Source organism: Bubalus kerabau, chromosome 3 (genome assembly GCF_029407905.1).
Source record: "Bubalus kerabau isolate K-KA32 ecotype Philippines breed swamp buffalo chromosome 3, PCC_UOA_SB_1v2, whole genome shotgun sequence".
Taxonomy (NCBI): domain Eukaryota; kingdom Metazoa; phylum Chordata; class Mammalia; order Artiodactyla; family Bovidae; genus Bubalus; species Bubalus kerabau.
Window position 1 is genome coordinate 43,479,678 of NC_073626.1, and position 285,462 is coordinate 43,765,139.

Genomic DNA, 285,462 nt, shown 5'->3' on the forward strand with positions numbered 1-285,462 from the left:
AGGCGTTCCCCTGCCTGATCCTCCATGGAGTCTCCTTGGGCAGACCAGAGCAGGGGCGTGGAGGAGGGAGGCGAGGCCGGTTTAGCCTGGTGGATCTACAGTTTTCGGTGGACTTGGAGAGATGGGAGAGAGAGGGAGGGCGGGCAAGATGTCCTCCTCCCCAGGAAACAGGAGGAGGCTGCTACTGTTGCTGGCTTTGCCCTGGGCTTTGGGGCCCCCTCCCTGCTGCCTGACAGCGGGATGGGGCCTCTGCTAGTGACTGGGAGGCAGTGTCTGGCTCTGGGGAAGAGACTGGGCCCAACCTGCCAACAGCTGGAAAAAAGAGCCCCAGTGGGGTCTTATCCCCTCCCCGACCCCATCCCTATTCACCCCTCCTCCTACACCAGTGAGTGTCCGCAGCTCCAGCTAACGCCTCTGCCTGTCTTGAGGAGTCTAGGGACCCCGGAAACCTCTGTCGGAGAAGAGGGGGGTGACCATCCCTCCTCCAGCCCCGCCAGTCCTCAGGGACGAGGCTAGGAGAAGGGCATTCCCCCAGGCAGAGTGGAAGACTAAAGGGGTGGCCCCCTTCTCGGGGGACTTCAGAGGAGGCCTCTAAGAGTAGGTGGTGGGAGGGGAGCAGGGTGGGGCATGAGGCAGAGGGCAAGAAAACCAGGCCCGGAGACTGGGGGCTGGCGCTGGCAGCCGGGGGTGGGGATGAGCGTGGGGGGAGGAAAGGCTGGGGGCACCGAGGATGGAAGGGTCCAGGAGACACCCCTCCGGGTGCAGGAGACTCTTTGGTGGGATCTGAAGAGCAGATGTGATGATGTCGCTGTCGGGCTAAGTCCTAAACCCTCACCTGCCCTGGGGCCATCACCCCAAGTCCCACCACCCTGGCCTCCAGGCAGCCCTGCAAATGCTCTGTCTCTTTATATTTTTTGTTTTGTTCTGTTTTGACTTTTAAAAAAATAAAAGCTTGATCGGAAAATATGTCTGGAACTCTATGGCAGGGGGTTGGGGGGCGGGAGGCGGCAGGGACGGGGGCGGCGGGTGAGGAGCTTGGGCTGGGGGGGGCGGGGCCGCTAGACGGCCTCCACGTAGTTGGCGGGGTAGAGTCCCAGCTGCCCGCTGTCCAGCCGCCCGCGGCACCAACCCTGCTCGTCCTCCTCGCCCAGCTTGGTGAGCTCGTCTCCTAGGGAGGGAGAGGACACGGAGGAGCTGATTGACCTGAGCCTGAGTGGGACCTCCACCCCCACCTTCCCCGGAATCCCTCTGATTAGGCTGGGCCCACCCCAACACCCTCCTCCCTGCATTAGTGCCCACCCCGGGGACCAGCTCCACCCACACCTCGACATGCAGGTGCGGCCCAGCCACCAGCTAATCTGGGTCTCAGCTCCACCAGGGAGGCCCAGGCCGCACCTCCAGCTTCATTTCCCCGCTCCGATCCCTCCCCCGGCCCCCCTTGCCTTCAGGCTCCCCCACAGTCCACCTTCCGGCCCTCCCTCACCCTATTCTCAGGTCCAGATCCCACCCCTGGCACCCCGCTGCCATCCTTAGGGTCCGCCCCAGCTCTTCAGCCCAGGTCTTGCCCCCGGGGCACTGGTCACCCCAGGTCTTGCCCCCAGGGCACGGGTCACCCCCAGATCTTGCCCCCCGGGGCATGGGTCACGTCCCTGGTCTCGCCCACCGGGCCCGCCCCCTCACCGGCCTTGAAGCTGAGCTCGTCCTGCTCTTGGCCGTCGTAGTCGTAGAGCGCCCGCACGCGCACTCCCTTGGCGTCCTCGTCGAAGGGGTTGGAGCCTCCGTTGGCCTCACTGCCCCCAAACGGGTTCCCGCTCTCATCGTCCGACCACTCGGCGGCGTAAGTCTGGCCCCTGTCGTAGCTGCTAACACTGAGGTGCAGGGACAGGACCCGGCCTGAGCGGCCCCTCACCTGGTTCTTAGGGCTGCCCCCTCCCAACCAGGGCACTGACCCCAAATCCCACAGAAGCTGGAGCAGGCCTTGTAAGAGGGAGCCCTCACTGACAGCTCTTTAAACACATGGGAAGCAGGACTATTAGCATCACTCAGCCCTGGAGTGAGTGGGTGCTGAAGGAGACCCCAGAGAACATCTGACCCCCCATCTGAGAGGGGCAGTACAACCCAGTGACTAAGAGTGAGCATTCCAGTAGGAGGAGCATCATGTTAATTAATGTGCAACAGGATAAATCAACACTGCTGTGTGTTATCTATGAACGTTAAGACCATAAATCCTGAGCTCTCACCACCAGGAAAACAACTCTTTCCTAATTCCTTAACCTTGAATTTATAGGAGATGATGGATGTTTTACTCAATTTATGGTGGTAATCATTCCTGTCTATAAGTCATGATGTCTGTAAGTCACATCATTATTTTGTACACCTTAAACTTGGTGCTGTATGTCAATCATATCGCATTAAAACTGGAAGAAAAAAAAGAGATGAACCAAGCTCATTTTTAGTCGCTAAGTCATGCCCAGCTCTTTTGTGACACCATGTACTATAGCCCGTCAGCTTCCTCTGTCCAGGGGATTTCCCAGGCAAGAATACTGGACTGGGATCTTCCCAACCCAGGGATTGAACCTGAGGCTCCTGCACTGGCAGGTGGATTCTTTACCACTGAGCCACCAGGGAAGCTCTCTCTCTCTCTCTCTCTCTCTCTCTCTCTCTATATATATATATATATATATATATATATATATATGTATTTAGTGAGTGAGGATTCTGGAGCCAGACCTCTTGGGCAACATATCTTGGCTCTGAGGCTTACAAAACGAGTTGTGTGACCTTGGGCAAGTCACTTACCCTCTCTGGGTATCGGTTTCTCTATCTGTAAAATGGGAATATTGACATACTCCTCAGCGTGCCGGGAGACTTCAACAAGATAATTTACGGAAAACGCTTAGTTAGCACAGCGCCTCGCATCTTGTAGGAGCTCTCACAGACTGGCTACCTCCATCTCTGAGAGGAGCACAAGTTTGTCCTGACTTAAACCATTTCTTATCTCCTAAGGTAAAACTCAGTGGCCCCAGTGTGGGGGCTCCCCAGGCCCCCAGGAGGCTCCAGAGGAGGCACTCACCTGCCACGGTCCCCAGCCTGAGACGTGGACTCCACCACGCCAGCAGCATTGGTCAGCACCGCCCCCTCTGCCTTCTTGGGCTGTTTCTCCTTCTTGGCAGCGGTGTGAGGGAGGTCTGGGTTCCACTCCTGGGGGGCACCAGGGGAGGGGAGCAGTCAGGCTGGGGGGCTGCCCCCAGAGGCTCCTTCCAGCAGTTTGGGATCCCTCTACCCCATCCCCACACATCCTCACCTCAAACTGGGGCCAGTTCATGGGCATGCCAGGGCCACTGGTGCTGCGGAACCATCTGAGGTCGTCCTGGGCATCAGCCCCCCGGATGGCCTGCTCCAGATCCCGGTACACTTGAATGTAGCTGTGCGTGGGGGGGATGGGCGGTTCAGGGCAAGATGCACCCCAGCTTCAGTAAGGGCCCGTCCAGAGGAGCAGGGTGCCGGCAGCCAGGAATCAGGTGGCTTTCGAAGCGCGATCTCTGAGTGGGCAGCTCCAGGCATGCCCTGTGGGCACCCTTCTCCATCCCCATCTTAGCCGCTTGCCCATCCATCCAAGCACCTTTCCTGAGGGCCTGGCTTGCGTCAGCGCTCACCCAGGCAACCACCAGCTCCTGCAGCCCTGCCCTCCCTTCCTGCCACTGGAATGAGGGTCCAGGAAACCCTGCTGCCCACCTCCCCCACCCCGCCCCTGCACCGCCACCCCCAGCTACCTGCTGCTCTCAGCCAGGTTGAGATGACGTTTGATGTCCAGCAGCACCTCCTTGAGGAAGACCAGCCGCTTTTCCTCAAACTGCTGGCACTGCTCAAACACCTGCTCCATGCCCTCCATGTACTGGGGCGTGGTCTTGCCCACGTCGTCCAGCACCTTCTCATACTTCTCCTGCGTCTACGGGCACCAGGGCAAAAGGGAGTGAGACCCAGGCCTGCAGCTCCCAGCTGCCACCCACTCCAAGGGGCCCCGAGACCCCAGCCCAGCCGGAACCTTCTGCACGTCCTGCTTGCACTTGTCCACTTTGTCCTGCAGCTTCTTCTGCTGCTCGGGTGTGACCGACTGCTCTGTCTTGCTGTTCATCTCCCGGGTCATGGCCAGCTTCTCCTCTTTGCAAGCCAGATGGTACGCCTTTTTGGCTGTCTCTAGCTGTGGGGAGGGAGGCGAGGGGGCAGGGCGCCTACTCGTATGTAGGAGCCAACGAGATCACTGTCCACCCGTCCCTCCTGTCCGCTCCGCCGGGAGCTGCAAGCATACATTCTCAAAAGGAAGAAGCAGTGCAGGCCCAAGCTCCAGACATTCGGGGGCAGTGCCCACCCACCTGAGTACTGCCGGCCCCCACAGACACCCTCCTGTTAGGCCCTGCAGGGCCGGCCCTATCTGCAGATGCTTCCTCCTGGCAGGCAGTGCTGCTCCCTGTGGGCACAATCCCAGGGAGCAGCGCACTGCCTACAGCGTCTGTAGATGCCTTTTCTTGGCTCAGTCTGCCCCCCTGAGCCCTGCCGCCCGGCCTCGCCCCTTCTGTGGCAGCTGCCCGCCCACCAGGCACCTCCTTCATCTTCTTGGCCCAGGGCTTCTGGGCCTTGCGGAAGCCATCCTCAGCCTCCTTGGTCTCCTTGAAGCCGCCCATGATCTGCTTGTGGTAGGCGTCCTTCTGCCAGTTCTTGACCTTCTCCAGGTCCTCGTTCAGCAGGCTGTTCTTCACCTCCTGGTGCAGCTCGCTCACCTTGTCGGCCTCCGTCATTATGGCGCCCCAGGCCCGCTCCAAGCTGCCATACTGTGGGCCTGAGGAAACGGCCGGGGGGTCACCAGGTCCTCGTCACCCCCTGCCCAGAGGCCTCCTTCACGCCTCCTTTCTCTGAGGCTTTCCCCATACTTCCCATGGCAGCAGAAACGCCCTCCTCTGCTCTCCCTATAGCTTTATCCATCCTCCAGAACAGCCCAAGAACAGCCACCGCCTCCAGGAAGCCTTCTCTGAACACTCTGTCCTCACAGAGCTCTGCCAGCAGCCCTCATAATTCTTCTTATATGTAGCATCTGCCTCTGGGCCTGCTCCCTGTCGCCTCCATTAGCTTGTGAGCCCCATGGGGGACAGCCTGGACCCCATGAGTTCTCACAGGCCAGCTCCTGGTGCTCCAGGAATGTTGACGTAAATGTAAAAGTGAAGAACCAACTGGTGACGTAACAGGAAGCCACTGGAACCAGACAACCCTCAGGATCTGGACCAGGGCAAACAATAGCTATCATAAAATTTGCATATGGGTCACATTAAACCCCTGAATTTGATAGTTGAACTATGATTACATAAACAAATGTCCTTATTCTTCAGCGATTACATAAACAAATGTTCTTATTCTTCAGCAATAAGGTGAAGGATTTAGGGTGAAGGGGCATGTCTCCAACTTAAATGGCTCAGAAAAGACATGCCTATAAATAGAGAGGGCGTGAGAAAACAAACCCGATAAAATATGAGCTGGTGAGTCTGGGTGAAAGGTAGGTAATTCTCTGTACTATTCTAGAAATTTTTCTCTAAGCTTAAATTATTTCAAAATAAAAGGTTTTATAAGTTCCCTGGTGACCTCGTGGTTAGGATTCCAGGCTTTCACTGCCCCCTGGACCTGGGGTTCAATCCCTGATCAAGGAACTGAGATCTGCAAGCCCCATGGCACAACCAAAAAAAGTCTTTTTTCCCCTCTAAATTCAATCTAAAATTGCAGAAAGCGGAGTTGATCAGCGACAGGGAGGCCTGGGTAGTTTGGGAGGCGAAGAGTGCATGTGAGGGGCGGGCGCTGGCAAAGGCCCAGTGATGAGAGGTTGCAGGAGCATCCAGGGGCGGGGTGCTCCCGGGACTGGGCAGTGGAGGGCCGGTTAGCGCCTGGGTGTGCGCCCGGCCCGGGCACGGAGGGGAGAGGCGGCACCTTTCTCGAGGAGCTGGCGCCAGCGCTTGGCCCAGTCGGTGAGCTGCTGCGCGTAGGCCTTCTCGATCTTGGCGCGCTCCTGCACGCAGCTCATCAGGTCGTTGCACAGCCGGTGCCCGTCATCGATGCGCTTCACCGTCCGCTTGTAGTTCCCCACCTGGTGGCGGAGTAGCGAGCACGACTCCCGCGGGGCCCCCAGCGCCTCCGGCCCGGCCGCCAGCCTTGGCGGCCACGTTCTGCGCAGGGGGAGGTGGGGGGCGCCCGCCAGGCCTCCCGGGCCGCCCCGCTCTAACGCCCTGGGGGTCCGGGCCCTCACTCCCCACCGTCTGGACTCTCTCCTTCCTCCCGCTTTAAATAGAATTTCCTCGCTGTCACCAAGTGCAGAAGAATATTTATAATTTGGACTTGGACTCAGATGAATTATTCATTCTGTTCTTGCCATGCAAAATCTATTATATTTATATAGAGTCATATAAGCGTTGAGTTGAGCTGCAGCTTCTTGACATAATATTATGTTTTGTAGACATCTCATTAAACACTTATTAATTTAGGTTTGGCAGTTTGTGGCGCTTTGGTTTTGGCAGTTTGTGACGCTTTGGGTTTTGGAAGCCAATAGAAAATGTCTTTCTGGGTCTCAAATACTTTGGGAGGCTCCAGTAATGCTGGCTTGTCTCCGCCTCTTGGCTGTGGGGTCCCCAGAGCTCACAACATATTGGCACCAGTGCCCCGCCCCCTGCCCACAGCACAGGGTGTATGCAGGTGGGGGGGGGGGGTGCAGCTGTGAAACCCCAGGAAGCTGTAAAGCGCTCACTTGCCCTTGTGAACTACTAGGAGTCTGATCCAGGGCCCCCAGGGCAGGGTCAGGAAGGCCCTGCTCCACACTGTGAATTCTACAGGGTCTCTGCAGGGGCAGCGGTGGTCTGTAGGGACCACTTCATGGCAACCACCATCTGCTGAACATGGAGGGCTCCCGAGGGGCCCCAAGGGCTTGAGGGTCAAGGGCTGAGATTGTGGGTGGCTGGAAGCCTGGGTCTCCATGCAGCTAGGCTGTCGGGTGCCCAGGACCCATGGAGCACCTAAGACTCACCTCCCAGAAGCTGTCGGTGGTCTCCTCCGGAGCTAGCGAGGCCTCGTCGTAAGAGCCAGACATGGTGTGGCGGTGGTGCGGCGGACAGGCGGGCGGTGGCGTTCAGCACGCGGGCTGCTCACACGCTAGGAGGGCAGGAGAGAGTCCCCTGGAGACAAGGGAAGCGTCCCAGGTGCCCCACACCAGGCCCAGGGCCCCAACGGGCTACGGGGACTCCACAGGCATGAGCCTTGAGTTGGCTGGGGGCTTCCTGTCTACAGACTGGCTCCTCGTCCCTAGGGTAACCCCAATATCCACCAGGTGGCACCCCTCATGCCCACCTCCCAGCTGGTCCCCCACGAGCCCCTCTCGCCATATCCTTCCCCTTCTCCCCTTCCCCCAAGTCCGTCCTCCAGCTCCAGTGTGGGCACCTCCTCTCAGAAGACCACCTCCTCACCAGAACCATGCTGTCCCCAAGGGTTTTGTGCTCCTGGACTCTTAGAGATAAAACCTCGGGCCACATAATTGCATATTTGCTTGACATAAATCTGCGGTTTGCTTCATAGACACACACAGCCCCTCAAAGCCAGAAACCACATCTATTTTTGTGCACGTCCTGCACCCCCTCCCCAGGACTGGACACCCTGTCAGGGCCCCCTGGGGCTCAAATGAACCCCAGAAGTCTTCTCAATCTGCCCCCTTGGCATTGCCCACCTGGCACAGCTGAATCCTTGCACTGGGCCCAACAGACCCACCTCAGCTCCCCCTCCCCGCCCTGCCTCGCCATCCCCAATCAATGCAGAACCCCTGGTCTCAGCTCCTAGAATCTCTCTGAACCCCTACCCGGCACCTGGACCCAAGCCCATCACGAAGCCTGGTAGCAGGCCACCTCCCTCCTTGGGCCCGGGCTCAGCACCTCCTCAGTTCTCTGAGCTGTGGGGCTCTTGGAAATGCCCTTCTGGCTGCCCTGGTGCCCAGTCTCAAAGCTTCCATTAGCCACTCACACGTCTCCTAAGAGTCCTGGACATGCGGCTTGGGGCCCACAGGTCAGGCCACTGCGATCTGTGCAAGCACTGGGGCGGCTCCGTGTGCCCTGGATCTGTCGGCGGGCATCACGGCTCTCCAGTCTAGGCCGTGTGTTGCCCCCGGGCCGGGCCAGGCGCTGCCCTACTCCCACCCCTACCCAGCCCATACTGCTACCTCTAACAAGCATGGCTCAGTAGTCAGGAGACAGGACACAGAGAGCCAGGGGCCTGGTCTTCAAAGGGGCAGTGAATCCAGGATGGGCCTGACCCTGAAATGGAGCAGGACCCTCTGATCCTTGACCCCCATGTCCCCAGCCTGCCTTCTGTCTATGGAAAAACTTCAGTCAACAAATCAGTTTAATCAGAGAAATGAGAAAATGCAGAAACAAAACTAAAAGTCTACAAGACTAAACAAGTCCAACAGACTAAATAATAATCATTTAGTCTTTAAGCAAAGTCAAAGTCATATAGCTCCTCCTCAAGGGCTATATATAACACTCTGAGCCATATCCTGTGAGCTGTCTTATAGACACTTACTGTAGCCATGACCTGCTGCTGCTGCTAAGTCGCTTCAATCGTGTCTGACTCTGTATGACTCCATAGACGGCAGCCCACCAAGCTCTTCTGTCCCTGGGATTCCCCAGGCAAGAATACTGGAGTGGGTTGCAATTTCTTTCTCCAATGCATGCACGCATGCTAAGTTGCTTCAGTTGTGTCCGACTCTGTGTGACCCTATGGACGGCAGCCCACCAGGTTCCTCTGTCCACGGGATTCTCTAGGCAAGAATACTGGAGTGGGTTGCCATTTCCTTCTCTAAGCCATGACCTAAGCTGCGCAATTCCAAGAGTTGGACTCAAAGAAGAGGGAATAACCTGACCCTGGAACTGAAGATTACTGCTGCTGCTGCTAAGTCGCTTCAGTCGTATCCGACTCTGTGCGACCCCATAGACGGCAGCCCACCAGGGAACTGAAGATTAGCTGTATTTAAAACAATCAAGATGACACTGATCAGACCACCACATGACCAACTTCAAGATGACTGTCAGAGCTGACTGTGTTGTTTCTGCAAGTAGCCCCCTCCTTGCACCTATAAAAGCTCTTCCCCACTGATTGTCGGGGGTGAGGAGTCAGCCTTTGGATAGAAGTCTGCCCTCCCTGCCAGTTTGCCGGCTCAGAAATACGGAAAACTTTCCTTTCCACCAGCCTTGCCTCTTTTCTGTCTTTAGAGCAGCAAGCAGTCAGACCCCTACATTTGATAACAGTTTTTGGCCCCCAACGTGGGGCCCCTGCACTCTCACAGTGTCTGGCTCCCTGGAGTTCTCCCATGACCACACACTGGGGTGGCTGTGAGGAACCCGCTGCTTGTGGCCAGCTGGCCCCAGGAGGTGGGTCTGGAGGGACATTCCTAGCAGCTGCCGAAACCATGTGTTTCGGGGATCTGCCCTATTTCTCCCCTGCTCAGCGCTGGCTGCCAATGTATGTTTCTCCTGGGTGGAACAGGCATCTAGACCCGCTGACAGGCTCCAAGACTGAGAAGTCCACCAGTGTGCACCCAGGCAAACTTCTCTTTTCAGCTCCAACTGCTATTTGGACATTTTGCCAATTGGTTTTGACATGTGTCTGAGGCTGAGGACAATTTGTGCTGGGAAAGTATTTATTTGGGACTCCATGTCATCCTCTTGGAAGATTTTTGACAGTTCTGTCTTCTGGTGTGTGAGTGCATACTCCATGTGTGTGAACAGAAAAGTTTTAGCAATGAGGTTACTAAAAGAAAAACATAAAGTTTTTTTGTTCATTTTAATTTGTATTTTTAGGAAAAAGATAAATTTTTTGGCCACACCGTGGCATATAGGATCCCAGTTCCCCAATGAGGAATCAAACCTGTGCCCCCTGGAGTGGAAGCACAGAGTCTCAACCACTGGACCACCAGTAAAGTCTCAGAATTGTTCAAGAGACAGGAATACCAGACCACCTTACCTGCCTCCTATGAAACCTGTATGCAGGTCAAGAAGCAATAGTTAGAACTGGACATGGAACAACAGACTGGTTCCAATTTGGAAAAGGAGTATGTCAAGGCTGTATATTGTCACCCTGTTTATTTAATTTATATGCGGAGTACATCATGAGAAGTGCCAGGCTGGATGAAGCACAAGCTGGAATCAAGATTGCTGGGAGAAATATTAATAACCTCAGACACACAGATGACATCACCCTTATGGCAGAAAGCGAAGAACTAAAGAGCCTCTTGATGAAAGTGAAAGAGGAGAGTGAAAAAGTTGGCTTAAAACTCAACATTCAGAAAATTTTATGAAGATCATGGCATCTGGTCCCATCACTTCATGGCAAATAGATGGGGAAACAATGGAAACAGTAGCAGACTTAATTTTCTTGGGCTCCAAAATCACTGCAGATGGTGACTGCAGCCATGAAATTAAAAGACGCTTACTCCTTGGAAGGAAAGTTATGACCAACCTAGTTAGCATGTTGAAAAGCAGAGATATTTATTACCTTGCCAACAAAGGTCCATCTAGTCAAGGCTATGGTTTTTCCAGTGGTCATGTATGGATGTGAGAGTTGGACTGTGAAGAAAGCTGAGCGCCGAAGAATTGATGCTTTTGAACTGTGGTGTTGGAGAAGACTCTTGAGAGTCCCTTGGACTGCTAGGAGATCAAACTCATCATCCTAAAGGAAATCAGTCCTGAATATTCATTGGAAGGACTGATGCTGAAGCTGAAACTCCAATACTTTGGCCACCTGATGCGAAGAACTGACTCCTTGGAAAAGACCCTGATGCTGAGAAAGACTGAAGGCAGGAGGAGAAGGGGACGACAGAGGATGAGATGGTTGGATGGCATCATCCACTCGATGGACATGAGTTTGAGCAAGCTCTGGGAGTTGGTGATGGACAGGAAAGCCTGGAGTGCTGCAGTCCATGGGGTCGCAAAGGGTGAGACTGAGAGTCAGACAGACTGAACTGAACTGAAAGTCTCAAAGATAATTTTTTTAAACAATATATGACAATAGTATTGTTTAGCCTCTGGAGAAAATTGGTTGAGATGAAACTCTTTAGAAATTCCAAAAGAATTTTGAAATTATTCTTGTTCTTTTTGCATATGTAGAGTAAGCTAGCTTGATAAAATACTGTTTTCAGAATTCTGACAAAATTCTGAGAGAACAAACATACTTCTGGGAGAAAACTTGAAGTTAACTCTCATCATGTCCTTGAAATACAAACAAAGCCCACTTTGCCTGAGACTTCAGCCTTGGGTTAATTAGCAGAACTTCAAAAGATGTTGGGTTTATTACACATGCATCTTGTACCATATTAAAGAGAAATTAGATTATGAGAAAAATGTAAGTTGTTATAGGTTACGGAATATGTTCTTAAGTTTGCCAATCAGTAAATGCTGGTATAACAGTTCAATTACTTGTTTCTTGGCTTTGTTAAGGTTTTTGTGGGTTAAAAACTGAAATATGTAATGAAAGCTACTAAAAATGAAGCATTTCAGTCTGTAAAGCAAGTAGGATATCTGTTGTCAATGAGAAAAAGTATAAAGAATGCAGATATTTTTGTTGAAGAAAAAATTATGATAATAGCTTTGTCCTGGAGCTAGTTGTTTCCAGATGGAAAAGATTAAGGGATGAATCATATGGATACAAAAAGCAATGAAAGATTTGCAGAAAAAAGTGGAGGGGGTACTTGGAGAAAAGACTTTTGTATGCTGTCAGGAGTGATTTAAGATTAGATTGGATTTAAATGAATCTTTGTTATTAATAGTAAGCTACTATAAGACTAGAATTTGGTTTTTGTTCTCCCCAAAATTTTCCTAGAATATCGAGCGCCTTTGAATAACAGACTTCAAGCTTCTTTCTCTAGCTAACTTTGAGTATTCCAAAGGGCTCCTAGACACTCAGAAGAAATAGTGAAGTAACTAGGATTTGTCATGCTTAGTTGCTCAGTCATGTTCAATTCTTTGCAACCCCATAGACTGTAGCCCACTAGGCTCCTCTGTCCATGGGATTTTTCAGACAAGAACCCAAGAATGTCCATGGGTTGCCATTTCCTCTTCCAGGGGATCTTCCTGACCCAGGGATAGAATCCACGTCTCCTGCGTCTTTTGCACTGCATGAATATTCTTTACCCGCTGAGCTGTCAGGGAAGCTCTAACTAGGATTATTTGGTAAGTTAAATAATATGGACAACATTTAATAACTTTCAGATCATATTGCTGAACTAGGTAAGAAATTTAAAGAATTCTAATGGAAAGGTGGGATTCCCGGATGGGTCAGTGGTAAAGAATCCGCCTGCCAGTGCAGGAGACACAGGTTCAATCCCTGGGTCGGGGAGATTCCCTGGAGTAGGAAATGGCAGATCACCCCAGTATTCTTGCTGGGACAGAGACAGAGGAGCCTGGCAGGCTACAGTCTGTGGGGTTGCAGAGAGTCGGACACTACTGAGCAGGCACAATGGAAAGTTATTGTTTTGTTTCAAACCATATTTTTGACCCCAATGTTCAGGATGGAAAAAATTGTCTACTGGAGTTATCATAGAGTACAATTATTTATGATGTGTATCACTGCTGGCTTTAAGTTCAAACTACCACACAATTGCACTCATTTCACATGCTAGCAAAGTAATGCTCAAAATCCTTCAAGCTAGACTTCAACAGTATGTGAACCAAGAACTTCCATATGTTCAAGCTAGATTTAGAAAAGGCAGAAGAACCAGAAATCAAATTGCCAACATCCACTGTATAATAGGAAAAGCTAGAGAATTCCATAAAAACATCTACTTCTACTTCACTGACTATGCTAAAGCCTTTGACAGTGCAGAATCACAACAAACTGTGGAAAATTCTTAGAGATGGGAATACCAGACCACCTGACCTGCTTCCTGTGAAGCCTGTATGCAGGTCAAGAAGCAACAGTTAAAAATAGACACGGAACAATGGACTGGTTCAAAATTGGGAAAGGAGTACATCAGAGCTATATATTGTCACCCTGCTTATTTAACTTACATGCAGAGTACATGATGAGAAATGCCAGATTGGATGAAGCACAAGCTGGAATCAAGATTGCCGGGAGAAATATCAATAACCTCAGATATGCGGTTATCTGACACTACCCTTTATGGCAGAAAGTGAAGAAGAACTAAAGAGCCTAAAGAACTAAAAAACTAAAGAGAAAGTGAAAGAGGAGAGTGAAAAAGTTGGCTTAAAATTCAACATTCAAAAAACAAAGATCATGGCTTTTGATCCCATCACTTCATGGCAAACAGATGGGGAAACAATGGAAACAGTGAGTCTTTATTTTTTGGGGTTTCAAAATCACTGCAGATGGTGACTGCAGCCATTAAATTAAAAGACACTTGTCCCTTGGAAGAAAAGCCATCACAAACCTAGACAGTGTATTAAAAAGCAGAGATATCACTTTGCCTACGAAGGTCCATCTAATCAAAGCTATGATTTCTTCCAGTAGTCATGTACAGATGTGAGAGCTGGACAATAAAAAAGACTGAGTGCCGAAGAATTGATGCCTTCAAACGGTGGTGCAGAAGACTCTTGAGAGCCCCTTGGACAGCAAGGAGATCAAACCAGTCAATCCTAAAAGATATCAATCCTGAATATTTATTGGAAGGGCTGATATTGAAGCTGAAGCTTCAGTACTTTGGCCACCTGATGTGAAGAGCCGACTCATTGGAAAAGGCCCTGATGCTGGGAAAGATTGAAGGCAGGAGAAGGAGATGACAGAGGATGAGATGGTTGGGTGGCATTACCGACTCAATGGACATGAGTTTGAGCAAGCTCCGGGAGATGGGGAGGGACGGAGGCCTGGCATATTGCAGTTGATGGGGTTGCAGAGTCAGAGATGACTGAATGACTGAACAACAACAACAAAAAGCATATGTTCAATGCTTGTGTTACAACTGAGTGTCAGTGCTAAAATGTAGAGCCTGTCAAATGTTTCCCCGTCAGCACACCTCTGTTCTTGTTTAGTGGATCTGATTAGTTTTCCCCCATCATGGATAACTAGGCCAACATATAAACAAAAAGTAGGCCTAGCCCCGAGGGACCTGGAAGGACCCAGGGCAGGCAACTGAGCCACGTCTGGCAATGCTGGAAAAATGTATTGATTATCAATGCTTTCTATGGAAAGATTTGTAATTAAAGGGGGAAACATTCACTGTATATCTTGTAAACAAACACTGTATATGTGTTTGATATACAAACAAACATTGTATATCTGCTTTAACCGTTAAGGGGAAAACAACACATTCAGAGAATAATACAAAGATGCATTTTCCTCATTGTAATACGTCTACTGATTTTCAAATGTTTGTCCAGGTATTATGACAAAATAATCAAAGAGAGAGGTAATGTTTTCACAATACAAAATGTTGATGCTAAGTTTGGAAGTTGAGATTATTTTCAACTTTGTGTCCATTCCCAAAATTATGGAGGACGATGCCCCATTTTGGGCTTCCCTGGTGGCTCAGATGGTAAAGAATCTGCCTGCAATGCAGGAGACCCTGGGTCAAGAAGATCCTCTGGAGAAGGAAATGGCTACCCACTCCAGTATTCTTGCCTGGAGAATCCCACGGACGGAGGAGCCTGGTGGCTACAGTCCATGGGTCGCAGAGCCGGACATGATGCAGCGACTAATACTTTCACTTTCACAGCCGCCCCACTGCAGGAGAAAGTCTCCATAGCAGTTGTCAGCCCATGCGCTCAAAGCTTTGGGGAAACTGGAACAGAAATGGAGCTAAAACAGACTTCCTCTGCCAAGGCTGTGATTAACCTCTTTGTCCAAAACTTTATTCTCTTTCTTCTTCTGTACCTGTCCGTCCTCAAGACTGAGGAGTATCAAGGAGAAGGAGGTGCTTAAATGGAGCAGAACCCTATGGTCTTTGTCCCCCATGTCCTCAGCCTGCTTTTTGTCTTCGGAAAAACTTTAACCAATGAGTAAGTTTAATCAGAGAAATGAGAAAATGCAGAAACAAAGGAAAACAGTCAACAAGTTCAACAAGACTAAATAATAATGGTCAAGTCATTACACATAGCCAAGGACCATTAGTTCCTCCTCAAGGACTATAGATAATATTCTGAGCCATATCCTGTGAGCTGTCTTATAGACACTTAAAGATAAAGCCTCCACCAGGTGGAAGAAGTTAGCTACATGATGACCGACTGTAGCCATGTTATAAGCTGCCAGTTTCAAGAGCTGGCCTCAACGAGAGGGGAGCAAACTGAGCCTGAAGCTGAAGGTGAACTGTACTTAAAACAATCACCATGCTCTATGTCAAAAAACGAACAATCCAATCAAAACATGGGCAGAAGATTAAAACAGATATTTCTCTAAAGAAGACATACAGATGGCCAAAAAGAACACAAAAAGATGCTCTACATCACTAATTATCAGACAAAGCAAACCAAAACCACAATAAGGTATCATCTCACACTGGTCAGAATGGACATTATCAAAAAGTCTACAAACAATAAATGCTGGAGAGGGTGTGGAGACAAGGGAACCCTCCTACATTGCTGGTGGGAACTGGTATAACCACTCTAGAGTATAGTACGGAGGGTCCTTAAAACAGCTAAAAACAGAACTACCATATGGCCCAGCAATGCCACTCCTGGGCATATATCCAGAGAAGACCGTACTTCAAACACATCATGCATCGCAATGTTCATTGCAGCACTGCTCACAATAGTCAGGACATGTAAGCAACTAAAATGTCCATCAGCAGGTGAGTAGATAAGGTGTGGTGTATATATACAATGGAATACTACTCAGCCATAAAGAGAACGAAACAATGCCATTTGCAGCAACATGGATAGACCCAGAGATTGTCTCGCTATGTAAGTCAGAGAAAGAAAAATATATAACTCATATGTGGGACCTAATTTTTAAAAAATTATACAAATGAACTTATTTATAAAACAAAAGCATACTCACAGAGTTCTAAAATAAACTGAAGGTTACCAAAGGGGAAACATGAGAGGGAAGGATAAATTGGGAGCTTGCGGTTAACATACATACACTACTATATATAAAATAGATAACCAGATTCTGGCAGTCCAGTGCTTAAGAACCCACTTGCCAATGCAGGGGACACAGATTGGAACCCTGGTCCGGGAAGACTCCACATGCCGTGTAGCAACCACACCTGTGCGGCACAGCTGTGGAGCCCGTGTGCCCTAGAGCCTGAACGCCGGGAGAACAGTGCCTGCTTGCCACGACTAGAGAAAAGCCTTCCTGCAGCAATGAAGACCCCGCACAGCCAACAAGTAAAACAGAATCAAATTTTAAAAAATAAAAATATATAGTTTATTTTAAAAAAGTAACAAGGACCTACCATGGAGCATAGGAAACTATACTCAATATTGTGTAATATGAGTGAAAATTCTGAAAAAGAATAAATATATGTATAACTGGACCACTGTGTTGCACACCTAAAACGCACAACACAACAGTAAATCAATTGCACTCCAACAGAAAATAAAAGAAAATAAAAAAACAAGATGACGCTGATTAGACCACCAGTTTCAGGATGTCTGTCAGAGCTGACCACACTGTTTCTGCATGTAGTCCCTCCCTCCGTCTATAAAAGCTCTTGCCCCCCGATTGGCCTTTGGACAAGCGTCTGCCCTCCTACCAAGGTTGCCAGCCTCCAAAATAAAGCCAACTTTCTGCCAACCTTGCCTCTTTAGTGGCTTTAGAGTGGCAAGCAGCCGGACCCCCACTTTCAGTAACAACCCTATTAGCAGCTGTGAACTTCGAGCAGGGCACACCTCGGACACTCTGAGCCTTGGCCAGTGAGGACTTCGGGGGCAGGCTAGTCTCTACAGGCTTCAGCACAGGGTGGCCCTCCCCTTCCGGGGCCTCAGCCTCCCCATATGTCCAGAGCCTGGTGCTCTTTTCCCAGTAACCACCCAGTATTGCCTCCCTACTCCTCGCAGGCACTAAATATATCTTGTTCCTTTCACCTTGGCAAAGCCTCAGACACACTTTCCCACACTCATGCACAGCAGCGGTGGGTGGGCGGGAAGGCAGCTGAATTCATCAAAGGACAAAGAAATGAGTCTGAATTGTTTTCTTCTTAATTTGGCACTTTTCACTTAGAAATCAGTACTTGCTTCATAAAGAACATTTTGAATTTAGGTTTGGAGCAGTAAAGGGCAGGCATGTTTAATGAAGGACCCTCAACCGGGGTAGGTAAATAAGTATCCTGGGGTCAGAGCCCACCTAGAACCCTGGAGTCACTGAGCTCTGCTCTTTGGGATCCCAGCGCGTACAGCTATCAGCAGCTGGAGGTGGGGGCAGGGACGGGGTGGGGGGTAGGGTCATCCCGTCCTAGGAGCGGTTGGACCCACCCCTGGTGGTGGGGAAGGGACTCAATACAACCTTGTTGGAGGGAAATGCACCCTAGGCATCTACCTTCCAGCTAGCTAGGTGAACTGAAGCTGCCCAATTTGTTTACTGCAGCGCTGCTTGTAGGAACCGAAGGCTGGAAACAACCCAAATGCCTGGCCACAGGGGACCGGTTAACTAAATTACAATGCAGGCCTGCGACGGAATGCTCTGGTCTTGAATGGAAAGAACCCTCCAGGCCATGTCACTAAAGCAAAACGAGCCAGGTTCAGCACCGTGTGCCTGGATGCTTCCATTTTTATGGGGGGAAATATAGGAGCAGAGGGTATTTTTGGAAAGCTGAGTAATGGTGATTGCCTTCGGGGAACTGGGTGGCTGGGGGATGGGAGCAGGCATTTTCACCATGGGTCTTCTTGTGCCTTTTAGGTTTTGCCTTGCATAAACTGCATATTCTTTTTAAAAAGCCTCCAGCCTTGCAAGGGAGGTGCAGACATGGAGAAGAGACTTGTGGACACAGGAGGGGAAGGAGAGGGTAGCATGGAAACATATACACTACAAATGTCAAATAGATAGCCAGTGGGAATGTGCTGTATGACTCAGGGAGCTCTGTGACAACCTAGAGGGGCGGGATGGGGTGGGAGGGAGGTTCAGAAGGGAGGGGACATATATACACACTTATGACTAATTCATGTTGATGTATGGCAGAAACCAACACAATATTGTAAAGCAATTATCCTACAATTAAAAAAAAAAAAGCCTCCAGGATCCAGGTGTTAGAGGAGAGCTGAGTAAGCTGAGAGCCAGGACGACATTGTCCTTGAAGCGTGGAGGGAGGGGACAGCAGTCAAGACTTGGCAAGTCAGGCTAGGAGGGAATGCATGAGGGCAGAGGCCACTCTCCCCCTGTCCAATCCAGGGGGGGTGGATTGTGGTCCCACACTGGGTACAGGCAGGGTCTTCTGGCTCCCGGCTGATGTAGAATGTGCAGTGGAAATAGTTCTAGCCTTGGGGTCCCTGCTCTGCCACCAAGTTGCTGTGTGATGCCGGGCAATTCACATGGCCTTGCTGACAAATGGGAGCGATGCAACCAGACTCAAGGATTAGATGAGACAGAGGAGAGGGTCCAGCCCAGTCTAACCCCGGGGCGGACCCGCAGAGGCGGCCCAGGAGGCCAGGCAGGCAGCATCAGAACGGGGAAGTGGGAGGAGGCGTGGGAGCCCCCAGCACCGCGTGGCCAGACACACCACCCCAACTCGCCCCTGCTTCCTCCAAATCGGCCTCACACCCTCACCCAGGGTGCAAGCGGGTGGCCTCACTCTGGCAAACGCCGGGGCCTCCCTGAACGGCGGTCAGGGGCTGCCGCCATGGAGCGCAGCATCTCTCAGGTCAAGAAGCCGTTGTGGCCAGAATCCGCTGCTCCCGGTGGGTGAGCCCCATCCGCGCTCAGGGCTCCTCAGCTCATCAAACGGGCACAGCGCCCATCTGACCTTTCTCACTGTGGCTGTAAAGCTGTGAGGCCCAGAAAGCCCTTTATCCCTAATGACAACAGTTGGCATTTGTGGAGCAGACTTGGGGCCAAGGCCTGTTTGCACGTCTTGACGGCTCTAACCCCCACCGCAGTCCTGGAAGGCGGGGGTTGTCGTCACCCCCATGGTGCAGACGAGCGCCCACGGGCTGAGATCTGACTCAAGGAGCCTGCCAGCTCTCACCACTGATTTGTCACCTTTCTTGCTAGAACGGGAGTGGGGGTCCCTTTTCAGGGTGGGCCCTCTCTGTCTGCAGTGCAGGAGACCCAGGTTTGATCCCTGGGTCGAGAAGATCCCCTGGAGAAGGGAATGACAAACCACTCCAGGATTCTTGCCTGGAGAATCCCACGGACAGAGGAACCTGGCAGGCCGTGATCCATGGGGTCACAAAGAGTCGGACACGACTGAGCGGCGTGTCTAACACCAACACTAACCTCTCTGTGGAGCCAGGGAAGGTGCCAGGCCTCTTCCGCCCACAAGGATGGTGCAGCCCTTGGCACAGGTGTGGCATCAGGCTGAGGGGCTCTGGCCCCAGCTTGACTGCTGACCAGTGAGGTCTCAGCCAGGTTGCGCCACGGGGGTCCCAGTTTTCGAACTCATATGATGAGAAAACAATACTTGAGCCTTCAAAGATCAAATGATAAAAGGGCAGTAAGCTTTTTGAAAACCACAGACCCCTGTGAAAATCTGAACTTTCAATGCTGCCCTTGACCTCACCTTTAGAGAGAATGGAGCCCCAGGGCGAAAGGTGTCCCCCCTCAGGCCCCAAGCCCACCACTAGCTGCCTTTAAAAGACCTTGAGGGCAGAGGCTGTGGTCACGTTCCCTGAACCCCTGACTTGGAGAAGGGACAGAAGAGTTAGACATGAGCCTCGGGGGGTGGAGTGGGAAGGGCAGACCTGGTGTGGACGGCTTGGTGTGGACTTGCATGGCTTTAGCCACTAATAACCACAGCTCTTGGGGTCATCCAGTTCCACTTTCTCCTCCTACTCTCTACCCAGCCCAGCAGCAGGTCCTGAGCTTTACTCTCAGCCACCCCCTGGTCCCAGCGTCTCCACCTCCCTACAGTAGCCTTTTCACTGGTCCTCCTGCCTCTGACCTTGTTTGTCTCTCCCCAACCCTGGTCTGTTCCCCAGGCATCAGACAGAAGGAAACTGGTAAAAGCTAAATCTGATTCTTCCAGCGCACTACTCACGTTCCTCCCAGGGCTCCCCATTTCCGCTGAGGAGTCCAGTTCCTTGCCAGGAGGCCCTGTGTGACCTGCTGGCCCTCCCCTCGCCCCTCTGGCCTCACCTCCTACCATTCTTTATCTCCTCCAGCTCTACTGACTTCCTTGCTGTTCTAACCCCAGGGCCTTTGCACCTGCTAGGAATGGTTCCCCACCCCCATCCCCACATTTCCAGTTCTGCTCGAAGGTCCTGACCTCCCCCCATTTCAACTCTCAACTCTTTTTCCACCCCGGCTCTCCTCCTTGCTCCCTTTCCTCCTCACTTTTGCAGCCTGCCTAACACTTGTCACCATGCGACTGCCTCTCATCACAGTAGTCATCGTGCTTACTGTCTTCCTCTCCCACTTAGAATATTAACTCTGTAAGCCTGGCGATTTTGTCTGACTCTCTGCTGTATTTTATCAACATCCAGGGCAGTGCCTGGCACACAGTAAGTGCACAATACTTATTTACTGAATGAATGAAAAAAAAGTCACCCTTTTGCAACATTCATTCAGTAAATAGCAGAAACACTGAATTCTGTACTCAAGCATCAAACACAGTCACCTGCACACAGCTGATGTCCAATAAATGATGAAGACGCAGCCAGGAGCCGGCATCCTCCCAGAAGAGCGGAGGTCCCAGATCCCTCCAGTCCTCTGTCTCTGGCCCCCTTCCTCTCCTCCTGGTCAACCCTCAGGGTCCAGTTCCACGGTCTCTCCCTCCTTGATTCCCCGTGATGATTCTTCCCTTGGGGTGGTGCCCTCCCTCCTTAGGGATCCGAAGTACAGTCAGAATAGGTGTCAATATTCTCAGCCGGTCACCCCCCGCTTCACTCTTCCTTCATATCAACCACAACCATTTTTTAGTGCCTACTGTGTGCCAATCTCTTCATACACTCTATTTCTAATCCTCGTAACAACCCATTAAATATATAAATGAATCATAACAACCCCAAAATGTATACAATGGAATATTACTCAGCTACAGAAAAGGATGCATTTGAGTCAGTTCTAATGAGGCAGACGAAACTGGAGCCTATTATACAAAGTGAAGTTAAGTCAGAAAGAGAAACACCAATACAGTATATTAACACACATATATGGAATTTAGAAAGACGGTAACGACGACCCCATATGCAAGACAGAAAAAGAGACACCGTTTTAAAGAACAGACTTTTAGAGGATGTGGGAGAAGGCAAAGGTGGGACGGACGATATGAGAGAACAGCACCGAAACATGTATGTTACCATATGTAAAGCAGATGCCCAGTGCAAGTTCCATGCATGAAGCAGGGCACTCAAAGCTGGTGCTCTGGGACAACCCAGAGGGATGGGGTGGGGAGGGAGGCGGGAGGGGGTTCAGGATGGGGACACCTGTACACCCGTGGCTGATTCATGTCAATGGATGGCAAAACCACCTTAATACTGTAAAGTAATTAGCCTCCAATTAAAATAAATAAATTATTTTAATTAAAAAAAAACACACATTGAAATAGGTGGTGACTTCTCTGTCTTCTCTGAGACTCAAAGACTCAAACATGTCCAAGGTCACACAGCAGGGAGAAGGCAGGGTCAGATGCAGACCCAGGGGTGAGTCTCTCCCCTGCCCCTCCCTGCCCTGGTGCCCAGTCCAGAGTCATTCCACGGGTGTCACCCCAGCACTCCTGGCCTAAGGGACCAGCTCAGCTCAAACCTGGGCGGGGCCCCGGGAAGCCAGAGCTACGTGCCCTCACCCAGGGTGGACCTCAGCTTCCACAAACGTTCCCCCAGTTCCCCAACCCTCAGGTCACCCAGACATGGACGAGTTCACTGTGCCTGGCCTGGGGCCACACAAGGACCCTCACCAGCCCCTGCTGGGGCTTCCAAGGCAGCAGGAAGGGTCCAGGTCAGCTGGAACATGCTGCCCTTCCGGCCCTCCCTGTGACACCACCCCCAAGCTGACTCCGGGTTCTGTTCACACCTTCCCTGCTGCCTGGGGTGCACGCCGTCCTCCTTCCCACAATTGTCTCTCCCCAAAACTGCCCGGCTTGCCTTTGAGGCCTACCTCATCCCACACCCTGGTGCGGCTCCTCGGCAACACCAGCCATCAACCATGCCTCGCTGTCTCAGGAGGCAGCCTGCTCTCCCCCAGGTCAGCGACAAGAGCAGGTTGGTTACGGGCCCTGCCGCGGGGCCGGACAGGGCGAGCGGGTTCAAATCCCAGCTTTGCCACTTTATGGGTGGTGTGACTTTGGCAAACGGCTTAAACGCTTTGTGCCTCAGTTTCCTCATCTGCAAAATGGAGGTGATGCTACCCCCAACCCCATGGAGTTGGTGTGAGTTCAGCGTTATTATTACTGTGGGTATTATTACCCATACTTCCCAGAGCATCAGAGCTTTTAAAACAGGAGGCCGTCTGGGTAATCTCCCTGGTGTTAGTCCCTCAGTCGTGCCTGACTCTTTGCGACCCCATGGACTGTAGCCCACCAGGCTCCTCTGTCCATGGGGATTTTCCAGGCCAGAATACAGGAGTGGGTAGCCTTTCCCTTCTCCAGGGGATCTTCGCCACCCAGGGACGAAACCCAAGTCTCCCACATCGCAGGCAGATTCTTTATCCTCTGAGCCACAGAGAAGCATCTCCCTGGATGCCTTCTCCTCTCCGTCTCACCTCTATGGACTACCATCCCCGTAGACTTCTGCTAGGAACTGAACTGTGTCTGCCTCAAAATTTATACGGTGATGCTCTGTCCCCGCGAAGTGATTGCATCTGGAGACAGGCTTTCAGGAGGTGATTAAAGTTAAATGAGTTCACGGGATGAGGTCCTAATCCAACAGGATCGGAGTCCAAGCTAAGAGGAAGAAGGGAGGGCCGCGCCCTCTCCCCAGGCTCCAGCAGAGCACGGGGCTGGGTGAGGACACAGCGGGAAGGCCACCATCGACAAGCCCGGAAGACAGGTCTCACCAGGGCCCCGACATCGATATCGGCCTTCCAGCCTCCAGACTGTGAGAAATCAGGGTCTGCTGTTTAAATCACCCAGTCTGTGGTGGTCTGTTACAGCAGCCCAGCTAAGACTGCTTTCCAGGAGACGATTGGGCTTCATCTAGAACCCCAGGTCTCCAGGTGGGGAAGAGAAGGTCCCAGACCTGGCTTTGTCTGGCCTTCTTCTCTTTGGATCTAAAACCCAGACTACCCAACCTCCATCTCCTATGAGGTGGGTGCCCCAGACAGTCCCCAGAGGGCTTGCCTACAGAAACTATAAACTCCAAGGTGGGGAGGCAGGAAAGGGGTGGAAGCAAATGGGGAGACTGAGGAAGGCAGACCCCCAAGAGACATGGAGCTGAAGGAAATGGGTGGGCTCACCCCAGGGGAAAGGGTGGAAGGGACCCACCCCAGCCGCCCGTGCCTGGCCTCCCCTCCCCGCCGCTCCTCAGACCCCAGACTTCAGCACCTCACCCTCCCCAGCCTTTCCCCTCTTCCTCCAGCCCCACCAGGCCCCAGGCCCTCCCTTCTGCTCCGAGCTCCCTGCTCCCAGGCCAAGCGGGTGGGGCGACATCTCATTAGGCCCACCCATCTCTAGGGAGCCTGGAAGCCCGTTCTGGGTGCTGCAGGCTCGGCAGGGAAGGAGACCAGGCTTCCCGCACAGGGCCTACACTGCAGCGCAGGCAGGAGACCAAGCAGTGGATAAATATCGCTCATCAGATGATTAAGGATAACAACAGTTAAAGAAAAGCAAGTAGGAAAGAGGGAAGTTGGGGCAGCCTCAGGTAACGACCAGCTGACCTGGTAGACACACACCCCGGCTCCCTGCCTTCCTGGGGGCTTGTCTGGGGCGCGTCCTACACTGCTTCTCTGAGGGGCCCGCTGGATGGAGCTGCCACTGCTAATCAAGAACGATTCCTGCCTCACCTCCACACACTCAGTGTTTCCAGGGACCACCTCCCAGTGACCCACTATAATCACAGCCCTGACTCAGGCTCCACAGACGGGGTGGGAGCTGGTGGGAAGACAGGGCCCCGTCCTCTCTGCTGTGGGTGCGTCTCCTTGAGACCACTTATCCCACAGGCGGATGCTCTGTCCTGACAAGGTGTGTCCTGTCCCGAGCCCTCCGCATCTCCAGTCTGGAAGGCCAGGAACCAGGTCTGCCCCCTCTGGGGGTGATACTCCTGGGGCGTGCACTGCAGGTTTTCCCGAAGGCATGGAACTCTGACCAGGAAGGAGGGGCCCTCCACCCCGAGCAGCACTGGGGGTGGAGGGCACGCAGCTCACTCTCCGCCCCTTCCTGGCTGAGGAGAGCTCTCCCGGCCACGGCTGGGCCAGAGAAAGGCAAGAAGCACACTCAGTCCTTGAAGGACATCTTGTCCTACTCGATGCACTGGGGCAACTGCCCAGTCCCCGGGGGGCGGGGTGGGCAGTGGGCATTGCATCCCTTCCCTTGTGAGGCTGAAACCCACCTTCTCGTCACCCTGCAGAGGCAAGGGGGCCAGCCACTGAACCAAAGACTCCTGGCTTGAATTGCAGCCCTGCTCCTTTCTGTGCAGCTCTGGTGCCTCAGATGGTAAAGCGCCTGCCTACAATGCGGGAGACCTGGGTTCGAAACCTGGGTCGGGAAGATTCCCCTGGAGAAGGAAATGGCAACCCACTCCAGTACTATTGCCTGGAAAATCCCATGGACAGAGGAGCCTGGTGGGCTACAGCCCATGGGGTTGCAAAGAGTCAGACTCGACTGAGCGACTTCACTCACTCACTTCCATGCTACAGTGTGAGCAAGCCGGAAACCCCTGTGCCTCAAAGAGCTGACACTCTAAAGGTCTGGCAAGACAAGAAACTGGACGAAAAAGTAAATGATCAAGTGTGTTAGAAGGTGACCAAAGCCCTGGGGAAGAACAGGGGACAGGGAGGGATGGTGGGGGCTAAGGAGTGGTTCTGTTTTATACAGGCTGGTCGGAGAAGGCCGTTCTCAGAAGGTGGCATTTGAGCAGAGTCCTGAAGGAGGTAATGGAGGGCGCCACGCAGATATCTGGAGGAAGAGTGTTCAGGCCACGGGAACAGCCGGTGCAAAGGCCCTGGGGCGAAGCACAGCTGCCAGGGTTGAGGAACAAGGGGGCCACGTGGCTGGAGCAGAACTAGTGAGGGGGAAGGCTGAAGTCAGGGAGGCTGACTGGGAGGTGATACAGACATGTGGCAGCTTGTAGGTCAGAGGGGGGCCTGTGACTTCCCCCCATCGAGTGAGACAGGAACCACTGCAGGGTGTGAGAAGAGGTGGGGTGTGACCTGACTTGGTTTTCAAAAGATCCCTGGCTGCTGGGGGAGGCGAGGGGGAGCGTGTACTACAGGGGGCACCTGCTGGCAGGCAGCTGCAGCCCCCCACCACCCCAGTGATGGAAGATAGGGACTCAGAGCAAGGCAGTAATGTCGGAAGCTGGCCAGAGGTCCTTGGAATTGGGAGATACTGACTTTGGGGCCAAGAGGATTTGCTGATGGTTTGGATGTGAAAGCGAGGGGTCAAGGTGGTGCTGGGGTTTGGGCCTGAGTGCCTGGCGGGGGCGGGGGTGCTGCTTCTTGAGATGGGGAGCACAGCGGGAGGACCAATTTAAAGAAGCCTGCAGCTCAGCTTTGGAGCCCTGAGAACCAAGTGGAGATGTGGCTTCCTCTCCCCAGACCTCCTACACCGGGGGCACGAGGGGAGGGCCAGCCCAGGCCAAACTGTTCCAGTCCCGGGGCCTCTGATGCTCCTGCAGCCACGCTTCAGCTGCTTCCGCTGCAGGGAAGGCTGCGGGGGGGTGGGGCCCAGGCGCCCTGGGCTGTGAGCCCACTGGGTGTGATAGGATGAGGCTTCCATTCCTGTGCGATGACTGCCCCAGAGTCTGGGGGCAACAGTGTAGGAGAGACAGAGCGAGCAAACACAGAGCCCAGGACGTGTGGGACAGAGAAAATGGTGAAGGGGATTGTGGCCTAGAGAAGGCCAAACAGGAGCGGGAGTTCGGGGGAAGGGTAGGCTCTTTCCAACTTCCGCCAAAAGAGTCTGCCCACCAGGCCTCACTGGCTCCTGTCCTGATGGGGATGGGATGGAGGCTGGTCGGAAGGAGAGTGCCAGGGCTCGGAGACAAGGGGGTGCACACGAGTTACTGGGTTGCTGGCTTCTGAGCAAATCTGCACCTCCCCACCCAGTTCCTGCCACCCCCAGGCCCAGCCTCTCACCTGGGCCTTTAACCCCAAAGTAGGAGACCTCTGTACCTATATTCAGCAAGTGCAACTGTGGTTTGCAGAAATGAATGAGTGGAGCTTCTCAGCACGCTTCCCCTGACCCCATCACCTCGGCCCTGTCCCAGGTCCTCTCGCCCCTGAGTGCCCATGGAAGGGGGAGCTCCAGTGCGGTGCCGAGACCCAGCCAAGGAGCCAGCCCAGCTCTCAGGGGCTGCTGGGGACAGAGGGCAGGCGGGAGAACGGGGCAGACCCTTCAGGTCCTAAGCCCCCTGGGCAGGCTGGAGGTTGACACGGCACCCCCTGCCCCCTTGGGCTGGGATCTCCCCCCACGCTGGCCGAGGCCCTTCAGCTGTGGCCCAGGGCTCCCCCCTCCATCCCCGGGCCGGTGCTCTGCACCCACTGCTCTGCCGCAGGCCCTCCTGCCTGCTCTGTGCCCACAGCCAGGCAATGCCACCCAGCTCCTCCCCAGGCCCAGCCCCACCCCCTCCCAGGCAGCAGCAGAGGCTCCTCTGCAGTGCCCCAGCTCCCCCAGCAGCGTCTGAGTCCATCCCGGGAGCCACGATGCAGAGGGACAGAGAGGGGAAGGGAGGGCCTTGGGAACCCCACCCCATCGAGGCCGGCCCCTACCCAGCATGGAGACCCTGGGCCTGCTAATGGGGCAGGTGGGACAGGGCCCTTTGGGAGATCTGGGGGAACTGGGTCTACAGGGAGAGCAAGGAGGGGAAGGGCCTGAGCCTGGGGGAGAAGACAGGTCTCCTCCCTGACCCCGGGTCTAACCCAGGCCCTGAGACCACGGGGCCAGCAGGGAGACTGCTGGTGTGGGGGTAGGAGGTGGGCCTGCTTGTTCCCTATGGCCGGGGCCTAGGACTGCCCTGAGCTGGGGTGGGGGACATCCTCACCCACCCCCCACCCCGACCTCCAAGCCTCAGCCTGGGAAGCAGCAGCACCACGGGCTCCTGGAAGCTCTGGCGCCCTGGGCCCACTCTGCGAGGGAAGGGGCACTTCTCTGGTAAGGACCTGTGGCAGGACGGAAGCGCAGAGGGGGCAGTAACAGGGACAGTCCTCCTGATGGGGAGGACCCAGCTTCTGCAAAGGGCCTCTGGGGACGCAGGCTGCGCCCCACCAGGTCCACTGGCCCCAGGGCTTGGCGCCCGGTCCTGCCGGTGGGAAGGCAGGAGCGGACGCCGGCCCCAGTCTCCGGACAGCCTCTTCCAGCTGTCCCCACCGAGATGCCTACCTGGGCCCGTCTGGGCACCAAGCCCGGGGCACGGAGGCGCGCGCGGCCCCCGCTGGGCCAGGCCGGGGCCGGAGGGGCCGGCTGCCCTCCTCCTGCTCCGTGGCGGCGGGCGGGGAGAGGGCCTGGCGCCTGGGCCGGGGGCTCTGTCCTCCTGGGTTCCCTCCACCACTCGCTCGCGAACGCGGCGGCTCCAGGGCTGCAGACACCGGCTCCCCGCCGCCCGCCGCCCGCCGCCACCTCCTCCCCGTCCCTCCTCCCGACCCGCCTCCTTCTGCCGCCCACCTCCGTCTGCTCGTTTCCATGGCAACTGGGCAATGCCGGCTCAGACAGCCTCCCTCCCGCGGACACCAGGGGACGCCCGCCTCCTGCGCGGCGCCCGCATCCCCGGGCGGGCACGCGCACGCTTCATCTTCCCGGGCTCCGACAGCCACGCCCCGCGCCGGGGCGGGGCGAGGGGACGGGGTCCCCAAGACCCTGCCTCCCAACTTCAAGACTCTGGAAGTTGCGTCCTTTCCACATGCTCCCCTCAGGTCCTGAAAATGCTACGGCCTGTCGCTCTGCAGAACATTTCTATTTGCTTAATCATTTATTCTCAATCACTTCTCAATTTCAAACTTTTGAGATTTTTCTGGGTCAGGCCAAGTGTAAGATGCTCCTCTACGATCTCATTCCAAGAGATTCCATACCCATTTTACAGATTGGAAACTGAGGCCCATAGTAGTAAAACCACCTGTCTGGACATCCAAGGCTCCCGGGCTCCTTATTGGCAGCCAGGCCTTGCGATTCTAATTCTGGTGCTGCTCCCACAGGCCAGAGCTGTCCCGCACGCCCCACAGCAAACATGTACTGCACATGTATGACCCATCCACACCAATACTTGTCCATGCACATGTGCATGCCAATGACACACTTACATATACAAACACTCATTACGTGTATTTGCACATGTGCATTTCCACACGTCTGTGTACTTACCTATATGTGTACAGATAACACACACATACATATACTGTAACACTACTATTAGTGTACACATATCTTTGACATGTGTACACACATCTACACGAATCCAGAACATACAATGTATAAACTCTTCCCCCACAAAACTGCAGCTGTACACACAAGCCCCCAACGCTGGCCTCATGGGAGGGGATTGGTGGCACAAGTGAGTGTCCCAGCCAAGGGACTGAACAACGAGCCCCTTTCTAGGAGAGGATCTGTCTGCTCCTCTGGACACTAATCTGCCTGCGGTCTCTCGGTCTGCTGTGGGGGGCCTGGAGGGGACTGTGGGAGGGTGGGGAGACGGGTCCACCTCCCCAACTCCCTCTCTCTCATTCTGAAAAGTCCTCTGCCTGGTCCAGACTAGATCCCACCTACAGCCCCTCAGCCTAGGCAGCTCACAGATTTCCCTCCATCCCCCTAGTTGTTGTCCAGTTCTGGTACCTGGAATCAAGACAGGATTGAGCAAAATAGACCCCCTTCCCCCCAAAGAATTCCAGACTTCAGAGAGTCCTGCCACCCACCAGGAGGGATAGGTAACACCCAGTGGGGGCCAGGGGAGGGGGTCTTTAGGTCAAGAAGGGAAAGGGGCCCAGGACACACAGTGTTCCCCATGGGAGCGCTACCCTCAGCCCAGGACAGCCTCAGGAAGACCTCAGGCAGGGTCACTGCAGGCCCCGTGCCCCAGGGCAATACCCAGGGACCCCGCACAGCCCAGAGAGGGCACACACAATCAGAAAGTGTGTGGACCCACCAAAAATTAAGCCAAAAAGTGCCTGTTAATACAGTGACAGCTGCTTCCACAGTTCATCCCATCTAAAACCCTCTCGGTCATAAGTCTGCTGCCAATTAAACCAAGACATGCTATTAATACAGATCGTATGAAGCACCCTAATATCAGTGATGTCAAAAATGAGGGGGAAATCATCTTGGAACAGATGAAATGGGGCACTTCATTCATTCACCGGATATTGACTAGGTACCCACTATGTGCCTGGGGTTCCACATGCTGGGATGCAGGCCACCAGCAAAACAAAGTCTCTGCCCTCAGGGGTGACGGGCTAGTGGATGTACTGGACACTTGTTCTCTTGCAGCATCTCTGTGAGGCTCCAGGACTGATGAGGAAAGAGGCTCTGAGTGGTTGAACAATTTGCCCAAGAGGACAAAGGCAGAAAATGCCTGGGCTGGGATTTGAACTCCCTGCCTGCCAGGCTTATCCCTTGGGTTCCATTAGGAAAGATCTGACTGGGAAACATGGTAACAGCCACCCATTTTCTAAGAGGATGCTTCTCATCCTTAGATCAAGGCAAGACAGGGTCATATGTACTTGAATATGTCAAAGAGTGCACATGAGTGAGGACCCCCCCAAACAACCTCAGAGGTGACTTCCAGCCTGGCCTCCTTGGGCCAAAAGCCTGATGCTGGGTGTCCCCAGACCTGGAGGTCCTCAATAGTCACTGAGGTCCACACCCAGGCCAAGAGAGCGGGGATGCCTGGTGCCTGAGAGGAGAGGTTCCCAGGAGAGCTAGCGGGCAGGGAGGGATTGAGTTCCCAGGCCCTGTAAGCAGAGCCCCCGGCCCGCCTGCCAGCCCCCAGCCTCGGATCATCTTTCTCCTAAACAGCCAGCTCCAACCAGGGATATCAAAGACAGCTGCCCCCCGCCCACCTCCATCAGCCTGATCCGGCCCCATCTGCTGTTGGGAGGGTCCCCAGGAGAGGTTCATGAGGGAAGAAGACAACAAGATTGGACAGACTTAATTTTTGTCAAAGTTGACATTGATAAGAGACCCCCTAAAGCAGCAAACGGAGAAGGCGATGGCACCCCACTCCAGTACTCTTGCCTGGAAAACCCCATGGATGGAGGAGCCTGGTAGGCTGCAGTCCATGCAGTCGCGAAGAGTCGGACACGACTGAGTGACTTCACTTTCACTTTTCACTTTCATGAATTGGAGAAGGAAATGGCAACCCACTCCAGTGTTCTCGCCTGGAGAATCCCAGGGACGGGGTAGCCTGGTGGGCTGTCGTCTCTGGGGTCGCACAGAGTCGGACACGACTGAAGCGACTTAGCAGGAGCAGCAGCAGCAAAGCAGCAAAAATACCGGTAACAGGTTACACCTGTCAGCCTGTGCCCTTTGAAACTGCCCCATCTTTATCTCCTACCTTCCTTGTCTCCTTCTTCCCACATGGACCCCCATTCAGGGGAAAATTGTCCCCTGCCAATTTTTTTGTCTTTTGGTGTTTTTTTGCGGGGGAACCTTAGTTCCCCAACCAGGGTTCGAACCTGAACTCCCTGCAGTAGAAGAACGGAGTCTTAACCACTGGACTGCTGGGGAAGTCTCTGTTGGTTCTGTGGCAACTTTCCTCTGCCTGTTACCTGAGCTAGAAAAACATCAAGGAGTTGCCATCTGCAGCCTCCACTACTGTACTTGTAGGCCCCAGACAGGCCCAGGGACACTCCCTAATCCACACACACACACACCCGTGTACACACACACACACCCGTGTACACACACACACACACACACACACCCCCCCTGTGCCCGACCTCCTGGACCTTAATCTTGTTCCAGTCCCACAGGTTGGATCAGTCTACAAATAAGGAGGGGGCCTTGCCCAGGCCACAGGGCCGCTGCTCTCGTGGCCCCCAGAGAAGCCAATCCCTTTTGTCACCGTCTCCTTCTCCAACCCAAAAGAGCATCGTGGTCCCCACTCCCCCAACCCCCATCCCCCGCCCCAGCCCAGCAGTAATCCTCCCTGTTCCCCAGTGCTGCGCAAACACAATCAGGACTCATTAACTGCTGCTTTGCATCTCATTTGCATAATGCCCTCATGACTGTCAAAGTACCAGAATCCTCCCCTAGCCTCTGCCCCTGACAGGTGGGGCTGGCCAGCAACGGAGAATTAACCTGGACAAGGCTCTTCTGAGGGTTAGTGAAGGGGACCAAACAAGGGGGGGTGGGGATGACCGGAGGCAGAAAATCAACAGGCGCTTCAAGTTTCAGACCCTGAAAGCCCCCAGAGGAGGGGCAGTTGAAACCTACTGAGAGTGTGCTAAGGCCAGGCACCATGCACCATGCTTTACACACGTCACCACTTGCTTTCCACAACGAACAGGTGTGAAAACCAGTTCAGCGCAGTAACGGCCTCACTATTCAAAGCCTGGGTCTCAGAACCCACAGCCTGGGCATCCCCTGGGAGCTGGGAGGACCACCAGCCTCTCAGGTCCCACCCCAGACCTCCAGATCAGAGTCTGCATTGTCACAAGGTCCCAGGAGATTAGAGTCTTGGGGACTTGGCCTGTGAAACAGCCTGAAGATGATGCTGGTGTCAGAACAGAGGCATGTGCCCAAATCCCATGTCAGTGTCTTTAATACGTTTAACAGATGTTTCCCGAGCACCTACTACACGCAGCACAGCTCTAGGCAGTGGGACACAGCACAGAACCATGAGATGACCCCATGGATGTTTCACGCCAAAGCGGGAGACACACAATAAATACAGTAAAAGTTCAAGTGCCTCTGGGTACCATCAAGAAAAATGATGTGGGTAAAGGAATAGAGGATGAGTGGGGGCCATTTTAGAGTCCTTTTTTTTTTAATGCTTGACTTTTAACTTAATTTTTTAATTTTTTATTTTTTGGCCATGCCATATGGCATATGGGATCTTCATTCCCTGACCAGGGCTCAAATCCATGCCCCCTGCAGAGAAAGAGTGGAGTCTTAACCACTGGACCACCAGGGAAGTCCCTAGAATCCCTCTTTGAAGAGGTAACATCTGAACAAAAAGGGAAAAGGGAAAAGGAGGTATAAAAGGGAAAGGGAAGTATGTGATGATTGGGGGGAAAAGTGTTTCTGGCAGAGGGAACAGCATGGTCACATTGTCCTCAAGTGGGAGCAAGCTAGGCACACTGCTGCTGCTGCTGCTAAGTCGCTTCAGTCATGTCCGACTCTGTGCGATCCCAGAGACGGCAGTCCACCAGGCTACCCCATCCCTGGGATTCTCCAGGCAAGAACACTGGAGTGGGTTGCCATTTCCTTCTCCGATGCCACACTGAAGACACCCAAAACTGAATGGATGGGTGGACGGGTGGGTGGGTAGGGGTAGGAACAGAGAACAGGCCGGGGCTAGGTCCTGTAGGGTCTTGTGGACCATGGTGAGGATCTGGATTTCATTCTAAGCAAGAAAGGAAGCCACTGGTATTTTTGAGCAAGGGTGGGGAAGAGATCCAGTCAATGTTTTCAAAAGATCACTGCGGCTTTGACGTGGAAAACCGACTAGAAGGAGGCAACAGCTGAAATGAAGAGACCAGTTGAGAGGCTTTTGCAATATTTACTCCCAACAGGAATGAGTGTGTGTGGCCACTGAAACCTATGACCAAGAGCACTTGTAGCAGCTTTGCTCATAATAGCTACAAACTGGAACCAACCCAAATGCATATCCTCAGAGGGACTGATCAATAAATCATGGGGTTATTGCAAGCAGTTGAGATCACTTGCTTTTTCACTGCTGTCTAGGACTCCACAGTGCAAATTCTACTGTGTGGTTTGCTTGCACAGCTGAATACTATATAGCAGTGAAAACACCCAGCTACACACAAGTACATGGAAAACATCTCAAGACATCATGATGAGCAAGAGAAGCCAGACTTAACAGAGCACACTAAACGGACTCTATTTATATGAAGTTCAAGAACAGGCAAATCTAGATTCCTGGTTCCTGGGCAAGATGGAGTAAATGTACTTGTCCCTCCTCCTTCTGCAAAGTCCAGCTAAAAGTCCTGGACATAAACAAATATAAGACTCTAAAAGGGGAGAAAAGAAGACAGGCTGACTAGAGACCTCAGAACCCAAAGAATGACAGGACAGTGAGTTCTCTGGGTTTTCTTTTCAGCCGATATATCACAGGTGTGCGGCTGGAGAAGTCAGCAACCCAGGAAGACCAATGAGTATGGACAATAACAGCCCTCAAAAAAGCCTCCTCTCTTCAGCCAAAGAATTAGGAGAGGTGCAGTTTAGCAAGATTTTTAAAAGAAGAAATGGCCAACTGTAGCCAAACACCATGGGAGAAAACTGCACCCCAGCCCTACCCACTCCCATGAGCAGGGGTTGAGTGGGGAGCCCTGCCTGGCAGTAACCAGCACCCCAGCCCCTGAGACAGGCTGGGACCCGGGGCCCTCTGCTGCAGCGCTGCAATGTTTGCACCTGGACACACCGCTCCTTGAGCGACAAAATACAATGAAACTGTATGGGACTTGGGGCAAATTCTGGACCAAAAGATACAAAGAGACCAAAAAACCCACCTGTGACTTTTGAAGAGCCTGAAGCAAAAACAGGGCCTTGGGAGCAAAGGCAGTTACTATGCATGCTCCCTGCACACACCACCACCTAAAGGTGGGCAAAACACCTAAGTGACCCCTCTGGCCAGACCCCTGGGTACACCCCCACCCTCACCCCATATAAGGGACAAGCTCACCGCCCTCAGGGAGCAAACAAGCAAGGGAATCTGTTGTTTTGTTCTTGCTGCCCCTCTCTGCTGCAGCAGAGGTCCCCATTAAAGCCTGTCTGAATTTCTTGTCTGGCGCTAGTCGATTTCTATTGATTGGGGAAGATCAAGAACCCTGGTCACTAACACCCCACCACGAGGGTGTGAGTTGGCTGGGTTCCACTCGGTGGTTCATTTCCATGTGCCTCAGCTGGGGCTGGAACGTCCAAAGCAGCTTCTTCATTCACAGGACTGAGATGCCGGGATGGCCGGCAGCTGGCTGAGAACCTGTCTCTCCCCCTCGCCCCCTCCCCTCCCTGCCCTTATCCCCACGTGGTCTCTCCCGCCAAGTACCTGGCCCTACTTATATGGTAGCTCAGGGTTTCAAGAGCATATGGTCCAAACGGACAAGTTTCAATGTGTGCGTGTGTCGTGCTCAACTCTTTGTGACCCCGTGGACTGTAGCCCACCAGGCTTCCCCGTCCATGGAACCTTCCAGGCAAGAATACTGGAGTGAGTTGCTGTTTCCTACTCCAGGGAATATTCCCGACCCAGGGATCGAACCCGAGTCTCTTGCATCTCCTGCACTGGCAGGCAGATTCTTTACCACTGAGCCATCTGGGAAGTCCTCCAAGGTGTGAGCATTTAGCTCTCAAGCCTCTGCTTCCATCATGCTGGCCAACATCTCACTGGCCAAAGCAAGCCAATGGCCAAGCCCAGAGTCCGTGCAGGGAGGTTGGCGAGGGTTACACCAGGGTGTGAGTAACAAGAGCTGGGGTTTCCAGATGGGGGTGGGGAGCTCCAGGGTACCAGGATAGGTCTATGAGGGGACCCAAGACTTTGCATTTTTTTTTATAACCTTCTTTCCAGGTAGCTCCGCACTATGATAGACAGCCCAGGGAGCGCACCTGGAGCACTGCTCCTAGCCTGTAATGCCTGTTCCATGACACTGTGATCAAAGAGGCTTTTGCATCTCCCTAATGTTCGCGCTGCGATCAAAGGGAATGCCGCAGTCACAACCGCTGTTCCAGGGGGCGGACAGCCCGGGGCAGACACACACACACTGGGACACAGGAAGGCCGCTCAGGCACTGGCCTCTCCCATCAATCTGAAGCTCCAGCTTTTGGTCCTATCTTGGCCCCATTCCAGCCCAGAGACCTGACCTGGGTCTCCCCTCTCTCCTTCAAAGTGAGGGGGTTAGACTATCTAACCTCTGCACCACTCAGGGACCTTTTACATATTTTTTGACCAAGGAAACCCCCATTTTGAAAGATTTTAATCTATCCAACAGACTGCACATGTTTTTCAATTGGAAAACAAATTTACTTTTTACTCAATTATCAGGTCGAGCTTCTGACCGGCATGGAATAATCAACATTTCCACACTGAACTGAGAAAATTCTCACCAAAAGCAAAGAGCTCTGAAGTACTGGACGGGCTGGGTTGCCTCAACTGGGAAATGCTCAACAAGGTGACAGGTTTTTGCAACATTCAAAACAACCGAGCCTCAGGAATTCCCTGACAGTTTAGTGGTTAGGACTCCGTGCTTTCACTGGCAAGGGCCCAGGTTCGATCCCAGGTTGAGGGAACTAAGATCCCATAAGACGCACAGCAAGGTCAAAAAAACCCCCAAAATAACCAAGCCTCAGGACTTCCCTTGTGGTCCAGCGGTTAAGTATCTGCCTTCTAAAGAAGGGGACGTGGATTCCATCCCTGGTCAGGAAAGTACGTCCCACATGCCGTGGGCTAACTAGGCCCACACGTGGCGACTAGAGAAAGCTTGCGCACCACCAAGAAGACCCAGCACAGCCAAGATAATGATAATTTTTTAAAAAAGAAATATGTTTTTAAAAAAATAACCAAGCCTTTCTCTGGAATCTGGGGCTGGGGAGCAACTGAGATCGGCCGGACGGGGAGCCCTCTAAGTAAGAACCCGTCCAACTCCAAGCAAGCTGTGTGGTCAGTACCTCTCGGAGCTGCCACGAGCCGGCACACTGCTGAGCACCATGGGGACAGCTCGGGGCATCTAAGGTAACACGGCTCATGACAGTGGCCACTGGTGCCATTTGACTATTCAAATTTAAGTTAAATAGAATCAAATACATTTGAAAATACTATTCCTAAAACAACAACAACAAAAGAATTCCTCAGCTGTACTAGCCACATCTCGTGTGTTCAACAGCCGCATGTGGCTAACAGCTGCCGCCTTAGTGTCGAAACTGCTCACTTGCACCACCGCAGAAAATTCAGACGGAGCTAGGAGGTCTGCTTCATGCAAAATGGGGTGTGCCCGGCGTCACACACTTGACTGGGGCCCCCAAAACAAGTTCTCTACACATTACAGTCTAGTTGCTCCCCTGCTCCTATGACACAGCGGGGCTGCATTTCTCCAACAGAAAAAAAAAAAGTGGCTCCAAAGTACCGCGAAAATCACACTCAGGGATGCAGCCAACCTTTAAAATCATGTGCTACGTTTAGAGAGAGATGATTAACCTCCTGACAAAACTGCATTACCAAGAATATCTGGAGTAAACCACCAAGTATGATCCCTGTCAACATCCCTCCGCCAGGATCCCCCACCTCCCCCCAAAAAAAGGAAGGGAAGGAGGGACTGGGTGTTTGCTCACCCTGACATATGGAAACCTTTTTGACCCTGCCAGCCCCATACTTGGCATTCTGTAGTGTCTCTCTATTTCTAAAGAACGGGCTTCTCCACCAGGGGGTAGGGTGAGAAAGATGGAGGGGATGTCTGATTTACTGTGAAAGTAATTTCCAGGAGCAGACACTGTTGGTTGTCTGACCAACAGCCATTCCTCTTTGGCTCGTGCTGACCAGAATCCTGATTACATAACAAGTGACTCAGAAGAAATGATGGTCGGCCCAAGGCGGGGGCCCTCAACCCCGACACTCCTGACATTTGGGGCCAGATCGTTCTTTGTTGGGGGGCTGTCCTATACACTGCAGATGCTGGGTAACATCCCTGGCTCTACCCACTAGATGTCAGTAGCGTCTACACTCCCGCACCCTCCCCACTCCCCCCGACCCCACTCCCCCCCCCACCCCCAGCCATTATAACAACCAAAAACCTCTGCAGACATTGCTGAATGCCCTCTGGGAAGCAAAATCAACCCAGACTGAGAACCACTGGTCCAAGATATACACTCTAAGCCAGTGGTTCTCAGACTTGAACATTCATCAGAATCACCTGGAAGACTTGTTAAAACACACATTGCTGGGCCTCACCCCGAAGTTTCTTTCTGATTCAATATGTCCATAGAGGGGCTCAAGAATGTGCCTTTCTATTGAGTGCTCAGGTGAGGCGGATGCTCCTGGTCTAGGGACCCCACTTGAAGAGCCACTGGTCTGGGACTTCCCTGGTGGTCCAGTAGTCAAGACTTCGCTTTCCAATGCTGGCAGTGTGGGTTCGATTCCTGGTCAGGGAGCTAAAATCCCACCTGCCTCGTGGCCGAAAAACCAAAACATAAGACAGAAGTAATACTGTAACAGATTCCATAAAGGCTTTAAAAATGGTCCACACCAAAAAAAAAAATCTTTAAAGGAAAAATGACTCCCCACTCCCCGCCTTCCCTCCAGCCCTTGGCAACCACCGTTCTACTTTCTATGCCTATCAGTTTGCCTAGTCTGGGCACCTCATATTAAGTGGAATCTCCAACACTCGTCCGTTCGTGCCTAGTTTCTTTCACTCAGCATGATTTCAGTGTTCGTCCGTGATGCAGCACGTACGAGAATTTCATTCCTTTTGTTTGTCTGTTTGGCTGTGCTGGGTCTTTGTTGAAAGCTCGGACTTCTGTAGTTGCGGAGAGCGGGCACTACTCTTCGCTGCAGTGCACGGGCCTCTCCTTGAGGTGGATCCTCATTTCAGAGCACAGGCTCGAGGAGCGTGGGCTTCAGTATTTGCAGCACGTGGGCTCAGTAGTTGAGGCACATGCGCTTAGTTGCCCCGCGGCATGTGGAATCTTCCCCGATCAGGCATCAAACCCACGTCCCCTTGCATTGGCAGGCAGATTCTCATCCACTGTACCACCAAAAAAGTCCTTCACTTCTTTTTAAGGCTGAACACTTTTTTGTCACGTGGATTTACCACACTTTGTCCATTCATCCACCAATGGACATTTGGGTTGTTTTCACCTTTTGGCTATGGTTAATAATGCTGCTATGAACACTGGTGTTTCAGTATGTTTCAGTCCCTGCTTTCAATTCTTTTGAGTAGAGACCTAGAAGTGGGAATTTTTTTTTTATCATATTCTGTGTTTAATTTTTGATGAACCATCATATTGTTTTCCACAGCAGCTGTACCATTTTACATTCCCATCAACAATGCAGAAGGGTTCCAATTTCTCCACATCCTCACCAACACTTGTTATTTTCTGCTTTTTTTGATAATGGCCATCCTAATGGGTATGAAGTGGTATCTCATTGTAGTTTTGATTTGCATTTCCCTAATGATTAATTGGGGAATTATTGAACATCTTTTCATGTGCTTATTAGCCATCTGTATATCTCCTTTAGAGAAATGTCTATTCAAGCCCTTTGCTTATTTTTTAAATTGGTTGTTTGGTTCTTTGTTGTTGAGTTATAGGAGTTCTCCATACGTTCTGAACATTACTCCCTGGTCAGATACATCATTTGCAAATATTTTCTCTCATGCTGTAGACTGTCTTTTCACTCTCTTGATAGAGTTTTAAATTTTGATAAAGTCCAATTTATATATTACCACCCTGGTAGCTTAGCTGGTAAAGAATCTGCCTGCAACGCAGGAGACCCAGCTTTGATCCCTGGATTGGAAAGAACCGCTGGAGAAGGAAATGGGAGCCCACTCCAGTATTCTTGCCTGCAGAATCCCATGGACAGTCCATGGGGTTGCAAAGAGTTGGCCTGAGCGACTAACGCAGGCACTTTATGTATTTATTTTTTCTTTGGTTGCCTGTGCTTTTGGCATCATATCCAAGCAACCACTGCCAAATCTCATGTCATGAAGACTTCCGCCTACATTTTCTTTGAAGACTTTTATCACTTTAGTTCTTACATTTATGCCTTTGATCCATTTTTGTACACGGTGTAATGTAAGGGTCCAACTTTATTCTTTTGCACGTGGATGTCCAATTTTCTTACCTAGGACACTTTTAAAACTCAAGTCCAGCCTCACCCTAGACTCTGTGTGGTGGGGCCCAGGCACCAGCAATCCCCAGGTCCTCAGGTGGTGCCCAAGGGCATCCCAGGCTAGGAACCACTGCCCTACTGCACTTCTTAGTCCTTCTTAGTCCCAGGTCATCTCGTGTTGGTCTGTCTCCCCACTTTCTAGCACAAGGCATGGCCCATGAGGTATTCAACGGGGTTTATGCTGGGCCTGGTGTGGGATATCATAGCCTTGGAACTTCTCAGTCACATGGGTTCCATGCCCAGGGCTGTGACAGGTACATCTGAGGAGATGAAGCAGAATCAGCCGCAGGCTCAGCCCCAGGAACCGTGGGTGGCCTCAGGAGAGATTACAGAGTCTGATGGTAACGGACTGCTTGGAGGGTGTGGGACAGGCTGTCCGTGCTACAAAATCAGAGAAGTCTGGCTACTGCGGGGAGGGCTCCTGGGGATAGAGCTGGGCGGGCCAAGGAGGAAAGGGTATTCGGGGGAGGAAAAGCTTGAGCAGAGGTGCAGAGGTGAGTGCATACGGAGCAGATCGGGGAGCCTCGCTGGAGAAGCCTCCCAAGGAGCACAGAAGGAGCAACCTTAGGGGAATTCCCTGGTGATCCAGTGGTTAGGACTCCACACTTTCACTGCCAAGAGCACAGGTTCAGTCTCTGGTCGGGGAACTAAGACTCTGCAAGCTATGTGGTGTGGCCCCCAAAATTAAAAAAATAACAAAGAAAAATTTTTTAAAAGGAGTAAGCTTAGCAGCTGGGAAAGATTGAAGGCAGAAGGAGAAGGGTTCGACAGAGGATGAGATGGTCTGATGGCATCACCAACTCAATGGACATGAGTTTGAGCAAGCTCCAGGAGTTGGTGATGGATAGGGAGGCCTAGCGTGCTGCAGTGCATGGGGTCCCTAAGAATTGGACGTGCCTGAACGACTGAACAACAACAACAAATAAAAAAGTTTAGCAGAAGCCGATGGCTATTAAAAACACGTCTGCTTTTCAATTACGTTTACTCATCTTACACTGGGGATAAGGGCAGCACCAACCTCACAGGGCAGCTGGGGGAGAAAGAAAGGCCCCTGGAACCATACCTGACACAGAAGAAGCACTCAGTTATGTCAGAATCCTTTGCCACAACTGTCTTTAATCTGAAAAATAACACTAAGAGACATCTACCATTATCTCCATTTTTTAAAAAAGAGGAAAACTGGGGTCAGAGAGGTGAAGTGAGCGGCCCAATGTCACACAGCAGGAATGAGCCACGATTCAAACTCTGTTCTGACTCTAATGCCCATGCACAAATCTTCCATAAACCTGGGGGGCCAAAGGCTAGATTCCTGGGATCCAGATCTAAGACGGCCTCCCAAGGCCACTGTGCCTGGCCCAACTCCTTTGTTCTGCAGAGAAAGACACCCAGAGAAGCAGGGCTGAGAGCACAAAGCCCCACAGCATGTCAGGGCAGAGGGATCTGGCTGAAGCTTCTAGATAAACCGATGGGCAGAACGGGTCGCTGAGGCCACCAGCAGTCACTCCTCAGCAGGTCAGTGAGTACCGCATGCCCTGTTCCCAGCCAGCTCAGCAGGAGAGCGCTGGGGAGCTGGAGCATCACCCAGGGTGGGGGGAGGCTGCCACCTCCTGCCTCTCCCCTCGAGCTGGCAGAGATCACCTGGAGTGGCTCTCAGCTCCCATCCCCCTCAGTGAAGGCCCAGAGCCCAGAAACCCCCTGACAGGCCCCCACTGCAGCTTCGTACCCACCACAGGGAGGAAATGGGGCAATTATAGATGACCTTTGCAGGGAGCAGAGTGTAAACTGGAATCCATTTGCCTGAGCAGTCTTCATCATTACCGCAGCAATTATTCACAACAAGCCATTGTGGCCAAGGCTTCAGCGCAGGTGCTCTGGCCCCTGTCATCCCCCTCCCAGGCTGTCCTTCGTCCCCTGGCATAATCTCCTGCATTTGCGCAGCCTGCTGCCTCTCCACTCACCAGTCACAACTACAGAGTGGGCGAGCAGTCCATCATCAACCCCGGTTTGGGAAATGTTAGGGGGTACAGTAAAGAATGCCTGAATATTTCCTGTTCATTCCCTCATTGCCAACTTTTCCAATAACTCACAGCTCCTTCCCCCCACCCCCGCCCCGCCACATCTAAATAACCTCTGGAAGAGTTAAGGGATGAGATGTGAGTCATTCACACTTTAGTATAAATGAGTTTACTCAACCAGCTTTCTGCCTGATGCCTAGCTGAGATCCTGCCCATTTGGGGGTTGGTTGGGAATTAGGAGTGTTGATAGAAGAGGAAAGAGAAGAGAGCAGGAAGAGGGAGGGCGAAGAGGTGCTCCTGAGAGAGGTATTAAGAGTAAGGGACTTTGAACTAGCCAATGGCTTGAATGGTATATCTCATAATAAGAACTGGAGAGAGGCTTGAACTTGTAGTAACTAACACTCATGCTAGAATCCCGACAGTAATGAACCAGTGTTTGCCCGAGCTCCATGGGACATATCAAGTACAGCAGAGAGACCTGCCTATACAGTGCTTAGCTGGATATCGGTCCGAATCCTCACTACTCAAAGCATGGCCCACGGGCCAGCAGCACTGGCATCAACTGGGAGTTGATGAGAAATGCAGATTTGGGCCCATAAGGCCTCCTAACTCAGAATCTTCGAGCAAGGTCTCCAGGAGACTGCTGAGCCCATCAAGGTTGGAACAGTTAGGCCCAGAGAGTCCCTGGAATACCTGCTTCTAAGAGTACTTTGATGGGCAACAGGCTGGGGGCCGGGGTGCTGAGGTGCTGGTCCTGAGTTGCTTTCTAAAGGAAGGGAGGAGCCACAGGCCAGGAAAACTGAACAGCAAACTGGGGGCCCTGGACTTGGAATCCACCACCGGATTCATGGTCACTTTGCACTAACTTGCTGCATGACTTTGAACAAGTGACTGGCCTTGATTTCCCCTTCTGTCCTAGGGAGCTGACACGATGTTCTCTTGCTGTCTTTGGGGGCAGCAGTGAAACCCAGAGGAGTTGAGATGAGAAGCATTTTGGAAACTGTGAAACACTGGAGAGGGTGCCTCCCTGCAGCTGCTGCCAGCTGTCCTCGTGAGATTCATAGAAGGTGGCCTCGTGGGCAGCAAAATGAACCCATTTCCTTCCACAGCCCTTTGGAGCTCGTCTATCAGGCTGAAAGGAAATGGCTAAACCAAGTCACACGAGGATGTTACTATCCGATGACCTCTTAATGCATCCACCAGGATTTGGTTTTGCCAAAGACCCTTGGAAATTGGATATCAGGTACAGTCAAGCAGGGGTGGTCCCAGGGCTCCCCAAATCTCACACCCACCCACATACCACGGAGCGGCAGTTTCCCACCCTGACTGCACAAAAGAATCACTGATGTTTCTGGTAAAGCTATGAATTTATATTACCATAAAATACTTCCATAAAAACAACAGTATGTTCATTTGAAAAAATAAAACAACAACAAAAGACTATACACCCAGGCAAGGAACAAGATTTTAAAAATAAAAAAGTCTGAGAAAGGAAAGGAAAAAAAAGAGAATCACTGATGCCTGGACCACCAGCATGGCTAAAATAAAATGACAGACAATATCAAGTGTTGGTGAGGCTGCAGAGCAACCAGAACTCTGGAACACTGCTGGTGGGGCTATAAAACAGTGCAGCCACTTTAGAAAACTATTTGGCTCTATCTACTAAAGTTCACCAACCCTGCCACTCTCGAGTGGACACCCAACAGTAAGGAGTGCTCACGGCCACCAAACGGCATGTACATAAGGGACTTCCCTGGAGGTCCAGTAAGACTCAGTACTTCCACTGCAAGAGAGGGAGTGCCGGTTCACTAGATCCAAAAAAAATAAAAGGCAGGGAGGCATGTACATGAATGCACAAGGCGGTGGGATTCACACTGGCCCCCACACAACCCAAATGTCCACCAGTACCTGAGAGACTAAATAAAGTGTGTGCTGGGCACCCCACCCCGAAGCCCTGCCTCAGGACAAGGGTGTGCCCGAGCTGTGAGGAATATTTACTGCTGACAAGTCTGAGTCCTTCTCCAAGGACTGTCCTCCACCTCGCAGCCCCCTCACAGGGGAAGCTCACATCCAATAACTGGTTCTTACAGGCCTGGATCCCTGGATTTTTAATGCAGGACAACCCTGATGTGCCGTCTCAGCCTTAGCACTCCTCAGGGGATCAAGCGAAGCCGGTGTTAAAAGTGCACCGTCAGGGATTTCCCTGGCAGTCCAGTGGTTAAGATTCCACACTTTCAATGCAGGGGGCACGGGTTCAAATCCTGATTGGGGGAACTAAGACCCCAAGTGGCGAGACCAAAAAATAAATAAAGGAAAAACCTAGGAGCACTTAAAAAAGAAAAAGTGCACCGTCGATTCAACCCCTCCTTCTCCCTGCCCTGTTCTGCTTCCCTCACCTTGTACAAGGAGAACAAGACCCTTAGTCTTTCCTGCACAAAAATCATTTCAGAGCCTGTCTCCCCAGGAACCCATCCTGAATCAGCATCAGGAGCAGCTCTCGGAAGCAGCCCCGGAACCCGCAGATGGAGCTGGGTCACCCACTGCGGGCCGACAGTGAGGGCCACAGCCGGGGCAGCACTGGCCACGGGCTAGCAAAGCAGTGAAGCTGCAAACCCTTTTCCACGTTGGACGGGAGGGGAGCACACTACGGGGTTGGGCAGTCTCTCCAGAGTTTGAGACTGGGGCGGGTGGGTGGTGATTAATGATAAAGCCCATGGAATGGGCTGGCTGTTGCTGGGGCTCTCGTGTGCTGGAGAAAGACAATTCTAAAAGGCTGAGAGTGATTAATCACTAATTTAAGGCCAAGTGTGGAAGCCAAGGGCCTTCTTAGCTGCATATAAATCCTCCTCTCCTGCAGCTGGAGGGGAGGGGAAAGCTAAGGAGCAGGCGCGGAGCTTAATTATAAGCAGAGCAGAATGTCAGGGAAGGCGGAAGTCTCAGCCCAGGATGAGTCTTCAGCACCAAGGTCAGGTCCTGCTCTTTCCTCAGAAAGAAGTGTCTCTCCAAGGAAGTGTCCCCTTGGAGTCCAGAATGCGCCCTGCTGGAGGATGACGCGGGGATCCTGCCTTAGAACTAGCTTGTTCCTCGCCTGACTACCAGAGCAATAGCTAAGGTAAGTCACACCTCAGCTGGCTGCCCGAGGGAGCCTAGTGCTGGCAGAACACAGTAGATGCCATGGGGGATGGGGTGGGGGGCGGGGCTGGGTCAAGGGGGCAGGGCATAGAGTCCAATAAAGGAGAGTTAATTCCACACACACACTGACAAGGACCCCGATAGACGGTACTAGCATGGTGCTTGGAGAAAGCAGTCACAGGGGACTCCCTGGTGGTCCAGTGGTTAGTGAACCACCACTAAGGACTCGGTTCTTGCACTGCCAAGGGCCCCAGGTTCAATCTCTGGTCAGGGAACCAAGATTCCAGAAGCTGCATGGCCCAGCCAAAACAAAGTGGTATCCTGGCACAAGAGGTAGAAATGCCCGGGCTGCAGACAGTGGAAGAGAAGTCAAAAGGCTCCGAGAGGTGAGCACGTCGGGTGAATACGGCGCGTCAGGCTGGAGAACCCACCAGGCGTCCGTCTTCCGCAGGACAGCCTCACGGAATCGCTATCTGCCAAAGGCGTAGGAAAGTGTTGGCCGCAGGGTGGCGGGCCGCAGCAGCCTGACAAGCTCAGGGCTGTGTCCTCTGAGGACCTGAGACCAGGAGCCGCTGGGACAGAACTGGGCACCCTGACACAATGATGGTGAGAGGGTCCCCACGTAAGAGGCCAGGTGACTGCACTGACTGGTCAGAACAAGGTGGGCGGCGTTATCACAGCTCTTGTGTGGGTCAGAGGGCAGCTGCGAGGCCCTGACCCGCAGAGCTTTGCATATGGAAGATGGTTACCAGAACCAGGCATGTCAAGGGGCAGCCAGAACCCAGCCCACTCTCTGTAACCAAAAGAAACCAAGGCGTGATGACCCCTGGGCTGCACCCCAATAAAACGTCATGATTTCTTGCCCAGTTTCCAGACTTGAGCAAGGTTTCAGGTCCAGCTGATGGAAGGAGAGGCCAGGTGCCTCGGAGCAAGTGCCCTGCGGCCCCAGAACAAGTATATATGGTAATGCTCCCACCAGACCCTCCCCAGAGGGGCTGGCACAGCCATTCATCAGGAAAAGGGAACTGGGCAAAGAGAAATCCACAAATACCCAGGCATCTCAAGGACTATGAGACACAGGGGCCCCGACAGTCATCACAGCCCCGTTAGAATAGGACCATATGGGAACCACAAGATAAATGGATTCCTGGCCCAGGTCCAGCTCCCAGGGTGTCCCGTGGGTCCACCCCAGGTCCCTCTGTACGATGTGGGGGCAGTCACTGCCCTGTCTGGCTGGTGTGTGCCCTGCAGGTGAAAGGCTGCCCTAGGCAGGGAGGTCAAGGGAGCGGAATGTAGACACATACTGAGATCCAGGCCCTGTGAACACCCAGAGTGTCCTCGGAATCCACCAGACTCCTCTCAAAATCCCAGTCCACCCGGCCCCACCCCCGCCTGCTCCCCATCCCCAGGCTCTGCCTCCCTCCCACCGGCACCAGCTCCCCAACTGCATCACCCCAACAAACAGTTCTCTCCCTCTCCCACGTGACCCAGTTTTCCCTCCATATGGGACCTTTCCTATATGGAGAAAGGGCAGTGTTTCTGTCACTAAAAAAAAAGTCCCATGCTGCATGCATGCTGCCCTCAGCTCCTGACTGCTTGGCTTGCTCCCTGGCTTGTGGAGGACACCCACTCCCTCCTGAAGCCCTCCAATCCGGCTCCGGCCTCCCCCAGTCCCCGCCTTCCTCCTCCCTGTGCTCAGCTGCCACCCCATCGTCAGCCCTGACACACGTGGACCCCTGCTTCTCTAACACTGCACACACACACACACACACACCCCCACCGCAGTCACTCCTTGGTCTCTCCAACCTCTGTGCCTGTACCCTCAGCCCGGCCTGGGATCCCTCCTCTTCCCCACCTACGTCCACTCTCGAGGGGCGTTCATCCGGCCTGTGGCTTTAACACTTCACTCCAGTTTCCAGCCCCAGCTCTGCCACTGAATTCCAGCCTGTAAACCCAACCACCTCCTCAATGGCTCCCCCGTTTGGATGTTAAACAGGTAGGCAGACACGTTCCAGCAGAACTCTTGATTGCTCAGCTCTCTTCTCCACCTCCGAAAAGGACACCTCTATTCACCCACATGCTCCAACCAAAGTCCTACATTCCTCTCCTTCCCTCACCCCCACATCCCACGATTCTCCCCTCACCAGACCCAGAATCCAGCCCCCTGCCCCGCTGCCGGGGGTGCTGGGTCCACACCACAATCTCTTCCACCTGGAAGACGTGTCGTTTCTTAAAAGGTCTCCCTGCTTCCATCCTTGCCACTTCAGTTCATTTGCCTGACAGTTATTGTAAAATATAATTTTGATGTGTCCCACCCCTGCTGAAACCCCCTAGTGACTCACGTTTCACTGAGAACAAGCTGCCCGGGACCTCCAGGCCGACAGGTCAACATGGCGGGTCCCACCCTGTCTGTCTTTACCTCCAGCCTCTCCACCCGCCCCTCGCTCCCCTCCTGCCAGTTTGTCCTTGCTGCGTCCCTGACACAAATCGGGCCTTTGGCTGCCTCAGGGCCTTTGCGTCTGCTGCTGGACAGCTCTTCCTGTGATGTCCATGGGCTTGCTTCCTGCCTTGTTTAGGTCTCAGATCAGTGTCCCTGACCCCCACCTCATCTAAAACAGCCATCACCCCCTGGTCCCTACCCCTGTTCCATTTTTCCATTGTAACACTTATCACTCCCTGATGTTACTTTTTTAAATCAATAGACTATTTTTCGGAGCAGTTTCAGGTTCAGAAAGAACTGAGCAGAAAATAGAATTCCCACACAGCACCCTTCCCTCTGATACACACACACATATACTCCCCTACCCTCAACATCCCTCATCAGTGTGGTTCCTTTGGTGCAATCAATGAATCAACACTGACACATTATCATCAACCAAAATCCATCATTTACACTAGGGTTCACTCTTGTTGTACAGTCTATGGATTTGGGCAAATGTATAATGGCATGTAACTACCACTTTAATCTCATATGGAAGAGTTTCATTGCCCTAAAAACCCCTCTGCTCCATTTATTCGTCCTTCTCTCTCTCCAAACCCCTGGCAACCATGACCCTTTTATTGTCTCTGTAGTTTTGCCTTCTCCAGAATATCATATAGTTGCAATCACATAAGTTGCCTGTTCAGATTGGCTTCTTTCATTTAGTAATATGTCTTTTAAGGTTCCTCCATGTCTTTCATGGTTTGACAGCTCATTTCTTTTCATCGTGGAATAACATTCCATTGTCTGGGTATATCACAGTTTGTTTATTCATTCACCTGTTGCAGGTCATCCTGGTTGCTTCTGGGTTTTGGCAATTAAATTTCTTAATGTTCACAATACACAGTAGCAAGCTAAAGGCACGGACGAGTCCTGCAATAAAGAAAACTCTTTCCCTTGGTTGAATTTGCTTTTTCCCAAATTGAAGCTTTCAAACTGTGGTGTTGGAGAAGACTCTTGAGAATCCCTTGGATGGCAAGGAGATCAAACCAGTCAATCCTAAAGGAAATCAATCCTGAATATGCATTGGGAGGACTGATGCTGAAGCTGAAGCTCCAATACTTTGGCCACCTGATGCGAAAAGCTGACTCATTGGAAAAGAGTCTGATGCTGGGAAAGACAGAAGGCAGGAGGAGAAGGAGATGACAGAGGACAAGATGGTTGGATGGCATTATCAACTCAATGGACGAGTTTGAACAAACTCCAAGAGATAGAATGTGAAGGACAGGGAAGCCTGGTGTGCTGTCCACGGGGTCCAAAGAGTTGGACACGACTGAGCGACTGAACAACAACAATCACATGTCCAAGTGCAGCTTCCTGCCTCCTGGAACGAGCTCACCCCAGGAGGACCCCTCTGGGCTAGGGCACCCAGGAAGGGTTTTCCTTGAAGGAGAGGAACTGAGAGCAACAAAACAGCGGGAGGTACCCAGGTAAAGCGAACAGTGGAGTCTGGGGGCTTGGAGCATGTGGACTGGGCTGGAATGAAGACCCCAAGAGAAGCTGTGGAAACTAAACCAGGGCCCTGACTGGTGCCGCACAGCCGCACAGCAGCTGGTGCCCATGGGCGGGCCGCCTCCCTCCTTTGTGTCTCAGCATCACTGTGAGACGAGGCCCTACTCCCTAGAGCTGCTGAGGCTCTAAGTGGGTCCTTAGGTTGGTTTCTAGAACTCAAACAGCCTAATGCTTCCAACACCCAGACTGAGTCTCTAAAGACCATTCCCCAGTAAATGGGTCCACAGGGAAAAGACAACCGATAGAAATGGGAAAAAATATTTGCAAATCATCTATATGATGAGGGTCCAGTATCTGAATACATAAAGAACTCTAAAAACTCAACAATAAAAAGAAAATTTACCCAATTTTAAAATGGGCAAGAGTATGAAAAGACATTTCTCCAAAGAAGATACAAAAGTCCAATAAGCACAGGAAAAGATGCTCAGTATTATCAGTCATTAGAGAATGTAAATCAGGCCCACATTAAGGTGTTACTTCCCATGCACTAGGGTGGCTATGATTGGAAAAAAAAAAAAGGACAGTAACAAGTGTGGTGAAAATGAAGAGTAACTGACACTTTCATACGTTGCAAGGAGGGAATGTATATGTCTAGAAACAGTCTGGCAATTCCCCAAAAAGTTAAATATAGAGTTACCATATGATACAACAATTCCATTATAATTATATATCCAAGAAAAATGAAAACATCTCTACATAAACGCTTATACATAAATGCTCATAGAAGCATTATTCATAATAACCAAACACTGAAAACAACTTAAACATCCATCAATGACTGAACGTATAAACAAAATATGTAATCCACACAATGGAATATTATGCAGTCACAAAAAGGAATAGAGTACTGTTCAGTTCAGTTCAGTCGCTCAGTCGTGTCCAACTCTTTGCGACCCCATGGACTGCAGCACACCAGGCCTCCCTGTCCATCACCAACTCCCGGAGTTTACTCAAACCCATGTCCGTTGAGTTGGTGATGCCATCCAACCATCTCATCCTCTGTCATCCCCTTCTCCCACCTTCAATCTTTCCCAGCATCAGCATCTTTTCAAATGAGTCAGTTCTTCGTATCAGGTGGCCAAAGTATTGGAGTTTCAGCTTCAGCATCAGTCCTTCCAATGAATATTCAGAACTGATTTCCTTTAGGATGGACTGCTTGGATCTCCTTGCAGTCCAAGGCACTCTCAAGAGTCTTCTCCAACACCACAGTTCAAAAGCATCAATTCTTCGGCGCTCAGCTTTCTTTATAGTCCAACTCTCACATCTGTACGTGACTACATATACTGTTACACGCTACATGTAACAGGGAAGAACCTTATAAACAGTGTGCTAAGTCAAAGGAGCCAGAAACAAAAGGTAAAATTCACTTATATGAAATATCCAGAATAGGCAGATTGATAGACACGGAGAACAGATGGGTGGCTGCCAGTAGCATGAGGAAGCGGGAATTGAGCAGTGACTGCTAATGGGTTTCTTTTCGGAGAGATGAAGATGTTCTGGAGTTAGATAGTGCTGGCGATTGTGATAGTGGTGATTAGAAGCAGCGATTCACAACTTTGTGAATGTGCTAAAAGCTGCTGAATTATACATTTTAAGAAGGTGAAAATTATGGTGTATGAATTATATCTCAAATTTGTAAATGTATATGTATGTATTGGGTTGGCCAAAAAGTTTGTTCAGGTTCTTCTGTAAAATGTTATGGAAAAACTTGAATGAGCTTTTTGGCCAACCCAATATAATTGTATGTATATCTCCATGTACAATGTGTTTTCCGGGTCCTCAGAAATGCAATCAGTCATTTCTTCAGATCTCTGAGCCCCTGCCATGCCTCCTTGGACCCGCTGCCTGCCCCATCTCCATGTATAATGTGTTTTCCGGGTCCTCAGAAATGCAATCAGTCATTTCTCCGGATCTCTGAGCCCCTCCCACGCCTCCTTGGACCCCCTGCCTGCCCCACCCACAGGCTGCATTGCTCAGCTGAGCCGGGCAGTGACGGCTGGGGTGCTGTGGTCCACAGGGAGACCCGTGTGCCCAGCAGCGGCCGGGAGGCAGGAGAGCCCTGAGAGCCGAGGCCGTCCCACCTCTGCTGCAAGTTAACGTCAGCTTTCCATCACATTTTTCTCCCCCACCAGATGGTGAGTTTTCTAATTTGATCATTTTGTTTGCCAGACTTCTATAAAGAAATTTTCCTCTTCATCTATTTTGTTATTCTGAAATCTGGCGTATGTAGCAGGATAAAGGCTTGATTCCTTCCCTTGATCGTTTTTCTAGAGAAATCAGTTGGTGCTGTAGCAACCTCTAAAGGTGACCAATGAGTACTTTTTCTAGTTTTAAAATATTTAAGTATATAAAATAGGTTATACATTTTAACAAGTTAATATAAAACCAACAGCTCAGTTCAGTCGCTCAGTCGTGTCCGACTCTTTGCAACCCCATGGACTGCAGCACGCCAGGCCTCCCTGTCCATGGCCAATTCCCAGAGTTTACTCAAACTCATGTCCATTGAGTCGGTGATGCCATCCAACCATATCATCCTCTGTCGTCCCTTTCTCCTCCTGCCTTCAATCTTTCCCAGCATCAGGGTCTTTTCAAATGAGTCAGTTCTTTGCATCAGGTGGCCAAAGTATTGGAGTTTCAGCTTCAGCGTCAGTCCTTCCAATGAATATTCAGGACCAATTTCCTTTAGGATGGACAGGTTAGATCTCTTGCTGTCCAAGAGTCTTCTCCAACACCACAGTACAAAAGCATCAAATTCTTCAGTGCTCAGTTTTCTTTATGGTCCAACTCTCACATACCTACATGACCACTGGAAAAATCATAGCTTTGACTAGACAAGCCTTTGTTGGCAAAGTAACGTCTCTCCTTTTTAATATTCTGTCTACGTTGGTTATAACTTTATAGAAGAAAAGTTATAAAGCCAATAGCCACCATTAATATAAAATCACCACCATCTAGGTCAAAAATAGAGAACTGCCAGGGCTCCAAAAGACCCCTGTGAACACTTCCCCACCACAAGCCCTTCTTGTGGGTTTGTGGGAGAGCCTGGAGGGACCAACCATTCTAAATAGCTGGGGTTATTAGCTGCTTTGTTTTGGGTTTGACCACAAAGTATGCATCCAAAACCAAAAAGTTCTGTCTCTTCTTGAATTTTAATTAATGGAATGATGTATTATTTTATGCCTGTCTTTTTTGTTTTCAAAATCAACATTTTCTTTTCATCATGCAACTAGATTCTTCTTTGCAGGAGTAGTCCCTTAGTTTTTATCTTTGCACAGTGTTCTGATATGTGAATGTATCGTGATTTACTTATCCAGTTTACTGTTTGCAGACATCAATGTTGTTTTCTTGTGAAAAATGATGCTTGGAACATTCTCATCCATGTCTTTGGATAAATATATGGGTGCGTCCTGCAGGGTGTATCCCCAGGAGCGGAACTGCTGCATTGCCGGGAACGTTCACTAGCATTACTAGATAATGCAGCTCACAAGCAGTGTGTGTAGGAGCCCAGGCTCCCTGTTTTTGCAGACAGTTGGCTATTAGCAGGCTTTTCTGTCATTCGGAGTTTGTATTTTTTTTTAACGTTTTGATCATCATCATGGATTTTTATAAATTTGATGAGTCCCAGTCCGTCGGTCATTCTCAGTGATGCTCAGATTGTCCTCTCTGGTCAGTGGGAACCTCCTGAAGTTGACTCTGGCATCATTCATACGGTTTTGGAAGTGTCCTTGCTTCCTGGAATGAAGTTTTACAGCTCCTCAGAGCTGCAATCAGTCATTTCTCCAAAGAGCTAGAGGAGCAGGGGGCAGGCCAACTCCGATCTCTGGAGCTGATGCAGGCTGCGGTGCTCACCCCCAGTCTACTGTTCCAAGGCAGTCTAGAGGGGCCCCTTCCCACCCTTACCCTCCTCGGCTGGAAATGTTATAACTTGATTTCTCCCTGCTTAGGCTTATCTTGGCCCTGTGTGGGGAAACGTGAGCGGGGAAGGAAGCCTGCTCTGATCTGCCCCCCGCCCCTCACTCTGTCCAGGGGCGCCTGAGCCAGCTTTGCAGCTTACTAGGGACAGCTGGTGTGAGGGCAGAGGGGCCCCCAATGCCCAGCCCAGCTGGGGCTGCCAGAAGGTCCACCCAGCCAGCTGGGGCCAGTGACAAAAGTGGTGAGAAGGGGTGCGGAGGCAGGGATCCTGGCCCCCGGAGGGTGGGGAGGCCTCCCATCAGAAGCGCCCCACCTGGGGCAGGGCCAAGTGGGGCAGGCGAGACAGCAGCCGGTCACCCAACACCCGGTGAGCAGGCGGCGGCGGCAGCCTGGCGTCCGATGGAGCTGCTGATAGAGGTGACACCAGATATCCTGCTGTGGGGGTGGGGGGAGCGGGGCAGGGGAGGCAGGAGCAGAAAGAGCCATGCTCAGGGGGCGGTTTGCATCCCAGCTCCTGGAAGGACCTGGGCTTGGAGCCTTAGGGCCCTCTGCAGCCTCAGCTTGGCCCATCCAAAAATGGGGTGCTGGGAAGGTGAAGCGAGCTCATCAACACAACGAGCCTGGCACGGTGCTCAGCACATAGTAAGTGCTCAACAAACATCACATGCTCTCATTACCAAAGTCGGGGCTGCTGAGGGCTCAGCAGGGGTCAGCAGGGTGGGGGGTCAGCTAAATGCAGAAAGAGGCACAGAGTGAAAGCTCCAGGGGCCAAGGACGGGGTGGTTTCATTCACCACTGAATGGTCGGTGCCCCGTTCAATCTGGGCACACAGCGCTCAATATATATTTGTTGAATGAATACGTGAGAGTAAAACAGTGGCCCAGTAGCCACTAAGACGCTTTATCAACTAATGAGGGCATCCCAGTAAGAATCCGAAATCGAATCCCAGGTCTACTCCGCTGGCTGTGGAACCCCAGGCAAGTCATCCCCATCCCAACATCAGCTTCCTTACTTATCAAAACAGCAATAACGGTAACTAATAAAGGCCTTCCTCATCAGCTTATGGCAGGGCTCGAAGCAGAAACTGGATGTGAGGCGAGGGTGGTGCTGTCAGAGCCCTTCATCGACGGGGTGCCCAGCCCTGAACCACTGCAGGTGGGCCACAGATGCCCCCTTCTCCACGGAGTTGTTAGTTTTCACTGTAGTTGATTTACAATATTAGTTTCAGGTGTACAGCATAGGGTTTCAGTATTTACACAATTTACACTCCATTAAAAGATACATCCAGATAATGGCTGTAATTCTCTGTGCTGTATAGTATATCCCTGTTGCTTATCTATTTTACACACAGCAATCTTTGTCTCTTAACCCCGTGCCCCTCTCTTGCCCTTCCCCGTCCCACACAAACTCACACACACACATACACTCGCACTAGTCTGGTAACCACTAGTTCGTCTACATCTGTGAGTCTGTTTCTCTTTTCCATACACATTTGTCTGTTTTCCACATATAAGTGATTTTATGCAGTATTTGTCTTTCTGACTTCATTTCACAAACCATAATGTTCTCTAGGTTCATCCATGTGGCTGCCAATGGCAGAATTTGATTCTCTTCTGTGGCTGAGTAATACTCCAGTGTGTCTGTGTGTGTGTTTGTGTGTGTGTGTGTGTTGACACACCACATCTTCCTTAGCCATCTGCTGATGGGCATCTGGGTGGCTTCCATATTTTGGCTATGGTAAGTAATGCTGCTATGAAAACTGGGGTGCATGTGGCTTTTTGAATTGGTGTTTGGACCACAGCTTTAGGTGGGCGGCCTCAGCTAGGGGTGTCTTGGAGGTCATGCTCTAGTGACCTAGTCCTGAGAAGAGGCTCCAAATGCCTGGCTCCTTGCCTCAAAGGAGGACAACCCTGCACTTACTGCTCCCACTCCAGGGCTCCCTACGGGACCGGAGCTGGACTCAGCTGAAAGCACCTTTCCCGGCTCCTTCCCGACCCCATCAGACGTCTTGCTCTCTCCCTCCTGTGTGCATGCCTGCAGGAAACCACGGTCCAGGAATCTCCTTCTTAGGTACAGCTTCTAGGGACTCTAACCTAAGACAGGAAGTATTTTATAAACTCTGAAGTGCCCCACACAAGTCCAGGGTTATTTTGCTTTCCAGAAAATGCTGGAAGGAGATGAGCTGACAGGCAGGGAATCTAAGTGGCAGAGGAAGTCTGCTCCTTGGGCAGAGTTGTGCTGCCCTGCTCTCAGGGAACTCACAGGCAGATAGGGGAGACAGCCCAGAAACAACGAGACTCATACGAAGGATGCCTGAGTGCGATGAAGGAGAACAGAGCAAGGTCGGCGGTGGAGAAGGACAGGGGCTGTCTTAGGTGCTCTGGGAAGGCCTCTCTGAGGAGGTGACATGGGCAGAGATGTGGACCTCTGTGGCCAGGCATAGGGAAGAGCAGAGCAAAGGCCCTGAGGCAGGAGGATATCTGATATGCCCGGGAAATGGCCAGGAGCCCAGCGAAGAGGGGAAGGCATGAAATGAGGTCAGCAGGACCTGACAGCCAAATCACACAGGGCCTTGTAGGCCACTAGAGGACTTTTTACAGGACTTGAGATTATATTCCAAGTAAGAGGGAGCCATTAAAGTTTTGAGCAGAGGAGGAAGATGATCTCATTTAGGTTTCAAAATGATCTCTTTGGCTGCTGGGGCAAGGGGGGCGCAGGGGGACCAGGGAGAGGCTGCTGCAGTAACCTGGGAGAGCGATGGCAGCAGCGTAAGTGGTGAGAAGCTGTGGGACTCTGGGGATCTTGACGTCAGAGCCTGGTGACTGCACGAGGAGGGCTCGGAAGATGAACTCAACTACCAAGTCACAGAGGGGACTGAGGAAGATGTTAAGCTACACCACAGGGATGCAATCCACAAAACCGACACTGCGGGAAATCCTACAAGACAAACAACCCGGCTTCTCCAACAATCAATTGCCAAGGACAAAGAAAAAGATGGAGGGGGGAAGTATGGATTAAAAGAGACTAAGACTTATCAACCAATCACAATGTGTGTGGACCTTATTTGGATCTTGAGTCAAACTAGATGTGAAAAAAGAAAAAAAAAAGGACATCTGACAACCAGGAATGTGAATGCTGAGTGGACATTCGACGAAATAAAGAAAATTATTTCTTCTTAAGTGTGATGATGGTATTATGATTATGTTAGGAGAAATCCTTATCTTTTAGAGACACATCTTGATATATTTGTGATGAAATCATGCCTGGGATTTGCTTTGAATTATTATGGAGGGGAGGGGTACAGAACTGAAACATGAGTTTGGCTGTGAGTTGACAGCATTTGAAGCTGAATGTTAGGGACAATGACGGTCCATTATACTATTCTACTTTTGGAAATGCTTATATTTTTTTCATGATAAAAAGTTTAAAAAGAAAAGGGACGAAAATCAAGTCCAAGGGGAGGAGCTGAACAGCATAAGGCCCCTCCATAAGTGTCAGGCCTGAACCTCAGCGGGGGCGTCCCAAAGCCCAGCCTTTGCCCCTGCCCTACTTCGGCTGCCTTTCTGCTCTGGTGGTCAGTCAAGGCTGGACCCAGGCGGGTGAGGGATAGAATGTGTGGCCCAGAGAAAGCCCAGGTGGGACAGAGTGGGGCTGGGCCAGCTGGGCCTCTGCCAGACCCTGCAAGGAGCAGGGAGAGCCCTGGGCCACCTGTCCCACCCAGTCCTGTGAGGCCGATCATCTGAACGATCTGGCTCCTGAATCTCCAACCAGCCTCATCTCCTGCTTCTTCCTCTGGGTTCCTGAACTGATCTCCCCCCCTGCCCCTGTGCCCAGCTCTCTGAATCTACCATCCTTCCCTTCCAGGTCTGCTTCTACAGAAGACCATCCACAATCAATCACCCCCAGCCTTTGGGAGCACACCTTCAAAGGACTCTCTTCACTGGGAGGAGGGGTCATCTCCTCTGCATCCAGACTGCATAGGTATGAATCCTGCCTCTGCCACTCACCTGCCAGTGTGACCTCAGGCAAGTCACTTGACCTCAGTTTCCACATCTGTAAAATGAGGTGACCTCATACGGTTACTGAGAAGACTAAATGAGTTAATAAATGTGGACAAACAGAACAGCGCCTGGCCTACATCAGAGGCCCTCAGACGCCCTCAGGACCCCTGGCACTGCTCTGCAGGGCCTGCCTCACTTCTCCATGCCCTCCTGACACCACAGTTACCTCCTCTCCCATCCCAGCATGTTTCTTTTTAAAAAATTTCCATTTTTTATTTATTTCTGTCACACTGCATAGCATGCCGGATCTTAGCTCCCTAACCAGGGATCAAACCTGTGCCCCTGCAATGAGTAGAAGCACATATTCTCAACCACTGGACAACCAGTGAGGTGCCCAGCGGTTGTGTCCACCCCAGGATTGGGAGGAGGAAAGAGAGGAGACACAAGCCCATGAGGAGACCAGCTAGAAACCAGTCACACGTGAAAGCAACCTAGGTGTCCACTGACAGAGGAGCAGGTAAAGAAGTTGTGACACATGCATACCATGGAATATTACTCAGCTATAAAAGGAATGCATTGGAGTCAATTCTCATGAGGTGGATGAACCTAGAGCCTATTGCACAGTAAGTCAGAAAGAGAAGAACAAACGTCGTATATTAACACATATAGATGGAATCTAGAAAGATGACGCTGAAGAACCTATTTGCAGGGCAGCAAGGGAGGCACAGGCAGAGAGAGCAGGCTTGTGAACACAGTGGGGGAGGAGGGGTGGGACGAATGGAGAGAGGAGCGTGGAAACATGCACATTACCACACGGAAAACAGAGAGCCAGTGAGAATATGCGGCATGACTCAGGGAACAGTGCTCTACAACCTAGAGGGGTGGGAAGAGGTGGGCAGCGGGAGGGAGGTTCAAGAGGGAGAGGACATATGTACACCTACGGCCGACTCATGTTGATGTATGGCAGAGGCCAACACGATGTTGTAAAGCGATTATCCTTCCATTAAAAATAAATAAATAAAAAAGCAAAACCAGTTACAAATAAAAACTCTTCAAACCCAAAGTAAGCAGCATCTGACTCCAATGGCATCAAACTTGCATTGGAGGGGAGTGTAATTTAAACGCTCAATTTTTTGAGACTTCTAAGAAAAATCCCAGGCATTATGAAGTGGAGTTTATGTTTTGTAAATTATGTTTTGTAGGAGTAACGACAATTGTGATATGAACGCAGAGCACAGGGTGCTAAAAAGCAAACATTGCCCTTCCTGCCTGGCACTTGACCTCCCAGTACTTGCCCAAGAGATAAACCATCAGACGTGCAGCTCTGGGGACATCGTTATGCAAATATGCACACAAGATACATATGTATATTTTATTTTGGGCCGAGTCGCATGGCTTTGGGGATCATCTAAAGGAAATGGCAACCCACTCCAGTATTCTTGCCTGGAGAATCCCATGGACAGAGGGACCTTGCGGGCTGCAGTCCATGGGGTCGCAAGAGTCGGACATGACTGAGTGACTTTGACTTGACTAAAGGTGCCCCCCAGCAGTGGAAGCGCTGAGTCCTAACCACTGGACCATCAGCAAAGTCCCCATATGCACTTTTTGAATGGATCATACTACACATGTTGTTCTACAAAGTCATTTGCTTTGACTTGCCAACATAGCCTGCCATCTTTCCACCCTGATATTAAGCTCTGCCCAGTTCTTTTCTCTGGGTCTTCAGCACCCAAAACAGTGCCCCGCACACAGAAGACATTCAGTCCACATTCACTGACCAAATGACAGAACAAAGAGCTACCTAAAATCACAGCCTCTCATCAGGTCCTAATTATGTCACCAGCCCTCCTGATGGACACTTAGCTTTGCCACATGGACCATTCCACCCAGCTCTGCATGCCAAGAGGGCGCCTACAGGAGAAGCCCTGGGGCGTGGAACTGCCCCATTAAAACCTCACCCGTGTATTCTATTGTACAAACAGTTTATTGAATCACAGTATATTTCAACAACAGTTTCTAAAACATAGCAAGCTCTTCCAAGTACTTGCTATTATTATTTATAAACATACAAATATTTCCGTATTTCCTAATTTATACCTTCTCTTTCCTAGAACTGTTTATTTCCATTTCTCTTCTTAATTTTTTTTTTAAATTTGCTGCAGTGGGCCTTGGTTGTGTCACGTGAGATCTTTCATTGTGGTGCTCGGACTCTCTCGTGGAACATGGGCTCAGTAGTCACGGCATGCATGCTTAGATGTCCTGCTGCATGTAGGGTCTTAGTTCCCTGACCAGGGATAGAACGCAAGTTCCCTGCACTGCAAGATGGATTCCTCACCACTGGGCCACCAGGAAAGTCTCTCTCTTCTTATTTTAATGTAAAAAATTCTAGAACTATGTGTATTTGAAGGAATAAACGCTGGCTTTCAAAAAAAAACTTGCAGCTATTGCCAAAAGAGGTCAAGCCAACCTCAGCTGATGGGAGAGTGCCAGTTTCCCACACCCTCTGCCACCTAAGAGCTTTCTTATGATGAAGACTTTTATTTCTCAAATGGATTATTCTTCTTTAGTGACTCCACCTTTGATCATCAAACCTCCTGAATAAATAATAGGATGGATCATTTTATTTCTAACAGCACTAGGGAACCAAAATTCACAAATGGACAATTACTTTCTAGACAGCGAACAGAAACAAATGCAAAAATTTTTTCAATGGACATCTTAATTTTTTCAAACTGTCAACTTCAAACAAGTGTCCCTCAATACAAAACAAGAGAAAACTAGGAGCGCTAAGCCCCCTCCCAGCCTCTCTCCCCTTCTCTCCCCCCACACCTCAGCCCAGTCTAGGGGACCCAGATTTAACAAATGAAAATACAGGACACTAAGTTAAATCTGACGTTCAGATAAACAACATACAAAATTTTTAGTACCAATATGTCCCAAGCAATATCTGGGACATACATATACCAAAAAACAAACAAACCAAAGCCTACTAAATGTGTTGTTTCATCTGAAAGTCAGATTTAACTGGGCATCCTAGAGTTTATCTGGCAAGCAGACCACAGCCCCCACCCAGTGTCTAAAGATCAAGTGATTTTTAAATAGGAGCCAAGACCCTCTTTGCCCTCCCAGTCTTTAGTCAACCTGCTACCCCAAGCTCGAGGTCTGCACAGGCATCCAGCCCACCCTCACAGAAATGCTCCCCACCCAGAGACGCCCCACCAACTTCCCTGGGATTAGAGTCTCTGTGCCGCCAGAGCCATCTAGGGCCAGGTTCCTGCTGCTCTTCTCCCTTCAGCCCGTCTCACACCTTCCCATCCATCCTTTCTGTCGGGGGTGCTGGCAGTCCCTTCGGACTGCCCAAGGGCACGTCCTGAGCCATACCCAGCATCAGAGGGACGCAGAGGTCCTCAGGCCCAGCTATTTCACAGCAACTCTGAAGGGCCCCTCCAGCTCCAGAGCACCCAAGCCGTGGGGGGCTCTCTGCTGGGCCTGCATCAGAGCTCCACTTTTAAGTCTATTTTTTATTCATTCATTGTGGCTGTGCCACACAGCATGTGGGATCCACCCTAGTTTCTGGACCAGGGATCGAACCCATGCCCACTTCAGTGGAAGCGGGGAGACCCAACCACTGGACCACCGGAGAATTCCCAGAGTTCCGCTTCTCTCTCCACTCACTCTCCTTCCTTGCCCTGCAGTCCACAGGCCAGGGATCGTTCCCCTGCCTGCCCCACCAGACCTGTCCCCACCTCCCCTCCCCGGTCCACAGGCCCCTGACCGGAAACCAGCCACTAAGTGTCCACAGTGGGTCGGTCTGGGGCTGGTTAATTTTTTTTTTTTAATTTGGGCTTTCCAGTACATTCTAGATTTTTCCACACAGGTACATATTACTTTAGTAATACAATAATAAAAATAATAATAAAAGCTTTTTTTTTTCTTTAAGAAAAATGTAAAACCAACCCAGCAGCCCTCCTCCTCTCTGACCTCCCACCTGCTTTCCCAGGGAGGTCTCCCCCCGAATCAGCGAACTCCCACCCCAAATGCCTCCCCAGTCCTGCCAGACCCACAGGCGGTTTCACTTCTCCACCGAAGGCTTTCTGCCACCAGCTCGTCCTTGCTGGGGGGCTATATGCAAATTCTGGAGGGGTTCTTAGTGCTGGTTGGGAGCAGGAGGCTAAGTCCTGAGATTGGAGAGTAAGTGTAAGAGGGGAACCACCATTTGCTAACTCCGTGGGGTCCTCTGCACCAGGCTCTGGGGGCCATGGGAACAGGACGCAGACCCTGCCTCCGAGGGCTCCACAGCTGGTGGGGTGGGGGCAATGGAAAGCCAGAGAGGACACTGTGTGAGGCGAAGTGGGCCAGGTGTGAGGAGGAGGAATTCGTGGAAGCTTCTGGAAGAAGGAAAAGTCTCAGCAGATCCCTGAGGGTGAGAAGGACTGGGTAGGGAGGCGGGAGGGGGCCCGGCTCTAGTCAGGGGATCAGTCTATGCACAGGCCTGTAGGTGAGAGGAGGGTGGTTTATTTGAGGAATCGAAAGCAGTTCAGAGCAGCTGGAGGGCAGAGGAGGGAGAGGAAGCCCAGGCCCGGGGAGGGCAGCGGGGCCACGGGAGGAAGACTGCGCTCTGTCCTCAAAGAAACGGGGAGGGGAGCCGAGCCTCCGAGGAACGCAGAGCAGGGGAGGGACAGACTCAGGTGAGCGTCCTATAAATGGCTCCGCCTGCCACACAGCAGGAGCTCAAAGAGTTCTCACCCTGAGCCTCTGAAACCATCACAGTCCCACCAGTCAAGCACACACTATCTGCCACGTGGGAGTACCTAAAACCTGTGTCTCCATGGAAACGAGGCCCCAGCCCCGAGGTCCACAGCCCTCCTGCTCTTGCATTAGGGAATACATTAGGGAATAACGGACTCTGGAGCCTTGGTTCAAATCCAAGCTCCTCCGGTTTCAAACCGTGTAACCTTGGACAGATGACCTCTCGGTGCCTCAGTCTCCTCATGTGTAAAATGGGGATAATAATAGTATCCAATTGGGCTGAAGTGAAGATTGAGTGACTCAATATAGAAAAAGTGGCTGCCTCCTGGCTCCTGGCAGATGCTGTGCATGGTTGGCTTCTACTGTTTTTTCTGCATCCCTCCCCTGGGCCAACCACTTGCAGGCACTAACCAAACCATCCTCCATATCCTCTCCCAGCCCTGAAGCATCGCACCCTTCCTTTCTCCATCACTGGGGGTGGGACAGAGCCAGATGGGATTGAGGACAACCCACTGACCTGGGCCTGGGGCCTTGCCCCAGCTCCCTCGAGTGCAGTGGACATAACACTGGACTTGGAGCCAGGAACTGTGCCCCGGGCTGGGCTCTGCTGCTGACCCTCAGACTCCCCCTCTGTGACATGAGGACAAGGACATCTTGCTGCTGTCTTATCAGCATGGCTGTCAAAGGAGCAATAAGGGCTGCAGATGCCCTGAGAATGTCCATGTCACAGGCACGGCCTTGTGGCTGGGCCAGGACTCTTGCTGGCAGCCTCCTCTTCTGGCCTACCCTGGCTCCTCCACACAATCATAAGATCTGTTCAGAGCTCGCTGTGAGGACCCCAGAAGCTGAGCATGGCCTGCCTCGGGCCTTCCCAGATGCCCTGATGCTGACCGGGACCCTCCTAAGGGCTGGGATAGAGACAGAGAGCCTGGTGTGGGCTCAGCACCCTGGGAGGCAAGTGCCAACCCAGAGGCTTGAGGCAAGTCAGACCCTCACCAGGGCCTTCCAGCAAGCCTGGACCAGCCAGGGACTCAAGCCTGGGGCCCAAAAAGACCCTCTAGAGCCATTCGGACCCCAGTATCTATCTCTAAATGCCATAGCTGCTCATCACCTCAAGGCCAAGGAAGGGCCTGAATGGGAGAGTCTGTTTTCAGTAGCTCTTTGGTCCTGGGGGATGGGAGGAGAGCCCAAGATGGGGCTCACCCGCCTCCTTCAGGGTGCCAGCTATTTCTCAGAGTTCAAGTGGATTCATTCACTCATTCCACAAACATGTACTTGGTGCCAGACCCAGGTCAGGTACGGGGCGATGACAGATGACTCACGCAAACTCCTGTCTTAAAGCACTTCCAGTCTATGGGCTACGGGAGAGGCATAAATAACCAAGGCACAAGGCAAGCTAGGCTGGAGAATGCAGGGCAGGCAGCGTGGATCTCACCTGGGGTAGCAGGAAGCTACCTGGAGGAGGGCTCATGAGTGGCTTATGAACCTGTGATGGGAAGGCCGGGTGGGTGAGGCATGGAACCTTCAAGACCATTGACAGACAGTTCCGTTTGCACCCCTGCCAGGCCAGAGCCAGGACAACATGAGTTATTTATGGTTGTGCCCAGAGAAAAGCGGCCACATGTGTCACTGCACGTGGGGTGCAGAGCTGGGCGGTAGAGAGTGGGGGGCGGCTGGGGCTTGAAGCTGGGTCGCGGCCAAGCTCTGTGGTTTGCCACTGTGTCCCTCACACCCTGATGACCTTTTAAGCTTTTCAAGGCCTCCCATAGGCAAAACTAAGGAGGAGAGAGAATTCCAACGGGCAGCAAGTGGCCTGGGGGCTGGGGAAGGGAGCAGGGCCAGACAGACCTTGGCCTCTGCGGTCTGTGCGAGCCATTTATCCTCACCTTCTCCTTCTCTTCCCCCTCCCATCTCAGCAGTGGGGAAAGCGGGCAGACAAGACAGAAAAAAATATCTTTCACTGTAAACCAGACAGGACCGAGGGCGGGCATCAGCTGCTGTATTTCTCCCCAGCCAACTCTGGTCCATAAACAGCCTACGCACCAAGCTGGCATCAGCCTACCCACCCTGTTGGGACCGGAACAAACCAGGCCAGAGCCTTGGATGGGACCTGGGGCCCGGGTCCCACTTTCCCAAGGCACCTACTTCCTGCGTTTTTCCCCCACCCCCCGCCCCTCGGGTGAAGGCCTCCGCCAGGTCCGTCTCCCAGGGGGCCCAGCTCAGGGACATCCTGACACTGCCCCGGGTGATGCTCAACAAACCCGGCGCTTGCAAAGCACCCGCGGTCGCGCGCTCACCTCTCTGCAGGTAGCTGTCCGATCCTCCCTCCTGTCCGCCTCTGCGCCCGCCGCCAGCACGCACCCCTAGACTGGAGCGCTCCCTCCCTACCCCGTATCCAAGGGCCAGACCCCTTACCTGGGGGCAGGGGCGCCCGCCACCATAGGCGGCGCCGCGGGGCCAAGCGGGGCGTCTGGGGGCCCGGCCTCAAGCCCGATCGACTTCCCGGGGGGCAAGAGAGGCTGCACCGCCGCGTCCCTCCGGACCTCGCCCGGGGCTGCGGGAAGGAGGAAGGTCAGAGCCGAGGAGGAGGGGAGGCGGCGGGCGGAGGCGCGCAGATGGGCGCAGATTAGCGAGGCATTTTTAGCGAGCCAATGGCGGCGCGGCGCCGGGCGGAGCGGTGGCTGCGCAGGTGGAGACGCTGCGCTGCTGAGGCGGCAGCTACCGGCTTAGGAGGTGCGGGGGGGCGGGCAGCACCCCCAGCGCCCTGGCCGGCGCCCTGCTCCTCCTCCTAGGGGGTGCTCCGTGGCGCCCAGCCGAGGGGCTCTGTCTGCGGTGGGCGGGCGCCGAGAGCATCTCCCGTGCGCCCTAGTCCTCGGCCCCCCTACGGGAGCGCCGTGGACCCCGGGGACTGCTCCCCTTCCCCTCTCCGCCCTTTCCTCACTTTTTTAGGACGTTCCTCCCGCCGCGTTTGTTTCTGGCCTCGCGGAATCCTGCGTCCTCTGGGACATGCGGGGGCGTGTGCGGTGGGTAGGTCTGGAGTGTGTGTGTGTGTGTGTGTGTGTGCGTGTGTGTGTGTGTGTGTGTGTGCGTGCGCTCTGGAGTGAGGACCCCTCCTCCCCCAGCACCGCACCCATAACCCCCGCACCCCGCACCAGCTTCTCCCAGAAATGCCCAGACTGGCCCCACGGGAAAGTCACCCAGGCCACCTCTTGGGGGCTCTCTGAGCGACTCGTTGGGACCCCCGATGCACTCTTCCTGCCTTAAACCCTGCACGCTTCCGGAAACCTAGGCACTACGAAGGGCGCCGGGGCAGCTCTCTTCACTGCAGGCTTGTAAGCAGCTGTCTTGGATTTATAAGGAGGGTTTATTCAACACCTATCTACTGAGAACCTGCTTCATGCAGGGCACTGATGAGCGGCTGGACTGCAGCAGAGTACGAAACAGAGCAAATTGGGGTCGGGGGGATAAATTGGCAGACTGGGATGGACATATATGCACACTGCTGCTGCTGCTGCTAAGTCGCTTCAGTCGTGTCCGACTCTGTGCGACTCCATAGACGGCAGCCCACCAGGCTCCCCCGTCCCTGGGATTCTCCAGGCAAGAACACTAGAGTGGGTTGCCATTTCCTTCTCCAATCCATGAAAGTGAAAAAGTGAAGTCGCTCAGTCGTGTCCGACTCCTAGCGACCCCATGGACTGCAGCCTACCAGGCTCCTCCATCCATGGGATTTTCCAGGCAAAAGTACTGGAGTGGGGTGCCATTGCCTTCTCCGATATGCACACTACTGTATATAAAATAGAGAGCTAATAAACATCCAGTGTATAGCACAGGGAAGTCTACTCAGTACTCTCTAATGCCCTGTATGGGAATAGAATATGTATGTATATGTAATGGGAATATGTATTTGTATGGTTGATTCACTTTGCTGTACAGCAGAAACTAACACACCATTGTAAATCAATATACTCCAATAAAAGTTAATTTAAAATAATTTATTGCTAAAAAAAGTTAACCATAAAAAAGACACACACACACACACACAAATATAGACAAAATCTCTGCCCTCAGGTACTCATGTTGTGAGGGACAGCAGATGTTAAACATAATAAATAGTATATAGAGTATGCTTTAGGGACTTCCTTGGTCATCCAGTGGTTTAAGAATCTGACTTCCAAAGCAGGGGATGGGGGTTCAGTCCCTGGTTGAGGAACTAAGATCCACTTGCCACAGGGCAACTCAGTCTGCATGCCGCAGCTAGAGAAGCCGGTGCCACAACTAAGACTCAATGCAGCCAAATAAATAAATATTTAAGATAAAAAGAAATAAAGTCCTTTAAAAATAAAGTGATATGCACAAAGTAGAAAAATAAAGCTGGAGAAAGGGAAGGAAAGTGAGGAGGGTCAGGGTGAGAATAGGTCCCAGCCATTTGTGGGGAGTGGGCGTGACTGAATCTGATGGTAAGCCCCTCAGGTAAGCATGCAGACTCTAGTTTGCTGCAGACCTCACCACTCCCTAATGTCGGCACCTGAACACGTCACACATTTGTATTTTCTGCCCTCCCTCACCTTCCCCTCTCACCAGAAGCACTGAAATCCATGACCCCAGTGACCCAGGGGAATGCCCACGTGCAGTGCCTATTCCTTCAAAAAGAATTCTCTGACCATTTATCACACATAAGGTGTTAGAGTCTAAAGGAACTCAACACCTGGTTGGAAGTCCAGTTGACAGTACTTACCCCAAGGATGAACAGGACCGCCAGGTGAGGGAACAATGTTCCGGATAAGGTCAGATGGCTCTGGGTTAAAGGAATCCAGGAAGCTTCCTGGAGGAGGCAGCATTCCAAGGAGGTGCTGAACGATGGCTGAAATTCTGAACAACAGCTGGAACAATCAGATGGGGCAGGAGCCAAGGAAGGATTACTAGTAGAGGCTCACAAAACCAGACGACTTTTGGCAGGTGCCTAGAGCTGGGGTCCTGAAATATTCCTGGACACCCTCCATGCCAGGGATATGCTGATGTCTGGAGCTGACAGAGTACCCCTCCCGTCTCCACCCTAGCGTTTCCTGCTCCCCAGCCGCCCTCACCTCAACCTAGACTTTTTTCTTGCTCCAGGAGGAGGCATGATGAGCATGTGGGGAAAAACATATAATTTCCTCAATCGCTTGTTTGCTGGGTGAAGATGGGTATGTCACTTAACCTGTGTTTCCGCCTGCTCATCTTAATAGCTGTGTGGCAGGTTACTTAACTGGTCTATGGCTTGGTTCCTCATTTGGAAAATGCAACGATGACAGCTCCTACGTCAAGGGTTGTGTATTACACAAGACAGTCCAGGTGAGCTGCTTAGCGTGTAAGTCCTTAGTTAATTTTATTTTCTTTATTATAATTACACTTGTCTCACTGGTCGAACTGGAACTCAACATTGGAATTGGATATTCAATATCCAGTTGGAATTGGAATTTGATAAAAATGTGAAGCACCTCGCATAAGCGCCTAGAACCAAACAGTTGTGTAATAATTGGTGTCTATTATATTGTCTCTAACTGCACGCACCCTCAAATCTCTCCCTTTTGGTCTCCTCCAGTGCTATGAAATTCCTGTTAGACGGAACTTTCATAATGTGAGAGGCTAATTCCTCAAGAGGGTCTTAAAGTACAACCAGGATGGAAAGACCAGAACATCTGCCCCCTCCCCTACTGTACCCGTGTCATCAGGGGATCTGGTGTAGATGGAGCCCAGAAGGGGGGGAGTTTTGAAAAGGCAGCGAAGTCCGGAGCATGGAACACTCAATGTCCCTTGGCAGCTGGGCATTTGGTGAAGGATGGCAAGAGTGGGAGGGGCACTGGCATTCAGGAGAGGTGTGCTCAGAGAGGCTGGATGGTCACAGAAGCTGAACCAGCTTGGAGCAGTCATGGGAAGGGTCATGGAGGGGGAGACCTGATCAGGCAGATTATGGGGGGTGGGGAGCTACTGGGGAGAGGGGATAACAGAGCGGATGAGCTGGACTTACTCCATTTGAAATTAAAGTATGCATTAAATGAAGACCTTAGCAGCCCCAAGCCCTCAAAAAACTGAGAGTGGAAGATACACAAACACGTGCACGAACACATACACACTACATCTCTTGCTCACATGTAATCCAAAATAAAATGTTATTTTGGAAACTGACACAGAACTTCCATGCTTCCTAAAATTAAACTAGCTTCCTTCTAGATTTTCTGATCACAAAACTTAGGTTTGTCAAAGTTAAACTAACCCCCTCCCCATCTTCCTCTTTTATTGTTTTGTGCCCCATCCAGAGACTAAGACTTTCTCCCATTTTCATAGTTCTTTTCAGTTTTCTTTTTCTTTTTTTGTTTTGGTCCTGCGGTAAGGCTTGCAGGATCTTAGTTTCCTGACAAGGGTCCTCAGCAATTAGAGCCCAGAGTCATAACCACTGGACCAGCAGGGAATTCCCTCTTTTCACTTTTCAAAGTGCTTTTTCTAAAGTGATTTTCTCTGATCTTCCCCCAAACTTGCTATTTTCAGTCTCATTAAGTTCTGATCCATCTGGGATTCCATGGGACTCTCATTTCCCACCCAGAGCCGCAAACCATCCCTCAGAGGCTTCCTCTGCTAAACTCTTCATTTGGAGCAAGAAGGCAGGCATAGTCCACTGCTGAGGTGTTTTGCAAGCAAAACAGAAGGGATATGTAGACAGGAAGGCTGACCAGCACTGAACATGAATGTGGAAATCAATGAATGAGCAAACTGGTGTTTAATAATACACGTTTAGCCTGGAAGAGATGGAGGCAAGTGGGGAGGATTTGAATTCCCTTTTGTTCTGTCCTTTATGGAAGGCTTCCAGGAGGAGGTGATGTTTTGAGGAGTTCCTCTTTTCTCACCACATCTCTGGTTAGAAAGCAAGGGCAGAAAGTGTGCCCCAATTCTGGCAGAGCAGGACTCTGAAGCCCAGAGAGGAAACATGACTTATTCAAGGTCACACAGCACATCAGTGACAGAGCTGGGCTAAAAACAGATCTGACTTCTCGTCAGGTGCTGTGGTCACCAGATTCCTCTACCTCCCCCGCAGATCTGCATGGAGGTGGGGCCCCATGGATCGGGAAAAGTGATTGGCCCAGTAGCCCCACGGTGTTTTGTTTTCTGAGCTGCCTCCCAACAATAGACAGAGGTGAGCAGGACACCCCCAAGGGACAAAAATCCTCCCCTCCTTACCTTCCCACCAGCTGGCTTCACACTTGCAAACTGATTTCCATCACCTGCCTGGTGGGCAGAGGCTGTTGTCAGCTGTGTCTCAAATCCAGAGACCAGGGTGTCAGGAGTCTTGGAATTGTGGCTTTCTCTGCCCATGACTCATGCTGGGAGAGTTAAAAATGCCCCAAAGACATATGATCTTGACAAGGAGGTGCCTAGTGTTAGACTATGCTTGAGAGAGGGTTCACCCTCTCTCAAGGGTAAGTATGTGTCTCACCCTTAGTATGTGTCTATGTTCATATACATAGACAATGGCAAACTCAGAGTACATTTCCTGGACCAGGCACTTCTAAGCACCTTACACACATGACATATAAACTACCAAAGTGAAAGTGAAGTCCCTCAGTCATGTACAACTCAGGCTCCTCCGTCCATGGGATTTTCCAGGCAAGAATACTGGAGTGGGGTGCCATTTCCTTCTCCAGGAGATCTTCCTGGCCCAGGGATTGAACCCGGGTCTCCCACATTGTAGGCAGACGCTTTACCATCTGAGCCACCAGGGAAGTCCTATAAACTACCAACGGAAGGTACAATTACTAACCCAATTTACCAACAAGGAAACTAAAGCCCAGAGAGGCTAGATAATTTGCCCAAGGTCACACAGCTGGTAAGTAGTGGAGCTGAGATTCAAACCCAGCAAAGTGGTTTCAAAAGGCAGGCTCATAATCACTCAGCTAGGAAAGAAGCAAACTGTAACTGAGTGTCTTACTATGCACATGAGTATTTTACATGATCTTAGTACTATTATCTCATTATTCCAATGAGGAAACTGATGCTCAGTGGGTCCTTTGGTGAGGCTGCTGCTGCTATGTCGCTTCAGTCGTGTCCGACTCTATGCAACCCCATAGACGGCAGCCCACCAGGCTCCCCCATCCCTGGGATTCTCCAGGCAAGAACACTGGAATGGGTTGCCATTTCCTTCTCCAATCCATGAGAGTGAAGTTGCTCAGTTGTGTACGACTCTTAGCGACCCCATGGACTGCAGCCCACCAGGCTCCTCCATCCATGGGATTTTCCAGGCAAGAGTACTGGAGTGGGGTGCCACTGCCTTCTCTTGGTGAGGCAGATTTAAGTATAAAAAGGACGTTTGAGATGATCCTTAAGGAATCTGCTCTGGAAGGGACCTCAGGATCTGCACACCATTGCCACCTAGTGGCATTATACCTTAAATGCAGGCAGAATACCTAAGCAAGTGCTGGGTGCCAAGTTCAACATCATTGAGAAAATATTTTCTGGAGTAAATGGTATTAAGACAAGATCATCTCTCGAGCAATTTTCTATAGCATGTGGTAAAAAAAATTTCCTAGTCTCTCCTTTTGTCCTGATGGCCTGGTGGCATCATCAGCACCATTTCTGGTCATGCTGACCACATGCCCTCTGCCCCTAAGCTGCTGTTCTTCAGTTGCTCAGTTGTGTCCAGCTCTTTGCAACCCCATGGACTGCAGCATGTCAGGCTCCCCTGTCCTTCACCATCTCCCCAAGTGTGCTCAGACTCATGTCCATTGAGTTGGTGATGTCATCCAACCATCTCATCCTCTGTCAGCTCCTTCTCCTCTGTTACAGGTGTGCAATATAGTGATTCACAATTTTTAAGTTATAGTCCATTTATAGCTATTATAAAATACTGGTCATGTTGTACAATATATCCTTGTAGCTTATTTTATACCTAATAGTTTGCACATCATAATCCCTTCCCCTATATTGCCTCTCCCTTCCATACTCTCTTGATAGTGTCATTTGGTGCACAAAAGTTTTTAATTTTTATTCATTTATTTGGCTGTACTGCACAGTTTGTGGGATCTCAGTTCCCCAAACAGGGACTGAACCATGGCAGTGAAAACGCAAAGTCCTAACACTGGACTTCCAGGGAATTCCCCAAAGTTGTTAATTTTGATGAAGTCCAATGTACCTTTTTTTTCCTCTCCTGTTGCCTGTGTTTTTGATGTGATAGCCAAGAAATGACTGCCAAATAATCCAATGTCATGAAGATTTTCCCCTGTGTTTTCTTCTAAGAGTTTTCTAGTTTTAGCTCCTACGTTTAGGTCTTTGATTCATTTTGAGTTAACTTTTGTACATGGTGTTAGGTAGAGGTCCAGCTTCATTTTTTGGTGTGTGGATATCCAGTTTTCCCACCCCATTTGTTGAAGAGACTGTCCTTTCTCCACTGTGCAGTCTTGGTACCCTTGTCAGAAGTCATTTGATCGTGTCTACAAGTGTTCGTTTCTGGGCTCTCTACTCGGTTCCATTTGGCTCTGTTTCTTTATGCCAGTGGCTTCTTAGGTGGTGCTAGTGGTAAAGAACCTGCCTCCCTATGCAGGAGACCTAAAGAGATGCGGATTTGATCACTGGGTCAGGAAGATCCCCTGGAGGAGGGCATGGCAACCCACTCCAGTATTCTTGCCTTGGATGGAGGAACCCCGCGGGCTACAGCATGTAGGGTTGCAAAGAGAAGGACGTGACTGAAGCGACTTAGCACACACGAACTTTGTGCTGGTTCCTGTGCCATCTTGATTACTGTTACTTCATAGTATGTTTTGAAATCACGAAGTGTGGGATCTCCAACTTTGTTCTCCTTTTTCAAGATTTCTTTGTCTGTTTGTGATCACTTGAGATTTCATAAGAATTTTATTGTGAGTTTTTCTGTTTCTGTAAAAACACAGTCGGGCCCTTCATAGGGATTGCACTGGATCTGTTTATCATGAAGTGCCTTTTCTCTTTGAGGCTTGCCCTCCAGGATAATAAGCCTGCACATGTTTGGGCCCAGGCAGTTCTGAGCCCTCACCCCAATTCTGCCATGGGCTGACTGCATGAGAGGGAGCCTGGGCCCCAGTGGATTCCCCCCAGGCTCAGCCTTCCCATCTGAAAAATGGGCCAAATGGGGTCACTTTGTTGTGTTGTCAGAAGGATGAGCAATACTAGGAGGACAGAGTCGGGGCTCCACAAACAGTGGGTGGAGGCGCCTCCACCTCTGGAAGGGAAGGACTTTTCTCCTGGAAACGTGGGGTCTGGTCTGGGAAGGAAAGTGTGGCACTTCCTTCTCTCTGCTCTGCCTCTGGGGTCCTGTTCCCCGATGGCCAAAGCTGCAGCGGCCCTGCAACTGGGCAGGACACAGTAGTGGAGCCTCATCTGTCCCCTTCACCCCACTTTGTCCCCTGCGCCCCACATGCAATGGAGCGAGTCAAGGAAGGAGCTGAGAACTCCCGGCCCTGGGCCTGGCCCCCAGGGACCGAGGCCCCCGTGACTGTGGCCTGGAAGGCGGCTCCTCCTGACGCTGGCGCTGCACAGAGGAGAGAGCTTAGACCGGGCACCTCCCTGGCCTCAGTTCCATTCAGGCAAAAGGGGGCACTTGATTTGGATAACCATGATATACACGTGGATCAAAAGCTTTGTGATTATTAACTAATTGAATCCTCACAACACTCCCGTGAATCCCATTAGGCAGGTGAGAAAACCAAGGCACAGAGAAAGCAAGGTGTTTTTCCAGGGTTGCTTTGGTTGCCTGACAGTTTGAGTTCAAGCCTGTTTTCTTTTGTTTAAATATAAACTTATTTTTATTTATTTGGCTGTGCCAGGTCTTAGGTTGTGGGACCTTTAGTTGCAGCTGCAGGATCTAGTTCCCTCACCAGGAATCAAACCCTGACCCCCCGCACCAGGGGCATGGAGGCTTAGCCATGGACCACAAGGGAAGTTCCCTTCAGAGCCAGCTTTCTTAAGCATGACCTCTAAGATAAGAAATATTACTGAGCTTAAGAATTACTTGAGGATTTGTTTAAAAGGCAGCTTCTTGAGGGTCTTCTGTAGGGATTATGATTCTGAAGATCTGGCAAAGCCCAGGAATCTGTCCCTCCCCCCGCTTTGTTTTTTAATGTTTGTATTTCCAAATGGAAATTAGCTCCCTTTAAAGAAGAGAGAGAGAGAGAAAAAAAAGAAGAAGAGAGAGAGAGAAAAAAAAAAAACGTTGTGGTAAAAACACACACACAACATTAAATTTACCATCTTCATTAAGTGTTAAGTTCAGTAGTGTTAAGTATGTTTACACTGTTGTGCAATAAATCTCAAGAACTCTTCCATCTTGCAAAACTGAAACTCTGTACCTGTGCGTGTGAGCTCAGTCGTGTCTGACTCTGTGACCCCATGGGCTGTAGCCTGCCAGGCTCCTCTGTCCATGGAATTCTGCAGGCAAGAATACTGGAGTGGGTTAGGTTGCCATTTCCTTCTCCAGGGGATATTCCCAACCCAGGGATTGAACCCAAGTCTCCTGCATTGGCAGGTGGGTTCTTCACCAACTGCGCCACCTGGGAAGCCCTTGGCAACCACCATTCTATTTTCTGTTTCTATAATTTTGACTACTCCAGGTACTTCCTATGAGAGGAATCATACAGTATTTGTCCTTTTGTGACTGGCCTAATGTCCTTGAGGTTCATCTGTGCTGTGGCACGTGACAGAATTTCCTTCTTTTTAAAGCTGCATGATATCCCATCACATACATACTTACCACTTCTTTAGCCATTCATCCACTGATGAACATATGGGTTGCTTCCACTTCTTGGCTATTGTGAATAATACTGGAATGAACATGAGTGTACAAATGTCTCTTTGAGAGCCTGCTTTCAATTCTTTTGGGTATATGCCCAAGAATAGGATTGCTAAATCATAGGGTAATCCTATTTTTAATATTTCAAGAAACCTCCATACTGTATTTCCATAGGGGCTGCCCCATTTTACATCATCACCAACAATGCACCCAGATTCCCATTACTCCACACACACTGTTGTTATTTTTCTTAAAATAGTAACCATCCTAATGGGTGTCAGGTCGCATACCTCACATAGGGACTTGAACCCATGTGCCAGGACTCGAACCCAGCCAAAACTCGGACTGGGACTTGAACTCATGATCTTTTCATTAGAATCACTCACCTGTTGTCTGGACTGACTGAGGCTCAGGTGCTTTGTGTCTCAGTGCAGAAGGAACTCAGCAAGAGGCAAAGTGACAGGCAAAAAGTAGATTTATTAGTATAAGACTCTCACAAGAGATGCAAGCAGGCAGGCGAGGGAGCTCTGCTCCGAGGATTATGTGGGCTGCAATTTTACAGTAAAAGGAATGTGTGGGAGGGGGAAAGACTACCTCTGTGAGTAGATGTCAGGCCTACATAGGGCTGCCAGGTGGCCCTAGTGGTAAAGAACCTCCCTACCGATGCAACAGACATAAGAGATGTGGGTTTGACCCCTGGGTCTAGAAGATCCCCTGGAGGAGGGTATGGCAACCCACTCCAGTATTTTTGCCTGGAGAATCTCAGGACAAAGGCACATGGCAGGCTACACAGGGTTGCAAAATACCGTGCATGACTGAAGCAACTTAACACCCATGCACACAGGCTTATATCACTATCTCCTCCTTTGTGTTGGGCAGGAGGGTGTCTGACCTTAGGTCAATTATTCAAATCAGTAGAAGGGTGGTGACATTTTTTTTTCACCTAATGGGACTTACCTAGTGGCTTAGTGGTAAAAAATCTGGTTGAAAATGCAGGAGATGCCAATTTGATCCCTGGGTTGGGAAGATCCCCTGGAGAAGGGAATGGCAACGCACTCCAGTATGCTTGCCTGGAGAATCCCAGAGACAGAGGAGCCTGACAGGCCCCAGTCTACGGGGTCGCAAAAGAATTGGAAACAACTTTGAGATGAAAGAACAAAAAATATGTGCACAGTCGCTCAGTTGTGTCCGACTCTTTGCAACTACAGACCATCAGACTCCGCTGTCCATGGGATTCTCCAGGCAAGAATACTGGAGTGGGTTGCCATTTCCTCCTCCAAGGGATCTGCCCAACCCAGGGGCTGAGCCTGCATCTCCTGCGTACCCTGCACTGGCAGGCAGGTTCTTTACCACTGAGCCACCTGTGCCATGCTTAGTCGCTCAGTCGTGTCCAGCTCTTTGTGACCTCATGGGCTGCAGCCCTCCAGGCTCCTCTGTCCATAGGGATTCTCCAAGCAAGAATACTGGAGTGGGTTGCCAAGCCCTCCTCCAGGGGATCTTCCCAACCCAGGGGTTGAACCCAGGCCTATCACATTGCAGGCAGATTCTTCACTGTCTGAGCCACCAGGGAAGTCACCTGGGAAGCCCCAAACAACAAATGGCCTGGGGCATATCTCGTGCTTTTATTTACGGCTTTATATTATAGTTAAGCAAGCCTGCTTCATTCCACAACATTCCTGTAGCTTTCTTTAAGGGACCATTAACTCACAGCGGTCTCCCAAAGTTCCCTAGGTTTCCCTCTTAGTCCCCTACTGGGACTTCTACAGCTACCTGTATTTTGTCCCTTTCATTGGTGGTTTCGATTTGGAAACTGACATTTTGTAAAGCTCCCCATGTGATTCCCTGGTGGCACCTGGGTTACACTGTGAGAATCAAAGCTGTAAGATGTTTCCCTGTTCAAAACAACTCAATGACACCTGGTACGGGGGAGGGGCAGGGAACAAGCCCCACGAGATGACACACACAGGGAGCACGGAGGCGCCACAGTTCATGGGGCTCATCCACGCTCATCTTTGCACCCTCAGATCCTCCTGACATCAGCAAAGCTATCTGGGGAGTTCTGGCAGGCGGAACTCCCGTTTCTGCTTCTTAAGGATGAGAAACAGAGCCTGTGGAATTTGCCTGCAGGCAGAAAGTCAAATCTTCACCTTGAAGGCAAGGAAGACAGCTGGAACAGCTCTCCGATTTGCTGACATCCACTTCTATCGCTGAGGCTGTGGAACTGCCACGTGGCATCAGGCTGGCGGGCACTCCCAGCCAGCCACAGAAAAAACGCTGAGGCATCAGAGGGGAAAATGCCCTGTCTTCTGTCCATCACAATGTCAGAGCTCCAGGCTGACTTGTTTCCACACTCAGCCAGGAGGCTCAGCCCCACGCGGGGAGAGGAGCAAGGTGGGAACAGACTCGTGACTGTTGGAGAGGCCATTACAGGTCTCTGAATCATCCGCCTTCCCCTTCAGCCGTCTCGGCCCTGCAGACCGCAAGAGGCTATTCTGCCAGGCGGCCTGAGCAAGGGAGGGGGCCCAGCGTGGATGCTCCAAGGCCAGTGGAATGGGCCCGCAGAGCTGCAATGCCACCCGGGAGCCTTAGCCGCAGGGTTGATCTGTGTCTTCTTTCTGCTCCATCTGGCCCTCCCTGGCAGGACTCCCCGCTCGATTTACCACTGGCAGGGCCATATGTCCTGCCAGCCCTCCAGGGCCTGCAAGTGACAGGGGCAGGGCGGAAAGATGAAAAAGCTAATCCCTTTTCTTTCCACAGCTCCAACCCTGAGGGCGAAGGAGGGCACCATCCATCCCCCTGTGCCCTGCAGCTCCAGGTGGAAACTCTAAATACTGGGTGGAGTTCCACAGAGTCAAACACTGGAATTCCTTCCTGAGACTGGAGGCCACTCACCCGTCCCCGCTGCCCCACCCCACCGCTCAGCGGCTGGTGCAGACTTTAGTTGGGCCCAGTCTCCTAGGGCATCAGCTTGGGCTCCAGTTCAGACCAGCCTGACTCGGAATCTCCAAAGATGGCCCCACCCGTTCCTCCTTACAGGCACCTCCCATCGGGGGTGGGGCCTGTCTCCCTCCCCTGAAATCTGGGCGGGTCTTGTGACTTGCTTGGTCCAGCCTTGGGGATGGGAGTGGCCTTTAGGAGACCTAGCAGCTTCTGCTTCCATGCTCTCTGGGAAGCCACCATGATGTTTTGCTGCTGCTGCTGCTGCTTCTAAGTAGCTTCAGTCGTGTCCGACTCTGTGCGACCCCATAGACGGCAGCCCACCAGGCTCCCCTGTCTCTGGGATTCTCCAGGCAAGAACACTGGAGTGGGTTTAAAGAAGCTTAAAGGACTGAATGTGAGCCACCACGTGGGGAAAGAGGCCACGTGAGGGAAATGCCAAGGGGGGTCCTCTGGACCTTCCAGGCTGGCCCTGCCACCAGCTGAGCGAGTGACCCTAGCTGTGGCCCAAAACCAGAGGCAAGGTTAACAACACATTGGGTGATAAGCTATCTCCACGAAGCTTAAAATACAAGGGTGAAGACAACGCAGGGACAGCTGCAAGACTTGCCTCTGTGAGGGCAGAAGCAGAAATAAATCAAGGCGGGCGGGGGCGGGGAGGCTGCATCTGGTGACCTGAGAACAGGAAAACCCCAAAATAAGCAAGAGATATTCCTGGTAAAGCATGGTGGCCAGTTTGGGAAGAGCAGGTGACACTGGGGTATGCCTCAGAGCAAGAGGCTTGGAGGGGTGAGCCATCCAGCTGCTATAAACTCCTGAAAGAGCCCCTCCAAGGCTCCCTGTCCCAGCGAGAAACTGCTGACTGTGGAATGAAATGGAGCTGCAGAAATGAAGGAAAGGGAAGGGCCAGAAAACCTTAGTTGTGCCAGTGATGAATTGACCGCCTCTCAGGTCCCACACGCCAGCTTTCTTTCCTCATACCGAAGGAGCTCACAAGGGACTCTATACATTTACTAGTTCTGGCTGCCAGAAAGCAAGACACAATGATCAACTGTACAGCAATGAGCACCCCAGAACCCAAACTGTGGGTTTGAAATAACATTTCCTATGAAAAGAAGTCAGGGGAAATTTTATTTTAAAAAAAAGAAAGAGGAAAAGGGGAATTCCTTATTGGCCCAGTGGTTAAGACTTCTTCTTGCAGCGCAGGGGATGTGGGTTTGATCCCCGGTCGAGCAGCTAAGCCCACATGGGCTGGAACCCAGCTCTGCCGATAAGAGTACTCATCCAGCATGACCAAAGACCCTGCCTGACATGGGGAAAATCCCAAGTGCCGCAACTAAGACCCAACACAGCCAAAGAAATAAATATTTTTAAAAAAGAAAGAAGAAACTTTTTTAAAGTCAGGGCTTCTTGGAAAAATGCCTGGTTTCAAATCTAGAGCAGGAAGGTTTAAAGGACAAAAGAAGACCGGACCACCTTGAAGTAGCAGCTAGCAGGAAGTGCTTGAAGACTAACAGGATGTCAAAAAGACTCAGAAACCAGTTTGAAGAGACTCCCACTGGCTCATGTGAGCTTTAATTATGATAACAATGGCGAGGGATTCAAATCAATCAAATATGTTTTAATCTATAGGTTCTTGCTGGTGGTGCTCTAGTCGCCAAGTTGTGGCTGTTTGTGAGCCCATGGACTGTAGCCCACCAGGCTCCTCCATCTATGGGAGAATACTGACGTGGGTTTGCCATTACCTTCTCCAGGGGATCTTCACAACCCAGGGATCAAACTGGCATCTCCTGCATTGCAACAGATTCTTTACGGACTGAGCCACCAGGGAAGCCCAGAAGTTCATAATGCTATTAAAAATTAATTTGGTCCTTTTGATAGGAAAGCTATTTATTATCTTAGAAACTGGTAAATAAAAGAAATGAATCAAGCGTTTATCCTGTCTTCCTTATATGACCTATGCCACTGGGTAACCAAATAAAGATGACAGGAAGCATTGCTTTAAAAATGATTTCCACCAATAAATGAAATAATAGAATCACCATTTTGCTACCCTCTGTGAATTAACTGGTACAAGCACTGAGCAGCCACGACTGCTAACATCACCATAAGAGAGGCAGCCAGACATGGTGTGCCTGCTGAGGGAAGCCCGCACCGGTGCCTGGAATGTGGCCTGAGGGATCCAACCAGAGCCCGGTCAGCACTCTGGGCCCAGCTGCCAGTTTGCCAGAAATGCAGGCGACGAAGGAGCAGGTTGAACTGCACTGTGTGTGCAATCAGCAAAATCTAGACCGAGGAGACTCCACCGGTCAAACAGCCCAGATATTCCAACAAATTAAAGAGGGGGCATGGAGAGAATGGTCAACATACCCTAACCGACCCCCCAGTGAGTCGTGCCCTTATATAATCCCTTCCCCCTGAGGGTAGGTATAACCTGCAACTTGCAGGTCATAGAATATGGCCAAGGTGATGGGATGGCAGCCCCATAACCATCTTTTGTTATCTAAAACTCCATCTTAGCAGATGCAAGGGGAGACTCCTCTATTGGTCGTCTTACAAAATATTTGTTTATTTATTTTAAAGATATTTATTTACTTGGCTCTGCTGTGGGTCTTGGTTGCAGCTTGTGGGCTCTTAGTTGTGGCATGCAGGATCTAGTTCCCTGACCTGGGATTGAACCTGGCACCCTGCATTGGGAGCATGGAGTCTTTTAATTGCTGGACCACCAGGGAAAGTCCTTCCCCTATTAGCCTTAAATAAGAAAACAGCCAGGCTGTGAACAACCTTTGGAGAGCGCCACATGACAAGAAATTTGCAGTAGCTTCTAGAGTTTAAAGGCCATCTCCAGCAATGGCCAGGAAATATCTGGGGCCCACAGTTTTGCAGCTGCAAGGAAATGAGTTCTGCCAACAGCCAGAATGAACTTAGAAGTAGATTCTTCCCCAGTCGAGCCTCCAGACAGAAATGCAGCCTGACAACACGTTAGTTGCAGCTGTGAGTGAGGCTCTGCGCGGAGGATCAGCTCAGGGGTGCCCAGGCCTCTGACCTATGGAAGCTCAGAGATAATGCACGTGTGTTTTTGCCCACTGCATTTGTGATAACACATTACACAGCACAGAAAAACTAGACACTTCCCTGGTGGTCCAGTGGCTAGGACTCTGTGCTCCCAACACAGGGGGCCCAGGTCTGATTCCTGGTCAGGGAACTAGGTCCCACATGCCACAGCTGTGAGTTCGAGTGCTGCAGCTAAAGATGCCATGTACCCCAACGAAGACATGGCACAGCCAAATAAATCATTAATAAAAAAATAAGTATCTTTTAAAATGTATTTTTTAAAAAGATGGCAAATTGTATGGTGTATATATTTAACACAACTTAAAGTTTAAATGGGCAAAAGATTTGTAAAGACCTTTCAGAAGAGATACCACACCATCAGGCCACAAACCTTAAATATATACAATGTTTGTTTGTCAATCATACCTCATTAAAGCAAAGGGGAAAGTTTATTTTCTATTTAAAACAATACTTGTTGATGTTTGGCAGAAACCAACACAACTCTGTAAACCAAATAGTCTTCAGTTAAGTTTTTTTAAAAAACGCTAAAAAAAAAACAAAGTAATACTGATAAGTAACTTCTCTTCAGCATCTGCCATGTGCAAAAGGCACAGCTCCAAATGCATCATTTATACAAACTCTTTTAGTCTTCCCCACAACTCCACCATGTTAGTACCATTGTTATTTCCAGCAAAGAGAGGATGAGACCAAGGCAGGGAGAGGCTAAGAGATTCGCCCAAGGCCCCACCGCTACAAAGTGGCAGAGGCCGCACCAGGCGGTGTAGCTCTGGAGTCTGTGCTCTCAGTTGCAGAGGTAAAGAGGCTCTGATGGGCCATGGGGAGGAAAGTGTGGCTGCCCTGCTGGTCCTGATGGACTGTGCTGAGGAAGGAGGTCCAGCAGGAAGAGGATATTGATTTTACTTTTGGGGTTTTTTGGCTGTATGGCGCAGCATGCAGAACTTCCCTGACCAGGGATTGAACCTGTGCCCCCTGCATTGGAAGTGTAGAGTCTTAACCGCTGGACCACCAGGGAAGTCCAGGAAGAGGATACTGAGACAGGCATTTCCAAAGCAAAATGCATCACAAGCTTCATTCGTTCCCTTCAGAAATCTTTACCAAGCCTCTCCTGCATGCCACGCACTGTCCCAGGCTGCTGGGGTGCTGTGAGCACCTCAGGTGGAAATCCCTGCCCTTGTGGAGCTGAGATTCCAAACCTTCCCATGCTTCTGCTTTTCCAGCTGTAAAATGGATACTCAAAGACTGTGAAAAAGAAAACAAGGGAGCAGAAGAAACGCTCAGAGGTTTACAGGTGACAATGGATAAACCAGACCTTGACAGCAGCATGGATCACCTCCACAGGCCACAGGTCCAGCAGGCTGTCAACAGGTGGCATTCCCTGAACCCTGTGTGCTGTTTTTACCTCCACATTGGTCATTATAAAATAATGCAGGAAATATAATCACGGCAGCTTCGGGCAAGTGAGGTCAGAGGAGCTGCCCCAACAATGACAGGCAAAGAGGTGGCAGGCACTGCGGGAGAGGTTTGCCCGGGTGGAGGGGAGGGTTGGGCTCTGCTTAGAGGAGAAATCACACCCTCAGCCTCATGGCAACAGATGTGGGTGACGTGTGTGTGTGTGTCCAGAAATGTGTCAGCAGCCATCTAGTCACAGATCACAAACTCACACATGCCGTGGGAGCTATAAATGAAAACTCGCAGCACAGATGGCTCTTTTGAGGAGGTTTCTGCTGGAGTGGGAGGTGCCATGTACAGGATTAGGGAGCTATTCTAGACGGCGTCTGCTGAGGGCCGTCCTGGTGCCTGGGCCCTGAGAGGATGCCCTCCACCCAGTTTCCAGAGCCGCAGAAATAGAGGCCACCGTGCTTCTCTGGTGGTTCAGATGGTAAAGAATCTTCCTGGAATGCAGGAGACCCAGGTTCGATCCCTGGGTCAGGTAGATCTCCTGGAGAAGGAAATGGCAACACACTCCAAAATTCTTGCCTGGGAAATCCCATGGACAGAGGAGCCTGGTGGGCTACAGTCCATGGGGTCGCAAGAGTTGGACGCTACTGAAGCGATTTAGTATACTAACCACAGAGGGGACTGCTTCCCAGGACTCCCTCTCTCCCCTCTGACCCAGGAGATTTTATTCAAGGCTCTGGAATCTCAAAAGGAAAAAGAACAGCAACTAGAAAATCTCTACAAGCCATGGTTTATTATTTTCCAATCTGGGGGAACTCCAGGAGGCCCCCAGGGGACCTAGACCCTGACTTCCATCTCTTGTAGCAGCCCTCAGGATTTTACAGCTTCCTCAGAGTCGGTGAATCTCAACATTGGTGGCTTTAAAACTGCTGCTGCCCAGGGACCAGGAAACATGTCTAAGAATATTATTCTTAGCAGCTTTATTTATAAACACTGAAAACCACTTTGATGTCCGTCAACTGGTAAATGGATGAACAAGTCGTGTTCAGATGACTGCGATGGGGATTCTCATAGACCTGACAACGGAGAGGGCAAGGATCCAGACACAAATCAAAACGTCGTGTGGTGTCGTCAGTCAGAACCGCCTGCACGTGGGAGTGAGTGTGGGGCGTGGACCAGAAAAGGAGACTTCTGGGGCAGTGGGCGTATTCTCTCTATTAATCTGGATGGCAGTTAACATGGGTTTACACACGTGTAAAAATACATGGAGTTGTAACTTAAGATTTGTACCCTGCACTGTTAAGTATGTGCTGTGTATGTCCTTAGTCGCTCAAGTTGTGTCCGACTCTTTGCAACCCCATGGACTGTAGCCCACCAGGCACCTCTGTCTATGGGGCTTCTCCAGGCAAGAATACTGGAGTGGGTTGCCATGCCCTCCTCCAGAGGATCTTCCCAACCCAGGGATCAAACCCAGGTCTGCTCATTGCAGGTGGATTCTTTCACCATCTGAGCCATGAGGGAAGCCCATTGTGAAGTATACCACACATTAAGAAAAATTAAGAAGCAGAAGACTAATGCCTTCCCCCTCACCCCTCGACTGAGTGTCTGACTTAACAGATCTGGGGTGTGGCCTGGGTAAATAGATTTTTGAAAGCCTCTCAAAGCATTCTAACAGGCTGCTGTGTGTGCTAAGTCGCTTCAGTTGTGTCCGACCTCACAGCCTGTAGCCCACCGGGCTCCTCTGATCATGAGATTCTCTGGGCAAGAATACAGGGGTGGGGTGGGGAGCCAGAGCCCCGCCTCTCACTGCTGTGAATCCAGGGCTCCGGCTTCCTGCCCCCAACCTTGGCACCAGCGGGAAGACCCCAATGCAGAGGGCAGCCTGGGATGGCAGGAAGGCTTTAGGCTCTGCAGAGAGTCCAGTCCCACTGAAATGGAGCAAGACCCTTGTCTTTGTCCTTGTCCTCCCGGGTCTTCTGCTTGCCTTGTCTGTGGAAAAACTTTAACCAAAGAACAAGTTTAATCCGAGAAGTGAGCAAATGCAGGAACAAAGAAAAAGAGTCAAAGGAGACCAAATAATAATAGTTTAGTCATTAAGCATAGTCAAGAACCTTTAATTCCTTCTCCAGGGCTATAGACAATATTCTGAGCCATATCCTGTGAGCTGTCTTATAGATGCTGAAGCCCCCACCAGGTGGAAAAGTTAGCTACATGATGACCAGACTCTAGCCATGACATAAGCTGCCACAGTTCTGGGAACTGGCCTCAAAGAAATGGAAACAAACCGACCCTGGAACTGAAGATTAACTACTTAAAACAATCAAGATGGCCAATTTTAAGATGATGGCCAGAGCTGACTGTTTCTGCAAGTCACTCAGCCTATAAAAGCTATTGTCCACTGATTGCCGGGGGCAGGGGGATGGGGTGGCTAGAGTTGGCCTTTGGACAGGTGCACAATTACCCATCCAAAATAAAGCAAACTTTCCTTTCCACCTACCTGGCCTCTTTAATGGCTTTTAAGTGGCCTTGAGTGGCGAGCAAGCAGGACCCACTTTTGGTTACACCATTACTTCCTACCTCTGTGTCCTGTGACCTTGAACAAAAAACATCTATTTCTCTAAGCCTGTTTTTGGGGGGTTTGTGTGTGTGTGTCTTTAACATGGGGCCAGTGATAGGTCTATATCTCATACACAATACAGCATGCTGCTGCTGCTGCTGCTAAGTCGCTTCAGTCGTGTCCGACTCTGTGCGACCCCAGAGACGGCAGCCCACTAGGCTCCTCTGTCCCTGGGATTCTCCAGGCAAGAACACTGGAGTGGGTTGCCATTTCCTTCTCCAATGCATGACAGTGAAAAGTGAAAGTGAAATCGCTCAGTCGTGCTCGACTCTTACCGACCACATGGACTGCAGCCCACCAGGCTCCTCCATCCATGGGATTTTCCAGGCAAGAGCACTGGAGTGGGTTGCCCTGGCCTTCTCCGCAATACAGCATACTACTACTACTACTAAGTTGCTTCAGTCGTGTCTGACTCAATACAGCATAGGAGGGATAAAAATGGTATTTGTGTTGATAAAGGTAATCTCGGCCTTTCCTGGTAGCTCAGCTGGTAAAGAATTCGCCTGCAATGCAGGAGATCTGGGTTCAATCTCCAGGTTGAGAAGATCCCCTGGAGGAGGGCATGGCAACCCACTCCAGTATTGTTGCCTGGAGAATCCCCATGGACAGAGGAGCCTGGTGGGCTCAGTCCATGGGATTGCAAAGAGTCGGACATGACTGAGTGACTAAGCACACACACACAAAGGCAATCTCTTTAAAATATCCATCTGATCCTGTCCTGACTGCCTGAAACCTTTCTCCAGCTCTTCATTGCACTTGGAAGAAAGTCCTACCTCCTTCTGAGGCCACTGTGGCTGTCCAGATTCACCGTGCTCACCATGTGGCCATGCTGGCTGCCTTGCAGTTCAAGCCCTCCTCTGAAGCAGGGCTTTTCACTGGGTGTTCCTCCAGGCTTTTCTCAACCCAAGATCTGGGTCACCACACCCTGATCCTCTCTTCATAGCACCCAGCAAATGACAGAGGTATTTGTTGCCTGGTGGATGGGAGTATGTCTCTGCCCCCATTTCTGCCCCACCACCTGCCCCAGCTGCTCAGTGCCTTGCTGCTGAATGAAGCTCAGTGAACTCAAGGATCCGCTGTCATCTGAGAAATCTTCTCTAAGTGCCAGAGGGTATTGTTATTCGTCCTCCTTCCTGATTCACTAAACTCTCATCTCCTCTGCTTACCATGAGGGTGCTGTTTATTCCTGAAACGCTATTAAGTACCCCAGTCACATGAGAGACGCTGTGCTAACTGCTGGAGAGGATGCAGAGAGGAGCACGGCATGGCCCCTGCCCTCGAGAAGGCTGCATCCAGGGATGGAGACACCATGGGAACAAGGGCGAGCGGGGCTGCTTTGGGGTCCCTCCACATCCTCTCTAGGCGATCTCAGAACCTCACAGGGTCTTAGATGGTTCCCTGACCTGATCTAACCCAGCTCTCTCTCACAGGACAAATTCTGAGCTCTTTATCTAAAATAATCCTGGATTTTTTTCATCAATGTGTCTCACAGGCACAAATGCAACAAAATCTAAAACTGAATCCATCTCTCATAAACAACTCAGTGAGATTCCAGATAAAAAGAAGCATAGCTTATGGAGGAAATGATGCTGAGAGACCAGCTAACCCTTTGGAGGGAAATTTTTTATATCAGAAGACATGCCAAGAAGATAAAAGATATGGATGGTGGTGCTCAGTCAGGTCTGACTCTGACCCCACGGACTATAGCCCACGCTCCTCTGTCCATGGGATTTCCCAGGCAAGAATACTGAAGTGGGCTGCCATTTCCTTCTCCAGGGGATCTTCCTGACCCAGAGATCGAACCCAAGTCTCCTACATTGGCAAACTGTTCACCTCAGACTGACACTTGAACCCAGACAAAACCCACAGTCTTCCAACAGAGATCACAACACCTGGTTTTAGGACCTAATGAAACTCAGATTCTTGATATCTCATCTCAGCAAGAATTCAGTGAGAGCCAAAGTGACAGGTAAAAAGTGGATTTATTTAGAGAGAAACACACTGCACAGAGTGTGGGCCATCTCAGAGGGTGAGTGTGGCCTCAAAATGTGATGTGGCTAGCTTTTATGGGCTGGGTAATTTCATAGACTAATGAGTAGGAAGTTTATTCCAACTGTTTTGGGGAAGAGGCAGAGATTTCCAGAAAGTGGGTCACTGCCCACCTTTTGATCTTTGATGGTCAGCCTTGGACAGAAGAGCTGGGTGGGTTACAGTCCAAGAGCTGGACACAACTTAGCGACTAAACCACAACCTTAGAACTGTAATGGAGCCTCTGGGTGTCATTTAGCTTGCTGATATGTTACAATATGTGCCTTGGTAGTTCAGAGAGTAAAGAATCTGCCTGCAATGCTGGAGACCTGGGTTCAATCCCTGAGTCAGGAAGATCTCCTGGAGAAGGAAATGGCAACCCACTTCAGTATTCTTGCCTAGAGAATTCCATGGACAGAGGAGCCTGGTGGGCTGCAGTCCATGGGATCATTAAGAGTCAGACACGACTGAGCGATAACACTTTAACTATGTTACAATGAGCATATACTGAGGATCAAGGTTTAGTTGAAGTTGACTTGTCTGCCATCTTGGAAAGGGCAATGCCAAAAATTGTTCAAACTACCATACAACTGTGCTCATTTCACCTGCTAGCAAGGTAATGCTCAAAATTCTTCAAGCTAGCCATCAACAGTACGTGAACTTCTAGATGTAACAAGAACTTCTAGATGTAAAAGCTGGATTTAGAAAAGGCTGAGGAATCGAAGTTGAACTTGCCAACATCCATTGGATCATAGAAAAAGCAAGAGAATTCCAGAAAAAATCTACTGCTTCATTGACTATGCTAAAGCCTTTGATTGTGTTGGTCACAACAAACTTTGGAAAATTCTTCAATAGATGGAAATACCAGACCACCTTACCTGTCTCCTGAGAAATCTCTATGAAGGTCAAGAAGCAACAGTTACAACCAGACTTGGAATAACAGACTGGTTCAAAATTGGGAAAAGAATACATCAAGGCTGTATATTGTCACCCTGCTTATTTAACTTATATACAGAGTACATCATAGGAAATGCCAGGCTGGAGGACTCACAAGCTGGAATCAAGATTGCCAGGAGAAATATCAATTACCTCAGATATGCAGATGTCACCACCCTAATAGCAGAAAGTGAAGAGGAACTAAAGAGCCTCTTGATGAAGGTGAAAGAGGAAAGTGAAAAAGTTGGCTTAAAACTCAACATTCCAAAAATGAAGACCATGGCATCCAGTCCCTTCACTTCATGACAAATAGATGGGGGAAAATGGAAACAGTGCCAGACTTTATTTTCCTGGGCTCCAAAATCACTGCAGATATTGACTGCAGCCATGAAATTAACAGACACTCACTCCTTGGAAAAAAAACAATCACCAACCTAGACAGTGTATTAAAAAGCAAAGACATCACTTTGCAGACAAAGGTCCATCTAGTCAAAGCTATGGTTTTTCCAGTAGTCGTGTATGGATGTGAGAGCTGGATCATAAAGAAGGCTGAGAGCCAAAGAATTGATGCTTTCTAACTGTGGTGATGGAGAAGACGCTAGAGAATCCCTTGGACAGCAAGATCAAACCAGTCAATCCTAAATGAAATCAGTCCTGAATATTCACTGGAAGGACTGATGCTGAAGCTGAAGCTCCAATACTTTGGCCACCTGATGTGAAGTGCTGACTCATTGGAAAAGACTGATTCTGAGAAAGATTGAGGACAGGAGGAGAAGTGGTGACCGAGGGTGGATGGCATCACTGACTCAATAGACATGAGTTTGAGCAAACTCTGGGAAATGGTGAAGGACAGGGAAGCCTGGCATGCTGCAGTCCATGAGGTCACAAAGAGCTGGACATGACTTGGACTTCCCTGGTGGCTCAGATGGTAAAGCGGCTGCCTACAATGCAGGAGACCCAGGTTTGATCCCTGGGTCGGGAAGATCCCCTGGAGAAGGAAATGGCACCCCACTCCAGTATTCTTGCCTGGAAAATCCCATGGACGGAGGATCCTGTTAGGCTACAGTCCATGGGATTGCAAAGAATAGGACACAACTGAGTGACTTCACTTCTTCTTCACTCACTTCACTTAGCAACTGAACAAAAGCAAAGACTTTTAAATGAACTGGGAGTCACTGGAGGATTTTAAGCTGAGGAGTGATCTGGTCTGATACAGTAGCAGGATCACTCTAGCTCTGGTAAGGGAAGAGACCTGTGAGGCTGTATTTCAGTAAAATACATTCATTCCAGTGCTGCTGCTGGGGAGTGAGCCATCACCCCTGTCTCTTCCTGCTGGCTAGTTACAAGATCTTCTTATCTCTGACGTTCTGCATCTTCATTATGACATGTTTAGGCATGGATCTGTTTTTATTTATCCAAGTTGGAATTTAAAGAGAGCAGTACACCTGAAGTGTGCTGTCTTCCAAGAATTCTGGAGGATTAAGATAGGGTCTCATTCCCATGTTTTCTGTCATTTCCTTATGTGATTTCACATAGACATATATTAGACTTTCCCTCTTGATCCTTCCCACCTCAAATCCTTTATTCCAGTTATTCCATCACCTTTATTTTTTACCATATTTTTTATTTTATTAAAAAAATTGTATTGGGAATTCCTTGGCGGTTCAGGTGGTCAAGATTCTACTGCAGGGGGCACTGGTTTGATCCCTGGTCAAGGAACTAAGAGTCCTCATGCCCTGCTCCATGACTCCCCAAATTTTATTGAAATATAGTTGATTTACAATATCGTGTCAGTTTCAAGGGCACAGGAGTGATTCAGTTATATATTCTTTTTCAGATTCTTTTCCTTTATAGGTTATTACATAATACTGAGTAGAGTCTCCTGTGCCATATCCAGTAGGTCCTTGCTGTTTACCTGTTTTATACATAGTAGTGTGTATATGTTAACTCCAGCCTCCTAATTTATCCCTGCCTGCCTTCACTCGTCCTGTCTCTTTTCATCTCTGGACTACATGGTGAATGCTTTTTGTTTTTGTTCTTGTTTTACTTCTGTCTTCTATCTCATGAGTTTTCTATTCAAGTGTATCAAATCTGTTGTTTATTTTTTAAAATTAACTTTCAAATCTCAATCATTTTAGTTTTTATTGCTAGGAATTCTATGGTATTCTTTTCCAAATCTGCTTGACCAGTCCTTAGATTATGTTGTTCTTTGTCCAAATGTTCAAGGTATTGAAAAAAAAAAATCTGTATACATGTTTGAATCTTATTTTTTTTTTATTGTGATAAAATATACATAACATTGGAAAAGGAAATGACAACCCACTCCAGTATTCTTGCCTGGGAAATCCCATGGGCAGAGGAGCCTGGTGGGCTACAGTCCATGGGGTTGAAAGCATTGGACACAACTTAGCAACTAAACCAACACCACCAAGATACATAATATAAAATTTACCATGTTAACCATTTTAAGTATACAATTCAGTAGTGTTAAGTAATTCACATTGTTGTTCAACTGATCTCCAGAATTCTTTTCATCTTGCAAATTTATTTTTAAACTGTGAAAGGACAGAAACACTTGAAGAAACTATAGGTGAATATTTATATGATGTTGAAATATGGAATGACTTTTTAGGCATTGCACCAGAGCCTGAAACCGTAACAATTTGAATAGAAAAGAAAAGTGTGAAACTTCTTTAAAATACCATGAAAACTGAGACAAACTAAAAAAACTGGGAGAAAGTCTTGAAAAATATGTGAGAAAGGGTTAATTGCTTTAATACATAGAGAATAATGTCAAGTCAGTAAGAAAATGTTAATAACTGCTGACCAGAATGTAACTGATAATGCCTTCCAGAAGTCAATGTGGCATGTGTCAAAAACCTAAAAATGTGCACCAACATTGTAACTCAACAATTACACTGCCAAGGCTTTGTCCTAAAGAGACTGACAAGTGTGCAGATAAGTGTGTGGCATCATTAGTTATAACATTGAAGGATTAATATATATACATATATATATCCAATCACAGAGTGTTGATTAAATCATCCATTAGTGGACTACCACATAGTCATTAAAGTTGTAGGTATTAATTACCTTGAAGAGAGATTCATGATATAGCTGTAAAAGAAAAAACAAACAAACAGGTTTCCAAATATCATACGTACAACATCCGTATCACAACATACGTACAAATCATCCCAGTTTTGTCAAAAAATACATTTCCTATGACCCACGTTTGATCCCTGGGTCCGGAAAATGCCCTGGAGAAGGGAACGACGACCCGCTCCAGTGTTCTTGCCTGGAGAATCCCATGGACAGAGGAGCCTGGCAGGCTTCAGTCCACGGGGTCGCAAATAGCCGGACTCGACTGAGCTGGGCAACTAACACTTTTCTTTCACTTCATACCAAAACGTTAATAGCGACTCACTGGTTGATGGAATTTTATTCTTTCATTATTGGTATTGCCGTCACTGTTCTTTTGTAGGCAGGGTATTTCCTTTTCCCTGCTCAAAGAACATATATTCCTTACATAATAATAAGTTAAATTAACCGGCGGGAAACGGAGAAAAAAAAGGCGTAGCGTGTTTCTAAAGGACCCGACCAGGTATGAAAGTGATCATTTCTTGATGAAGCACGCCGGCTCCCGGGCCGCCAGTCTCTCAGGCACCGCCGAGGCCGCCTCAGGCAGCTCGCGGGTCCTGACAAGGGGCGGGGCCCGGCAGCCCGGAAGAGGCCTCGCGCCGCGCATGCCCCTTCCTTTCCAGCGCCGGCCCGGGACACAGCAACCGTCGCGGTGAGTCTCTCCGGCGTCGCGGTGCCATCGGCCCCCATCCGGGCTCTGTCTCCGCCGCCGCCGTCGTGCCTCGCCGGGTTAAGGGTGGCGGGGGCCCTCTCCCGCTCCCCGCACGTCCATTTCCGAGCAGGCAGGGCCCAGAAGCGCATTTCTTGGGGGGCAGTAGTGGGGCCCTGGCAGGCGAAGATTGGTGTCCGGATGGAGGAGGGGAAGATGAAACCCTAGCTTGGCGGGGACCGTCCGGGCGAGAGTGGGGAGACTGCGTCCCTTCCGCACGCTTTTTTCTTTTTTTCGGGGTAGAACCCTCCGAACTGCCTCCCTGCTCGGCCACGGAGCTCTGGTTTAGGAGTAGAGGGGTGTGAGGTCTGAGGCTGTGAGGGCCTCAGTCTTTTGCTTTGGGGTCAGAGACCCGTCACGGATCGACAGGCTTCTGGCCCCTTCTCGCTCGCCAGAAGGCACCGCCGCGCGCGTTCAGCATTAGGTACAGTTGCTGATGCGCCCCAAACACTCCGAGGGTGTAGGGTCTGAGGGGCTTCCCTGACAGCCCAGTTGGTAAAGAATCCGCCTGCAATGCAGGAGTCCCCGGTTCGATTCTTGGGTCGGGAAGATCCGCTGGAGAAGGGATAGGTTACCCATTCCAGTATTTTTGGGCTTCCCTGGTGGCTCAGCTGGCAAAAAGATTCTGCCTGCAATGCGGGAGACCACTCCAGTATTTGGCCTGGAGAATTCCATGGTCTCTCAAAGAGTCGAACAGGACTGAGTGACTTTCACTATAAGGGTCTGACCCCTGCCCCGTTTATACTTGCGTTGTGAGAGTGAAAATCAGGGGCGGGAATGTCCCCCTAGCCCCACCCTCGTTTTATCTTTAAAGTCCGGACAACTTCTCCATGAATCCTGCTTTTGAGTGTGGAGGAGGGAACTAGTGGCTGTTGGGCTTAAGTTTGCAGGGGTTTAAATTCCTGTTTCCTGCATGTTTTTCGGTATGTTTGAGACTTCTACCCGTTGGATAGTGACTCTTGTGTGTGGGTTCAGTCTTCCGGGGTGATGAACTGGGTTATGGCTCTGGCCACAGTGCTCAGAAGTATTCTTGCTGATTTCTTCCTTCTTGCAGATGTTGATGCCCAAGAAGAACCGGATTGCCATTTATGAACTCCTTTTTAAGGAGGGGGTGATGGTGGCCAAGAAGGATGTCCACATGCCCAAGCACCCGGAGCTAGCAGACAAGAATGTGCCCAATCTTCACGTCATGAAAGCCATGCAGGTAGCTGGGGTGCGGGTGGAGGGGGGCTTTTCCACTGGTGTTCAAGGCAAGGTCAGGACTCCCAGCGCTGCTTGTTACCTTAGCTTCCCCTTTGCACTGCCTTCCTAGCTTCAAGCCTCTAGTTCTGTCTTAACAGTGGTTTTCTGTCTTACAGTCTCTCAAGTCACGAGGCTACGTAAAGGAACAGTTTGCCTGGAGACATTTCTACTGGTACCTCACCAACGAGGGCATCCAGTATCTCCGTGATTACCTCCACCTGCCCCCTGAGATCGTGCCCGCCACCCTGCGCCGCAGCCGTCCTGAGACTGGCCGGCCAAGGCCCAAAGGTATAGTGCTCACGTAATGTCTGCAAGGGCATCCTCTGAAGATCTTTCTGGGGGGAGAGGTGAAATGGTGGGGTTTTGTGTGGGCGAGGAGGTGGTCTTATTAATACATCACCATTGGAATCAACTTTTTTATTTTAAACAAAAATACAGGAGAACAAAGTCATACTTGTTTAAGTTTAAATCCTTAAAGATGATCTTAGCAGCAAGACTGCTTTGAAATTTGGCATGAATCATGCCACTGTTTTCCATAAGCGCAGGTTGTCTTTTCCCAGATAACTCTGGTCTTGTTAGTTTTTCCTCCAGGAGTTAGTGTCGTTCTTTGCTTTGTACACATAAGCACATCTCTTGCCTGGATAGAATTCAATTTCATCTTGAGCATATACACCTTCAGTTTTCAGGCGAGCTGTGTGCTCCCTCTGGTTTTGTGGATGGCTGCTTATAACCAGCAAAAATGGCCTTGGACCACAGACTTGTAGATGTATTTGTCATCTTAGAAGTCCCTGTTTGCAGCAGGCCCCACTTGTTTGCTCTTGAAGTTTAGCTGCATGAGCTCCATAGGATCCAGTATGGGTGAAAGGGTGGAATCAGCTTTTGGGGTACTCTGGCATGCAAGATCTAAGTCAAGTTCTAGAACCTCGAATGGAATTGAACACAGGTCTTCAGGCCATCCTAAGAGGTGGTATTAAACACAGGCCAGATACATGTGGTAGGGTGTTGAGAGTTCAAGTAGACCAAGATGTTTATCCCGCAAAGCTGTTTACCACACGTGAAAGAAATGAAAAGAGTTTCTTGGCAATGGGAGGAAAATAATCAAAAGCCAAATAGGACAGAACAGATGTAGACAGAGAGAGTGTGTTTGTATATATACATATATATCTGTATATACACACACACATGTATAAATAGCACTGTGAAAGGATCCTGTTTGCAGGGAGTTACCTTCTGACTTGAGATCATTGCTGGCTCACAATTGGCATTTGTTAAGTTTATGGTTTCCTTATTTTCTTAAAAAAAAAAAAAAAAAAAAAACGACCTTGCACCAGAGGAGCCGTTTATGAGTTTGAGTAATGAAATGCAGAGATTACTAAAAACATGATCATCAGACTGCCTCGGTTCCCTGGAAAGACGTCATGGAGCTCAGGAATTTGTATTCTTTATGAAAACTCATGAGGGTATTCTACTGGTTAGGTAGGATTACATATGTTTAGAGCAAAGATTCTTCATTGCACCTTGGAATCACTCTTTTATTTAAAGAATCATATGAACGCTATAGATAATTTTGTGGAGTAACAAGGTAGAGAGAATGCTAGATTGACCTCCCAGTGTTAGAATGTTAACGTAGCTTTTTAAACCTGCCTTAATACCTCACTGGTAGGTTTCACAGCCTAGTGAGGTATAAGGCAAAGCCTGAGTGGAATTAAACGATTCTTGGTGGCTTCTCTTTATATACTTAACATTGGAGGTGAGGCTTGCCGCTTATGGTGACTCCTTTCCTGTTAGCACTAGAAGTTTTCTATTTCAGAGATGGGTCAGGTTCAAAATTTTGGCTATTCAAACGTTTGTAGAATGACTGGGTTTCTTGATTTGCCAGATATTTGGGGAATCTATGTTGAGAAATAGAAGGAAGCAGACCTTTTGCAGGTGTGGTGGTGTAGTTGCCAAGTCGTGTCCAACTCTTGCAGCCCCAGTGGACTGTAGCCTGCCAGGCGCCTCTGTCCATGGGATTCTCCAGGCAAGCATACTGGAGTGGGTTGCCATGTATAACATTTTAATAGGATGTGCATTTTCCTAGGTCTTTGAGGGGATAGAATGTCAGTGATGGCAAGTATCTAGCTGACAGTTATGGGTGTAGGAGTTCCTGTCCCATTAATGCATCATAGCCAAGTTTTTGCAAAGCGAAAGTGGAGAGCAGTTTTGAATTTTCTTGGCCTGAAAGGAGCAGAGTTCCTGTGTTTCCCTATGTTCATACTGTGGTTTAATCTGTGCAGGTCTGGAGGGAGAGCGACCTGCAAGACTCACGCGAGGGGAAGCCGACAGAGACACCTACAGACGAAGCGCCGTGCCCCGTGAGTATCGGCGTGTGGATCTGGTGTTGGGGTGGAGTCGCAGGATTCTCCCCTGCCTGGGGCTCGGCCCTTGAAGATGCCAAGGTGACCAGTGAAGATCCTTGGGTCCATCTCAGATCATTCCATCTGGAGTCCATTGTGCGTCTTGCCTTCTGCAGGGGTGGGGGTTAGGAGCTGGGGACACAAAACACTTTAAAGACCTTTAACTGGAACAAAACTGAAAACTTTCAGGAGAGCAACATGCTCTTCTTTGTTTTGTGTTCCTGGGTGGTAAGTTACTTGAGGGCAGGGCCCACTCCCATCATGTTTGTTTCTTTTTATTGCCAAAATAATGCAAAATCTTGTTTTTAAATAGCAGGTATTCACATTGATGGGAACCACGGTTGTCTGTTCATACAACAGATACATTGAGTGCTTATGGTTTATGCCAGACACGATTCTAGGAGCTAGGGATAGTAGTGTACATAAAAAGACGAGATGCTCTTCTCTCTTGAACTTGCATTTTGGTATTAGGAGATGAATAAGTAAAAATAAGTGTATAATCATGTTCACGGTGGGTGCCACAGGGAAAAATTAAAGCAGGAGAGTATGTATTGAAATTTCCAGTAGGATTTGCAGGGAAAGTCCTGTCAAAGTGAAATAGAAGCAAACATCTGGAGGTAGAGAGTCTACTGGGGGAAGGCGTCTGGCTTGTCTAAACAAGATGGCAGGAGTGTTGGATGAGGATGTCTTGTAGTTGTGGGCCATCGTAGGACTTGAGGTTTTACTCTGTAATAAGATGGGGAGGGATTGGGGGCAGGAGGAGAAGGGGATGACAGAGGATGAGATGGCCGGATGGCATCACCGACTCAATGGACGTAAGTTTGAGTGAACTCCGGGAGTTGGTGATGGACAGGGAGGCCTGGCGTGCTGCGGTTCATGGGGTCGCAGAGTCGGACATGACTGAGCAACTGAACTGAAGAGGGGGAGCCATTCATCTTGTTTTTTTAAAGAGACTATCCTTGTTGCAGAAGTAGTAATTTGTGATATAAAAGCAAGGTATAAAAGGGAATTTATACTTTTACTACTCCTGCCTGGTGGCTCAGGTGGTAAAGAATCTGCCTGGAATGCAGGAGACCTGGGGAAGATCCCCCAGAGAAGGAAATGGCAACCCAGTCCAGTATTCGGGCCTGGAGAATCCCAGGGACAGAGGAGCCTGGCAGGCTACATGCAGTCCACGGGGTCACAAAGAGTCAGACAACGACTGAACGACTTCCACTTCACTGTTGTCTCCTACTTGTGGTGCCTGAGTCTTCAGATGTGAAATACTGATAGACGTGAGCACTTGAACTAAATACTCCTAAGAAAGGATTCCTCCAGCAGGCGGGCTCTTGGTTCAGAGAAAGTTCGTGGTTGCTCTTTTTAGAAGTCATGGTACACTGGAAATGGGTCAGAGGCTGTGACCGTTGGTCCTGAAGTTGTGGGTGGGGAAGTGAGCATTTCAGGGAGAGATGGGCATGATCAGGTATGAAGATGGGAAGATACAGTGGCTCGCTGGTTGGGGGGTTGCTGCAGAGTAGGCAGCAGCCCGTAGTGGGTGTGGCCTGACTTGGGCCAGAGGTAGGGTGGATTTGGGTAGGAATTACTGATTTAGCCCTGCCACTGCTACCACCCTGCCCCTCAAACGTGAATTGTAAATTTTCATAGAAAGTTTAGTGTATGTTAAATTTTTTTTTAATTCCAGTATATTTTTTTAAATGTTACCTTAATTTTTAAAAAGGTACTTACTTACGGCTGTGCTGGGTCTTCATTGCCGGGCGGGCCGCCCTCTGGCTGCGGCTGCCCTAGCTGTGGTGCGTGGCTCCTCGTGGGCGCAGTCTCGCGAGCACAGGCTCAGCAGCTGCGGCTCATGCGCTGCGTTCTTCCGAGGCATGTGGGGTCTTCCCGGATGAGGGGTTGAACCCAGGTGTCCTGCATTGGCAGGTGGATTCTCTACCACTGAGCCACCAGGGAAGCCCTAAACTGTTACTTTAATATGTACATTAGTGAGATACTTTGCATTCTCTCGAGTCTTGAAGTCTCGTATTTTGCACACGTCTCAGTTGGGACTGGTGGCTGCTGTATAGGGCAGGGCGGTCCTGGATCTTTCCTCTTGTTTGCCACTTTTCCTTGGTGATAATAGAGTTGCTTTTTGTTTCTGTGAACCCTTTACCTCTTAGTTTTCCCTTCTCTGAGCTCCCTCTGTGAACTGGGTGCTGGTCTGAAGCGTGGAAGTAACTCAGTGATAGGAAGTGCCATATAGAAAGGGCATATAGTCCCGACTTTGTGGTCAAGGCAGCCTTCCTGGAGGAGGCAGTAGTTTGGCTGTGAGTTTAGAAAGCTGTCTTACTCAGGAGAAGGCGGGAGCAAAGGTGGCTCAGAAGATGTTTCCCCCCTGCAGGGTGTAATTTGCTCGTACTTCATTCTTTGTTGACATGATTTTTTTGCAAGATGGGCTTGGGTCACTTGTCTGTCCTTGTTCTATAGTAGATCAGACCATTTGATGCATCGAAATCTGTGTTTCTCATTTCAGCTGGTGCCGACAAGAAAGCCGAGGCCGGGGCTGGGTCAGCAACTGAATTCCAGTTTGTAAGTGTCCCCCTTTTGCTCTCAACCCTTTGGATCTGCTTCTTCAGTGATGTCCTAACCACACATTCCAAACAGGTTTTTACGTTCAGGCACAGCCTGCAGTCTTCTGTAAAGAAAGAAATTACTGAAAATCTCACAAATCAACACTCCATGAGGCACAGTGGTATTTTATAGTTCAGAAATGGTCAGCGTTACCCCCCGGGTTAGTTTCGTGAACTAAGCTGAGAACTGGACACTGGAGATTGAGCAGGCTCTAGACCCCAGTTCCCCATCTATAACATAGAGCTGGTGGTCATACCTATTTCAAGCTAATTGTGAGAGTAATTAATCCAAGTATAGTGTTCAGCCCCGGCATGGTGTATCACTGTCAGGACAGCTGCTGCCCCTGAGCAGCTCTTGACGGGACATGCTTGTTCTCTAGGTCTCCTTTGTGGAAAAGCGTATATGGTGACACAGGATCATGTCCTGTTGCTAGGTGCTTCCATTTGTGTATGGGCACGCTCCAGAGTGGGTGTCCTTACTCCCAGTTTAAAAAGGTGACCCCAGAGTCTATAAGAGGCAGGGCTGGATCCCCTGAGCCCTTATATTTGGGAGCCTCTCCAGTGATGATGAGGCCTGGTGCCTAGCACACCACTGATGCTGATATGTACTTTCTCTTGCAGAGAGGCGGATTTGGTCGTGGACGTGGTCAGCCACCTCAGTAAAGTTGAAAGGGATTGTTTTGTGTTGAATAAACCTGTAAACAGAAAAAAATGATCTTGTGTGCCCTGTTTGCATTTTCTAGCCTAAACAGGAATGGTTCAGGTTTAAGGGTTAGAGTGTAAGTGGGGAAGGACCAGATTGGTTTTGGGAATTGTCGTTTTCCAGGGTGCCATCACTCACTGCTGTGCGAGCTGTAGTGCTTGGCTCTGACCCGGGCCCTCCCTGTCCCAGCACTTGCTCCTGTAGAGCCCTGTGCAGTGGTCACCATTCTGGGAGGTTGTGGGAGCTGACCAGACGGACAGCGCTGGCTCGGCTCTGTCTGGTGGGAAGGCTGCTGTTCAGTTGCTGCTGGAATTACTAACCTTCAAAGCTCGCGGTTTATAAGAAACAGAAAAACCCACGAAAACATCCCAAAGGTACTGCCCAGCCATCTGAAGGCCCCTTACCCCACCCTGGCATTTTTTATCTCTGCATAATCAGAAAAATAATTGACAGCTGGAGTTCTTGCTGTCCCAGGGCTCCGGCAAAACAGGAAATGCACTGTTTTCCTGAAGTTTGTTGGTGGTGACCCAGGATGACATGCGTGAATGGTGTTTATTCTTGGTGAGGCCAGATGTCACCTTTTCCCGTTTTGACCACACTGCCTGGCGTGCAGGAAATTCATTCCCCCACCAGGGAATGAACCCGGGCTCAGGGCAATGAAAGTGCAGAGTCCTCTAACCAGAGTGTCATCTTGTAAGTACCCAGAGAGGATTGATGGGACAATTGCTGTGGTCCTGCACTACAAACGCCATCTGCCTGGCACAGTGCCAGGGGCAGGTCTTGAGAGCCCAGGGGCATGGGCTTGCAGGCAGGTTTGTTAGGTAAGATGCCAACTTCACTTTGCAGGTCAAGTAAGGGCTGCTGATGGTTATAATCGGCACTTCCTGCACAGGGGTCAGCTTTTGAGGAGCAGCTCTGGGTCAGCCAGCAGGCCCACCAAGGTAAGGAAAGCCAGCAAGACTAGCTGGAAGTGGCTTTTAAGGGGTATGGGAATGTGGGGATCATTGGTGGGGTTCTGCAGCTTTATATGGAGAGGGAGAGAGAGCCAGGTGAGACTGGTAGCAGTTTCCTGAGCTGCGTCAGTGGTTTTGCGCTGGCAACCACAAAGCCATATCGGTTCACCTATTGGCTGAAGCTCCAATACTTTGGCCCCCTGATGCCAAGAACTGACTCACTGGAAAAGGCCCTGATGCTGGGAAAGACTGAAGGCAGGAGGAGAAGGGGACAACAGGATGAGATGGTTGGATGGCATCACCGACCTGGTGGACAGGGAAGCCTGGCGTGCTGCATTCCATGGGGTTGCAAAGAGCTGGACACTGAGCGACTGAACTGAACTAAAAGCTGAACCAATTTCAGTCTTGACAGGCTGTTGTAATTTAGACCACAGGGTGGCAGCCGACAGCAGCCCTGAGTGCACTGGTCCTGGGAGGTGAACTTTGTATTCCTAACCACCAATGAGCAGAAACTTGCCTTGGCAGAGCGGCAGTGTTGGGGGAAGCTGTTTCAGAGCAGCCTTGGCTGCCTTGCCAAAGATTGCTTTTTATCCAATTTTTCTGCTGGCGCGAGCGATGTCAAGTGGTTGCCTGTGTTCGCACGCCTTGTGATTGTTTAACCTGGATTCTGCTGTGAAATGTTAGCTCTCAGCTTTACTGTTTCCCGCCGAGGCCAGCAAGGGAGCAGATGGGTTTCCTCTATAGCCTTGGTGATTTTCTGGCCCTAAAATGTCACTTTCTCAGCTAGGGCTCTTTGCCAACCTTTTCCCTCGTGATTTAAATTCATTCCAGAATGTGTTCTCCAAGATCACCCATGCACTCTGGGAAAACCCGAGGCATCTACAGGGTAGAGTCAGAGACTACAGATAAAAATCCACAGTTGGAGGTGTTCTTGCTGCCTGCCGGTCTCCCTCCTCCCTCCCCCTATGTTGGGAAATGGAGTGACTCCTGCCTATCAATAGTCACTGATAAGCTGCTTGGGGATCGATGCTGATAGACGCTCTGGGAAGGCTTGAAATTTTCCTTTAAGGACCTCACTGTTTAGTTAGGAAAGCAAAACCAAAGCTCTACATTGAGACCATAATACCAAGTATATAGGTGGCAGATCAGTCCAGACAAAGGCAGTGGTGAGTGAGCGAAGGCGGAAGTGACCCAGAGGTGCTTGTGCCCGGTGAGGGGGCTGGTGGTGAGACCAGTCAGGACTGGAGAACAAAAATGTCAGGTGGTGCCAGGTTATGAAACACGTCAAAATTTAAAGTTTTGGAGACTTCCTTGGTGGTCCAGTGGTTAAACCTCAGTGCTCCCAATGCAGGGGGCTCACGTTCAATCACTGGTCAGGGGACTTGATCCCACACGCCACAACAATAATAAAAATTAAGGTTTTTAAAAAATAAGTTTGAAAAAAAATAAATAAAAAATAATAATTAAAAAATAAGTTTGGGAAAACCAAATATTTGCTATTACAAGTGCCTGAGAGGGTCACTTGAGGTGGATGGAGTACAAGGGGCGCAGGGCCCCCAGGCACATCCATCACTGGGTGGAAGCTTTGGAGAAGATTGAGCCTTTCTTCCAGGGTTGGTTTTGAGGCCCATGAAAGCCTGGCACCTGCCCACCAGCCCCATATTTGGCTCACCAGCTAATCCCCACCACTGCTACCACCAAAACAGGCTCCAGAGGATTTTTAAGGGATTTTTGAAGCTGACAGCTGAAGGCACATTTTCCTAATACAAACTTCCCTATATGGACACAAATCCCCTTTCCCTGAAAAATACAGTCCCCTTCCAGGGAGTGCCAACAACAGCTTTAAGCATCTGTGTTTCTGTAGAAGTCCAGACTTGGGTTTGATTAATAAATGAACCTTCGAGAAGCAGCTGCCACATGCCTATGTTAGATGCTGGGAGATGAAAATGTTTTTGAGAAGGATACATCCTCTGGGCCTGAAGACATGAGGGCCCACCTGGACCCTCCCTACGTGAGTGCCTGGCCTGGGCCCCCAGCAGGGCAGTGTGGGCCCTAGGAATTCCCCAATTCTGCCCTAGTCTCCAGAAGCCAGACCGGCTAAGTGAGGACTAAGAGACAAGAGACACCTGTGCCCAGACTGTCTCCAAGCTTTGGGAATGCAGCCTGGAGTAGCCCCACAGCAATGCGGGCTCACAGGCTCCTCCTTGTCTGCCTCAGAATGCACTCATCAGTTCTAAGACCTGGGAGAAAGGAGTCTCCCTGAGCGCACTGCTAGAGCAATTGGTTTAATCTGTCCTGGGACCTGGTCTGCCTAAGTTTCCAATGAACATAAAGTACTCGTGGCTCTCAGAGGATGGATCAGTGATTATTTTAGAGTGGGCTTTCAGGACAAAGTCTCAGGAGATGATTCGGTGGTCTAATGGCCATAGGTGATGAGGCTGGGTGTGGAGGCAGGACTGCAAGACACTCCACAGCCCCAGTCCTTCCTCCTCCTCCTCGCTTCGTGCTACTGTGGACCTCCCCCAGAACAAGTGCAATGCCCTAAGAGGCCCCTTGCCTGCAGCTTTGCTCTGATTTCCACCACTCTCCCCACCCTAGTCACAGTTAGTTTTGAGAGACATGTAAACAAAGGTACTCTTCATCTTCAGATCAGATCAGATCAGTCGCTCAGTCATGTCCGACTCTTTGCGACCCCATGAATTGCAGCACGCCAGGCCTCCCTGTCCATCACCAACTCTCGGAATTCACTCAGACTCACGTCCATTGAGTCAGTGATGCCATCCAGCCATCTCATCCTCTGTCGTCCCCTTCTCCTCTTGCCCCCAATCCCTCCCAGCATCACAGTCTTTCCAATGAGTCAACTCTTCGCATGAGGTGGCCAAAGTACTGGAGTTTCAGCTTTGGCATCCTTTCAAAGAAATCCCAGGACTGATCTCCTTCAGAATGGACTGGTGGGATCTCCTTGCAGTCCAAGGGACTCTCAAGAGTCTTCTCCAACACCACAGCTCAAAAGCATCAATTCTTCGGCGCTCAGCCTTCTTCATAGTCCAACTCTCACATCCATACAGGACCACAGGAAAAACCATAGCCTTGACTAGACGGACCTTTGTTGGCAAAGTAATGTCTCTGCTTTTGAATATGCTATCTAGGTTGTTGATAACTTTCCTTCCAAGGAGTAAGCGTCTTTTAATTTCATGGCTGCAGTCACCATCTGCAGTGATTTTGGAGCCCAGAAAAAGAAAGTCTGCCACTGTTTCCACTATTTCCCCATCTATTTCCCATGAAGTGATGGGACCGGATGCCATGATCTTCGTTTTCTGAATGTTGAGCTTTAAGCCAACTTTTTCACTCTCCACTTTCACTTTCATCAAGAGGCTTTTGAGTTCCTCTTCACTTTCTGCCATAAGGGTGGTGTCATCTGCATATCTGAGGTTATTGAGATTTCTCCCAGCAATCTTGATTCCAGCTTGTGCTTCTTCCAGTCCAGCGTTTCTCATGATGTACTCTGCATAGAAGTTAAATAAGCAGGGTGACAATATACAGCCTTGACATACTCCTTTTCCTATTTGGAACCAGTCTGTTGTTCCATGTCCAGTTCTAACTGTTGCTTCCTGACCTGCATACAGATTTCTCAAGAGGCAGTTCAGGTGGTCTGGTATTCCCATCTCTTTCAGAATTTTCCACGATTTATTGATCCACACAGTCAAAGGCTTTGGCATAGTCAATAAAGCAGAAATAGATGTTTTTCTGGAACTCTCTTGGTTTTTCCATGATCCAGAGGATGTTGGCAATTTGATCTCTGGTTCCTCTGCCTTTTCTAAAACCAGATTGAACATCAGGAAGTTCACGGTTCACATATTGCTGAAGTCTGGCTTGGAGAATTGTGAGCATTACTTGACTAGCGTGTGAGATGAGTGCAATTGTGCAGTAGTTTGAGCATTCTTTGGCATTGCCTTTCTTTGGGATTGGAATGAAAACTGACCTTTTCCAGTCCTGTGGCCACTGCTGAGTTTTCCAAATTTGCTGGCATATTGAGTGTAGCACTTTCACAGCATCATCTTTCAGGATTTGAAATAGCTCAACTGGAATTCTATCACCTCCACTAGCTTTGTTCATAGTGATGCTTTCATCTTAAAATCCTTCCAAAGTTCCATGTTGCCTTCCAGAGCCTTCTAGAATCTAGGCAATGGCAGGCTCCGTGCATGGCCTAACAGGTTCATCTGTCGACCAAAACAAAACTCCAAATTCCGGAATCCAGCTACACTGACACCCTTTCTCAACTTCAGGCTGTTTTGCTTGTGGTATTCCATGTGGGGGGAAATTCTCCCACCCCGTCCACTCGGGGGTCTTGTTCATTCTTCAGATTAAATTATGTCCCCTGAGAAGCCTTTCCTGGTAGAACCGACCCTACTGCAAGGTCCAGTTAGGGGTTTCTCCTGGTATGCAGTGGGCACCGAATTTCTCCAGGCTGTGTGGAAGCTGCTCAGGTGCTAGACCATTTTCTCTGTGACACAACCTTGTCCAGGGTCATAGCCCAGGGTCTCATACCGAGTAGGAGCTACTTTACAGTTGTTTGCTGCGTGAACGATGTCCTGGCAGGAGTGGTCTCCGAAGAGCTATCCCCTTCTGTAGAAAGGACACTGGTGAAAAAAAACTGTCTCTGTGGAAGGGACTTCCTGGCTGTCCAGTAGTTAAGGCTCCACGCTTCTAATACAGGGGGCTTGGGTTCAGTCCCTGATTGGGGAACTAAGACCCCACATTCCTCCTGTGTGTGTGTGCGTGTGTGTTACTCAGTCATGTCCGATTCTGTGATTCCATGCACTGTAGCCTGCCAGGCTCCTCTGTCCATGGAATCCTCCAGGCAAGAATACTGGAGTGGGTTGCCATTTCCTAATCCTGCTGTGTGGTGCAGCCAAAAAAAAAAAGTCTCCGCAGGAGCCTAGATTGGGAATGCAGAGGCGACCGTGACACTGATACAGCCTGACCGCGGAGGGACTGCCAGTGCTGGGAGGCAGGCCTGGAAATGTACACTACGTGCCCCGTGGCTGCGGCTGGAATTGAGCTGGTGGCTTCTGGGGATGAGGGGAGCAAACATGATCAAGAGGAAGGCCTCCCACAGTGCGCCACTGTGACCCTCAGAGCTCAGTCGAACAGTTTAAAGTAGTGTGAGACTGGCCTAGGCACGCATTCACAGAGTAACCAGAGAAGCAGCCTGGGGCTCCCTTCCCCAAGTCTAGGAGTTTGTATTCCTTTTATTCCTTTTTCTTCTTATTTTTGGTTACACTGAGTGGCATGTGGGGTCTTAGTTTACCAACCAGGGGTGGAAACCTGCGCCCCCTGCATTGGAAGGTGAAGTGTTAACCACTGGACTGCCCGGAAAGTCCCTATTTTTATTCTTTTTTTTTTTCAGCTTTATTGAGGTATAATTGACATAAAGTACATATACAGGCAGACCTTGGAGATATGGCTGGTTTAGTTTCAGACCTCTGCAGTAAAGTCAATTGCAGTAAAATGAGTCACACAGATTTTTTTATTTCCCGGTGCGTGTAAGTTATGATGCACTGTTGTGTGTAACAGCATTATGTCTGAAAAACAATATACATATCTTAATTTAAACATGCTTTATTGCTGAGAAATGCTAACTGCCATCTGAGCCTGCAGTGAGTCACACTAGTAACATCAAAGATCACAGATCAGCTTAACAAATAATAATGAAAAAATCTGAAATATTGCAAGAATTAACAAAATATAACAGAGATATGCAGTGAGCAAATGCTGTTGGAAAATGGTAGATGACAGATGATCTTATTTGCAAAACAGAAACAGAGACACAGACATAGAGAATAAGTGTATGGACACTGAGGGAGGAAAGGGAGAGGCCTGGATGAGTTGGGAGATTGGGATTGACGTATATATTCCACTGATACTGCATATAAAATAACTAATGAGAACCTACTGTAGAGCACAGGGGACTCAGTGCTCTGCGGTAACCTAAATGGGAAGGAAATCTGAAAAAGAATGGTTATATGTATACATACAGCTGATTTACTTTGCTGTACAATGGAAACTAATATGACTATTGTAAAGCAACTATACTCCAATAAAAATTAATTTAAAGCCGGAAGTGCTGGTGTTTGTAGCGGGCGTGATGGCGTCAAGGTTACTCGGTGGAGCTGGAGTTTTGGCCTCCCAGGCCCTGAGGGCCTGGGGTCCAAATGGACTCTCCGTGGTGCGCTCTATGGCGTCTGGAGGTGGTGTTCCTACTGATGAAGAGCAGGCGACTGGGCTAGAGAGGGAGGTCATGCTGGCTGCTCGCAAGGGACAGGACCCATACAATATACTTGCCCCAAAGGCAACCTCAGGTACCAAGGAAGACCCTAAGGTACCAAGGAAGACCCTAATTTAGTCCCCTCCATCACCAACAAGCAGAGGGTGGGCTGCATCTGTGAAGAAGACCACAGTACTGTCATCTGGTTCTGGCTGCACAAAGGCGAGGCCCAGCAATGCCCCAGCTGTGGAACCCATTACCAGCTGGTTCCACACCAGTTGGCCCACTGAGCCATTGCACTAAAGCACTCAGAATATGATGTGGAATTTCTTCTTTCCAGTAAAGACTAGCCATTACATTGGCTTCTCCTCCCATTAAAAAAAAATTTTTTTTAATTAAAAAAAATGGTACTGTGACTTCCCTGGTGGTCCAGTGGCTAAGACGTGGCGCTCCCAATGCAAGGGGCCCAGGTTCAATCCTTGGACAGGGAACTAGATCCTACATGCCACAACTAAGTGCCATAACTAAGACCTGGTGCAGCCAAATAAATTTTTTTTAAATAGTAATAAAAATTAAAAATGGCACATATAGACTTGCTTGATGCAGGGTTGCCACCAATCCTCAATTTATAAAAAAAAACTCAGTATCTGTGATGGACATGAGTCTGAGTGAACTCTAGGATTTGGTGATGGACAGGGAGGCCAGGCGTGCTGCGATTCATGGGGTCGCAAAGAGTCGGAGACGACTGCGCGACTGAACTAACTGATTGACTGACTGATAAATGAGATATGCCTTTATTTAGACTGTCAGTTCAGTTGAGTTCAGTCGCTCAGTCGTCTCCGACTCTTTGCGACCCCATGAATCACAGCACGCCAGGCCTCCCTGTCCATCACCAACTCCCGGAATTCACTCAGACTCACGTCCATCGAGTCAGTGATGCCATCCAGCCATCTCATCCTCTGTCGTCCCCTTCTCCTCCTGCCCCCAATCCCTCCCAGCATCAGAGTCTTTTCCAATGAGTCAACTATTCACATGAGGTGGCCAAAGTACTGGAGTTTCAGCTTCAGCATCATTTCCTCCAAAGAAATCCCAGGGCTGATCTCCTTCAGAATGGACTGGTTGGATCTCCTTGCAGTCCAAGGCACTCTCAAGAGTCTTCTCCAACACCACAGTTCAAAAGCATCAATTCTTCAGTGCTCAGCCTTCTTCACAGTCCAGCTCTCACATCCATACATGACCACAGGAAAAACCATAGCCTTGACTAGACGGACCTTTGTTGGCAAAGTAATGTCTCTGCTTTTGAATATACTATCTAGGTTGGTCATAACTTTCCTTCCAAGGAGTAAGAGTCTTTTAATTTCATGGCTGCAGTCACCATCTGTAGTGATTTTGGAGCCCAGAAATATAAAGTCTGCCACTGTTTCCACTGTTTCTCCATCTATTTCCCATGAAGTGGTGGGACCGGATGCCATGATCTTCGTTTTCTGAATGTTGAGCTTTAAGCCAACTTTTTCACTCTCCACTTTCACTTTCATCAAGAGGCTTTTGAGTTCCTCTTCACTTTCTGCCATAAGGGTGGTGTCATCTGCATATCTGAGGTTATTGAGATTTCTCCCAGCAATCTTGATTCCAGCTTGTGCTTCTTCCAGTCCAGCGTTTCTCATGATGTACTCTGCATAGAAGTTAAATAAGCAGGGTGACAATATACAGCCTTGACATACTCCTTTTCCTATTTGGAACCAGCCTGTTGTTCCATGTCCAGTTCTAACTGTTGCTTCCTGACCTGCATACAGATTTCTCAAGAGGCAGTTCAGGTGGTCTGGTATTCCCATTTCTTCAGAATTTTCCACAGTTTATTGTGATCCACACAGTCAAAGGCTTTGGCATAGTCAATAAAGCAGAAATAGATGTTTTTCTGGAACTCTCTTGGTTTTTCGATGATCCAGAGGATGTTGGCAATTTGATCTCTGGTTCCTCTGCCTTTTCTAAAACCAGATTGAACATCAGGAAGTTCACGGTTCACGTACTGCTGAAGCCTGGCTTGGAGAATTTTGAGCATTACTTTACTAGTGTGTGAGATGAGTGCAATTGTGCGGTAGTTTGAGCATTCTTTGGCATTGCCTTTCTTTGGGATTGGAATGAAAACTGACCTTTTCCAGTCCTGTGGCCACTGCTGAGTTTTCCAAATTTGCTGGCATATTGAGTGGAGCACTTTCACAGCATCATCTTTCAGGATTTGAAATAGCTCAACTGGAATTCCATCACCTCCACTAGCTTTGTTCGTAGTGATGCTTTCTAAGGCCCACTTGACTTCACATTCCAGGATGTCTGGCTCTAGGTGAGTGATCACACCATCGTGATTATCTGGGTCATGAAGATCTTTTTTGTACAGTTCTTCTGTGTATTCTTGCCACCTCTTCTTAATATCTTCTGCTTCTGTTAGGTCCATACCATTTCTGTCCTTTATCGAGCCCATCTTTGCATGAAATGTCCCCTTGGTATCTCTAATTTTCTTGAAGAGATCTCTAGTCTTTCCCATTCTGTTGTTTTCCTCTATTTCTTTGCATTGATTGCTGAGGAAGCCTTTCTTATCTCTTCTTGCTATTCTTTGGAACTCTGCATTCAGATGCTTATATCTTTCCTTTTCTCCTTTGCTTTTCACTTCTCTTCTTTTCACAGCTATTTGTAAGGCCTCCCCAGACAGCCATTTTGCTTTTTTGCATTTCTTTTCCATGGGGATGGTCTTGATCCCTGTCTCCTGTACAATGTCACGAACCTCATTCCATAGTTCATCAGGTACAGTCTGATAAAATTTGACATATGTATAAGCCCATGAAATCAGAATAATGACTGGTAATCCCTCGCCCCATCCCCAGCGTTTGTGCCTGATCTGCTTCCTGTCATTATAGGTTAGTTTGCATTTTCTAGAGTTTTATAAAGATGGGATTATACAGTATGCACTTTTTTATAGTCTGGCTTCTTAGCCACATTGAGATTCATCACAGTCATTGCCTGGTATCAAGTTCCTTTTTGTTGCAAAGTAGTATTCCATTGTAGGGACACAGCACCATTTTTAATCCATTCACCTGTTAGTGGGCCTTTGGGAACTGTGACTAACGCTCCAGTGAACGTTCATGTCCATTTGTGAGGACACACAGTTTTACATCTCTTGGGTACATTCCTAGGGATGGAGTTGCTAGACCACCTAGCAACTTTGTAACATTTTGAGGAATGGCTAGACTGTTTTCCCAAGCGGCTGCACCATTTTACACTTCCCACTGGTAGCACATGACTTTGAATTGCTTTCATCTTCACCAAAACTTGGGCTGTTTGGTCTTTTTATTTTAGCCACTCTAATAGGTGTGAAAGTTGGGATTTATCCTGTAGATTGATAGTTGAGTAGTTAACCACGTAATGGTGAGGATTGGTGTAGCCAGCAGTGCCGGATGCTTGGCAAATATTAATACTTGAAACCCCACTGCAGGAAACTGTAAACGGAATCTGGGTCTGCGCACTGACCACACTGGGGCACTGAGTGGTCACGGGTAAGCCACGCAGTCAATAGTGGCCACAATACACATTCAGCTGGCTAACGGGAAAGGGAGGGGGGAAATCCATCATTGGATTGCTGGGTTTTAGAAAGCGAGACTGCGACAGAATGAGGGCATTAGCAGGGGGAGAAATGAAAGGGACTGTTGAAAAGTTACAGCCCGTAGAAAGCCTGGAGCCCATGTCTATTAAAAGTGCTTTACTGGAAGCCCGTGATAAATGCATGGCACAAATCCAAAAGAACAGCACTTAAAAAAAATAAGCCCTGCATGGTTTACTGACATATCAAAGAGGCCATTGTGAGGAGAAGGGCATCTTTAAAAATACATAGTAGAGGAAAGATAATATATACAAATACATATTAAATGGGAGAGGATCCCCAAGCTGAGGGAATTAAGAGACCTCAAAATGGAGCAAAACTTGTAAAAGTCACAAATCAAATGGTATTAAAAATTTATGAAGAGGACCAGCAAGAAATGTCAAAGTAAATGGTTCTAGTTTATTTCAGTGCATGAGAGGCAGGAGGTCAGTTTGAGAATCTAGGGTCACCAGCTCATCAATTGCAAAGAGAGTACAGGAAGGCGGACTGGAAGGGGGAGGGACGAACAGTCAAATGACTCTGACATCTTTGCCGTCATCACACAGAGATTTCCCTTTCCATTAAAATAAAAAAATATGGAAAATTTCAAATATAAACACAGAAGTGTAATAAGCTACCATATACCCACCACCAAGCTTCAACAGTCAACAATCTGCCACACTTGTTACATCGATCCCTATACTCGGTTCAGTTCAGTTCAGTCGCTCAGTCGTGTCTGACTCTTGGCGACTCCATGAATCGCAGCACGCCAGGCCTCCCTGTCCATCACCAACTCCCGGAATTCACTCAGACTCACGTCCATTGAGTCAGTGATGCCATCCAGCCATCTCATCCTCTGTCGTCCCCTTCTCCTCCTGCCCCCAATCCCTCCCAGCATCAGAGTCTTTTCCAATGAGTCAACTATTCACATGAGGTGGCCAAAGTACTGGAGTTTCAGCTTCAGCATCATTCCCTCCAAAGAAATCCCAGAGCTGATCTTCAGAATAGACTGGTTGGAGCTCCTTGCAGTCCAAGGGACTCTCAAGAGTCTTCTCCAACACCACAGTTCAAAAGCATCAATTCTTCAGTGCTCAGCCTTCTTCACAGTCCAACTCTCATATCCATACATGACCACAGGAAAAACCATAGCCTTGACTAGACGGACCTTTGTTGGCAAAGTAATGTCTCTGCTTTTGAGTATACTATCTATGTTGGTCATAACTTTCCTTCCAAGGAGTAAGCCTCTTTTAATTTCATGGCTGCAGTCACCATTTGCAGTGATTTTGGAGCCCAGAAAAATAAAGTCTGACACTGTTTCCACTGTTTCCCCATCTATTTCCCATGAAGTGATGGGACCGGATGCCATGATCTTCGTTTTCTGAATGTTGAGCTTTAAGCCAACTTTTTCACTCTCCACTTTCACTTTCATCAAGAGGCTTTTGAGTTCCTCTTCACTTTCTGCCATAAGGGTGGTGTCATCTGCATATCTGAGGTTATAGATATTTCTCCCAGCAATCTTGATTCCAGCTTGTGCTTCTTCCAGTCCAGCGTTTCTCATGATGTACTCTGCATAGAAGTTAAATAAGCAGGGTGACAATATACAGCCTTGACGTACTCCTTTTCCTATTTGCAACCAGCCTGTTGTTTCATGTCCAGTTCTAACTGTTGCTTCCTGACCTGCATACAGATTTCTCAAGAGGCAGTTCAGGTGGTCTGGTATTCCCAACTCTTTCAGAATTTTCCACGATTTATTGATCCACACAGTCAAAGGCTTTGGCATAGTCAATAAAGCAGAAATAGATGTTTTTCTGGAACTCTCTTGGTTTTTCGATGATCCAGAGGATGTTGGCAATTTGATCTCTGGTTCCTCTGCCTTTTCTAAAACCAGCTTGAACATCAGGAAGTTCACAGTTCACATATTGCTGAAGCCTGGCTTGGAGAAGTTTGAGCATTACTTTACTAGCGTGTGAGATGAGTGCAATTGTGTGGTAGTTTGAGCATTCTTTGGCATTTTCTTTCTTTGGGATTGGAATGAAAATTGACCTTTTCCAGTCCTGTGGCCACTGCTGAGTATTCCAAATTTGCTGGCATATTGAGTGGAGCACTTTCACAGCATCATCCTTCAGGATTTGAAATAGCTCAACTGGAGTTCCATCACCTCCACCAGCTTTGTTTGTAGTATGCTTTCTAAGGCCCACTTGCCTTCACATTCCAGGATGTCTGGCTCTAGGTCAGTGATCACACCATCGTGATTATCTGGGTTGTGAAGATCTTTTTTGTACAGTTCTTCTGTGTAGTCTTGCCACCTCTTCTTAATATCTTCTGCTTCTGTTACTCACTTACCCCTAACTTGGTAATTTTTTAGTCAAGTTTACATGCAGTAAAATTCACGCTTTTCAGGGATACAGTTCTGAGTTTTGATAAACATAGGCATGTAACCAGGCTTCCCGGGTAGCTCAGCAGGTAATGAATCTGCCTGCAATGCAGGAGACCCCGGTTCAATTCCTGGGTCACAAAGTTCCCCTGGAGAAGGGAAAGTTTACCCATTCCAGTATTTTTTGGGCTTCTCTGGTGGCTCAGATGGTAAAGAATCCTCCTGCAATGCTGGGGACCTGGGTTCGATCGCTGGGTTGGGAAAATCCCCTGGTGGAGGGCATGGCAACCCATTCCAATATTCTTGCCTGGAGAATCTCCATGGACAGAGGAGCCTGGTGGGCTACAGTCTAGAGGGTTGCAAAGGGTCAGACATGACTGAGCGACTAAGCACAGGCATGTAATCACCACCACAGCAAAGCTGTAGTACCTTTCCATCACCCTAAAAAGGTCTGCTGTGCTGCCCCTGTGTGGTCAACACTCTCTTCATAATTGTATCTTCCCCAGAATATCAGCAAACTGGAACCGGAGCACTTCCCTGGTGGTCCAGTGGCTAAGACTTCACTCTCCCAATGCAGAGGGCCTGGGTTCAACCCCTGGTCAGGGAACTAGATCCCACAAGCTGCAACTAAGACCTGGTGCAGTCATATAAATACACACACACACAAATATTAAAGAACACTGGAACCATACAGTACGTCCTCCTTTGTCTGACTTACGTTGCTCAGCATGTGGCTCTGAGATTCATCCATGATGTTGCCTGTATAGGTAGTTTATTCCTTTCTATTGCGGAGTAGTATTCAACTGTGTGGATGTACTACAACTTATTCATTTTTATTTTCTTTATAGAGCGTTTGCAGACCAACTGACAATGTAATATACAAATCCTAACTCTACCCCTTTGACAAATGGATCCAACCATGTAACTCACTTGCCTGAGAAAGAGAAAAGCAGCCCCTGACATCCAGGAACTGGCCTGACCCTTACAGGCAGGCTTTGGCATGCTGGAAGTTGCCTGGCACTCACAGTGAGGCCAAGTCACTCTCCTGTTGGATATAAACAATGTCATCAAACATCAGCATCAGAGAAGGTGACACTGTGACTCAAAGTTAAAAAACTTTATAATCGTGTCCGTGGTGGTGGTGGTTTAGTCGCTAAGTCGTGTCCAACTCTTGCAACCCCATGGACTGTAGTCTGCCAGGCTCCTCTGTCCATGGGATTTTCCAGGCAAGAATACTGGAGTGGATTGCCATTTCCTTCTCCAGGGGATCTTCCTGACCCAGGAATCGAACCCAGGTCTCCTGCACTGCAGGCAGATTCTTTACCGACTGAGCTATGAGGGAAGCCCTTATAATCTTGTCTAAGCACAGAGAAAAACAAGTTCACAGTAAACCAGTAAATACAAAGCACACCTCTCTCCTAGCTGATAGGAGAAACTGCCTGTCTACCAGTTATGACTTTAGCCATGTTCACTCCTCCCTCCTTCTAGGAAAGATTTTTTAAGATACCCAATCATAGAATTACCCTGCTTCCTTACAGCATCCAATCCAGAACAAAGCCCTGTTTCTTTAAAACCTGCCCCAAATCACCTAACCTAAGTGGTTTTTAACACCTGAGACGCCCTAGGCTCCTCCCTGGTAGGTGTTCTCCATCACTGCAAGAAGCAAAAATCCCAGGTTGTTTAACTACTGGTATATGCTTGGTTTTGGCCTGGAGGGCACTGACACCCCTATCAAGATGAGAACTTTTCACTTTCCCCTAAAATTCTCTTATGTCTCTTTTTAGTTAATCCACCTCCCCACTCCTTCCCACACCACCCCCGAACGCCCCTGCATCACAGATGGACATCTGTGTTGTTTGGCTATTATAAATTAAAGCTGCTGTGAACATTTTGTACAAGTCTTTTTGTGGACATATGTTTTCATTTTTTGCCAGGTGTTTTCATTTCCTATTGCTGCTATAACAAATCCACACATATTTAGAGGTCTGCTGCTGCTGCTAAGTCACTTCAGTCATGTCCGACTCTGTGCGACCCCATAGACGGCAGCCCACCAGGCTCCCTTGCCCCTGGGATTCTCCAGGCAAGAACACTGGAGTGGGTTGCCATTTCCTTCTCCAATGCATGAAAATGAAAAGTGAAAAGGAAGTCGCTCAGTTGCGTCTGACTCTTCGCAACCCCATGGACTGCAGCCTACCAGGCTCCTCCATCCATGGGATTTTCCAGGCAAGAGTACTGGAGTGGGGTGCCACTGCCTTCTCCGATTTAGGGGTCTAAAACAACACAAATTTAGGGACTTCCCTGGTGGTCCAGGGGTTAAGATTCCATGCTCCCAACGTAGGGGAGGATCCCTGGTGAGGGAACTAAGATTCCATATGCCACAGGGCATAGCCAAGAAAAGAAAAACAACAACAACACAAATTTATTAATATCTTAACTGTTCCAGGGGTCAGAAGTCCTAAACGGGTCAGGAGAGTTGTTCCTCTGGCTGCTTTGGGGACAATCTCTTTTCTTGTTTTTCCTAGCTTCTGGAGGCCCCTGGCATTCTATGGCGCCTCCAACTTCTCAAAACCAGCGTCTTTCAGTCTCTTTCTCTCTGACCTCTACTGCTGTCATCACATCATCTTCTCTGTCTCAGACTCTCCTGTCTCCTTCCTTCCCTTCTAAGGACACTTTTGATTATTTTGGACCCACCCAGATAATGCAGGCTAATATCCCCATCTTGAGATCCTTAATCACATCTGGAGAGTCCCCTTTTCTATGTAAGGTCTGGGGATTACAATGTGGGCATGACTTTGATTGGGATTGCTTTGAACATACAGATCAAGTTGGGGAGGATTAACTTCTTAACACTCTCAAATCTTTCAGTGGATTAATATGGTTTATCTCTCCATTCATTTAGATCTTCTTCAGAGTCTCTCAACAATGTTTTATAATGTTTAGTGCAAAATGTTTTGTTAAATTTATTCCTAAGGATTCTTATGGTATTTTAAGTGGAATTGTGTTTTAATTTGATTTTCTCATTGTTTTCTCCTAGGATATTAAAAATCACTGATTTTTAACCTTTTAAATTAAAACATAATGAACATACAATAAAATGCACAGATTTTAGATATTCAGTTCCATGAGTTCTCACAGTTGTATACTCCTGTATAATCGCTGCCTAAAACAGGACATAAAACATTTTTACACCCCCAGGATGTTTTTTCTGCCCTTTTCCAGACAATTCCTTCCTCAGCCCTCCTACAACCACTATCAGATTTCTATCATGGATTAGTTTGGTCTGTATTTATATTTTATAGAAATGGATATATATATATATATATATATATATATATAATACACTTTTTTTATTTTGGCCATACTGCATGGCTTGTGGGATCCTGGTTTCCCAACCAGGGTTCAAAACCTGAGCCCCTACAGTGAAAGCCCAAAGTCCTAACCACTGGACTGACTGCCAAGGAGTTCCCAACATAAATTTTTCAAAATGAGTAGCTTCTTTCACTTATAATGTTTTTGGAATTCATCCATATTACTGCATGTGTCAGTAATCTGTTTTATGATTGAATAGTATTCAATTGCACGAATATACCATCATTTATCTATTTTCCTTATGACACGTGGGCTACTTCCAGTTTGGGGTTATTACAAATAAGGCTGCCATAAACATTCTTATGTAATTTTTTGTGGACATTTATCTTCACTTCTATTGAGTAAATGCCTAGGAATGGCATTGCTGGGTCATAGGTTAGGTCCAACTTAGTAAGAATTTTCTAAAAGTTTCTTCAGAGTGGTGTTTCATTGTACAACTGGCACAGGACCATTGTATCAGAGTTTCAGTTGCTCACATCCTAGCCAACATTTAGTGTTGCAAGTCTTTTTTGATTTTATTCATTCTAATGAGTGTGATGTTGTGTCTCATTGTAGTTTTATAGTTACTTAATAATAATGATCTTAAGCACTTTTCTGTGTGTTCCTTGGGAATTTTTGGGTCTTATTTTGTCAAGTATCTGTTCAATTACATGTTCCATTTTTAAAAATTGGGGTGTTTGGGACTTTCCTCATGGTCCTGTGGTTAAGAATCTGCCTTCTAATGCAGGAGACATGGGTTTGATTCCTGGTCAGATTCAAACCCTGGTCAGGGAACTAAGATCCTTCATGCCATGGGGCAACTAAGCTGCATGCCACAAACTACTGAGCCTACACAGCACAATGAGAAGCCCACATGTTACTTGAGGAACCCAAATAGATAAATATTTAAAAAATAGAGACAAAATGGCAGAGGAGGAAGCTAGAAAGACAACCAAAATGACCAGTATTTGGGGAATTCTGTTAATCTGTGAAGATTAACTACAACTAACTGAAATTCCATATCTTCTGTGTCCAGGGCTTAGTGAAATGCCAATAACATTACAGGCATACCTCGGAGATATTGCTGGTTCAGTTCCAGGCCATGCAATAAAGCAAATATTGCAAAAGTCACAGGAACTTTTGTTTTCCTAAGGCAAATGTTTATACTATAATCTATTAAGTGTGCAATAGCATTATGTCTAAAAAACAATGCATATACCTTAATTTAAAGGTACTTCATGGGCTTCCCTGGTGGTCCAGTGGTTAAGAATCCACCTTGCAATGCAAGGGACATCGACCAGGTTCGATCCCTCCTCCAGGAAGATCCCACATGCCATGGGGTAACTAAGCCCATGAGCCACAACTACTGAGCCCAAGCTCTAGAGCCTGCGCTGTGCAACAAGAAAAAGTGAAAGTCATTCAGTTGTGTCTCTTTGTGACTTCATGGACTATACAGTCCATGGAATTCTCCAGGCCAGAATACTGGAGTGAGTAGCCATTCTCTTATCCAGGGGATCTTCCCAACCCAAGCATCAAACCCAGGTTTCCCACAGTTCGGGCAGATTCTTTACCATCTGAGCAACCAGGGAAGCATTGTGCTCTGCAACAAGAGAGTAGCCCCTGCTAACTGCAATTAGAGAAAGCCTGTGATCAGCAATGAAGACCCACTACAACCAAAAAAAAAGAAAAACCTCATTACTAAAAAATGCAAACCATCATCTGAGCCTTCAGCAAGTTATGGCAGTAACTTCAAAGATCACTGATCATAGTATAATGAAAAACTTGCAGTATTTTAAGAATTACCAAAATGTGACACAGAGACAAGTGAGCAAATACTGTTGGAAAAAAGTTGCTCAATGCAGGATTGCCACAGTCCGTCAATTTGTAAAAAGACAAAAACAAAGTGAAATAAATCGAGGTATGTTTGTAGTTACAGTGTATTGTGTGACTACTATGTGCCAGGTGTCAAATGCATTTATTTCTATTTTAGAGGAGTATAAATTATGTAAATGAATTCCAACTTAGGTTTGTTTGGCTTCAAATCCTGATCTTTTCGGACTATGCTGCTGCTGCTAAGTCGCTTCAGTCGTGTCCGACTCTGTGCGACCCCATAGACGGCAGCCCACCAGGCTCCCCCGTCCCTGGGATTCTCCAGGCAAGAACACTGGAGTGGGTTGGGCTATGCTAAATACACACAAATTCAAAAAAAGAAAAAAAAAAAAAAAAGGCGGGGGAGGGTAATAAGCAATTCACAAACAAATCCCACACAGGATTTTCAGAACCTCCGGGACATCCACATGGACTACTTTCGGTGTGGGCTATTAAGAACTTTCACAAGTCACACTCCTTCTACCTTGCTGGAGGGCGTCTGGCTGTATGTCCTTCCCTGGAGAATCTATTTGACATCCACAATATATCCTCTTTTACTGCCCAAATCATGATGCCTTATGATTTGCACACTGTCTTCCTCACTCCTTTCTAGCCCTCCTGTATACCTAAAGATGAAGCATTTACCTTTTTGCACGATAAAGAGATGTAAGATAAAACACCTGTCCTTTCAGTGAACTACATGACCCAGCCCATAGACTTGTCAGAGATCCTGGATGTCAATGCAATGCGCACCACCTTCTGCCCCGTTTCTGTGCAGTGCTTAATCCCAGGCATCTCGAGTTGCACTCTCCATTACGTTTAACTGCATCCTTCTTTTTACCTCTAGACCTTCTCTCTCACCCGCTCCCTGATGGATGGGCAAGGCCAAGGACCAGGCGGCGTGACCTTGGGCAAATTCTCGCTTCCGCCTACTTAGCGGAGCGGGGCAGTCCAGCACCCGCACCCTCTTCCCCTCCGCTTCCTCCCAGAGCGGCTCCCAGTCCCCGCCCCTACGCTACTGGCGTAGTGGCCGCGTCGAGCCGCGGCGCCCTCTCATCCCAGACGCTCGTTTACGCCTCGCGGACTGGGAGGGCGCGATTCCCGAACGCGGCAGGCGCTGCGAGCGCGCGGCCGTCCCGCAGGCCGGCGCGGCCTTACGCCGCTGACGCAGCGCGCCCAAGATGGCGGCGCGGTCGTCGTCGGGGGTGGCGGCGGCAGAGGGGGCGGTGGCCGCGGCGGCGGCGGCGACGGCAGCCGTGACGGCGGCGGCGGAGCGGGGCCTCGGCCGAGGGGAATGAGGCGGCCGCGGCCAGCCAGCGGCGGAGCCGTGTAGCGCAGTAGCGGCTCCCCCTCCCTGCTTCCCTTGGCCGAGCCGGGGGCGCGCGCGCGCGCGCGGCCGTCCGGAGCGGGCTCCCCACCCTCGACTCCCGAGACCCGCGCCGCACCCCCCAACTCGGGCCCGGAGGATGATGAAGCTCAAGTCGAACCAGACCCGCACCTATGACGGCGACGGCTACAAGAAGCGGGCCGCGTGCCTGTGTTTCCGCAGCGAGAGTGAGGAGGAGGTGAGGCGCGGGGCCGGCCGGGGGTCTCCGGGGTCGGTGGTCACCTCGGATTGAGGCGCGGGGTGGGGGGTGGGGGGCGCGGCCCGGGCCCGGCCGCTCGGTTCGGCCCGAGTGAAGTTCCGACGGAATTTCCTGAGGCGAGGGCGAGGGGGAAAGGGACGAGGACGGTGGGCGGAGGGGAAGTGGCTCTGAGGTTCGGGCCGACGGGGACGGCAGCTCGCGGCCGGGCACTCGCGAGCGGGCATCCTGTCACTGAGGAGAGAGGGGCGGAGGGCAGAAGGCGGTGGCCGGGGAGAGCGCGCGGCGTTCGGGCCGGGCCTGCGGCTTGGGGTCCGGGGAGGGCAGCCCCGCGCTTGTGTCAGGCCAGCCCGGCACATGTGTGTGTGCAGGAGCCTCCGTGCACGCGGCGCGGGGCCGGCCCTTTGTGGCGGAGAAAGCAACCACTTCATTGGCAGGTTCGGGGTTTGCCGAGGGATTATGTACGTCTGGGAGCCCGAGGCGGTGGGGGGAGTTTTAGGAAGATTTAGGGCGTTGTGCAAAAGCCAAAGCCAGTTGTTTATTTTCCACTGCGCTGGGTAGCCCGTATGGTGTAAGCCTGAGAAGAAAGGACAATTTGATAAGATAATCTTTGTGGGTTGAAAATTTTTTCATTTTAATTGGGAAAGCCAGAATCAGTCTTTTAAGAATCTTTGCCCGGACATTCCTCCATTGCCCTAGGAAGATCTTTAGGATTAAATTTGCTTGCAAAATAGAAATGCTTAGAATCAGTTTCTTTTTGCATAGGGTACTTTAAAAAAAATCTCTAAACTCCTCAAAGCCGTTTCTCTGGTAATAAAGGGAATTCAGAGAAGGCAAATTTTTTTTGTAAATCCTCAAAGAATAGCTGCTTTGCAAATTCATAAGATGCCTGTGGGAACGCATTCCTCTCGTGTGTATGGTGGTAAAATGGCAGTTAAACTGGAAACAATGAAGGACAGTGAAATTCAATATGCTGTATTTCTGCATGCAGCAGTGGGCTATCGTGGCAGGGCTGCAAGTACAGTACATCGTGTTGAAATGGAGAGAAAAGAACTTGACCCGTTAGTTATGAAAAGAAGCTGTGATGAAAGACAGATGGGTTGCCAGAAGTTGCTGTCCAGAGATATTTAGGAGGAAGTGGAAATTTATTGCCTGGGGAAAAAAAAAGTTAATAAAAGCACTGTAATTGTTCTGTTGAGAGATTTTGTGTGTTCCCTTTCAGCGAAACAGTAGGAAACTAGATTTGGAAATGTATATTGTAAAAGTACTCAAAACCAATGCATTGTAATAGCTGCTAGGCACTGCCTTGCTGTAAATTGTGTACTGTTTTGGGATACATACTTGCATAAAGTAAAATGGTGATGTTTACTGCCCCAGAGGCTTTGTTCTCTCCATTATCATGTCGTATTGTGGGAAATCTGACGGGATCACAGGCTGTTAATTGGAGGGAAAACTAATTAGCATAATAACATGTCTTACTGCAGTAATATGGTTAAATCTGTGGGAACCCCAATTATAAGTAGAAGGGTATATAATTGTATGAATGATGCAAGACTTTACATGTTAAATAAATCATAAGGAATTGAGAACATGTGAATATTTTGGATAAATTGGAAACCCCTTATGGATCATAAGCAAAGTAATGAAGACTTGGTTTTCTGTTTTCTGTTAAAGGCTTATTATGCACCGGTACAAGCAGCATTGATGTTAAAACATTTGACTGATCATGAAGTTTCCTCTACTGAATTTCTTTCTGAACATTGGTTAATGAGCAGAAGATTCATGCAAATCTTTAATTACAGATTCAGTAGATAATACAGCTAAAGCCTAGGAAGAATAAAATTAATGAAAGGGGTGTGTTTTAGATTTGTTTAATATGTATTAAGAGCCTACTATATCGGTGCAGCATTCTGTAACATGGGATTTAAAGATAAACATCCCTCCTTGTCCCAAAAAGTTGAGTGGTTTTTGATTGGAACCCTTAATTGGGAGGGATTTTGGACCACGGAATAATCTCTAGGGTGCCATTCAATTCTCAGATTATATAATTGTGTTGGAAGGGAAGTAATTTGTTAGTTCCAGGAGAACTTTTATGTTCTCAGTAGTAGTGCCAGAAACTGGAAGCATTAGCCTCCACGCATTGTGGGAATGTGAAATTCAAACGCAATAGGACATTCAACCCAATTTTATTTTTTAATGAGCACTAATGGCTTTAATCAAGATAGAATAATTTACAGAATACTATCAATATTAGCATTAAAACAATAATAATCTAAGTATGAATAGGATCCTGATTTATAAATTTAGTTAATCAGTGCTAAGAAACATACTTACAATGTAAAGAAAAAGATGGAAATATTAGCAGATAATAGACCATGAGTCAAACCTTCTAGCATTCCATTTCTCCAGCCCCAGAAAATTTTATTTATAGGCCCGCAGTGATAGCAGCTGAGATACTGATCCAGGTTGGGGTGTGTGAACATATTCAGCAGGTTTACTGAGCAGCTTTATTGAGCACTCATTAAATGTCAGGCTCTGTGATACAGTTACAAAGGAGACAGGCAGGCAGGAAGCCTGGAGGGGCAGACTCAACAACATGATGAAAATGAGTTCTCTTTCCTTCAAATCTCTGTCTGCTTTTCCTGTTGATAAACAAGCATCAGTAGCAGGAAAATTCCCCTCCGTAGATGTTTTACTAATTATGGTGACATTTTGATAAATTAAAACCTTTAGGTTGGGGCGTTGGTGGTAGTTAACATTTGTTACAGTGCACCTGAGTACAGTGGACAGTCTCTGGCCCAGGCTCTGCTTTAACCACCTGATACACTGTGCACTTGATTCTACTCCGTGAGCTGCTGGTCCTGACAGGTTCCAGACCATGTGGCCTCCCAACCAGTTGTATTGATCCCTGTATTTATTTATTTTTTTTGTAATATATGCATTGTATTTATCTCTATATCTGTATATATTTGTTGTAATACACTGAAAATTGTAATTATGCAGTGTAATTAAATATGACGTCAGTTGGTGAAATTTGAGTTCAAAAAGAATGGTTTTGTGAAAAATATTTCAAATGCTTTGTAATGATCCAATAATTTCAAGTTACTAAAAAAAAAAATTGCTGCTCGATTAATATGGATTAGAAAACTAAAAAAGATGGAAAAGAAGTCTTAAAAGTCCAGACAGACTCTGCATATAGATCACTTCATGAATGTTTTCAGGTTTTTGTTTTTCTTCTTAAAATCTAGAGCTGAAAAATACAGGTCACACATGGTGGGCATAGTATATGAAAGACAACTTGCATTTCAGCAGTAGACCCACAGTCAAGATCATGGACTGACTACATCGTGACTGACAAAGATTAGCAAATAAATATACTTTGTTTACTTACTTATTTAAGCTGTGCATCATGGTGGATTCTTAGTTCCCTGACCTGGGATGGAACCTGTGCCCCCTGAAGTGGGAGCATGGAGTCCTAACCACTGGACTGCCAGAAATTTTCTGCGTTTATATTTTTAATCTGTCATATCTTCCAATTAATATTTTATCATAAACATTACAGAAGACTTAAACATATTTCTTGTAAGATTTTATTACACTAAGTTGGGTATTATGACATTCATCTTTGTCATGGTATTCACCCTGGGCCTTCCTAAAGCACTTCCAGTGAAATCTTCTCTTTTACACCCATTCCTTTTCTTCATTTTCTGATTTACAGAAAGGGAGAGATACTAGGGGTGGGCTTGCTTGTACTCTGCCCTTCCTGGCCTGGTAGGGGAGTGTGGCACAGGCATTTTAGACAGTTGAAATATCTAGCAATGTGAAATACTCTCCTGGAAAGGCTAGTGATACTGACTATACATGGGGGTGACATCACAGTTCTTGGGAAAGTTGAAGTTGCTCCTCAGGGGTCTTTTTTACTGAGGCAGAAAGGTAAGTATTGACTGGATCATCTCAGATTTCCTTGTGCATTAAAACTGTTTTTATTAAATATATATATCAGATCAGATCAGATCAGTTGCTCAGTCGTTTCCGACTCTTTGCGACCCCATGAATCGCAGCATGCCAGGCCTCCCTGTCCATCACCAACTCTCGGAGTTCACTGAGACTCACGTCTGTAGAATCAGTGATGCCATCCAGCCATCTCATCCTCTGTCGTCCCCTTCTCCTCCTGCCCCCGATCCCTCCCAGCATCAGAGTCTTTTCCAATGAGTCAACTCTTCGCACGAGGTGGCCAAAGTACTGGAGTTTCAGCTTTAGCATCATTCCTTCCAAAGAAATCCCAGGGCTGATCTTCTTCAGAATGGACTGGTTGGATCTCCTTGCAGTCCAAGGGACTCTCAAGAATCTTCTCCAAACACCACAGTTCAAAAGCATCAATTCTTCAGCGCTCAGCCTTCTTCACAGTCCAACTCTCACATCCATACATGACCCCTGGAAAAACCATAGCCTTGACTAGACGGACCTTTGTTGGCAAAGTAATGTCTCTGCTTTTGAATATGCTATCTAGGTTGGTCATAACTTTCCTTCCAAGGAGTAAGCGTCTTTTAATTTCATGGCTGCAGTCACCATCTGCAGTGATTTTGGAGCCCAGAAAAAGAAAGTCTGACACTGTTTCCACTGTTTCCCCATCTATTTCCCAAGAAGTGATGGGACCGGATGCCATGATCTTCGTTTTCTGAATGTTGAGCTCTAAGCCAACTTTTTCACTCTCCACTTTAACTTTCATCAAGGGGCTTTTGAGTTCCTCTTCACTTTCTGCCATAAGGGTGGTGTCATCTGCATATCTGAGGTTATTGAGATTTCTCCCAGCAATCTTGATTCCAGCTTGTGCTTCTTCCAGTCCAGCGTTTCTCATGATGTACTCTGCATAGAAGTTAAATAAGCAGGGTGACAATATACAGCCTTGACGTACTCCTTTTCCTATTTGGAACCAGTCTGTTGTTCCATGTCCAGTTCTAACTGTTGCTTCCTGACCTGCATACAAATTTCTCAAGAGGCAGGTCAGGTGGTCTGGTATTCCCATTTCTTCAGAATTTTCCACAGTTTATTGTAAGGCTTTGGCATAGTCAATAAAGCAGAAATAGATGTTTTTCTGCAACTCGCTTGCTTTTGCCATGATCCAGTGGATGTTGGCAATTTGATCTCTGGTTCCTCTTCCTTTTCTAAAACCAGCTTGAACATCAGGAAGTTCACGGTTCACGTATTGCTGAAGCCTGGCTTGGAGAATTTTGAGCATTACTTGACTAGCGTGTGAGATGAGTGCAATTGTGCGGTAGTTTGAGCATTCTTTGGCATTGCATTTCTTTGGGGTTGGAATGAAAACTGACCTTTTCCAGTCCTGTGGCCACTGCTGAGTTGTCCAAATTTGCTGGCATATTGAGTGCAGCACTATATATATCTTTTAAAAAACGAAGAACAAAACTGTTCTTAAAGGTCTTAGTTTTGTTTGTTGAGCTTTTCCATCAGGAGCCCTGCTTCTCTTGGCATGGGGTTCCTGGTTCTCATTTCTTCAGATCCTTGAGCTCACTAGGTTGGGTGAGGGGATGACTGACATTGAAGACCCTCAGTGAGTGGAGACTCTGGAAGCCTGAGTGTTTGTCAGTAAAAATGCCCCCAGGAGAGCAGGTGAAAGGACCTTCCCCCAGGCTCCAGAGTGGGCAGTAAGGCTCAGGTGGCACTCATCAGGGGTGAGAACCATGGTAAAGAGCTTCCAGTGGAGCCCAGGCCGGTTGGGGAGTCCTTTTGTAGCGTATCTCGGAGACTGTATAGTATCACATTGCTCTGGAGTCACCACGAGTGCATGGATCCAGCTGACTGCACATTTCTGATCCTTGTGTTTCTGCATCTTTCCTGAGGCTTTGTGTGTGTGTGTGTGAGAGAGAGAAGGGGGGAGAGAGAGAGCGAGTGTGTGTGTGTGTGTGCATGTGTGCGCACACATGCGGGCATTCCCATACGCTTTCCCTTGTGCCTGCCTAGTAAATACAAGTTAGTCAGTTAGATGTTTCTCCCATTACCTCCTTTTATACCGACTTCCCAAGTTGTGGATTCTAGTCTGAAATTGTACTGCGATCTTCATTATTCTTTTCTACTTCTTGCCCTAATCTTTTGCTTTTGGGTGAGTCTTATTTTTCAATAAATAGAGTGTTGTGTATCTGCTTTACTAGAAACAGTAATAGAAATAGTAGCGAAAGGCAAGGCTCTTGTTTGAACACATTTGTTTATTTACTCCTTCAGCACACTTTTCTTTTTTTTTCTGTGCCGCGCTGCTTGCTTGATCTTTGTTCTCCAACCAGGGATTGAACCCCTGCCTCTTGCGGTGGACACAGCGTCCTAACCTCAGGACTGCTAGGGAATTGCCTCCACTGCACTATCTTGGCCTAACCCCGTCTTGCCTCTTGCCTGAATTATGACTTTATCCTCCTGACTGGTCTCCCTGCTTGTGCCCTTACCCCTCTAGTCCTCACTGCTACAGTGGTAGAGTGAGTCTTCTGACACAGAAGTCAGATTCTGTCGCTCCTCTGCTCCAGTGGTGGTCTGTCTCAGCAAACCCGCGCTCTGGTGCTCTGGTCCCCTGCCCTATCTCTGACCTCATCTCATCACCCTCCCTCTCTCTCACCCCACTCTTCCAGCCCTCTAGCTTCTGTGCTGATTCTCCCCTGTGGTATCTCCATGGCTCCCTCCTTCACCTGAGGTCTTTGTTAAATTTATCAGACAGGTCTTTAATGATCACCCTGTATAAGATAACAGCAGTCCGTTGTGCATCTGTTAACGCTTTTTTTCTTGGCAGCACATATCACCATCGAGACATACTGTGCATTCAGTCTGTGTATTGTCTGTTTCCTCTCACCTGATCTCAGGCTAGTCCCTGAGGATAGGGATGTGTCTCTTTTATCTTTTTTATTCACTCCTGTGTCCTCAGTGCTTAGAATAGTAGTAGATGCTCAATATTATTTGTTGACTGTGTGAGTGAATGAGTGAACATGCAGTCCCTACTTTGAGGAAGCTTGCAGTCTAGTGGAGGAACTGAAAATAACCAAGAGATACCACATGCTAGTGTCTACCAGTAAAGTGCTGATAGTTGAGAAGTCTCCCAGCTCTTGTTTTATTTCCAGCCTTTGTGACTAGGTGGGCTTCCCTCGTAGCTTAGTCAGTAAAGAATCTGCCTGTGATGCAGGAGACCTGGGTTTGATTCCTGGGTCAGGAAGATCCCCTGGAGAAGGAAATGGCAAACCACTCCAGTATTCTTGCCTGGAGAATCCCATGGATGGAGGAGCCTGGCAGGCTGTAGTCCATGGGGTCGCAAGAGTCGGACATGACTTGGCGGCTAAACCAACCACCACCAGTGACAAGGTGTCTGGTATCTTGAGTATCAGCTTACAGAAGGTGTGTGTGTGTATTTGGTTGTAAATCCTTTCAGAGTCTCTCTGCATGGTTCTATCATAGGACATTTAGGATTTCTTTCAGATGTTGAACTTGAAAGTCTGTGCCATCTCACAGGATTTGTGTTGGGTACTTGATATGCTGTACTGATCCCCAACCCTAGTGATGCCTAGGGAAAAGGATTTTCATTTTGCTGATAGCCTGGAAAGTTTTATTAACAATTAAATTTAAACACATCAACAAACTATAATCAAGTAGTGATACTGTTTTAATGACTTGTCCATAGTGGTTCATTGTCAAAAATATGTCAAATTTGGATTCTGCAGTTTTGTTAATATTAAAGTAGTTAATTTGAAGATAAAGATTGATAGGTATGCTCATAAAATTTTCCTGTCATCATCACTTTTGTCTTGATGTAGGTCAGAGTAATAGAAACAAGGTGTAAAGTTTATGGGTGCTGAATCTAAAGGATTTGGTTGATGGTGGTTAACATGAAACAGAACAAAGAAACCATCATGGACCAAAAAAAGATAATATATGGATAAAAGAAGAATAAGGAGTTGAATTTGGAAATAAAGTTCAAACTTAAAATTTAGTAATAAAACATATGCACCTGAGTTTCTGCGTAAAATACTCTGAACACTCACGAAAACTTGAATCCATTTTGAGAATTTTTGTGCTGAGGTAATATAGATCCTCAAGAGTGTTCAGTCTTTTTCCCAGCCTTTTTGAAGCCTTTTCTTCCTAACCTTTTGAATAGGAAAAGGTGTTCATTTTTTAAATTAATCAGTTAACCCTTGGTTGCACTGGGTTTTGTTGCTGCAGGCGGGCTTTCTCTGGTCGCAGAGTGGGGGCTACCCTTCTTTCAGGTGTGCGGGCTTCTTGTTGTGGAGGCTTCTCTCATCGCAGGTGGGCTCTAGGCACACGGGCTTTAGTAGTTGGGGCTCTTAGGCTTAGTTGCTCCATGGCATGTGGAGTCTTCCCAGACCAGGGATTGAACCCGTGTCCCCTTCACTGGCAGGCGGATTCTTATCCACTGTACCACCAGGGAAATCCAAGTGTTCATTTTTAGATTTATTCGTTCATTTATTCATTTGTCCTACAAGCTTTTATTGAGTGCCTACTTCCAGGTTGGATACTGTTCATGAACAAGACAGAATGGAAGCCATTGCTTTTGTGAAGCGTCTGATGTAAATACCAGTAGATAAGCAAAAATACCAGTGTATTTACGTATTGTACAGGTAGAGATAAAATACTGTAGTCTTTTCAAGAGATAGGTCTGAAAGGATGTGAAGTAGAGACCCTAAAGTTTCTTTACACTCTTTTTAGGGTAACTTATTCAGAAAGACTACCGTAAATAGGTAATGCTATGCACACAGTACAAAATTCAAAACTTGCAAAGGATATGGAGTGAAAGGTGGATCTCTTTCCCACCTTTCTTCTCTAGCCACCCTGTTTCTCAGTCTTGATTCTTCTTTCAGAGGTTTTCTGTGTGCACGTGTGTGTGTGTGTGTAGTAGGCTGTTGCACACAAGTCAGGTAGTTAGCTTATACAAGTTAGTACCGCAGTGCATTGCAAGGAAAAGGTGACAGTTTTTGTTTAATAGAGCAAAAGCTTGCCAGTTTTTCCTAGAAATGTATTTGAACCCAGGCCACTAGAATACCTATGATTTTTGAATACTTACCTAGTTTTATTGAGGTTTGTTTACCTTAAATGCCAGGGATCCTTCTAGAGTGGGGAACTTGTAGGAATCGAGTGGTTGTCTCTGTGTGTGTGTGTGTGTGTGTGTGAGAGAGAGAGAGAGAGATCAGTTCTTTCGAGAGGGGGATGTGTTGTCAGTGGGCTGTGTGTGTCAGGAGAGTGCTGTCAAATGGAAGCTACTTGCCTTCAAGCTTCTTAAAAGCAGCTCAGCAGTCCTGTGGGTCAGAGTGTATTTTCTGATTTCTGAAATCTCATTCTTTAGACTACTCAGAGTTGACCTTTTAAGCCATAGCGTCTTTTTCTCAGGATGGTGTATGGTAGGCAGCTGTTCACTTTAGCCGTATCCCTTGTCCCCAGCTGTGGAGTGGGGAGGAGGGAGAATTCTGAGTGGAGTTGTGGCTTTTCAGCTCCTCCTGAGACAGACTGTGAGATGATAGAAAATGTATATACTGATCTCTATTCCTGGTTCCTGGCACAGAGCTCCTTAGACTCTTCTGATTTCCAAAGTGTCATCACTAGGAGTGTCTCTTGTTCTAATATTGGTCCTTGACTTCTGTTCCTCCACAGGACTCCTGAAACTTGTAATTACCTGTGTGATATGAGTGTCTTTTTCTAACAAGGCAGCTCTGGGTGGACTCCTGAATGGTTCTTGGATGAGAACTGGTCACCAGAAAGGCCAAGCAATGATTTGAAGCTTGAAATTTTCAGCAAACCCCCTCCCCCCTCCCCCACAACACACACTTCTTTTGAGAAGGGAGAAAATCTGAAAATGGAGTTAAATGTTTGATCATGCCTATATAGTGAAGCCTCTGTGGGGTTGGGAGAACTTCCAGTGGGCAGACACATCCACGCGGGGAGGATGATGCGCCCAGACTCCATGGGAGCAGAGCCTCCTGCACGCAGGACAGGACCTTTCTTCACCAGGCTGTTCCCCTGTGTCCTTTCATTAACTGTAAATGTAAGGAAGTGTTTCCCTGAGGTCTGGAGGAACCCAAGGAGAGGGGTCATTGGCACCTCTGATCTGTAGCTGGTTGGTCAGAAGCACAGGTTATAACCTGTGAGGGGGACTGCCATCTGAAGGGGGACAGGGACAGTCTCGTAGGACTGAGACCGTAACCTATGGGATCTCTAGGTAGACACTTTCTCTGAGAGGATAGTGGCAGAATTGAGTTAAATTGTGGGACACCCAGCTGGCATTGCAGAGACTTGGCTTGGTGTGGAAAACCCCACACACATTTGCTGATTGGAAGTCTTAGACGTCAGAGCCAAGCATTAGTCATCAGAAGCCTTCTGTGTGAGCAGCAGAGACTCACAGGGAAGAAGCACACAGTAGGGAAGAGCTGGGTTTTTCCTACTCAGGAAGAAAGAAAACTGTTCTTTTCCCTTCTCACAGACCAGACCTTTAACTTCTCTCTGTCTTTCTAACATTCCCTCACAGGGAGAACTGGGTGTGGGAAGGTATGACTGAAAAAGGTCATTGCCCGTGTAACCTGATTTAATATGAAATAGAAACAGATTACTAGAATGAAACACCCATATTCAAATGTGAGCACCAAAAGTATTGGCAAAACAAACAGGAAGTGATTTTTAAACTTTCTTTTTGACGTCTCACTGTTCACGTTGTGTTCTGCGGCTGCTTGCTTAGTGCAGCTAACCAGAAGTGGGCTGTTCCTGTGAGTCGAGTTACGTATCTGAGGCACAGAAAAGAATCTGATGCTAGGAGGGATTGGGGGCAAGAGGAGAAGGGGACGACAGAGGATGAGATGGCTGGATGGCATCACTGACTGGATGGACGTGAGCCTGAGTGAACTCCGGGAGTTGGTGATGGACAGGGAGGCCTGGCGTGCTGCGATTCATGAGGTCGCAAAGAGCCCGACACGACTGAGTGACTGAACTCAACTGAAGAGTGTGTGTGTTTGTGTGCTTTGTCCAAATGCACTTAATAAAACAAATTGTAGGCAGTGTGGGATGGGTTTTAACCCCCTTTAAAATGCGAAATTAGTAACTCAAGTGTCGTAAAGCATTATCTTATGTTGTGGTATTTGTGAGCACTTCCAAAAAGAGATAAAGAGAGTGAATTTCTACTCCAGGAAAAAGCTTATTACAGAAAGAATAAAAATTTAAAGCAAGTGGAAGCAAAATGTTATAAAGAGAAGAAGAAAAGAGTATTATAAACATAAAAAAGAAATGATCCCTTAGGTAGACTTTCTTTGTATATAGTTAGTTGATCTCTTTGTTCGTAAAAGAGGAAAGAAAAAAGTCCTTTTAAAGAATTGCCTGGAAGACTGTTATTTAACACTTCTCATTTGCCTTATGAGAGCAGCTTAGCAATGATGAACAGAAATAGATAGGAACTCATACACACAGTGCTGCTACTCCTATAAAGAGGAATGGTGGTGATTTTTTTTGGAATATTTAAGAATCCTAGTAAAATATGCCATAAGAAAAGTTATATGCTTTTGTAAAACACTTTTTATAATGAATACCATGAGCTAATATATTTTTAGTAATTGGAACTTTTGATTATTTGCTTGTTTACTAAATGACTTGTTTACTAGACTTATATTCAGTCGTCATTTACTGAGTGTGCTGAGCCCTGACTCAGGGTTTTTATACTTATCACTGCAATGGTGATTTCTTCCCTGGAGATTTTGTAGTTTGGATAGACTGTGTTTAATAATAGTAAAACGAAACCTTTAGATTTTATTGGTAAAATGAGTTAGTCTCTGTATGTAATAACTATATTTCTATGATATTTTCATTGGTATGACACCTGTTTAATAAGGAACTAACTTGGTATCATTCTTCAGGTAGGCACTCTTGAGTGACTTTTTCTTTCAAAAAGGATTTTTTTTTTAAGTACAGAAGTAATTGTGGTGTCTGTAAAGAATACTTCAAACTGAGGGGTTTAAGCTGTGTAGAGTAACACAGTAGGGGAAAGAGAAGGTGGGATGATTTGAGAGAGTAGCATTGAAACATATGTATTACCATATGTAAAGTAGATGGCCAGTGGGAATTCGCTGTATGACACGGGGAGTCCAAAGCTCTGTGACAACCTAGAGGGGTGGGTTGGGGAGGGAGGTGGGAGGGAAGTTTAAGAGGGAGGGGACGTACGTATACTTGTGGCTGATTCATGTTGATGTATGGCAGAAATCGTCACAATGCTGTAATTATCCTCCAATTAAAATATAAAATAAAAAAAGACGTGTAGAATACAGAATCTGAGCTCTTGAGGAGCTTTAAACTGTTGCAAGATGCAAATTAGAGTGTAAAATTAGAGACGTGATGGAGAGGAATTTGAAGGAGACTGAAAATGAGGTGGAATATTAGGGACAGTTGCTTGGGGGGTGTGACACCACACCTGAATGTCTTGGTTGGATTTAGGTAGCCGATGAAAATATTCCAGGTGGGAGACATTGGGCCAGGTAGGTCATGGAAGGTCATGCCTGGATGTATAGCCCTTGAAAGCCTGTTTGTCCTGAAACATTTTGAGGACCACAGACTGTTGGCTCATGGCTGTGTTTGGGCTGCAAGATGATTAAGAATTTAAAAAATATTAGTATCCAACATACTAATATTGAAAATTTTCAAATAAGGAATCTTGTCTTGATCTCTGTGAAACCAGGGCCCAGGGTCAGCTCCCATTTGTTGTGGTGGTTAAGATGTTCTTCCCTTTTGAAGGTAGAGTTAGGGGGAAATGTTTCTTGTGCCCTTGTAGATTTCTGTCAAAAATGGAAAGAAGAGAAAAAGGATTCCATGTTTCAAGAAAAATGGGAGAGGGCCTATTTCTTTGTGGAGATGAAAATGTTATTACCTCTTTACTTTGGAAACATGATGTGTCTCTGTCAGAATGATCTGATGGACTTCAGACACGTAGGTGCTGCCCAGGCCCCTTGGGTGGCGTTTGAGGTTTGATGTCTGAGGTAGTGAAGAGCTTGGGCCCCGGAGTCAGTCAGGGAGGGAGCCCTGGCTCTTACACTCACTAGTCTCTGATCTTGAGCAAATTACTTTACACCTCATCTTCTCCTATTTCATTGTACTGTGGGAAGGTTAAGTGAAATTATTTATTATATATAACACTTAGTCCAGGGACTGGCACAAGTCAGTATTCAGTGTCAGCTATGTAAATATATAACCCAGAAAAAGGCAATTGCTACTTCATTGCAACTTGAGGTTGGAGAAAATTGTAGTAAGAAGGTGGTTTAGGGAAATTTCTGAACCTCAGTTGTCTGCTTATTAATTCAGCTAGGCAGTGTGCTGTGTTCAGTGAATAAGGCCCCGACTTTCATAGGGTCTGGCATGGAGTTAGATAACTAAGGCAGGAATTACAGTACAGTGTGATATTTGAAGTAGATCTTAACATGGTGTAGTTCAGTGATTCCCGTGGTTTAATCGTCTGTGGCAGTTTTAGTGTCGGCAGAGACAGCGGACGGGGCAGACGGCGTACTCGGTGATGGCGGCAACTGAACGTGTCCCGCCACCTTGCCTTCCTCAGACCGTCTGCTGTGGAGCCGCTACCGTTGATATGGCAGAAGAAAAGGAGACAGAAGCCTTTCTCTGGATACGGATAGTTCTTATCCTCTCCCTCTCTCCCTGCTCTGCCCCCACCCCAGTCTGTGCTGGGAAAAAGAAAATTAAGAGGGGAGACCAACCCAACTAGTGTCTGAGGGAGGAAAAAGGATATTATTCCTCCTCATTCCCACAGACTTGAAAACAAAAAAAGTCAACAGAGAACCCTACCAGTTGTGAACCTGCGGCTGCCACTGGAACCAGAAAAATCCTTCAAGATCCGTCTGTTATTTTTTATTTCATGATATAAGTACTACGTACCATTAAAAATTCGTACTTTACTGCATATTGAGGAAATTATTTTAAATGCATAAAAGAAAACTAATGAGGCAACTTACATTTATTTAAAAAATAATCCCTGTGAATTGCTCTGCTTTGAAGCTAAAACTTTTTTTTTTTTTTTAAGTACAAATATAGTGCTGTGGGTGCAGAAGGCAATGGCACCCCACTCCAGCACTCTTACCTGGAAAATCCCATGGATGGCGAAGCCTGGTAGGCTGCAGTCTATGGGGTTGCTAAGAGTTGGACACGACTGAGCAACTTCACTTTCACTTTTCATTTTCGTGCATTGGAGAAGGAAATGGCAACCCACTCCAGTGTTCTTGCCTGGAGAATCCCATGGACGGGGCAGCCTCATGGGCTGCCTTCTATGGGGTCACACAGAGTCGGACACGACTGAAGCGACTTAGCAGCATAGTGCTGTGGGAGAAAAAGTAAGGGAGGTGAATTCTTCTGGGTTTGAGAATGTGTGAGGCTTGGAAGGACTTGGGGCAGAGGACTTGAGCAGGGACTTGTGGAGAGTATGCTGTGGTCAGACTGAGCAGAAGTGGCCAAGGGCCGTTGAGGCAACAGTTCACAGTAGAGCGTCTGGAGAAGAACTTGGGACTGTGCCGCAGGGATTCGGAGTATCCTGAAGGATTGATTTTTCGGGCAGAAAATCAGAGTATGGATTAATATTGTGTCGTTCTGTGAATAATTTTGGAAGTGGGTGTCTGTGAAGAGAGGGGTAGGTGTTTATTATATTTAGGATCTCTGGCCAGCTCCTCCTTCCTCAGAGCATCCTCTCCTTTCTGGAGAAAGCCCCTCTTGGAGAGGAGGAGGCCACTCAACAGCCCAGAAACCAAATGGGCCAGCGTGCCCTCTCCCTTCTCTGATGGGCCCGTGTGGGTGCAGGACTTAGGAACCGCAGGTGCCAGTGTGCCCTCTCCCTTCTCTGATGGGCCCGTGTGGGTGCAGAACTCAGGCGCTGCAGGTGCCAGCGTGCCCTCTCCCTTCTGATGGGCCCATGTGGGTGCAGGACTCAGGCGCCGCCCGTCGGCCGCTTCAGCCCTTGGGACTGGGTTCTGAGGAGGCCGCTGAGGGAAGTGAGGAGCGGAGTAGCTGTATGCTGAGCACATGTCCGTGTTGTTGGCCAGGCCGTGCCTCTTGCTGCCAGCCCTAGAGGGCTGGGGTATAGGCCCATCTTCCAAGTCGAGCCCTGTAGTCCCTGTCACTCCAGTTTTCTGACCCTTTGATGTTTCTTCTAGTACATTCCTTTTGGCTACAGATTCCCAGACTTGGTTTCTGTTCTAGCAACCCAAGAACCCTGTCTAATACATCTCCTGGGTCATTTTTTAAGTTAAACTTACTAATCCAGTGCTCTGGAAGAGACGTCTATGTGTTGAGTCAGAATTTGTATTTATTTTTCTAGGAGAGCTTTTTCATTTTATTTATGGAGCAGATTTTAACATCCCTGCCTTTTTTGTGTGTGTGTGGTAAAATTTTTTTCATGCTAAAGTTTGTAAAATTTATTTTAAGTGGCCAAAAAATAATCTCGTCAAATTAGAGCAAGTGTAATAACTAAGACTGATCTGAACTGATATTTTTATGAAATGCTTACCAGCTTCATCATACCCTCCTACCCTTGATGCCTATGGTTTCTTTTTTTAGAATTAACCTAAAGAATATTTGAGAATGTGTGAATTTATATATTTTAAACCTTTTGGGTGTCAAGGAACAGATAAAAACTGAATTTTAAAAATGAAAGCTTATGAAAACTGTAGGATGCTTCTTAAAATGCACATTGTAGTCTCCAGGTTCTGTCTTGGTTAACAAGAATTTATTGCATCTTTATACAAAGTATTCTAGGTGCAGGGATGATTTTTAAAACTGTGGACGTGTTCCCTGGTCTCCAGGAATATGCTTTTCTAAACTGATTAATTAAATTTCTTTTAGCCATGTCAGTACCGTTGACGGAGAAGGCAATGGCACCCCACTCCAGTACTCTTGCCTAGAAAATCCCATGGAAGGAGGAGCCTGGTAGGATGCAGTCCATGGGGTCCCTAAGAGTCGGACACGACTGAGCGGCTTCACTTTCACTTTTCACTTTCATGCATTGGAGGAGGAAATGGCAACCCACTCCAGTGTTCTTGCCTGGAGAATCCCAGGGATGGGGGAGCCTGGTGGGCTGCCGTCTGTGGGGTCACACAGAGTCGGACACGACTGAAGCGACTTAGCAGCAGCAGCAGCAGTACAGTTGAACAAATGGCTGCTGTGTATTCTGGGTGGAATCAGATAGAAAAACTGAAAAGGCAGAACTTAAAGTACTTGGAACAACTAGAAAAAGAAGTAGGGACTTTGCTGGCAGTCCGCCTTCAATGGAATGGAATCCGCTTGCAATGCAGGAGACCTCGGTTTGATTCCTCGGTCGGGGAAGATCTGCTGGAGAAGGGATAGGCTACCCACTCCAGTATTCTTGGGTTTCCCTTGTGGCTCAGCTGGTAAAGAATCCGCCTGCAATGCGGGAGACCTGGGTTCAATCCCTGGGTTGGGAAGATCCCCTGGAGAAGGGAAAGGCTACCCACTCCAGTATTCTGGCCTGGAGAATTCCACAGTGGAAGTGAGAAATAGATTTAAGGGACTAGATCTGATAGACAGAGTGCCTGATGAACTATGGAATGAGGTTTGTGACATTGTACAGGAGACAGGGATCAGTACCATCCGCATGGAAAAGAAATGCAAAAAAGCAAAATGGCTGTCTGGGGAGGCCTTACAAATAGCTGTGAAAAGAAGAGAAGTGAAAAGCAAAGGAGAAAAGGAAAGATATAAACATCTGAATGCAGAGTTCCAAAGAAAAGCAAGAAGAGATAAGAAAGCCTTCCTCAGCGATCAATGCAAAGAAATAGAGGAAAACAACAGAATGGGAAAGACTAGAGATTTCTTCAGGAACATTAGCGATACCAAGGGAACATTTCATGCAAAGATGGGCTCGATAAAGGACAGAAATGGTATGGACCTAATAGAAGCTGAAGATATTAAGAAGAAGTGGCAAGAATACACAGAACTATACAAAAAAGATCTTCACTACTCAGATAATCACGATGGTGTGATCACTGACCTAGAGCCAGACATCCTGGAATGTGAAGTCAAGTGGGCCTTAGAAAGCATCACTACGAACAAAGCTAGTGGAGGTGATGGAATTCCAGTTGAGCTATTTCAAATCCTGAAAGATGATGCTGTGAAAGTGCTGCACTCAATATGCCAGCACATTTGGAAAACTCAGCAGTGGCCACAGGACTAGAAAAGGTCAGTTTTCATTCCAATCCCAAAGAAAGGCAATGCCAAAGAATGCTCAAACTACAGCACAATTGCACTCATCTCATACGCTAGTAAAGTAATGCTCAAACTTCTCCAAGCCAGGCTTCAGCAATATGTGAACCGTGAACTTCCTGATATTCAATCTGGTTTTAGAAAAGGCAGAGCAACCAGAGATCAAATTGCCAACATCCACTGGATCATGGCAAAGGCAAGAGAGTTGCAGAAAAACATCTATTTCTGCTTTATTGACTCTGCCAAACAAAGCCTTTGACTGTGTGGATCACAATAAACTGGAAAATTCTGAAAGAGATGGGAATACCAGACCACCTGACCTGCCTCTTGAGAAATTTGTATGCAGGTCAGGAAGCAACAGTTAGAACTGGACATGGAACAACAGGCTGGTTCCAAACAGGAAAAGGAGTACGTCAAGGCTGTATATTGTCACCCTGCTTATTTAACTTATATGCAGAGTACATGAGAAACGCTGGGCTGGAAGAAGCACAAGCTGCAATCAAGATTGCTGGGAGAAATCTCAATAACCTCAGATATGCAGATGACACCACCCTTATGGCAGAAAGTGAAGAGGAACTCAAAAGCCCCTTGATGAAAGTGAAAGAGGAGAGTGAAAAAGTTGGCTTAAAGCTCAACATTCAGAAAATGAAGATCATGGCATCCGGTCCCATCACTTCATGGGAAATAGATGGGGAAACAGTGGAAACAGTGTCAGACTTTCTTTTTCTGGGCTCCAAAATCACTGCAGATGGTGACTGCAGCCATGAAATTAAAAGAGGCTTACTCCTTGGAAGCAAAGTTATGACCAACCTAGATAGCATATTCAAAAGCAGAGACATTACTTTGCCAACAAAGGTCCGTCTAGTCAAGGCTATGGTTTTTCCAGGGGTCATGTATGGATGTGAGAGTTGGACTGTGAAGAAGGCTGAGCGCCGAAGAATTGATGCTTTTGAACTGTGGTGTTGGAGAAGACTCTTGCGAGTCCCTTGGACTGCAAGGAGCTCCAACCAGTCCATTCTAAAGGAGATCAGCCCTGGGATTTCTTTGGAAGGACTGATGCTAAAGCGGAAACTCCAGTACTTTGGCCACCTCATTCGAAGAGTTGACTCATTGGAAAAGACCCTGATGCTGGGAGGGATTGGGGGCAGGAGGAGAAGGGGACGACAGAGGATGAGATGGCTGGATGGCATCACTGATTCGATAGATGTGAGTCTCAGTGAGCTCCAGGAGTTGGTGATGGACAGGGAGGCCTGGCGTGCTGTGATTCATGGAGTCGCAGAGTCGGACACGACTGAGCAACTAAACTGACTGACTGACTGACTGACAGTCCATGGGGTCGCAGAGTCGAACACTACTGAGCAACTTTCATTTTCACTTTTCTTGGTGGTCCAGTGGTTAGGCACTTTCACAGCTTGGACCCAGATTCAATCCCTGGTTGGGGAACTAAGATTCCACAAGCCATGGGGGTACGGCGTAAAAAAAAAAAAAAACCCCGCCTGTGCTTTTCAAGTACATCAGGGTGGAGGCAAAATACTGAGAGAGTCAATCTTGGGCTTTAAGAGATGGATGGAATTTAGATAGATAGGAAGGCAGGGAAAAGGTATGTTAGGAGAAGGGGGCCCACTATGATTGGGATTGGGGGTTGGAATGAGCTTGTTGCGCGCCTGAGACTGAGTGCATGAACTTCCGGTGGGCCTAGTGGTGAGGAAGGGGAAGGCTGAGGGTCTGGAACCTTGACTTCAGAGGATTAGGACTTTGGTTTGGGGACTTTGGAGAACCATAATTGTCCTTCAAAGAGTTGTTGTGGAAAGTCTTGAGATTGAAATGCTGGACTTTTCACCAAAGGGTTGTTGGGAAAATGCTTCTCTCTCCTAGAATTGAGAGCCATGGCAGCAAGCAATGAAGTGAAGGAATGAAGTAAGAGGTGTTGCAGTCAAAGGAATGGACAGATTTAATGATGGTATGTTAAAGATGAAGGGTGTTTTGGTTAAAAGTCACTTTTAAATTTTGATCTGGGTGACAGGAAAAATGGAAATTTAGAAGAGAAGTTGTTTTTGGAGAGAAGATGGAACTTTGGTGTTTGTCATGTCAGATCTGAAGTAATGCGATGAACTGATGCCGTGGGATTAGAGGTGGAATGAGAAGTCAGGGCTGTGGGTAGAGAGCTGAGTGTTAGGGACTGAGATGGGGAGAATGGAGAGCCAGCTTCGAGAGAAGATGCACAGAGAGGCCTGAACCCGGGCCGCACTGCAGCCAGAGAGGCAGCAGGACATTTCAGAGGGGAACGGCTGGCAATAGTGGCAGACCTGGAGCAGAGTGAACGCCAGATAGGGTGGACAGTGTCTGTGGAAAGTGCTTCCAGTGAAACAGTGAGAGCGGACTTGTAGATTTGGTTGATTAGGACAGGTTTTAGAAAAGGAATGTACTTTCTTCTGAGATTGTGGTTGGATAAAAGATGAAACCTAGAGTCTGAATTGTACTGGTGGGAATTTGAGGAAACTCAGATGACCCCATCCTTCTGAGAAAGAGAAGTGAAGTGTATTTACTGAAAGTGGTCTGGTGATAGCAATTTGAGAGGCAAGAAGTCTGGAAGAGTTGCTGTGGTTTGGTTTTGATTGAATTGGTAGTTTTTAAGGTTGGGGGTTGAATGGTATGTATCCTTACAAACAGTTGGTCGGCCTAACTGTGTATAGAGCACCACAGAGGATAAACTATGAGCAGGAGAGACACTTGTAGAGCTCTGGTAATTTATAATCTAGTGGGTTCAAAAGAGGATAGGATATATGGTGTTTGCTTTGTACATTTCCTTATCCCTTTTCAAGGAGGAGCTAGAGAGGGGAAAGGGAACAGGGTAGATGTTCCAAGATTGGGGACTGATTTGGGAGTATATTGTATAGGATAGGAAGAGTGGGAAGCTGACTTAAGAGTCTTATCATCTGTAAAATGGTAATAAACAGTGCCTAATTACTGTAGTTGTTGTGAAACCCAAGTGAAGAAAGATAAGTGCCCCAGGTCCATTTTGAGCATTCAGGAATTGTTAGCCATTGTTACTAAGGCCAGAACCACTGAAGGAATCACAGTGATCAACATACAGTTGTGTTGTAAAAGAACCTTGTCCAGAATGCTTTAGGAACAGAGGAGTGACTATTGCTGAATTGGGAAGTTGGAAATAATGGGAAAGAAGTAAATCTGGGTATTGAAGGGTGAGTATAAGTTTGCTGTCACTACTTTAATACAAATTGTGCAGGCATTGAAAAAAGACTCTGATTATAACAGTCTAACACAACTGTGTAGGATAGACTTCAGTGTGTAATGTGATCCAGAAATACAGGAGCTGGGAAAGAAAGTACTTAATCCGTAAATGGAGCTGTGAGGGTTTACTTGGAAAGGGTTTTATATGGAAAGAGGTATGACCTAAGGTTATATTAGTTAGGTGAAAAAGTAATAGTGATTTCAGATTGTGAATTTTAAAATCATCATCAGTTCAGTTCAGTTGCTCAGTCATTTCCGACTCTTTGCAACCCTGTGAATCAGTGTCTCTTTTGCTGTCTCGTACACAGGGTTATTGTTACCATCTTTCTAAATTCCATATATATGTGTTAGTATACTGTATTGGTGTTTTTCTTTCTGACTTACTTCACTCTGTATAATAGGCTCCAGTTTCATCCACCTCATTAGAACTGATTCAAATGTATTCTTTTTAATGGCTGAGTAATACTCCATTGTGTATATGTACCACAGCTTTCTTATCCATTCATCTGCTGATGGACATCTAGGTTGCTTCCATGTCCTGGCTATTATAAACAGTGCTGCGATGAACATTGGGGCACACGTGTCTCTTTCCCTTCTGGTTTCCTCAGTGTGTATGCCCAGCACTGGGATTGCTGGGTCATAAGGCAGTTCTATTTCCAGTTTTTTAAGGAATCTCCACACTGTTCTCCATAGTGGCTGTACTAGTTTGCATTCCTACCAACAGTGTAAGAGGGTTCCCTTTTCTCCACACCCTCTCCAGCATTTATTACTTGTAGACTTGTGGATCACAGCCATTCTGACTGGTGTGAAATGGTACCTCATTGTGGTTTTGATTTGCATTTCTCTGATAATGAGTGATGTTGAGCATCTTTTCATGTGTTTGTGAGCCATCTGTATGTCTTCTTTGGAGAAATGTCTATTTAGTTCTTTGGCCCATTTTTTGATTGGGTCAGTTATTTTTCTGGAGTTGAGCTGTAGGAGTTGCTTGTATATTTTTGAGATTAGTTGTTTGTCAGTTGCTTCATTTGCTATTATCTTCTCCCATTCTGAAGGCTGTCTTTTCACCTTGCTAATAGTTTCCTTTGATGTGCAGAAGCTTTTAAGGTTAATTAGGTCCCATTTGTTTATTTTTGCTTTTATTTCCAATATTCTGGGAGGTGGGTCATAGAGGATCCTGCTGTGATGTATGTCAGAGAGTGATGTATAGAACAGTCTTATGGACTCTGTGGGAGAGGGAGAGGGTGGGGAGATCTGGGAGAATGGCATTGAAACATGTAAAATATCATGTATGAAACGAGTTGCCAGTCCAGGTTCCATGCACGATACTGGATGCTTGGGGCTAGTGCACTGGGACGACCCAGAGGGATGGTATAGGGAGGGAGGAGGGAGGAGGGTTCAGGATGGGGAACACATGTATACCTGTGGCGGATTCATTATGATATTTGGCATAACTAATCAATTTTGTAAAGTTTAAAAATAAAAAAAATAATAAAAAAAAAGAATCAAGTCAACAAACCCCCCCCCCCAAAAAAAAACATCATCATCAGTTCAGTTCAGTTGCTCAGTTGTTTCTGACTCTTTGCAACCCCGTGAGTCGTAGCACGCCAGGCCTCCCTGTCCATCACCAACTCCTGGAGTTCGCTCAAACTCACGTCCATCGAGTCGGTGATGCCATCCAGCCATCTCATCCTCTGTCGTCCCCTTCTCCTCCTGCCCCCAATCCTTCCCAGCATCAGAGTCTTTTCCAATGAGTCAACTCTTCGCATGAGGTGGCCAAGTATTGGAGTTTCCGCTTTAGCATCAGTCCTTCCAAAGAAATCCCAGGGCTGATCTCTTTGAGAATGGACTGGTTGGATCTCCTTGCAGTCCAAGGGACTCTCAAGAGTCTTCTCCAACACCACAGTTCAAAAGCATCAATTCTTCGGCGCTCAGCCTTCTTCACAGTCCAACTCTCACATCCATACATGACCACTGGAAAAACCATAGCCTTGACTAGACGGACCTTTGTTGGCAAAGCAATGTCTCTGCTTTTGAATATACTATCTAGGTTGGTCATAACTTTCCTTCCAAGGAGTAAGCGTCTTTTAATTTCATGGCTGCAGTCACCATCTTCAGTGATTTTGGAGCCCAGAAAAATAAAGTCTGCCACTGTTTCCCCTGTTTCCCCATCTATTTCCCATGAAGTGATGGGACCAATGTCATGATCTTCATTTTCTAAATGTTGAGCTTTAAGCCAACTTTTTCACTCTCCACTTTCACTTTCATCAAGAGGCTTTTGAGTTCCTCTTCACTTTCTGCCATAAGGGTGGTGTCATCTGCATATCTGAGGTTATTGAGATTTCTCCCGGCAATCTTGATTCCAGCTTGTGCTTCTTCCAGTCCAGCGTTTCTCATGATGTACTCTGCATATAAGTTAAATAAGCAGGGTGACAGTATACAGCCTTGACGTACTCCTTTTCCTATTTGGAACCAGTCTGTTGTTCCATGTCCAGTTCTAACTGTTGCTTCCTGACCTGCATACAGATTTCTCAAGAGGCAGTTCAGGTGGTCTGGTATTCCCATCTCTTTCAGAATTTTCCACAGTTGATTGTGATCCACACAGTCAAAGGCTTTGGTATAGTCAATAAAGCAGAAATAGATGTTTTTCTGGAACTCTCTTGCTTTTGCCATGATCCAGTGGATGTTGGCAATTTGATCTCTGGTTCCTCTGCCTTTTCTAAAACCAGCTTGAATGTCAGGAAGTTCATGGTTCACATATTGCTGAAGCCTGGCTTGGAGAATTTTGAGCATTACTTTACTAGCGTGTGAGATGAGTGCAATTGTGCGGTAGTTTGAGCATTCTTTGGCATTGCCTTTCTTTGGGATTGGAATGAAAACTGAACCTTTTCCAGTCCTGTGGCCACTGCTGAGTATTCCAAATTTGCTGGCATATTGAGTGCAGCCCTTTCACAGCATCATCATTATAACTAGGCTTAAATACATATTTTTAAATTAAAATAGGAACTATTAACAATCAACACTTTGACAACAAGAAATAAGTTTGTTTGTTCCTGTAGCATAAAAATCCATGCCTTGGGATTCGACAGACTCTTGGAAAGCATTTGCTGCCTCCTGCTGGTTGTGGGAGTGTTTTGCCTGCAAAAGTTGATATCTTTGAAGAAGAGGAAATTGGTTGGTGAGAGGTCAGGTGAGTATGGTGGATGAGGCAAAACTTTGTAGTCCAGTTCGTTCAGTTGTGAAGTATTGGTTGTCTGACGTGTGGTGGGGTGTTGTTGTGGAGAAGGACGGCCCGTTCTGTTGACCAGTGCCAGCTGAAGGTGTTGCATCTCATTCATTTGCTGAGCATAATTCTCAGATGTAATGGTTTTGCCAGGATTCAGAAAGCTGTAGTGGATCAGATGGACAGCAGACCATCAAACAGTGACCGTGACCGTTTTTTGGTGCAAGTTTGGTTTTGGGAGGTGCTTTGGAGTTTCTTCTCAGTCCAACCAGCCACTGAACCATTGCTGGTTGTCTTATAAAATCCACTTTTCATTGCATGTCACTATCCAATGGAGAAATGGTTCCTTGTTGCATCAAATAAGAGATGACAACACCTCAAAATGACGATTTTTTAAATGTTCGATCAGATCATGAGGCACTCACTTAATCAGACCTTTTCACCTTTCTGATTTGCTTCAAATGCTGAATGACTGTAGAATGGTTGAGTTCTTCGGCAAGAGGGTCAGCTTCGATGATGCTCTCAGTTGGTGGCTGTCAGCCTCTGATGGCAGGCCACTATGCTCCTCATCTTCAGAGTTCTCGTCTCCTTTGCAAAGCTTCTTGGACCACCACTGCACTGTACGTTCATTAGCAGTTCCTGGACAAAATGCATGGGTTGATGCTGCGAGTTGTTTCCACTGCTTTACGACCCATCTTGAATTTGAATAAAAAAATCACTCAAATTTGCTTTTTGACTAACATCATTTCTATAGTCTAAAATAAGTTTAAAATAAATAGCAAGTAATGTCATTAGCAAAAAAAATAAAATGAGAAAGGTGCATTAAAGTGGTGTATAACATAAACACATTTATTTAAGAATGTATTATGATGTCAAATGGCCAAGTTCAGCAATGCAAAATTGCAATGAAGTTTTGCGCCAACCAAGTAGAATCTTTAAATTTGTGGACATAGAGGTAACCTAAGACATGGTCTGTCCAGTCACTTCAGGGAGATAGGGGCCTGAAACCAGAAGGGTGTTTATATCTGTCTATTGTGTTATTTCTGGTAAAATAATGTACAAAGGTAGAAATAATACAGATTTCTCCTGATAGATGCACAAAAGGAGTTAAATGGATGGAATGGAGAAATCTGAATAAAAATGTTTCTAAAACTGACTCCTCACACCAGCATTCAAATTAAAAAAAAGCAGGTGGAATGAGAGGTTGTAGTGCAGTTATAGGAGCATGCTAAGTCACTTCAGTCATGTCCGACTCTGTGCAACCCCATAGACGGCAGCCCATGAGGCTCCCCCATCCCTGGGATTCTCCAGGCAAGAACACTGGAGTGGGTTGCCATTTCCTTCTCCAGTGCATGAAAGTAAAAAGTGAAAGTGAAGTTGTTGAGTCTTGTCCGACTCTTAGCAACCCCATGGACTGCAGCCAACCAGGCTCCTCCGTCCATGGGACTTTCCAGGCAAGAGTGCTGGAGTGGGGTGCCATTGCCTTCTCCGTTATAGGAGCATAATCTGTACCAAATTCAGCAGCATCTGTTGCTCATTGTCACCCTTAGCTGCAGCTGATCACGCATCCTGGAGCTAGCACATGTGTGTTGTGGGAAGAAGCTGAATTTATCAGAAACATAGATATTTGGGGCAAATTCTGAATACCAAAACCAAATATTTTTGAAGACAGTTTTATTAGGTTTTTTCCATTATAAAGATATTTCACATTTACCATAGCAAACATCCCCTGTTCTGAACCCACTAGATTCTAATTAGAGTGTAATGTGTTTCTCAGAGTTCATCTTCCGTGGTACCTGCATGCTGCTCGTCACATAGGCCTGCAGTTGTTGTGAGGATATAGTACCATTCAACTGCCAAATAATTTCCTCTAAAACACAAGGATGAAGTTATTTTCTGTTAATCATTATGGCTTTTAGTTTTTATAACATTATAACTTATTTAAATACAAATTTTATAACCTGTTTTTTCCTAATAAACATTTTTAATAACCTGAACTCTGTGTACATTTTAATGTCTGTGTACCCATTGAGGGGATGGGAAAGTTATTTAAATGTTGCACTGTTGTTGTAAATGACACTTTAGATGGTAAAAGAAGGTAGTATTGGCAACCACAGTAATGATTGGGTTATCTTTCTCCATTCTCTTGAATACACATTTTTTTTAGAATATGGCAACTAACCGTCTTAAAGGACAACCACCCTCCATTTACCACCTCTTCCCCCAGTGCTCACTAATGAGAAGCAAATATGAGATTTAGTGAAAAGAGTGGTGGTATTTTACAAATCCCTTTGTCTGGATAGATCGAAGATAGCTGGGTTTTCATTACTGCTTCTGTGTTCAGACTCTTTCAGTATTTTGTTTTGAAGTATCTGAAGAAAATTGAGTCTCACATAGAGTATGTAGTGAGTTTTTTGCAGAATGTTCCTTCACTTGGGTCTGATGGTGGTTTATCCTGACTAGATTGAGGTTGTGCATTTTTGGCAGTAATATCAGAGGAGTGATGTGCCCTGGTCACTGCGGCATGTCAGAGGGTCCGTGATGTCCATGTGTCTTGGTGCTCGTGGACGTCAGTATTGATGCTTCTGATGACCTGATAATGGTGAGGTCTTTCTGGTTTCTCCGCTGTAACATAGTCATATTTGTTTTTTCTTGTAATGAGAACTTTTAAGATTTACTCTCTCAGAAACTTTCCAATATATAATACAATATTGTTAACTATAGTTACCATCCTGTACATGACATCCCTAGAACTTGTCTTAAAACGGGAAGTTTATGGAGTTCCCTGATAACCTCGTGGTTAGAATTCCAGGCTTTCATTGCCATGGCCCAGGTTCAGTTACAGGGTGGGGAACTGAGATCCCATGAGCCATGTGGCATGGCCAAAAAAACCCCCTAAAACAAACTGAAAATTTGTGCCTTTTGGCTATAGTCACACTCCACCCCCACCTTTGTCAGCCACCAATCTGTTCTGATTTTATGAGCTCAGTTTTTTTAGATTTCACATATAAGTGGGATCATACAGTATTTGTCTCAGACTTACTTCACAAAGCATAATTCCCTTCAGCTCCATCGGTGTTACAGAGAGCAGGGTTTCCTTTTTATGGGTGAGTGGTATTTCTGTGTGTGTGTCACATTTTTTTTCCCCCTGTTCATCCACTCATGGACTCTGAGGCTGTTTCTGTGTCTTGGCCATTGCTGCATTGAACACAGGTGTGCAGGTATCTCTTCAAGGTAGTGATCTGGGTTACTTGGGATAAATACCCAGAAGTGCGATTGGTGGGTCATATGGTAGTTTTATTTTTAATTTTTTTAGGAACCTTCATACTGTTTTCCTTAGTTATATTTCCTTATTTATATTCTCACAGCAGTGCACAGATTTCCCTTTTCTCCACATCCAATACTTGTTATCTCTTGTCTGTTTAATGACAGCCATTCTAACAGATCTGAACTGATATCTCATGATTTTGATTTACATTTTCCTGATTAGTGACATTTATTGATGATTAGCACCTTTTCCTGTACCTGCTGGCCATTTGGATGTCATCTTGAAAAAAAAGATGTTTCTTTTGCTTGTTTTTTAAATCAGATTGTTTATTGGTGTTGAGTTGTAGGACTTCTTTATGTATTTTGGATATTACCACTTATCAGATACATGATTTCAAATATTTTCTCCCATTGAATAGATTGCCTTTTCATTTTATTGATTTTTCTTTGCTGAGCAGAAGCTTTTTAGTTTGATATAGTTCCATTTATTTTTGCATTTGTTGCCTTTGCTTTTGATATCAGATTTAAAAACTCATCAGTAAGATCAATGCCAAGGAGCTATCTTCTATGTTTTCTTCAAGGAGTTTTATGGTTTCAGATTTTTAATCTGTTTTGAGTTGACTTTCATGTATGGGATAAGATGGTGTCTCAGTTTTATTCTTTTGCATGTGGCTGTCCAGTTTCCCCAGTACCATTTATTGAAGAGGCTATCCTTTCCCTATTTTATGGTCTTGGCTCCTTTGTCATAAATTAGTTGGCCATAAATGCATGGGTTTATTTTTGGACTTTCTTTTTTTTTTTTTTGGACTTTCTTTCTTTCCTGTTGATCTGTGTCTCTTTTGATGCCTGTACCATACTCTTTTGATCACTGTAGCTTTGTAATACAGTTTGAAAATGGAAGCTTGATGCCTTCAGTTTTGTTCTTCTTTCTCAAGATTGCTTTGGCTATTTGGAGTCTTCTGTGGTTTCATGTACATTTTAGGATTGTTGTTTTCTATTTCTGTGAAAAATGCCATTGGAATTTTAATAGACATTGCATTGAATCTGTAGATTGCTTGGGTAGAATGGACATTTTGGCAATGTTCTTCTAATCCATGAACATGGGATAACTGTCCATTTATTTGGGTCTTCGGTTTCTTACAGTTTTCCATGTCCAGATTTTTCACCTCCTTAGTTAAATTTATTCCTAGGTATTCTTTTTGATGCAATTGTAAATGGTGTTTCTGATTGTTAAACAATTGTATAGAAATGCAACTGATTTTTATATATTGATTTTGTACTTTATAATTTTACTGAATTTGTTTAATTTTAGTGGTGTTTTTAGAGTTCTATAACTTTATAGAACTTTATATAGTGTTTATAGTGTTTAGAATGCACATAGTCACAGTTTTATTTCTTTCTGACATGGATACCTTTTATTTCTTTTTCTTGCTTAATTGCCTAGAAGACTCCAGTAGTCTCTTGAATACAAGTGGTGAAAGTAGGCATTCTTCTCTTGTTTCTGTTCTTAGAAGATAAGCTTTCAGTTTTTTGGCGTTCAGTATGATGTTAGCTGTGGGTTTGTCATTTATGCCTTTATTATGTTGAGGTACATTCGCTTTCTACCCACTTTGTTGAGAGTTTTTATCGTAAATGTTGAATTTTGTCAAGTGTGTTTCTTCATCTGTTGAGATGATTATATGAATTTTTATCCTTCATTTTGTTAATGTGGTATATCACATTGATTGATATGCAGATGTTGTGCTATCCTTGCATCCTTGGAATAAGTCCCGCTTGATCATGGTGTGTAAAATACTATTTAAAAAAAAAAAACAACTTTGATTAGTCCCAGAATGTTGCCTCAGTAATAATACTAGAAAATGTCTTGTTGCATAAGACATGATAAATAATTAATATCTATCAAGCCATCGTATTTTTGTTTCTTATTTCAGTTTCATCTAGTTTTCTCGGCATAGACTTCTGTTTCATGAATCAGACAGCTCCCTGATACGGTCAGTTTCATCTTTTTCAGCGTCTTTAGATGTGAATGGTACAGCTGTGGTTTGAGAAATTGAGTCTTCTAACCTTCCTTTTGTAAGGAAACAATTCATTCTTAAATCTAGAAAAGTTATTATAGATGCATTTTCTCTGTTTTAGAATAAAATGTTGCAGGCATAAAGTGTTAGCAGTTTTAGATAAAATTCAAATTTTATAAATGTTTAAAAAATTTTAAAATGTTGCAAAATAAAACAACAAAATGTACGGCTTGTGTTTTTGTGTAGGTATAAGCAAAGCTTCTGAATTTGAAATTAATGATATGTTATATAATACTCACTTTATAGGAATTATAGTATGTGTAAGTGATGATAGCTGATAAGAGTGGAAAACTGAGATTAAACTGAGCTCATCTCTGAAAACCGTATTTCTACCCTTAACCTGTTATCTTAGAGAATTCCAGATAACACAAGACTATACAAGCACACTTTCCATTAGTGGTCAGGGTGACGGCATCTTTGCCAATCATGTAGCCTCTGGAAAGCTCCACTGTGTACACATGAGAGAATAGAGAGAATAAGCGTAGAAAGGCAGATAGCATCCTAGTGTTGATGTGAAGATAGTAATGGCTCCTAAGAGGCCTGTGGCCCGTCAGGAGTCTTGGAGAACTGCTGCTGCCAGTGATTCTAAATGTAGCCTGGTGTGAAGCTCCAGTGGCTTCAGGAAGGGCGTTGTTACTGGTCGGGTGCTTTTTTAGCCAACTGTTGTGTTAGGAGCTTTACAAGATACAATATCATTTAACCAAGTTTTTGTAAGGACTTAGGCTATGAAATATGAGGACTTGGATTTGGAGTCAAGTGGGAAATTATTGGAGGGTTTTGAGGAGAGGAAGGATATGGTCTGAGTTTAAAGGGGGCACCCCTTGTTTCTGTGTTGGGAATAGCTTTATGTGGGCAAAGGGGCAGTGATAGGAGCAGGGAGACCAGTTCGGAGCTGTTGCTTTAATCAAAGTAAGAGCTCAGGATTGCTTAGATCAGGATGTGGGCAGTGGAGGTGGTATGAGGTCACAATTGAATTATATTTGAAAGTGAGATTTTGTTAATTGCTTGAGTGTGAGATCTGAGTTGGGTCAAGGATGGCTCTAAGGTTTTTGACCAGACTAACTGGAAGGGTGGAGGTGCCTTTCTTGAGGTGGAGAAGATTACTGAAGGAGCAGGTTTGGGATGGGGAGAAGATCAGCTCAATATAGAAATTGGTGTTCAGAGGAGAAGTATGGGTTGGAGTACAAATTTAGAAGTTGTCAGCCTATCTGTTGTGTTTTAGGTCACAATGCTGGACAAGATCACAGAGAGTGAGTATAGGTATAGAAGAGAAGACAACTTGAGGACCAAGTCCAGCAGCACTGCATGATTTAGAGGCGAGGAGTTACCGAAAGAGTAGCAAGCAAGGGAGCAAGAAAATCAGAAGAGTATGTGTTCTGAAAGCCAGGAAAGAGTGATTCAGCGCAGAGCCAGTGTTACCATGGGCTACTGATGAGGCATATGGGATGAAGATTGACAGTTGATGTTAATTGGTGACCTTGATGAGGGAATGAAGTTCTGTTTATGGTGGGTTCAAGGGGAAAGTGGATAAAGAAATATACCAGTTATTATAGACAATTTTGTTGAATAATTTTGCTATAAAGAGGACCAGTAGATAGACGGGGGATATAGAGTCAAGGGATGGTTTTGTTTTATTTTTTCTTAAGGGAGAAATTAAAGCATGTTTTATGCTGATGGAAATGATCTGATCTGGGAGAGAAGTAAAATATGACGCAGAAGAGAATGGGGAGAATTGTCGGAGCAGTGTTCTTAAGTAGGGCACAGAGAAGATCTCACGCACAGATGACGGGGCTGGAGCGCAGACATTGCCTCTGTAGACCAGGAGGAGAGGCAGGGCGAGTGGGCATGGATGCTGGTAGGTAGGTGAATCTAGGGATGGAAACACGTGGATGTTCTGTATTCTCAGCAAAACACATCAAGAGGTTGAGGGTTGTGTAGTTCAGGGTAACACACAACGTCAGGTATAGTTGTGAAATGGCAAAGAAGCTGCAAAGGGACAGTCTGGGCTAATGTAATACAGCAGCAAATTAGGCTACTTATGAGTTTCACATTTGGTTATCTCAAGTGAATTCTAGGGTTAATCATTACAGAGCTTCCATTTTTGTTCAAGATTCTCAATGAATGAGATATACTTAAATTTCTTCAAGTTTATTTAAACTTATAACATCTTATCCTCCATGTCAAGGAACATCTTTAAATGTACTGTCTGATTAGGGTGTGATGTTTTATATGTGCTGGAATGATTAGGTTTCACAACAGGTTTTACCTTAGAATTATCCTTGTTTTGATGGTCATATTATACCTTACAGGTTGTTTTTTTTTTTTAAAGTAATGCATAAAGGTATTAGAAAAGTTTATTAACAGGAAATTGAAAGGGGAAAACGAGTTGATTACATCAAGTGTTTATATGCTAATAACACTAATGAAATCAGCAACCATCAATTATATAAAATGTGTTTTTAAACTTTGGTATAAAGTGCAAATCTGTAAAAACAAAGACGAAATAGTTTCTTTCTTTTTTTTGGCTGAGCTGTGCAGCTTGTAAAATCTCAGTTCCTGACCAGGAATTGAACCTGAGTCACAGCAGTGAAAGCCCTGAGTACTAACCACTAGAACACCAGGGAACTCCCTCAAATGATTGCTAAATAAGGAAGAAATGCAGACAGATTCATAACTCACATTTTTGTCAAGTCATCCATTCCTGGAACTATTTAAGGACTTTGCCTAATCCATGATTTTTTTTTAATACACTTGAAATTATGTTACTTAATATTTACTCTTTTGAATGAAACCCTAATTTATCTCCATTATTAAAGTGTATAATCAATGCAAAAGCCTTCAAACAGTTAACTTTAGGAGAAGCAGTAAAATATGACGGAAACCAATTCTGCATCATCCACGCTTTTGCAGTTGTCTCTTTGCCCTTGATCCTCAGCATGCTGTACATACATCATCATGGTTTTTTTTATGTTTACAAATGATGCTGTAGACTTGTGTTTTTGTTTTTAATTTTATTGGAGTATAGTTGCTTTAGTGTTGGGTTTCTGCTGTACAGCAAAGTGACTCAGTTTGCTGGTCTTATTTCATGTATCAGTTTGAAAAGACGATACATAGGTGATGACCCCTTCTCAGTCTCACGTGAAGAGAGCTTTCCTGCATGGCTGAGTTGGGATTTGTGGCGCTCGTCCTGGTTGGTGTCACCTCTTACAGGCAGGCAGTGACCGCGCTCAGAAGGAGCTGCCTAGCCCTCTAGAGTGGTCAGCCAGTCAGCTCACTGTCGCACTTGCTCCCCAGCCTGCCCCAGCTCTTACACTTTTGTAGGTTGAGTCTAGTGTCCTTAGCGTGTTCCTTTTGCATCCTGGATTGATGGTGGAACATTTTGGTAATGATAATTGTCTTGGTTGTGCACAGGAAGATCACAGCCCATTCTACAGAATTGGCACTGCATTTTGGACTAATAATTCTGAAGATGGCTGGGGTTAAAGCTCAGACTTTACCAGAAAAGCCACATATATAAGCAAAGCTTTTCCCTGGGAGTACAGAAGAACTGGAAGGTGTCACCTAATTCCACTTATAGGCCATATGCTGACAGATAAAGAAGTAGATGACTAATTTTTTAAAAAAAAAAGTCTATACACATTTTAAGATATTGGCAGGCAAATTATACAATGAATTTGACACCAGGGTCTCTACCAAAAGGAAAGTTAGCTGTGTGGAATGATAGACATGAAAGCCTCCTCAGGGGCTCTGACACTTGAGGCTAGTGTAAGACACACTGAATGACTTATTTAAACATTTGGTCAGTGTCACCATGCATATGATTAATTGACAGTACAGGGTACCACCTTAAGTCGTCTAGTAACTAACAGGTAAAGAGCCACAGAAGAGGGATTACTTAATAAGTGGTCTGGTATATGTAGGCAGGTTGCTCAGGATTCGATAAACACCAGAATGGGGCTAATGGTAGCGGGGGAATTAGTTAAATACAAGGGCAAACATCTGACACCAGTGACAGTTGGCAAATAAACACTGTAATAGGCTATCAAGTCTTTCTTTAAAGATGGGCTCCATCTGTCTAAAATTGAATTGCAGCCTTTCCTGCAGGTAGAGAATGATCTAGTTTTCAGAAAGTCTCCCTCCCATCTAGCCCTGGTTTTATAATTAGCAAATGATAAAGTAGTCTTAAGAACTTGCCTTACTAGATTACAAAATAATTCCTGTTAAATCTTTTCTTTAGTTGAACTTGGCAATTTCAGTGCCCTTATTCAGCTTTTGAGTAGATAGTCTTATTCTTATGATTTTAGTAATTATGAAGAATAGTTACTGCAAAGAAATTCCTTAAAAGGAATTTTTAAATTTGTTTACTTTCCTGCTCTGGTGTTAGTGGCCAATTTTATGTTTAAAAATATGATTTAAAAGTATAGTAGGACCTCTTTTTTTTTTTTTTTGGTTAAGAAGAACCTTCTTAGTTCAGGCTTATCTGCCAGTAATGATGCCAGTTATCAGTTGGAACAACATATCATGGGGCTTTCTTGATTCACAGGTACATATTTATACAGTATTAGAGTATTTCCTCGGAGAAGGCAATGGCACCCCACTCCAGTACTCTTGCCTGGAGAATCTCATGGACGGAAGGAGCCTAGAGGCTGCAGTCCATGGGGTCGTGAAGAGTCGGACATGACTGAGCGCCTTTACTTTCACTTTTCACTTTAATGCATTGGAGAAGAAAATGGCAACCCACTCCAGTGTTCTTGCCTGGAGAATCCCAGGAACTCGGGAGCCTGGTGGGCTGCCGTCTATGGGGTCACACAGAGTCGGACACGACTGAAACAGCTTAGCAGCAGCAGAGTATTTCCTGGCAGGGTGGGGGTGTCCTCCCTGTTTGGCTTTACCTGACAAGAGTGATCTGTAGTTAACACAGATTATTTTCGTATGAACAAGTGCTTGAGGGTGTTCACTGTTTTTGTTTTGTTTTAACTCTTCTGTTGATTTACTTAGCAGGGCATAGAATAAAAGTTAATTTTTTACTTGGCTCCTCAGTTATAAACTTGGATTAATGATGTCTGAATAATTCATGAAGCCTGTGCCAAGTGCTTCATGTGCTTTTTTGTTTAGAATATATTTTGATAAATTTAGTCTCCTTGCTGGCCATTTATTTCTTAGGGTCTTATGACGTTCTAAGAAATACTGAATGAATGTTCCAGACGTCACTGTCTAGTTACATGAATTGTTACGCTGAATGATAAACAATGTCATTTAATCAGATTTAATTTCCAGCTTCTGCTTTATCCCTGTCACCGAAAAGTTTTGATAAAATAAAAAGATAAACTCTTTTAATGTCAATTTACTGCATGATACAAAGTGAATGGCCCTGTGATGATGTCTGGAATACGTTGCAGAAGGAATGCTAGTGGTGATCACAAGGGAAGCAGAATGGAGCGAAGTCCTGGGGCCTCTGCTGAGGCATCCCTAATAGAAATCCACTTGCCTGCCAATTGGAGTGGGAACTGAAAGGAAGTTCCTGGGATCTGGCAGGGAATTTATCCCCAAGTGCCTTCCAGTCCTTTGATGTTGATTTGGGGGAGGGAGGAGGAGAAGCAACCACTAAAGAAGAGTGAGACAGGACCAGGGTGTGGATTTATGCGGTTATTTTTGGTTGGTAATCATGATACTTCCATCACAGGAATGTTGAGTACTCCAATATCTCAAAGGAAAGACTCTCTAAAAGGGAATAAATAAGAATGATTTCTCTGTAGCAACTTGCAGGAAATTGAGACTAAAATAACAAACAATTTTCTTTTTAATTTATAATGTGTTTTATTATAAGAATTTGAAAACAATTCCCCTGGTAGTCTTAGATAGTAATCATTCAACAACCACTTTTAAAATGCTGGCTCCCTGCCAGGTACTGTACAGAATGCTTAGTGTCCACTTGATAGGCAGAAATATGGACTCCACTCTAATGAAGTATATAGTCAGTCACGTTCAGAAATGTTTGACCACAGACTTGGTGTCATTGTCTAGGAAAAGAACATCAGTTAACGGGCACCATTGGACAAAAGACCTTGATATGGGGATGGTGGGCAGGGGTGACTTAGGAAGGTTGATGAGGACATTCCAGATTGAGGGAAAAGCATGTGAGAACACTCTGTAGTGCGAGGGCGCATAGAGCAGTTGAAGAACAAAATTAAGCCAGTGCTTCAGAGGTGCAGAGCGCAAGGATGAAGTGAGATCGGTGGGGCCAGACCATGGAATTCAAATATACACAGAAAGACACTCGGTGTGCTTACCTCGCTTTCATCAGTACTTGGTCAGTCCTGTTTCATCTATAGTTTCACCTATCTGATTACAGTTGTAATTTTAAAAGTAATGGAAGGCATTTGAAGGGGTTTAATAAGAGCAGGGGTAGGTGGGAAGCTTGACTAGATTTTGTTTTAAAAGATGATTTGGACTACAGAAGAGGGAGCAGATTGGACGGGGAGAGTACATATGTTGGGAGATGAGTTAGGCAGTTACTGTAGTACTGTCCAGGTAAATGCCTGGAGTCAACTTAGAGGAGCTGAGAAAGGTGGACAGAGTTCAGAGATGTAGAGAGGAAGACCCCAGACCTGGTAACAGATCAGATACGAGCGGTGACAGAGACGCAGAAGTTGGCTCTGGTGACTTCTAGGTTTCTAACTTGAACCTAGGATGACTGAAGGATCCTGACCTGGAAGGATGGTTGGTGGTGCCACAGTGTGAAGACCACATGGGAAGAAGGAAGGCTACCAGTTTTGCTCTCCTACCAGCTCTACAGACTTTGTGCCTTTCTCCAGGTTAAATGACAGCATGGCTTCTCACCCTGAGGCCAAAGAACTAAGCTGAATTTGAAATGTGCTCTCTTATCCCTTCTTCAGAGCAAAGGTTATAGTCATGTTTGGGTTCAAAGAATGTCCTAAAGATGTCTCGTACAATGGTACCAAGAAGGCAGCAAAGTCTGTCCTAATGGACAGGCACAGGCAGCGAGAAACATTTTCTTTGGACTTTGAGTAACACTTGCCATGTTCTTGGAGGAGTCACCAATTCTTTAAAATAAACCAGAAAAAAAATATAATTTTTTCTAAATATTGTTTTGGGGCCTTATTCAATCATTATTCCTTTTCTTTTTAATCTTGCAGGTAAAAGACTTATAATAAACTGCCTCTAGGAAATCTTGGATTTGTCTCTGAGATTATGAGTATTATGTATCTTAGCACAGGCGCGTGAATTAGTCCTTCCAGGAATAAGTCAGGATTAGCCTCCTATCTTTGGATCCTCTACCAGCTAGCTGCTTGATGCTGCTTACACTTCCCGAGAAGACCCTCTGGGCCTCTGCCCAATTCATGGCTAGCTGTAATCGTCTTTAGAAATAAAAAAAATCTCTTTACCATTCCGGGGTGGCATGTGATAAATATTTTAAGTAAAAAAGATGAATCACTTTAGATCAGTTTATTGGTTTTTCTCAGAGAGGTCTTCCCTGGCTCCCTTTAACATAGCTCTCCAAGTCACGTGCCGTCACACCCTGCTCTGTCATCTTCTTCCTGGCACCTCTTGCTGTCTCATGCTACCATGTTCCCCTTTACATGGCTCCTTCCCTTAATACAGAGTCCCTGAGAGCAGCCATCTCCTCTGTCTCGCTCACGGTGTGGCCCAGACGCATACACATTCTCAAGAGAGAGTTTTTTAATAAATCAATGAATGTCAATGACGCATACACATTCTCAAGAGAGAGTTTTTTAATAAATCAATGAATGTCAATATGTATTTCTACCTTTCTCTCATTTACCAGATAATTCACATAGTTTTAAATAATTGCCTGAGAAAAGCATGAATTGTCAACAAATAAATTGTTTGGTACCAATGCATATTAAAATGCACAATGAGATGTAACTCTGCATTATGTTTTACAAAATAGACAAAACTTGTCTATACTTATATGGCATGATGTTTGGGAAGATTTTTAAAAACTACTAGTTTATTTCATTATTTTAGAGTAATTTTATTTCTAAGTGATGAAAGTCAGTAGATTTCAGGATACTTTCTGCAAGTGTCTTTCGGTATATAACACTGAAGATATGAGTAACCTTTAATTCCCACTAATAAAAAGTTAAGATGAAACTTATTATTTTTTTATTATCATTCATCATTATATTTTTCTTTTTTGCTATTAGCTTTTTTGGGAAACAGTCATGATAGTTTACTTCTGAATATTTTAAATATAATGAAAGCAAATATAACAGTTTTGTTTTCAAAACTCTTTTGAGGTATCAACCATTAAAAGATAGAGGTTTTATAAAAAAAAAAAGCAGTGGCTTACTGAATACTTAGAGCGTTTACACCTTCAATATTAATTTGAATATTAGTTTTTGAAGTATGGGGACATGTTACATACAGATTTTCATCAGTTGAATGCAATGTGCAAACCTGATAGAAATAATTTTTTAAACTTAAATAAGTTTTTTGTGACTGCTCTGAGTCCTCATCGCTTTGGGTGGGCTTTCTCTCGCTGCAGTGAGTGGGGCTGCTCTCTACTTGTGGTGCCCGGGCATCTCTTGTTGCGGAGCGTGGACTCCAGAGCGCAGGCTCAGTGGTTGTGGCACATGGGCTTAGTTGCCCTGTGTCATGTGGCATCTTCCTGGACCAGAGATCAAACCCATGTCCCCTGCGTTGGCAGGTGGATTCTTAACCACTGGACCACCAGGGAAGTCCAGGTAGAAATAATTTTGAAATAAATTTGCAGAGATATGCCTATGTTCCTTGTAAACTTACATTTTTATACTGGTATTCCTTCTCTATCCTGTATTCAGCTAGTGATCTATTACAGGGTGTGACATGGTAATCATTTGTGTTGATGGATAGGATCTCAAACAATGGGTCAGATTTACATATTGATAAAATTACATATTTTTGTTAATTAGATTTATACACTCAAAAATTTTGATATTGTTAATAGTAAAAATACATATTAAAAAATATAAGTACTTATGTTTTTAAAAGCTGCTACAGAAGGGAAAGAACAGGTTAAACTCCTGTTGGAAATATTGAAAATTATGCAGGAGTTTTTTCAGTGCTGGAGAACAAGGCCTGAGCTGCTGGGTGCAAGCAAAACCTTAGTTCATTTAAATTCAGTTATATTTGCAATGACTGACAATAAAGACAACTTAAGAGCTATTACAGTTTCCTGTGCCAGTCTTGTTTTCTGAATTTTTACATGTTTTCTGAGTTTTTACAGTCATCTAAACTTGTTAATTGATGCCTGGAAAATCCCATGGATGGAGGAGCCTGGTAGGCTGCAGTCCATGGGGTCACTAGGAGTCGGATGCGACTGAGCAACTTCACTTTCACTTTTCACTTTCATGCATTGGAGGAGGAAATGGCAACCCACTCCAGTGTTCTTGCCTGGAGAATCCCAGGGACGGGGGAGCCTGGTGGCTGCTGTCTATGGGGTCACACAGTCGGACACGGCTGAAATGACTTAGCAGTAGCAGCAACAGAGATAGATAAAATCAATCTTGGTAATATAGTAATTTGACAGCAGTAGAAAATACCAGCAGAGACATTTGTGACCTGAAACAAGGTGTGGTGAAGTTTAGTCTTTCTTAAGAACTTGACTCCATCTGGTTAGTTAGCAAATGGATCCTTGTGTAGCTTCCCAAGGATGAAGCTGGAAAGAGATATTGGGAGACAGTCAGGAGTCTTTGCCACATTTCCCTTCTTGATGCTTTCTCTGGGCTGCCACCCGATTACCCCCACCCTCAAATCAAGCAGGGAGTGTGAAGCAAGTTCCTTGTGCCTGGAGGCGTGGGTGCAGGGTGAGTGAAGGTGAGTGTGACAGCTCTAACTCTCAAGATGGGCTGGAGGGTTCCATCCAGTGCAGCGGCAGAATCGGTGCTGGTCTTTGACTGCATTATTTTTTTCCTTTGTGAGGGTGATTGTGGGATAGGGATCATTTTACTGGCCTTTCAAGAGACTGATAGCTAGACTAATTTTGAACTGGACACGTGAAGGTTATAAATGTGCAATTACTAAAAATATGTGCTGGTCAGAACACTCACCTCGTCGTGTTTAATGCTTCTATTTTGGGCCCACTTCCCACTGCCAAGACTCCCTAATCTCCCACAACTGCTGAGTTTGCTGCTTACCGTATGTGACGAGCCTGCTTCCCTCTGTCCCTCGTTTTAATGGGCTAGGATAAAACTTCAGTTCTTTATCAGTGCTGCAAGTGAATGAGGAGTTATGTCTGCCCTTTGTCTTTTTATTTCCCTTTGCCTGTTTGACACTTTTGCAAAGATATCTTGCATAGCTATCTTCCTCTAGTGGAAGTGACTAAATGTCAGTACTTGTTAGCTTGCAAAGGGGCTCAGGTAGCCCCTTCCCCTTCTTGAGGTACGTGTGTGGATCTGGAGGACTCCTGGCCAGGCTGCCTGGCATCGAATGAACCTTGGCATGCCTGCTGCTATGTAATGGCCATAAACCGGTTATAAACATCTGTTGGCTTTCAGTTACCCAAAAGAGTGGAGAGGAAGATGGTATTTTTGCTGATTTTGAGTGTTGTGATTGTTCCTCTGTATATTGAGCTTGTTTTGCACACTTAAACCACTTGCTCTCGAACTGAAGCTGCAGCAAGTGTAGTTTGCCTTTTATTCAGCTGCAGACTTGCCGGACTTGCATGAACGTGAGCTAATGGTGGATAGCACTATAGCAGTCAGACAGAGTTGGGTGTGGAGGAAAAAACATGGTTTTAGAGTCACATCTGTAGTTCATGTCTGAGTTACCCTCTTGAAACCACAGTTCGTTGAAGTGTAAAATAGAAATATGTCCACTAACATCATTTCATTCCTTGGGTCATTGTGAGATGTAAGTGAGATTATATTTGCATGCATAGCACTTGAGACATTCTAAATTACAATAGAAATATTTGTTATGACTGTTACTAATAGTTCTGTGAGTTCAGGTTGAGCTTTAACTGGTCCTTAAAGGAATCTAGCAATAGCATTTTAAAATATATCTAATACCTTAAAAAATATTTTAATACTGATTTTTTTGGTGGAGGGGGGGATGCACTGTCCTGGCAGTACCGACATACTGTGCAGCGTGTTGGATCTTAGCTCCCTGACCAGGGATCAGACCTGTGCCCCCTGCAGTGGAAGTGCGGAGTGTTGACCACTGGACCGCCAGGAAGTCTCTAATACTTTTTCTAATAGACTTTATTTTTTAAAGCAGGTTTAGGTTCACAGCAAAGTCAAATGGAAAGTACAGCGTACCCATACACCCTCTGCCCCCACGTACTTACAACCTTGTGTTCACAAGTTTTCAGCCCCTTTGGGTAAACACAAAGGAGCATGATTGGTGAATCCTTTGCTAAGAGTGTGCTAAGTTTTTAAAGAAACCACCAAACTGTCTTCCAAAGTGGCCGCACAGTTTGCATTCCCACCAGCATTGAATGAGGATTCCAGTTTTTGCTTGCCATTCTCACCAGCCTTTGGTGTTTTCAGTGTTCTGGATTTTGGCTCTTCTAATAGGTGGGTCATGATATCTCATTTTTTTTTTTTTTTTTAAATTTGCAGTTTCCTAATGACAGATGAGGTTGAGCATCTTTCATATGTTTTATTTGTTATCTGTGTATCTTCTTTGGTGAGATGGCTGTTCAGGTCTTTTTCTTATTTTGAGTTCTTTGTATATTTTGCATAGGTTCTTCATCAAATACATCTTTTGCAGATGTTATCTCCCAGTCTGTGCCTTGTCTTGACACCCAATACTTTTTTACTTATTTTCTGGGAGAAAGAGTGTGCTTAGTTGAGTTTTTCTTGGGGGGCGGGGGTGGGAGTGAGTTTACTATTTCCCACTCTTACTGGTCAGGTGTTCTGCCTTCCTTCAGAAGTTAGGTAATTACTAGGACATTCTTAAAACTAGTTTGCCACCTCATCCCACTTTAAAAAATGGAAAATAGCAAATGTTAATGAGGATGTGGAGAAATTGGATACCTGTATATTGTTGATGGGAATGTAAAATGGTTCAGTCACTATAGAAACAGTTTGGTGGTTCTTGAAAGCTGAACAAAATTATGTTTGACCCTGCAATTCCACTGCTAGTATACACCCAAAACAACTGAAAACGGGTTCTCAAATATTTGTACACAGATGTTCAACACTATTCACGATAGCCAAAGGTAGAAACAACCAAATGTCCATCAGTGAGTGGATAATTCAGGAGTAGCATATGCATACAATGGACTGTTACTAACCACAGAAAGGAATGAAGTACTGATAACATTGAGGGTGAACCTCAGAATCATGCTAAGTAAATGAAGCCAGACCTCTGATCACATATTGTGTGATTCCATATATATGAAATATGGAAAATAGGCAAATCCATAGATGCAGAAAGCAGATTGATGGTTAACAGAAGCTGAAGGTGGGGTGAAGAGTAAACTTAATGCTTCAGTTCAGTTCAGTCACTCAGTTATGTCTGACTCTTTGCAACCCCATGGACTGCAGTACGCCAGGCTTCCCTGTCCATCACCAACTCCTGGAGCTTGCTCAAACTCATGTCCATTGAGTTGGTGATGTTAATGTTTATGTTGTTAATGCTTATGAGGTTTTATTTTGGGGTGACAATGTTTTGGAGCTAGAGGTCATGGTTTCACAACATTGTAAATGTACTAAATGCCACCTAATTGTTCACTTTAAAATGGTTAATTTTGTTACGTGTACTTCAGTTTTTTAAAAACTAGTTTTAAGACTGTAGTAATTTTTTAAAGTTTTCTCTTAAAAATTTTCCTTTTAGAGTTGTCTGTTTTAAATAGCAAATGAATTATAATTCATTATGATTTCATGAATAAAAAGACTTTGTTTTCTACATAGTTCATTGGGTGGGTGTTGGGAGGCCATTTCATTCTTCAAATGTTTTGGAGTCTAACTGAGAGACAAATTTAGGATCAGATTGTTAAAGTAAAAGTTTCAGAGGCACTGTAGAAATGTGGCCAAATTAGTTGTTCAGGAATGATGATTTTCCAAAGTTGGGCAGAGTAATTTTTGACTTGGCCTTGTTTTGATGGTTGAAAAAAGGAATGTCAAGATTAATTTATAATTTTGATTTTCTTTGTGTTTAAGAGAATTCTTTAGATTTAAGAGAACTTTCATTAAAAATATATGGAACAGAGACTTCCCTGGTGGTCCAGCAGTTAAGACTCTGAGCTTCTACTGCAGGGGGCATGGGTTCAATCCCTGGTTGGGGAACTGAGATCCTGAATGTGACCAAAAAAATAAATTTTTTAAATTAAAAAATATGTAAAACAGATCAGTTAAAAATTAAGAAAAATCTCTGACCTCATCTTTGGGGAGGAGAGAGGCTGGAGAGTGAGTTCAGTCACCAACAGCCGGTGATTTACTCTATCATGCCTATGTAATGAAGCCTCCATAAACACCCCAAAAGAGAGGATTCGGAAAACTTCCAGACTGATGTGGAAGCTTGTGCCCTTTTCCCATAGCTTACCTTATGCTGTCTCTTTCATCTGGTTGTCCCTGACTTACATCCTTTTATAATAAATCAATAGTCTAGTAAGTAAAAAAAAAAAAAAAAAAAAGATCTCTGTAAGAGATGTTCCAAGAATGGGCAGTTGGCTGCTAAATCCAGCTCTTTTATGGGTTAGCTAAAAAAAAAAAAAGAGGAGAAGATGGTAGGAGTAATGGCTTTTTAATGACCGATAAAAGAATACATACAAGTTCATACAGAAATAGATTTTTCCTGACATTACATTTTAAGATGCATTCATGGAGCAAATTATCATATGTAGGAAATTTGAGTGTATAATGACAATGCCTTTAAATGTGGTTTGTAGAAGATTCAGAGTTGTTCTTCATTTGGTCATTTTATAATGTTTAAGGAGCTCTTAAGTTAAATTTATTTTTGAATAGGTAGTATATTTACATGGTTCAAAATTCAAAAGGCGTAAGTGGGATGCAATGAAACTCATCCTTCTATACTTATCCCTCCAGGTACTCAGTTTCTTTCCTCATAAGACAACCTGTGTTATCAGTTCTTTTGACTCTTACAGTAGATGTTTGATTATGTAAGATTTATTTATACTCATTTTGTATAGATTTGGAGTAATTAAAACATCTTGGGTCTGTAATGAACCCCTTCTCTCCACATTTACTTCTGTTTATTCTGACTTTTAGAGCATTGGATTGTCTTCAAGTAAAGGACTCTTAGCTGAGAATTCTCAGTCTTAATGAAGTTGTTGCCTTGTTTTCCTCTGTGATTTCTAGTGATAACTTCCTGATATTCCTAAATAGAGTAAATAAAGTGTAAGTTGTAGTAAAATGAAAACTTAACAGTTAAATTTAGTTCAGTTAGGAACATAAAACTTTGTGAAATACAGTACGTGAAATTATGTAAAACTATTTTTCCTTTTAAAAATTATCTTTCCATCCTAACTCTTGTATAGTTAAATGTTTGTTTTGTTCCTGGTGCACCGTGTATATCTGGCCCATTTTTTTGTTCTCATTTTTGTAAGAATGATTAGTTAGAATTCACACATATGTTGTCACAATTGCAAAAGAACAGTTGTTGTGACCTGCCTGCCCCTGCTTATTGCTCTTCTGGACCCTCTGTAAGGCATGTCTTACCTGTCCATCTGTTTATGTCTCTATCTGGGCAGTATAGTTTAGTTGGGCAAGATATGGCAATGAAATGAATCATCATGGTTTACAATAATTAGTGTAAAGTAAAAATGTCATTTTTGTTTTTAAAAATAATTTCTTCTTAGTCCTGTAATTGTGTTTATGTGTGGAATTAATATTATTTTACTAGTAACCAACTGGTAAAAATTTGACTTTTTTTAAAATAATAAGCAATAAGCATGCATGCTCACTCAGTCATGTCTGACTCTTGTGTGACCACATGGGCTATAGCCCGCCAGGCTCCTCTGTCCATGGGATTCTCCAGGCAAGAATACTGGAGTGGATTGCCATTCCCTTCTCCAGAGAATCTTCTTGACCTACGGATTGAACCTGCATCTCCTGCATCTGTAGGTGGATTCTTTACCACTGAGCCACTTAGGAAGCCCTAGCAATAGGATAGAGTTATATCAATAACAGGAAAGAATAACCTTTAGAAATGGGCAGGATCTGTGCAAAGAAAATAAAAATGTTATTGAGAGGATTTGAATAAATATTCTTAAGTAGAAAGGTTCAATACCATAAGATGTAAATTCTTGGTGAGTTAATCTATAAATTTAACTTGATTTTTGTAGAAATTACAAGCAGTTTTCTTTAAACCACAAGAGCAATTTCTAAAGTTCAAATGGATAAGGAAACATAGAGGAATAGCCAGTAAAATTCTGAAAAAGAAAAGTGAAGGTTGAGAGTGGTGATGTCTAGTCCATTTAAACCATACTGCAAAGTTAAATAGCATGCTAGGACTTCCCTGATGGTCTATGATGGCTAAGACTGAGCTCCCAGCACAGGGGGACCCATGTCAGGGAAAGTGAAAGTTGCTCAGTCATGTCTGACTCTTTGTGACCCCGTGGACTGTAGCCTCCAGGCTCCTCTTTCCATGGAATTCTCCAGGCAAGAATACCACAGTAGGTTGCTATGCCCTTTTTCAGAGGATCTTCCCAACCCAGGGATCAAACCCAGGTCTCTCCTGCATTGCAGGTCAGGGAACTGGATCCTATATGCTGAAAGTATAAGATCCCACATGCTGCAGTGAAGATTGAAGAGCATATGTGCCCCAACTAAGACCTGGTGCAGCCAAATTAAAAAAAAAAAAAAAATATATATATATATATATATATATATATAAAACGGTTGAACTAGATCATGAGTAGACAATTCAACACAACAGAATGCATGTAGGAACAACCAGTCATCTAGAAAAATATAAAATTGGATTCTTCACTATCAGGATAATTTCCATTATAGATAGGAAGTATATACGTTTAAAAGACCACAAATTGCTAGAAGAAAGCATGAGATAATTTCATTGCAGTCTTAGACTGGGCTGCTGCTGCTGCTAAGTCACTTCAGTTGTGTCCGACTTTGTGCCACCCCATAGACGGCAGCCCACCAGGCTCCCCTGTCCCTGGGATTCTCCAGGCAAGAACACTGGAGTGGTTTGCCATTTCCTTCTCCAATGCATGAAAGTGAAAAGTGAAAGTGAAGTCGCTCTGTCGTGTCCGGCTTTTAGTGACCCCATGGACTGCAGCCTTCCAGGCTTCTCCATCCATGGGATTTTCCAGGCAAGAGTACTGGAGTGGGGTGCCATTGCATTAATTATGCTATCTAATTCAAGTCATAAAAGGAACGATTTGAAGGAACTATGTATGTGGAAAGCTACACCTTATTCATGGAGCAGAAGACATTATAGTTCTCCCCAGATTAATCTATTAGATTGTATGTTCCACAGAAGCAGGGTCTTTGTTTTGCTCATTGCTCTACCCACAGTGCCTCAGTGATTGGCACGGAGTAGGTACTAAGTGAATATTCATTGAATGAAAGTGTATGAATGTATGAATTCTACCTGTGTATTCACATATGGAAAATGGTTCGTGTATAGGGCTATTTATTGTAGCATTTAAAAAATAATTTTATTTATTTATGACTGTGCTGGGTATTCATTGCTGCACTGGCTTTTCTTTAGTTGTGGCAAGTAGGGGTTATGTGGTGCACGGGCCTCTCATTGCGGTGGCTTCTCTTGTTGAGGATCACTGGTTCTAGGGCGCATGGGCTTCCATAGTTTGGGCTTCAGGCTCTAGAACACAGGCTCAATAGTTCTGGTGCACGGGCTTAGTTACTTTGCAGCATGTGGGATAGTCCCAGATCAGGATCCAAGACCTGTATCTTTTGCATTGGCAGGTGAATACTTTACCACTGAGCCCACCAGGGAAGCTCTGTAGCATTGTTTTAACAGCAGAAACTAGAAATGCCCAAAATGTCTATCAAGAGAGCTTGTTAAATAAATTATGGTACATTTGTATAGTATAAAATTCTCCAGTGGCTCCTGTGGGATACCATTTACATGAAGGACCAGAACAAACAAAACTATCTGTGATAGTATAATTCACAGTAGTGACTGTCTTTGAGTCAGGGATATAGACAGGAAAGACGCACATGGAACTTGCTGGGGATATGGAAACATGCATCTTAGTAGGTGTGTGGGTTCAAGTATAAGTCAGAGTCATCATACTGTACCCTGATGATCTTTACATTCCAGTGTACATGCATTTTATGTCTTAAAACAAAACACACAGTGTTAATAATCAAAATGACAGAAGTAAATGAATTTGACGGTCTTATCAATTTAGTGGCATCATTTTACAGAGAATAAATCTTTCATGCGACTTAAAAACAGTAGTTTGATCGACCATATCTAGTGGGATCTATCCTTAGGCTAAGAAGAACTACAGAGAAATCTTAAATTGTACTTAGTAGTTTTATGGTTAATAGTACTGTTAATTTGAAACTATTATAGGACAACTCAAATAGATAATTATCTTATTATTTTCAGCATACAACACAAAAGCATAAAATACAAGAAGTTAAAAAGCCTGTGCTAAGTCACTTCAGTCATGTCCGACTCTTTGTGACCCCATGAACTGGGGCCTACCAGGCTCCTCTCTCTGTGGGATTTCCCAGACAAGGATACTGAAATGGGTTGCTAGTTCCTCCTCCAGGGGATCTTCCTGACCCAGAGATTAAACCCATGTCTCTTAGGTCATTGGCAGGTGGGTTCTTTACTACTAGCACCACCTGGGAAGCCCTTTAAAAAGCTTCAGATAGATCAGATCAGTCGCTCAGTCGTGTCTGACTCTTTGTGACCCCATGAATCGCAGCACGCCAGGCCTCCCTGTCCATCACCAACTCTCGGTGTTCACTGAGACTCACGTCCATCGAGTCAGTGATGCCATCCAGCCATTTCATCCTCTGTCGTCCCCTTCTCCTCTTGCCCCCAATCCCTCCCAGCATCAGAGTCTTTTCCAATGAGTCAACTCTTCGCATGAGGTGGCCAAAGTACTGGAGTTTCAGCTGTAGCATCATTCCTTCCAAAGAAATCCCAGGGCTGATCTCCTTCAGAATGGACTGGTTGGATCTCCTTGCAGTTCAAGGGACTCAAGAGTCTTCTCCAACACCACAGTTCAAAAGCATCAATTCTTCGGCACTCAGCCTTCTTCACAGTGCAACTCTCACATCCATACATGACCACAGGAAAATCCATAGACTTGACTAGACGAACCTTTGTTGGCAAAGTAATGTCTCTGCTTTTGAATATGCTGTCTAGGTTGGTCATAACTTTCCTTCCAAAGAGTAAGTGTCTTTTAATTTCATGGCTGCAGTCACCATCTTCAGTGATTTTGGAGCCCAGAAAAATAAAGTCTGACACTGTTTCCACTGTTTCCCCATCTATTTCCCATGAAGTGATGGGACCGGATGCCATGATCTTCGTTTTCTGAATGTTGAGCTTTAAGCCAACTTTTTCACTCTCCACTTTCACTTTCATCAAGAGGCTTTTGAGTTCCTCTTCACTTTCTGCCATAAGGGTGGTGTCATCTGCATATCTGAGGTTATTGAGATTTCTCCCAGCAATCTTGATTCCAGCTTGTGTTTCTTCCAGTCCAGTGTTTCTCATGATGTACTCTGCATAGAAGTTAAATAAACAGGGTGACAATATACAGCCTTGACATACTCCTTTTCCTATTTGGAACCAGCCTGTTGTTCCATGTCCAGTTCTAACTGTTGCTTCCTGACCTGCATACAGATTTCTCAAGAGGCAGGTCAGGTGATCTGGTATTCCCCTCTCTTTCAGAATTTTCCACAGTTTATTGTGATCCACACAGTCAAAGGTTTTGGCATAGTCAGTAAAGCAGAAATAGATGTTTTTCTGGAACTCTCTTGGTTTTTCGATGATCCAGTGGATGTTGGCAATTTGATCTCTGGTTCCTCTTCCTTTTCTAAAACCAGCTTAAACATCAGGAAGTTCACGGTTCACATGTTGCTGAAGCCTGGCTTGGAGAATTTTGAGCATTACTTTACTAGCGTGTGAGATGAGTGCAATTGTGCGGTAGTTTGAGCATTCTTTGGCATTGCCTTTCTTTGGGATTGGAATGAAAACTGACCTTTTCCAGTCCTGTGGCCACTGCTGAGTTTTCCAAATGTGCTGGCATATTGAGTGCAGCACTTTCACAGCATCATCTTTCAGGATTTGGAATAGCTCAACTGGAATTCCATCACCTCCACTAGCTTTGTTCGTAGTGATGCTTTCTAAGGCCCACTTGACTTCACATTCCAGGATGTCTGGCTCTAGGTGAGTGATCACACCATCGTGATTATCTGGGTCGTGAAGATCTTTTTCGTACAGTTCTTCTGTGTATTCTTGCCACTTCTTCTTTATATCTTCTGCTTCTATTAGGTCCATACCATTTCTGTCCTTTATCGAGCCCATCTTTGCATGAAATGTTCCTTTGGTATCTCTAATTTTCTTGAAGAGATCTCTAGTCTTTCCCATTCTGTTGTTTTCCTCTATTTCTTTGCATTGATCACTGAAGAAGGCTTTCTTATCTCTTTTTGCTATTGTTTGGAACTCTGCATTCAGATGTTTATATCTTTCCTTTTCTCCTTTGCTTTTGGCTTCTCTTCTTTTCACAGCTATTTGTAAGGCCTCCCCAGACAGCCATTTTGCTTTTTTGCATTTCTTTTCCATGGGGATGGTCTTGATCCCTGTGTCCTGTACAATGTCACGAACCTCATTCCATAGTTCATCAGGCACTCTATCTATCAGATCTAGGCTCTTAAATCTATTTCTGACTTCCACGGTATAATCTTAAGGGATTTGATTTAGGTCATACCTGAATGGTCTAGTGGTTTTCCCTACTTTCTTCAATTTAAGTCTGAATTTGGCAATAAGGAGTTCACGGTCTGAGCCACAGTCAGCTCCTAGTCTTGTTTTTGCTGACTGTATAGAGCTTCTCCATCTTTGGCTGCAAAGAATATAATCAATCTGATTTTGTTGTTGACCATCTGGTGATGTCCATGTGTAGAGTCTTTCTTGTGTTGTTGGAAGAGGGTGTTTGTTATGACCAGTGCATTTTCTTGGCAAAACTCTATTACTCTTTGCCCTGCTCCATTCCATATTCCAAGGCCAAATTTGCCTGTTACTCCAGGTGTTTCTTGACTTCCTACTTTTGCATTCCAGTCCCCTATAATGAAAAGGACATCTTTTTTGGGTGTTAGTTCTAAAAGGTCTTGTAGGTCTTCCTAGAACCGTTCAACTTCAGCTTCTTCAGTGTTACTGGTTGGGGCATAGACTTGGATTACTGTGATATTGAATGGTGTGCCTTGGAAACGAGCAGAGATCATTCTGTTGTTTTTGAGATTGCATCCAAGTACTGCATTTTGGACTCTTTTGTTGATCATAATGGCTACTCCATTTCTTCTGAGGGATTCCTGCCCGCAGCAGTAGATATAATGGTCATCTGAGTTAAATTCACCCATTCCAGTCCATTTCAGTTCGCTGATTCCTAGAATGTCGACATTCACTCTTGCCATCTCTTGTTTGACCACTTCCAATTTGCCTTGATTCATGGACCTGACATTCCAGGTTCCTATGCAATATTGCTCTTTACAGCATTGGACCTTGCTTCTATCACCAGTCACATCCACAGCTGGGTATTCTTTTTGCTTTGGCTCCATCCCTTCATTCTTTCTGGAGTTATTTCTCCACTGATCTCCAGTAGCATATTGGGCACCTACCGACCTGGGGAGTTTCTCTTTCAGTATCCTATCATTTTGCCTTTTCATACTGTTCATGGGGTTCTCAAGGCAAGAATACTGAAGTGGTTTGCCATTCCCTTCTCCAGTGGACCACATTCTGTCAGATCTCTCCACCATGACCTGCCCATCTTGGGTTGCCCCACGGCCATGGCTTAGTTTCATTGAGTTAGACAAGGCTGTGGTCCTAGTGTGATTAGATTGACTAGTTTAATGTGAGTATGGTTTCAGTGTGTTTGCCCACTGATGCCCTCTTGCAACACCTACCGTCTTACTTGGGTTTCTCTTACCTTGGGCATGGGGTATCTCTTCACGGCTGCTCCAGCAAAGTGCAGCCATTGCTGCTTACCTTGGACGAGGGGTATCTCCTCACCGCCCCCCTTCCTGACCTTCAACGTGGGATAGCTCCTCTAGGCCCTCCTGTGCCCTGCAGCCACCGGTCCTTGGACATGGGGTTGCTCCTCTCAGCTGCCTCCCCTGACCTCGGGCGTGGGGTAGCTCCTCCCGGCCGCCGCTCCTGACCTTGGACGCTGGGTATCTCCTCTCGGCTGCCCCCCCTGACCTCAGATGTGGGGTAGCTCCTCTCGGCCACTGCCCTTCGGGAATGGGGTCCTCCTGGCTTCTGCCCCTGACCTCGGACGTGGGGTGGCTCCTCTCGGCCGCGCCGGTCGCAAAGCTTAGTAGGCTTTAATTTTGAGGGGCTTCAAAACTTATTTTTTTGGACTCCAAAATCATTGCAGATGTTGACTGCAGCCATAAAATTAAAAGAGGCTTGCACCTTGGAAGAAAAGCTATGACCAACCTAGACAGCATATTAAAAAGCAGAGACATTACTTTGCCAACAAAGGTCCATCTAGTCAAAGCTATGGTTTTTCTAGTAGTCATGTATGGTTGTGAGAGCTGGACTATAAAGAAAGCTGAGCACCAAAGAGTTGATGCTTTTGAACTGTGGTGCTGGAGAAGACTCTTGAGAGTCCCTTGGACTGCAAGGAGATCCAACCAGTTCATCCTAAAGGAGATCAATCCTGAATATACACTGGAAGGACTGATGCTGAAGCTGAAATTCCAATACTTTGGCCAGCTGATGTGAAGAACTGACTCATTGGAAAAGACCCTGATGCTGGGAAAGATTGAAGGCAGGAGCAGAAGGGGACGATAGAGGATGAGATGGTTGGATGGCATCACCAACTTGATGGACTTGAGTTTGGGTAAGCTTCAGGAGTTGGTGATGGACAGGGAAGCATGGTATGTTGCAGTCCATGGGGTCCCAAAGAGTTGGACATGTCTGAGCAACTGAACTGAGGCTTTAAATATGAAATGGAAATATTCATATGACCCATAATTTATTTTTCTTTTCAATTATTATTCTTTTTTTTTTCCTAATAATACAAATTTCCTGTCTGTTATTGAAAAACCTGAGGAACAATTGCCGGGGTCCAGCCCCGGTGGATCCAGGGAATTCGAAGCGGGGACGGCGTTGGCGAAAATCAGGAAACAACTGCTTAATTAAACGTTTATTAAGGATATAAAGAGTGGTGAAATAAGGATAGCTCAGCGAAGAAATTCAGTGAAGAAAAGAGGCTGAATAAAATTCCAAAGCAGGGAATTTACGTCACCTGCGAAGGCCGCAGGCGTCCTTCCATTCTCCCGAAGGAGAGGAGACACTAAGGCCTCCCCAGTCAGATCTTAGAAGCCCAGGCAAAATTAGTAGACTTGACGAGCTTCCCTGCCTCAGAGGAAAAGTTCAGCTAGAAGGTGAAAGAAAGAACGACATGGGGAGACCAAAGTTTGGTGAACAAAAGGGCGTACTTTATTTTCCAAAGTAGTTTTATACCTTAAGTTGTGCATAGAGGATAATGGGGGAGGGGGTAGAGTCATGCAAGGACAGCAGTTCCTGATCCTAATCGAAGCCAGGCTTTCAAACTTATCATATGCAAAAGTTTAGGTGAATTACATCATCTTCTGGCCAGGAGGCCTGTTAACATTTTAAGAAACTTATTTTTCTCTAAAGGTGATTATTCTAAAGTCAGGCCCACCCTCCAAAAAGCATTGGATAAGGTTGCATTCCTATAGGGCAAAGGTGAGGTGGGCTCAATCAAGAAAAAAATTAACTCAAGGGTCTAAGGTTACAAACATTGAGGCTACTACTTACATTTCTATACACCCGTTATATCAATCAATACACTGCCAAGGACACAGTAGGTAAGGGATATGGAGACTTAGCAGCAAACATTGGCCCAACAAGTGAAAAACCCTTCACCAATACAATTTCTAATCAATCTTTTAACTACTCGAAGGAATCTGTGTTTAGACGGTTTAGAACATCTCCTGCCTCTCACAGTTGGGAGGCTCTGAACAATCACATGTTGCCGGAAAAAACTTAATCAGGCAGGCTAGAGGACTTCCAAAGGAGTTTGTAGGTTGAAACACTGTCACACCCAGGAATTATTAACTGGAGCTCTCTCTTTTTTCAGAGAGCGGTAGTGGGGGACAGCCCCCTGTAAAGTCAGAGGTGTAGGTGAAAGCACAAAGCAGAAAGTAGGCAGACTCTGGTTTTGGGGGTAGATGCTGGAAAATTTCCAGGGAGACTCCTGAGGCTTGATCCCGCCTTTGCGTATGCCAAGCCTCCTTCCTCATGACCTTTGCCAGGGGCGGAGCTCGCTCCCCGCAAACAATGACAATGCAGTGGCAGCCATCACTCAAATTGAGGTCTCTAAATATCATTTCCCACTAAAAGGAACCAAGGCTTCTTAGAGAAATAGCTGAATTCAAATCTGGAACAAGAAACACTTAACACGAGCCTGAGATATCTTGCAATGACAAAAAGCAAGAAAACTAAGATTAAAGATTTATATCAAAAAGATATGAGATAAAATTTGTAAAAATTACTGGTAGAATCTCGGTGGTGGGCACATGAGTGGTTACCGTATAATTCTTTGAACTGAGTTGTATGTTTAAAAACTTGAATAATGAAGTACTAAATGCTATTTTGCCCCTCCTACCGTCTTGTTGGGGCTTCTCCTTTGCCCTTGGATGCTGAGTATCTTTTTTTGGTGGGATCCAACATTCTCCTGTCGATGGTTGTTCAGCAGCTAGTTGCGGATCTTGGTGTTCTCACAGGGGAAGATGGGTGCCTGTCCTACTCTGCCATCTTACATGTAAGGCCACTGTAGGGAGGGAACACAGCCCCACCCATCAGCAGAAAATTAGGTTAAAGATTTACTGAGCATGGCCTTGCCCACCAGAGCAGACCAAGACCCAGTTTTAGTCATAGCCAGTCTTTCCCACAAGGAAGCTTCCACAAGCCTCTTATCCTTATCCATCAGAGGGCAGACAGAATGAAAGCCACAATCACAGAAAACTAACCAATAGATCACATAGATCACAGCTTTGTCTGACTCAGTGAAACTATGAGCCATGCCGTGTAGGGCCACCCAAGATGGACCAGTTATGGTAGAGAGTTGGACAAAATGTGGTCCACCTGAGAAGGGAATGGCAAACCACTTCAGCATTCTTGCCTTAAGAACCCTATGAACAGTATGAAAAGGCAAGTGAATATGACACTGAAAGATAAACTCCCCAGGTCAGTAGGTGCTCAATATGCTACTGGAGAAGAGCAGAGCAGTACCTCCAGAAGAAATGAAGAGGCTGAGTCAAAGTAAAAACAATGCCCAGTTGTAGATGTGTCTGGTGGTGAAAGTAAAGTCTGATGTTGTGAAGAACAGTATTGCATAGGAACCTGCAGTGTTAGGTCCATGAATCAAGATAAATGTGGAAGTGGCCAAACAGGAGATGGAAAGAGTGAACATCAGCATTTTAGGAATCAGTGAACTAAAATGGATTGGAATGGGTGACTTTAACTCAGATGACCATTATATCTACTACTGTGGGCAAGAATTCCTTAGAAGAAATGGATTAGACCTCATAGTCAACAAAAGGGTCCAAAATGCAGTACTTGGGTATAATCTCAAAAACAACAGAATGATCTCTGTTCGTTTCCAAGGCAAACCATTCAGTATCTCAAGTCATCCAAGTCTGTGCCCCAACCACTAATGCCAAAGAAGCTGAAGTTGAATGGTTCTGTGAAGACCTGCAAGACCTTCTAGAACTAACACCCAAAAAAGATGTCCTCTTCATTATAGGGGGCTGGAATGCAAACGTAGAAAGTCAAGAGCTACCTGGAGTAACAGGCAAATTTGGCCTTGGGGTACAAAACGAAGCAGGTCAAAGGCTAACCGATTTTGCCAAGAGAATGCACTGGTCATAGCAAACACCTTCTTCCAACAACACAAGAGAAGACTCTACACGTGGACATCACCAGGTGGTCAGCACTGAAATCAGATTGATTATATTCTTTGCAGCCAAATATGGAGAAGCTCTATACAGTCACCAAAAACAAGACCAGGAGCTGACTGTGGCTCAGACCGTGAACCCCTTATTGCCAAATTCAGACTTAAATTGAGGAAAGTAGGGAAAACCACTAGACCATTCAGGTATGACCTAAATCAAATCCCCCCCCCCTTTTTTTTTAAATCAAATCATTTATGATCATACATTGGAAATGAGAAATAGATATGAGGATTTAGATCTGATAGAGTGCCTGAAGAACTATGGATGGAGTTTTGTGGCATTTTACAGGAGGCAGTGTAAGACCATCCCCCCAAAAAAAAATGCAGAAAGGCAAAATGGGTGTCTGAGGAGGCCTTATAAATATCTATGAAAAGAAGAGAAGCAAAGGAGAAAAGGAAAGATATACCCATCTGAATGCAGAGTTCCAAAGAATAGCAAAGAGAGATAAGAAAGCCTTCCTAAGTGAATAATGCAAAGAAATAGAGGAAAACAACAGAATGGGAAAGGCTAGAGATCTTTTCAAGAAAATCAGAGCTACAAAGGGAACATTTCATGCTATGATGAGCACAATAAAGGACAGAAACGGTATTGACCCAACAGAAGCAGAAGATATTAAGAAGAGGTGGCAAGAATACATAGAACTATACAAAAAAGATCTTCATGACCCAGATAACCATGATGGTGTGATTACTCACCTAGAGCCAGACATCTTGGAGTGCTAAGTGAAGTGGGCCTTAGGAAGCATCACTATGAACAAAGCTAGTAGAGCTGTAATTTCAGCTGAACCATTTCAGCTCCTAAAAGATGATGCTGTGAAAGTGCTACACTCAATATGCCAGCAAATCTGGAAAACTGAGCAGTGACTACAGAACTGGAAAAGGTCAGTTTTCATTCCAATCCCAAAGAAGGACAATGCTGAAGAATGCTCAGACTGCTGCACAATTGCACTCATCTCACACGCTAGTAAAGTAATGCTCTAAATTCTCCAAGCCAGGCTTCAACAGTATGTGAACCAAGGACTTCCAGATGTTCAAGCTGGATTTAGAAAAGTCAGAGGAACCACAGATCAAACTGCCAACATCCATTGGATCATAGAAAAAGCAAGAGAGTTCCAGAAAAACATCTGCTTCATGGATGCTAAAGCCTTTGACTGTGTGGATCACAAGAAACTGTGGAACATTTTTAAAGAGATGGGAATACCAGACCACCTGACCTGTCTCCTGAGAAACCTGTATGCAGGTCAAGAAACAACAGTTAGAACCAGACATGGAACAACAGACTGGTTCCAAATTGGGAAAGGAGTACATCAAGGCTGTATATTGTCACCCTGCTTATTTAACTTATATGCAGAGTACATCATGCAAAATGCTGGGCTGGATGAAAGCACAAGCTGAAATAAAGATTGCAGGGAGAAATATCAATAATAACCTCAGATACGCAGATGACACCACCCTTATGGCAGAAAGTGAAGAGGAACTAAAGAGCCTCTTGATGAAGGTGAAAGAGGAAAGTGAAAAAGTTGGCTTAAAGCTCAACATTCAGAACACTAAGATCATGGCATCTGGTCCCATCACTTCATGACAAATAGATGGGGGAAAAATGGAAACAGTGGTAGACTTTATTTTCTTGGGCTCCAAAATCACTGCATATGGTGACTGCAGCCATGAAATTAAAAGACACTTGCTCCTTGGAAGAAAATCTATGACAAACCTAGACAGTATATTCAAAAGCAGAGACATTACTTTGCTGACAAAGGTCCCTCTAATCAAAGCTATGGCTTTTCCAGGGGTCATGTATGGAAGTGAGAGTTGGACTATAAAGAAGGCTGAATGCTGAAGAATTGATGCTTTTGTACTGTGGTGTTGGAGAAGACTCTCAAGGAGATCAAACCAGTCCATCCTAAAGGAAATCAGTCCTGAATATTCATTGGAAGGACTGATGATGAAGCGCCAATACTTTGGCCACCTGCTGCAAAGAGCCGACTCATTAGAAAAGACCTGCCTCATTAGAAAAGACCCTGATGCTGGGAAAGATTGAAGGCGGGAGGAGAAGGGGACAGCAGAAGATGAAATGGTTGGATGGCATCACTGACTCAATGACATGAGTTTGAGCAAACTCTGGGAGATGGTGAAGGACAGGGAAGCCTGGCATGCTGCAGTCTATTGGGTTGCAAAGAATGGGACATGACTGAGCAACTTAACAACAACAGTGATGAAGTAGTGGAGATAAAAGGGGACAGGCACCACTCTGGAGTAGCTCTTGCTGGTTAAAGATGAGAGCACTGAGATTTTAATGACTGGCAGTTGATTGAAACACATGAATTGAAAAAAGTCTTTGAAAAAATTGGGAGAAGGCAATGGCACCCTACTCCAGTACTGTTGCCCAGAAAATCCCATGGACGGAAGAGCCTGGTAGGCTGCAGTGCACGGGATCGCTAAGAGTCAGACATGACTGAGCAACTTCACTTTCACTTTCCACTTTCATGCATTGGAGAAGGAAATGGCAACCCACTCCAGTGTTCTTGCCTGGAGAATCCCATGGATGGAGAAGCCTGGTAGGCTGCAGTCCATGGGGTCGCACAGAGTCGGACACGATTGAAGCGACTTAGCAGTAGCAGCAGCAGTTGATTGAAACACATGAATTGAAAAAAGTCTAGTTAATGATGCAACAACAGTGTTTGGGATTTTTTGGGGACAGCATCTTGTCATTCTGAAAATTAGTAAATGAGAAAAAAATCAAGCATTTACTTTTTCTTTCCTATATTTACCTGTAATCAAGCAGTTGATAAAGTATCTTATTTGTAGAATTTCAGCTAATCAATATATACAGAAGGGGCAATACAATTAGAAAATTGCCACTTGCATTCCCTAAAGAGATGATAGATACAGATGACTGCCATTAATAGATGCTAACACCATTAAATGAAAGGCTGGTGGTGAACTCTGTGATGGACAAATTATGTGACAACACTTTTAAAACCACAGTTTCATCCTCTCATCACTAAAAGTAATGTCACATCTTCTGTAACTCACAATATAGGAAGTATTTAGCACTTCAGCAAAGTTTGCTTGCCAAAGCACCAAATCTAAAACTGACCAAGCTTCAAGATCTAATGACCTGGGGCAGGACATACGGGGTCTAGAGGATCAGATTGAAGGTTACCACAAGGGATGGCACTGGCAAGTGTTGAAATATGGGGAATAGTACAGAATGAATGACCTGTTTACTTCAACAAGTAAATGGCTTGAGAACAAAGGGCCAGGAGAGGGGAATGCTTTAGTTCAGTTCAGTTCAGTCCAGTCACTCAGTCGTGTCCGACTTGTTGCGACCCCATGAACCGCAGCACCCCAGGCCTCCCTGTCCATCACCAACTGCCGGAGTCTACCAAACCCATGTCCATTGAGTCTGTGATGCCATCCAACCATCTCATCCTCTGTTGTCCCCTTCTGCTCCTGCCTTCAATCTTTCCCAGCATCAGGGTCTTTTCCAATGAGTCAGTTCTTCACATCAGGTGGCCAAAATATTGGAATTTCAGCTTCAGCATCAGTCCTTTTAATGACTATTCAAGACTGATTTCCTTTAGGATGGAGTGGTTGGATCTCCTTGCAGTCCAAGGGACTCTCAAGAGTCTTCTCCAACACCACAGTTCAAAAGCATCAGTTCTTCGGCACTCAGCTTTCTTATAGTCCAACTCTCACATCCATACATGACCACGGGAAAAACCATAGCCTTGACTAGACGGACCTTTGTTGGCAAAGTAATGTCTCTGCTTTTTAATATGCTGTCTAGGTTGGTCATACCTTTCCTTCCAAGGAGTAAGCGTCTTTTAATTTTATGGCTGGACTGCTTTAGACTAGGCTTAAGTCATATCAACCAAATGCAGTGTATGAACCTAGTTTGGGTCTTCATTTAAATAAGCCAGTTGTAAAATAGTATTTTTGAAGCAATTGGAAATAGTTGAATATGGCCTGTTCATTAGATGATTATAATAAATTGTTAATTTTGCTGGGTATAATAGTGATGTTGTGGTATATTTTTTTAAAGCCCTACATCCTCCATACTTGGTATTTACCATCGTGACCTGGAAACTCTCCTAGCCTTTCCATCAGTTCTCAAGCTTTTTTTTTTTTTTAATCTCAGAATCCTTTTACACTCTTAAACATTACTGAAGATCCCCCCAAAAGCTTTTGTTTGTGTAAATTTTATCATCAGTATTTATTATATTGCTTCCCAGGTGGCGGCTCAGGGTGAAGAATCCACCTGCCAATGCAGGAGACGTGGATTCCGTCCCTGGGTCAGGAAGATCCCTTGGAGAAGGAAATGGAAACCCACTTCATTATTCTTGCCTGGAAAGTCCCATGGACAGAGTAGCCTTATGGGCCACAGTCCATGGGGTTGCAAAAAGTCGGTCATGATTGAGTGACTAAGCACACAAACAGTGAATACTTGGAGGTTCATTGTATTTTTTCTCTACTTCTGTGTATGTTTGGAATTTTCTAAAATCATTTTTTAAAAATACCACATGGTCATTAAAAAAAGGAGGCTCTTTGGTATGTAGTGATGAAATGATCTCCATGGTTTATGTGAAAAAAGGTGGAACTGTGGTGATGAGTTACTATTTGTGTTAATAAAGAGGGAAGAAAATATTCAAGAAAGTTTCATTAAGAAGCAATTAGGAGACAGGGGTAGGAGAGAAGGCTGGAGATGAAAGAGAGGACTTGCTTTTCAACTGTCCGTTATCTTGTACTTTTTTTTTAGCTTGTGCAATGTGTATCACTGAAAAAAAATGGAATTGAAAACTACAATTTTAGACACACAACTGTGTACATTTAGAATAATAGAATGTTAATGCTGGAAGGGGTTTAGGAATTAACTGGACTACCTCATTTTAAAACTGAGAAAGATGAAGTATAGGTTTTTTCCCCCAGTTGTGTGGCTGATTGGGATAAGGCATACCTGTGATCCATGTCTCCTTACTGTCCTCCTCTAAAAAGTAGACAGCATATAACTGTGTTTTAAACTTCGACTGTTTATATTAGGTGGAAATTTGATTAATATGTTGGTGCCACTTTGGGGACATAGTACCTGCTTTCTTACACTGTTCATATGGTCCTGAGACCGTGTGTGGGAAAATCATATAGTTTATGGATGCCAGGGATGCTGTTCCTGGGGCTTTATTTATTTTTCATGAACTCAAGAAACTCAAGCATTCTAAATATTTCATTCACTCCATTTGGCTGTCAGAAATTTCCTTGGGAATAATGCTTGGCATTCTTCTTGTCCAATTATAAAAGTCTGAAATGCTTGTCCTGAAATATTCAAGCTATACACAAGGTTTTAATGTGAAATGCCTCCTCCTCCTTAGTGTCGCCAAGTACAGAGGCAGCCATTGTTTCTCGGGTGAATGCTTTGAAATCAATGTTTAAGTTGAGGTTTTAGAAGTTCCCATAGTATAGAGAGAGTGTAGGTAGCTTTACTTTTCCTGTAATATCTCAGACTGTTTCTCCCTTTCCTACCTGCTTCTCTTCCTGTATTTCTCTCGAAAAATGAGTATCGATTTCCACCTACTGACCTCAGTTAGAAGTCATAGCTTCTGCATCCCTTTCACAACACCCTAATTTCTGGTTAGCTACCAGTTGTCATAGCTGTCTCCTAAATATGACTTGTATCAGTCTCTTCTCCCGGGACCTTGGTTACGTCCAGCTCCCTGATCCTCTCTAACTGAACTTATCCCACCCACCGCCCAGCATTCATTCAGCTTCCAGATTCAAGCTTCTGAAACACAAGTGCAATTGCTGTATCCCTTCTCAAAAACCAAGGCGGATTCCCAGTTGCATTCAGTTATCGTAACTCCTTGATGCGCTTCCTGTATGAACTTTTTATACTAGTCTCAGTTAATTTATCAGCTTCCTCTGTTGCCCTCTTCCTCCTTCCCATCTTGCACCCTTCACCATATTAAACTGCTTGAATTTCTTAGCATTCTCTGGCTATAATATATTGTTTCCTGCATGTGTGGCTGTGTGATTACAGTGCCCTTTGCTTGGAACCTCCTCCTTTCTGGGCTCAGTAAATTTCTCTTCTAGGTTCAGCTTGAATGTTCCCTCTTGAGAAGTATTCTGGGATCCTCTCAGAATCTTCTTTCCCTCATAATAGTCCTTACTAACATGATGCTGTGGCTGCTTGGGTCCTTTGTTAGATCAACGGTTGGCAAACTTTTTGCAGAAAGGACTAGATAGTAAATATTTTTGGCTTTGTGGGTCATGTGATCCCTGTGAGGACTACTCAGTCATCTGGCGGTCAGAGGCAGGCATATACACTGGTTGAATCCTGGCTCAGTGCTCACCCTTTCTGTACCCTCACCACATCACCAAATCATCTAAAGCTTGGTTTCCTCATCACGATAATGGTAAAAATTACGTAATGCCTGACTTGTGTGATGGTTTGAAAATTAGGGATAGTATATTAAAAGTAGAACGTAAAATGGCAGCACCTAGCACAAATGGGCACTGAATAAATACTACCTGCTGCTGTTTTTATTTATTCCCCCTACTGTTAGTCTCCCTTCGCCTCCCGCAGCTTTTTCAATATTTCTAAGAGTTATGGGGAGGAGTTAAGGTTTACAGGAACAACTCAATCATTCCAGTAGGTTATATTCATACAGTGTGATCCAGCAACTTTAAGTCTTCTTTATATAACCTGCAAATACAGCCAAGTTAACTGCGTTTCTTTAGTCATCTTTTTCAAAATTAAAAAGTCATTACCAGGTAATATACAGTGCAGTGTGTTAACATATGGACATTCATTTGGAAACAGGGCAAGACACTCAATCACTTAGAACTCTAGCAGTATACTCCATACCTGGGATGCATACTAAGGAGTGATATCTGTTCTTAAAATACCTTGTTCCTATCAAAGTAAAAATTGCAGAATATCTTTTCATAGCACAGTCCTTGTACTTGGCAGGGGATTTCCTCTTTTGTTAAATAAGCAACCTGGTTAGCTAGAAAATGAAGGAATTTTGTAAACTGACTGTTTTCATTTATTCTTTCTTTTTAGCAGTATTTTGAGCTGTGCAGGAAAAAAATGAGCCTAAGGGTAAATGACTTTAAAGCTCAAGGAATTGAAACTACTAGTGCTTGGCCTTGTGGTAATTTGTTGACTTAATTTGAACAAGTTATTTCACCTCATACTCGGCTTTACTCATCTTTTAAACATTTTATAGGGTCCTTATGTCCAAGAACTTGTGTAGCTGTTCTTTAAAACATTCTGTAAAAAATAGTAAATTTATCTGGAATCCAAGTGCAGATAACATTCACTATTCAGTTCAGTCGCTCAGTCGTGTCCGACTCTGCAACCCCATGAACTGCAGCATGCCAGGCCTTCCTGTCCATCACCAACTCATGGAGTTCACCCAAATGCATGTCCATTGAGTCAGTGATGCCGTCCAACCATCTCATCCTCTGTCATCCCCTTCTCCTCCTGCCCTCAATCTTTCCCATCATCAGGGTCTTTTCAAATGAGTCAGCTCTTCACATCAGGTGGCCAAAGTATTGGAGTTTCAGCTTCAGCATCAGTCCTTCCAGTGTATATTCAGGATTGATCTCCTTTAGGATGGACTGGTTGGATCTCCTTGCAGTCCAAGGGACTCTCAAGAGTCTTCTCCAGCACCACAGTTCAAAAGCATCAATTCTTTGGCTCTCAGCTTTCCTTATAGTCCAGCTCTCACAACCATACATGACTACTGGAAAAACCATAGCCTTGACTAGACGGACCTTTGTTGGCAAAGTAATGTCTCTGCTTTTCATTATGCTGTTTAGGTTGGTCATAACTTTCCTTCCAAGGAGCAAGCGTCTTTTAATTTCATGGCTGCAGTCACCATCTGCAGTGATTTTGGAGCCCAGAAAAATAAAGTCAGCCACTGTTTCCACTGTTTCGCCATCTATTTGCCATGAAGTGATGGAACCGGATGCCATGATCTTCGTTTTCTGAATGTTGAGCTTTAAGCCAACCTTTTCACTTTCCTCTTTCACCTTCATCAAGAGGCTCTTTAGTTCTTCTTCACTTTCTGCCGTAAGGGTGGTGTCATCTGCATATCTGAAGTTATTGATATTTCTCCCAGCAATCTTGATTCCAGCCTGTGCTTCCTTCAGTCCAGCATTTCTCAGGTTGTATATTCACTATTATGTTGATCTTATCTTTATGAAGGGACACATAATAATTAGAATGGGCTTGACTGTAAAAGCAGTTGGCAGGGCATGTCACAGATTTGATAGGGTGCAGCCCTTGTGCCATCTGGGTGATCAGCAGAGCTGTCTGGTGGTAATGACATTGTTGAGGGGCTGTCAAATGCCAGGGGCATCACGTCGTTGGAAATTATGTTAAGTGCATTATTGCCTGCAGTTTTCTGGAAATTCGTAATACATCTAAAATATATAGCTTGCCAGTCAGGATTTTCCATGTTGTATATTATCACTGTAGATAATTAATTTTTTTTTAAGAAAATTATTTCCAGTGAATTCCCTGGCAGTCCAGTAATGGTTAGGATTCCGCTTTCACGGAGCGTATGGAGTGCTTTTTCCATTGTTGAAGACCCGGGTTTTATTCCTGGTTGGGGAACTAAGATCCCACAAGCCATGCAGTGTGGCAAAAAAAAAAGTTTGCAGAACTTTAACATGGAATAGGATTTAGAAAAGGCAGAGGAACCAGAGATCAAACTGCCAACATCCACTGTATCATCGAAAAAACATGCGAGTTCCAGAAAAAATCTACTTCTGCTTTATTGATTATGCCAAAGCCTTTGACTGTGTGGATCACAACAAACTGGAAAATTCTTAAAGAGATGGGAATACCAGACCACCTTACCTGCATCCTAAGAAATCTGTATGCAAGTCAAAAAGCAACAGTTAGAACTGGACATGGAACAACAGACTGGTTCCAAATTGGGAAAGGAGTACATCAAGGCTGTATATTGTCACCCTGCTTATTTAACTTACATGCAGAGTACATTATGCAGAATGCCAGGCTGGATGAAGCACAAGCTGGAATCAAGATTGCAGGGAGAAATATCAATAACCTCAGATACACAGATGACGTCACCCTTATGGCAGAAAGAGAAGAAGAACTAAAGAGGCTCTTGATGAAAGTGAAAGAGAAGAGTGAAAAAGTTAACTTAAAACTCAACATTCAGAAAAGTAAGATCATGGCGTCTGGTCCCATCACTTCATGGCAAATAGATGGGGAAACAATGGAAATAGAGACTTTATGTTTTGGGCTCCAAAATCGCTGCAGATGTTGACTGCAGCCATGAAATTAAAAGACGCTTGCTCCTCGGAAGAAAAATTATGACCAACCTAGACCGCATATTAAAAAGCAGAGACGTTACTTTGCTGACAAAGGTCTGTCTAGTCAGGGCTATGGTTTTTCCAATAGTCATGTGTGAATGTGAGAGTTGGACTATAAAGAAAGCTGAGAGCGGAAGAATTGCTTTTGAACTGTAGTGTTAGAGAAGACTCTTGAGAGTCCCTTGGACTGCAGGGAGATCCAACCAGTTCATCCTAAAGGAAATCAGTCCTGAATATACATTGGAAGGACTGATGCTGAAGCTGAAACTCCAGTACTTTGGCCACCTGATGTGAAGAGCTGACTCATTTGAAAAGACCCTGATGCTGGGAAAGATTGAAGGTGGGAGGAGAAGGGGGTGACAGGATGAGATGGTTGGATGGCATCACCAACTTGATGGACATGAGTTTGAGTAAGCTCTGAGAGTTAGTGATGGACAAGGAAGCCTGGTGTGCTGCAGTCCATGGGGTCGCAAAGAGTTGGACACAACTGAGCAGCTGAACTGAACTGAACCTAGCACAAATCTACCCCTACTATGCTATTGGCTGTGGGAATGGAAACTTAGCAGAGACCAAAGGGAGAGGACGATAAAGGGAGGGAATATGGATAGCTTCTCCACCTGGAGCTGCCTGGTATTAGTCTCTTTCTGGATGGAAAAGACTGAGAAGGTTGTTTCTCACATCTCTCTTTCCCTCTCTTTTAGCTCCAGTCCAACATTTATATGATTTATCTTCTCAAATTATCCATTAGATGTCTCATTGAACCCTCAAATTCATGTTCAGAGGACAGTTTCCTTGTGGTTCCCTCCTCCACCCACCGTTTCACATTCTCTGGGAGGGCAGCTCCCCCATTGACCTGGCCCACATCCTGTCAGTCACTGGCCCTGTGGACTCTTCCTTCTGTATTTCTGGAAATGTGTCACTTCCTTCCAACTCCCACTTTGATCCTCCTTCTTTCTCAGCCTGAATTAACTGCAGAAGTGAATTCTCTTACCAGATTTGCCCATATCCAGTCCAAGTCAGAGTGATCTTTCTAAAACACAAATTGGGTTATGTCATTTCCTTATTCTCATGGCCTCAGTACTTACTCATTGCCTTCAGGTTTCCATCCAAACTCTTTATAATTAGACCCCTGCCTTTTTGTTCAACCTCTCTAACCTCATCTATATGCTCTCTGCGTTCCTTTTTTAAAAGCAGTTGTTTGTTCCCTTAGTTACTGGTCCATTCTTTCATTTGCTCATCAAACATTTTTTGGCCACCTGTATATATGGGTCAGGGGCTGTACGTAAGGATTGGGTGTGAGGCAATCAACTGCACTGGTCCTTAGACCTTTCACTGACCTTTCATACCATTAATCAGGATAGAATAGATTATGTTGCCTATCAGCCATGGGCTTTCAAAGGCTCTGCTCCACACAGGAACTCTCTTCTGTTCAAGGGGCTCAGGCTTGTATCTACACCAACTGGAACTCACCATGTTCTTGGACACTGTGACAGAGGAGGAGGGAGACTGCGTTGGCTTCTCCCTGTCTCAGCCCAAAAGTGACACGTCTCTTCTGCTCATATTTCATTATGCAAAACTAGTCAAATGGTCCCACCTAACAGCAAAAGGAGGCTGGATACTGTAGGCAAGAGCATGAAATATTTACTGAGCATTATGGTGTGTAGTCACTGAAATATAATCAGTCACCTGACTTCTTGTTGACCTTTGAATTTCTCAAGAGCTGGGGCTGTATCTGCCTTGCTTTGTATCCTAAGCACAGGGCCATATGGTAGGCTTCTGGTGGTTTTTGTTGCTGTTGAATGAGTGTCCTTTTTTTTCCCCAGATTTGCTTATTTTATTTTTGGTTCTGCTGGGTCTTGGTTGCTGCACAAGTTTTTCTCTAGTTGCTGTGTGTGGGCTCCTCGTTGTAGCTCTTACTGTGAAGCAGGGGTCTGGGGCTGCAGCAGCTGTGGCTACTGGGCCCTCGGGCACAGCCTCCGTAGTTGCGGTGCCGGGCTTAGTTGCTCTAGGGGATCCTTCCAGATTGGCGGTGGAACCCGTGTCTCCTGTATTGACAGGTGGATCCTTTACCACCGAGCCACCAGGGAAGCCCCAAGTGTCCTTCTTTGGCAGGTGGATCCTTTACCACTGAGCCACCAGGGAAGCCCCAAGTGTCCTTCTTTAACTTGAATTTAACTCAAATCACTTCCTTTAAGAAACTTTCCCTTACCACCGCCTACCGTCTCCCTGCAACCTGACTTTTCAGTCTGATTGTGATTTTCTCTGCATACCTCAACCAAAGCACTCCTCTCACTGTATTATATTCTTTTGGAAATTTGTATTAAGCAATTTAAAACTTAAGAAATAAAACATTAAAAAAAAAAAGAAAACATTACTGTTTTAGCTGCAGCCCTTTATGTATATCTCTCCAGATCTATATTTTTTCACTGCACATTTGTCCCTAATCAACCCAGTGATTTTTTTTTCTGTGTCCTTGAGGATACTAAGTTGTCATGAATCCAAGAATTCATATATGGGTGGGTGTGTTCTGGGGGTTTGTTTATCCATTTCTGCCTGAATACCACTTGTCTCGATGCAGAGAGCTTCACAAAAGGTCTGGTACTTGGTTGGCCAGTTCCCCACTTTGATCTGCCTCAGAATTGCAGAGGTTCTAATCTGCATCTCCAGTTCCTGGCTCCTTACAGTGCTTAATGAATATTTGTTGAATAAATGGCGATTTTTTTTTTCCTTAGAGCGTCATTTTCAGAATCTTCTAGGAGCTTTGCCATTTAATCTCTTTTTAGATAATATGTATTTAAAAATCAAGCTTCACAGTAAGAATTTACTGAGCAAAACACCACTTACTGTAAGACAGAAAGAAGTAAAGTCTCTGGCAAAAACAAAGAATATTTTGTTTTCAGTTTTTGCAGTAAATTTTCAATGGGTTGTCAAGGAAACTTTCTGAGGAGAAGAACTATTTGCTGGTAATAGTGTTTGCTTTGAAGTATGACTACAAAGTAACGCGGCTGGCTTTCTCCAGCCTCAATGTTGTATGTAGTCTTACCTCATAGAGTCGTGCTTTGAATGTAAAAAGCAATCACACTGGCTAGATTTACTAGCTAATATTTCACATTGATTGATATTTAGAAATTAAATTACTCTCTATGGTAGTTTCTTTTTCATTGCTTTAACTTTGAAATGTCCCTATTAAGTTCTTTCATTTCGACTGAAACCTAATTGGATGGCCCTAGTCAGCCTCTGAAGCAAATGATTAGATTTAGAATGGCTGGTAAACACTGCCAAGAAGTGGGAGAACTGCAGGAAGAAAGACTACATGTTGTTATTTATATACCAAATCAGTGAAGGATTAACGCATTTTTCTACTTTCCCTTCTGGAATCTCCCTTGCAGATTAAATAGATATGACATTATTTAAAGAGTCTTTGGAGGACTTTTTTTTTTTTTTTTAAACTTTTGGCTTGAATTAATAAATGTGTTTATATTTGGGTTTATTTTTTTAATCATAAATTTTTCGAAATGTATGATTGGCCACGGTTTTTGAGGAGAATGGGTATGGCAGTGATCCCCTTTTTCTTTAATGGGAGTGATTTTATATAATAATGAAACTAAGGATAGCCTTCCGGAAGGCCACTCCTCTGGAGTGTAGACTCTGAACAAGATAGTGGTGGCACTATTTAGGCCTTTAAAAAATTGGTGTGATTTGCATCCACCAGTCTCCTTTCTGTCTCTATGTATTTACCTATTCTGCATATTTTATATAAATGGAATTGTACATAATGTGACTTTTTTTTGAGTTTGGCTTTCACTTAACCATAATGTTGGCAAGGTTCATCCACTGTAACATTTATCAGAATGTTATTCCTCTTTATGACTGAAAACTAATCCTTTTATGTAGATGCCACATTTTGTTTATCCACTCATGCGTTGATGGACATTTGAGTTATTTCTCCTGTTTGGTTATTTTGAATAATACTGCCATGAGCACTTGTGTCTGAGGGTTAGAGTACCTGTTTTCAGTTCTTTGGGGTATGGTATATACCTGGGAATGGAATTGCTAGATCAGATGGTAATTTCATGTTTAACTTTTGGAGGAACCACCTGTTTTCTTCAGTGCCTTAACTGTTACATTCCTACCAGCAATGTATGAAGATTCCAGTTCCTCTGCATCCTTGTCAGTACTTGTTATTTTAAAAACTATAACCAGTCTAGTAGGTGTAAAGCGGTATCTCATGATGGATTTACTTTGTACTTCTCTAGTGACTAATGATGTTGATCACATCTTTTCACATGCTTGTTGACTCTTTGTATATCTTCTTTGGAGAAATGCTGTTGGTCATTTTTCCCTTGAGTTGTAAGAATTGCTTATATATTTTGGATACCGGACCCTTATCAGATAATTTCCAAGAATTTTCTCCCATTCTGTAGATCATCTTTTCACATTCTTGATAATGTCCTTTGATGCACAGGAGATTGTAATTTTGATGACGTCCAACTCATCCATTTTTTGTTTTGTATCTCAGGTTTTTGTTGTCATGTCTTAAGAATTTGGCCTATCTTAGCAAATCCAGGATCATTAAGCTTTACCCCTGTTTATAGATTGAGCTCTTAGGTTTAGGTTGTTGGTCCATTTGGAGTTAATTTTTGTATATAATGTGAAGTAAGAGTCCAGTGAAGACTCTTATTTAAAAGCATAATTTCGTGAAACTGCCACATTGTACTTCCTTCCTTCCTCCCTTCCTCCCTTCCTCCTCCCATCCTCCCGTACTACCATTCTTCTTTTGGCCATGCTGCAAGACTTGCAGAATCTTTGTTACCTGACCAGGGATTGAACCTGAGCCCTAACCACTGGGCCACCAGGGAATTCCCTCACGTTGTACTTTTAACATCCCTTGATTAAACATACATACACACCAACCAAGAACTATTACAGGTTTTCTTTTCTTTTTTCTTTTTCTTTTGGCTGTTCCTTGTGGCTCTTTTCCCCAACTAGGGATCAGACCTGCACCCCCTGCAGTGGAAGTGTCTTAACTACTGGACTGCCAGAGAAGTCCCAGTTTATATTGTTTTAAGTTATTCCATGTTGTATCAATCAAAGCAGAGTTTATATACATTTTAAAAAATAGTGCTTGTAAATTTAAGACAGTATTTTCTCAGCCCATGGGCTGTATAGCGGTGACTGTGTACGGATTCATGGATTTCCCTCTTACAGCTTGTGATCCCCTCTCAGTTTGCAGATCACAGATTTTTAGAGCAGCATCAGGAGAATCTTATCATTCATGACAGGAGGAAAGGGATTAAAGATGAAGAAAAAGGTAGTTTCCAAGGGCTGATGTTGCAGAGAGCTTAAATGGGAGAGAGGAAATGACGGGAGGAGAATTACCTGGCAGGGAGTCACGCGACCCATGAGGGCCACAGAGGAAGGAGTGATTTCTTTCAGGCAGCAAAGGTGACCGCAGAGTAGCAGGTGAGTGCTGGGGCACGGAAGGGCAGACGGAGGATATGGTTTGGAATAGGGCCTGAGGCTCAGAAGACATCACCAGAAAGAGATTGTTTAGGGAGCAGTTGAGGATTCCTTTAGTTCTGGAAATAATGCCAACCCAACTCCATCTCCAAATGAGGAGTAAAGCTAACTTTGTTTAACATCTGTCCTAGAGAGGGTTAAGGAAAAGGAACTAGGGAAGTCCTAGATTGTATTTTAACCATGACTAGAATTCTGCTTAAGTTTGAATTAGTAACCTATGTTCTAGATCAATATTTTGTGTTTGTTTGGTTTCTGTTCACTTCATTTTTTTAAAAATTAATTTTATCGAAGTATAGTTGATTTACAGTGTTGTGTTAGTTTCTGCTGTACAGCAAAGTGGCTCAGTTACACATATGTATATTCTTTTCCATTATGGTTTATCACAGGATACTGAATATAGTTTCCTGTGCTCTACAGTAGGACCTTGTTGTTTCTCCACCCTATATATAATAGTTTGCATTTGTTAATCCCAATCTCCTGATCCTTCCCTCCAACACCAGTGACCCCCCACCCTCCCACAACCACACGTCTTTTTGCTACGTTTGTGAGTCTGTTTCTGATAGATTCATTTTTGTCGTATTTTAGATTCCACATACAAGTGATATCATATGGTATTTGTCTTCCTTTTTCTGACTTACTTCACGTAGTATGATAATCTTTGGGTCCATCCATGTCACACAAATGACATTATTTCATTCTTCTTTTAGGACTGAATAATATTCCACTGTCTGCGTGTATATGTATACACACACGCACACACACCCTGCGTCTTCTTTGTCCATTCCTCTGTTGATGGGCATTTAGGTTGCTTCCGTGTCTTGGCTAATGTAAATAGTGGTGCTGTGAACATAAGGGTGCATGCGTCTTTTCGAGGTATAGTTTTGTCTTGAGTATATGCCAAGAGTGGGATTGCTGGATAAGGAGCTGTTTTCCCTCGGAGAAAGCAGTGGCAACCCACTCCAGTGCTCTTGCCTGAAAAATCCCATGGATGGAGGACCCTGGTGGGTTGCACTCCATGGGGTTGCTGGGAGTTGGACACGACTGAATGACTTCACTTTCACTTTTCACTTCCACGCATTGGAGAAGGAAATGGCAACCCACTCCAGTGTTCTTGCCTGGAGAATCCCACGGACGGGGTAGCCTGGTGGGCTGCCATCTATGGGGTCACACAGAGTCGGACACGACTGAAGCGACTTAGCAGCAGCAGCAGATACTGTTTTCCCTAGTGGCTGTCCTAATCTACATTCCCACCAATCATATAGGAGAGTTCCCTTTTCTCCACATCCTCTTCAGCATTTAGTTAGTTATTATTAAAAATTTTTTTGGTTGCACTAGGTCTTTGTTGCTGCATTTAGTCTTTTCTCTAGTTGCAGAGCGCGGGGGCTCCTCTCGAGTTGTGGTGCGCGGACTTCGCATTGCAGTGACTTCTCTTAGTGCGGGGCACATGCTCTAGAGCACAAGGGCTTCAGTAGTTGTGGCCGCATGGGCTTAGTTGCTCCTTGGCATGTGGGATCTTCCTGGATCGGGGATCAGACCCAGGTCTCTTTACCACTGAGCCAGCAAGGGAAGCCTTGTTTGTAGACTTTTTAGTGATGGCCATTACGTGTCATTTCTTGATAAAAAGTTTCCTAGTAAAAGAATTCCAGTCTTACCTCAGGTGAAAGCATGACAACAAGAAATCTCCCTAGTTCTCATGTTGGTGAGAGCATCGGGTTCTCAGCGCACGCTTAGAGCTTTGGGTCGTATGTAGTGTCAGCCTGTGGCCGTCAGATGGAGCGGGACCTGGGAAACACAGGAGTGAGAACCTTGGAGGGAAAGTTGGGACTGTGGGCCAGGGCCAGCTCTTCATAGTGCTCACAAGCTCATCAGTGCATCAGTGACAGTCTCGGTTTTGTTTTGTTTGTTTTGAGTGTTTTTGTCAGTTGCATGTTCAAAGGGCTAAAGAGAAAGGAACAGAGGAAAGGGTCCACAGGGCAAGTGACTGAGAATCTGCGGGGTACACCTAATGGCCGCTGGGTCAGATGCCCTTCTGCTGTCACTGGACAGATTGTCTGCTTTTCCAAACAGAAGTGGAAGCTACCTTAAAGTGATTTGGAGAGGTATCAACAAAGAATGGGTCCTAGGTACTTCTGTTTGTGTGGCATTGAAACTCTGAATTTATATCAGTGTGGCTTTTTGAGTTTTAATGGCCCGCGTGACCTCTGACTTTCAGGTGCTACTTGTGAGCAGCAGTCGTCATCCAGACCGGTGGATCGTCCCTGGAGGGGGCATGGAGCCCGAGGAGGAGCCGGGCACCGCCGCAGTCCGTGAAGTCTGTGAGGAGGTACGCGCTGAGAATGGTGTGGCTGCACCGTGCGTCCGTCACGGCCCTGTAGTTCTTTACTTTATCACCACTCCCTGCGTGAATAGACTCAGGGGCACAGAGAAAAGGCGCTCAGCACTCACCTCATGCCTCCTTGATCAGAGAGGTGATGAGGTTGTGACATGGTGGTATTTACCAGGCTCTCTCTGCAAGGGGCGATCATAGTAGTGACTGTGTGCAATTATACCAGACAGTTCTCTCTGATTGCCCTTGGATCTCTGCCTGCTCTACCTCTGTTACCTGTGGCAGAAGAATGAGAATCAGATAGTTCATCAGCCCTAAGAAATAAGAGGAGGAGGCAGTATTGATACAAGCAACTTATTCTTGTTAACCTTTGCTTGAGGCGAAGGTAGTGTTAGTTCTCCTTTGCTTCCTGGGTCCTGGCAGTAGAGCAGTGGCTAAAGCAGAAGTTCAGTTTGCCAGAAGCTGTTAAAGGTGCAACTTGAGAGACAGTAGTATCTTTTTTTATTTGGTAACGTGATACCATATATGTTTTGAGTTCTTGGGCCATGCCCAGTGTATCTTACTGGATACTCTACAGTTAACAGTCAGAAGTCAGATCTTGGTGCTCTTCAAGGGCTTATAGTTTTGTTGGTGAAACTGGTGAAATTGAAATTGCAATTCTAAACCAGGAGGAAGGAACTAGTGTTTCTCCACAGCCTCTTGCGGCAGCACCACACTCTGCTCTGCTTATGTTATCTTGTCTAAGAGTCCTGACTCAGTAATGTAATTTTTACCAGCCCCATGTACTTGCTTTGGCCACATAGTGCTTTTTATAGGTTCATTTCCTTGTTCCAGAAGGGACTTCAGACTGATTCTAAGAACATATAAAATAGAGCTTAGAAAAGGTCTGCGTTCTGCATTTCTTTTGGGTCTAGCCCTTGCCAAGGTCTTCTTAGACTAATTTCACTTTAGAATACCCAAGGAATTCTTTCCTTGCTCTGAAGTCCTGCAGAGTTAGTTATGTTGGCTCATGACACTATTATTTTATCATATATTTGAGTATGTATAATTATATTGTAACCTCTGAGGACTAAGATTATGTTTCCTATTTTAAATCCTCCCTTCTTGTGCCTGGGTGAATAGAACTTAATTAATACAAGCTTCTGTGATAAATGGAACATAAAAATCCTGAAGAAATACCCCAGATGGAAATCACCAGAGTGCTTTCTGGAGGATCTCAAAGGTTCAACTATTCAAATAAGTGTGGTAGGGCCAACTGGTGGACCTAAGCTACATAGTTTAGATTTCAATCCAGTTGGCTCCTGTGGGTTCCGAGGCACCCAAGACAAAAGTGATGTTTGACAGAGTTATTGCAGCTCTTTAGATTGACAGGTTGTTGGAAGACCTGAAGTAGACTGATGGTTCTAGAATAGGAAGGAAAAAATTCCGAGACCTTGGGCAAACCTTGCTACTTGGTTTTAGAAGTTGTGGGGAGACAAGTTGACAGCTTTACCTCTGTAGAGCACATTTGGATTTGGCATGTTTCTCAGGAAAGTATCAGTTGCTACTATGGTTGTTTTGAGTACCACGGTTGAAATGTCTCTCGGTTACAACTAAGATGTCGAAAACTAGATGATTGCAAAAGGAAATGCAGTGAGGGAGTTGGAAAGGATATACAGTGACCCTTTTGTTTCCTGGAAATTGCATACCAGCCTTCAGCAGGTGGAGGAGGGATAGAGTGGGGAGTAGAGTGGACTTGGGACACTAGAAGGTAAACAGTATAGCACAGGTAATTAAACTACGCTTTTCATATGTTCATCACTTACCCACCTCCTGTCTTGAAGGGAATCCCAAGCTCGAAATTAAACCCTGCCTGCCATTCTCAGCCCTGAAGAGTCCTGCTTGACCTTAAGCAAATATTCCCCCTCCAGGGAAAAGAGTCATACCATACCCTGTTCTTGACTCCAGCATTATTGAGAGGATAAAGAATAAGTGTGATAGTCGCTCAGTTGTGTCCAGCTCTTTGCAACACCATGGACTGTAGCCCACCAGGCTCCTCTGTCCATGCAGTTCTCCAGGCAAGAACACTGGAGTGGGTAGCTATTCCCTTTTCCAGGGGACCTTCCTGATCTAGGGATTGAACCCAGTATCCTGCATTGCAGGCAAATTCTTTACCATCTGAGCCACCAGGGAAGCCCATAAATAAAATAAAGTACCAAATAAATCAGATATTTGTACAAAAAATATAAATTAGAGAAATGGGTCATTACAGAGGCAAACATTTCACTGGCTTACATCAAAATAAAATGGGGGTGCTGACTTTTCCAATTCTATGTCTGCTAACAGAGAATAAAACTTGGAATCAGTGAGGATGTAGGTAGATGTTTTTGATTGTTCTTGAAGGGTAGTTTTGTAAGCAGAAATCACTATTCAGGGATTTCTTTAGTTTTCAAAATGTCATGACTTTATAAAAGCAGACATTCAAAAACTTAGTTCTTTCCTAATGCTTATACATCTGATGGCTGTATTATAAGCATAGGAGATTTTACTAGTCATTTTTAAGGGGCTTTTGGATAATACCTAGGCCAGTTCATTGAAGACTTTCAGATGTTTCAGATTGCATTTATAATAAATTTAATTAACCAGATTGACTTTTGAAGAACTTCAGTTGTCTGACTTTTAAAAAATGAAAATGTTATGAGGCTCCTTATCAGTAAAGTCCTGTGGATGTCTTGTATTAAACTTATAGCTAAGATGAATCTTAAATAGTGCCACAGTGCAGAGGTCCCCAACCTCTGGGATGTATGTAATGTCTGATAATCTGAGGTGGAGCTGACGTAATAATGATAGAAATAAAATGTATAATAAATGTAATGTTCTTAACATTGTTAACAATGTTCTTAATTCCAACCTGCCCCCCACCCCCCCCCAATTCCCCTACTCCTGGAAAGTTGTCTTCCATTAAAACAGTCCCTGATGCCAAAAAGGTTGGGGACCACTGCCATAGTGTACATAAATTTACTAAGATTTTCAACTTAAAATTACCATTCAGAAATAAGGTATTCAATTATACAAGCCAAATCATTTTAAACATTACAAAATCATAAAATATGTCTGGTCTCCTTCACCTTTCCTGTTAAATGAGGCCAGGATTCAGAGTGTCCTGAAAGGAAAAGCTGGTCCACTTACTATAACTCAGTCAGGACTGTCACTTCACTGGACTTCCCTGGTGGTTCAGTGGTTAAGACACTGAAGGGGACATGGCTTTGATCCCTGGTCAGGAAACTAGGATTCCACATGCCACTTGGTGTGGACAAAAAAAGAAGGACTGTAATTAAACAAAGATGCATGGTCATCATGCAGTCCACCTGGGTGGTGGTGGGTGTTGAGTGAGCCATCTGGAGTATCCGGCACACCAGCCTAATTTTGTGCTTCACCCTGAAGGTCTTCCTCCATGCAGTCTTTGTGATTCTGTCTTGTTCTCCCTGTGTGTTTCCATTGCAGTGTATTTCTAGCATCTTTTTTTTTTTTTTTTTTGCCTCACCATGCAGCATGTGGGATCTTAGTTCCCTGACTAGGGATCGAACCTGTGCCCCTGCCTTGGAAGACAGAGTCTTAACCACTGGACCACCGGGAAGACTGTATCCAGCATCATCTTTATCATGTTTTATTCATATCACTTGTCTAGTTGTCTTCTGTGCTAGACTTTACATTCTGCGTAGCCAGATTTTGTTCCTTTTCAGTCACCGTTTAATCCCCAGTGCTTAACACATAACAAGTGCTTAAGAAAGGAAGTGCTACAGGTTTTGGGGTGACCACTAGAGCAGCCACATCAATGTGGTTGAGGTAGGCCCTTTGGGATTGCCAAGAGTAGACATGTATCTACAGGTCCCTCGGTTAATTGAGAGACAAGAATATGACAGTATCACAGCCGCTGCCCCATCAGACTGTGCAGAGCTGGGAACTCAGGTCCTGATGCCCAGGCAGGCCTTCTCACAGTGGCTGGATGGACGGTGGGGACGCAGGGCGGCTCTCGGGCCTGGTCACCATGCCTCTCTTCCACTGTGGAGGCACTGCCTTTCTGAGCTCTTCTCAGCCTTGCCTTCTGCTTACCACTTTTTGTTTGGTGCTCTTCCTGCCTTGTGTGTCACTAACCTATCTGTTGACTCACTCTGTGTGTCTCACACTCAGCTTTCCTGAGAAGAGGACTTGATTGGTCACAATCTCCTGGCATAGTTGCCACATCACATCCATTCTAGCCATTTGAAGATGTTTGATTTCTTATTCCTCTAACTGAGCTCAGAATGGCAAGGTCATGTGCTTTAAAAGCATTGCAGCCTGTGCTTAAATACTGCTTGCAGCAACTGGGCCAGCGGTTCTGTGTGTGTAATAATACATTTATTAACACAGGGAAATATTTGCAGCAAATTCCCTAGAGATTAAAGTAGGGTATGAATCAGTGTTTATGATAGAAAACCACTTAGTGAAGAATACATATGTGTCTACTTGTATAGAAAGAACAATACCATTGCAGGTGCCAAGCTCTGTTTAAGCATTTGTTGCCTTGTTTTTTCACCATACCTGATGAGGTAGTAACTGTTATCATCTACATTTTATAGGTGAGAAAAAAGTGAGATTGAGTAATTTGTGCAAACTAACTGTGCCCAGCTAGATGTGCTCAACGTGAAATTTGAATCCAAAACATCTAGTCTTAGCACCCATACTCATAATGCCTTGAAAGAATGTCCACCAGGTGTTCACAGAGGTTATCATTGGGTTAGCTCTTAGATTATCAAGTTTTCTGCATTAAACATATATTTGTTCCTAGGAAAACTTTCTGAATAAACATGAATGTAATGAGGTTATTAAGTCAGTCTAAACTCAACCTGCTCTGAAACTTGGTTCAACCCAGCTTAAAATTTTTAGCATATTGCCTGAATCTCAGAAACAGATCAATCTGTAGCACTTGAATCATTACCAGTCACCACATTTAAAGAACTGAACTCTTCCCTTTTGGAAACTTGCCTTCATTTTTAAGTTGTTTTAAAGTCCTGCTAGAGTGATCCTTCAAAGGGTTGGAAGGATGAGGTTTTCTCCTAGGGCTGGCCACGGGCCTTGGTCACAGTGCATCTCTAGCAGAGGCTTGTATGAGCCAGCCATGTGATGCTCTCTCTGGAATAAAAAGGAAAAGCAGTTCTTTGTGTGGTTTTCAGAGCTATTCTTTCTTGTTAATTCAATGGGAAAGGTAAAACTGCTGGCTGACAGGGAAGAAAGAGAAGCTGGATCTGAAACTGTTCTGTCTTCTGTGCAGCTGTTAAATTTCCATCTCTTTCACCCATTGTCACCTCAGCCAAACCAAGAGTGTTACCACAAAGATATAGAACATCTGAAAACAGAAACGGAAAAATTATGTGCATAGCTGCAGCTGTATTCTCTTCAAGGGTGACAAAGATGGGTACCTTCTGCCTTTAGAGAAATGTAGCCGGCGATAACGGAGAGTTAGGTCAAATGCCAGTTCCTTCTGTCTGCTGCCTCATGTCTGGGCAAGGCCCATATCCATCTCCATTTCTAGCATATAATCTATAAAGTTTCTGTAGGTAGCCTGATAATTAACCTTTGGCACAGACCTAGAAAAAAAAAACAAAAACCTGTTCCCGACCTCATCGGCTGTGTCCTTACACCTCACTTCTCCTCTGCGCCTTCAGGCTCTGGCCATCTGTTGTTATGCCACATAAACGCACCATCGTGGAAAGTTCTTAGTGTCAGTGATGTCACTTTAAACTTTCTTGTACCTTGCTGCCCTTCTTCAGGTTTTTGTTTTTGTCTGTGCTGCCCGTGCTGCTTGTGATATGTTAGTTCCCCAGCCAGGGATCGAACCCATACCTCCTGCACTGAATGTACGGTTTTAACCCCTGGATCGCCAGGATAGAATTCCCTCAAATTTTTGATACGCTGTCTTATATAAACATTTCACAGCATATTTGATTTTATTCACCTTCATTCAAGATAGTTTTTTGAACATCTGCTGCTGCTAAGTCACTTCAGTCATGTCCAACTCTGTGCGACCCCATAGATGGCAGCCCACCAGGCTCCTCTGTCCCTGGGATTCTCCAGGCAAGAACACTGGAGTGGGTTGCCATTTCCTTCTCCAGTGCAGGAAAGTGAAAAGTCAAAGTGAAGTCGCTCAGTCATGTCTGACTCTTTGTGACTCCATGGACTGAAGCCTACCAGGCTCCTCCATCCATGGGATTTTCCAGGCAAATGTACTGGAGTGGGTTGCCATTGCCTTCTCCATTTGGACATCTAGATGTCTTAATATGGTACCAAGGATCATCATTGCAAAGCTGTTTCTTGATTATCTCAGCCTTACTTAAGTCAAACCCATCAAGAATTTATCGTAATCCTTCTTGATCTCGTTTTATTTTCAGATAAAAACATGGAAAATGAAACAGTGAACTTTATTTTAAGAATCTGTGTCTTTTTATCCTGATTCCTGTACTATGTGTTCCCTGTCCTTCCAAAAAAAAAAGGTTGTATGATATTACATATGTAACATAGCAACCAGAAGGCTCCCTATGGTATCTCAGAACTGTTCGATAGAGAAGCAGTGTTTCATGTCTCTTGTTATATACAAGTAGAACATTTGAAAAGCCTGTGACTACTGGGGAATAATTTGAAACACTGTTTTTTCAACTTTTATTAGCTCACAGTGTTTGACTCTGTGGAGTGGAGAGAAAAGTGAAGGCTCTGTGTGACTGTGCTGTGTTTTCATCTCTACTTTCTGGCCCCAGCCTAAACAGTTGTGAAGGGAAAGGGGGCGTATGGTATCATAGAATCTATTAGGGAAATAACTTTAATTTTTAAAAAAATGTCAGGACTTTAACCATAAAATATGTATCATAACATATTAAGAATACTTTCAGTCATTTCAGCATGGTAAATAAAATAGGGTAAAGGGATCTCTAGCTCATAAGCCCATAGGGAAGCAGACAGGTGGTTGACGGTGGGTATGGCTCTGATACAGTGGGGAGAGCCTACCCTAGGCCAGAGGCAGCTTCTCTCAGGCCCAGCCAGTAGTTTTCATGTGGCGATTAAGACCCAGCGTGACTGCTATTTTAAGAGAAGCATGAAAACTGGATAGTGAGATCTCCTGATCTTTCAACGTAGACAACTAATTTTTAAAAATTGGTTTTAAAATGTTGTAGTCAAATAATACATGCAGAGTAGATTAAAACCGCAGTAGTAGTACTAAAAGGCTCATAATGGGAAACAGCCAAAAGACATTCTTAATTAGGTGTATGATGTGTGTTACAGATTTTTACTTTATTTTGAACTGTAAACTGGTAAGCCTCCAAACTTTTGGAAGAAGATAGTTTTATTTTTTAGTCTCCTACATGATGGCAACCCACTCCACTAATCTTACCTGGAAAATCCCATGGACAGAGGAGCCTGGCAGGCTATAGTCCATGGGGTCACAAAGAGTTGGACACAACTGAGTGACTAAACAATAGGAACAACAACATGATGAATGAAGGCAAATAAAGGTTTTTAACCTTGGGAATATTGCGTTGTTTAATAGAAGTGTCAACATGAGAAACTATATCCAGATGTAAGTTACTATAAATCTCAAGAGCGATCACAAACCAACCCTGTTTATTTGTTGAAAACCAGGCTTTATTTAGATAGCATTTTCTGAATTTCTATTACTTAATTTTTAAGGAACTTCAAATCACATGAATATGAGTTACTAATAATAATGTTCTGTGTGCTATGTTTAGTCGCTCAGTCGTGTCCGACTCTTTACAACCCCATGGACTGTAGCCTGCCAGGCTCCCCTCTCCATGGGATTCTCCAGGCAAGAACACTGGAGTGGGTTGGCATGCCCTCTTCCAGGAGATCTTCCCAACCCAGGGATCAAACCCAGGTCTCCCACATTGCAGGCAGATTCTTTACCATCTGAGCCACTAGGGAAGCCCAAGAATACCGGAGTGGGTAGCCTGTCTCTTCTCTGGGGGAACTTCCCAATAATTATGTACTTGTATGGCTATGTGCTATGTGCGCTAAGTCACCTCAGTCGTGTCTGACTCTTTGTGACCCTATAAACTGTAGCCGACCAGGCTCCTCTGTCCATGGGATTCTCCAGGCAAGAATACTGGAGTGGATTGCCATGCACTCCTCCAGTGTATGGCTGTGTGCACCTATAGATTTATCTCTAAAACTGATTTAAGGGAATTCCCTGGCAGTCCAGTGGTTCAGATACCACAATTCCACTGCAGAGGGCCCAGGTTCAATCCCTGGTCTGGGAGCTAGGATCCCACAAGCCATGTGGACAAAAACAAATAAATAGATTAAAAAATAGCAAAAGATCCTTCTATATGTTTGAAATTTTTTCAAAATAAAAAGTTGGGAAGAAAGTAGACATATATATCATTTGCCAGTTATACTCAGAAGCTTCAGGAGGAAACCATGAAGTACAACAATATGATGGATGTCACTTTCCCCAAGAAAATATATGTTTTTATAAGTACTACCGTGTCTTTGTTTTTACTTTGTAAGAAGGTAGTTATTTTTAGCTTCTTTGTCAAAGCATTATAAAATGTAAGAATCATGTCTATTAATGCATTGTATATAATTTTCTTATTCTTATAATTTATTCTTCTCCAAGAATTTAGTGGGAAATGTGGTTCGGTGATAAAACATTTCAGGGAAGCCTTTGTTCACCTGACATGTGCATACGTGTTTGTATTTGGGAACATATTTATTCTGCCCTCCTAGAAAATCATACACACAAGAGTATAGCGAAAGAAGTTAAGAGCTTTTCCTTAGAAAAAATCATTTAGAATATAGAAAACGAACAGAGAAAACATACCATGTCTTAGATGGAAGCTGGGGTGAGGCCGTTTTATGTTAGAGGGCAGATTGAATCCCGCAGATCTCTGGCAAAGGCCCTCAAGTAAATCCGTATTGAATCTCCTGTTTCTGGCAGCTGAGAACTTAGAAAGGGCCTTTCCTCTCAGTTACAGTTCAGGGATGAAAGGAGACCTTGGCATAGACACCGCCTCCAGTGGAGGGCTTGGCTGAGGCAGCTGTGATAATCCCTCTGCTCCGATTTTGCTCTGTGCTCACATGATCAGGAGTCGAATTCAGCTCTGGCCCCAGAGCAAGGAAGGGCTCTCTCTCCTTTCAGAGGAGGGCGCCTCTCTACTCCCAGGCAGCTAAGAAATAGTAAATGGCTACTCCTAGGTTACTTCCATCATGATTTCTGGAGTCAGCCTTAAATCGGTTGAGAATTTTTAGTGACTGTCAGTTTGGCATTTGTAAAGCTATTTAATAGATACTCTTGACTTTATGAAAATTGATTCAATATTACATTTTTTTGTTAGTGACTGTGTTAAATATACGGATGCTTCTGACTAGGAATTTCCATTAGAATGATTTGTAGACATTTTAATCTTAAGACTAGAAGCAGTATAATCTGAAGCGGCTCTTGTTCTGGGGGCTTCTCAGTGCACCTCCTGCATTCTGTGGTGCTGCTAGTGTAGCCAGCGTCCTTGATTTAGTAATTGAGCTTGGTGACCACTTCAGCTTCCCACTTTTCTAATTTTAAAAGTAATACGTGTTCCCAGCAGAATGAAAAACCTGTAAGTACAAAAATGACAGTATGTTACTGTAGTTCTGTGGCTGATTTTTTTTTTCTCCAACTGTTTAACTGTGAAATTTTACATACATGTAAATTGATCCTTTTGAACTGTGGTGTTGGAGAAGACGCTTGAGAGTCCCTTGGACTGCAAGGAGATCCAACCAGTCCATCCTAAAGGAGACCAGTCCTGGGTGTTCATTGGAAGGACTGATGCTAAAGCTGAAACTCCAATACTTTGGCCACCTCATGTGAAGAGTTGACTCATTGGAAAAGACCCTGATGCTGGGAGGGATTGGGGGCAGGAGGAGTAGGGGACGACAGAGGATGAGATGGCTGGATGGCATCACTGACTCGATGGACAAGAGTTTGGGTGAACTCTGGGATTTGGTGATGGACAGGGAGGCCTGGTGTGCTGCGATTCATGGGGTCGCAAAGAGTCGGACACAACTGAGCAACTGAACTGAACTGAAGTATAATTTTAAAATAGTGAAACAAACAGTGTATCCCTTCTTCTAGATATAATATCTGTTGACTTGTTGCATATTTGCCTTACCTCTCTGTGTTTATATCCACATCCTTTTTTTGACTATGCCATTTGAAAGTAAATTGTAGCTGTCATGGCACATTACCTCAAAATTCTGTTCTTTCTTTAGCATGAATCTCTTTAAGGCCAGTCCCTTACATTACTACATACCATTGTTGCACCTGAGAATTCATAATAATTCCATAATGTCATCTAATATTTACTCCGTATTCGAATGTCCCCAGTTATCAAGAAATGCCTATTATACCTGTTTGTTTTCTCACACATTGCAGTTTGTGGTATGCCTTTTCAGGCTCTATGCTATGATAGAGATATATTTATACCATAAATAAAATCATACACTAAGCCTTTCCACACCCTGCTCACCGTAATGGTGACTTTTTAACAGTCTAGCGATGTTGTCTAATAGACTGTCTCACATTCTAGTTTTGTTTGATCATTTCTTTCAGGTGTCTTTTAATTTATTTCCTTTTCTTCTGTATTTCCAGCAACTTACTTAGAGCAGTGTTATCTGGTAAAATTTTCTGAAGTGATCCATATCTGCAGTGTTCGGTGTGGTAGCACTAGCCATATATGTCTATGTAAACCAATAACAATTAAAATTCAGTTCCTTAGTCACATACACATTTCAAGTTCAGTAGCTACATGTGGATCGTGGCCACCATGTTGAATAGCACACAGATAGAGGCTTGATGAGATTGAGGAGAAGCATTTTTGACGAGTTGCCACGTAGGTGATGTCATGTGCTTCCTAGTACTTAAAGTCAGGAGGCACATCGTATCAGGCTGCCTTGCCATTAATGATAAAATGTTTGATCAGGTAATAATTGACAAGTTTATCGTAGAAGTAGATTTCTCCTTATGCAGCAAAACTGGTAAGTAATCTGTTGAACAATTCTTCCAGGCTATATGAATGTCCTCTGTCTCCCAACAGTCTTTAACATAATAGTTTTAGCATCTACTGCTGAACCTTGGAGAAGGCGATGGCAGCCCACTCCAGTACTCTTGCCTGGAGAATCCCATGGATGGAGGAGCCTGGTAGGCTGCAGTCCATGGGGTCTCGAAGAGTCGGACACGACTGAGCGACTTCACTTTGACTTTTCACTTTCCTGCATTGGAGAAGGAAATGGCAACACACTCCAGTGTTCTCGCCTGGAGAATCCCAGGGACGGGGGGAGCCTGGTGGGCTGCCGTCTATGGGGTTGCAGAGTTGGACACGACTGAAACGACTTAGCAGCAGCAGCAGCTGAACCTTACCAAATCAGATATTATAGCAGAGACTGAAGAACAGTGGTTTTCTAATTCTTTTTTTCCTGAGATGAAATTCTTCTTTAAGGGAAAGTTCTCTTCTTCCTCCCTCCCCCCTTTTTCCTTATTTTAAATAACCCCACTGAACTAATAGATTTTCCTATTTTTTTCCCATTATATTACAAGCAGTTACTGTCTTTATTCTCTTTGCGTTAATTATTGCAAATTTGACCAGTGTGTGCCCTTTCAGGTAGCCCCCCATGTACTTTGGACACGGCCCTTTCATTGTGTGAGCACTTCTTGCCCTGTAATGCAATAAGGTATTTCGGGCTCACCTTTTTGTTGTTGTTGTTTGTTGTTTGGGAGACTTTTAAATTCTGTTTTGTTTTTATTCTTCCAGGCTCACCTTGAATTTTCCTGTCCCAGACTTGTCAGCCATTTCTCCAGAGAATTCCCTTTTAGTGGAGAATGTTCCTTAGAAACCAAGGTTACAGTGCAGGGTGTGTTCACTGCTACTAGGGTGTCATTGCTGCTAGGCTCTTTTAGTAGATAGTAATTAAAAAAATATTTTAAAAGAATAATTTACATTTCAAATTTAACAACTTTTTTCTTAATATTTGTGATCTTTTCCCTTAAGATACTGTTTCTTAACAGCATTCTGATAACATTGTTATTGGTTTCTAATAACATTATTTGCTTTATCATATTATAAATAATGTGACTGTCAGTCGCATTATTGATATTATTAGGAGAAGCTTTATAGAGACTGAGAATTCTAGACTGTATAATGTGAACCTTCTGGTTTCAGGAAGAGTACTGGGATGGGTAGAATAGAATAGCTCTTGGTACAATTTGGATTATTTAGGAGTTGACTCTGTTGATTTGATTCGGTGGTAAATGAATGACAAGACCATTCATAAAGACCATATTAAAGAGGAAGTAATTGGCACCAGCAAGAGAGTGTTACTTATTTTTTCTTTGTAAACATAGATTATAGTTTGATTTACAGTGTACCTAATGTACTTTTTCTTTACCCTGTTTTGGGGAACCACTTTCAGACATAGAAGTAGTAAAATGAGTTAAGAAACATAACCTAAGAACTGGGTAGGGAGGTTTTCATGTTGCTTCTGTGTAATCTTTGGCCTGTGCTGCTCCTGTTACTAAGTCGCTTCAGTTGTGTCCGACTGTGTGACCCCATAGACGGCAGCCCACCAGGCTCCGCCGTCCCTGGGATTCTCCAGGCAAGAGTACTAGAGTGGGTTGCCATTTCCTTCTCCAATGCACGAAAGTGAAAAGTCAAAGTGAAGTTGCTCAGTTGTGTTCGACTACTAGCGACCCCATGGACTGCAGCCTACCAGGCTCCTCCGCCCATGGGATTTGCCAGGCAGGAGTACTGGAGTGGGGTGCCGTTGCCTTCTCCGTCTTTGGCCTGTAGGTGCCCTTTATTTTGTGGGTTAGTGTAGGCATTATATGGGTGGCCCCTTATATGGATGGACAGGTAACCATTTTCTAACTCTCTTTGTACATTTGCAAATGACCACTTAAATCGGAGTGGTTCTCAGCCTTGTCAGGCTCAACACTTCCTTTCTATAGTAGATAAGTATTTTCCTACCTATGTATGCTTGTGTGTGTGTGTGTGTGTGTGTGTATCTCCTCTATTAATGTTCATAGACTAGAAAGGAATTGAATTCTAGGCTCAAATAGTTAAAATGAGATTTCCCACCCACATAATTGTGTGGCAAGACTTTGAAAAGTCATGTAGGGCAGCTCTTGGGCGAGATCAGTCTTCCTGTTACGGGGCATCTAGTTCTCCTGCTTTCTTCCTGTTGGTGCCACCTGTTCTCGTCCATCACTGTGACAAGCAAAAACGCCCTCATTTGTCTCCATAGTGCCCCCGGGAGCCGTTATGCTTGTGGAGGAACTCTTACTTTGAATGGTCTGGAGGTTCTTTTGTCCCTGCCACCCCCAGATGCTGGTTTCTTACTCATCCTTAATTGGTAACTGTTGGTCAGGCTCTCACTATCAGTCTGGTTAGGTTTGGGACTGGTGTCCTGAACGCCACAGATGGAGTAAAGGGGAAAAACAGGCTGTGGACATAGCAGGATGGCAGAGGGCCTTGACAGCCTGGTAGAGAGGCATTCAAAGTTGAGGAGGTTACAGGACCTGGGTACCTTGGTGAGCATGGAGTGCAGCTCAGTGACATGAACTCCTGGAACAGAGACGAAGAAACTGACTGTTGTTCTTCCCTTGGCTTTCCTACTTCTTAGTGGAGAGGAAATAATAATGAGCGGGGGAAAAATACATCTCGCTGGTCATCAAATAAGTGCAGATTAAAATAAGCCAGAAAAAAAATTAAAATAACCCAGTATCTTTCTTGATCTTATCAAGTTAGACAAGATTTTAAAATTTTATTCTATTGATGATGATTAAGGAATAGGCAGTATGTTTTAAGAGTCTTAAAAATGTCTGTCTGTACTATTTGGGAACTGTACACCAATCATTCCAGCTGCTTTCCATTTCAGGACATGCCACAGATCTGAGTGCATATGGTTCCCTCCAGCTGGAGAACCTGCCCTGTCCCCTTGCTACCTGGGCACATCTCTGAGTTTTCTGCTCAGCTACTACATTTTATGAATGCTTTCATGACTTTTATAAATGTTTTTTCCATTATAAGTTTTAAGTATATTTTCTCCATATATTCTCAATGTGGACATTCTGAAAAACAGAAAAATAAAAAGAACAAAATTGTAAATGTTCATATTCCCTGTTAGTAACATTTTGGTGTATTTTCTGTCAGCTTTCCTACTTGATTATAGGCTTCTCAGTGTTATCCTCAAATATCAAACGTGCAAGTGAACTGGAAGGTTTAAAATATTTTTTTAATTAAACAAGTTTTCTAACTTTTCTCTTCTTTGTCATTTTTGGTTATCCCAGCCCTTCTTCCTCTTCTCATGCCACAGGCTTGGAAGCCTTGACCAAGTCTTACAACTTTCTGTGCTTCTTGGCGTATATCTGAGCCAAGCATGTTGACTTCTAAGTATATGTAAAGGAATGCTTATAATAGCAAAAACTGGAGACAGTCTAAATGTCCATCAGTAGGAGAATGATTATATCAGTCATGGCAGTTCGTATTATGTATTATCCAGCAGCAGGTTAAAGAAGATAAAGGAAATCTGTATATCCCAACTTGGAAAGTCCTCTGAGACGCTTAGTTAAATGAAATTTTAGTTACCTTGGGGTGGGGACTTCCCTGACCATCCTGTGGTTGGGACTCCATGCTTCCACTGCAGGGATCATGGGTTTGATCCCTGGTCAGGAAGTCCTGCATGCTGCGTGGTGTGGCAAAAAAATAAATAAAGTCACTGGAGAGGGGATGATCATATAAGAAAATAAATAACTGTTGGGGAAGGAAATTGAACTAGGGGGAAGCCCCTGGAAATTTTCTTTTATCTAACTCTCTCGCTTTCTTTTTTTTTTAATTTTAGTTTTTTTTTTACAACCCCGGAGTCTGGGGAGAAATGTGGACAGATCAATTAGTTGTAAAAGTCAGTATTTAAAGTGCTTAATGGCATAGCCATGATCCCCCAAGGAATTCTAAGGGGATATATCTGGGTTCAGAAAGATTAAAGTTAGAACTGCTAAAATTTTGTTCTGTATTGTCTTCTCTTTAAGTCCAAGGAAATGAAAGCAAATCCATCTCTGGGGGGCAGATGGCAAGGCTTCAGTTACATTTTTTGTTTTTATTTTCTCTCTTTTTGTGTGTGTGTGATTTTATTTTATTTTTTTTTAAATTTTATTTTATTTTTAAACTTTACAATATTGTATTAGTTTTGCCAAATATCGAAATGAATCCGCCACTGGTATACATGTATTCCCCATCCTGAACCCTCCTCCCTCTTCCCTCCCCATACCGTCCCTCTGGGTCGTCCCAGTGCGCCAGCCCCAAGCATCCATGCAAGCTTATTTTTAGCTTTGAAACGATCTTAGCATTTGAAGAATTTTTTTTTTTTTTAATTAGAATGATGGTGAAGATAACGTTATTGGGGCAAGGAATGGTTCACATGGAGATCATCAGGATCATTTACTGTTTCCAGATGACTCAATTAATCCTTAAAGGAGTATGACTAGAAGTAATCCATGAAGAATCATCAAATGCACTAATCTCCTTGAGAGTATTGCAACTGGGTAGATTTATGTGAACTCTTTTGTTGGTGCCGGTGACACAGTTATATATTTGGAAACTGTTACATTGCTGCTTCACAAAACTTAAAACAATAATCATGTTATCTCATAGTTTCCATGAGACGTGAATTCAGAGAAAGTGCAACAGGGATGACTTAACCATGGTGTCTGGCGCCTCAGCGGGAAGAATCAAAAGACTAGGAACAGAACACTATTGGGGAAAAAAGCTTAAATAACTTTTTCTATTAGGCTTCCAGGACACCACTCTTTTCTGACTTTTGTCCTCCATCTGAGTGTCTTCTGATCCTCCCTGAAGGTTGAATGTCCTGAAGTTCGGTTCTTCCTTTTCTTTCTTTGTCTCCCATCTACTTCTTGTTGATCTTATCCAGTCTCAAGGATTTAAATACAGTAGGTGAGTGATTGGGTTAGTGGGTGGGTAAGTTGGTTGGTGGACGGATGACCCATTTATCCCTAACCGTTTAGCTGTCCTTAATCTGCCTACTTGGCATTTCCATTGGGATGTACAATAGGCATCTGAAACTTAAGATGTATAACTAAACCTCTGAGCCATTATCTTCTCCATCTCAGTAAATGTCCACTTCATCTCCTTCCAGTTGCTTAACTCAAAAAACTAAGAGTCATCCTTGATTTCTTTTTCTCACACCCAATATTTAGTTCATTAGTCAATTCTGTTGGCCCTACCTTCAAAATACATATATACAGAATCCTGCCACTTCTCAGGTATCTGTCTCTCTACCACCTTGGTCCAAGCCACCATCACCTCTCACCTCAGTTCCTCTGCTCCCCTCTGTACTCTTACCCCTGTAAGTTTATTTTCAGCACAGCATACAAAATGATTCTGTTTTGAAAACCTGGTCAGATGATGTCACTTGAAGGCCTTTCAAGCTGAAGCCTTAGAGTGGCCTGTGGCCTGGCTCCTCTGGCACTTCCCCTCTACTCCTCTCTCTTGCCCACTTGCTTCACCCCTCGCCACAGCGCCCTTGCTGCTCCTCTAGCAGCAGACTTACTGTTCTCTCTGCCTCATCATCATGCACACATGCACAGTCTTAGACAATGAATCGAGAGGAGAGAGATCCATCCTCCTGGTTTTTCCCTTCCCAGTGGTTTATATAGTAATTGCCCTTTATTGGTGAAGAAAAGCCATAGTATTGAAGATGGGAGAGTAACAGTTTCAAAATCAGCTATAATGTGTTTGTACTTAACCACAGGTCTATACATTTATATCTGTGCCAAATGAAATATTTTTCCATCCGTATACCTGCCATAATGCTCATTTAGAGCTCTTCCATACAAAACAGTCCTGTGGTTTAGATGAAGTGGCAGTTATTCATTTTATTTGGCTTGATTTTTCTTTTTCTTTACTCTGTTTCGGGTTTGAGGAGTGACTTCAGGACATAAGTGGACAGACTATAATGCCATCTGAACAGCCTCTTTTATCACTCAACAGCTAAAGGGCTCTGTGGCAGGCCCCAGAACAGATACGGTTTTGGTTTCAAAGTAAGTCATAAAATCACTGAAAAGTGCTGAACTTTTAAAGTGGTTTTTTAGAATGGAGAGTAAGGCAGTTAAAGAAGGGAAGAGTATTATTTTCAACCAAGAGTTCCTCCATGACATACTTTCACTGAGATTTACGAGAGCTGAAAGAAAGATGATCAACTATTTATGGCAGTATGACCAGCGAAGTTCTGGGTGTGAGACTGAACGAGGACCTCGCTGAGAAGGTCTTTAGGTAGCAAGTGTGCCTGTCTATGTAGGGACTATGATGTTAAGTGGAATTTATTTTTATAGGGTTATAGAAACACATTGTTGAAAAGAACATCAAGAGGTTATCGGGTTTAAATATGCACTTTTGGTGAAATAGAGCTAAGCCTTTACACCTTTCAAGTCTTCATTTTTTTTTTTTAAATGTGTTTTTGAAAGATACTAACTCTTGTAACTTTACTGACTCTTGTACTTTATCTAAATTTACCTTTAATGCCATCCAACAATGAATTAACTACTCTACACCTATTAGAATGGCTAAAATGTTTAAATGCATGCCATTTCAACAGTAGATTGAGAGTAAGAAACGCAGTTGTGGTTTCTTGCTGCTTTCAAATAAACTGTTTACCTCTGTTGAGTCAATTAAATATATGTAGTTTTAAATGTTTCAGGAAGACCAAGATCCCCTTTATAGTGATACTTGGAAACATGAAGGTTTTTTTGTCATTTCAAACTGAAATTGCCAGTTCTGCCTTTAAAACCTAGATTACTGTTAAGAAAGTTGAGGTGTCAGGCAAAGGATCACTTAAAATTGCTAGACCAGCTTTTCTTAACCCTCTTCTTTTTAAAGCCGGTCCTTCACACTGTTTTTTTTCCCCTCAAGATTCTCAAATAGTTTAGAGGGCAGATTTATGTAAAACACCTCAGTTATTGCAAAGCAAAAAATAAGTCAAGATCCCATTTATCTTGCCTGCCCTCCAAAAGGTGTCCTAATTTATTCTCTCAGCGGCAGAGGTGAGGAGGGCATTAATATGGTGGGTGTACAGACTGTGGAGTCAAAGACACTTAACGTCCAAATTCTGGTGCTGCTGCTTAACTGCATGGCATTGGCAGATTATTTATCATCTCTAAGCATCAGATTTCTTTTCTAGAATATAGGAAGCATGATAATACCTGCTTCATAGGTAGACATTTAAGTAAGAACTCAAATACTAGGTCTTATTATTATTACTGGAAAAGATGAGTGACTTGACCTTAATCACACAGAAGAGCTGGAGAAGGAGATGGCACCCACTCCAGGAGTCTTGCCTGGAAAATTACATGGATGGAGGAGCCTGGTAGGCTACAGTCCATGTGGTTGCAAAGAGTCGGACATGACTAAGCAGCTAACACACATACACGAGCATAACCTGACCACCGACTAAGCAGCTCACACACAGACACACACATGAGCATAACCTGACCACTCAGAAGTGTTGGATTCCAAAGCCCGTGCACGTGCCAACCGTATTAAAGCCCTCATCTCTTCCCCTCCCTTTCCCGCTGCTCTCATTGGGAGGATGCTAATGAGGTAATTGAACTATATGAGCATTTTAGGTTGCTTTAAATATATATTTAGGAAAGAAACTTGATTCATATTTTTGGCATTGAATTTGTTAACTGCTTTTTTAAAAATGCTCACCTGATTGAAAGTATGCTGCCACCACCACCTTACAGAGTTTTCTGTGTTTTTTAAGGTATCAGATCAAAGCAGAAAGGGGGATGTTTTGTTTTTCAATTTTGTTTATTTATTACTTTTAAATTTTATTTATTTATAGGTATGCTGGGTATTCATTGCTGCATGTGAACTTTCATTGAGGTGCTCCAGCTTCTTGTTATGGGGTTCTCCTTGTGGAGCTTGGGCTCAGAGGTTGTGGCTTATGGGCTTAGTGGCCCCAAGGCATACGGAATCTTCCCAGACTAGGGATCAAATGTGTGTCGCCTGCATTAGGCAGATTCTTATTCTCTGGACCACCAGAGAAGTCACTCCACTATTTTATTACAATGTATTGCCACAGAAATAATTTTATTGTAAGCATCCATATTCCAATCCCAAAACAAGGCAATGCCAAAGAATGCCCAAACTACTGCACAATTGCACTCATCTCACACGCTAGTATAATGCTCAAAATTCTCCAAGCCAGGCTTCAGCAATACATGAACTGTGAACTTCCAGATGTTTAAGCTGGTTTTAGGAAAGGCAGAGGAACCAGAGATCAAATTGCCAGCATCTGCTGGATCATCAAAAAAGCAAGAGAGTTCCAGAAAAACATCTATTTCTGCTTTATTGACTATGCCAAAGATCTGTCTAGTCAAGGCTATGGTTTTTCCAGTAGTCATGTATAGGTGTGAGAGTTGGACTATAAAGAAAGCCAAGCGCTGAAGAATCGATGCTTTTGAACTGTGGTGTTGGAGAAGACTCTTGAGAGTCCCTGGACTGCATGGAGATCCAACCAGTCCATCCTAAAGGAGATCAGTCCTGGGTGTTCATTGGAAGGACTGATATTGAAGCTAAAACTCCAATACTTTGGCCACCTGATGCGAAGAACTGACTCATTTGAAAAGACCCCGATGCTGGGAAAGATTGAAGGTGGGAGGAAGGGGGGACAACGGAGAATGAGATGGTTGGATGGTATCACCGACTCAATGGACATGAGTTTGCGTAAACTCTGGGAGTTGGTGATGGACAGGGAGGCCTGGCATGCTGCGGTCCATGGGGTCACAAAAAGTCGGAGACGACTGAGCGACTGAACTGAACTGATACAGTCACTACAAGATGCTGCTTGGATGCAGTCTCAAAAATGGCGGAATGATCTCTGTTTGTTTCCAAGGCAAACCATTCAGTATCACAGTAATCCAAGTCTACGCCCCGACCAGTAATGCTGAGGAAGATGAACGGTTCTATGAAGACGTACAAGAACTTCTAGAACTAACACCCCCAAAAGATGTCCTGTTCATTACAGGGGACTGGAATGCAAAAGTAGGAAGTCAAGAAATACCTGGAGTAACAGGCAAATTTGGCCTTGGAGTGCAAAACGAAGCAGGGCAAAGGCTAACAGATTTTGCGCAGAGGACACACTGGTCATAGCAAGCACCCTCTTCCAACAACGCAGAGAAGACTCTACACGTGGACATCACCAGGTGGTCAGTACTGAAATCAGATTGTTTATATTCTTTGCAGCCAAAGATGGAAAAGCTCTATACAGTCAGCAAAAACAAGACCGGGAGCTATTGCTTAGATCATGAACTCCTTATTGCCAAATTTTAGACTTAAATTGAAGAAAGTAGGGAAAACCACTAGACCATTCAGGTATGACCTAAATTAAATCCCTTACAGTTATACAGTGGAAGTGATAAATAGATTCAAGGGACTAGATTTGATAGACGAGTGCCTGAAGAACTATGGATGGAGGTTTGTGACATTGTACAGCAGACAGTGATCAAGACCATCCCCAAGAAAAAGAAATGCAGAAAGGCAAAATGGTTGTCTGAGGAGTCCTTACAAATAGCTGAGAAAAGAAGAGAAGCTAAAGGCAAAGGAGAAAAGGAAAGATATTCCCATTTGAATGCAGAGCTCCAAAGAATAGCAAGGTGAGATAAGAAAGCCTTCCTCAGCAATCAGTGCAAAGAAATAGAGGAAAACAATAGAATGGGAAAGACTAAAAATCTCTTCAAGAAAATTAGAGATACCAAAGAAACATTTCATGTGAAGATGAGCACGATAAAGGACAGAAATGGTATGGACCTAACAGAAGCAGAAGATATTAAGAAGAGGTGGCAAGAATACACAGAAGAACTGTACAAAAAAGATCTTCATGACCCAGATAATCACAATGGTTTGATCGCTCACCTAGAGCCAGACATCCTGGAATGTAAAGTCAGATGGGCCTTAGGAAGCATCACTACAAACAAAGCTACTGGAGGTGATGGAATTCCAGTTGAGCTATCTCAAATCCTAAAAGATGGTGCTGTGAAAGTGCTGCACTCAATATGCCAGCAAATTTGGAAAACTCAGCAGTGGCCACAGGACTGGGAATGGTCAGTTTTCATTCCAGTCCCAAAGAAGGGCAATGCCAAAGAATGCTCAGACTACCGCACAGTTGCACTCATCTCACACGCTAGCAAAGTAATGCTCAAAATTCTCCAAGCCAGACTTCAACAGTACATGAACCATGAACTTTCAGTTGTTCAAGCTGGATTTAGCAAAGGCAGAGGAACCAGAGGTCAAACTGCCAACATCTGCTGGATCATTGAAAAAGCAAGAGTTTCAGAAAAACATTTACTTTCGTTTTATTGATTAAGCTAAAGCCTTTGACTATGTGGGTCACAACAAACTCTGGAAAATTCTTAGAGATGGGAATACCAGACCACTGACCTGTCTCTTGAGAAATCTGTGTGCAGGTCAAGAAGCAACAGTTAGAGCCGGACATGGAATAACAGACTGGTTCCAAATCCGGAAAGGAGTATGTCAAGGCTGTATATTGTCACCCTGCTTATTTAACTTATATGCAGAGTACATCATGAGAAATGCCGGGCTGAATGAAGCACGAGCTGGAATCAAGATTGCCAACAGAAATATTAATAACCTCAGATATGCAGATGACACCACCCTTATGGCTGAAAGTGACAGACTTTATTTTGGGGGTTCCAAAATCACTGCAGATGGTGACTGCAGCCGTGAAATTAAAAGACTCTTGCTCCTTGAAGAAAATCTATGACAAACCTAGACAGCATGTTAAAAAGCAGAGATGTTACTTTGAACAAAGTGCCAACAAAAACCATAGCTTTGACTACGGTTTTTCCAGTAGTCATGTATGGATGTGAGAGTTGGACCATAAAGAAAGTTGATAGTAAATAGTCATTGGAAGGACTGATGCTGAAGCTGAAACTCTAATACTTTGGCCACCTGATGGGAATAACTGGTCCATTGGGAAAGACCCTGATGCTGGGAAAGATTGAAGGCAGGAAGAGAAGGGGACGACAGAGGATGAGATGGTTGGACGGCATCACCAATGGGATGAGTTTGAGTAGGCTTCCGGAGTTGGTGATGGACAGGGAAGCCTTGTGTGCTGCAGTCCATGGGGTCGCAGCCTGACTGACTGACCATACTTACTTTGTCACATAACTTATCTCTGTTATTGAAACTTTAACAAATAAGCAGTACAAAACAACAAAAAGCCATTTATATTTCCATCACCTAAAGATAGGCTTTGTTAACATTTTAATAATTTTCATACATGCTTACACATCTGTAAATATGTGTTTATCTTTTTAAAAATAGTATTGGAGTTCACCCATTTCATTAGCTCATTATATTGTGGACATTTTTTTCTGTTAATAGATATACATGTGAGTAATTACTGAAAGATGATATATAATACATGTGAGCATTTAGTTTGATTATAATTTTTCATTATTCTGGACTTTATTCCAATACTTCCAATAAAATGTAGAAGAGGGATGGTGGGAGGGAGCATCCTTGCCTTGTTGCTGATCTTAGTGGGAAGACTTTTGGTTCCTCACCATTTATTTTGATATTAAGTGTAGATTTTTTTCGATGTTCTTTATAAAGCTTTGTCAAGTTCATTTACTGAGAGTTTTTTTTAATCATAAATAGGTGAAATTTTTCATGGGGTTTTTCTGAGTCTGTTGATAAGATTATGTGATTTTTCTTCCTTTAGCCTGTTGATGTGGTGGGTTACATTAATTGATTTTTATATGGAACAAGCCCTGCATACATGGAGTAAATCCCACTTGCTTGTGTACTTTTTTTTAAAAATACATTGTTAGATATCACTTTCTAATATTTAGAGGATTTTTATTACAGCTGTGTTCATGAGAGATATTGCCTATAGTTTTCTATAATGCCTTTGGTTTTGTTATTAGGGTAGTGATGGCTTCATAGAATGAGTTTGGAAGTATTTTCTCTGCTTCTATCTTCTGGAAGAGAATTGATACAATTTCCTCCTTTAAATGTTTGGTAGAATTCATCAGTGTATCCACATGGGCCTGATGCTTTCTGTGTTGAAAGGTTATTAATTATTCAGTTTCTCTTATAGGCCTAGGTAGGTTGTCTATTCTGTGAGTTTTGGCAGATTGTGTCTTTCAAGGAATTGGTCTATTTCATGTAGGTTATTGAATTGTGGATATAGTATTTGTTGATTTATTCCTGTATTATTTTTTTGATGTCCATGGGATTTGTAGTGATGTCCTCAATTTAATTTTTGATATTAGTCCTCAATTCTTTTTCCTTGGTTACCTGTGTTAGAAACTTGTTCGTTGCATTAATCTTTCCAAAGAATGAGCATTTAGTTTTGTTTTTTTCCTCCATTGATCTTATGTTTTAAAATTAATTGATTTTAAATGTTTTAAAATCTTCTGTTTTACAATTCTGCTCTAATCTCGTTGCTTATTTTCTTTTGCTTTCTTTGGATTTTATTTGCTCTTCTTTTTCTAGTTCCTAAAGTGAAAGCTTCCCTGGTGGCTCAGAGGATAAAGCCTCTGCCCACAATGCAAGAGACCCAGGTTTGATCCCTGGGTCAGGAAAATCCCCAGGAGAAGGAAATGACAACCCACTCCAGTATTCTTGCCTGGAGAATCTCCTCCATGATGGAGGAGCCTGGTAGGCTATAGTCCATGGGGTGGCAAAGAGTCAGACACGACTGAGCGACTTCACTTTCTGGTTCCTAAAGTGAAAGCTTAGATTATTGGTTTTAGATCTAATACACACATTCAGTGCTATAAAGTACCCGTTATGCTCTACTCTTGTTGCCTCCCACAAATTTTTATAAGTTGTGTGTTTATGTTCATTTAATTCAGGGTTTTTAAAAATTTCCTTGTGATTTCTTCTTTGACCTGTGTGTTACTTTGAGTTGTATTGTTTCAGTTCAGTTCAGTTGCTCAGTCGTGTCCGATGTATTGTTTAATCGCCAAGCATTTTGGCTTTTCCGACAGTCTTTCCTGTTACTGATTTCTCATATAATCCTATTGTGATCTGAAAGCATACATTGTCTAATTTACATACTTTTTAATTTGTTTAGATGTCAATTATGGCCCATAATGTTGTCTATCTTGGTAATGTACTGTGTTAAATTTAGAAGAATGTATTCTGCAATTACTGGATTAAGTGGTCTGTAAGTATCAATTATATCTGGTTGCCCCTCTGCCTGCTGATCTGTCCATTTCTGGAAGAGGAGCGTTGAAGTCTCCCAACAGTAATAATGGATTCATCTACTTCTTGCAGTACTGTCAGTTTCTGCCTTGCATATTTTGATGCTTTATTGTTAGATGCATGTACTTTAAGGATTGTTCTGCCCTATTCTTGAAGAATTGACCCCTTTATTATTACGTAAATAAATTTCCTTGCTCTAAAGTTTGCTGTCTCTGAAATTAGTATAGCTACTTATATTTTCTTTTGATTTGTGTTAGCATAGTATATGGTCTTTCTTTATCTGTTTACTTTTAATCTGTATGTGTGTTTATATTTAAAGTGGGTTTCTTGGAGACAGCATACTGTTTTTTGGTCTGCCCTGATAGCCTGTCTTTTAATTGGTATATTTAGTGCATGGATGTTTAAAGTGATTATTGATATACTTGAATTAACAGCTGCTAACTTTGATACTGTTTTCTATTTGTTGCCCTTATTCTCTTTGTTTGTATCTTTGTTGTCCACTCTTTTTCTGCCTTTTCTGGTTCCAGTTGAGCACTTAATAAATTATTCCATTTTCTCTTCTTTCCTAACATAACAGTTATGTTTCTTTTTTAGTGATTGCCCTAGAGCTTGCACTATACCACTAATCCAAGCCCACTGTCTTTTCTGTCTTCTTTTTTAGTTTGGCTCACTGGGTCTTTGTTGTGGTGCGTGGACTTCTCTTGTTGCAGGCCACGGCCTCTAGAGCTCGTGGGCCGGGAGGCCCTGGAGTGGCAGCACATGGGCTCTCTAGTGGTGGCGCTTGGGCCTGGTTGCTCTGCAGCATGTGGGGTCTTTGTTCCCTGACCAGGGATCACACCCCGTGTCCCCTGCATTGGAAGGTGGATTTTTAAGCACTGGACCACCAGGGAAGTGCCTCAAGCCCACCTTCACACCCGCTGACGTGCTGTGCAGGCGCCTCGAGAGGCCGCGCTCCGGCCTGTCACTGCTGCTGCCGTCCCTCTCGCCCTTCTGCGTGTGCACACACAATTGAGTACAGTGTGGCTGTTACTATTTTTAACAATCTGTTAGCTCAATTGAGTAAGAAAAATAAAGATTTCATTTTGCTTATTCTGTCTCTAATATTCTTCCTTTCTTTATGTAGATCAGAGTTTCTGATCTCTGTCACTTTCCTTCTTGCCAAAGAACTCCTTTTAACATTTCTTTAAAGGCAGGCCTGTTGGCAACAAATTCAACTTTGGTTTGTTTGAGAAACCCTTTATTTCGCCTTCATTTTAAAGAATACCATACCTAGATTGATGGTATTTTTCCCTTTCAACGTGTTAAATATTTCACTCCTCTCTCGTCGTTTGTGTGGTTTCTGAGAAGTTGAAATAATTCTTAATTTTGTTTCTCTAGGTAAGCCGTTTCCCATTCTCCTTTGGCTTCTTTTGAGACTTTTTCTCCTTTGATTTCTGCAGTTTGTATATATAATATGTCCAGCTAGGTGTAGCTTTTTGTATACTCATTTCAGTTTTCTAGTTCTCTGGTTTTGTGTCTGACATTAATTTCAGGAAATTCTGAGTCCTATTGCTTCAAATATTGCTTTTGTTCCTTTATCTTTCTTCTTTTGGTATTCCCATTATAAGTGTTACATGCTTTATAGATCTCCCACAGGTCTTGGATATTCTCTCTGTTCTGTGTCCTTTTTTCCCCAGTATTTTTTCTCTTTGCATTTCAGTTTTGAAAGTTTCTGTTGACATATTCTCAAGTTCAAGGTTTCTCTTCTCAGTCATGTCTAGTCTGCTAATGAGCCCATCAGTGATATTCTTCCTATTGACAGTGTGTTTGATCTAGAGCAATACTTTTTTATTCATCTTAGAATTTCTGCCTCTCTGCTTGTGTTACCCGTTGTTTCTTACTTTTTCCATTAGAATCTTTGGCATATTAATCATAGTTGTTTTTTCATGGCCTGATAATTTTAGCATCCCTGCCATATCTAAGTCTGCTTCTAATGCTTTTATGGGTCTTCAAAATGTTTTTTCCTTTTAGTAAGATTAATTGTTGAAAGCTGAGCATGATGACTGAATACTAGGAACTGTAGTAGTGGGCCTTCGGTAGTACATGTGAGATGTGCATTCTACAGTCCTGTGATCAGGCCTCAGTCTTTTCAGTGAGCCTGTGTGCCCGGGCTGTGAACTTCACAAGTGCTTCTCAGTAGTTCAAGCTCCTTGCCCCCCACCCCCTCTTAAGATGAGACAGGATGGATGAAGGAACTGGAATTGAGTATTTCACTTCTCCCAGGTTGGATAGACTCTGATGAAACCCCAATAGATTACATAAAATAGTTTCTCCAGAAGGCAGTCTTTGTTAAGAAGAACAGAATGTTACGGAGTATTTAAAATTGGCTATTTTTCTTCTCTCCAGAAGCAGGAGGGAATTTTTTTCCAGTGTTCACTATGAAAACTGGTTAGAGCTCCTGGAGTTAAAACCACAAATGTGTGGTCGCCCCCCACCTCCTTCTCCCCGCACCACACCCCCACCCCCGCCCACCACCACCAGCCAGAAGATTTTAGGCTTGTCCTTGAACCTTCAGTGGTTCATCATTTACAGTCCAGGTTTCTTCCACCCTATCCTCCCTCCCTTCCCTTGGTGGTTTCTGCTCTGGTAAGTTGAGATTCTCTGATGTGTCTCTCTGACTTGAGGGCAGTGACTTGCCCTGTAGCTTCACTTTTCTAATAAACATAAGAAGCGTTTGTTCAGCTTTTTATTTGTTGTTATAACAGCATGGGACCTTCTAGTCTCCTTGTATATGCTGGACCAGAAACTAGAAGTCTCCTTTACTTTTAAATAACACATTAGAACAGATACTTATTTTTCCAACCAAACAAAACAGTCTGCTCAACACACACATACGCCAGTCTAAAATGTATATCCTCTTACTGCCCAATTCTCATTTGTTTCAGTTTGTAACTTTATGTATAGATTATCATTATTAAGTACTGTTCTGGAAAATACAAAAAGTTATCATTTGTTAGGGGCTTCCCTAGTAGCTCAGATGATAAAGAATCTGCCTGCAATGCAGGAGACCCAGGTTTGATCCTTGGGTTGGGAAGGTCCCCTGGAGAAGGAAATGGCAACCCACTCCAGTGCTCTTGCCCGGAGAATTCCATGGAAGGAGGAGCCTAGTGGCTGCAGTCCATGGGATTGCAGAGAGTCAGACAGGACTATGTGACTAACTTTCGTCATATCAACAGTATTTACATTTAAGACCAGTAATTTTTATTGCTTTCATTAATCACAGCAATATGTTCCCCTTCTCTCCCCACCCCACCATAAATGTATTCTGTCTTATGTCTTTTTTTCTCATGTGTTATTGGTTGACTGATTACTTATTGGCCAGTGACAATGCTCCAGAGCATGCTTTGAGGCCTGGTTTCTTGTCTGCCTTTGCCCTTGCAAAGACCAAGAGAGCAAACTTGGACTTTTAAGAAATGAAAGTATCATTTGTTACTGTAACACCTACCAAATGTTTCAGTTCAGTCTTTTACCTTTGGTGATGAGTTATAATGAAGACTGTAAGCAACCAATGGGTAATTATTTATAAGAAAAGTACAAGTGATTACATGTTTGAAAAAAATTTTTTTCTTCACACATGAATGGTTAAGAAATTATTAGACTCCTTGAATAATCCTTTTCCTCAAGACTCTCGGCTTAGGTGTTGGGTGTTAGGAAAAGTCTAGTATCACAAAAATATTCCTCCCATGTAAACACTTGAAAACTTTGCTCCTTATTGTTGGAACTCGGAAATATCTATTTGGTGAACCCTTTTGGTAAGAAGTGGGTTTATTTATAATTTATATTAAATACTAGCAGCTTTTCTAAAGAATCACTCTTTAATCAAGGAATTGATATTTATTATTTATTTTTTTAGGCTTACTAGGAGAGCCTGATGTAAAGGTTAGCTCTCTTACTGCTAATAACTACTCCTAAATTATCCTTCAACCATTGTTTTTAAAAATTGGAGTTGAAAAAATATATATCTTTTTACTCAGTTTATCTCTCTACATTGTCACACATAATTGAATGCTACTCATTGATGAATAGTTAATTCAGTGGTTTGATGTAGAGATTAGAATCTGCCAAGTTAGAGAACATAGCACTGTATTTGAGCAGGTCTGTGTTGGAACCTCAATGGAGACTGAATTACTGGGATAGGAGCCAGTTGCCTTCTGCTAAATGAATTAATTCCAGATGACTCTTCCAAAACAGTTGTATTTGCTTTCCCATCCAGCTCCACATTCCAGGAAAGGATTTTTAGTCATTAGGAAGTATGTACTGTTGACCCCAATACAATTCACAGCGGCTTCAGCAAATACTAAATGCAATCCTTGCCTCTAGAGACTCAGCAGTCTTTAAACTACGAACAACCACGGGACCTGGACAGGTCTGACTTATCTGACTACCACTTAACAGCTTCCTTTTAATTCAGTGAACTTAACAAATGGAAACTGCCTAATGCAGAGGAAGTAAATTTAAAGATTCTACATTACTACATAGGAGGTAAATTTAAAGATTCTAACTCTCCAAGAGACCCCATGTGGCTCAGTATTAAAGTTAAATTTCCAGGTTAAATCACAATGCTGCTGCTGCTAAGTCTCTTCAGTCGTGTCCGACCCTGTTGCAACCCCATAGACGGCAGCCCACCAGGCTCCCCGTCCCTGGGGTTATCCATGCAAGAATACTGGAGTGGGTTGCCATTTCCTTCTCCAATGAATGAAAGTGAAAAGTGAAAGTGAAGTCACTCAGTCGTCCGGACTCTTCACCAGCCCCTGTATTGTAGTCCACCAGGCGCCTCCGTCCATGGGATTCTCCAGGCAAGATTACTGGAGTGGGGTGCTATTTCCTTCTCCATAAATCACAATAAATGAAACTTAAAGACACATACTTCAATTAAAAAGAAAATAACACTTGCCATATGTTGTTTTCAAACATAGTGATCAGTTCAGTTCAGTCACTCAGTCGTGTCAAACTCTTGGCGACCCCATGAATCGCAGCACGCCAGGGCTCCCTGTCCATCACCAACTCCCGGAGTTCACTCAGACTCATGTCCATCGAGTCAGTGATGCCATCCAGCCATCTCATCCTCTGTCGTCCCCTTCTCCTCCTGCCCCCAATCCCTCCCAGCATCAAGAGTCTTTTCCAGTGAGTCAACTCTTCGCACGAGGTGGCCAAAGTACTGGAGTTTCAGCTTTAGCATCATTCCTTCCAAAGAAATCCCAGGGCTGATCTCCTTGAGAATGGACTGGTTGGATCTCCTTGCAGTCCAAGGGACTCTCAAGAGTCTTCTCCAACACCACAGTTCAAAAGCATCAATTCTTCGGCGCTCAGCCTTCTTCACAGTCCAACTCTCACATCCATACATGACCACAGGAAAAACCATAGCCTTGACTAGACAAACCTTTGTTGGCAAAGTAATGTCTCTGCTTTTGAATATGCTATCTAGGTTGGTCATAACTTTCCTTCTAAGGAGTAAGCATCTTTTAATTTCATGGCTGCAGTCACCATCTGTAGTGATTATGGAGCCCAGAAAAATAAAGTCTGCCACTGTTTCCACTGTTTCCCCATCTATTTCCCATGAAGTGGTGGGACCGGATGCCATGATCTTCATTTTCTGAATATTGAGCTTTAAGCCAACTTTTTCACTCTCCACTTTCACTTTCATCAAGAGGCTTTTGAGTTCCTCTTCACTTTCTGCCATAAGGGTGGTGTCATCTGCATATCTGAGGTTATTGAGATTTCTCCCGGCAATCTTGATTCCAGCTTGTGTTTCTTCCAGTCCAGCATTTCTCATGATGTACTCTGCGTATAAGTTAAATAAACAGGGTGACAATACACAGCCTTGACGAACTCCTTTTCCTATTTGGAACCAGTCTGTTGTTCCATGTCCAGTTCTAACTGTTGCTTCCTGACCTGCATACAGATTTCTCAAGAGGCAGTTCAGGTGGTCTGGTATTGCTATCTCTTTCAGAATTTTCCACATTTGATTGTGATCCACACAGTCAAAGGCTTTGGCATAATCAATAAAGCAGAAATAGATGTTTTTCTGAAACTCTCTTGGTTTTTCCATGATCCAGTGGATGTTGGCAGTTTGATCTCTGGTTCCTCTGCCTTTTCTAAAACCAGCTTGAATATCAGGAAGTTCACGGTTCACATATTGCTGAAGCCTGGCTTGGAGAATTTTGAGCATTACTTGACTAGCGTGTGAGATGAGTGCAATTGTGCGGTAGTTTGAGCATTCTTTGGCATTGCCTTTCTTTGGGATTGGAATGAAAACTGACCTTTTCCAGTCCTGTGGCCACTGCTGAGTTTTCCAAATTTGCTGGCATATTGAGTGCAGCACTTTCACAGCATCATCTTTCAGGATTTGGAGTAGCTCAACTGGAATTCCATCACCTCCACTAGCTTTGTTCGTAGTGACGCTTTCTAAGGCCCACTTGACTTCACATTCCAGGATGTCTGGCTCTAGGTCAGTGATCACACCATCGTGATTATCTGGGTCGTGAAGATCTTTTTTGTACAGTTCTTCTGTGTATTCTTGCCATCTCTTCTTGATATCTTCTGCTTCTGTTAGGTCCATACCATTTCTGTCCTTTATCGAGCTCATCTTTGCATGAAATGTTCTTTTGGTATCTCTGATTTTCTTGAAGAGATCCCTAGTCTTTCCCATTCTGTTGTTTTCCTCTATTTCTTTGCATTGCTCGCAGAAGAAGGCTTTCTTATCTCTTCTTACTATTCTTTGGAACTCTGCATTCAGATGTTTATATCTTTCCTTTTCTCCTTTGCTTTTGGCTTCTCTTCTTTTCACAGCTATTTGTAAGGCCTCCCCAGACAGCCATTTTGCTTTTTTGCATTTCTTTTCTATGGGAGTGGTCTTGATCCCTGTCTCCTGTACAGTGTCACGAACCTCATTCCACAGTTAATCAGGCACTCTATCTATCAGATCTAGGCCCTTAAATCTATTTCTCACTTCCACTGTATAATCATAAGGGATTTGATTTAGGTCATACCTGAATGGTCTAGTACTGAATGACAAAGAATGAAGGGCTGGAAAAAGGTATATTAGGCAAATACTAACCAAAAGAAAACTGGGATAGTAATTGTAATATCAGACAAAATAGAATTTAGGTGAAAAACATTAAAGGGACAAGAGGAACCTTTAATAATAAAAGGAACAATTTATCAGGACAAGATAGCGATCGTGAACTTGTGTGCACCTGGCAAATTCTTCACCTGCATAAAGCAGAATTGACAGAGTTAGGAGGAAAAGCTGACAAGTCTGTAGCCATATTGAAGACTTTACAACATCTCCTTTAGAAACTGATAGAAAAAGCAACCAAAAAAGCATTGAGTAACACAGTTAACAAGGTTGATCAAATGCCATATATTGAGGAATAACCTTGTATCCAACAAAGAGTATGTAAGTTTTGAAGCACACATGAAAGAATTATTAAAAAAAAAAACAACCTTATGTTAAGCCATAAAAAAAAGTGTTGAAAATCCCACAACATCAGTAATACAGACTGTATATACTGTGATACAGTGCAGTAAATTAGAAATCAACAACAGAGCCAGCCTAACAGAGAGAAACATTTGGAAACAGGAAAAAAAAATGTCCTAAATAACCCTTAGACTTAAAGCACAAATCACAGTTCAAAACTAGTAAGCAAATAGAGCTAGACAGTTACGAAAGTACTGAGAATGCCATGAAAAGCTGCAAACAAAAAATTTTGAAAACCTTAATAAAAATTCTCTAGGGAAAACAACTCAAATTAACTTAAGAAAAATTAGAAAGCCTATATGTAGATCATTAATGCTTGCAGAAATTAAACAGTTATCACCCCCTCTCTCCAACAGAAAGATCCCAAGATTAGACTAGATTGATTTTACTGAAATTTCCGAAAATATATATTCTTATCTTGAACTGTTTAGAAAAAGGATAACTACACACCTCTTGTAAGGTCAGTATAATCTTATTTCAGCAAACAGCACACTTTTTCTGTAAGGGCCAGATAATAACTACTTCAAATATAGAAGCCATATGGTCTCTCTCACAAATATGACTGCTGTTATAATGTGAACACTGTCATAGGCAGTACTTAAATGAATTAGCATGGCTACGTTCCAGTAAAACTTAATTTACAGAAACCAGTGGTAGGACAGACTTGGCCTGTGGGCCATAGTTTGCTATGGCCTGAGGAAAGTTATGACCAACCTAGAGAGCAGAGACATTACTTTGTCAACAAAGGTCCGTCTAGTCAAGGCTATGGTTTTTCCAGTAGTCATGTATGGATGTGAGAGTTGGACTGTGAAGAAAGCTGAGCGCCGAAGAATTGATGCTTTTGAACTGTGGTGTTGGAGAAGACTCTTGAGAGTCCCTTGGACTGCAAGGAGATCCAACCAGTCCATTCTAAAGAGATCGGTCCTGGGTGTTCATTGGAAGGACCGATGTTGAAGCTGAAACTCCAGTACTTTGGCCACCTCATGCGAAGAGCTGACTCATTTGAAAAGACCCTGATGCTGGTGGGAAAGATTGAAGGCGGGAGGAGAAGGGGATGACAGAGGATGAGACGGTTGGGTGGCATCACCTACTCAATGGACTCCAGCAGTTGGTGATGGACAGGGAGGCCTGGCATGCTGCGGTTCATGGGGTCGCAAAGAGTCGGACACGACTGAGCGACTGAACTAGAACTGGACTCCTGATCTTGATACTTAGAAAGAAGGAAGGGTCAGTTCTCACCTATGAACATGGGTGTGAAAATCCTAAGTGAAATAACTGCAGATAGAATCTAATGCTTTGTCAAAGTATCACACAACTTGGTTATCCCAAGGGTACAAGGATAGTTCAATCTTGGGAAATATGTTTATGTAATTTATTTCATTGAGATTAAAATAGATAAAATCACCATACCAGTCAATGAAGAAAAATTGTTTATTAAAATTCAGTACCCTTTCATCTTAAAAGCTGTAAGCAAACATAAAAGGAATGTCCTTAACTTGATAGAGTATCTAATAAAACCTCCAGCAAACATCATATTTTTGAAATTTTCAAAGCATCCCCCATGGCAGACAGGAATAAGACAATTATGATTGCTATCATGCTGCCATTTATTGATCTGTGGTCCTAGCCACTGCAGTTAAGACAAAAATAAAGAGTCAAAAGGAAGAAGCAAATTACCATTATTTGCAGATGGTCTGATCATTAATTATGAAAAACCAAAGACACACAACAGAAACTAGTAGAACTAATAAAAGCATTTTTAAAACTTTCAAGACAGGAGAAGGAAATGGCAACCCATTCCAGTATTTTTGCCTGGAAAATTCCTTGGACAGAGAGCCTGATGGGCTGCAGTCCATAGGGTCACATGACTGAGCACGCATGCGTGAGGGGGCTTGAGGGGGCTGGAGGTAGATGGATTGGTAGCAGTAAAGAGGTAGAACCGCCCCCCCTCCAAAGTTTCAAGACCAAAGATCAATATGTAGAAACCAGCAGTGTTTCTTTAAACAAGTGGTAATCAACTGGAAAATATGTAACTTGTAAAGATATGTATTATTCACAATAGCAACAGAACTATACTAGAACTGAAATACCTTGCTGATAGAGTGCAGGATCTTTACAATAAAAATAATAAATCTTCGTTAAACGATTTTAAAAGACACGAATAAATGGATAGAGATCGTCTGTTCTTGAATGAAGAAACTAAATATTGTAAAGGTGTGTTTTTCTCAAATTAATCCAAAAATAAAAAGAGATATCCCCCAAGAAGTTTTCAAAAGATCTGAGAAACTGATTTTTGAAATTTTTGTAGAAGAATAAAGGTACAACTACCTGAATGTTTGTTTCATTATTTTCTTTACTTTTTTGATGCTTGAAGTATTTCATTTAAAAAACAAAATTAAAAAATGGGTTGAAATCTCACTGGACTTACACTGGCTTCTCATCTGTTTCATCTGTCTTCACTGTGTTTCTTTTCTTCTGTACTTTCTAAGTCTGGTGGATACCAGAAAGTTATATGTATTGAAGACCATATATTTTTTTCATAGGTTTCCTCATGCAGACATTTGCATTCGAGTTGTTGCCCTGAACTCCTTTTAGGCCTGGGCTTACTGCTTTTGATAGAGGAAGATTTTATACTACAGCTCCCTGAGAGTTCGGAATTTTTCTTTGGGAATATGCAGTTTTCCTCAGAGAGCTGCCTTTGAAATCAAGGAGAGTAGCAGAAAGCTTTCAGATACAGGTTCCAGCACACCTGACTAAAAGTGGCTTTCACAGCAACAGTTACTTTCCTGACGTAAGAGGTCTGGGGGTTGGCCGTTCCCCTGTTGCTCCAGCAGCTCAGGGGTCAGGACTGCGGTTCACTTCTCATTGATTTTCTAGGCCTTTCCCTCACAATGACAAGATGACGGTTGCAGCTCCAAGTTTCAGATCCCCACCGGACAAGCAGGGAGGTATAGGGTTTCTCTTTGTACAGCTCTTCTTATCATGATGGGAAATCTTTCCCAGAAGCCTCTGAGAAACATTCCTCTCGGGAACCATTGACCCAGAATTGGGTCACACTCAGTACCCCTAAACCTGTCACTGCAGAGGGCAGCAGACCTCCCTTAGTGGTCAGGTGTGCCAGAGCTCTCACCTGAACAGAATCTGGGTCTTACTGGTAGCAGGGAGGAAGGGAGAATGCTTGTGGGCTAGATAGCCATCTGTCTGCCACAGCGTCCACCTGAGTGTGAAAAATGGGCTTCAGAAGGTGATGGTACACTTTGCGCCCATCCAGACTAAGCACTGGAGAAGGCAGTGGCACCCCACTCCAGTACTCCTGCTTGGAAAATCCCATGGGCGGAGGAGCCTGGTAGGCTGCAGTCCACGGGGTTGCTAAGAGTCGGACACGACTGAGCGACTTCACTTTCACTTTTCACTTTCCTGCATTGGAGAAGGAAATGGCAACCCACTCCAGTGTTCTTGCCTGGAGAATCCCAGGGACGGGGGAGCCTGGTGGGCTGCCGTCTATGGGGTTGCACAGAGTCGGACTGAAGTGACTTAGTAGCAGCAGCAGACTAAGCACAAAGCCAGGAATCTTTGTGGTGGGCCACCATTTTAGGGGATGTTCAAAGGCCCGTCAGGGGGAGCTTCCCAATGGCTCCGTGGCAAAGAGTCCACCTGTGACACAGGAGACGCCAGTTCGATCCCTGCGTTGGGAAAATCCCCTGGAGGAGGAAATGGCAACCCACTCCAGTATTCTTGCCTGGAGAGTCCCATGGACAGAGAAGCCTGGAGGGCTGCAGTCCAGGGGTTCACAAAGAGCCCGTCAGGACTGAGTGTGTGCATGCAGAATGTACGCTTCAGAGGCCTGACACATCAGTGCCTTTGCCTGGGCCTCAGGTACACCCCCTGGAGACTGAGGGAAGGACAAGACACTGGAGTGTCCCTTGTCATTCCAGCCCTTTCCAGTAAGTACTTCCAATCCCAGTAAAACACTGCCAAAGGAAAAAAGACATTTGCATTTTTTTCCTTTTTAAAATGAAAAAAGACAGTTGCTCAATTAATTTATGTTAACTAGACCTCAAAAGTGTTAGAATTGATATTGTAAACTTTGAAGTTGGAGAGACCACTCACCTGCATGTGGTTGAATAATGAAGGGCAGCAGCTACTTTATTTGAAATTCTTACTACTGGGTAAGATGGGCTTTTAAATAAAGACTTCTCTGGATTGGGGGCTTTTGACAGTACCGATTGAAATTGTAACTGCTTTCATATGATTATGAGAAAAACAGGCTCTACCAGCACTGTGACTGGACCAAGCTTACATATACCCTGAATCAAGTCTTAGCCCCAAATGTCTGAGCCAGGTATCTGTCAGCTGTGATCCGGACACCTATCCTGACCTGCGTGCAAGAATCATGTGAGAGATAAAAATATCTCTGTCCAGTTGCTTGTGGCAGCATTTGAGAGAGAGCTAGGATATGAAAGTAGGACTGTGGAAGGTTGTGAAAAAGTAACTTGGTTACAGTAAACGCTGTCTCAAAGAACCTTTGCCTCTGAGGAATCGTCCTCTTACTAGCACTGTGGTTTTAAAGAACCAAAATCCTATTCTTAGAAAAGAAGAGCCTCCTCTTGAGAAAACTGCTAAAACCAAATTTTAAAAACTGATAAATTAGGAACATTTCTTTGCTTTTAATGTAGATAATACTGTAGATAAGGTAGAATCACCTTAGATAGAATTCCCCCAAGTAGATCTCCTGAGTATTAGAATAAAACTTGAAAGAAACATTTAAGGAACAAATAAAACTATTGTTGATTTGAAGTAATTAATTAGACTACTTAGAAGTAAAAATATATGCCACTGAATTTCAGTGTACAGATGACAGCATTATTTGATTTACCTTAGACAATAAAAATGCATCTATTTCATTAAGAAAAAAATGCTTTTATATTTTTCCTAACTGCCTCTGCTGCTGCTGCTGCTGCTGCTAAGTCACATCAGTCGTGTCCGACTCTGTGCGGCCCCATAGATGCCAGCCCAACAGGTTCCCCCGTCCCTGGGGTTCTCCAGGCAAGAACACTGGAGTGGGTTGCCATTTCCTTTTCCAATGCATGAACTGCCTCTAACACAGAGTAAATCATAGAAACATTGGTGTTGAATGCAGAAATTACTATAATTAAAAGTTTTAAATAAATTATATGTATTGTCATAATATTAAGATGATTTATGCCCTTAACATTTGGAGAGTATTTCCTTTTCTGCACTTTGTTTTCGTTAAGAAGAATAAATACTTGAGCAGTGGCTGCTGAAGAGGCCTCTTTCCCACTTTGCAGAGAGGAATGTGAGCGGCGCCGTGAGCCGCTAGCAGGCGTCCTCGTGCTGCCCCCTCCCAGCCTGCCTCGGGCCTGCCCCGCAGCCCGGCAGCTCTGCTCCCGGGCCCTGTCACAGGCGGCCTGTGGCAGGTGACAGGTGACTCCTCTCAGGAGCCCATCTGAGCGCATTTGGGCGGCCTCGGACCAGAGACCAGCGCTGGCTTTCCAGATGAGCATAGCCTCCCAGCTCGTCCCACTTGTCCAGGTAGCTTCATTGGTTAATTCATGCAGTCCAACCTAGCTAGTCTTGGCTGTGGAGTGCAATTATTTCTGGAAATGTAGAAAAGCAGTTTAAATAAGAAAAGGTACACATTTGCATTCAAGTAGACCAAAAGCCACATGGGGAAAAGAATGGAGAAAGAAACAAGCATGTTGGCAAGAGAAAGGAAAATAATTTGACGACAGATAATTAGCAAAAATTAATTTCAAAATATAGCTCACCCAGGAATCTAGGCCTTTGAATTGGCTTCTATTGTTTCTATTATTAAATATCTCTAAATAACTTTTAGGGAACTTATTTAAAATTTTTGTTCATTCTGTACAAACATACTGAGCTCCTACTGTGTTTAGAAAGTATCTTTGCCTTATTTTTTTTAATGTATTGTACAAAATAACATGGCAGTTGTAGTAAAAAACAAGCTACTGCATCCCCCATGCATTTCCAAAAAGCTAAAAACACATAGCCTGACCCAAAAGCAAAGTGGATGCCTCCATAGATCAGAAACAGTAGAATTGCAGAAGGGCAGAGGACAGTTGCAGCCTGCATGGCCTTGGTTGGCTGGCGGTTGAAGCCCTTGGAGTAAGGGTGAGGTCAGTTGCCTGATGGAAAGGACACCGGGAGCTGAGACTTAGCAAGATATGGGCCCAGGGAGGGCGAGGACACAGCCGCAGCGCAGTAGAGGGTGGGCTGTGCTGCGGTGGTCGCTGTATTCCTTTGGAGCAGGAGCCCTAAATTGCCACTCTGGAGAGCCTCTGGCAGCAGCATCACAAACAGAACGTGAATTATTTATTAACTTCAGATGAAATGAATGTTATAGCATGACCTGATAAAGAAACTAAATATGTTCAGGATGCTCAAAAAAGTAAAGGAATAACTTCTATTTTAAAAGAACAACAACAACAAAAAAATCATGGAAGCAAAGGTGTCCATAATGGAAACAGGTAGATATACACAGATATGAAAGATATCAAATAAAAAAGGGACTAGAAATGGATAACTTTATCCAGGATATGGTTGAAAAGGAAATTAGTAAATTGGAATATATCGAAAAGTTCACCTATAATGCATCAGAAAGACACAGATCTTAAAAAAAAAATACCAAAAGACTGATGGAATAAACATTGTATTTACTACAGAAGCCTAACCACTGTGTAAAGTTGCCCTCTCCCCATCATTCTCTGTCTATCACATGCTCTGTGCATTCCTGTCATAAAACTGGTGATTCAGCAGAATTACCCGGACTGTGTTTTTGTTGACTGGACCGCTTTGCTGTGCTCCTGCTGGGTGCTGAGCTCTGTTCTGGGTGTACAGTGTACAGACAGCCAAGAACAAGTCAGATAAGGTCTTATTCTCATGCAACTTGAGTTCTAGCCTATTCATCACTGTACCTCTGGCATCTGCACCACTGTTTGGCTCAGATTAGGCATTCCGTCTATATTGGTGAATGAATGGGCAAATGACCGAAGTAATTCCTGCCTCAGCGTGTCTTTGGTATGGCTGTGGCCTTGCTTGTTGCTCTGTTTGGCCAGTTTTGCAGTGGTGAGAGGCCTGGAGAGGAGAGGAGGACTTTCTCCCCAGAGCATACCCTGCTCCTTCCAGTCTGTGACCCCGAGAACACACTGTTACCACTCCCACAGACCTGGGGTCCACCTGAGCTGTGTCCTCTTGCTTTTTACTTCTGTTTTACAATTTACTTCTGTTTTACAGATTAGTCGAGAAGCTTCAGAATGAGACCAGCACTGTAAGCAATGTCAATGCACACATTTTTCTTTTTTCTTTTTCAGGCTGGAGTAAAAGGGACATTGGGAAGATTAGTTGGAATTTTTGAGGTAAATCTGTTAAAATCTTTGGTGCAATCGGTATTATATTAATAACCATATATATCTTGACCTTTAGACCATTCAGACTTCTGTAACAAAGATACCAGAAATCGGGTGGCTTATAAACAATAGAACCTGATTCCTAGGAAGTCCAAGATAAAGGCGCGAGCAAATTCAGTGTCTGGTGAGGACCCCCTTCCTGGTTCATAGACAGCTGTTGCTTTGTGTTCTTGGATGGCAGAGAAGGAACCAAACATCTCTAGGGTCTGTTTTATAAGAACACTAATTCCATTCATGAGGGTCATCTGTCATAACCCAGTCACCTCCCACTGTCTCCACTTCCTGATACCATTACCTTGGGAGTTAGGATTTCAACATGAAATTGGGGTGGTGTTAGTGGGGGTGGCTCAGATGGTAAAGGATCTGCCTGCAATGCTGAAGACCCGGGTTCGATCCCTGGGTCTGGAAGATCCCCTGGAGAAGGAAATGGCAACCCACTCCTGTACTCTTGCCTGGAAAATTCCATGGACAGAGGAGCGTGGTAGGCTACAGTCCATAGGGTTGCAAAATGTCGGACACGACTGAGCAACTTCGCTTCGCTTTCTGGCGGGGACATAAACACTGTCCATTACTGTCTTTTTTTTTTTTTTAATTTTCTTTTGACCATGTGGGATCGTAGTTCCCTGATCAGGGATCAAGCCTGTACCCCCTGCACTGGGAGTTCAGAGTCTTAACCACTGGACCGCCTCAGAAGTCCCCATTGCAGTCTTCATCTGGGAAAGATGCCATCTTTGTTTCACCAAGTTTTCAAAACAGTGCAGCACCAGGAGAGAATACTGTGCTTTCTCTTTTAAAATCCCATTAATCTCCTCTGTACAGCTAGAATTATGTGTAAGAATTGTTTTTCCCATCTCTACCTCTCTTCCTCTCCTCAAGATGTGAGAAGGGGTCGATAATGAGGAGACAGGAGAAAGAGGAGATGAGCAGCTGCAGCAGAAGAGACTAACAAGCACTTAGGCTAGAGTAGGGATTTGGAGAAAGTCAGAAATCAGGGGATAAAGATGAGCAGGGCTAATAGGAGGAGGGGCCATGTGTGAGGTAATCAGCTGGCTTGCGTGAATGGGCCCTCTGCCCATCACAGTCTCTTTATTTTTCTGCTATGAAGTTAAATGTACTTCATACCTTTTCTCAAGAGGTCCCCAATCCTTTTCTCAGTATTTTTGAGAAGTTGCTTTTTAGGGAAGAAGAAGGAAAAACCAGGGTGTAAAGCCTTGGCTTTGGAAGCCCAGCCAAAGAGCTCACCCTCTGATTCAAGCGTGGCATGTTTTAAGTAGGCCAGCTGGCGCCATTCCATATCTGATTGTCGGACGACAAAAGTAAAAGAAGTCCTTGGATCTGAGCTCCCTGGACATATGCAGTAGAGTCTGTTTCATTTATGTAATCTCAGCTCTCTAAGGAAAAACTCTCTGTCCCTCTCTTTCTGCCCTTCAGAACCAGGAGAGGAAGCATAGAACGTATGTCTATGTGCTCATTGTCACAGAAGTGCTGGAAGACTGGGAAGACTCGGTCAGCATCGGTAAGTTGTCCCCAGATGGCCTCCCAAGAGCTCTCACGACCAGCCTTGGCCACACTGCAGCTCTTTACCCAGAAGCACAGGCGAGAGCCTGATAAAGAAAAGAAATAACAGAAGGATGTGTTTAAATAAGCATGTCTGTTTTTGAACTTGTGAAAAGTACTATTATATTTTTAAATGTTTAAAAGGAAGCTGAAGTTGGATGCATAGTCAACAATTAGAGACAAGGCCCATAAGAATAAAACCAGAATTGGATTTTTCTAAAACCAAATTGGATCCTCCCAAGCAGATATTAATCGTGGCCTCTCCATTGCTAGGCTTTCTGTTGGCCACTGACCCCAGTGAGAGCAGGGCTGCAGCTGCTGTTGCGATGCTTATTCATATTGTTGGAGGAAACTGACTTCAGTGGTGTGAGCCCTCCCTCCAGAGCTGTGTAGTAGGTGCAGAGTGGTGGGAGTACCTGGAAACTACCGGTTACATTCATGTTACCCTTGAGGTGAACTCGCCTTTTCTCCTAAGGAGCCATTTTCAGTGATCCCAGATCGGTTGTGTGTATATATATATATATATCTTTTGACCTAAAAAGTGAGGTGATTTAATGATTGGTTCATGGTTTTAATCTTTGAGCTCTGAAGGAAAAGCGTAGAAAAACATAAAATTAATTTACTTTCCGTTATAACTTTGGCAAATAGAATTTACTTATCAGAACTTCTCTGTTGTTAGCACGTGCTTCACCATCGTGCCTCTCAGCACTGTTGATCTGGACATTTCACGGCCTTTCAGTTTTTAGTTGCTTTGTATTTGATAAGAATGCAGTAAGCTTAAGTATAAATAAATTTGGTGAGGGGGTATTAAAAATAGACTCTTTGATAGCTGGTGCTGGGGCCAGAGATGAGTGTGGTGTGGCAGGCCCTGTCCTCAGACTACTCTGTTGGGTCCGAGTTGTACACTTGTGATACTCATTTTTAAGGCACCATTGCTCTGTTAACAACCAAACAAGCCCGTCACCTGTGCTCCTGCTGAGAATTGACCCTAATGAAACTATCTAAAATACGTTTTAGATAGCTAACAGGGAATAAGCCTGTTAGCCTTTCTTCACATAAGCCATTTTCAGGTGAAAAATTGTGTCTTAAAATATACAGGTCAGTGAATGACAAGTGATCCAAGGTCCATTCATCTGATGGAATGTTAGGCAGCTGTTACACACATGCTTATGAAAGCTGTGTGCCATGGAGAAGTGCTTATGAGACTGAGTAGGTGAATGAAAACAGGGTATAGAATTATGTGTATACTAATTAAGGCTACATCAAAATAGGAATTTGAAATGAAAACAAAGATGAGGTACTGGTTTTCACCTAAAGAATTGGCAGTGACAAACAGCAGTTAACAGTGCTGGCAGGAGTGTGGTGAAACTGACATTCCAGCACAGAAGCAGGATTGGGGATCAGCACATCCTTTCTGGAAGGCTGTTTGGCATGTCACTAGCCATTCAGATTTTTTTTAATTGTAGCATTCTTTATAATAATTAAAATAGCAGGCTGTTGATGTCCAGTGGTGGAGAAATAGTTAAGTGAATGACGTTACATCCATGCTAGACAGTGTAACACAACCACTACATGTCATACTGAGAAGAGTGCTTAAGAAGCAGCGTGAAGTGGAAAAGCAGCAGCAACAACCATAATAACGCATGGTCTTACAGCATGTACTTTGTGCCAGGTATTGTTCAAATGCTTGACGTATTACCCCTCACAGTAGACTTGTGAGATAAGTACTGTTGATTATCTCTGTTTTATAGAGGAGGAAAGAGGGGCACAGAGAGGTTCAGTAACTTGCCCAAGCCTTGGTGGCTGATTAGAGCCTTTGATATGACTGGAGCCCAGCAGATTAGCATCAGCGTCCATGTTCCCAACAGGAGCACTCTGTCAGGGCCTCCGAGGAATTCGGAGCACCTTAAAGCATGATCCCAATTATAATTTTTGAGATAGCTGTGTCTTTCTCAAATAAGGTGAAAGATAAGCAAATGCACTAAGGTATTAAGAGTAGTTACTTCTGGTTTGTAAGGTTACAGGTAATTATCTTGTTCTTTATGCTTGCTTCTGTTTTTCCCAGTTTTAACCAATGATCTTTTGTTAGCTTTGTCAGAGAAAAAGTAATAAAGGATTTTAAAACATGCATTTGAAAAAATTTTTGAAATACACTGAAAAGTTAATAGTAATTGTATTGAGATTATATTTTCCTCTTTTTAAGAAAATATTTTCTTTACTGTAGATACATCACTCTTTTTATTTACTTTTGTCTGCGCTGGGTCTTCAGCGCTGGGTCTTCAGTGCTGTGCCCAGGCTTTTTCTGGTTGCAGCGAGCGGGCGCTCCTCTTCGTTGCTGTGCTTGGGCGTCTCACTGTGGTGTCTTCTCTTGTGGAGCACAGGCTCCAGGCACTCAGGCTCCACTGGTTGCAGCACACGAGCTCAGTAGTCATGGCTCACAGGCTTAGTTGCTTCGCAACATGTGGAATCTTCCTGGACCAGCAATCAAACCTGTGTTCCCTTCATCGGGAGGCAATTCTTATCCTCTGTACTACCTGGGAAGTCCACCCTTTTTTTTTTTTTCCAACTATCCCTTTCAGCATCTTTTTTTTTTGTTATTTATATTTGGCTGTGTTGGGTCTTAGTTGCATCGTGTGGGATCTTTATTGTGGCACACAGGCTCTCTAGTTGTGGTTCTTGGGCTCAGTTGCTCCTTGGCGTGTGGGATCTTAGTTTCCCTATCAGGGATCAAACTCGTGTCCCTTGCATTGCAAGGTGGATTCCTAACCAGTAGACAATCACGGAAATCCCAGATATATCACTCTTAGACAGGATTTTTAAAATAAATACCTGGTTACAGGTCAGCCATCCCAGTAATTCTGGAAGCTGCATTAGCTTCATGTCTATTTTTGCGGGAGATGGGAATGCTGGCTGGGCTTCAGGCACGTATGTGTCAGCCACGGAAGGCCAGAGGCCTAGGAGCCGGAGAAACAGCTAGCAGTGGTTCTTTCTAGAGTACAAGTTTCACACCATTAGTCTCAGTTCTTCAGTTTTCAGATTTCTTACCTGTTTTCTGCATTAGGCATTGGTATAGTATTTGACACATACAAAGTGTGCTTCCGTCACCCTTGTTAGAAAAGAAAATAGGAAAAATATATTTATTAAATGTTGATAACTATTCTGGCTCTTTTGTACTATGTAGAAATATCAGTCAATGTGAACACAAATATTCATGGGAAGGACTGAAGTTGAAGCTGAAGCTCCAGTACTTCAGCTGCCTAATGGTGGTGGTGGTGGTTGAGTTGCTAAGTTGTGTCCGACTCTTGTGACTCCATGGACTGTAGCCAGCCAGGCTCCTCTGTCCATGGGATTTTCCAGGCAAGAATACTGGAGTGGATTGCCATTTCCTTCTCCAGGGTATCGTCCAGACCCAGGAGTCAATCCCGAGTGTCCTGCGTTGTAGGCAGATTCTTTACTGAGCTATGATGGAGGTCACCTGATGAGAAGAGCTAAGTCATTGGAAATGACCCTGCTGCTGGGGAAGATCGAAGGCACGAGGAGAAGGGAGCAACAGGATGAGACATGGTTGGATGGCGTCACCGACTTAATGGACATTAGTTTGAGCAAACTCCAGGAAATAGTGAAGTACAGAGAAGCCTGGCATGCTGCATCCATGGGGTTGCAAAGACTTGTACACAATTTAGCACCTGAACAACAACAGCAACAGAAACGTCAGATCACTGTGTTGTATACCTGGAACTCATATACTGTGTTGTGGGTCATTTGTACTTCAGTTTAAAAAAGGAAAGAAGGACTTTGCTGGTGGTCTAGCAGTTAAGAGTCTGCCTACCAGTGCAGGCAACATGAGTTTGATCCCTGGTCTAGGAACATTCCACGTGCCTTGGAACAGCTACTGAAGCATGCACGCCCTAGAGCCCCTGCAGCATGAGAACCAGCCCCAACGAGAAGCCTGCGCACTGCAGTGGAGTATTGCCCCCACTGTCTGCAGCTAGAGACAGCCCTCGCGCAGCAGCGAGACCCAGTGCAGCCATAAATAAATAAATAACTTTAAAAAGAAAAGAAGAGCATTAATGACAGTCATTTCTGTGGGTTTTTTCCCTGCGTTTTCTCAAAAGTTACAGGATCAGAAACCTGCTGCTGCTTCCCTTTTGTACTAATTTCTTTTACTCTCTGCCTCCACAGGAAGGAAGCGGGAATGGTTTAAAATAGAAGATGCCATAAAAGTGCTGCAGTGTCACAAACCGGTGCAGGCCTCGTATTTTGAAACGTTGAGACAAGGCTACTCAGCCAACAACGGCACCCCGCTCGTGGCCCCCACATACTCAGTATCTGCTCAGAGCTCGATGCCGGGCATCAGATGACTGAAGATTTCCTGTAAGAGAAGTGAAAATTGGAAATGAGACTGAAGTGCAGGTCTTCCCTCTCACCCTTGCTCTTTCACCTCTCCTCACAGACCTCCTCTTTCAAATAAGGCATGATGGGCAGCAGAGAAGGGGTTTATTGATAATGTTGCTGTTTGGTGTTAAGTGATGGGGCTTTTTCTTCTCTTTTTATTGAGGGGGTGGGGGTTGGGTATGTAATTTGTAAGTACTTTTGTGCATGATCTGTCTCTCCCTTTTCACACCCCTACAACTCTCTAAAGAGGCAAACAGCCTTCCCTCTGCCTTGGATTCTGAAGTGTTCCTGTTTGTCTCATCCCAGCCCTGGCCAGATTTTTTTTTTTTATTAAAAGATATCCAATATGAGATGAAACCTTTCAAGAATTTGTCCCATGATGTGCTCTTCAGTCCAGTAGGTTGGTCACTTTCACTGCAGGGTGCATTTATCTACACATTATATACTGGACATATAATATGTAAATAAATGACTTTTAGAAGAGGCATTTGTTTTTTAATTTTTCAAGGTTTTACTTTTTAAATTGGGGTGTTTCTGAAGTGGAGAGCCTCACAATTCATTTGCTTTTTCATTTTTGATGCTAGTGGCTAGGTGAGTTTCCCCGCCCTCTCCTTTCCCCAGTTGCTGGTGTAGTTACATAGGGTCCGGAAAGGGTTTAGCTACTTCATAGTCTCCCAGGACTCATGCCTTCTCTTCTCGAAGCTGTGTTTCCACGCCAAGAAAGAAACAGGAAGAAACCTATTTTCTTTTTTATTACCAAGCCAGGAGCAAATGGCCTCAGCTCAGATCCGGAGAAACAATGCTAGAAATTGAATTCCTCCCTACGTGTTGACAATAGGGATTTGAACTGGATTCTTGGGATTACTATCAAAAAAACTGGAGCGTCGAGCACTGTTTCTCTCCTGCTGGTTTGGAAGTTTTTTCCATAATGCTACTTACCGCCTACAGCGGCCTCTCTCCCTGTGCGTCCATGCCTTACACTGCACGGAGCTGGACATGGTCCTTGTGCCGGAAGCATCCAGCTGTGCTTGGCAGGCGCAGCTGCACAGCCCTGTCCCATTCTGGGTAACCATGTTATGTTCCTGAAAAGTACACAGGAGGAAAATTCAGATGTTTGCTTGTCTTTGTAATGTTATAGCACTTGTAATTGCACCATGGAACATGCTCAGAAATATTAAATTTGTCTCCCACCAGGATGTGAAAGGTCCATCGTCTGCTGAGAAGTGGTACGGGAGAATGCTTAATCATTTACTAGAACGGCTACATAATGCATTGGCTCACTGCAGACTGTCTTGTTGGTTTTTGATACAGGTTGGATGCTGGCTTCATTTGCCAGTTGTGTTGTTTAGTAGACAAGCACGCAGAAAAGGGTCTAGAGACTGAGGGTGGAGCGGGGGGACCCTGATCAATCCCTGGCTTTGAGACAGGAGTTTATTGCTAAACTGTTAGTGGCATCTCCTTTGTCAAAACACGGCTGAGATGTGAAATTAAAATCGTAGTTCTCTTTATTTAAAAAGTCTAATAAATACTCAAACTTTGAAAAACTTTTGTTCTTCCCTCCCGCTAAAAGAAATGTGTATATCTGGTAGGCCTGGTCATTTAATGTTCAACGTTTTGGGGAACGTCAGTTGAACTTTAATTTGCTATCAATTCTCAGTTTGCATCTTCTCTCCCAGTCTTAAAACACAGAGCCAAAAAGCAGGGCTGGCAGTTTCCTTAGCACCACTCTACCTCTGGGAAAGGCATCCTGTCCCCACGGAAGGGTCCCAGTGGATAGAAAGCACCATGGGATTTGAGTCTAAATGCCAACTCACTGTCCACGTGTTCTACTTGAAATGAACACACTGCTACTTATCGCCTGATTTAGAGCATTCTGGGGTTTTCTCCAAATAAATAAAATGGACTGTAAAATAAATTGAACTAAGCACTAAATGGAATCCCCAAAACACAGTCTTCCAGATAAATTCTGCCTTTATGATACAGAAAGAGCTTTGCAGGAAAACAGTCAGTACTCCTGAAATAGGAACTGCAGTGTTAATAATAATTTGTGCGTTTTTAGTGATCTGAAGTTTTCACTGGGCTGGTGTAATAATACACTACCCTACAAAATCCAGTTTGGATTGTTGTTGGTGTCTTTGGGTCAGGAACACGAACTGTGCCAAGAAGTATTTTTTAGTCATGAATAGATCCCATTAATGCAGTTAACTGGAGAGATTGTGCTGCTGCTTCCTCAACTGACAAAAGGAGGCTTTGTCCAACACCAGAATTGTTGAAACTGGTGCTTTTGTCTGCTGCACTGGGATTCTGATGGCCGGGGCTTGGTGTTTTTCCCTCCCTGGCACCGTCAGCACCATGGCTGTCTCCTGATGTGTGTAGAGCCCTGTCGTGATAGGTTACTTGGACGCATGGTCGCAGTAGCCTTTCTGTCTCCCCCAAAGAAAACAAAACAGAGAAAAGCACCAGGCTTACCTTACTTGCAGAATGTTCCAACAACACTGATTTGCCATTAATTCTGCAAGTACTTACCTTCTTCAGGCTTGGCAGAAACAGATTCCTTCCTGTGTTCAGGGCAGACATAAAGTCTCTTTCTTACAGCGAACGGACATGTCTTAGAATCTGACTATTACTGGAGTGTCCATTGGAGTCCAGCATACTCAGGATGGAGAAAGATAGCGATAGAATTTTTTAAATTTAAATTTGTTCATAATTTGAAGCCCTTGGGGAAACATCAGTGAGATCATGACTTTTTTTTTTGGAACAGGACTGTGTGTGTGTGTGTGTGTGTGTGTGTGTGTAAGAGAGAAAGAGAAGGACTACTAGGGGTCAACCACTTTGGGTTTTTAGTAGCCTCTAGGACAGTGCAGCCCATGAAACAGAAGTCTTGATTTTTCTCACAGCAAACATCACAGGATGGAAAAGTTGCAGGATTGACTGTGGTTTTTACAAATGTCTGCTGCCCTATCTGCCCCGTGTGAAGAGGGCTCCCGCACTGCCGGGTCTGAGCTAAGGCCATCTGGAGGGGTCAGAGGTGGGGAAGTATTACCTGCTGGGGGTGCAGCAAAGCCTGGGAGGTGGCTTGGCCACAGGGCTTCCGCCCCCAGCATTGCGTTGTGAGAGCTACGCAAAGGGAGGCCCGAGTCCTTGCTGCTGACAGCCTCCGTGAGTAGTGAGGGTCACTGCCCTCTGAGAGTGTTTGCAGTTTTTTGTACTCTTGTTGCTACATAGTCAGGTTGCTTCATGGCAGAGAAATAGTTCTGTTTTGATGTTGGGAGTCAGCCCCTGTAAAGTCTCTCACACTCTCTTAGAAGAAATCACCTTGAATTCTAGAAGGAAAAGTTCCCCACAAAACCACGCTTCCTCTTCCCCTTTCCTCCACGTACAGTGCTCGTTGGGGGCTGCTTCTGAACGTCCTCAGCCAGACGGCTCTTCTGCTGACCTGGGTGTGTTCCTCATTCCCATCCGGTGCTGTACTCACACCTCTGTTCATCTCCCCACCTGATCTTTTTTTCTTAAACAGCTTAGCCTGAGCCATATTTTTTTGTTTGTTTAGTTTAGTTTACAAAAAAGGCTTTAATAACCACAATGTGATTTTTGCCACAACTGTATGATTTTTTAATATTTCCGAAGTGTTCTCTAAGCCCATCCTAGTTAACAGTCAATGAAGAACTAAAATAACCCGGAGAAATCTCCACGTGGAGGTAAATTTTTGCTTCGAGAGAAGCAAGAGTTAGATAGTGTAGCTTCATCTTGACCCCAAATACAGGCACATCCATATCTTTTCAAAAAAACAGGAGACATGCAGGACAGTCAGCTCAAGCAGTTCTAGGGAGAGGAGATTGTTGGGGTTCAGTGATGCAGGTGGCTCCTCAGGTTCTTGTTCTTGAAGACTTTAAAAGAGGTCAGTCCTGAGGCTGTGTGGTGCGTACTGCCCAGTTGGGGTGGGAGTTGTTCCTTCCGAGCCCCGATGGGTTGGAGTCTGTTTCCACAAGGCTGTGCAGCCTTTGACCTTAGTGGTCCCAGCCTTGCTCCATCAGGGCACCCCCTTCACCTGGAGTAGGTGGAAAAGTACCCCAGAGTCAGTCTCTGTGCTCTGGGGTGAGCTTGTCACAGAGTCCACACCATCCCTAAGAGCTGTGTTTTCCATGTCAACTTAGATGTCATCTAAAGCAGTGAGACATTCTAGATTTTCAAGTAAATTGTGAACTGCCAAATACTGCAATCTTTAGACTATACTACATCCTGTGAGGTCATCACAAGTCCTGGGAACCTGGAGATTTTAGGCTCCTTGGGAAGCCAGGAGCCTTCCACTTCTGCCTCTGAAAGGGCAGCTTCACACTCTGACAGACTTTTTCCATTAGCTTGATAACCTTTCAGGATGGAGAATGCCTAGTCAGGCCATCTGAAAAAATGATACGTCTCACCTTCAGATTAATCCAATTGTTGTCCTCCTAATCCCCTTAAAAATTAATAAATACAGAAAGAAAGAATACCATTTGGTGTTGATTCTAACGGACTACTTGAGCTGAGGCCAACACTCACATGATTGATCTCAGGTGTCTCTGCAGCATGAAGCTTCGGAGTGAAAAGGCGTGTCCCTGCCCTGAAGCTTTGTTTATTGTGATGATTTGTGAGCCTGAGCTTGTCTTTGAGAATGGGACTATCCACCTGGCTAGGGGAGTGCCCAGGAAAGCCGCCTTGACTCAGAACTGAGCGCCCCAGGAGGGCCTCTGCAGGAGAGGGAAGTGCTTCTGGCTGAAAAGCAAGGGTAATATCTAGGAGGTAGCGAGTCACTGTTTCTGTTCCTCTGATCAGTTGTTTAGTTAAATAGGTTTCCTTCGGTTTACATTCCCAGTTCTTAACCCCAAACAGGGGCCACTAGAACAGCGAAAAAGGCATTTAACCCCCTGGAGATAGGCTCTAAAAGATACAAAGGCAGCGGTCTTGTCATTTTCCAGGTTCATCTCCATTTCAATGTGCTACCCATCCTCCCACCCCTACTGCCGCCAGGCCAGAGATTCTATTAATCCTTGAGTTGGGGAACATAAATTCTGGTCTGGAACACTTACCTACTAAATGGCTCACAATCTGTGAACTGTGTTATCTGTGGGATGAACCTTTCAAGGAACTTTCCAACAATACAGTAACATCGCTCGTGCGGGCTTGAGGTCCCAGGCAGGCGTTAAGATCAAAACCTTAAGGCTTTGCAACTCCTCAGGAAAAAAGCAAGATGCCCCAGTCCTGATGCTGGGCCTCAAGACTGGACTCCCCCGTCTGTAGGGTGGGGTAAGTGGTTCACCTTTAGGAAGTCATTTCTCCAGTGAGGTGGACTGTAGATTCCTGCAGGAAGTGATACCGATATGAGCCCGGCCTTCTGAACACCCTGTGCTAATTAGAGCAGCAGTAGATCCATGTAGCCTCCTGCACCCCATTTCTGTCCCATTGGGTAGAAAACAGCATTTCAGGGTTAAGGCTTGGTCTTGCATAACAAATATGACTTATGCCAGGGAAGGTACAGGCTGACTGTGGAGACACCCAGAACCAGAACAGGTAGGCCTGCTCCACCCAGGGTCACCATGGGGGCCTGGCCGACGTTAGGGTCTTGGGGAGTTTCCAGAGCTCTGAGGGGAGGTGAGGACTTTGAGGGCCCTCTCTCGGCCAGCACGCAGCTTGGTTATGGGAGGGAGTGGATACGGGAGGGAGAGGCAGGTGTCTGAGCCACGTGCACAGACCCAGACTTGCCTTTCGGCCTCCTCGCACATGACTGAGCATTTTTTGCTCAGAACCCAAAGGGACTTTCTCCAAAATCCTCCATTAGCCGGATCCTCTGCTGCTGTGTTAGCCTCTGAGAACCTGCCCCTGTCACTCGCCTGTGCACGGGCACAGGTGCGCTGCCCAGGGCACAGGTGCGCAAGGTCAGTGAGGGCCCAGCAGCCGCATGGTGCTGCGTTTCATAGTTAGAAAACCAGTGGGTCCACTCTTGTAAAAGAGACAGTGTGGGGTGTGGCTGTGTACATGTCAGGTCTGCTTTTATTGTTCATAGTCTGAAAGCATTCAGACTGGTTTATAATTGAACAAAAAGTTGGTGGTTGGAATAAGTAAAATGTCAGTGCATCTGTCTTAAGAAAGATAACTACCAGATTGCCATGTGTTTAAGGAGGCAGTAGCATTTAAGGGTGTTGTCACAGAAAATCAGGCATCTCTGGCTGCCCATTAGTAGCATCTTTATACTTGCTTCTGTATAAAGAGGCCAGTTTTTAGTTCAGGGGCCTTTCTCACATCCTGCCCATTGGCCCTGGCAGGGGATGGGCTCTGAGGAAGCAGTGAGGCCCCAGCCCTTTTCTCTGAGCTGCAGAGTATGGTCTCAGGCAGCATAAGGCTTATTTGAGGGTTTTCCTAACCATGCTCACCTCCACTCCACTCTTGCTCCCCTTCTGTTGCAAGTGTTTTTGTTGCGGCCTAGGTCCAGGTCCAGGTGCGGTCTCCCTTTGGCCAAGTTCAACAAGTATTTCCAAGGAACCCTTTGGATGGAGGCAAAGTAGCCAAGACGTGTTGAGTTTAACTTTTTCTGAAGGACAAAGTATTTGTCCCTCCCCAGTCATGCTTATATATGTTTTGTCTGAAGCTTAAATGACCAAGGCTCCAGAGCTGAGACAGAGAGCCAGGAACTCACGCACCCAGACCAGACTGTTCTGACCCCACCAGAAGTCTGCTTTTGTCTCCTTCCATCAGGACCACACAGAAAAGCAGACAGCTTAGCCTTCCCGGTGATCTGGTTCCTCGGTGGCCATTCTGCAGGTGAGAATGAGTCACCTGTTGAGGAGTGTGCTGAGTGTTTGTTTGTAGAAGGGGTAGAGAGCGGAGGGACCAATGAGCTGAGCCCACACGTCCTGGGGAAAGGTGGCAGAATAATCTTGAATGAGCTCAACAGAACCGGGGAATACAAGGATAGGCACCTGTTTGGGAGGAGAGGTTGGTTATGGTCCCTTAACCTCCAGGAACCTGGCGCTGTGTTGTGGAACCGGGCTTTGGGAGTATTGCCCTTACCACAATCCCAGTGCGCTCTGGGACCTCAGCGCTCCCGACCCACGGGGAATGGCCCTGTTTTCCATTTTTTTTTCATTCCCAAAACAACCTTGCTTGGTATTGTATGGAAAATCATGTTTTCCTCTCTGCCCATTCAGAGCTATCAGGCCAGATATGGCCTCCTCCCAGTCTCTCCACAGAGTTCGCTAGGAAGGCCTTCTCAGTGCTCTTCGGGGCCAAGGGGAGGGGGACAGTTCAGAGAAGGCGGAAGGAAACTGAGTTTGCCGGCTTCCCTTTCTCTCGGAGGCCGTCCTTCGGCTTCCTTCACACCTATTTCCTGTGGGTGCAGGCAGTTGTGGAGGAAGGCTGAAAAGAAAGTCCAGGTTTGGGTACGAGACAGGTACTCCGAGATTCGCGTCCCACTTCCCCCCTGTAATAATTGGCCAGCCGCGTGTAGCTGCCCCCTTACTAAAGTATCCCCGGTGTAATGCTGGCAGCAGAGGACAGCAAAGCCCTCCCCCATAGCCTAGATGGAGCCCTGGTATTACCCCTAAAATCCTACCCCCCATCCCACTCCTTGTGTAAAAACAAATGCTTTAACCCGTGAGTGTGCTGTTCCTTCCTATGTGTTAATCAGTTTTCTTTCCACTTGAACTGTGTGGGAGGGAAGGGCATTGGAATTGTAGGTTGTAATATTGTGCCAATCAATAAAAACCAATATTTCTCACACATCCCTGCTTAATGTCTGGTCTCTTCTTTCTAGAAGTTTTCCTCGAGTCCTTCTCATCAGTCTCATTTTGATCCTCCCTCCCCCCTCTGCTGGATTCTTGCGAGTTGTCCCAGAGATCAGAGGTAGCCCCATGGATGATTTGCTCTTGAGGAAATTCAAGTGAGGAATGAAGTGAATCCTGGGCAGGCAGAGGGAGTCAGTGCCAGGGAGTCCCCGGCAGATGCTCTGAGGGGCGTGAGGAAACAGAGGTGAGCCACACCCAGAGGTGCTCTCCTGTGTGGAAGCAGGAGTTGGGTGTGGTGGAGTCAGGGAGGGCTGAAACAGTGTTTTGAAGATGCTGGCTGGTCGAACTTGCAGAGAACAGACAGGGTGTCGCCAGGGAGAGAGCAGCATGAAGTCAGCTTTGTCCCCCAGGCCAAAGACAGATGATGGGCATTAGGGGGCTATAATGAAAAATAAAGCATGACAAGACCAGATAAGGGGAAACCCCCAAAAGCCAGGTCAAGGAGTTTGGCTGCAGACATGTGAAGTGATCTTGAGCAGGGCAGTCACGTAGAACCAGCCGTGTTTGAGGAGGCAGCAGGAGAGGTTGGAAAGGAGCTGCCCAGAAGCTTGTTATGATGCCAGGCCATGCAGACGCAGAGGGTGGGCCTGGAAACGGAGAAGGGCTGGAGACGCAAGAATAAGCAGTGTATCACCATCAGATAAACACGGTTAGCTGCTGAGGGGAGCTGGCATCTCCGGAACTCTGGTAGCATCACCACTGGCCAAGGTTTGTAAGCCAAGAAACCTGATGTCTGTGTCCCCAGAGAGTCACTACCAGGACAAGACTCACATGAATCTAACTCGTAAGAGACTGAGGTGTAGGTGCCTGGATGCCAGCTGGCTCGTTTATATGACGATAAATGTCAAACCAAGTTACCTGAGTGCACCAGCTATCTGTGTGGGTAGCCAGTAATTTGGTTGCTGAACAATTGTAGTCTGATGACTTCATTCAGCCACAGGGCAGATTGCCTAACAACTGATCAGGGTACCCTTTCCTCCTCAAATTCTGATTCTGCAGGCCTTTTTTATCCCATGATGATCACCCTCCCTTCCCCTATCAAAGGAGCCTTTGTTTTGCCAGATTTCGTGTGTGCAATGAGGGTATGAACTATGAACACTGATGCAGGCGATATATGCAGGGAACCACCAAATGGCCACCTCTACTTGGGATCTGGGGGAACTCTCCACTTGCCCACGTCAGATCTTTTTCTATTTTACTTGGCTGCAGCAGGTCTTAGTTTTGACATAATGGAATCTTTGTTGTGGCACGTGCGCTTGTGCACTGCCCTGCAGTATGTGGGATCTTAGTTCCCTGACCAGGGATCAAACCTGGGTACCCTGGAGGTGGATTCTTAACTAGTGGGTCACCAGGGAAGTCCCATGATGGGCCATTCTAAAGGTGACCTGTCCCCATCGCATCCACTGCTTGTTGACTGTTCTTCATTTTCAGGGTAAATAACAAACTTGGGGATTATTTTACTCCAGCCCAGTCTCCTAATAGCCTGCAGGACTTGCAGCAAGAAGGCAAGTGAGAGAGAAATCTCAGGAGGCCCCCAAACCTTGAGCATGAGTGATAAGAGGAAATTCGCCCAAAGAACACAAATGCAGTTCTGACATCGCTGGAACCAGCACTGGGGATAGCGCTGCCACACTTCCTACATGCTTTGTTATTGTGAGGTAGCAGCTTTGACCATCCAAGCCAGATTGAGCTGGCAGAATTACTGCCCAAACCCCAGCCAGCCTAGCTCCCATTTTTTCTGGAGACCTGGTAATTGTGCCCAAGAAACTCTGTTGCTATAAACCGTGGAATTGTTTGCTTTCTGGTTTCAGACACATTTGAGATATGAAATGTTTATTTTATCTCCTTGGTCTTGTGACACCCAGCTAAGGAGATACCTCAGCATCTGCGGATGCAGTCACGAGGCTCTGTGTTCTGTGGCCTGAGTACCAGCAATGTGCTCAACCCAGGACATGCAGTCCTCACGGAGACAGCGGCTTGGGTGACAGATGGTATGAAGTGGAAGAGATGACAGCCTAGGGAGTTAAGCATTTGGAGGTAGGGTAAGAGAGGCTGATGGAGAGAGCTTGGACAGGAGGACCATGGAAGCATGGGATGAGTGAGAGATTCAGAAAAGAGACGAGAGGGAAGGCTGTTAGCTATGATAGAAAGTGTGAGCGTTGGAATTAGACCAGGGGGAGACCTCGGTTCAGCTGTTGACAAGCTCTGTGATCTTGGATAAGTTACCATTCCCATTTTTTCCTGTTCAGTGGGGGAGAAGTCTACTTTGTGGGGCCGTCATAAGCATTAAATAAGTGAGGACTTCTCTGGTGGCCCAGTGGCTGGGACTCCATGCTCCCAATGCAGGGTGCATAGGTTCTATCCCTGGTCAGGGAACTAAGATCCCATATGCCACAACTGAGACCAGGTACAGCCAAATAAATTCATTAAATAAAAAGAATTAAGAAATAAGGAATGTATGTGACACCAGAGTTGATATGTGATCGTTAGATAGTGGCTGAGAGTGAACACCTGTCTGGGAAATGCCAAGGGCTGTGCTGAGTTCACTAAATAAGTCACAGTGCAAAGTGACAAATGCAATAGAAGGCAGAGAGAGCGACGAACTCCATCCCAGAAGAGCCACAATCAGAGGGTTCATGAGGGCTGAAGGAGTTCTCACCAAGAGGACAGCGTGTGCAAGGACACGGCGCCAGGGTAACGGTGAGCTTTCTGGGGCTGGGACGCAAGAGCAGTTTCGGGGGGAGGCGCCATGGGAAAGGTCAGCTGGGGTCAGGTGGCTTGGCCGGCGGTTTGAACTTTCCTCCGCGTGACTGGGAAGCCGACAAAGGTTTTAAAACGGCAGTGACTGCGTGGGGTTGGGCGTTTGGGGAAGATGACGCTGCTATCTACGGATGCTCCTGGGTTGCGTTCCAGGCCTTCGTGCCAGGGGATGTGTTCACTTCGTTACGTTTCGTCTTTGCTGTCCTTGCACATAGGAGCTTTGATCATCACCTGTGTGTGGGAAAGGAAATGGAGGCCTTGGGACAGTTTTTTTTTTTTTTTTAGCTTTTTATTTTGTGTTGGGGTATAGCCGATTAACAGTGATAGTTTAGGGTGAACAGCAGAGTAACTCAGCCATGCATACACACGTATCCATTCTCCCCCAAACTCCCCTCCCATCCTCCCCCAAACTCCCGTCCCATTCAGGCTGCCACAAAGCATTGGGTAGAGTTCCACGTGCTCTACAGTAGATCCTTGTTGGTTACTTATTTTAAATATAGCAGTGTGTACCTGTTCATTCCCAACTCCCTAACTATCCCCTCCCCCATCCTTCCCCCTGGCGACTATAAGTTCATTCTCCAAGTCTGTGAGTCTGTTTATGCTTTGTGAGTAAGTTCGTTTGAATCATTTCTTTTTAGATTCCACATGTAAAGGATATCATTCGATATTTCTCCTTCTCTGACTGACTTCACTCAGTCTGACAGTCTCTGGGTGCATCCATGTTGCTACAAATGGCATTATGTCATTCTTTATAATGACTGAGTAATATCCATTGTATATATGTACCACATCTTCTTTATCCATTCCCCTGCCGATGGACATTGAGGTTGCTTCCATGTCTTGTCTGTTGTAAACAGCGCTGTGACGAACATCAGGGTGCATGTATCCTTCCAGATCATGTTCTTCTCCAGATACATGCCCAGGAGTGGAATTGCAGGGTCATATATGGTAGCTGTGTTTTTTGTTTTTGTTTTTGTTTAGGCAAACTGCTTTTTAAAAGAACTGGACAAATTAATTCTAAAAATCACAATGTAAAAGAGCCAAGGATGTCTAAGATAGTTTTGAAAAACTACAAGTAAAAACAGAACTATAGGGAAGCCTTGTGTGCTATCAGTATCAAGACTTAATATAAAGATACAGTAACTGAAACAATGTGCTACATGGGAATAACCAGACAGAGAAGTGAATTAGGAAACTAAATAGAAACAGACCTATATGTGTATGTGGGAATATAGTGAGAGCCAGAGAAAGCATGCACCTGAGTAGGAAAAGGGTTGGTCCTTCAGTAGATGGTGTTGGAATAATTGGCTAACCAAGTGGGAAAAAAACAAATTTAGATCCCTACCTCACACCATCCAATGAAAATAAACTCACAAATGTGTCAGTCAGTTCAGTCGCTCAGTTGTATCTGACTCTTCGCAACCCCATGGACTGCAGCACTCCAGGCCTCCCTGTCCATCACCAACTCCAAGAGCTTGCTCAAACTCATGTCCATTGAGTCAGTGATGCCATCCAACCACCTCATCTTCCGTCATCCCCTTCTCCTCCTGCCTTCAATCTTTCCCAGCATCAGGGTTTTTTCCAGTGAATCAGTTCTTCACATCCGGTGGCCAAAGTATTGGAGTTTCAGTATCAGTCCTTCCAATGAATATTTAGGACCGATTTCCTTTAGAGTTGATAAGTTTGATTTTCTTGCAGTCCAAGGGACTCTCGAGAGTCTTTTGTAACACTGCAGTTCAAAAGCATCAATTCTTTGGTGCCCAGCTTTCTTTATGGTCCAACTCTCACATCCATACATGACTACTCGAAAAACCATAGTTTTGACTCGACGGACCTTTGTTGGCCAAGTAATGTCTCTGCTTTTTAATATGCTGTCTAGGTTTGTCATAGCTTTTCTTCCAAGCAGCAAGCGTCTCTTAATTTTATGGCTTTACACAAATGGGTAAAATGAGTCAAAGCTTTTAGGAGAAAATACAGAAGCCAACTAATATATACAGGGTCACACAAGTAATAAATGGAATAACTGTAGTCAAACCCAAGGGGTCTGATTCCAGAACCCACTTTCTCACCCACTCGGTAGTACTTTCTCCTGGTCACTTTAGTGTGTAAGTTGGATCGGAGCTAGGAGAAACTGAAGTCAGGAAGTGGTGAATGAATTTGCATCTGAGGACTTTCTTATGGACTCACCGTCACTCAGCCAACAGGTCGGGCACTGACAATACGCCAGTATGTGGCCAAGTGTCTGTCTGACAGAGACCATCAGGAACTCAATGAACATGTATTGAGAGCAAGTGGGTAGTCATAACACTTGGGTAGGTGAGAAAAGGATAAAAATAGGCAACAGTGGTGAATCATTGTGCGGTGGGGTGAAAGGATATTAGGGAATCATCCAGTCTAATCCTCTCACTTTACAGGTTGGGAAATAGGCACAGTGGGAAGGGACTTTTCACCAGTATTGGGGTCTGAAACCCTAAGCAGAGAATACACATCTCTGGCCATGCTATAAAGAACCAGCTGTTCCAACTCTGTGAACATGAAAATATCTTTTTTTTAATATGGTTATCCCACTCCGGACACCAAACACTGTCCAGCCGGTGCCGAGTCTAACCCCCTGTCCATCACTTCCTCACTCATTCATTCACCATTATTTATTTAATCTTTGTTGTGCCCATCTTCTCCCACTGCAGCCCCTCTACAGAATCCCAATCCTGAATTCACCCCTCTGATGGAAGAGCTGAGCCTGTCCAAAGAAAACCATGTCCTGTGGGGTCACTATGGGTTCATGCGTCCCCTCTAGAAAGCCTGCAGTGCCACCTGTCAATGGCTAGTGACTGTCACATTGACAAGTGCAGAGGCCACTCATTTCCTCCCTGACTTCACTTCCTGCTCCCCCCTGCTCCCCCCACCCCCCACAGTGTCCTGGCTACACGTCTGGTTCTCCTCCCAGCCACAGCTTTCAGAGTAAAGTTCTAATATCCTGGAGTGTAAGTCACTCAGTCGTGTCTAACTCTCTGCAACCCCATGGACTGAAGCCCGGCAGACTCTTCTGTCCATGGAATTCTCCAGACAAGAATACTGGAGTGGGTTGCCTTCCCTTGGGGATCTTCCAACCCAGGGATTGAACCAGGTCGTCCGAGTTACAGGCCGACTCTACCAATTGTGCTACCAGGGGAGCCAGTACCTTAGAGTACCCGATGTTTCGTGATTTGCCTCCTGCCCACCTCTGCAGACTCACTTCTGCCACCTGCCTTGCCCTTTTTCTCCCCTAGCCTCATAGAACTTTCTGCAGTTCTCCAAATGCACCATTTACCACTGCACTGTTTCAGAATTCACACATGTTGTGTGCTGCCCCCAGTTCCCTCTACTCCCCTGACCTCTCAGCCCAGTATCCTGTGAACTTTCCCAGACTGAGGGCAGGAGCTCATGGAGGACTGACTGGTCACTTCCAGCAGGGCTGTCTGAGACGGGCAAGGAAGGCCAAGATAAGTTGAAACTGGAGAAAGGCCGTTGTGGATGTTTGCAGTTTGGGGGTGGAGTCGAGGGGAATTTGTTTTACTTGGAGGGTACTTGATCTGAGAAAATTCAGTGGACCAATTATAACAACTAATATTATTTGATGAGTGCTTTCCACTGTACCAAGTACTCTCCCATCAGTTCAGACAATCCCTTGATCGCTTACTGCTTGTACAGGGCTAAGGGCCAGGGCCCTGACCTTCACATCTACCCTGAGAGGCAGGTACTTTGATCCCTGACTCACTGTTGATGGAGCTGAAGCCTGGAGGCTAGAGGACAAGGGAAAGTAGGTCAGGTGTAGGTCAGACTTAGAAGGTGAAAGAAAGCTAGAGGGAGGCACGTACCTTCAAGTCAGGTTTCTGGTGCTGTCCAAGGGTGACCAGTAGGAACCCTGAAGTGGAGGGAGTCCTAAACCTCCCCTGCTCAGGCTTCCAGTAATCTCACAATGTCTGGGGTGGGGTCTTTGGGGTCTCTCTCTGCCTTCACCCCGTGGATCGTGGGGTGAGGGCCGCTCCACTGGACAGTGTCTCAGAAGCTTGTCTTCCACTCCTGGAGCAGCCCCCTCCTGCTCCACCCTCCCAAAAGAGGCCCATGGGTCTCTGGAAGCAGTGGAAGAACAGCTGAAGCAAAGGTATGGAGGTGGGAAAACAGAAGATACATGGAGAACACTGGGTAACTGCACAGAAATAAGTGTAAGGAAGAGCCAAGGGACTTCCCTTGTGGTTCAGTGGCTATGACTCCACGCCCCTGATGCAGGGGCCTGGTTTCAATCCCTGGTCAAGGAACTAGGTTCCACATGCTGCAACTGAGAGTTCTCATGCTGCAACTGAAGATACTGCATGCTGCAAATAAGACCCAGCACAGCCAGATAAATAATTTTTTAAAAGTAACCAGTCAGATTGTTTTGTAATCCTTTACATTTATGGAGCAGGTTATTATTTACCTAGTGTTTAATCCGCACCCGCCCCCCTTTTTTTTTTGGACCTTGCCATGCATGGCTTGTGGGATCTTATTTTCCCCAACCAGAGATTGAACCTGGGCCCTTGGCAATCAAAGTGCAGAGACCTAACCATTGGACTGCCAGGGCATTCCCCCATAAATGTCATTTCTTTCAGTCAACAATAAGCTTATTTATGAGGTGGGTATTATTAGTTACATTTTGGAGTCAGGGACTCTGAGATTCCAAGGTGTTGATTCCAAGGTTAGTTGAAGCCACAAGAGTGGCTAGAAGTGGGGTCAGGGCAGTTGGGGCCAGCCTGGCAAGGTTAAGCCTGGGCAACATAATCGTGGCCAACAAGATTCTGCTACAGTCTTGGTTCCTCTTTCTTTGTATGTCTCCCCCTTCCCAATCCCTGGGCCAATCGACTCACCTCTCATTAACTCATTTATAAAATAAACAGGCACTGACCCATACTTATTGAGGCATTCTTTTATTTTTTATTTATCTGGCCATGCCAGGTCTTAGTTGCAGCATGTGGGATCTAGTTCCCCTATGAGGGATGGAACCTGGGCCCCCTGCATTGGGAGCACAGAGTCTTAGCCATTGGACCACCAGAGAAGCCCCTGTTGAGGCATTCTTTACTTTTCATATTTTTAAAACTGTATTGAGCTATAATTAAAATGAGCTGCACCTAAAGTGTATAATTTAATGTCTTGACATATGTGTTCAAATGAAACTGTGATAACCAAGGTAATAGATCTATCCCTCACTCTCCAAGATTTCTTTTTGCCTCTTTGTGATCCCTCACCCAACTCTCACATTTTTCTAATCTGCTTTCTGTCACTATAGTTTGTGTTTGCTAGAGTTTCATATAGAATTATGCATCAGAATCTGTATATATTGCAAGCTATGAATTCAAGTTGGTAATTTTTGCATACAGATATCCAGTGGTTCCAGCACCATTTGCTGAAAAGGCTATCCTTCTATTTGTAGATGGCTGTGTTTTTGTTTTTTTGCTTTGGCCATGCAATGTGTAACGCAGGAACTTGGTTCCCCCACCAGGGATCAAACTTGTGCCCAACTACTGGACTCCTAGGGAAGTCCCCGTGTTTTTGCTTTTTTGGCTGCGCTGGGTCTTTGTTGCTTCGCATGGGCTTTCTCTAGTTGAGGTGAGTGGGGACTTGTGGAGCGTGGGCTCTGGGCACATGGGCTCAGTAGTTGCAGTCGTGGGCTCTAGAGCCTGCGAGTTGTGGTGCACAGGCTTAGCTGCTCTGCAGTGTGGGATCTTCTTGGGCCAGGGGTCAAACCGGTGTCCCCTGCATTGCAAGGTGGATTCTTAACCACTGGACCACCAGAGAAGCCCCTAGTTGTGTTTTTATCATGAAAGGATTTTTTTTTTTTTGTCACATGCTTTTTTGCATCTATTGAATTGATTATGTGGTTGGTTTCCTTTGTCCTATTAATGTGCTATATGACACTGATTTCCCTATAATTGAAACCCCCCTTGCCTTCCTAGGATAAATCCCATTTAGTCATTGTGTGTAATCTTTTTTAATGTGCCATTGGATTTGGTCTGCTAGTATTTTATTGAAGATTTTTGTACCTATGTTCATTAGGAATATTGGTCTATAGTTTTCTTATGGAATCTTTCTCTGGCTTTGGTATCAGGATAATGTTGTCCTCACAGAAAGTGTTCTCCTACTCTAGTTTCTGGAAGAGTTGGAATAAAATTGATGTTAATCCTTCTTCAAATATTTGGTAGAATTGGCAAATGAGGACATCTAGTCCTGATTTTTCTTTGTCACGATGTTTTTGATTACTGATCCAATCTTCTAACTTATTATAGGTCTGTTGAGAATTTGTTCTTGAATCAGCTTTAATAATTTAGGAATTTGTCAATTTCACCCAGATTAACTTGTTTGCATATAATAGTTTATAGTGTCCCTTAATAATCCTTTTCATTCCTGCTTTCATTTCTGATTTTAGTTATTTTCATCTTGTATTTTTTTTTAGTCTAACTAAAATGTTGTCAGTTTTGTTATATTTTCAAAGAACTAACTTTTGATTTTGTCAATTCTCTGTTGTTCCCCACCTCCCATATTTATTTGTGCTGTCTTATTTCCTTCCTTCCTTCCTTTAATTTGCTTTTCTTTTTCTGGTTCCTTAAGGTTTAAAGGCAGGTTGTTGATCTGAGATCTTCTATTAATATAAGCATTTACAACTATAAATTTCCCACCACGTACTGCTTTTACTGTATCTCGTAAGTTTTGGTATGTCTTCATTTGTCTCAAAGTATTTTCTAATGTCCTTAGTGATTTCATCTTTAACCCATTGGTTTTTCGATGAGTGTGTTGTTTACTATCTGCGTATTTGCTAATTTTCCAGTTTTCCTTCTATCACTGATTTCTAAATTCAACCCACTGCATTCAGAGAACACACTTTGTATGATTTCAGTTCTCTTAAATTTATTCAGAGTTCTTTTATTGCCTTACCTCTATATTAATGAGATATTGATCTGTAGTTTTGTGTGTTTGTCTGGCTTTGGTTAGTGAACTGAAGTGAAGTGAGAGTTGCTCAGTTGTGTCCGACTCTTTGCGACCCCGTGGACTATACAGTCCATGGAGTTCTCCAGGCCAGAATACTGGAGTGGGAAGCCTTTCCCTTCCCCAGGGGATCTTCCCAACCCAGGGATCGAACCCAGGTCTCCCCCATTGCAGGCGGATTCTTTACCAGCTGAGCCACAAGGGGGCTTTGGTAAGAGGGCAATGCTAAGTTAGAATAAATTAGGAAGTGTTCCCTTTTATTCAAGTTTTTGGAAGAGTTTGAGTGGGATTGACGTTGATTCTCCTTTAGATTTTTGGTATATTTCATCAGTGAAGCCATCAGATTCTGAGTCTTTCTTTGTTAGGTTTTAAAATTTATTAAAATTTGTTTTGTGGCCTAACATATGATCTATCCGGGAGAAAGCTCCATGTGTACTTGAGAACAATGCATATTCTTTGGAAGAAGTGTTCTGTATGTATGTCTGTAAGGTCTAGTTGATTTATAGTGGGTTTTTTTTTTAATTCAGTTAGTTTTATTTGTGACGACACTGGGTCCTCTTGCTGTACGGGGGCTTTTCTGTAGTTACGGCAAGTGGGAGCTGCTCTCTACTTGCTCTGTGTGGGCTTCTTCTTGCAGTGGCTTCTCTTGTTGCAGAGCATGGACTCTAAGCGCACAAGTTTCGGTAGTTGTGGCTCAAGGGCTCCAGGGTGTGTGCGTTCACTAGTGTGGCACACAGGCTTAGTTGCTCCGAGACATGTGGGATCTTCCTGGTCCAGGGATCAAACCAGTATCCACTGCATTGCAAGGAGGATTCTTAACCTCTGGACCACCAAAGAAGCCCTATAATATGTTTTTCAACTACTCTATTTCCTAATTGGTTTTCTGTATAGGATCAGTTCAGTCGCTCAGTCATGTCTGACTCTTTGCGACCCATGGACTGCAGCACACCAGGCCTCCCTGTCCATCACCAACTCCCAGGGTTTACCCAAACTCACGTCTATTGAGTCAGTGATGCCATCCAACCATCTCATCGTCTGTCATCCCCTTCTCCTCCCGCCTTCCATCTTTCCCAGCATCAGGGTCTTTTGCAATGAGTCAGTTCTTTGCATCATGTGGCCAAAGTATTGGCGTTTCACCTTCAACATCAGTCCTTCCAATGAACATTCAGGATTGATTTCCTTTAGGATGGACTGGTTGGATCTCCTTGCAATACAAGGGACTCTGAAGAGTCTTCTCCAACACCACAGTTCAAAAGCATCAATTCTTCTGCAGTCAACTTTCTTTATAGTCTAACTCTCACATCCATACATGACTACTGGAAAAACCATAGCTTTGACTAGACAGACCTCTGTTGGCAAAGTAATGTGCCGGGAGCAGGAGCTCCGCCCCTAGCAAAGGTCATGAGGAATGAGGCTGGGCATATGCAAAGGTGGGATCGAGCCTCAGGAGTCCCCCTGGAAATTCTCGAGCATCTACCCCAAAACCAGAGTCTGCCTACTTTCTGCTTTGTGCTCTCACCTACACCTCTGACTTTATGGGGGGCTGTCCCCCACTACCTCTCTCTGAAAAAAAGAGTTAACTTACAGCTCCAGTTAATAAAGTTCTTGGGTGTGATAGTGTTTCAACCTACAAACTCCTTTGGAAGTCCTCTAGCCTGCTTGAATAGGTTTTTCCAGCCACATGTGATTGCTCAGAGCCTCCCAACTGTGAGAGGCATGAGATGTTCTAAACTGTCTAAATACAGATTCCTTTGAGCAGTTAAAAGATTGATTAGAAATTGTATTGGTGAAGGGTTTTTCACTTGTTGGGCCAATGTTTGCTGCTAAGTCTCCATATCCCTTACCTGCTGTGTCCCTGCAGTGTATTGATTAATATAATTGGTGTAAGTAGTAGCTTTAATGTTTGTAACCTTGGACCCTCAAGTTAATTCTTTTTCTTGTTATAGCCCACCATACCTTTGTCCTATAGGAATGCAACTTTATCTAATGCTTTTGGAGGGTGGCGCCTGACTTTAGAATAATCACCTTTAGAGAAAAATAAGTTTCTTAAAATGTTAACAGGCCTCCGGGCCAGAAGATGATGCAAATCACCTAAACTTTTGCATATGATAAGTTTGCAGGAAGAAAGCCTGGCTTACTGCATGACTCTACCCCTTCCCCCATTATCCTCTATGCATAACTTAAGGTATAAAAACTACTTTGGAAAATAAAGTGCGGTCCTTGTTCACCGAAACTTGGTCTCCCCATGTTGTTCTTTCTCTCACCTTCTGGCTGAATTATTCAGCCTCTTTTCTCCACTGAATTTCCTCACTGAGCTATCCTTATTTAACCACTCTTTATATCTTTAATTAACATTTAAATAAGCTATTGTTTCCTGATCGCTGATGCCATCTCCCCTTCGAAACCCCTGGATCCACCGGGGCTGGACCCCGGCAGTAATGTCTCTGCTTTTTAATATGCTGTCTAGCTTGGTCATAACTTTTCTTCCAAGAAGTAAGCATCTTTTAATTTCATGGCTGCAATCACCATCTGCAGTGATTTTGGAGCCCCAAAAAATAAAGTCTGACACTGTTTCCACTGTTTCACCATCTACTTGTCATGAAGTGATGGGACCGTATGCCTTGATCTTAGTTTTCTGAATGTTGAGCTTTAAGCCAACTTTATCACTGTCCTATTTCACTTTCATCAAGAGTTCTTTAGTTCTTCTTCACTTTCTGCCATAAGGGTGGTGTCATCTGCATATCTGAGGTGACTGGTATTTCTCCCGGAAATCTTGATTCCAGCTTGTGCTTCATCCAGCCCAGCATTTTGCATGCTGTACTCTGCATATAACTTAAATAAGCAGGGTGACAGTATACAACCTTGACGTACTCCTTTTCCTATTTGGAACCAGTCTGTTGTTCCATGTCCAGTTCTAACTGTTGCTTCCTGACCTGCATACAGATTTCTCAAGAGGCAGATCAGGTGGTCTGGTATTGCCATCTCTTTCAGAATTTTCCACAGTTTGTGATGATCCACACAGTCAAAGGCTTTGGCTTAGTCAATAAAGCAGAAATAGATGTTTTTCTGGAACTCTCTTGCTTTTTCAATGATCCGGATGTTGGCAATTTGATCTCTGGTTCCTCTGCCTTTTCTAAAACCAGCTTGAACATCAGGAAGTTCTCAGTTCACAGACTGATGAAGCCTGGCTTGGAGAATTTTGAGCATTACTTGACTAGCATGTGAGATGAGTGCAATTGTGCGGTAGTTTGAGCATTCTTTGGCATTGCCTTTCTTTGGGATTGGAATGAAAACTGACCTTTTCCAGTCCTGTGGCCACTGCTGAGTTTTCCAAATTTGCTGGCATATTGAGTGCAGCACTTTCACAGCATCATCTTTCAGGACCTAGAGCAGCTCAACTGGAATTCCATCACCTCCACTAGCTTTGTTCATAGTGATGCTTTCTAAGGCCCACTTGACTTCACATTCCAGGATTCTGGCTCTAGGTGAGTGATCACACCATTGTGATTATCTGGGTCATGAAAATCTTTTTTGTATAGTTCTTCTGTGTATTCTTGCCACCTCTTCTTAATATTTTCTGCTTCTGTTAGGTCCATACCATTTCTGTCCTTTATCGAGCCCATCTTTGCATGAAATGTTCCCTTGATATCTCTAATTTTCTTGAAGAGATCTCTAGTCTTTCCCATTCTGTCGTTTTCCTCTATTTCTTTGCACTAATTGCTGAGGAAGGCTTTCTTATCTCTCCTTGCTATTCTTTGGAACTCTGCATTCAGATGCTTATATCTTTCCTTTTCTCCTTTGCTTTTCTCTTCTCTTCTTTTCACAGCTATTTGTAAGGCCTCCTCAGACAACCATTTTGCTTTTTCGCATTTCTTTTTCTTGGGGATGGACAGAGGTTCTTGATCCCTGTCTCCTGTACAATGTCATGAACCTCCGTCCATAGTTCATCAGGCACTCTGTCTATCAGATCTAGTCCCTTAAATCTATTTCTCACTTCCACTGTATAATCATAAGGGATTTGATTTAGATTATACCTGAATGGTCTAGTGATTTTCCCTACTTTCTTCAATTTAAGTCTGAATTTGGCAATATAGAGTTCGTGATCTGAGCCACAGTCAGGTCCCGGTCTAGTTTTTGCTGACTGTAGGATATTCTTTCCATTATTGAAATTAAGGTATTGAAGTCTCCAACTATTAGTGTAGAGCTGTCTGTTTCTCCCTTCAATTCTGTCAATGTTTGCTTCATATGTCTTAGGACTCTGTTGTTGATGTATGCGTGCATGCTAAGTTGCTTCAGTCGTGTCTGATTCTCTCCAAACCTGTGGACTATAGCCCACCAGGCTCCTCTGTCCATGGGATTCTCCAGGCAAGAATACTGGAGTGGGTTGCCATGCCCTCCTCCAGGAGATCTTCCTGACACAGGAATAGAGCCCATGTCTCTTATGTCTCCTGCATTGGCAGGCAGGTTCTTTACCACTGGTGCCACCTGGGGAGCCCTGTTTGCTGTATACATAGCTGTTAAAGCTTCTTCATGAATTGGCCTTGGTATCAATATAAAATGTCCTCCTTTGTCTCTAGTAACAGTTTTTGATGTAAAATCTATTTTGTGATATGAGTATAGCCACCCTAGGTCTCTTTTGATTATTCTTTATATAGAATATCTTTCCATTCTTTCACTTGCAACTTATTTGTGTCTCTGGGTCTAAAGTAAGTCTCTTGACAGCAGCATATACTTGGATCCTTCCCCACCTCTTTTCATTCCAATCCCAAAGAAAGGCAATGCCAAAGAATATTCAAACTACCACACAATTGTACTCATTTCACATGCTAGCAAATTATAGCTCAAAATTCTCCAAACCAGGCTTCAACACTACATGAACTGAGAAATTCCAGATGTTCAAGCTGGATTTAGAAAAGGCAGAGGAACCAGAGATCAAATTGCCAACATCTGTTGGATCTTAGAAAAAGCAAGAGAATTCCAGAAAAAACATCTTCTGCTTCATTGACTACACCAAAGTCTTTGACTGTAGATCACAACAAACTGGAAAATCCTTCAAGAGATGGGGAATACCAGATCACCTTACCTGCATCCTGAGAAATCTGTATGCAGGTCAAGAAGCAACAGTTAGAACCAGATATGGAACAATGGGTTGGTTCTAAATAGGGAAAGTTGTACTTCAAGGCTGTATATTGTCACCCTGCTTATTTAACTTACATGCAGAGTACATCATGCGAAATGCCAGACTGGATGAAGCACAAGTTGGAATCAAGATTGCAGGGAGAAATATCAATTACCTCAGATATGCAAATGACAACACCCTTATGGCAGAAAGTGAAGAGGAACTAAAGAGCCTCTTGACGAAAGTGAAAGAGGAGAGTGAAAAAGTTGGCTTCAAACTCAACATTCAGAAAACTAAGATCATGGCATCTGGTCCATTCCTTCATGGCAAATAGATGGGGAAACAATGGAAATAGCGACAGGCTTTATTTTCTTGGGCTCCAGGATCACTGCAGATGGTGACTGCAGCCATGAAATTAAAAGACACTTGCTCCTTGGAAGAAAAATTATGACCAACCTAGACAGCATATGAAAAAGCAGAGATGTCACTTTGCTGACAAAGGTTCATATAGTCAAAGTGATGTTTTTTCCAGTAGTATGTATGGATGTGAGATTGGGACCATAAGGAAAGCTGAGCACCAAAGAATTGATGCTTTTGAACTGTGGTGTTGGAGAAGACTCTTGAGAGTCTCTTGGACTGTGAGGAGATCCAACCAGTCCATCCTAAAGGAACTCAGTCCTGAATAGTCATTGGAAGGACTGATGCTGAAGCTGAAGCTCCAATACTTTGGCCACCTGATGCCACTGACTCATTGAGAAAAACCCTGATGCTGGGAAAGATTGAGAAGGCAGGAGGAGAAAGGGACGACAGAGGATGAGATGGTTGGATGGCATCACTGACTCAATGGACATGTGTTTGAGCAAGCTCCGGGAGTTGATGATGGACAGGGAAGGATGGCATGCTGCAGTCCATGGGGTGCAAAGTGTCAGACACGACTGAGCAACTGAACTGAACTGAGCTGAATGATTACTGATGTTGAACATCTTTTCATGTACTTACTTGGCCATTTGCATATCTTCTTTTGGGAAATGTTTGTTCAGATCTTGCTAGTTCGTTTAAAAATCCATTCTGCTTTTTTTGGTGAGTGATAAAATATACATAAAATTTACCATTTTAATAATTTGAAACATATAGTTGAGTGGCATGAATTCATCATAAATTGTGCACTGTCACCAATCCCTGTCTTTTAATTCGTGGGTTTAGTCTCTTTCCATTTAAAGTGACTACTGATATCGAGGGACTTCTGCTGTAGTGCTGTTTCCTATATTGTCATCTTTTTTGTTCCTCAGTCCTCCCAGTGCTGCATTCTTTTGTGTTTGATTTTTCTCCTAGTATGTACTATTTTGATTTCCTTTTCATTTCCCTTTCTGTGTATTTCCTACTTATTTTTTATTGGTTACCATGGTGATTACAATTAACATACTAAGATTAAGAGTTGATTTATCATCAGAAACCATGAAGGCCAGAAACCAGTAGAATGATATGTTTAAAGAACTGACAGGAAAACAAAAAATCCTGTCAACCAGTAATTCTATATCCATAAAAATTGTCATAGAGAAGTTTAGACATTCAGACATTTTGTTCAGATAAACAAAAGCTATTGTTCTTAGTAGACCTACCCTACAAGAAATGCTGTGCGTATATGCTCAGTCGTTCAGTTGTGTCTGACTCTGCGACCCTGTGGACTGTAGCCCACCAGGCACCTCTGTCCATAGGATTCTCAAGGCAAGAATACTGGAGTGGGTTACTATTTCCTCCTCCAGGGGATGTTGCTGTCCCAGGGATTGAACTGGCGTCTCCTGCATTGGCAGGCGGATTCTTCCACCAATGAGCCACCTGGGAAGCCCTTAAGGCTTCCCAAAGGGAGTCATTCTGACTAAAACCAAAAGTCACTGGTAACTCAAAGTCATATAAAGGAAATAAGTTCACTGATAAAGGTAACTACAAAGTAAAATAAAAGCTAGTATTATTGCATTTTGGGTATGCAACTCCTCTTTCATTCTTATATGGTTTAAAACACAGATGCATAAAAACATAATTATGAATGTGTTAATATGCATGCAATATATAAAGATGTATTTGTCACAATACCAACTTAAAGGGGGACGTGGAATTGAATAGGAGGAGTTAATGTATGCCATTGAAGTTAAGATGGTATAAATTCAATCTAAAGTGTTATACATTTATCTATCTCTCAAGTGTGCTTTGATAATTTGTCTTTGTTTCCATGTATTTTCCATTTCAACTATGTTATTGAATTTATTTGCAAAATGTTGTTCCTAATATTCCCTTATTATTCTTTTATGGCCTGTAGAATCTGTTGTGATGTAGAATCTTTCATTCCTAATACTGGTGATTTGTATTTTCTTTTTTCCTGACCAGTCTGGCTACAGGTTTATGAATTTTGTTGATTTTCTCAGGAAGCAGCTTTTGGTTTCATCGATTCTGTTTTTCTGTTTTCTATTTCATGGGTTTCTGCACTCATCTTTGTTATTTTCTTCTGTATACTTTGGTTTCAGGTGGAAGCTGAGGTCATTGACATCTTTCTTTTTTTTAATAGGTATTTAGTGCTATGAATTTCTCTCTCTAATAGACATGTCCCACAAGCTCAAAATAGTTCCTAATTATTGTTTGATCCAGAGGTATGTCATTCATTTTCTAAATATTTATGAATTTTCCAAGGATCTTTTTGTTAATGATTTCTAATATAATTCCACTGTGATCAGAAAACATATCTTGTATGACTTGAATCCTTTTTATTGAGACTTGTTTTATGGCCAAGAATATGATCTTAAGACTATGTATCCTCCTAATGTTAGGTGGAATATTCTATAAATGTAGATAGGGTTGTTCCAGTTTAATTCTGGCTGATTATTTATCTGATTGTTTTATCAATTATTCAGAGTAGTATTGAAATATTTGACTAAAACTGTGATTGTTTTTTCTTACAGTTGTATCCATTTTTGTTTTATGTATTTTGAAGCTGTCTTATTGGGCACGTGAACATTTAGAATTGGTCTATCCTCAATCGTGTCATTATGAATTGACCCTTTTTTTAATCTCTGGTAATATTTTCTGCTCTGCAATCAAATCTGATTTTATCACAGCCCTCCCAGCTTTCTTTTGACAAGCGTAAACAAGGTGTATCTTTTCTCATCTTTTTGCTTTTACCCTGTTAGAGTCTTTGTAGTCAAAGTACATTTCTTATGGGCAGCATATAATTGGGTCTTACTTCTTTTATCCATTCTGACAATCTCAGCCTTTTAATTGGGTTGTTCATTTTATATTTTTTGGCCATGTGTGGCATGCAGGATGTTAGTTCCTTGACCAGGGGTTGAATTTGTGTCTCCTGGGGCGGAAGCGGGGCGTTTTAATCACTGGATCACCAGGGAGGTCCCTTGACCGGGCTGTTGAGACCATTCACCTTTACTGTGATTGACAGAGTTAGGCTTCATTTTATCATCCTCTTTGTTTTCTGGGTCTCTCATCTGTTCTTTGTTACCCTTTGATCTTTTTCTACCTTCTTTTGGATTACTTGAGAATTTTTAATTGTATTTTATCTGTTTTGTTGGCTTATTAACTCTATTATTTTATGGTTTACATTATATGGATTTAACCTACCACAGTTCGTCTCATCACAGGAACAAACCAGACCTCAAACACAATCCCAGGGCAGCTGCCAGCCCAGAGCTGTCCAGGAAGAGGGCCCACCCACTGGGGCCCATTCTGCCTTCCCCTTGCTGATCACACCAAGGGCCTTGGGAAGTCATCACACCACTCAGAATCTCAGCTTGCTCCTTTGTAAACTCAGGTCATCCCACCTGCCCTGCCTACCTTGGAAGGGTGTTCTGTCCTAGGAATAAAGACCCCATGCCTTTCCACAAACGAGCCTAGCCAATGCAACCACTCGGCCTGCTCCTAGGACCGCTAGACTCTCAAGATGTGGAGTGGGAATGGGAACAAAGGTTGAGTGTGTGGGCAGCCAAGGGCCCCTGGGCTCTAAAACCTACTGCTTGATCCCTACTTCCCTGTAAGGTGGGGGAGGCCCTGCCTGGGGAGGTGCCTCCTCCCCCTGCCCTCCTAACAGAAGCCTGATGAGCGGTCTCCCTACTCTCCAGACCCAAAACCCAGAGAGTACCAGGAAATCTGCCTGGAGGTTCCAGACCCAAGCTTTTCTCTCATTCCTTTCCCTTTATCTGATTCTCCATCAGTCAGATGGTGGTATCTGGAGGCAAGAGGCGAGCTTCCACCTGTCTTCTGGTTCCTAATTGGGTCATCTCTGCACCAGATCTGCTCTCATCTAACCTTCTGGAAGGACTTGGGAAGACTGAGGCCTGACCAGACCAAGTGGCTCAACCACATCTGGGCCATTGGCCGTCCCTGGCAAGAACAGGGTGACCCAGGAAATTCCCTGGCAGTCCAGTGGTTAGGACTCTGTGCTTCCAAAGCCAGCGGCACAGGTTCCATCACTGGGGGAGGAACTAAGACCCCGTGTGCATCCCTGACTGTCAAAGAAAGAATAGGGTGAGGCACACGGCCCTTGTATCTTCAGGAGCACCTGAGGACCCGGAGGATTTCAACCTGGCTCAGCTGCCACAACTTTATGTTCTCGGGTGTTTTCTATTACCTGCCAATCTGGAGTTTTCCCAATTGCATGTGATTCTGATGAGGGAGAGGTAACTGTAGGTTTACCTACGGTTGTAAGAAATAACGGAGATAGAGCCGTTCTACACTTGGCCTAGCTTCCCCCAATGCTAACTTTTACAAAACTATAACATCACCATTAGGATACTGACATTGCTAAAATCCACCGATCTTACTCAAATTTCCCCAATTAAGTGTGCCACATTTTAATGATCAGCCCACGGAAGCTTCGACCCAATCTTAACCTACTTGGCAAACCTATTGTGACGCAGAGGGACTTCTCCCCACTGGTCCGGTGTGTGTGTGTGTGTGTGTGTGTGTGTGTGTGTGTGTGTGTCCCCACTGGTCCGGTGTGTGTGTGTGTGTGTGTGTGTGTCCCCACTGGTCCGGTGTGTGTGTGTGTGTGTGTGTGTCCCCACTGGTCCGGTGTGTGTGTGTGTGTGTGTGTGTGTGTGTGTGTCCCCACTGGTCCGGTGTGTGTGTGTGTGTGTGTGTCCCCACTGGTCCGGTGTGTGTGTGTGTGTGTGTGTGTGTGTGTGTGTGTGTCCCCACTGGTCCGGTGTGTGTGTGTGTGTGTGTGTGTGTGTGTGTCCCCACTGGTCCGGTGTGTGTGTGTGTGTGTGTGTGTGTGTGTCCCCACTGGTCCGGTGTGTGTGTGTGTGTGTGTGTGTCCCCACTGGTCCGGTGTGTGTGTGTGTGTGTGTGTGTGTCCCCACTGGTCCGGTGTGTGTGTGTGTGTGTGTGTGTGTGTGTGTGTGTGTCCCCACTGGTCCGGTGTGTGTGTGTGTGTGTGTGTGTGTGTGTCCCCACTGGTCCGGTGTGTGTGTGTGTGTGTGTGTGTGTCCCCACTGGTCCGGTGTGTGTGTGTGTGTGTGTGTGTGCCGGTGTGTGTGTGTGTGTCCCCACTGGTCCGGTGTGTGTGTGTGTGTGTGTGTCCCAGAAAACCGGAAAGAGGTTAACAGGGAAAATTAAACTTCAGGGCATGTTATGTGCTAGGCTCCACTAGTGCCATCGTTTGCTGCCTGCAGCAGCCTGTTTTACCAACACGAAGAGTGAGTAAGACGTAGGGAGGGAGGGTGGCTGGGCGCGAGGTCCGAGGCCAGGCAAGGGCTACTCTAGGCCCGCCTACACACTCCGAGCACAGCACAGACGCAGCACAGACGGGCAGTGACGCTGCGTGCGAGGAGGCCTAGGGGGCTCCACAGACATTAACGAAGGCCCCACGGGGCCTGCGATGCACGTTAGAGCTAGGCCCGGCTCCGACCAGCAGGGCGAGGGGCGCGCGCCAGGCCCCGACCCCACACGCGAGCTCCGAAGAACTGCCGCCCCGGGGACGCCCCGCGGGACGCCGGGAAACCGCGCGCCCCGCCCCGCGCCGCCGCGCGGCCCGGGGCTGCCCCCTGCCGCCGCGGCGTGGGCGCTGCAGCCCCGGCTGTATCCGCCTCCGGATTGGCGGCTCCGGCAGTCTCCGGGCCGGCTGCCTGCGGCCATCGGATTGGCTGCACCCCGATACCGCGGCCCCGCCCGTTTCCCCGGGTCCTTTGATCACGCGCCTGCTGGCTCTTCCGGGGCCCGGGAGCCAACCGAGGGCGTTCCTTTCCGGGCTGCAGCGGCGGGAGGTAAGGCATGGCCGGGTTGCATGGGCTGCAGAGCGCCGGTACAGGTCCACGCCTGGGGTGTCGGGATTTCAGGATACTCGGGTCGCTCTGCGCCCCCCTCACGTTCTCCTCCCCTGGCCCGAGCCTCCCAGCGCCGTGGGAACTACCCCTCGCTCTCCCTTGCTGGTCCGCATCTTAGGGACGGCCTGTCACCCTCCCTACCTCGGAATGTCCCCTCGACCACGGGACAGGCGTGCGACTGGGCGAGTCCGGAGCCCCCATAGGCACCGAGACAGGCGGCTCAGCCCTTAACCTCTAGATGGAAACCCAGGCGAACCGGGGTCACGGACCTCGGAGCGTCTGCGTGCAGCCACCCGTGAAGAGTCTCCTTGCATCTGTCATGGGAGCTGACCCTCTCCACTTCCGCCTGTCATGCCAGGCCAGGAGGGGAGGGACCCGGGCGGAGCCCCGAGTGAAGACCAGGGGGAGGTGACATCACCTCGCAGATGCAGCCCAGCCCTGCCCACTGGTGTCCACTCTAGCACAAGACCAATGGGGGAGACGGTGCCCAGGTTCTATGTCTGGAGTGACACCAGGGACAACGAAGGCCTGGGACCTATAGCCTGAGGTGTGCGCACTGGACCAGGATCGAGGGGGGTCCTCCAGATGCTCCTGCCTCACCCCTTGGCTTCAGTGAGGACCCCGTATTTTAACCTAATCTCTCCATTTTGCTTCACTGGATAGCTTCTGGTAGCCCAGTGCTCCAGGAAGAGGGGGCGGGAGCTGGGAACCTCCACCTAACCTTCCCTCAGTAACTAGTATCTGCAAATGTTTGACCAGCACCAGCACCTGGGTGAAAGCCCCACCCTGGGCAGCACTCAGGCCCTGGGTCTGGCCCCCCCTTGGTGCCCCTGGGTAAACCCCAGGATTTGCTGAGAGTCACTGGAGGGTTCAGCCCAGCACACTGACCTGGAAGACCCCCTCCCTCCCCTTTCCAGGACCTGACCTTAAGTTTTCATGTATTATTACTATCTTGGGGAGGGATCCAGAGCCTGGCTGTCACCCTGGGTGGAATTGACAACCTCCTCCTTCCTCTTCAGATTTCCCTCATAGCTCAGTTGGTAAAGAATCCGCCTACAATGCGGGAGACCTGGGTTCAGTCCCTGGGTTGGGAAGACCCCCTGGAGAAGGGAAAGGCTCCCCACTCCAGTATTCTGACCTGGAGAATTCCATGGACTGTATACAGTCCATGGGCTCCCAAAGAGTCGGACATGACTGAGCGACTTTCACCTTCACTTTCACTTTCCCCCTCTTCAGGGAGCCCGGGGGAGGCACCCTCCCGAGGCGGTACTGCCCATGCTGACTACAGGGCCCTCCGGCTGCCGATGTCATGAGTAACACCACAGTGCCCAATGCCCCGCAGGCCGACAGCGACTCCATGGTGGGCTATGTGTTGGGACCCTTCTTCCTCATCACCCTGGTCGGGGTGGTGGTGGCTGTGGTAAGAAGCCTCCACACGCACACGCCCCCACTCTTGCTAAGGCAGGCCGAGTGGGCCCGGACCCGCCTTACACACCATCTCAGTCCTGCTGTCTCGGGAGAGGAGGGTGTGGAGGTGGGTCCCTGTCCCCCATGGACCATCCTGGGCTCAGCCGCCTCCACAGTGCTGTTTCCCTGTTACAGGTGATGTACATCCAGAAGAGAAAACGGTGAGTGTCCCTGTCCTGAGTGCTCCCCCCCGCATTCTGCTTAAAAGTTCTTCCCATAGGATCTGAGACCCCAGCATACACGTAAGATGCCCTTCAGCCATTCAGAAGACCAACCTGAAATTCCCTGCATGCCCCTGTTAGGTTTTTTCCTATCCAGACACATGTCCTTAGAGCTCTAGGACCCTGAAAGGCACCCACTGGAGGTGCCCCGCTGGGGGAAACAGCGGAGTCAGGTGTCTGCAGGGAGGTGTGGGGTGCCGTGGCTGAGCACCCCCGTGCCCCCCAGGGTGGACCGGCTTCGCCATCACCTGCTCCCCATGTACAGCTACGACCCTGCCGAGGAGCTGCACGAGGCTGAGCAGGAGCTGCTCTCAGATGTGGGGGACCCCAAGGTGAGCACTTGGGGGGACAGAGAACCAGCAGGGGTGGGCCTACTCTCCTCACAGCCCTGAAGCCAGAACCTGCTTCTGCCCTCAGCCTTCCCCATTTGGGCCGGGGCCAGTCAGGTGCCTCCCTGCAAGCTGTGCTGTGGCCCGCTCTCCCCTGCTACAGGTGGTCCACGGCTGGCAGAGTGGCTACCAGCACAAGCGGATGCCCTTGCTGGATGTCAAGACGTGACCTGAGCCCCCTGACCCCGCCCCTCCCCGAACCACGGGGTCGGCCAGGGCCCTGCAGCCTGCTGCTCCCCCAGCATCCTTCCCCTAAGCCCGGCAGAGCCGCCAGCCTCCACTGGACCCACCTCCTCACTCCCTCCTAGGCTTTCAGTCCTTTGTGGGATGAACCTACCTACCAGCCACTCCCAGGAACTAATGAGAATGTTTCTTCCTGGGGTGAAAGGGTGGCCGGGATTACCAGGTGGGGCTTTGCCCATCCATGGGCACCCTTCTCTAGCCCTCCCAGACTTAGCTTTGGAGCTGTTCCCATGGTGACAAGGCCTAATGTATATTGAGTATATATATTTTGTAAATAAAATGTTTTGTGGCTAGGGGTGTAGTTGATTTCTTCAAGACCGGCTTACATTACCTTCCCTGTAGTCAACTCCAGTGCTTTCTCTTTTTCACTCACTCACTAGAGATCCTTGGTTTCTAAACTTCTCTGTTCTAGGCACCCACCACAGAAAAGACAGTCCAGAAAAGGATATTTTTTTATTCAAGTAACTGCAAATAGGAAACCAGAGGGGAGCCCCAGGCTGGGACAAATAATGGCTACCTCCTCCCTGACAGAACAGGTGGAGAAGGTGGCCCCTACACCTGACAGTCAACACGGGCCCCGCCTCCCCACCCTCACTCTGCTGCAGCATCCTAGGGGCAGGACCCCACCTTCCCTGGGACTGGGGGAGTTGGTACCCAGCCTGCTTTGCTCCAGGCCCCTTCCCCTAAGGGCTTCTTGGAGGAGGGGGACGTGGGCAGAACAGGAGGCGATGAGGATGGACATTTGGCGCTGGTAGCAGCAGCAGCGACGGATGTCTAAGAACAAAACATGTAACAAAAAACAACACGACTGTCCAGAGGTAGTTTGTGAACAGAGGAAAGATGGAACCAGAACCTTGGGGGTTGGGGAGGAGCAGAAGGGTGGGAGTGGGCGAGACTAGCTCCTGGTTATTAGTGCCCCGAGGGAAGGGACGAGGGGAAACTGAGGCCTGGAGCGGAAGCAGACAGGGGCGGGGAGTGGCTCCAGCTCACGCAAGTGGCTGCTGCAGGGAGCCCAGGCCTCCTGGGCCTCACCTGGATCAAGGGGATGCTTTCCATCATTGCAATGGGATTCCAGGGTGAGGGCAAGGTGGGCTGGAGCCTGCCTAGAGCTGGGAGGGGACTTACATTCCTACCTTCCTTCCTGAGCCCCCAAGAGGGTGGCCCCACCTAGTGTGGGGACAAGGCAAGGCGGGAAGGAGAGGGGGTGTGAGCCACCCCACGGTGAGACACAGGTCGGTTGGGGGTGGTGGGGGGCATCTCGGGGCAGTCGCCCCTCTCCAGTGGCCGCACCTGCTGCGGCTAGTACAGTGGCGTGGGGCGTGTCCAAATGAGAGCATGAGATGGGGCTTGGGCCCCTTTTAAGGCCAGGGGAGCCCTCCCAGGCCCCTTAACGGGAAGCCAGAGGGGAGAGGCAGAGGGGATCCCCAAACCGAGAGCCCAGCCAGCAAGGCCCCCACCACGCAGGGAGCAGGGGTGTGGCAGCGTGGGAGCGGCTAAGTGGAAGTCAGCTTTGTCCGGGACGGCGGGTGTGGCGGGTGGGTGAAGGGTCACTGGGACCTGAAATCAAAGGGAGCGGCTCCCCACTCGGGCCCAGGGACCCTGTGGCGGCTGGTGTGCGGTGTAGTGTGGTGGGGAGGGCACAGGTGGGGGGCGGGGAGGGCCTGGGGGGGGCGGCGGGAGCAGAGCGGAGCTGTCCAGTCCCAGAAGGAAACTGCTCCTCGGGAGGGAGCGGGCGGCGGTCACTGCTCTTCCTCTGAGGACTCCTGCGAGATGCCCTCCTCTTCCTCCTTCTCCTGTGGGGTAGGCAGGGCCATCAAGAGAATGCCAGGCCCGCCCCCTCCTCTGCTGCCGCCCCCAGAGGCCAAGCTCACCACCCCTCCTCCGAACACCCGGCCTCTCCAGAAGGGGGATGAGTCAGGGCTGAGTGTGTGGGTGACTCAGCAACCTCCACGGCCCAGTTTCATTCATAAAAAGGAAGAATTTAAAGGGAGGGAAAAAAAAAAACCACACACACGCTGCTCTCACACACAGCCAGGCCCCTCAGCCCCCAGGGGCAGGGGGCTCCTGGCAGAGCACAGGGCACCCCTAGGCTCAAGCTGGCGAGGAAGTGACTGGTCCTGGGGTGGGAGATGGCAGCCAGGGAAAGGAGAAGGGGAGGGCAGGGGTGGCTGGAGGCTGTGAGCCCCCTCCACGGAGGGTACCAGGTGGCCTCAGCGGCCCGCAGGGGCAGCTGCTGGGCGGTGGAGGGGCCACGGCCGCGGGCTGACCCCAGGCCAGGGCGGGGAGCAAGGGGAAGTGTGCGCCGGCCGGGGCTCACTCACTGGGCGGGAATGTCGGGACACCACACAGGGCCCCCGTGCCAGGCACAAACTCCAAAACAACCCGTTTCCTGTTACTCACTCTTGGGGCCCTGCCAGCACCCCAAGCCCCCCTCAGCCGGTGGTGGCTCAGCTCACACAGCTCGAGGAACGAGCCACAGGGAGGACAGGTTGCAGGGGCCCCAGCTGCAGCGGTGCCCCGGAAGATCTCTGGGCTCAGCCCGCCAGCTACCGCTCCCAGCTGTCTGGGGGCCCAGAAGGGGAGGGGGCCCCCATGTGAGGAGCAGCGTCCACGGGGCATCGCCCCTCAGCTCCCACCCAACAGGCTATGTCCCACCCCCCTCCCAGAGTTGAGATCCTCTACTGCTGCTGCTTAAACCTCCCTTCTTCTTCTTCATTACTACAATGGGGGGGCGGGGGGGAGATGCTACCATAGGACCTCAAGGTCCACCCTAGAAGTTCTGACTCTGAACCATAAGCAGGGGAAGGAAAAGATAAGAACACCCCCAGTAAGGCAGAGCAGGGAGTCTGGCCTGGTTTGCACCTGGGACCCTGCACTTCTCATGGACACAGCTCTTCAGAAGCCCTGGGCTGAGTGCCAGGAGTCCGGGCGCCCTGGACAAACCCTTTCCCCTCCCTAGGCCTGGGTGAAAATGTGAAGCCCCACCATTGCTGGCCCTGCAGGTCAGGGAGAGCCGTCTCCCTCTATGGGCACACAGGAAGGAGCATCACTCACTCTTTAACAGTCTCCCCAGAAGAACCAAGCTGCCTCTGCCCCAGTCACCTACCAGTTTTTTGGGTCTGCCCCTTGGTTTTCTCCCTGGAGTTGTGGTGGTTTTCTAGATGGTCAGAGAAAAGATCCACTAAGTCAAAAATGTCCCTGACAGTGCCCACCCAATGACCAGTGCCCCAGATGGTGAGGGACAGCAGAGAGGGCCCACCCGAGTCCAGCTGGTGATGACTGGCCAGCCACACCGCCCCCCCCACCCCAACATACACACACGCCCCCCAACTCCCTCCTCCACCCATGACTCAAGAGGATATGAGTCGTGTTTTAGAAAAAATAAAATAAAAAACAAAACAACTTCTCTGAAAGGCTGATGCCACTATGAATCTGGCCTTCCCCCTCATTCCTGCAGGAGCCAGGGGACCTCCCGCAGAGAAGGTGACAGTCTCAGCCCCGGACGGAGCTGCCCCCTTGGCTCCTCCCTCCCAGCTTGCCTCTCCAGACCAGGAAACCTGCTGGACACCTGACTTCCCCACTGTCCTGGGCAGGCCAAGGCCCAGAAGTGAGACCTCAGTCACCGCCCCCCTCACCTCCATGGGCACAGGCCCATCACCACCCATATGCCAGAAGCAGGTGCAGAAAATGAGGACAGACCAGGCCTCCCATGGCTGCTGTCAGGGCAGAGGGCCCCCGGCAAGCCTCACCCGGGTCTTGGCGGCACCCTTGTTTTTGCTCCCCTTCGGTCGGCCCCGAGGTCTCTTAGGTGTTGGCACTTCACTGGGCTCCTTCTGCAAAGACAGATGAGACAGTCAGAGACACAGAAGCCACCTGCCCTGCCCCCTTTCAGGACAGAGCCCTCTGCCCCAGCCCAGCAGTGGTCTGCGCAGCCCCGCTCCAGAATCCACAGGAACCATGGCAGGTAACCCTTGGGATCCAGGTTCTCCATCTGACATTCTTTTGCAAAGCCTCTCCCTTAGCTTCTCTGCAACGGCAAATTGACAAGACACCAGAAGGCCTCTGGGAAGGGTGTCGTGGAGGCAGAAAGACACGAGACAGCTGTCCATACCCCAGCTCGGCCTCTGACCAGCTCTCAGATCTTGGGCCAGATGCTGAATGAAGACAGGACAAGTCTCCAAGCACTGGGCTGTGATCACTGCCCACCCCACCCACACCTCCGCCAGAAGGCAGGCATGCAGAAGAGGGGAAAGGATGCCCCCTTCCCCTAGAGGGAGCCTCCAGCTCTACCTGCAAACCAGACTCCCTCCAGTTACCTTCTAGGGAGGACTCATGTCCACATCTTGGAACCCCAGAGACCCCTGCCATTTGGGCCACTGAAACTTTAATAAGCCCGAGACAGAATAAAAAACTGCTACATAATGCACAGAAGGCGGGCAGTAAAGGCACATCAGCAGTGGTTTCCCAGGGCGGCTGCCCATTCATCGCCCAGTAACCCCACAGCCCTTCTGACACCCCTCACCGACATGCCCACAGCTGGCAGGGGGAAGCCAAAGGAATTGGACTAAGGGGGTGACTTCTCCACACGTGAACAGGGCTCTGAAAGAGGCAGATGAATTCCACCGCCCGTGAGACTCCTCGGCGCCTCAAGAGCGAGTACCGAGATCCCCAATGGGGGTGGGGAGGCATGCCTGGGGCCTGGTGGATGAGGATCAGCTTCGGTTCCTTTCCCCTTCTCTCCCCCAGGAAAGGGAAGGAACGGGGCTTCACCCACAGCTGCGCCCTCATGTGGGGACAGCTGCCTCTCAAGAGAGAAACCAAGGTCTCCACCAGGTAACAGGTGGCGCACACAGCCTGACTGGCCAAGCTCCCTCGAGTGCCCGCAACCAGGGCTCTGAGTCACTCTGCCACCAACTCCCCAATGTTTTAAACTTCCTGGGCTTTTACAGAACCAGGCAAAGCCCAATGCAGGGTCACTCAAGGAAGCCCACGAACAGGTGTTGGCCCCTGCCCTGGGATGGAGAACTACAGAAACGGACAGTAAGTATTAAGTAAGTCACCAGAGTGCCGCCACGCGTACTGCTGGGCTTACATATGTGAATGTTCACGTTTCTACAATTCATCTTTGTTGTTTAGTCGCCAAGTCACATCCAACGCTTTTACGACTCCACGGACGGTAGCCCACCAGGCTCCTCTGTCCATGGGATTTCCTGGGCAAGAATACTTGAGTGGGTTGCCATTTCCTCCTCCAGGGGATCTTCCTGACCCAGGGATCAATCCCGCGTCTCCTGCTTGGCAGGCAGATTCTTTACCACTGAGCCACCATACTTCAATACACTGGTCCACAATGGACTGGAAATAAAGGGTGAGTGGTTTACCAGTGTACGCTCTGGCCTTCATGACTACAGGCTCACTCCTGGCTTGAACTCAGGTTCAGCGCTCCCTTGGACCACACTCCTCTCGGGCACCAGGGACGCGTGTGTGGGGAGCGCACACATGTGTAGGAATGATGCCGCACCCTGCCAGTCCTGTTTTCACCTGCCACGATCCCTAGCCCCAAGAGGTTAACCCGAGGCAAAGGTCTGGACAGCCAGCTGCCTCCCGCCAGCGCGGCCCCAGGGCTCACCGGAGGCTGCTTGCGAGGCCGGCCCCGCCCGCGCTTCTCAGCGCCGTCCTTCTCCTGCTTGGAGGCCAGGGGCTGGCTGGACTTCGAGCTCGACTCGCTCATCTTCCCTCGTCAGCAGAGCAGGCGAGGAGCCACGGCTGGGCTGCGGGGAAGCAGGAAAAGTGTTAGCCACCTCCAAACCCTCACCACTCCCGCCCGAGAAACGCCCAAAGGGAAACTGCCTGCTCCCAGGGACCCCCAGGACTCCACACCCAGCCCGGCATGCAGGCTGCAGGGCGGGGCTGGGCCGTTGGCCCTAATCAGGGCCTTATCTCCTGCTCAGAAGGGCTCTTTGTTGCCCTGCCACCCCCACTCAAGAGTGCAGCCAGCCCAGACCTGGCCATGGGTGAGGCCGCCCTGGCTGAGGTGTGGGCGAGATGGTCCTCAGACTGCCAGGGCCCTCCCCTCCACTGTGCCGCCCCTTCTCTTTTAAAAGCAAGCCAAGCCTGGGTAGCTCGCGGGGAACAAGGGAGAAGAGGTAAGCAGGGAATGAGCCCTGCACATCTACCTGGCAGCCATGCCATCAGTCCCTGGGCCACCTTGTCCATAGCACTGCCCAGGGCCCCACCGGTTCTCTCTGCTTCCCTCTCCCTGGGTTAAACCTTGGAGGGTCAAAGATCGAACAATTTGGGAAATGGGGGCTAAAACCACACTGGGTGAGGTGTGGGGAGGAAAAGAAATCACCCAAAGCTGAAAGGGGAGTCTCCTTTTACCCCAGCCCACTCCCACCCACCTGGAGTCAGACGGGATCCTTCTCTTTGATGCCTCCTCTCATGAGGGGCAGGGACTTCTCCAACTGAGAGGAAGAAGACACTAGCTGACCCCCTGAAGCCCTAGGAGGGCTGATCCTCAAAGCGCCCTGGTCCTTTTCTGGCATATTCCCTCTTCTTAAGAGGACTGTTTGGACTTAATCAGTCCTACAAATACAGAATTCATGTAAAACCACCCTCTGCAAGGGGCACCTGCACCTGTATTTGGGAGTCTCTTCCTGAGGCTGAGAAAGAGCCCCCACTCCTATCCTCCCAGTTCTTATCCCCAAGTTACAGACAGAGATTTGTCCTGGGAGGCGGCCCTTGGCAAAGGGTGGGCCCAAGTGTCTCCACTTCCAGAAAAGCCCCTCAACCTATAAAAGGGGAGTAATGATGCTCCACCTGTCTTGCCTACGTCTGCAGACTGCAGCAAGAATCAAACCAGGTAAAAATTAAAAATACTTAAACAACTGAAAGGTTCATTCCAATCAAAATGAGAACTAGAACATTTGAAAACGACTCTCCCTTTTCAGATTCAGACTATTTCCAATTTTAACCCAAAGAGAGGAAAGCCTGTTGTTTTGCAAACTTGTGATTGTTAAGAGGGGCCTGAGGCCCCTGATCCTCAAGTATTGAAATGCTCCAGACGGCGAGACTTCGTCTGGTAATTATTCCATTTCATAATATTTCAGACTTGAAGACCCTTTTAAACAAGGTGGTTGGTGATTTATCCTGCTCCATCATTAGTGGCTTGGCCTGCTCTGTAATTACAGGCAGTGATTAGAATCTTACATTACACCACAGATCCCCCTTCAAAACTAAACATCAAAATTAATCAGCTAAATGAGCGCTGACCTCACATGAGGTTTGCTGGAGGCCCCCTCCAAGAGGGGGTTCTAGTTGGGCGAAGCCAGCCCCTAATCCCAGAAGGCCCAGCCCAGCCTGCCTGGGGACCCTGTTGAGTGCGTCTGGTATTTTTCCCCACTTCTTGCTGCTGGGGACCCTTTAACCCGCTCACCCCCACTCCAGGCCTCCATGAACTGAATTAAGGCCTGAGGCCCTCTCTGGTGAGACCAACAAATGCTTGTCTCTTCCACCTGTTTCTGAACATCAGGGAGGCCTGGCTTGGAGAAGCCACGTTTGAGGCCCAACTTCAATCCTATCGTCGGTAATAAACCCTTTCGGGCCTCAGACTTGTCCCCTCCATACAATGTGGGCTCCACAAACGCTAAGGCAACCCGAGGCCATGACTCTAGGAAATCACCATGGGGCTGCCTCGTCTCCTCCCAAAAAGTGGCCTATAGGAAGGGCTGATGAGGTGCCCAAGGTCACAGAGCAAGTTGGAGTGGGTTCCTGCGACCCTTCTCGCCCGCCAGTTTCCTTACACGCCTGGCGGCTGGTAAAGCCCCTGTCGCCCCTACTCCAGACCCGCGCCCTGGGTGACTCTGCAAGTGTCTGCGCCCGGCCGTTGCAGGTCGGCCGGAGGGACGAGGGGCCGGAGCGCGCGGGGGGAGGGGCGCAGGCCGCGGGTGCAGGCGCGGGAAACCGGTGCCCTCCGACCGCATGCACCGCCACGAGGGTGCACCCGGCCCCACTTCCTGCCAGAGGGGGCACCCAAGCCCGCCTTGGGGCAGGAAACCTGGCGCGCGCGGGGGAGAGGAAGAAAGCCGCCTCCCTCCGCGCCCTCCCCGCAAAATAAAAGCCCCAGTTTAAAAAAAAATGAAACGGGGAGTCAAAGGGACTAGTTCCAACAGAGCCCAGCAAAGCAGAGAAACCAGTTTGTGGGGGCGGAGGGCAGGCCGGGCCCCGGGGGCTGAAGAGACGCAGGCCAGGCCAGAGGTGGGGTCGGGGTGAAGCCCCAAACCCAGGCCAGGGAGTCGGCCTCGGCTGCGGAGCCAGCGCCGGGATAAAAGGCCAAGCCTGGAGTTCAGGCCGAATTGCGGGGTTCCCGCCCATCCCACCCCCCACTTAGAGAACTTCCCCAGGCTGCGGGGCCGCCCGGCCCCGGGCTCTCCCGCCGCGCCCCAGCCTGCCCCTCTCCCCGCCCCCACGGCACAGGCCCGGGCTCGGGCTCGGGCTCGGGCGGGAGCGGCGGCCGCGCGAGGTGCACCGAGAGCCGCCGGGTGCACGACTCGCGCTCGCCGCAGCCGCGCGCCCCCTCCCCCACCGTGCGCTTCTCCCGGGTCCCCGCCCCCCGCACGGCGCCCGCGGCGCGGGGGCAGGGGTGCGGGCGCCCTCCCCGCGCCGCGGGCCCCGCCGCCCGCCCCCCGCGCCGCGCGGCCCTCCCCCGCCGGCGGCTCGCGCAGCCCCGGCCTGGGAATAAAGCCGGAGGCGCGCGCTGCAGCCCCGGGGCGGCTTGCAGGAGGGGGCGGCGTGCGGCCGCGGCGCGGGCGCCCCCCTACGCCGCCGGCCCCAGGACGGACTCACCGCGAGCTCGGCTGCCGGCCTGCGGTGCGCTCTCCGAGCTGCCGGGAGCGACGGTGTTGGGCGCTGAGGACCGGCCTGGCTCCGCCGCCGCCGCCGCCGCCGCCGCTGGTAGCAAATGCGGATCTGAAACCGGGAGAGAGAGCAGAAGCGCTCAGAGGCCGCCGCCGCCGCGTGCTCGCCGCCCTGGCCCCCGCGGGGTATTTATATGTCACATCCAGGCCGGGGAGGGGGGGGGCACAAAAATATTCCACCTCCCCCGAAGGATGGCGAGGGGCAGGAAGCTAGGCACGGCCCGTGCGCGGCCTCAATAAATAAATAATTTATTTAAATGATAGATATTTAAAAAAAAAAAAAAAAAGGAGCCACCGGAGGGACCGCGAACTCACGCCTTCTTGGAGCCGCGCCAGGGCCAGAAATAGCCCGGGCTCGGAGTCCCAATTAGAGGAGCGCAGCCCCGGCTCAGGGGAGCTTAAAAAGAGCGACCCAGGGGCAGGGGGGACGGGCCCGCCCGCGCCAGCCGTGTCACTGGGGGGCGGGGACATGCAAATGAGCCTGGGGATTTAAAAGGGCGGCCGCCCGCCGCCGCCGCCGCGCGGGTGGGTGCTGACGACGCCGAGGGCCATGCGGAGACGGGCGTCTGGGGGCGGGCGCGTAGGGGGGCCGGGCCGGGGCCCAGAGGCCGCGGTCCCCTCCCTGCAGTCCCCGGCCGGCAGACTTGGGGAGCTGCTGAGAGGGGTCACCAGGAAGCCCTTCCCAGGGGGCGGGCGTCCTCTCTGCGTGGAGTGGGCCCGCGGGAGAGACGCCTCTGGGGCCTTCCGGGCGTTAGGCCTGCCGCCCGCAGGCGCGTGAATGTGCGCGGGCGCCGGTGCCTGCGGGGGTCTGCGCGGACGCCGGTTGGAGAGTCCCGCGGCCTACCCGCCGTCCTCTCCGCCTAGATAACGCGGCTCCTTAGAGTTTCCCCTGGGTGGACAGGTGTCTGCGTGTGCATTTCGGTGCCAGCCGTGTGTGGCTGACTGGTGAAATGTAAGGTCTTGTGAAACTCGAACGTGAAACTTGTGAGATCCAGAGTTTAGATTTAATGGGCCCGAGTGAACCATAATCAAGGTGCGGCCTCCACGCGAGGCAAACGATTGGCTCCTCTTCAGGTAAACCTGAGGGGAGGGCTCATTCCTTTTAAGTGACCCGGATGGTGTTGTGGAGACCAACGGTCGCACTGGGTGCCCTGGCCCCTTCCGCTGTGACTTTTTTTATTTTAATAAAACGTGACCCGGTGGTCGCCTGGAAGCACTCTGAAGGCAAGGAATGAGTCTGCGCACGATGTACCTCGCCACGCCTGGAGCCACAAAGACCTACTGCGCGAAAGAGAAGGCAGCCCAAGCGGGAAGATGGCGGGGAGGGCGGTGGGGGAAGAAAGGGCGCTGTCAGGGGCGCGCCCCGCAGGCCAGGCCCGGGGCCTTCTCGGGCGCACCTCCCCGCCCCTGGTCCCCGAGGCGGCCTTCCCCATCTCCCCGTGATGCAGGGACTCGCAGTGCGGCCCAGTGACACAAGGCTGTGACTCATGTTACTCTGTGCTCCCCTTCTTCCTCCCCGGTCGGCGGAGGCCCCGGCTTGGCCCCCTCCTCAGGGGGCGAACCGGCGCTGGAGGGTGAGGGGACGCCTGGAAAATTCGGCGCCCAGAGTGGAGGCGGGGTGGGGAACCGGAGGGGCCGGACCTCCTCGTTTCAGGAATGTCTCAGGAATGTTTCCGGTGGGGGTGGGGGCAGGGCCGGGCCGGGGGCAGCACGTGCTCGGCCGGGTGGGGGCGGGGACGCCAGGGCGGGAAGGCGCTGGGGGCCAATGGAGCGGGCTTAGGGAGGAGGGCGCGGGCCCGGGCGGGGAGCGGGCCGGGAGGCCTCCCTCCGCGCGCCCGCCCCCCGCCCCGCGCCCAGGTGAAAGGCTGTCCCTGAGAAGTCCCCGGGCTTCCCCGGGAAGGGAGAGGAAGTCACCGAAGGGCGGCCTGAGCGAGAGGAGGGTGGAGGGGGAAGGCGAGGGCGAGGCTGGGGGAGGGGTGGCCTGCCCCTTTGTGTGGCGCGGGGGTGGGGGTGGGGCGGGGTGGAAGGCGCGCCGCTCCTTCCGTCTTTGTGCCCGGCCCGCCAAGCCAGCGCTTAGTAGGCCGCGAGTCCATTTGGCTGGAGGGCCTTGAGTTGCCAGCTCGAGAACTTCTGCAGCGTTGAGTGGAAGAGCGAGCCCTCAGCCCTTACCCTACCCGCCTGGGTCACAGGCCCCTGCCGGCCACCCGGGCGCCCACGCCTGGGCCTGGGAGAGCCCCCCCAGAGCGGGTCTGCCCAGGCCCATAAGGCAGCCCAGGCTTCTAGGCCCGAGCTCCCAGGCTAGCCGCCCTTCCAGGCCCCTCCCCTCGGTGCGCTAACCTCAGGGCCGCTCTCCCTGGCCTGGGCGGCCAGTGGTGGCCCCTGAGAGGGAGGGAGGTGGGGAAAAGGAAGAGAGCCTTCCGCCTCGACAGGGCTGTGGGAAAACTTGGCCAACTTTTTGGCCCACTTCTAAACGAGCTGACTTGATCTTATTTTTCCTACTCTTATTTCCTCCTCATCCTGACTTCACCGACTTGTTACCTTGTATTATGTCTGTGTTTTTGTAAGCCACCTCAAACCCTCTGAAAGGAGACAGGCATAAATAAATTTGTAGGCAAATATAGTAGTTTGTTCCTCTCCGGGATTACCCACACCCTTGAAGTCCAAATAACTCTACCCACTGACCCCCACCTCCATTCTTTCTGGATTGCACATGCCCCAAATTGACTTCCTTTCTTTCCTCTTTCAATAAGTAGTTATTAAGTAGAAGGATGAGTGACAGGGATAAAGATGAATAAGACAAGTCATAGTCCTTGCCCCAGCGAATTTCCTGGGCAGAGACATCTAGAGGAACACAATCCCAGAGGTGCTGTGAGGAGAAAGCATTCAATCATTCATTCTATATTTATTGAAGGCCTACTGTGTACCAAGAACTAGTTCAAACTTTTAGGGTAAAACAATGAACAAAAAATGTTCCCTGCATTCGTGAAACCTGAATTAGGGGGTTAGGTGCTTAAAGAGACACTTAATAGGTGCAACAGGAAGAAGGATGGGAGCTGAGGCGTTAGGGGGTAGGTGCCAGAGAAGCGTGGAGGAGATGGGCTTTGGCAGGCTTCGATGAGATTTAGTAGGTGGAGGGCAATGGGGAGCAGGCTGGGAGAGGGAGCAATTCTAGGCCTGGGGCATCCACCTCTTTGGTCAAGGCCTGAAGTAGGCATCCCAAGGGAATTGGTCATAGCGGAACCAGTCTTCCCCACAGGAAGCATTTTCTTACCATCCGAGTTAGATTATACAGTTTTCACAAGGGCACCCAATGAACTTCAGTGAACCCAACAAAAATGTCCAGAGAATGGGGAATTCGGGTCAACTTTATTTTTCAGGATGGCTGAAGGTTAAGCCCATTTCCACTTGGGCTGTTGAAATTCTTCCTGACAAATGTTAGTTCTTTCCTTTCCTTACTGAGTAGCAGGGTCTGGTGATCTCTCAGTTGTGGCTTGGGAATGTAGGGGTTTTGGTAGGTTGGGGTGTCTCTTAGTATCCTCTGGGTATTCATGGCTTAGTTCGTCTCTGCAGTCAATATATTCCTGGAGAAGGGAAAGGCTACCGGCTCCAGTGTTCTGGCCTGGAGAATTCCATAGACTGTATAGTCCATGGAGTCACAAAGAGTTGGACTCGACTGAACGACTTTCACTTTACCTCTTGCTTCTGAGTTAACTGCAGCTCTTAGGAGAGTAGAGGAGAAGACAGGTGTGATCATTCCATTTAGTGACTGGGTCTGTGGAGATTTTCCAGAAGGCATGGGGATGAGATGTGATGTGATGATGACGTGTGTGTCCAGCCCTCCAAGGCAGATAGATGGGAGGAGGTGGGCAGAGGAGGAACAGGAATTACTATTGTTTAAACCAGGATACTTTTTAAAGTAAACCTTTTCCTGATGAAAACTGTACATACAGAAAATGCACAAATTCTTTATTCAGCTCAATATATTTTCATAAAGTGAGCACCCTTGTGTCCCCAGCACCCAGATAAAGAAACAGAAATCTCCAGCTCCCTCTTGTCACAGTCCCAACTTATATTAGAATCCTTTGGTTTCACCTTCCAGGCGTACTGTATGGAAGAAATCATGTTAGGTGTTCCTGGTTTCCTTTAGTCACCAATTTGAGATTCATTCATGTTATTGCACATATGGCTGCAGAAAGTTCATTATCACTGCTGCTAAGTTACATGATGTGAATGTACCACAGTTTAGATATCCACTCTTGTTGAAGGACATCTGGATAGTTTCTGGTTTGGGGCTATTACAAGTAGTGCTATTGTGAATGTTCTAGTGTATGTCTTGGTGAATAGATGTGCAAACTTCTGTTGGGTACACACCTAAGAGAGGAATTCGTGGATCATAGGATATGTATGCTCAGCTATTAAGAGACAAGCAGAGCACTTAAGAGCAAAAGGAGGTACTATTAATAGTTGTGACTCGACTAGGGGCGTGAACCTGACCTGGCCCGTTTCAACTGGGGTTGACCTCGACCATATCAACAGGATTGGCCTGGGTAAGCCTGATACCGGGTCACTCTAGTGCACAGTGACCACTCTCCTGGAGAGTCACCCAGCTACTAGTACATCTGGTCATCTGGCAGGATCCGGTCTCCAGGCCCTGCTGACCACAGGCTCTGCTGCCAGGAAGCCTGGCAGGCCCAGAGTGGGAGGAGGGCCTTTTCTGCTTCCAGCTTTCAAGGGAAAAACTCTCCAATGAATAGGAGGGCCCAGGAGACAGGCACCTCTCTGCCCCTTGCCCTCAGCCAGCAGCCCACCCTGCATGGCCCCAGGACACCATGAACTTCATCAGCTGCCTACTTCAGGGCCAGAGCCCAGGGAAGCCCAGCTCCTCTCCAGCCTTGGGAAAAACCCTAAGGAAAAGGGGGAGCTGATGAGAAAATACTAAACATTTACGTTCTCTCAGAGCCCTCAACCCCCTACCAGTTCAGTAATGCTAGTGCCCCCATTCTACAGGTGTTAAAACCAAGGCTGGGGGAGGTTAAATAGCTTGGAACTCTGCCACTTTCCTCTCCACTGCTTTTCTCCCACACTGAATAGGCTTGCTACCTTCTCTCAGCCTGGCCAGATAGGAGATGTGGCCTTGAACAAGGTAGCTACATTCCCTGTCCTCAAGTGGTTTACTTTGAATGAGTTGGGGAGACAGACAAGTACATGGCTTCATCAGTGTGGTACCCGCTGTGATGGGGAACACAGGACAGGGGCCCAGAGTGTGGGTGGAGCATTCCAGGAGGCCTTGGAACCAGATGTGGGAGGGAGAAGGGCATCTGCTATAAGACGGGCTTCGGGCTCTGACATACACGGTGAACTGGCATTCAGCATCCCTTCTCACATTCCTTTGAAGCTACAGTTTGGGATGTGAATTAGGTTCCCCTTTGAAAAAGTGAAATTGGAAAGGAGGAACGAAGGGGAGGGGAGTCTTGCTTTGTGGGTTGTGGAGGTGGAGATGTGATGCGGGGTTTTCAGCCTCGCATCCGGCTTCCAGTCACCAGCTTTGTGAGGTCAAAGGCAGGGGTAGTGGCAGAGGGGCCTTCTGCCCTGGATCAGAGCTCAGCCATTCAGGTGGGGCCTCCTGATTTCCTACCCCCATCCCCCAATCAGGACAGAGGCAGGCAGTTCAGTTTGTATTGTTCTAGGAGACTCAGCCCAGAGCTGGCTCCTCCAGTTCTTCCAATGATTTTGTAAACACCTAATTCCCAGCATTGAATATTAAACCTTTCTGCCTAAAACGTAAGGCATGTCCCTTCTCTGCTCAAATCTTCCAGGGGCTCCTGTCTAACACAGTGAAAACAAAGTCCTCACGAAGGCCCTGCAATCTATTACCTGCATCCACACCCCTGTGCCTCTCTCATCTCCTACCTGTGGTTCTGTTTCAGCCACACAAGCCTCCTCAATTGTTCCCAGACCTGCCAGGCATGAGGTCACCTCAAGACCTTTGCACTTGCCACTCCCTCCGTCTGACACGCTCTTCTGCTAGACATCCTCAAGGCCTGACCTCTCAGTGCCTCAGGTCTCTCTGTTCAATATTACTTGTCCATGCTATTTAAAATTGCACATCTCCCCCAGCAACCCCTCACCCACTTTACCATGTTTTTTCTCCCATTTTTTTCTCCCCTGTAACACTTAACAGTTTCTAACATGCTATCTAATTAACTTTTCTATTGAACTATTATCAATAAAAGTGATATGTATTGCATTTACTGTCAGTTCATACCACTGCAAGGCCAGCACAATTAAGGCAGGGAATTTTATCTTTTGTGTTCACTGGGTATCCCCAGGGCCTAGCTCAGTATTCAGGCTCAAAAACTGTGTTGAATGAAGAATAGATTATAGGCCAAACCACAGGCCAGCAGTTTAGGAATCTGTCATCAAACTCCAAGGCAAAGAAGAGGACAAGGAGCCCAGCAAGTCATCATGGGAGTGATACAGTGGCCCAAAGGGAGTAAGACAGGGCTTCTCCACCTTACGGAGACACCTGGTTTTTGTGAGTAGGTTAATGTTACTACATCATCCTCACAGGATCTGAGCCCAGACTCATTTCTAGTGGAAATTACCTTCGGATTTCATAGTTTGCCACCAATTGTGGGAAATTGTTTTCTTTTTTTTCCCTTTGGTCTCAGGTTTAGTCAGGAGCTGCCAGCTACCTGACAACCATCTTGGCCTTGTGGCTGGGCAGACTGGCTGGGTTGCTTGTTGGTGACTGGGCAGTGGTGCAGCTCAGCGGCCTGGGCTCTGGGAGAGGGTAAGGTTTACCTTACCTGGAGCAAAATAGCTTCCCTTTGGTCTAAGGTACTTTCTGAGAATGTCCAGTGCAGGCAGCCCTGCAGGTAAAATGCCCCCAAACATGCTGCCACCTCCCACTCAGGAATGACTGAAAATACACACTTTAAAGTCGTGCAGCCTGTGAAAGCCCTGTGCACATGAGCAGGTGGAAGGAAGTGTTAGAGCAGCAAGGGCAGGCCTGACTCCCTTCTCTGTGGGCTGGACAAGTCTTTGAGGCCCTGGAATGGGTTTGTCTCCACCGCCCCAGGGGTAGGTCGTCCTCTTCAGCTCCTTAACCAGCCGTGGACCTGAGAACTCACATCCTATGGCTTCAGCGACCTGTTCCCTTCCGTGTCATGCTTCTGGAACAGGCTCTAACGTTTCAGGAGTCTCCTGTGGTCTTGGACTCCTGTTTCTCTTGTCTCTATTTCTTGCCTGCTTTTCAGGTGGGGATGTGTTCTGAGCCCAGTGAAGGGAACACTGACCCCTGGACCTTCAAAAGTGACTGTTCTCCATAACTAGCTGCGGGGAGGCTCCCTCCCGCGGAAGGTCTGGGGTTGAAGGAGTCCTGCCGGGTTCATTCTGCCTTTGCGGGGGAACGCTGCTGAGTGGGTAGAGGTGTCCAGGGAGACACAGTGCTTTGTCCCCTCCAGGCCACTTTGAACCCTCACCCCCAACTTTTCTTGGGGGTGAGAGTGTGGCCCTGGGCGGGGGGTGGTTCTCTATACTGCGCATGCCCAGGAGGAGCTGCTGCCTGCCTGAACCATAAGCGCATGGGACGCTGCGCGGGACTCAGACCGGCGGACCAAGGGCCTGAGTCGACCGGGAAAAGAAAGCAGGGTGGAGGTCGAAGGGCGGGGGCCCGGGCTGAGGAGGAGGTGGGCTGGGGTAGGGGGAAGAGCCAACCCCAGCCCCGGGATTCGTTGGGATGCTCCAGGGCTTTGTTTGGTTCTCCTGCGCCCCGCGAAGCTCGCCCCAGGCCAAGGGGGCCTTGGCTCAGAAGTTTGGTGAATGGACGGATGAATGAGGGCGAAAGGGGCCGCGGGCGGGGCGGAGCACGCGGGGTGGGGGAGGGGCGGCGGCCACTGGCGGGAGACCCGGGAGGAGGGAGACGGCAGGCTGGCCGGGCCTGCCGGTCTAGGATCCCGCCCGGAGGCGGCGGGGAGGGGCCGAGCGGCCGCCCGCCCCGACAGCCTGCCCTAGACCTCTTTCCTCTCTGCACTCGGCCTCCAGGTCTCTACACCTGGCGAGCCCTGGGAGTCGTCAGTCCTCCAAGGCCTAGTCCTCGCTGTGAATTGGTGGCCAGCTTCTTTTGCTTCCTTTATTACTTTCAGCCACTAGAGGTCAGCGGCCTTGCCCTCCAGATCTTGAATTATCTGAGTGGCCCCGAAGGGTGGGCATCTTCGCTCTGTTGGCAAATCCAGGCTTAAACTCTCCCCCACTACTGCCCGGATCCCAGTAGCCTGGATGGTGGGAGATACTGGCTACTGGGATCCGGGCAGCAGGGTTACATCTCTAGGCCTAGAGAAGTGAGCCCGTGAGCAGAGAAAACCCAAAGGCCTGCCTTGCTGGTAGCTGCCAGGGACTCCTGCCGAAAGCAGTGGAGCCCAGTGTGGGCAGTGCCAGGCAGGAGCTGCTGACAGCCAGGTTTCTGGGTCACCATCCAGGGTGCTCTGCCAGTTCCCAGGCTTTGGGGGTGGAGTGGCGTGAGGGCAGGTCTGCATCCGGAGCCCAGACCCTGCTGCCTCCTTCGGGCACTTCTGGGCCCTGCTCCTATCCCCGATTCCAGCCCCAGTGGGGCCTCAGCAGCCCTAGAGTTCCCCAGGGAGGGGCTGATTGTTGATCCTCAAACTCCCTTTGGGCCTGGGGTTCTACTCTCCTGGAGGTGGGGTGTAAAGGTGGTCCAGAACCCCTCCCGCCCGCCCACCCTCCTCCACCCGTGTTCCCTGGGCTCTGTCCACAGTTCCTATGCATCCCCCTTTCTGGCAGTTTTGCTTTTCGTGAGACTTTGGCGGCAGGATAGCTTTCATGGGCATAAATCCTTCTAGTTTCTAAAGAAGGAAGTCATCATCTCAGTATGGTAAGATTGGCACCTGGTGCCCCACCATCTGGGCACTGCCTGGTTCAGCTTAAGGTGGTCGCTTGGTTCCCTGGAAGTCTTACAATACTTTACTCTCAAGAACTCAAGTACCCCTCACAGAGTGAAATTGAGGTTGAAAGTCCTGAACTGTGTTGAAAGACGTTGCTGTGGTAAGGGGTAGAGATGGATAAAAAATGGAAGGTCTCGGGGTGGGTGGGGGGAGCTGGGATGTCTTTGTGGCCATTAGGTGTTGGGAATGGAGGGGATGTGACTGGGATTGGGAGGCTCTGTGCTGGCTGCTGTTATAGACAGCTGGAGGGGGGGGGGGGGGGACAAAAGTAATCTAAAGAATGTACTCCAATCCACACAGGAGGAATCATGTCCCCATTTCATGGGTGAGGAAACTGGGGCCATCCATGAGGTCAGGAGACTTGCCAAGGCCAGTGCAGAGCCAGGATTCAGAATATCTGCTGCCTCACTTTTCTGAATCCTGCTTTTACTTTTAAAACATTCAGAGGCCTTATCTGACATCTCAATTCTGCTGCCCACCATGTTATCAGTTGATACAGGTGGTGACTGAACATTCCATATGTGATGAGTTCAAATTCAGATGTGATGGAAATACTATAAAGTCCTCACTGGCTTTCCAAGCCTAAATATTTTTTAAAATGTAGAAATAGTAGTATTCTGTATATGGTAATATTTGGGTGTGTTGGCTTGAAGGAAACCTATCATTAGAATTGACTCCACATGTTTCTTGTTGCCATTGTAGCTTACATTGTATGTGCGCCTTTCAGTCTATTTCTGTTGGACTGTGCTGGTCTGGATCATTTAGATAGTTATTGTCTTCCCACCTCCCCAGAATGTCAGTTCTTGGAAGGCAAGAGTCCACATATTTTTGCTCACTGTTTTGTTCAGGGTTGTATTTCAGGTTTTCAGAGCCTGGCACTGGTTTTTTTATTATAGGTGTTCAATAAATATTTGTTTAATTGAATGGAACCGATCTAATTCCAGGTCAATCTTGGAGGGTTAGTAGGGGAGCCTAAGGGAGGGGATCTTTCATCCTACAGGACCTCCCAGGTTGCCGATCTCCTGGCTCCTCCTGCCACCCCGCGGGCTTCCACAGGGTGATCTGGTCGAGCCGGAAGGGGTCCTTCTTGACCCCGTGCCCCCCACTGCGTGTGGACAAATGAGTCTGGGGTCTGGCAGCAGACCAGCAGTGCTGGAAGCTAGGACAGGGTTTGCCCAGTGGAGGAAACAGACCGAAAGGTCCCCTGGGACCCTAGATGCAGAGTCCCGGCCCGAAGCCGCAGGCCGGGCCCTCCTCTCGGTGGGCCGGGGGTGTGCGTGTTGTCGTCTGCGGAGAGGGTGTGGGGGTGTGTACGGCCCGGGCTCACACAAGGTCACTGTGTCAGAGGCGCGTTCCGAACACTTTCTCTTTCCCTGAGATTCGATTGCGGCTCCGAAAGCCCCTTCCGTAGGGACTTCCCTCCGCGCCTGACTCACGCTGCCTCATGCGTGTGACTCAGGCCGGGCGCCGCGCCAGCCGCGCTCTCCCCGCCCCTCCCGCCGACCCGGCCCCCGCGCCTGCCGCAGGGGCGGGCGGAGCGCCGGCGGCAGCAGGGCGGCGCGTCGGGGGCCGGGCCCGCCGGGAGAGCGGGGAACCGAGGCTCGGGCGGAGGGGCACCGGGGTGCGTCTGGAGGGGGTGGTGGTGCAGGAACCGAGCTGGGGAAACGGGTGGAGAATCAGACCCGGCTGTAGGAGAGGCTGCCTGAGGGAGACCGAGGAAATGGGAGGAGAGAGAAAGTGGAGGACAGAGACAGGAAAGAGAGCCGAAAGCCCTCCCGGGGCCCAGGCCGACCGAAGGTAGGAGCATGGACAAGTGAGAGGGAGGGGAAAAGGAGGGACCCAGAAGGGGTGGGAGCTGCCGCCCCGGGTCCTGGTAACCACCTGGGGGCCGGCGGCCTGTCCTCGGTGGCTGGGCCGAGGGACCACAGCCTTAGAGCCTCACTCTTCTCTCCCAGCCCCGCCTTCCCAGCTCTGTGCCAGCAGGCACGTTACTTCCTGTCTCTGGGCCTCCATCTTCTCATCCGCAAAATGGGAGGCGGTGGTGAAGCATAATCCTGCCCGCCTCCCCGCCCCCAGCCTGTGCATATTACTCTCCTTCATCCACCCCTGCTCCGACCAGCCCAGTGCCTCGGAGACTGACAGCTGGACCCTCGTCCCTGGGCCCCCTCCTCAGCTGGCTTTCTGTTGGGCAGTACCCCCTAGCAGAGGAGAAGAAGAGAAGTTGGGGGTCCTTCATCCTCTGCTTTGTCCCTGGTCTGGCTGCCCCTGCGTCTCTGAATAACCATAGCTCCAGGAACTAGCGTCTGGCCTTCCCTTTCAGCCTTGGGAATCATAGGAATTCCTACCATTGCTGGTCCCAGTGCCACATCACCTTTCTCTGATCCCCTTCACCCGACAGCATCCTTGTAAAGAGCCCCTCTGCTGAAGTCTCCTGAAGCCCCTGGGTTGGGGTCCCCTTTCCTACCAGGGCCCGGACTGCTGAGTTGAAGGGTGAGCACTCGGTGAAGCAGCACTGTGCTTAGTCGCTTAGTTGTGTCTGACTCTTTTCGACCCCATGCACTGTAGCCCACCAGGCTCCTCTGTCCATGGAGATTATCCAGGCATGAATACTGGAGTGGGTTGTCATGCCCTCCTCCAGGGATCTTCCCAAACCAGGGATCGAGCCCAGATCTCCTCCATTGCAGGAAGATTCTTTACCTTGTGAGCCAGCAAGGAAGCCCCCAGTCAGTCATACCTCTTACCTTTTTCTGTTCCTTCCTTCCACAGTGAGGGCAGCCAGAGATGATAACTCTCAACAGAGTGATTGTGTGTGTGTTTGGTTCACTCAGTCGTGTCCAACTCTTTGCAACCCCATGGACTGTAGCCCACCAGGCTCCACTGTCCATGGAATTCTCCAGGCAGGAATACTGCAGTGGGTGCCATTCCTCTCTCCAGGGATCTTCCCAAACTAGGGATTGAACCCAGGCCTCCGACATTGCGGGCAGATTCTGTAAAGAGCCACCA

General features: G+C 46.6%; 7 protein-coding genes, 2 long non-coding RNA genes and 2 other non-coding genes across 18 annotated transcripts; 7 read left to right on the top strand and 4 right to left on the bottom strand.

Moving 5' to 3' along the window:
• Positions 1-1,042: 1,042 nt before the first annotated feature.
• On the bottom strand, positions 1,043-6,118 carry PACSIN1 (protein kinase C and casein kinase substrate in neurons 1). The gene is made up of 8 exons (XM_055574700.1): positions 5,971-6,118; positions 4,602-4,837; positions 4,046-4,201; positions 3,774-3,949; positions 3,305-3,425; positions 3,074-3,201; positions 1,681-1,868; positions 1,043-1,168 (listed from the first exon to the last, which is right to left on the bottom strand). Exons 1-8 carry the CDS (start codon positions 6,062-6,064, stop codon positions 1,059-1,061), a joined length of 1,209 nt encoding a protein of 402 aa, XP_055430675.1. The 5' UTR covers positions 6,065-6,118; the 3' UTR covers positions 1,043-1,058.
• Positions 6,119-44,131: 38,013 nt separating this feature from the next.
• Positions 44,132-56,424, top strand: LOC129647638 (uncharacterized). The gene is made up of 2 exons (XR_008712399.1): positions 44,132-44,378; positions 56,166-56,424. It is a non-coding gene; the product is annotated as an uncharacterized LOC129647638 (long non-coding RNA).
• Positions 56,425-78,905: 22,481 nt separating this feature from the next.
• On the top strand, positions 78,906-78,978 carry TRNAG-CCC (transfer RNA glycine (anticodon CCC)). The gene has a single exon. It is a non-coding gene; the product is annotated as a tRNA-Gly (tRNA).
• An 809-nt stretch (positions 78,979-79,787) lies between these two features.
• Positions 79,788-79,860, bottom strand: TRNAG-UCC (transfer RNA glycine (anticodon UCC)). Its single transcript has one exon. It is a non-coding gene; the product is annotated as a tRNA-Gly (tRNA).
• Positions 79,861-89,487: 9,627 nt separating this feature from the next.
• On the top strand, positions 89,488-96,633 carry RPS10 (ribosomal protein S10). 4 transcript variants are annotated; one of them, XM_055571670.1, is made up of 6 exons: positions 89,488-89,620; positions 90,732-90,881; positions 91,036-91,207; positions 93,196-93,273; positions 95,825-95,880; positions 96,543-96,633. In XM_055571670.1, exons 2-6 carry the CDS (start codon positions 90,732-90,734, stop codon positions 96,582-96,584), a joined length of 498 nt encoding a protein of 165 aa, XP_055427645.1. In that variant the 5' UTR covers positions 89,488-89,620; the 3' UTR covers positions 96,585-96,633. The 4 variants fall into 4 exon arrangements, with proteins under 4 accessions (XP_055427645.1, XP_055427648.1, XP_055427646.1 ...); XM_055571673.1 differs by lacking the exon at positions 89,488-89,620 and adding an exon at positions 89,730-89,750; XM_055571671.1 differs by lacking the exon at positions 89,488-89,620 and adding an exon at positions 89,962-90,101.
• Positions 96,634-103,676: 7,043 nt separating this feature from the next.
• LOC129646025 (cytochrome c oxidase subunit 5B, mitochondrial-like) lies at positions 103,677-104,150 on the top strand. The gene is given in 2 exon segments (XM_055571674.1): positions 103,677-103,938; positions 103,941-104,150. Coding segments are annotated over 2 exon segments (408 nt in total). The 5' UTR covers positions 103,677-103,725; the 3' UTR covers positions 104,136-104,150.
• Positions 104,151-105,703: 1,553 nt separating this feature from the next.
• Positions 105,704-106,531, bottom strand: LOC129646021 (uncharacterized; the record flags this gene model as incomplete). Its single annotated transcript, XM_055571667.1, has 1 exon — positions 105,704-106,531. A coding segment is annotated over exon 1 (681 nt), but the record flags the coding sequence as incomplete, so codon positions are not given.
• Positions 106,532-116,215: 9,684 nt separating this feature from the next.
• On the top strand, positions 116,216-234,793 carry NUDT3 (nudix hydrolase 3). 2 transcript variants are annotated; one of them, XM_055571668.1, is made up of 5 exons: positions 116,218-116,629; positions 187,912-188,022; positions 227,202-227,246; positions 228,729-228,813; positions 233,037-234,793. In XM_055571668.1, the coding sequence occupies exons 1-5, from the start codon at positions 116,531-116,533 to the stop codon at positions 233,213-233,215; spliced, it is 519 nt and encodes a 172-aa protein (XP_055427643.1). In that variant the 5' UTR covers positions 116,218-116,530; the 3' UTR covers positions 233,216-234,793. The 2 variants fall into 2 exon arrangements, with proteins under 2 accessions (XP_055427644.1, XP_055427643.1); XM_055571669.1 differs by lacking the exon at positions 227,202-227,246 and having other exon boundaries at positions 116,216-116,629.
• On the top strand, positions 123,395-130,586 carry LOC129646026 (uncharacterized). The gene is made up of 2 exons (XR_008711638.1): positions 123,395-124,033; positions 130,137-130,586. It is a non-coding gene; the product is annotated as an uncharacterized LOC129646026 (long non-coding RNA).
• A 26,676-nt stretch (positions 234,794-261,469) lies between the features above and the next one.
• Positions 261,470-264,867, top strand: SMIM29 (small integral membrane protein 29). Of its 4 annotated transcripts, none has more exons than XM_055571676.1 (5): positions 261,470-261,641; positions 263,501-263,684; positions 263,867-263,892; positions 264,179-264,284; positions 264,445-264,867. In XM_055571676.1, exons 2-5 carry the CDS (start codon positions 263,574-263,576, stop codon positions 264,508-264,510), a joined length of 309 nt encoding a protein of 102 aa, XP_055427651.1. In that variant the 5' UTR covers positions 261,470-261,641; positions 263,501-263,573; the 3' UTR covers positions 264,511-264,867. The 4 variants fall into 4 exon arrangements, with proteins under 4 accessions (XP_055427651.1, XP_055427652.1, XP_055427653.1 ...); XM_055571677.1 differs by lacking the exon at positions 261,470-261,641 and adding an exon at positions 262,069-262,204 and having other exon boundaries at positions 264,218-264,284; XM_055571678.1 differs by lacking the exon at positions 261,470-261,641 and adding an exon at positions 262,073-262,204 and having other exon boundaries at positions 263,501-263,624.
• A 146-nt stretch (positions 264,868-265,013) lies between these two features.
• Positions 265,014-273,948, bottom strand: HMGA1 (high mobility group AT-hook 1). The gene is made up of 6 exons (XM_055571679.1): positions 273,812-273,948; positions 273,426-273,548; positions 270,211-270,352; positions 268,334-268,417; positions 267,691-267,741; positions 265,014-266,377 (listed from the first exon to the last, which is right to left on the bottom strand). Exons 3-6 carry the CDS (start codon positions 270,310-270,312, stop codon positions 266,324-266,326), a joined length of 291 nt encoding a protein of 96 aa, XP_055427654.1. The 5' UTR covers positions 270,313-270,352; positions 273,426-273,548; positions 273,812-273,948; the 3' UTR covers positions 265,014-266,323.
• Positions 273,949-285,462: the final 11,514 nt, after the last annotated feature.

What these genes read in the sequence shown, in the direction of transcription:
- SMIM29 (XM_055571676.1), top strand. Translation starts at nt 263,574, where the DNA reads ATGAGTAACACCACAGTGCCCAATGCCCCGCAGGCCGACAGCGACTCC. An exon ending in TCGGGGTGGTGGTGGCTGTG is followed by an intron (nt 263,685 to 263,866) that starts GTAAGAAGCCTC and finishes TCCCTGTTACAG; the next exon opens with GTGATGTACATCCAGAAGAG. An exon ending in CAGATGTGGGGGACCCCAAG is followed by an intron (nt 264,285 to 264,444) that starts GTGAGCACTTGG and finishes CCCCTGCTACAG; the next exon opens with GTGGTCCACGGCTGGCAGAG.
- HMGA1 (XM_055571679.1), bottom strand. Translation starts at nt 270,312, where the DNA reads ATGAGCGAGTCGAGCTCGAAGTCCAGCCAGCCCCTGGCCTCCAAGCAG. An exon ending in GGCCTCGCAAGCAGCCTCCG is followed by an intron (nt 268,418 to 270,210) that starts GTGAGCCCTGGG and finishes CTGTCTTTGCAG; the next exon opens with AAGGAGCCCAGTGAAGTGCC. An exon ending in GGGGCAGACCCAAAAAACTG is followed by an intron (nt 266,378 to 267,690) that starts GTAGGTGACTGG and finishes CCTACCCCACAG; the next exon opens with GAGAAGGAGGAAGAGGAGGG.
- NUDT3 (XM_055571668.1), top strand. Translation starts at nt 116,531, where the DNA reads ATGATGAAGCTCAAGTCGAACCAGACCCGCACCTATGACGGCGACGGC. An exon ending in GATTAGTTGGAATTTTTGAG is followed by an intron (nt 227,247 to 228,728) that starts GTAAATCTGTTA and finishes TCTGCCCTTCAG; the next exon opens with AACCAGGAGAGGAAGCATAG. An exon ending in GGAAGACTCGGTCAGCATCG is followed by an intron (nt 228,814 to 233,036) that starts GTAAGTTGTCCC and finishes CTGCCTCCACAG; the next exon opens with GAAGGAAGCGGGAATGGTTT.
- RPS10 (XM_055571670.1), top strand. Translation starts at nt 90,732, where the DNA reads ATGTTGATGCCCAAGAAGAACCGGATTGCCATTTATGAACTCCTTTTT. An exon ending in TGGCCGGCCAAGGCCCAAAG is followed by an intron (nt 91,208 to 93,195) that starts GTATAGTGCTCA and finishes TAATCTGTGCAG; the next exon opens with GTCTGGAGGGAGAGCGACCT. An exon ending in CAGACGAAGCGCCGTGCCCC is followed by an intron (nt 93,274 to 95,824) that starts GTGAGTATCGGC and finishes TTCTCATTTCAG; the next exon opens with CTGGTGCCGACAAGAAAGCC.
- PACSIN1 (XM_055574700.1), bottom strand. Translation starts at nt 6,064, where the DNA reads ATGAGCTGCGTGCAGGAGCGCGCCAAGATCGAGAAGGCCTACGCGCAG. An exon ending in TGAACTGGCCCCAGTTTGAG is followed by an intron (nt 3,202 to 3,304) that starts GTGAGGATGTGT and finishes GGTGCCCCCCAG; the next exon opens with GAGTGGAACCCAGACCTCCC. An exon ending in CGAGCTCAGCTTCAAGGCCG is followed by an intron (nt 1,169 to 1,680) that starts GTGAGGGGGCGG and finishes CTCCCTCCCTAG; the next exon opens with GAGACGAGCTCACCAAGCTG.